The sequence below is a fragment of the Microcebus murinus genome, chromosome 9 (assembly GCF_040939455.1).
Source record: "Microcebus murinus isolate Inina chromosome 9, M.murinus_Inina_mat1.0, whole genome shotgun sequence".
In the NCBI taxonomy this organism is placed as follows: Eukaryota; Metazoa; Chordata; class Mammalia; order Primates; family Cheirogaleidae; genus Microcebus; species Microcebus murinus.
Window position 1 is genome coordinate 89,282,101 of NC_134112.1, and position 288,358 is coordinate 89,570,458.

The 288,358-nt window shown below is 40.2% G+C and overlaps 6 protein-coding genes, 1 long non-coding RNA gene, 3 other non-coding genes and 1 pseudogene across 16 annotated transcripts; 7 read left to right on the top strand and 4 right to left on the bottom strand.

Moving 5' to 3' along the window:
• Window positions 1–4,591: 4,591 nt before the first annotated feature.
• On the bottom strand, window positions 4,592–16,113 carry ZC3HAV1L (ZC3HAV1 like). The gene is made up of 4 exons (XM_012767972.2): window positions 15,677–16,113; window positions 14,655–14,790; window positions 11,152–11,410; window positions 4,592–9,823 (listed from the first exon to the last, which is right to left on the bottom strand). Exons 1-4 carry the CDS (start codon window positions 16,048–16,050, stop codon window positions 9,687–9,689), a joined length of 906 nt encoding a protein of 301 aa, XP_012623426.2. The 5' UTR covers window positions 16,051–16,113; the 3' UTR covers window positions 4,592–9,686.
• Window positions 16,114–16,186: 73 nt separating this feature from the next.
• On the top strand, window positions 16,187–22,165 carry LOC142872935 (uncharacterized). Of its 2 annotated transcripts, none has more exons than XR_012921034.1 (3): window positions 16,187–16,345; window positions 18,729–18,862; window positions 21,986–22,165. It is a non-coding gene; the product is annotated as an uncharacterized LOC142872935 (long non-coding RNA). The 2 variants fall into 2 exon arrangements; XR_012921035.1 differs by having other exon boundaries at window positions 18,729–18,850.
• A 118-nt stretch (window positions 22,166–22,283) lies between these two features.
• On the bottom strand, window positions 22,284–72,386 carry ZC3HAV1 (zinc finger CCCH-type containing, antiviral 1). 3 transcript variants are annotated; one of them, XM_076006642.1, is made up of 14 exons: window positions 71,495–72,386; window positions 54,438–54,573; window positions 51,497–51,749; window positions 46,398–46,652; window positions 45,564–46,295; window positions 44,984–45,064; window positions 43,154–43,277; window positions 40,569–40,743; window positions 36,429–36,549; window positions 34,681–34,783; window positions 29,282–29,372; window positions 28,383–28,513; window positions 27,863–27,996; window positions 22,284–26,104 (listed from the first exon to the last, which is right to left on the bottom strand). In XM_076006642.1, exons 1-14 carry the CDS (start codon window positions 71,800–71,802, stop codon window positions 25,842–25,844), a joined length of 2,907 nt encoding a protein of 968 aa, XP_075862757.1. In that variant the 5' UTR covers window positions 71,803–72,386; the 3' UTR covers window positions 22,284–25,841. The 3 variants fall into 3 exon arrangements, with proteins under 3 accessions (XP_075862757.1, XP_012623422.2, XP_012623419.2); XM_012767968.3 differs by having other exon boundaries at window positions 45,891–46,652; XM_012767965.3 differs by having other exon boundaries at window positions 45,564–46,652.
• Window positions 72,387–83,013: 10,627 nt separating this feature from the next.
• IFT56 (intraflagellar transport 56) lies at window positions 83,014–145,743 on the top strand. The gene is made up of 18 exons (XM_012767969.3): window positions 83,014–83,299; window positions 83,783–83,920; window positions 86,631–86,723; window positions 89,509–89,623; window positions 91,589–91,638; window positions 93,983–94,128; window positions 104,256–104,427; window positions 119,790–119,864; window positions 126,049–126,151; window positions 127,547–127,602; window positions 129,079–129,132; window positions 130,736–130,799; window positions 132,611–132,699; window positions 132,951–133,034; window positions 134,126–134,195; window positions 135,345–135,451; window positions 141,851–141,984; window positions 143,392–145,743. Exons 1-18 carry the CDS (start codon window positions 83,297–83,299, stop codon window positions 143,501–143,503), a joined length of 1,665 nt encoding a protein of 554 aa, XP_012623423.1. The 5' UTR covers window positions 83,014–83,296; the 3' UTR covers window positions 143,504–145,743.
• Window positions 145,744–164,508: 18,765 nt separating this feature from the next.
• Window positions 164,509–167,975, bottom strand: LOC142872936 (CDK5 and ABL1 enzyme substrate 2 pseudogene; annotated as a pseudogene).
• An 11,357-nt stretch (window positions 167,976–179,332) lies between these two features.
• On the top strand, window positions 179,333–250,197 carry UBN2 (ubinuclein 2). 4 transcript variants are annotated; one of them, XM_012767973.2, is made up of 18 exons: window positions 179,333–180,118; window positions 184,050–184,142; window positions 195,331–195,432; window positions 201,014–201,151; window positions 201,852–201,955; window positions 203,707–204,193; window positions 211,089–211,159; window positions 214,832–214,961; window positions 217,376–217,494; window positions 218,788–218,901; window positions 219,829–219,972; window positions 221,344–221,394; window positions 224,296–224,338; window positions 226,863–226,913; window positions 227,928–229,478; window positions 235,546–235,777; window positions 236,218–236,307; window positions 239,929–250,197. In XM_012767973.2, the coding sequence occupies exons 1-18, from the start codon at window positions 179,648–179,650 to the stop codon at window positions 239,976–239,978; spliced, it is 4,041 nt and encodes a 1,346-aa protein (XP_012623427.2). In that variant the 5' UTR covers window positions 179,333–179,647; the 3' UTR covers window positions 239,979–250,197. The 4 variants fall into 4 exon arrangements, with proteins under 4 accessions (XP_012623427.2, XP_012623431.2, XP_012623429.2 ...); XM_012767977.3 differs by having other exon boundaries at window positions 184,053–184,142; XM_012767976.3 differs by lacking the exon at window positions 179,333–180,118 and adding an exon at window positions 180,255–180,639.
• On the bottom strand, window positions 207,377–207,717 carry LOC105873222 (large ribosomal subunit protein eL42-like). The gene has a single exon (XM_012767978.2). The coding sequence runs from the start codon at window positions 207,689–207,691 to the stop codon at window positions 207,377–207,379; it is 315 nt and encodes a 104-aa protein (XP_012623432.1). The 5' UTR covers window positions 207,692–207,717.
• LOC142873118 (U5 spliceosomal RNA) lies at window positions 216,037–216,153 on the top strand. The gene has a single exon (XR_012921168.1). It is a non-coding gene; the product is annotated as a U5 spliceosomal RNA (small nuclear RNA).
• On the top strand, window positions 223,866–223,928 carry LOC142873184 (U7 small nuclear RNA). The gene has a single exon (XR_012921227.1). It is a non-coding gene; the product is annotated as a U7 small nuclear RNA (small nuclear RNA).
• Window positions 250,198–279,268: 29,071 nt separating the features above from the next.
• TRNAR-CCU (transfer RNA arginine (anticodon CCU)) lies at window positions 279,269–279,341 on the top strand. The gene has a single exon. It is a non-coding gene; the product is annotated as a tRNA-Arg (tRNA).
• A 493-nt stretch (window positions 279,342–279,834) lies between these two features.
• Window positions 279,835–284,396, top strand: FMC1 (formation of mitochondrial complex V assembly factor 1). The gene is made up of 2 exons (XM_012767990.3): window positions 279,835–280,121; window positions 284,104–284,396. Exons 1-2 carry the CDS (start codon window positions 279,984–279,986, stop codon window positions 284,305–284,307), a joined length of 342 nt encoding a protein of 113 aa, XP_012623444.1. The 5' UTR covers window positions 279,835–279,983; the 3' UTR covers window positions 284,308–284,396.
• The last annotated feature ends 3,962 nt before the right edge of the window (window positions 284,397–288,358 follow it).

Consider the following 288,358-nt stretch of genomic DNA (forward strand, 5'->3'; position numbering starts at 1 on the left):
ATGATCAGCCAGTGCAAGACTCTCTAACAATAAAATAAATTAGCCAGGTGCAGTGGCACTCCTGTAGTCTCAGTGACTCAGGAGGCTGAGGTGGGAGGATCACTTGAGCCCAGGAGTTCGAGGTTACAGTGAGCTATGATCACACCACTGCACTCGAGCCTGAGCGACAGAGCAAGACCCTGTCTCTAAAAAAATTTTTTTAAAAAGTTAAAAAGATAAAGAAATAGGAACATATGCCTATAAGGAACCACAATGTGGAGGACGGGCAATGCCACCTCCTCAGTGTGGGGTGGCATTGACCATCCACCATATTATGGTTCCTCATAGGACGTGTCTGTTTCCGTTTGGATTTCCTGTGATTTAGAAGGTAGCATCTATTTCCTCATTAGCCTCATCATATGAATAAGTACTATCCATTCCCACAGGAGGTAGGTGACATCTTTCCTGAGAAGTGGGCACTAGGACATAGATCAGCCATGCAGGAAGATCTTAGGACAGGGTAGTCTCCAACATGGCATTGGAGACATCAGTCTCAACAAGGTAAAGTCAGGTTGGATTGAAGAATGCCAAGAATAGGGCATAATTTGTCTACTTTTTTTTTTTTTTTTTGAGACAGAGTCTCACTTTGTTGCCCAGGCTAGAGTGAGTGCCGTGGCGTCAGCCTAGCTCACAGCAACCTCAAACTCCTGGGCTCGAGCGATCCTTCTGCCTCAGCCTCCCAAGTAGCTGGGACTACAGGCATGCGCCACCATGCCCGGCTAATTTTTTATATATATATCAGTTGGCCAATTAATTTCTTTCTATTTATAGTAGAGACAGGGTCTCGCTCTTGCTCAGGCTGGTTTTGAACTCCTGACCTTGAGCAATCCGCCCGCCTCGGCCTCCCAGAGAGCTAGGATTACAGGCGTGAGCCACCGCGCCCGGCCTTGTCTACTTTTGTTTAGGGCATTTTTGTTATGTTTGAGTGGATTTTTTCCTGATAAAAATAATGCATGCTTACTCACTGAAGAAAATCTGGAAAGTTCAGAAGGGTGTGAAGAAACACTACCTAGAAGTAAATACTGTTAACATTTTTTCCTATTCAATTATTCTTTTTTATATTTGAAGTCATTTATATGAAGATATGGTTTATTTTGGTTCTCTTTGCCCTATTTAAAAATATTGTAAGAGTGTTTAGAAGATCCCCTATTTCTTTCTTACAGTAGGAATAGGAAAAATGTGTATAATGATGTTAGGATGCCAAAGTAATGGAACGCAGTAGGCACTTGTCATTCTAAATCCTCATAATGTTGGATAAGACCACTTTTTTTGAGGTTGACCTTATCTCCCACTACAGAAGATGGAATTCCAGGTACGCACTTTCCCATCCTCCCTTGCAGCTATGGCACAGACACATGACATAGATTCCACCCCCTGATGCTGGACCCCGCACTGTCTCACTTTGAATCAGAAGCTGGTAACCCAGAGAAACAAAGTCTGTGCAGAATCCATTTGGATGGTGGGTGGCAGCAGTTCAGCTTTTGGGATCTAGCATCATTGTTGCTGGCAGTGCCAGCTGCAGCATCCTGTGCCTGGGGTAGCAGTGGTATCTTAATGGACTGGTTCCCAGGCACAATTCGGGGTGTACTTCCTGGCAGCACAGCCTCCAAGCTTTCTTCTGCATCTCTTCCAGAGAGTGTGAACTACCCAATATTCTCATAATAAGTTGCTTTATTTACTTACACCAGGATTGCTTTCTACAGCTTGCAACTAAAAACAGACTAAGTGTACAGTTGGTATATTTGTCCCTATTTCTGTAACTTTGTTTTCGACATTCTGTTTGGTTTTGTTGTTGCTTGTTTTTTGTTTTAGTAGACAATTGCATTTGATTTTATTGATTTTCTGTAATCATTTAGGCAGTGGCATACTGTTTTTAATTATTACTAAGGTCATCAAGTATACTCTTAAACATACATTTTCTTAAACATCCATTTTCTGGTTATTAAAGCCAAATGAATATTTTTAAAATTCCTATGTACAATGAAAAAAATGTATGAGCTTTTCCTTTCCCAACATACACACACTCTTCCCAGGCTTTGCTAACTCAATCAGGGATTAGAAATGCTTTCCACGGTGCATCAACCCACCTCCTCCACCCTGCTTCACAGGGAGCCTCTGCTGCTGCAGAAATGACACAGCGCAGAGTGCCTAAGCTGTGCCCCACACTGCCCCAGGAACCTGCTCAGGCCTGGGCACACAGGGATAGTTGGTCACCCTAGCCTAGGCCATACCTCAGTCCAGAGGATTTGTCCACTATGCCTCTCATCTATGCTTGATCTCCATTGTCAACATATTGGCAGTTTGCCGCATCTCGGTTGAGGCAATAAAGGTACACCAGTATCAGAAATTCTGCAGCATCCTTAAAGGAAACTGCTTGGGCAGCACAAGGAAGGCCACCTGAGCTTCCTACTGTGGTTGACTGTATTATGTTAAAAATACTCACTGCTCCCTCTTGAGGGCACGTTATCATCCTTGTCCATTGACATTAAGCTTGGCCATGTAACCCGCAGTGCCCTGTAAGGATCATACATCCCCACCTTGTCAAACACAGGGTGGCCACACCACTTGCTTTGAATAATGCAATGAGAGTAGAAGCTTGAAGAGCCAGCTTGTGGTATCTCCTGCTAAGACACCAGCACTGGTCCAGAGGGGGGCTCTTCAGTTACCTGGGTCCCAAAGTGGAAACAACATGGAACAGAGGTGAGAAGGACCATAATGAACACAAGTGAGAAATAAATCTTTGCTGTTGTAAGACATGAGATCTGGGAGTGTTACTGTTGCAGCATAACCTAACCTACCTTGATGATGCATCAAGGATAAGCTTATCCATAGGCTATGGATAAGCTCTGACTGTCCCTGTATCTTTGACTTGGGAAGGCCTAGCCACTCAGTGGACTCTTCAGAGTCTTAACCGGACGAAAGGGAGAGAATGGTGGGCTATACTATCAAAGGAGGACTAGAGTCGAGTCCCCATCACCCAGACAACAGAACAATTTGCCCATGTTTTCTAGCTTGATTTTATGACGCCGTAGAAGAGTGTAAGCCAAAAGGAAGGTTTTACCTGAGACATTTCCAAGTTTTCTAAGTTTACATTGAAAGCAGGCATAGGCAACTCAAGTTAGCAGACACTTCTTCATTCAACTGAGAGCTTGCTATGTATGCCATACAGAGGCAGTATCTCTCCTGAATAAATGGAAATTTTATCTAGGAGATAAGTATCTGAGAATGAGCACCTATGAGGTGCCGAGTGAATAAAATATTGCCTGTATAAGGCAAATGCATGATAGGTTCACAAAAAAGACTGACAATGCAAACGTAAAGCAAAAAGGAAATCTCATTAAAGATAAAACATCAGAAAATATACATAATTTAATCACTTTATTGCATAATGAATAGATTAAAATATAAGCCTTGGATGTGTAATTAAGTGGCAATCATTAAAATGTATTTTTCTAAAAACCTGCCCAGAAGAACCCCTTAGGAAACAAAAGGTGTTCTGCGCCTTTCATCAGAATATGCTTTATAACACATGCTGCTGAGGGTGTGCGGAGACAGGCAATTTCCCTTGCTGATGATGAGTGTAATCTGGTGTGGCTATTCTGGAAGACAATTCTGAAATACTTTTTGAGTCTTTATAATATTCATATCTTCTGGCACAGTATATTCACATCTAGAAATCTGTTCTAATAATCAGAAATTCAGATAAAGATTTATATACTAAAATATTGCAAACAATAAATATCCAACAGAACTATAATTACATAAACAATACATAAAAATACAATGCAACCATCAAATGTAATTGTCATTGCTTTCAATTATGTAGAAAAATGCTTACAAAATAATATCAATCCCAAACAGCATTAATATAAAATTGTATGTCTAATATAACCTCAGTATTTGGGAATATATGCATAAAAAAGACTGGAAAAAATGCCCTAAAGTATTAACAATGAATATCTTTATACAGTGGCATCATAGGTGAGTATTACTTTCTTCTTAATACATTCCCGTATTCTCCAAATTTCCACAATGATATATTATTATATTTTCAAAAAAATTATTTTGGAAAAATATTCCTAAATAATAACAGAGTAATTCAAGTCTACAATGATATGTTATTTTTAAAATAAAAATGACATTATAGGCTGGGCACAGTGGCTCATGCAGTAATCCTAACACTTTGGAAGGCTGAGACAGGAGGATCTCTTGAAGCTAAAAGTTTAAGACAAGCCTAAGCAACACACTGAGACCCTGTATCTACAAAAAATAGAGAAATTAGCCAGGTATGTGTTAACGTGCACCTGTAGTCCCAGCTACTCAGGAGGCTGAGGCAGGAGAATCACTTGAGCCTATGAGTTTGAGGCTGCAGTGAGCTACGATGACACTACTACACTCTAGCCTGGGCAACAAAGCAAGACCCTGCCTCAAAAAAAAAAAAAAAAAAAAGACACTACAAATCTATTTACAAAAACTCCAAAGAATACTTAGAATAAATTTATACTTTGACCATATGCCAGTAAAAATAACAAGGAAATTACTATCACACACATAATATATAAATGAATTTTATTTATGAATGGATAGATATATAGCAAATAGGAAAACTAATACATTAAAGTAACATATACCATAATCAGGTAGAGTTTATCTCAGGAATTTAAGGATGTTTTAATATAATAATATAATGAAAACCTTAAGCATAATCATATTAGGTGATTTAAATGAGAAATGATTACATCAAAAGATACCAATTCTTTTTATCAAGGCTTTAGCTTCTAACAAATAAGAAGAGATGTTATTTCTCTTATCCAAATAAAGAACATTTGTTTAAAACCAACAATTAACTTCATATTTAATGAAGAAATATAAAAAAAACTTTCCATAATTTTTACTAAATGCTAAAACAAAATACAGAAAGAAAATAAGTAAGAAAATAAGTATTCTTGCAACTATCATTTTATAGTTGGAAAAAACAAATAGGCCACCTATAACTGTTAGAACAAAGACAATGCATTAAAAGATAAATATTTTTTAAATTAACAGCTTTCTAATGACAGAGACTCCCATGCTGAGTGGCAATACAGATATAAAACACCCAAGAAAGAACTGATTTAATAAGGTATATATAAGACCTAAACAAAACTAGAACAAAGTATAATGAAAGAAATCAAAAAACACAACAGGCCGGGCGCGGTGGCTCACGCCTGTAATCCTAGCTCTTGGGAGGCCGAGGCGGGCGGATTGCTCAAGGTCAGGAGTTCAAAACCAGCCTGAGCAAGAGCGAGACCCCGTCTCTACTATAAATAGAAAGAAATTAATTGGCCAACTGATATATATATAAAAAATTAGCCGGGCATGGTGGCGCATGCCTGTAGTCCCAGCTACTCAGGAGGCTGAGGCAGAAGGATCGCTCGAGCCCAGGAGTTTGAGGTTGCTGTGAGCTAGCCTGACGCCACGGCACTCACTCTAGCCTGGACAACAAAGCGAGACTCTGTCTCAAAAAAAAAAAACAAAAAAAACAAAAAAAACAAAAAAAAAACACAACAATAGGCCGGGCTCGGTAGTCCACGCCTGTAATCCTAGCACTCTGGGAGGCCAAGGTAGTAGGACTGTTTGAGCTCAGGAGTTTGAGACCAGCCTGAGAAAGAGTGAGATCCTATCTCTACCAAAAGAAAGAAATTAGCTGGACAACTAAAAATATATAGAAAAAATTAGCTGGGCATGGTGGCACATGCATGTAGTCCCAGCTACTCAGGAGGCTGAGGCAGAAGGATTGAGGAGTTTGAGGTTGCTGTGAGCTAGGCTGACGCCTCTAGCCCCGGCAACAGAGTGAGATTCTGTCGCAAAAAAAAAAAAAAAAAAGAAACATGACAATAATGGAGAGACTTAATCACTCGATGGAAAGATTTAGTATCATAAACGTAAGCCTTAAAGAGTTAATTTTAGACACAGACAATTCAAATTGATTAGCTTATATAACACATTTCTTATGGAGAAAAACATTTTTTAATATTAGAAAAACATAAGTGGGGGAAGAGGGAAGAACAGTGGAGACCAATATACTGATTCAAACAGACTCAAATAATGTTTAATTTATTATATGGCAAAAAATATGTCTTAACTACCAACTGTTAGAATTACCAAGAAGAATAAATAATGTTTTCGCTCAAAGCCAGGGAATAAAAACACAAAGCATTGCAATGCAGTGTACTAAGTACAAGGCCAGCACTCTAAGAATGCTGCAAGAGCTGCCTCTCTTGAGGTCAGGAAAGGCCAACCTGGCATTTTGAAGAATTGAATTTTGGCAGGTTTTGAAGCAGGAGGAAGGAAGAAGGAAAGGCACTTGTGAAGAGGGAACATCATTTACAAATACAGAGAATCACAAGGCAAAAAGGCACACACATCCCAAAAATTTGAAGCAGGTCAAGTACCTACGTGATTGGCTTGCATCTCAAAAACTCAAAAGTCCCTATTTATTAATAAAAATCAGAAAATCTCTCATAAAAATCTAGATTTCTGGCTTCAAAAAACTGGACAATATGAGAAACGGGGCCACCTTCCCACACAGAAACCAGAGGCAGGCGCCCCTTTCAGATGGGACCAATTGCCACAGCACTTCCTCCCTAGTCCCATTCCTCTGGCATCCAGTCCTCTCCAAACTTTTAAGTCACCCTTCCAGTTCTCGAAAGCATCTGAGTTTGTGACTTCCACCCTACATAATGAGAATCAATGAAGGTTTTAGCCAAAAAAAAGAACAATACCATTAGGTCTGTTTTCAAACGCTCAACCAGGCAGCCAAATGGAAAGCAGGAGAAGAGTGGTCAGGAGACCAGTGAAATCCACAAAATCCTATTATGCTAAAAATTAAAATAGGGCTACCATCACTGAAGTGGGACCGGGCACTTCCTACAGTAAACCTGGCACCTCCTACAAAAACTCCCACAACACAACTTGAAAACCGCTGAGTTCTGCATCCGTGAAATACACGCGGCGGTGAGGAGGGTTTGAAACCAGGCAGTGTGTAGGGGAGGGAAAGAAAAGGGCAGAGAGGGATAAACATCGAGAGGTTTTGAGGGAGCATGTGATACAGGGAACAAGAACAGTACAGGAAAATTTGCAGTTTTTTGGTTTATGTCATTAGGTAGATAGATGGTAATGACATTAAAAGATAAGGAAATACAAGGAAGAACAAGACTGGAAGAAAATGAATCATTCAAATTTAGGATATGTTGAATTTGTGGAGTCTATAGACATGTGGCTTTACCTCATAAGCACCAATAAATTACCAAAGAAAACTCATCTCCAGCTGTAATGTGATGAAAACTCTCTAACAGCTGAATCCTGAGACGAAAATAAGAGAGACAGGTGTAATTATGTAAAATATTTTTGCAGAATGAATACCAACAGAACTAAGATTAAAATGGAATATTATAGAATTGAATAAAATATTGCAACCAAGATTACAGAGGGTCAATAACTTCATATATAAAAGCATAATTGTAAGATACATAAAAAGAACAGAAAAAATGTAAACATCCACCAGGTCTCTCAATGTGAGGGGTACACATTCATACCCTGCTCTGCTTCCATTGAGGATTTAAGATAGCTTACTACAAAATAAACAAACAAACAAAAAAGATGGCTTACTACAAAAATATACATAGTAAAATGATAAAGTGTAAATAATAATAATAATTAAAAGCAAAAATATTTTTTAAAAAATTAGCACCAGGAGAAATCAGAGCTAGAAAAAAAGAAATAAAATATGCAGAAAATAAGGGCTTTCAGATATACTACTGTTGACAACCAAAGTAAAAAGATTAACACAAGTTACATGACTTCTATTGTTCGTTTCGAGAAAACACAGCAATTTTTCACTTTAAAAAGGTCACTTTTGCATTCTCCCCAATCAAAAAGATAGCATTTCATGATTTTTAAAAAAAACTTTTCTAAATTAATGTAGCTTTATGAAAACTCATTACATTGTCCCTATTTCTCAAATGTGGTGTTACTGCAGGACAGTTAAATTTTAAAAAAACAAACACATTACACCATGACATTTGGGAATATTACTACAATAAGCAGAGCCAAGGATTCCATAAAGCTGCTTTCTTGTGGTACCCCTTGAAGAAAACAAAGAAGAAAATATCACGATGGGTGGGAGGAGAGCAGGGAGGAGGAGAGAAGGGAGAAAGGAGAGTCCACACGAAATGGGCGAGGTACACAGACTTCTAGTGGGCCATCTTGATCCACGGAAAGATGCATTCAATATAGAAGAACGGAAAAACCACACATCCTTCAAATTGTAGCATTTGGGCTTTGGTAAAAGTTCAATGAGAGGCCAGGCGCAGTGGCTCACGCCTGTAATCCTAGCACTCTGAAGGCCGAGAAGGGCCGATTGTTTGAGCTCAGGAGTTCAACACCAGCCTGAGCAAGAGCGAGACCCCATCTCTACTAAAAAAATAGAAAGAAATTATCTGGACAACTAAAAATGTATATATAAAAAATTAGCCGGGCATGGTGACGCATGCCTGTAGTCCCAGCTATTCCAGAGGCTTGAGACAGCAGGATTGCTTGAGCCCAGGAGTTTGAGGTTACTGTGAGCTAGGCTGATGCCGCGGCACACTAGCCAAGGCAGCGGGAGTGAGACTCTGTCTCAAAAAAAAAAAAAAAAAGTTCAATGAGAGATGAAAAGTAGACAGAGTGAGGTAGAAATCTCTGGTGAGAACCCAAAGGTTATATGCTCTGCTGTGTCAGCTGAGCTGGATCTACAGAAATTGGATATCCTCTGAGCACAGTATGGCTGATATCCTCTTATGAAAATTAAGGAGCCTCATTAAAGGCCACCCACATCTGCATACAGAAGGTCCCCATTAATAAAAGGCCATGTATAAAATGACAAAGACATACGGAAAGCAGATACACAGAAAATTACTCGCTCACATATGTATTTTTAAAAAACGCAGAAGACAGTATCATTTAGCACCTATAAGCTGAGCAAACGTAAAGAATAGCTTTAAAAATTCAATATTGTACAGATTTTAAGAAATGAATTATATTCAAACTTTGTTAGAAAGAACTGAAATATCCCAGAATAAGTAGTTAAATATACTATGATATATTAATGTATCTGTGCAAAAAAATGATTATATATGATAATGTGAATAAATATGGAAAGATGCTTATGAAACATTAAGTAAAAAAAATGCGTAAAAAGTGTACATTCTCTAGATTACCACTATGTAAACTGTATTTATGGGCATATAGAAAACCACTGGCTGGACCACAGAAGTCAGGAAAAACTCCCCTGAAAAGCTCTATCCGCCCAGTCTGGGGCAAGCGCTCAGAACTGCAGGTGGAAGCTGCCATGTCCGGGACTTGTCCTGGACTGACCCCATCTGCACTCAGCTTTCCCCTCCCTTTGCCAGCTCAAGGTCCAACCTCAACCCCAACGTTATCCTCCAAGTCTGACATTTGTTCTCTTCCCATCTCTTCTTCTCACAACACACTGTGAGGTAGATCTTATTATGACCACTATGAATAAATGATTAAAGGAATGAATGGTTACAAATTAAAGCTCAAAAGAAGTCTTGTTTTCAGATCTTCCAAGCTGGACAAGCTTCTTCTTAGTTCACTAACCCTCTTTAAGGTTTACCTGGGCAGGGCTTCTTGGCTGCCTGAGCAGGGGCAGAAGCCAGAGGGCTGGCATCTGCAGCCCCGGCTGCGTGCACACCTGGTTTCTCAAGGCTCTGTGAGTGCTTAGTTGCAGACGCCGAGTTATCTAAAAAGAAGAAAGGATAAGTTTTCCTAAGGCACCCCAAGTTTCATTTTATGTTGGGAGCAATAACCCAGCCGAACTAGACCTCAGACAAGACTCCCAACACCCTGGATTTGGAGAGTTCATGTCCTGTGGATTAAAAAAATTATGTGTGCGTGTGTATAATCATATATACATATATATATATATATATATATATATATATATAGAGAGAGAGAGAGAGAGAGAGAGAGAGACAGCAAGAGAGACTGAGCTATATATGTCTGTGTACGTATGTGTGTATATCAATAGCAAGCAGAAAGTCATTATTTCATAGTTAGGAGAGACTCACTAAACAAGACCAGATGAAGATAATGACAGACCCTGGACATAGCATAGAGTAGAAGGTCCCTGCCACCACGCAGGGTTCCCTGGACAGCCTCTAACACTGGTATATGCAAAGCCTCCCTATCTGCAAACTCATTAAGTCTGACACTAACATATGAAAACTCTGTTAAAAGCTTAGAGACTCTGGCTCTGGTACGTGGTTTCCCAACAGTAATTCTAAGCCCACCATCCACTGACTTTCAGCTACAAACAAATCTAATAGAATAAGGAAAGGGAATGCATTGAAATTAAAAGAACACCCAACCATACTTTGTAGACTTCTTAAAATGTTCAAGAGACTATGCAGCAATATGGGAAGATATTTATAATGTTGTATAAAGTGAAAATGTAAAATACTAATGTGTACTTTGAGCACAGCTGGATTAGTAGTTGCATATAACAGAACTGAAAGGCCTATTATAAAATGTTAATGAGTATTGTAGATTGGAGTGAGCAGAATCATATGCAATTTTTATTTCTAGTCTATTTCCCAAATACTCCTGTAATATGGTTAAAATTACTTAAAAAATTAATAAAAGGAAAACCTTTAATTGCATTTAATAAAAGGAAGCCATCTCTACGTTATCCTTGCTTTTCCAGTCAATGGCCCATCTTCCTCCTCTTTTTTATAACCAACCTGTTAAGTGTGTTCTTCCAGCTTCATGAACCCCAACTTAACAAGGAGCTATACTGTTCAAACACTTGGGTAGATTCTATTAGCTGGCAGTGGCAGGGATGAAAATAAACTTCCCTTCCCACTTTTGGTTCGAATGGCAGTTCTACATCCTAAGATGCTGACTGCTCTAAGCTTTCCCAAGGACAATGCCACGATTAACATATGAAGTGATTTTTTCCCCACACTCACTTTCATGTGACTGTTCTCACTGTTCTTATTTCTTTACAGCGAAGAACCTCAAAACTGTATCATTCATTGACGGTGTTTTGTCTACCTCTGATACCCCTACCTTTATTTTCAAGCATCTTGTGCAACTTCATATGCTTGTAGGTAGCGATTATCTGAAAATTAACAACACTTGGGATATTCAGTCCTTGGTCCTGCAGCAACTTCAAGGCTGTAGCATGAATGAGCTGATGGGATCGTTTGCAGGTCTGAAGTTTGCACTCTCCCCTGACAAAGGCTTTGCACACGTGAAACTTGTTGCATTTATCCTTGAGGTTGCAGTACCCATAGAGGGCTTCGCCTTTGTTGTAGAGCAAACAGACCTGGTACAGGAAAGAGGCAACACTTGAAATATTAGTTTTCGCTGTATCTTTTACAGCTTCTCTAGCTAAAATGAAGACTAAATAGCATCCTCTGATCATCGATGGCTGTTGAAATTTTGGGGTGAATGCCTGACGGGGATTGTGACAGTGCGGAGCGTGCCCCAGCCGCTGTGTTTGCTGCTACCAACTCACAGCCGCCCCTCTTACCTTAGACACCTTAGATGCTCAGCTGACCTGCCCTCCTCCCCAAAGCGTATAGCCACTGAGTGACTTAGGTGGAGATACAAAAGGCTGGGGCCCTTGCGTTGCATAAGTTTTGTTCCACAGCCCCCCACACATCAAGTCAAGGCTGAACTTTACGTTACTTGTAGCTTTTCCTTTCCTATATCCTGCTTCCCTCTCTCAGAGTTTTCCCGAAAAGCCCACCCTCAATAAATCACATGCACCTGAGTCTCCACCTCAGGCTCTGCTTTCAGGGAAACCAACTCGACAGGTAACACAAACACATAATTTGAGATCCAGACAAGAGCATCTTTTAGAGTGCAAGGGAGCACTATTATAGCTACACTGAGATGACTAATGAAAAGTGGGTCTGTCCCAGACAAACCAAGACCACACTGATAGGAGCTTTCTAATGATGGATCAGGCTAGCAATCCTGAAACCACTCATCAGTCTTAACCACACATGCACAAAAAGACGACAAGACATTACATGCCCCCTGATGTGATGCAACAGGAGCTGCCACTGTCCAGGTTTGACCACGGGAGTCTGACATCCCAGGACACCCCTCTGTCCAAGGTAAATGGGGACGGTTAGTCACTCTAACATGCATCACACATTAAAAAGAAAAAAAAAAAGTCTTGTTATAAAATCAATCCTAAATCTGATCAAACCTCCAGATCTAACTATCAGTTTACAGAAAATTCAAGGGATAAAGGATGTTAAACGGTAAGACCATAATCAGTCAAATCAAAAATGTGGGAAATGCTACTGGAGACAGATGACCTGGTTTAAAACAAAAAAGCATTCTAGTTGTGGTGCCAATTTTCTAAAATGAAATCATAATTTTAATGTAATTCCTATCCCCTTCAAAGAATTCCTATAGTTTTAGAAATGTAAATAAATCTAAAGTTTATCTGAAAAAGGAAACAAGAATTGATTAAATAAAAAAAAAAAATGAAAATGAAAAGTAGGCCGGGCACAGTGGCTACGCCTGTAATCCTAGCACTCTGGGAGGCTGAGGCAGGAGGATTGATGGAGGTCAGGAGTTTGAGACCAGCCTGAGCAAGAGAAAGACCCCGTCTCTACTAAAAACAGAAAGAACTTAGTCAGACAACTAAAAATATATCGAAAAAGAAAATTAGCCGGGCATGGTAGTGCATGCCTGTAGTCCCAGCTACTCGGGAGGCTGAGGCAGGAGGATTGCTTGAGCCCAGGAGTTTGAGGTTGCTTTGAGCTAGGCTGTCATCACGGCACTCACTCTAGCCTAGGCAACAGAGTGAGACTCTGTCTCAAAAAAAACAAAAAACAAACCCAATGTTTTCTTATAGAACACTTTTAACTAATGCTTTGGAATTTAATTGGTTTTTGTTGTTGTTGTTGTTTATTTGTTTGTTTAGAGAAAGGGTCTCATTCTGTTGCCCAGGCTGGAGTGCAGTGGTCTCATCATACCTCAAACTGCTGGGCTCAAGTGATCTCCCTGTCTCAGCCTCTGGAGTAGCTGGGACTACAGGCTCCTGCCACCACACCTGGCTAATTGTTTGTTTAATGTTTTTATTTTTAAAAAAATTCATATGACTATTCTGGCTTTCTATTTCTTCTACAATCAATTTTAATGAGCTGTAGTTTTCTAGAAATGTGTCCATTTCATATAAGTTTTCAAATTTTATAAAATTTTATAAAATTTTACAAAATTATCTCCTAATATCTTTTTTTGGTGGGTAGTGTGTCTGTATTATGAACTGTATCTTTGGGAGAGTGGTGAAAGGAATCATCAGGCATTTGCATACAAGAGACGTGAGGCACCATTCTTATCTCATCCACTGTGCCTGTCTGTGGTCCCTGCTGTCTATCTGTGTGGCCATGTTTTGGGCCACATGGCACACACCTCCAGTCCCAGCTGATGGGGCCAGAGGTGGGCTCCTGTCATAAGTGCAGCCAACCCACTGGCTGCTCACAGAACACTGAAGTAGTCTAAGAGGACAAGATGAGCCTGGGCCTGGGCTATCCAAGTAGAAGCCACAAAAGATTCAATAGGTTTGACAACATAAAAACATTAAAGCTTCTATAAATCAAAAAGTACTATAAAATTAAAAGGCAAGGGCATGGTGGCGCATGCCTGTAGTCTAAGCTGCTTAAGAGGCTGAGGCAGGAGGATCACTTAAACCCAAGAGTTCGAAGCTATCGTGAGCTATCATGGTGCCACTGCACTCTAGCCTGTGTGACAGAGAGAGACCCCATCTCTAAAAAAATAATAATAAAAATAAATAAGTAAATAAAAATAAAAGGCAAATGGCAGTTGCAGTACCCCTTCTCTCTGAGAGAGAAAGGACTGGACCCAGCCTGAGAGCTGTTGCCATCCTCCTCATCCTTCCTGCCAAGAATCTGTACCAGCTGCTGCTTGGATCTACTTTCAGCAACATAGCTGGTGGAAATGCATTTGGCTCACAACCATGACATACCAGACCTGGCTTCAGAGCTTAAGGAATGAAAAAGGAGATGGATGTCAGGAAGAATCCTGCTGGCTCCCAAGACCAACTCCAGGACTGCCTTCTGGGTACAGATTCTGCTGCCTCGAGGGTGGCCTCTGCCACCTGCACCAAAGCTCATACCTCCAGCCTTGTGACTTTCTTCCCTTCTACACCCTGAAATACCTTACAGTTAAAATCAGGCCACAATTAAGAACTGCCCTCTGTCTTCCCAACATCATCCTTTTTCTCTGACCCTCTTCTGGCAAAGTGGGAGTGTCTATGATAGAATCTTTGTGCTAGATTAGCAAATTCTGCTTTTAATAGGTGCTCTTATAATATTCTCTCTTGGCATTCCTACTATTTTGAATTAAAAAATTCTTTGTGTATTGCTAAACTGAAACAAACATGATAATTTCGCCATAACAGCAACAGGTACTTTTTAAGTATTTGAAACTGAATCATGTTGATGCAGCGATCAAAAGCCAAAAAGGTATATAGGGAACAATACTTGTAACGAATGTGACAATATGAGGGTGACTCCTTGGTAACTCACCTCTGGTAAAAGGCAGGGGTCATTCTGCAAAAGCAAGATCCGAAGCTGGGCTTCATTAAGGCCAAAAAGTCCCTGGTTTTTCAGCACTTGGATGTTGACAGGCATGTGGATATCATGGGAGAGGGTACAGGTAGACCTAGGAGAACAAAGCTCTAGGTCAGAAACCCAGGTGATGGGCCAGTCTGTCAAATTGCTCGCCTTGGGCAGCTTTCAACTTACATGTGAAGTTAATTCTGGAGAAGCCATGGATACTACAGCCTAACAGGCACTGATAAATAATAAGAAAGTTGGGATGAAGCAGTTTTTCTCAGGGTCATTTTCAGTGAGGCTGCTTAAAGCCAAGGACACCCCACCACCAATCACGGCCTTGAGCATGGGAATCTGGCAGTAGGTGACTGCACTTGGCCTTCTCTCTACCCCCAACAGCTGCGCACCCCCACAGTCCGCCAATGTGAAAAAGAAAGTGCCCAACCCGGCCCCACTTTGTGTGTGGGATGTGTGTGTGGCTAGAATCAGCCAAGGACGATGTGGAGCACAGCCGACGAGTCCGGAGGCAGCCCCACACCCCAGCCTGGCAGTCACCAGCCCCAAGACCTCGCCCGCACCATCCAGCCCTCAGTTTCCCAGGGGGTCAGCCTAGCTCAGGGTGGTTAAACCCAGCGGGCACAGACCCGCTTCGGGAGAACCGTGTGGTTATGTGGAAACGGGCAGTCGCCCGATAAGGGTCCACAGTAGATCTCATGGGATCCTCAGATGTCCCCAAAATACCACGGGAGTGAGTGAACTCAAAAGTCCCAACCCGGATTTAACCGGATCCGGGGACAGGAGCAGCAGCTTTTCTGGTAGGGGGGCGGGGGGAGGGTGCGGTGGTGAAGGGGACCTCCGGCCTCGTTCCGCCTGTGGCACAGAGCGCGGGGGGCGGGGGCCCCCCTTCTTATCCCTCGTGGCGCCCGCCCTCGGCGGGAGGCCAGGCCCGCGGCCCGCACCCGTATCGCGCCGCCGCCCGCCGCCCGCCCGCTCACCAGCAGTCCCGGTGCGGGCACTTGCCCAGCATGTGCCGGCGGCAGAGGTGCAGCTGGTCGCAGGCCCGGCACTCGCCGCGCTGGTAGCGGGCGCAGAGGCGCGCGGAGGACACGGCCACCACCCTGCAGGCCGCCGCGCCCCCGCTCCCGCCCGCGCCGCCCGCGCCGGCCGCCACCTCGGCCTCGGCGTCCCAGAGGCCCTCCTTCATCTCCACCTCCTGCAGCAGGAAGCGGTCGGGCCCGGCCCGCTGGAGCACGTCCCGCAGCTTGGCCTCCGACAGCTCCACGTGGCCGCGCAGGTCCTGCAGGAACATGCGGCCGCCGTTGGCGCACAGCACCTTGGTGAGGAAGGAGCACACCGTGGGCTCCGCCATGGCGGCGGCCGGGCCCTGAGCGCGGGGAGCGGGCGGCCTGGCTCCTCCCCGTCACGTCCTCGGTTCCCAGCCAGCATCCCGGGGACGGGCCTGGGGAAGGGGTGGGAAGGGGTGGGCCTGGGGAGGCAGGGCGAGGGGCCGCCCCGCGCTGGGAGCAGGGCCCGGGGCCTGTGGTCGCGCACGGGACATGGAGCATTTATTGAGTGCCTGCTCCTCCCAGGCACCGTTCCGAGTTAGCCCAGGCCTTGAGGGGCTTGTGTGCTCGGGAATCACAGAAGACCCGCTAGCAAATAAGGTAATTGGAAGTACTGGTAAGCGCCGCCAAGAAGAGAAAATAGGGGAGGTGGTTGGAGGTGAATGGCTGGGCTGCTTTTGGTGGTTGCTGAGGGTCGCCTCCGAGGAGGTGACCATGAGCACTGACAAAATGTGGCTAGTCCAAATTGAGAGGTGATGCAAATGTGAGATACACACAGGGGATTTCGAGGATTGAGAATGAAAGGAAAATATAAAATATCTCATTAATAATTTTATATGAATCACATGTTAAACTGATAATCTTTTGAATATATTTGCTTAAATAAAATGCTATGACAATTTCATCTGTTGCTTTTACTTTCCTAACGTAGCTATGAGAAAACTTTCAATTACAGATGTGGTTTACCTTATATGTCTGTTGGACAGCACTGGCCTAGACTTGTTCAGCTGTTGAACATCTATCTCTTTTGCCCAACACCTTGCTCTCTTAATGAACATTTAGTGAGCCAACTGCTAATTCACTGGCAGTACAAAGATGAATGAGACCATTGGGGGAACTCAGCCAGCCTGGGTGCTATCTTACAAGGTTCTTGTGAGCATTAAACGCATTAATGTCATGTCATGTAAAGAAGCTGGAGAGGAAGGCAATTGGCCAGATGCTGAAGACCTTCTCTGCTGTGCTAAGAATTTTGGACTTATATCCTGAGGACTTTGAGAAGCACTGAAGGATTTTCAGCTGGGGAGTGACACAGTCCCTCTGTCTAGAAGACTTTCCCCCTGATCTTTGCTTGGACGTCTTCTTTGGGTCATTCAGCCCTGAGCTTCAATGTCTTCTTTTCAGCAAGGCCTTTCCTGACCTCCCAATCGAAAGCAGCTCCCTGGTCTCTGCATGGAACTTATCACTGATAGTTTTCTTCTTTCTCGTTTATTTATATATTTACCTGTAGAACTCAGTCTCATGAAAGCAGGAATCTTGTTCGTCTTGTTCACTGCTGTATCCTCATCACTTAAAACAGTGTCTGGCCATATTGTAGGGTAGGTATTTTAGAAAAATCTCTGGCAGCAATAAGAATAATGGATTTCTAGAAAAGTGAGAAAATAGAGGGAATAATAGAACAGAAGCAGGATTTGGGGGAACTATAAACCCAATTTTTCTTGTGTTGAGTTTGCAGTGGACAATCCAAGGTGAGATGCTCAATGGATAGTTGTATTATATGTTCAGGTCTAGACCTTAAGGGAGATGAGAAGGGAAAGGATATAAGTCTGAGTGACATCAGAGTATTAGTAACTGACACTGTGAAAGTCGATATGGTCACCTTATCAACAGTGAAGAGTATGAAAAGCAGAGGTGGAAGGATAGGACCTTGGGGATACCAACATTAAAGAAGCAGGTAGAAGAAGAGAACAATCTGAAGGAAATTAGTGATAGCTTATATCCCCTTGGCACTCAGCATCTGTACCTGGGCTCTCTGCCTAAGGTCTTTTTCCAGCAGAAGGGATCAGGCCAGCAACAGAGGCAGGCCTGAATGACCAAGGAGTTAACGCCTCCAGGAAGAGCCCTCAACCTACCAGTAATGGCAGTGTGGGGATCCACTCAGATCTCTACAGTTGATATGAGGATTATTTTAAACAGAAGATATTTAAGATTCAACAGATGCAGAAAGAAGCCTTCTCGGAGCTTCCTTTATTTCACTAAAGCAGACACCCTGGAGGTGAGGCTGCCATACATCTGCTAGGGGTTTATACCATGAAATGAAAATGGAGAAGAACACTAGTGCCTGCATAAACAACCTTATCGCCAACTTCTTATCTCCCATTTGTTCCCCTGGAAACCCATTTATTCTTTCCACAGAAGCCTTTTTTGCTTCCCTCCCTCTTCCTTAGTAAGTTAGGTATAGAAATCCTCATCTTTACCTATTTACGAAGTCGCTTCTTCTGTTTTCTCCCATGTGCATGTGAATAAACTTTGGTTTTTTTCTTCTGTTGTCAGTTAAATTTACAGGCCCCCAGACACTGAACCTAAGAAAGTACAGAAAGTTTTGCCTTCCCGAGAGTAGATAAATATCCCAGCTCATTATTCCTTTGGTGGAACAACTAGGAGGTATAGTCCATGGTCTCCCAGAGGTTCCTTGGTGGAATTGAACGACAGTGCCCGACCTGCTCATCTGCACACCCTGTACTGTCTTTCTTCCTTTCCCTGTTTTGCCTCCCCAAAGAGGCACTGGTTAGCATGCTTAGCACAATTGACTGCCACACTAGAAAGAAAAAATTTTTCCTTTTGGCCATGGTGTTCTATTACAAAAATAGAATAAAAACTTTGAAAACAAAATAATCCTTTATAATTTAATGAAAAATTTATTTTTTATTGTTTTCTGTGCTTGAGTTATGTGCCATTAAATTGTCAATGTTAATTGTAACAATAGGAACGTCAACAAGTGTCACGAAGCAACTTCAGGATTTTGCCCAGGGGGTCACCCATCACGTCACATGTACGCTAAAGTGTACGCTACAGCAGGAGTTGCCTGCACACCACTTGGCTCCCAAGGTGAAGAGACGTGTGAGTTACATATGCTTCATGAGGCCCTGGGCTCAAAACTAGCGTGAGTTAAATACAACTCACATGCAGTTAATGTGTGAAAGACTATAGGGAGAAGTTAATCCTACAAGGGCATTGATGACCTCAGCAGAGGGATAACAAGGAAAGGCAGATTTCTGTATGTTACAAAAAAGATGAAGAATGGAAAAGTCCAGGGATTATAGACTACTTCTTAAAATCAATAAGGTGATGATAAAATGATAATTAGAGGAAGAGACAAGGTGGAGGGAGGTATGTTATACTATTACAGGAAAGATGAGCATAATTAGATGCTGGGTGAAAGAGGCAATAAGAAGGGAAAGCTGAAAATATACGAAAAAAGAATGGTAATTTGGTGGCCTACACTCATTCACTGTGCCTCCTGACACCTATAGGCATCGCAGTTGGTGTCCATTGCTTTACAATCCACCCCTTCACTTTACACATGAGGGAACCAAGAGACGTCATTTGGATGGATCCAGGCTGTTAACCAAGGGCACAGAATCCAGATTCCCCAGTGCCCAGGGATCTGGATTCCCGTTCCTTCTCCTGCTGAACATTGGCTATCAAAGTAGTTCATGAAGATTGAGGTCTAAAACATGTTTAAGGGAAATGAATTAAGAAGTTGACCAATTAAAGTATTGTCATCTTCATCATCATATCATCATGATTATCAGCTTAGAAAAACTACAGAGCATCTATTATTTATGAAGCACCTTACCAGGCAACACAACAAGAAAAATGTCAAAGATCTGGCAAGGATATCAATGAGAAAGAGCATTTGGGGATTGTTCCAGAATGCATGATAATTATGAATCAATTTGCTGTCACCCTTCCTAAAAATACCACAAGTGTGCTAAATAAACAGATCATTTAGTAGAAAGAAAAAAAAAGAGTGTTAATTGAAAGAGTGATCAGGGGCTGATAAAGGAGGCATGAAGATAGGAAGGGCCAAATGTGAGCGGATAAAGTAGATGTAGGGATGCAAAATAGTAAAAGGCAGGCTGTTGTCACAGGTAGAATAGAGAAGTTTAAGATTTCAGAAAGAGGCCTGGGGGGATGGCTCACGTGGGTAATCCTAGCACTTTGCGAGGCTAAGGAGGAGAGATCACGTTGAGCCTAGGAGTTTGAGACAAGCCTGGGCAACATAGCAAGACCCTGTCTCTACAAAAAAAAATTAGCTGGGTGTGGTGAGGCGAACCTGTAGTCCCAGCTACTTGGGAGGCTGAGGTGGGAGGATCACTTGGGCCCAGGAGTTCGAGGTGCAGTGAGCTATGATGATGCCACTGCACTCCAGTCTGGGTAACAGAGTGAGACTCCGTTTCTTAAAAAAAAAAGAAGAAAGATTTCAGAAGGAGCAGCTCTGGAGCAAGTGTGACTGATGACGGTGGAGCAGTGGGTGTGGATGTCTGGAATAGTGAGTTGATGACAAGAAAGGCTAAAGGCATGTAATGCTAGGGGTGTTGCGTTGGGTGGCTTGTCTGTGACAAGAACAAAGAGCGGGTGGGGATTCAGAGTGGGGAGAAAGGCTGGGCCAGAGTGGAGAAGAGGCCAGGAGTGCTCGCAGGAGTTCACAGGGGGCAGGCGGGGAGGGGTGTGCAGAGGTAGACTGTCCCCACAGACCTGTGCCGGACCTGCGGGCTCTGCAGCGGGGCTCCGGAGTTCACAGTCTTGGTTCTGTTGTTACTCATTAGCCATGACGCCCTGTGCAAGTTATTTGACTCCTTAGAGGAGGTACAGAGCCTGGAATCAGAAGTGTGTGACAGTCTGGGAATAAATGGGCCCTTTCATGGGAAAGGGTGTAGAGGGGAAAATGGAAAGACCCCAGAGCAAAATACTAAGCAATGTGGAGTTTCAGGAAGAACAGGGAGATATTAGATGTCAGGCAGGTCTACGAGCAAATGGAAAAGAGCAGCAGGAGGTTGAAATTGGGGTATTTTAGGACTGGAGCTTTTAGGACGTAAGCAGTTCCTAGAAAGTTCTGATGTGTCCTCCCACTTGGATTCTGAAGCTCATTCTCAAGCTGATGGCCACTCAGGCACATGGCTGTAGCACAGGCTTTTGAAAAAGTCACTCCAGGACTATACTGTTAAAACTGCTATAAATTCATCCACTCTGTTAACCCCCTAAATGAAACCTGCCTGTTATCCCCTGCACCCTTTCCAAGCCACATCCCAGAACATCGCTCTGGTGGCCCCAGCCACACACTTAGCACTCAACTAAGCTTTGCCTTTCATGGTCATTATCTTCACAGTAGCTTAAGGTAAGACTGGGAAGTGGCTGCTATCTACCATGTTTCCCCAAAAAGAAGACAGGGTCTTATATTTATTTTTCCTCAAGAAGACACCCTAGGGCTTATTTTCAGGGGATGTGTTATTTTCCCCTCAAAGCCTCAGCTTGCAGCACGCACAGGATGGTCGGGACCTGACAGGTGGAGCCAACCTTGTTGGTGGGGCTGCCCACACCTTTCCTGTCACCTCTGGGATAGTAGCTGTCATGATGGGGCAGATGAGAAGGGCTGCTCATCTTCTTTACCGCTCTGCAACAAAATGCCTGGGTTGTGCAGATACGCTGTGTAGCCATGCCTGTCACTCAGTCTTATTTTCGGGGTGGAGCTTATATTATGCAAATGCTTAGAAATCCTGCTAGGGCTTATTTTACGGGTAGGTCTTATTTTCGGGGAAACACGGGAGCTATGCTTCCACCAAATGTTGAACTGAGGAGTCCCCCTAGAAACCAGATAATGGCAGATTTTCTTGGGAGCACTAAGACAAACACATGGAAAAAACCTCAAATACCTTGGTTTGATACCATTTTCATGTATTTGAATGGGAATGCCTTGGCAGCCATCAGGTTTGCTGTACCTTACTTTATTTATTAATATGTTGAGGTCTCCATCAAAAGCAGTTTTACCTTCACTTTATCAAATGTGCATGCTGCCACATGGAGATCTAATCTGTCTCTCCATTTCCCTCTCCCCCTTCACTCTCTCTCCACCCAAATCTTTGTGATTAAAAAAGAATGAATGGAGAAGAGCTTTTGAAGGAGTGGCAGATGGGATGATTCTGTGGATAACTATTTACATTTTTAATTTTTGTGCCTCAGCCTGGCCCTGTTCCCACCTGTGGGACCAGAGGAAGAAAGGTGTGAGCAGCTTCAGCTTCCAGCCCTTCCCTGCCTGAGTCCCCAGACAAAAGATGTGCCAACCCACTGTAGGCGTCTCCATCAGCACCACCTTGCCCGGCCCTGGCGCTCTGCTATAAAGGCTACTTGGTCATGGAAGCTTGGAATGATAAAGCTGGATGGGAAACACATCATCTCCCCCCTGCTGCACACACTGGTGTCTGCCGTTGATGATCTTTTTGGAGATACCTAGAAATAGAGCAAATAAAGGAGGCAGAACAAACTTCATTCTTTCTTTTTATTAGTTCAAATTCAGGTGAATAACAAGAAGCAATACAACTCAACTGAAATATACAGAGGTGAGCTTAATTTATTCAACAGAGTTAGCCAATGGATCAGCGAGCCTGGGCATCAGGCGTGGCACAGTGGACAAAACAGCTTTGCCCTTCAGAAGCTTGCATTCCCATGCAAACAGCAGAAAATTTCAGGTTGGATAGATACTTAAAATGAACAAAGCAAGGTGTAAAGTACAAAACACAATGGTTTAAGTTTTTCTATTTCTTCACAGATAACAGTTTGCCTAATCTGAGGGTGGTACACATCAACTAGGTCAGTGGTTCTCCCGATGGTATTTAGGAGATTGAGGGGTTGGTGGTGCTCCCATCACAGTGGGGGACTATTATGGGCATTGAGCGGGTGCTGCAGGGACAAGAGATGTCCTGCAGAGGGGTTTGTCCCACACAACGAAGAATTATTCTGAACCCCAAACGACTTTCTAATGTCCTGCTGGACATTTATGTAGGACCCTACAGCTTGTCTGAGAGAGTTTCATTGATTTGTTTCCTCTGAGACAACCTGTAATTGGTTTTGTCCTATTATTCTTATTTCAAGTAAGGAAATTTTCTTATTTCCTTTGCCATATACAGATAAGGTATATGGTATGTTGTGATTTATCCTAATAACTAGTTTTATTTCTAGTGTCCTCCGTACCTCTAATCATTCATATTCCTGTACTTCCTCACAGGAGGCAGCCTCTGATCGGCTCTTAAATCCAAACCTATTCATTGTAAGTAAATCTATTTCAGGTCTTATATGGCATAGTCATGCCTGTGCATTTACATATTGAGATTCATTTTATTTTCATTACAAATTTCTTACCTTCTATTTCTCCATTATAATAGAGTTAAGGCATTACATTGATTTTTAAAGAAATTCATGTGTGTAAGTAGATTTTATCATTTATGAATAATATCAGGACAGCAAAGAGGATGTTACAAACTATCTCCTCTACAAAGGTTGAATAGGTCTGACGGTGTTTGTGGTTATCACCATGATTGGGGGTGGGGACGGGGGTGCTACTGGCATTTAGCATGTGAGAGCCAAGTATGCTGAACATCTTGCAATACGTTGGACAGTTCCTCACAATAAGAAATTATTTTGCACCCTACACGAATTTTGAATGTCTCACAAGACATTCATGTATGACGACAGCTCGTCTGCAAGAATATAATATTTCCTCATTTTCTCCACTTCGGCAATCTGTAAATTTTCTTGCATACTATCTGTATTTTAATTTAAGGTAACTTCATTCTGTCTCTTATCATATACAAATAAATATTATTATATGCAAGTAAGTTGTTATATTCCTAGTTTTTATTCTGATGTCCACTCATATCTCTGCTTTTTCATTTTCTCATGCTTCTTTGCACAAACTAGTTTCTGATCTCCTACCTTCTTTTAAGTTCAAATTTATTCATTATAACTAGGTGTAAACATCTGACTACTTCATTAGATCTTCTAGCATAGTTGTCCCCAGGTTATATACCGTTTATTTCCCTTTTATGTTAATATTAGTTTTATTTAATTTTTCACTTATTTCTAAAATTGTGCATAGGTAGAGCATGTTACCTGAAGTGGAGTTGGAGGATAATAAAGAAGACGTATTTGTAATTGCCCTTATAAAAATAAAAGGCAAAAGTGCTCATTGAGAACTACTGAACTAGGTAAAAATAGGAGCCACATGACTGAAAGAAAGCCACAGTGGCTTGTGTAGAAGAACAACTTAGAAGGGAAAAGAAACGTTTAAGAGGTAAAAGTGTATTTGGGAACTGTTCAGATGTGTATTTGAGGGACAACAAGGAGTTAAGGGTGACTTCTGGATTTCTGCTTGTGCGGATGGGTGGATGGTGGCATTTACCTATACACAGAATATAGGTAATGATACGTGTGAGGGAGGCAGATTGAGAGTTCCATCTTGGATGTGTAAAGTCGATGATGTCTGTGAACTATCCACCTACAGGTGCCTAACAGGCAGCTGGAAAGAGTTGGATAAAATGCACTTCTACAGTGTGAGGGTCAAGGTCAGGAAATGAACCCTCCAAAATGGATGATACCATGAAAAAATATATGACTGAGAATAACCATTTATGGCAAGACTCCCAGAAAATAATCCTACTCTAAAAAAATCTGTATACATTTGTTACTGATGGAGCCCTTTAAACTAAGAATTGTGGAGATCTTTGTACTACTGGTCCAAAATCTGCCTAATATAAAATCAACTCTAATGCTAATTAATTATCTGTGACATGTCTGCTGGAAGGAACTATAACAGGAAATGTTGACAAGTAATTGGTAAGGAATGTTAGAAAAGGAAAATTGGAAGAAAAAACCTGATTCATAATAAGGAAAGAGATATTGGTCCAAGCACCTCCCCTTCTCTAAAAACTGTACTACAATTCCATACAATCCGCTACATTTAGAAATTCGTCACATTAAATAAAAGATATTTAGTAGGCACAAGGTTTACGACATTGTTCTCCTAGTTCTGATTCTATGTTCACCAGGAATCAAATCTCATGTCCTTAGGAGGCCGGTCCTTCAGTAGGGATGGCGATGCTCCTAATTTCTTAGCGAGGCTCATCTGCTGCAGCAAACAACTATAAAAGCACTAATATTTATCAGTCATGCTTGTGTAAATTTGGTTACTGCAATTCTGTTCCCTCAAAATACAGACGATTTCATGAAAGCCGGACCTGATAAAAGCCTTCTCTGTAATCACATCAATTACAACAAAATGTCTACTTTCCCATAATTATATAAAGAGCCCAAATGGGCAATTAACTCCAGTTGGTTGCTTCTCTCTGAGCCACACTTGGCATTACAGAAGGAGTCAACCTGGATGGAGTTTGTCCCCCAAATAAGTGTAGCAATAAAGAAATGTGTGACACAAATCAGTTTCATCACAGAGGTAAGGTACAGTACTGCAGCCATGTCTACAATAACATTTAAATTTCACTTTTCACTTTTTCCCTAGCATGTGCCCAAGCATTTCCTCCCCAGTTGTTCACAATCTTTCATCCAAGGATGAAAGACATTTCTTATGTCCTTATTTCAATATGCATTGTGAGATTTCTCTCAAATTTCCCAAATTAATTTTCTTTCAATTTAACCAAAACAAAAAACCATGCCACACTGTACACTAAATGAGTAGATGGGAGACATGTAGCTGCAATTATAGAAAATTTAGAAACGAGCCTTTACCAATTACATCTAAAACAATGCGAACTTTCCAACACATTGGAATCATCAGGAAAGCTTTAAAAAATACGACCTACCTTCAGAAATAGTGATTTAATTGGCATGGGGTGCAACCTGGGCACTGGAATTTTTTTAAAGCTTCCTGGATGATTCCAATGTATAACAAAGTTTGGGAATCACTGACCTAACACATTAGATAACTGGGCAAGGAAATATGAAAGTTTAACTACTATCTGGGAAATTTGGTTATGTAAGAGAATAAAATGGCGATGGCATCCTTAGGACACTGTATTCATCAGTTCTAACTGATCACGCAGGCTTTGTCTGCTTCAGTATATTCAATCACATACTCTGGGTAAATCTGATCTTTCTCAAATATGACAAAAACGGAGGGATTCAAACTAGTGTCCACACAGCTGTCGTACTGCGGTGGAGGGCTTGTGTATGTCTTATCTCCTTCGATAAAATTTCCAACCAGGACACGGGCTACAAACATAATGATGTTTCTGGCATCATACGGGCAATTTTTGTGTGAATAGATGGCATCTTTTGCGAAGTAATTTCCTAAAAATAATCAGAAAAAGGGTTAAGAATTATTATAAAAGAGGGTACCTGGTTTATAAGATTATTTATACATAATCAGATGAAAGGCATGAACGAAGCATATCAATAATATCTCACTGATATATATAAACTTTCCTTTGCACTTTAAAAAATGCTCATAATACAGTGCAGGGCTCACACTGATGGGGTGAGCCATCGGGGGCAATAAGCAGGCGGTGATGGCAGACACAGTGGCCCATCTATGCAACTCTTGCAGGATGAGTTGAATGAACCGAGTTGGAACCTATGAGCCAAAGATACTCAGAGCAGAGACTACTTTATCCTGTGTGAACATTTTAAGGAACAAAAGTCACTAACTACTGATGGGAAGGTCTTGGAAAAGGCCAAAGGCAGCGGTGTAGCATGGGCAAGGCATCGGCCCTGCCAAAGCTTTTCAAGACAGTTGATGCATAGTTCTCAACTCTAAAACAACCCCAGATAATCACTGATGTTTCCATACCTACCAGCACCCATATGTGTCACTGCCAAAACAAGCTATGGCCAAAATCTGGGAACACGTACATAATGTATTTCATTTTTTAGGATAAGTATTTGTTTGAATCCTGACATAGGATAGACCCATGAGAAACTGATGGGTTTAATTTCACTCATGTTATAGGTCACTCAGGACAGTTATTATACTTCCTCTAAACATTTCTAGGTAAGTTTCACTGATGCATTTAAACTTAATAAACTTATGAAATTCTCATCAAGTCACTCCCCAGCTTGAACCCTTTCATGAGCTTCCTATGCCCTTATAGTCAAGTCTAAACTCTTTACTGTCTGGCTGTATCTTGTGCCACTCATCACTTACTCTCTACACGCTGATTCTACTAGGCAGGTGACTGGTACTATATGCCTTTCCTTGAGAACGTCGTCTCTCTAGCGGGGTTAGGTGTCCACAGCTCCTGTTCTTTTTCCCTGCAGCAGCCCCACATTTGCAATCCTTTAATTATTTATATGAAATAATTTGTTTGGGGCCATGTCTCACTTGTTCACTACTGTGACCTCAGTGTCTAGCGTATAGAAGACACTCGAAAATATTTGCCGACTCACTGGTTGACTTCTTGCTTTTTGCGGTTGTGTGTGAATTGAATCTTAGTTGTATGAGTTGAGCCCACTTTGAAACTGTGATAAACTCTTTCTGGTTCCCTAAAGATGCGTGATTCTTTGGTGTTTGCCTGTTGGTTTTAAAGAACTGCATGCAGAAGCTTACGAGCAAAAAGAAATAGCTATAAAGACTCTGTGTGTGGGCAGACCTGTGATACGTCAGGCCCTAGGTGACCCAGTGACACCTGAGATGGGGACAGGCCTCTTCTTCCCATCTTTAATTAGAACCCATCTGTGGCAACAGTTGAAGGCTACTTACAATGGCTTCACAAGCCCGGGCCTGGGTCAGATAGAGCCATAGCCAGAAAGGAATAGTAACGGTAGACAATGTAGCCAACAGATGGAGTAGTTTATAAACATGTATGAGACTCTGGTCACTTCCAGAAAAAAAAAAAAACACAAAAAAACAGAAGGCAGGAGCAGGGCTAAGATCCAGCAATCAAGCCCAAAGTCAGTTGAACCACTCGAATTTGGACATTTAAGAAACTGAGCTTCTCTGCCCTTCATGACTACCACTGGTTAATACAAAATAATTACATATACCTCATAATAGAAGCGTGTACTAAGCCTGAGTTATGACTAGTTAGGCTTCTCTATTGAAGCACAAACCTGTTCCATATTTGGGTTCATGAGTTTCATGGATGGTCCAGTTAAAATTCTTCGCACAGATAGAGTCCACATGAGTGTGCCTCGTTGCATAAAACAGGAGTTTTTCTTCTTCCTTCTTCATCTGCTTTTTCTTCCTAAAATAGGAAATGGGAGACTTAACACCGAGAACTTCCTTCCTTCACTCCAGTTAGTAACATTAATCCCAATTAAAGTCTAATCATTTTAAAGTTTATTCCAGAAGTTTTCAGAATGCAGCTACTAACTTTAAGGCAGCATCCATAAAATAATAAACTTAGGAAAACTTTTAAATGATAGACACATGAAATCATTGAATTGCAAAACTGTAAAAGTTGAAAGAAAGAACCTCAAGTTTATACAATGACCAAACAACTAGAGCCTGAAGAAACTGTTGACTACTAAAATAAACTAAATAAAACTACTGAATATAAATCTTAAAGGACAGATCTTAATTAATCCTTACCAGTTTTCTATAAGGAAATCTGATCATGTGGCCACCAACCTGTTAAAATTATCTAAGAGATTTTGGTTCTGGATCTTCTTTATCTTTTCAATCTTGAAATTTTTCATGGAGGCTCCAAAATGCTTACTTATTTTGGCATATTCCAAATGCTGGTTATTGAGCTCTAACAACTAAAAAATTTAAAAAATATGTAAGTGAGAAACAGGAAACATTTAAAGCATGGTACATCCATATGTATGCCCCTTAATGCCATGAAGTATCATTGCCAGGTTCTGACAGCAGGTGGGATGGGCGGGCTTAGGGTTTCCACATCTGGCAGCTCACTGCAGTAATGAACCAAAGAGGCAGTGGGCCTGTCTGCTCAGGCCAATTTAAGGCTAGCAAAACATTATGACTATGGACAAAGAGAGGTCCCCTTTGGTGTCCGATTTAGTTCCTTGCCTAATGCTCCGGAAGCAGTGCAGGCACAGAGGAATTGGAAGTGCCAGTGGAAGCCAAGCAGATCCTCCTGCAAAAAATCCAAAGCTGGCAGGCAGATCTAGGAATAGTCTTACCCCCACCTGGCTAGGTTGACAGTGAGGCACAGTTTGTTTGATTCCCACAGAAACCTTTTAACTTTTTAACTGTAACTAATAGACAAGTTCACTTTTGCTCTGTGAGTTCCAGTTTTCTCATCTGTAAAATAGAGATACTAGTATCTATCTTACAAGGTTGCCATGCAGATCTGCCCAGATGAACTCCAGAAACGAATGAAGTACCATACAAAGGCTAATTGTTCTCTGGGAAAGAGAACCATTAGATGTCTGCCTTTGGATCTTGATCCAAGAGTTTTGCAGGAGCAATTCATTCATTCAAACGGACAAACACATACACGTGTAGCAAAGGACTTTTCCCCACCTTTATATGATTCACCCACCAAACAAGTAAAAACCAAGTACCTTAAACTCATTCGAGGGTAGGAAGCCAGGGTCCTGCTGAGGAAGAAATGTCGAGGATAAAGGCTCTGGCGTGGTCTGCACCGGTTGATAGCTACAAATAAAGATAGAGTAAGAATTCTCTGAGCTCCCTGTTCCATATGCCCAAGTGACTTTTTATCTTAATTGCCTGCCACTAAGCCAAGGTTCCTAGAGAAATGCACAGTGTGTTTATTTCTGTATTTTTCTTTGGGCTACATCCTTGCAGATCGTGATATGGATGTACCAGTAAGCACACTTTTAAAAACTACAGTAACTATTCATAATCAGTAAATTAAATGCTATTTTCCCATTGATTTAAAATGCACAAGCATTGATTCCTTTTTGTATTTCTGCTCAACCTTCAAAGGTCTTAATGTGTTAGCATTAAGCAAATGTGTCTAACAGCTTCAAATGATAAAACATTTAAGTATATTAAAGATTCAAGGGAAAGAATTCTGTCTTTCTTGTATGAACTATTAATATATTTTAGGGTGACCATACAGGAGGAAAAATTCTTCTTTATAGATGAATCACAGCTAATAATTACAAAAGAATCGCTAGAATTAGAAAACCACTGTTTTCCAGCATCTAATGACATAATGGATCTAAATAATCATCATCATTATCTAATTAATAATTAGATAATTACCTAAATAATCATCATCATTAGCTACTAAAACCATAAGTGGGCTGAGCGCGGTGGCTCATGCCTGTAATGCTAGCACTTGGGAGGCCTAGGTGGGAAGATTGCTTGAGCTCAGGAGTTCGAGACCAGCCTGAGCAAGAGCGAGAACCCATCTCTACTAAAAATAGAAAGAAATTAACCAAAACAACTAAAAATAGAAAAAATTAGCCAGGCATGATGGCATGTGCCTGTAGTCCCAGATACCAGGAGGCTGAGGCAGGAGGATTGCTTGAGCCTAAGAGTCTGAGGTTGCTGTGAGCTAGGCTGATGCCACGGCACTCTAGGCAAGGCAAGAGAGCAAGACTTTGTCTTAAAAAAAAACCATAAGTGAAAGATTGGATGAGGAATACTATAATGGAAGGATCAGAATGGAATGATCTGAACCTACTCTGTGATCTTCATCACTAAAAAGAGGATAATCAGACCTTATATATCTCTTCATAAGATGTGACAGGAAGTACAACACATCACTTGTATGGTATTCTTGACTAAAAACTGAACATGAATCTAATCAGTCTTCTAAAACTAATGATCAATTTACAGAAATCACACATCAAATGGCCCCATGAGGACACAATTTGCTACAGTTTGAATTTAGGAAATTCTATAGGTCAAATCACCTAATTTCTTTAAAAAAAATTGTATGAAAAAAGTACAGAAGGGGAAAGTGTAATAGAATAAAAGAGTTTTAAGAGACAAATCAAGTCAATCAAATGCAATGTACAGACCCTGTTTGGCTACTGATTGGAATAAATCAACTATAAAAAATCATTTTTGAGAAAACTGGAAAACATAGAACATGAAATGGGTATTAGATATTAAGGAATTATTGTTAATTCTGTTAGGGGGGGTTAATGGTACTGTAAAATGTTTTAAAAACCCCTTATCTGTTAGGGACACAATCTAAAATATTTAGAGGACAATGATAACAAGTGTTGGATTTACATTGAAATATTCCAGTAAAAAAAAAAAAATGAGAGGTAATGGTGGGAATAGACAAAACAAGATGGTAAAATATTGACAGTTGTTGAAGCAGGTGATGGGTACCATAGAGGTTTACCATATAATTCTCTGTAGTTTATGTTTGAAAATTTCCATGATGAGAACAATTAAATTTAAAAAATGAACACTTTAAGGAAAAAATTCTTTAAAGACCTCCTTGTGTAAAATGAAGCCTTTTTTTGGAAGGGAAAGATTGCCCCCGATTTATCTCTATTTTAAACTGATATTTCCATTCTGGATTTGCACAGTGCTGGGCAGACTGAATGACAATGTTGTAAGATGCTCATGAACAGCAAAGTGTGCTATACTTCCTTCCTCCTCCGCCCGCTAGGATGGTGCTGCAGCCCTCATTCTATCTTACAGCTAGTGTGGTGTGTCTCCGCCAGGCTAGTCAAAGCAGGATGAAAGCTGGTTCTCTGCATGATTCCCCCACTAATATGTTTTTCTCAATTAATTTTATTCATTTACTCACTTAGCTATCTATTTAGTATCACTATGTGCCATGTATTATTACACAAAATATTTCAAGAGCTTTCAAGACCTGACAACTGGGGTCGGGGGAGGGAGGGTTGTGCTAGAGATGACATTTACACAAACAACAATATTCCAAGGTAGAAGGGGACAAGGACTATGAGGAAATTACAGGTGTTACTAGAGGGCAAAGGAGAGACTGAGGGAGAGTCACAAGGAAGGTTTGTATGGGAAAGTGGCATCTGAGCCGGTCACAGAGGTTGCTGAATTCATAAGCACCATGGGAAGGAATGTTCTCAGAGAGGGGGAAAAAAGCAAACAGGGAAGCCTGAAGCAACTATGGCATGTGTAAATTACTGAGACAGGCAATGGACTGACCACAGGAGAGATCTAGAAATGCCATAAACCAATTTCTTCCCTTGGAAATATAAATGCACAGAAAGAACCATCCAGCTTGGAGTTGAGAAGGTCCATTGCACTTGCGACAGTTTCTGCTATCCAGAAAGGCAACAAAGTGCAGTCTCACTAGTTGAGACTAGTTGGGAGTATCTGAACTGTTAAACAATTAAAATCACTTGTTTTTTCTTTTAACTACTTCGGTATCTGCGCTCACCAGCTGTGAAACCTTGCCCACGGCCGGTACTAACAGTCCGCACGACAGTTTGTGCTGTGCATTGACAACACATCCGTTTTGCTCTTGTGTGATGAGGAAAGCTTTAAAGCACTGAAAGCTTGTTTTACTTTACAGGCAGCTTTACTTGTAATGTAAATCAGAATAGGTAACATATACATACATGTTTTCATCACGTTATGTTTAAATGTTCACAATTTTATTTTGATAAATGAAAAATTAGAAAAGTCACATCACGGTTGTCGGCTAAAGTCGCTGTGGGCGTTCATCTGTGGCTGTCGACTATAGTCAATGCTCGTATCGAAGTGGTTAAAAGCATATAGTTTTGCAGCTTTCAGGAAATACAGTTCAAACAAACTTTTGCCAAGATGTCCTGCCATTTTAATGAATAGGAAGCACCAGCCTGAGCCAGAGCGAGACCCTGTCTCTACTGAAAATAGAAAAACTGGCTGGGCTTCATGACACGTGCCTGTAGTCCCAGCTACTCAGGAGGCTAAATCAGCAGGATCACTTAAGCCCTGGATTTTGAGGTTGCTGTGAGCTATAATGATATCATTACACTCTACCTGGAGCAATAGAGTGAGACTCTGTCTCAAAAAATAATAATAATAATAATAGGAAGCAGCTACGATGACCTCATTAGTTGCCTGAATGCAAGTAGCATCTCCCCAACCCCCTACTGTCTTCTTCCCCACCTAACACTTGTCAGGAGCTGAAATAGTTACACATTGCCTCATCCACCAGACTGCAAGCTCCATGAGGGCATGAACTTTACTCCTCCCTCCCCAAACCCTGCAATATTTTTTACTTTATTAATTTGAATATTAAAAATCCTGGAAGGGACTTTAGATAGCTAGACCAATCAGACTTAATTTCTTGGGAAATCGAATTAAGAAATTCAGAGAAAATTAGGCAGTTAGTGGCAGAAAGTAAGGCTGAGGGAATACGCAGATCGGAATTCTGAATTAAAATTAAGTCGACTTACGTACAGTTGCTGAGTCTGTTCATAGCAGGGACATAAAAATAATAATAGCAAGAGCAACTAACATTCGCTGAACATCCTGCCATATTAGCTACTGTTCTGAGTGTCTGGAATGTATCACTCAAGTAATCTTGAGGAAGGCACTATTATTAAGCCCGTTTTATAGATGGGCAAGTACAGCATGATTAATTTGTCCAAGTCCACACAGCTAATGAGTAGCAGGGTAGAGTCTGAGCCTAGATGATCCAGATCCAGGCTGTTAGCCTGGTCACAGGCAAGGATCTGTGACTCCAGGCTGCTCTCATTCTAAAGCCAAACTGGAACTAGTTCCCATTCCTGAGACCCTGATATAGCTCAGGTCCTGTTCTTGGATTCTTTTTTTTTTTTTTTTTTTTTGAGACAAAGTCTCATTCTGTTGCCCTGAGTAGAATGCTGTGATGTCAGTCTAGCTCACAGCAACCTCAAACTCCTGGACTCAAGCGATCCTCCTGCCTCAGGCTCCCAGAGTGCTAGGAGTCACCATGGTTGTTCATAGATTCTTTTTTTTGAGACAGAGTCTCACTCTGTTGCCGGGGCTAGAGTGCCATGGCATCAGCATAGCTCACAGCAACCTCAAACTCCTGGGCTCAAGCAATCCTTCTGCCTCAGCCTCCCAAGTAGCTGTGACTACAGGCATGTACCACTGAGCCCAGCTAATTTTTTCTATATATATTTTAGTTGGCCAATTAATTTCTTTCTATTTTTAGTAGAGATGGGGGTCTCGCTCTTGCTCAGGCTGGGTTCAAACTCCTGATTTTGAACGATTCACCCCCCTCGGCCTCCCAGAGTGTTAGGATTACAGACGTGAGCCACCATGCCTGGCCCTGTTCTTGGATTCTTGAGAATTGTTTTCCATATTACCTCACATTTATTTATCCTTTTAGTAATTTCCCTTTTTCATGAAATACCTTGAATTCTTACAACCAAGAGAACCTAATTAGGACACCTTGATTTTACACCTGTCTTGAAGCCTATTTTACATGATCACACATCACTCAGGAAAAAATAAATCCAACTCCAAAAATCGTTCATGAACAATGTTGATTTTACTGAGAGTTTCATGAGGAGAGTTATGACAAATCCCTGCAGCAAAATTCTCTTTTAAAAAAATCCCCTTTAATCAATGTTATCTTTATCAAAAGCCCTACTCACACAGCTACCTCATCCCTTTTTTCTCTCTCTGTCTTTCAGCCTCCCATCCTCTGTAAATCACACAGCAAAACTCTTTAGAATCCACAGCAAAAACCCAGTGCATGTGATTACTTCTTAGACACCTACATTTATCCAGCCATTCACAGCTGGAGAAGCTGCCATGAAGGTTATTTAAGAGACCTATCCAAAGTCCCCTGTGAATAAGAGGGAAAAACTAGTTTCCTGGGCTGGTATTCTTTCAGTCACACCATGCTGCTTAACAAGCACCTTATTCATATAGACAATACAAAATGAAATTGCAGTGTTATGCAAGCAAGAACTTTTCAGGAAACCAGGGGCCCGGTCCATGAGGGACCCGATAAGCCCATTGCATGAGCATCTCAAGCACCTGCCAGCAAACAGCGCTTCAGGACACTTACTCGGGCCACCTTCTCTTCTGATTCACATCCCACGAAGACACAAACTTTGGCCTTCGGATGACGTCCTTTTGAGTCTTGGAAACTATGTTTGTCTGAATCATCCCTTTAGACAGAAAACATAAAACCAACCACCATCAAGAATTAGTCCTAGAAAACGTCTTCTTGTTATTTTCCAAAGGCTATTTACACAGCAAATATTCATGACTGAACCGTATGTGTATGAAACAAGAAAATCCTTTTGAGTGAAAATTGCTCGTGATAAAAACGGCGCGTCCTTCGCCACCCTTATCAAAAGGCTCAGAAAGCAAAGAGGCGAATGGACATTGAGGAGTTAATCTAATCTTTAAAGCAAAGTCAGATGGTAAAAGAGGAGAGCTGGGGCAGCCAGATAACAAGACATCATCCGTGCAAGCCGCCCTACACCAGACATCAGTGATGACGGGTTGGAATTCAGTAGCTATGTCTTGAAGGTTTTTTTCTACACCAAGTGTGAAACATCATTTTCAACTCACGCATGTTGTAGACCTAGGTCCCAACTGTAAAGGTGATCCCTTTAAAAAGGAAATCACCATACACTGCTAGTGAGAGTGTAAAATGGCACAACCACATTGGGGAACAGTTGGGTAGTTTCTTATAAAGTTACATGTGCACAGCGAAATGATGCAGCAATCCCACTCCTAGGCATTTACTCAAAAGAAATGAAAACCTATATGCACACAAAGACTTGCAAATGAATGTTCACAGTAGCATTATCATCATAACCAAAAGGTGGAAGCAACCTAAATGTCCATCAGCTGAAGAATGGATAAACTATATGGTATATCCTTACAATGGACATTACTCAGCAATAAAAGGGAAAAGACTACTACACATGCAATAACATAGATGAATCTAAAAAAAAAATTATCTTGTGGCTGACTTCTTTCACTCAGAAGTCAGCCACATGCAATGCATATACTATAAAAGTTTATTAAGATGAAGTTCTAGAACAGGTAAAACTAATCTATATGGACAGAAAGCAAATCAGTAATGGCCTGTGATGGGGAAAGAGGGAGTGTGTGTGTGTGGTGGTGGAGGTGGAGAGATGGATTTCAAAGAAGCAAGAGGAAACTTTTTGGGTTGATGGAAATGTTCTATACCTTGATTAGCATGGTAGGGTTACATGCATATGTCAATACTCATCCAACTGAATGCTAAAAATAGATGCATGTTACTGTGATAATTATGCCTCAGTGAAGGCTAACCAGAAGACCTTTCCATAGTGGCCGAAATAAACATGGTGGAAGGCAAAGTGTTTTAATCAATGTGATGGATAAAACCATTGACCTAGATGATGAAGCCCAGGAGAAACAGCAAGTTTCTAAAACCCTGGAGGCACCCAAAGGCCCAGGGCCTCTACTGCAGTCATCACCTGAAAACTCTGCCTCAGCCTGGGAGGTTGCCCACCCAGCATCAAAAACTTATAATGGCAAAGCTGAAAGTACCCCCAAGACAATTTAGTTCAATCCCCTGATTTTACGATTGAGAGAACTGGGCCTAGAGAGGCCAGATGTCCTTCCCAGGGTTGCAGAGCCAGAGCTATAGAGCATGAGTCTTCTGACAGCCACTGCCTTCCTCTCCACGGTACTGCTTGTCTTGCCCCAAAGAACCCTGCCCATAGAGGTAGCAATGCAAATCTGCTCTGCTCCCACTCCCACATGTGTACCATGTGCCAGATTTCAACAACACTGCCAAACACAAAAACTCACCTTGGAAACTCAGTTCATAGTTCCGTGGACCCGCCTGAAACCTCACAACTCCTCTTGGGCAATGCTGATAGACAGACTCCAGGTATGAAGAGTCAATGTTCGAACCTTTCTGGTTATCTTTCTAATTTAAAAAAAAAAAAAAAAAAGGTAAAGATTTCAGGGAAGGCTTTTAGGACATCTCTACTATTTTATCTCATATGCTCTTATTTTAGCAATGGGATTTGAATGGAAATGCATCTTGCTCCCCAAACCAGACTGTAAGGCTTCCAGAATGGGGAATGTCACCTTTTGTGCTCCTCTTCGTCATAGTGCCTAAGAGACAGCAGTCTATCCTGCAGAAACCGACTAAACACTTTGTGGATGCCTGAAGAACATGGCTTTTTGCAATACCCTTTTTGCACTATCCATAAAATATGAGCCAAGCATACAGAGCAACTTGCACCCCCTCTTCTGCAATGCCGTGTCTGCGCTTGCTACCTAACAGAATCTGACATTTGACACTTGCATGAAATTGAGCATTGTGGGCTATTCTCACCTACCACAGTTTAGAGTTGTAGTAAAAGCAAGTAAAGGAAGACCTCCTGCTCCTTATCCAACTTCCAACAGATGTACTAGTGTCCAAATAGAAATGATCTAACCCTCTCTTCTGCCCTCAACCAGAGTTAAGTACACAAAACTGACCAAGCCAGTCACCTACACTGAAAATGCACTTAGATTTGCCACTGACTGGAGCTATAATGAAAGGAGTGAATAATAAATACCCCCAAAATGTAAAGATATAACCTGTGGTCTAAAAGTATATATAAAGTGTCCAAACAGCACAATGGGTGGTAAAATAGAAGTGTGTTAATTCTAGCAAGGGGGCAGGCTAGGCCACTGTGCCACTGTCCTCACTCTATGGCCAGGGCAGCTGACTAGGGGCTACTAGATGTAAGCCTTGAACAGTACAGGTTCCCAATATCTAATGGTGAGAAGACACTTGTTTCTGGTGATCTAGAATGGAGGAACGAATGAGAGCAAAATCCTGCTGGTAGCCCTTTAATGGCATTCCAGACTCCAGCTTTCGGCTGTATCTACCCTCCTTCCCTTTCCCTAACGGAAATGCCTGCTGGATGTAGGACAGGGCACCAGAATGAAAGCATCAGGGAAAATGTCTCAGATGGAGAAGGGCCGGAGCTGGGTCTCTTTAGCCTGGAGCAGAGCACGGTTGGAGCAGAAAGCTGTGTTCAAATATTTGCATACAGCCCAAAGCAGGAATAAACTTGGACGTATTTCAGGAAGTGGAACCAGAGAAAGGGTAGAAGGCACAAGGAGGCAGACTTTAGCAGAACTTTCTAACCTACAGCATCCAACAGTTAAGTCATACCATGTCGATGTTTGTTGCCGCAGCTTCGGGGAGAGTATCTTCCAGGGTGACTGTAAAAGAGATGGCTGCCAGGATGAGATGCCTGGTAAGCCATGTGCCCTCCTCGGGCCCCAAGAGCAGCTGAAGTGGGCAAACATCTCTGGGCACAGGGTGGGATGGGGCAGCTCTGTCACCTCAGTATACCCCAGTGTGACCCCTAGCTGAATTCCCTCCCCATTTTCCCACCCCTATAGCTGAAGTCCTGTGTCCATCAGCTGCCTGCTCAGCTCTGTAGAGCCCATCCTGTTCCTGGCTTAAAAGGCCAGAGACTTTCAAATTTTGACAGGCATGTGAGTCACCCACGGATCTTAATAAAATACAGATATGATTCAGGGAAAACGGGGGGGGGGGGGGGGCAGGGGGAAGGACTTTAGATTCTGTGCTTCAACCAGCTCCCGGGTGATGCTCATGCTGCTGCTCTATGGACCTCACTTTGACTAGCAAGGCTTGAAGGTCTGGACCAGTGCTGTTCACTAGAACACTCTGTGATAACGGAATGTTCTCTGTGCCGTCCTAGGTGGTAGTGCAAGGGAGGCAAAGTTTTACTTCTACCCTTTTAGAGTTTTTTGGCTTGGCCTGAGAATTAAATTGACAGGAGACAGATCAACAGGAAAAAAGCATACAGATTTATTCAACACATAAGGAAATGAAGACTCAAAAGATGCAGTTAGAGATGAACATTTACACTGAATTAGACCAAAAGTAGTAAACAATAAAAAGGTCATGAGGGAAAGGGGCTTGGGCTAGGGTTGTTACATTGGCTAGAAGAATAAGGATTAGTTTAACAAGGTTTGTTTGTACAGATTTCCCTGGAAGTTCAATAGAACTTGTATAAATTTAAATTTAAATACCATCTATTCCCCAGTGATAGTTCTGTCTGGTTCCTGGAACCCTGATGTCACTAGAATGCAAATGTTTTCCAACCCTTCTCCCTTATCTTACTGAAAATTGCAAATATTTGACATGAGAACCATTGAGATCTATACTTTTTATTTTCATTTTAACCAAGGCTAATTAAATTAGGCATATCATTTCTATTTCCACAGCTGTCTCACAGAACCACTCAGTCTTTATCATCCTTGGCTTAAAAATAAGAATCTGTGCAAAGTCCAACATCCTAGGAGTTGTCACGCACTGTTCAGCAGAACTCTGTTCCTCAGAGATGCCACACGGGCCACCAAGGGCGAGAGGTGAGACCAAGGAAGGGGACCAGGAGATAGCGCTCAGCCCCCATCCTATGTCAACAGGCAGCTCTGCTTTACTCTAGTTTGCTCGTTTACATTCTTTGAAAGATTGTTTGACAAAATGTATCTGCTGCTAATATGGGTGGGACCCACTAAGCCACTGAATTGATGGCAGGGCTATTTGTTGTTGAGGACCTCACTCACCAGCACATACATTGGAGGTGTTTTTCTCAAGCCTCACTAACAGAAAAAAGCGGTGCCTCTCCTGAGCAGCAGGTGTGTTTTCACCGCAGAGGCGCAGAACATCTTGTAACAGACTGTGTTTCTTTGTCTGCTTTGGCAGCTAGGCAGCTCAGAGCCACACTTATGGCCTATTGACTTGTAACTGTGCAGAACCTCATGCTGGCATTCCCTTGTCCCTCCTTTCTCTTTGATTTCATTTCCATCTCTTGCTTTTATTTTCTCTTTCTCATCTGATTTCATTACCTACCATGTTTCCCCAAAAATAAGACCTACCCATAAAATAAGCCCTAGTAGGATTTCTAAGCATTTGCGCAATATAAGCCCTACCCCAAAAATAAGACCTAGTGATGGGCGTGGCTACACAGTGTATCTGCACAACTCATGCATTTTGTCGTTGAGTGGTAAAGAAGAAGAGCAGTCCTTCTCATCTGTCCCATTGTGACAGCTACTATCCCAGAGGTAACCGGAAAGGTGCGGGCAGCCCCATCAACAAGGTCGGCTCCCCCTGTCAGGTCCCAGCCATCCTGTGCGTGCTGCAAGCTGAGGCTTTAAGGGGAAAATAACAAATCCCCTGAAAATAAGCCCTAGGGTGTCATCTTGAGGAAAAATAAATATAAGACCCTGTCTTATTTTCAGGGAAACACGGTACTTAGGCTCTCTCTCTCCCCCTGCCTCCCTCCCTCTTTAATCCTATGAATCGAAGGGAGGCAGGGACACTTACAATGGCAGAAGCTCTCCTTATCCAAACTTCTATCCCCTGTTACTCTGCTCCCTCTGTGGGTCAGCCTAGAATCTTCTAGTTCCAATCCGTTAAATCCATCTGAACCCAGACCCTGACTGAATACTGGTGACCATCTGTATTAGATGTGGTTTCACTGCTTGAGTGAATTAACACACCCCCTAGTACAATTAACCATCCAACCCCGTGCAGTCCTATACCTTCTCACTCACGCCCTCTTTTCTGCTCAAAGCAGGAGCCTCTGTACATTTATGTCTTAATACATAGAAAACTATCTCAAGGCTCCACCTCCATCTCTGATGGTGAGGAAAGCGGCATATACCGCTGACATGAGTCATTATTTTCCCATAAAAATAATTCATATATGTTCTTGTTTATGACTGCAGTTGGAGTGCATGCTTGCTGAAAAATACCAATACGGCTGTGTATAAAGTAAAAAAAACATCACTTCCTCTACTACATCCACACACCATGGGTAACCATGGAGGCTTCAAACATTTTATCAATAGTTTCCTTTCTAATTTGGCGAGTTTAAACAAGAGACTCCCACAAGGAGGAATGACGCTCACCTCTTCCCCATATGGAATCCACTTGCCATATTCATTCCTCCAATACCAGATCCATTCGGTGGTAAAGACAGAGTCGGCCGCCTTCCCTATAGATGTGGGAGTGCACATGCGTCGGATGGGCATGGAATCACACATCATGTTCTCGAAATCGATTCTGCCCTTTCCCGCTAAAAAGCTGAGAGAGGAAAGTATAAAGTTACACAATGTTTCATCGGCCTTTGTTTTCTACAATCTGGTCTTCCCAAAGGAGATTTTAGGGCTAAAAAGCATCTTCAGATTTTCTTTAGGCAGCTCCAAGTCTTACACAGAAAAGAACAACTGAAATACGGAGAGACAAAGTGACTTGCCAGCACTGTATCTTTCACAGTGTCACAAAATGTATTCTTCCCTCAAAAAAAAAAAAACAAAACCTCAAAATAAAACTGTACCCACAAAACAACTGATTGGCTCAATGTCAGAAAATGAGTTAGAAACTCACATTAGGTCAGTTTTAAATATTATTTGTTATTATTTAATAGTTATCAAAATGTTTTCCAAGACCCTTTCAGAGAATCAACAAGGTCAAAGTTATTTTCATGATAACATTAAGACATTATTTGCCTTTTTCATTTTAATTCTCTTGTGAGTGCACCATGGACTTTTCCTGAGGCTACATGATGTATGATTTCACAACAGATTGAATAAAGAAGTAGATACGAGAACCTAGTTGTCTTCTATTAAGGCAGATTAAAGAGATTTGTAAAAATATAAAACAATGTCTCAGTAAATCTTTTGTTTTGGAAAACAGTTATTTTATGGTTACCTATATGTAGAGAGAGAGTTATATGCATGAGTATATATATTAAATGGATGTATATGAATATATACACGGTATTAAATATAGTTATATAAAATATGTTATTTACGTTAACATGTAACAAGTTTATTAGTCTTATTTTTAGATGAATCAATATTTAAATTTTCTGTTTTAATTTTTAATATGGTAAATGTTGACAGCTATAATCCGCATAAATAGAAATTTGGGGGGATTCTCAATACATTTTAAGAGTGTCGAGGGACCCTGATACCAAAAAGTTGAGAATTGCTACTCTAACAAAGACCAATTAGATCAGTGATTCTCAGTGAGGAATGATTTTGCCCCAGGGGACATTTGACATCTGAAGACATTTTTGGTTAAGACAACAACCTGGGGGGTGGGGAGAACCACAGGGGAATAGTGCTTCTGGCATCAGTGGCCAGAGGCCAGGAATACTGCTAAACAGCACCCACAACAAATGATCTGGCCCCACTTGTCAATGAGCTGAGGTTGAGAAACTCTGCTCTAGATTTACCTGGATAGGGTGGGGGGAATATGTATCTAGAAACAAGAAAATAGCTGATGCCACCCTCTAGTGGCAAAATGCAGCAACACAGAATCTTCACCAAAAATTCACTAAATTCACATATCAGGAAAACTATGTAAATTTCCCCCCAAAGAAATTCCTTGTAAAATTAGGTTGCATTTTTTAAGAGACAGGGTGTCACTGTGTTGCCCAGGCTGGAATGCAGCGGCTATTCATAGGTGTGATCCCGCTACTGATCAGCATAGGAGTTTTGACCTCCATGTTGATCCTGGGCTGGTTCATCCCTCCTTAAACAACCTGGTGGTCCCCAACTCCCCAGAAGTCACCATATTGATGCAGAACTTAGTGCAGACACCCATCGGCATAACGCACTATATATAGCCCAAACTCCTGGGCTCAAGTGATTCTTCTACCTTAGCCTCCAAAGTAGCTGGGACTACAGCCATGTGTTGCCACACTTGGGTAATTTTAATTACCCTAAAAAATTTTTAATTTTTTGTAGAGATAGGGTCTTGCTATGTTGCCCAGGTTGATCTCCAACTCCTGGCCTCACAATCCTCCTGCCACGGCTTCTGAAAGTACTGGGATCACAGGCATCAGCCACTGCGCCTGGCTCATGCCTGGAATGCATCTTATATCCCTGCACATCATAGGTGAAAATGGTCTTGTGGGTATCACCCATTTCAGCTCTACCAGAAGCAGAAATGTAAGGTATCCTCTCAGATGTCTCCAGGATAGAGAAAAATAACAAACATAAGGAGGGTATAAAATGCTACAATATACAACAAAATTCTGCACTAGAACTATATGAAATTACTCAAATCATGTTATAAAATTATGAAGTTTAAGCCATAGGCTCTTTTGTCCTAAATCATTCAGTACTTTTAACAGGTCTGTGATGAACTGATGAGAATACAAACCAATCTCTGCGTTGTGCTTTTCTGCAGGCCACACTGGCAGACATCAACTAAACAAACAATCGTGGCACTGTTTATTTCCTTTGAGTTAGCAAATATTCCCAGAATCCCTAATATTAGCCAGGTTCAGTGCAACTGCAAACCTGCCCAGCTGTGTTTTTTCTTCAGTAACTCATCAGGAATTTGTCATTTTCACCTCGAGAACTTTCACACTTGAATGGGATTCTGAAAGAAAAGTGTGTTTTCTTTTCCCATAAGCCTAGCACTTTCCTCTCTTTTGATGATTATGTGGATCTCAAAAGCCAGAGTACAGCCATCAACTTACACACAGTTTTGGGGGGCGCAATAGGCTTCCTCAATCGCTTCCATGTGCTCGAAGTCTTCCCACTTCTTTCCGCTGAGCTTCTGCCACCGGTAGGGCAGGTGGAAGTGGTCTTTGTCGCAGCTCTCTACAAAGACAGACAGATCTGAGGGCCCTTTCTGCAAGGATTCTAATCAAGTCAACCAAGTTCACTGCCAGCTTTCCCCATCCTGGCCTGCCTTCCCCGCCCTGCCAGACAGCTCCCACCTCTACCTTCACTCATGCCCCTCTTCCACATATCTACTGCCCAAGTCCCTTTAATACCTTTGGAGACTCATCAGAAAACTAAAATTCCCCACTCCCCAAAAAGTCACTTTACCGAAATGGAAATCTGAGGTCATTACAGATTTACAGTTATCCTTTCTGCATCCCCAAGTGTATATATTCAGATAAAATGCTCTGTGGCATAGGCAGTAGCCTGCATTTCTTTGAAGCCCTGGCCTATAATTCATCTCTTCCAGAAAGATTCCCCCAACTAACCTCACTCTACTCTCATTAGACATGTATTGTGTATTCTCTTAGCCAGGACCCAACACCCAGCATGGGTTTTATTACTTATGTTTTTACTTTATGCAGTTTTCTCATTTGCAGATATTTGGATGCCTCACCTTAATTACAAACTCACTAAAAAAAAGGATGCATCATTGTTTAGCTTACATCCCCCCTGCATATCTGGCATAGGGCCGAGCACATAAAAGGTGGTCATTAAAGGAATGCTGGCTGAATAGCAAATTAATGTCATAAACCCATAATACAGGAAGACAGAAAGTAGTTCTGTTTTTCAACATTTGTGTTATATTTAAATCGCTTAGAGATTTTCAAAAAGGTGTGTGATTACTTTAAAACATAAACAGACAGGTTCAGGGACCACGGGGAAACCACAGAGTGGCACTGCTTAAAACTTGGCCGATTCAGGCTGGGCGCGGTGGCTCACGCCTGTAATCCTAGCACTCTGGGAGCCCGAGGAGGGTGGATTGCTCGAGGTCAGGAGTTCGAAACCTGCTTGAACAAGAGCGAGACCCCGTCTCTACTATAAATACAAAGAAATTAATTGGCCAACTAATATACATAGAAAAAATTAGCTGGGCATGATGGCGCATGCCTGTAGTCCCAGCTACTCTGTTTGTTTGTAATAAACACAGAAAAATAACAAGTGTTGATCAGTATGGAGAGAAGTTTGAACTCTTTGGCATTGCTGGTGGAAATGAAAAGTGGTACAGCTGCTATGGAAAAGAGTTCCTCAAAAAATTAAGCATAGAAATACTATATGATCCAGTGATTCCACCTCTGGGTATATACCCCAAATAACTGAAAGCAGAGTTTTCAGCAGACATTTGCACACCCATGTTCACAGCAGCATCTATATATATATATATATATATATATATATATATATATATATATATATATATTTTTTTTTTTTTTTTTTTTTTTTTTTTTAAGAGACAGGGTCTCACTCTGCTGTCCGAACTGGAATGCAGTGGTGCAATCACAGCTCACTGCAGCCTCAAACTCCTGGGCTCAAGCAATCTTCCTGCCTCAGCCTCCCCAGTTGCTGGGACTACAGGTGTGAGCCTCCACACCCAGACAACTATTAATTTTTTTTTTCTTTTTCAGAGAAAGGATCTTACTATGTTGCCCAGGCTGGTCTCAAACTCTTGGCCTTAAGCAATCCTCCTATCTCAGCCTCCCAAACTGCTGGGATTACAGGCATGAGCCACTACACCTGGCCTACAGAATATTATTTAAATGGTCAAAAGGTAGAAGCTTATAGAAAATCCTTATTTTACTCACCATTGAGTTGACATCCCTCATGCAGATGGTCAAGACAAATTTTCTCTAAGCTAGGATCATGTACCCAAGAAGACATGGTACCTACAACATCAGATATGGAATTTATAAGACAAAAGGGTATGCATGTAAGCTGATATTAATGTTTAAACCAAAATTCAAGACACCTGGTCTCACAGTGGGAAAGAATATCTGAAACGGGGGCCATGTGCAAGACAACACCTGTGATTCATGCTCCTGAGTGTCTAGACAGCCTCTTCCTAAGATGAAATGTGGACATTAGAGTCACATGACAGCTATGTTTATTTCTTAAACCATAGTCAAACTATTCCTATTGTCAATAAATGTAGCAACTTGTTCCATGCGTGGTTCTACTGATTGGTCCTTCCTTGTCTTCATAAGTCAGCCTGCTCTCTGGTACCTGGTACCACCCCTTAACCAGAACTGTCTAACTCTATGCCCTTTAAGAGCTGCAGCGGAACATCCAAGGAGAAACCACCAGCCACAGCCACCCTACTGCGACCTCAAGTGTCTTTCCCTGACTTACACTGAGCACAGCCTGGGGTCCTCCTTGTGGACTCACCGGCAGGGGGAACAGGGACTTGGGTGGAGTTCTGACCAAGGGTCCCACAGGCTGCAGCTCTGTTGCCTGAGGAAGGTGACTGAAGCAGGGTGCTGACTGGTGCGGGGGCAGTGGTTTCTCCAGCTGTGGCCAGGGCCTGGCTTCTCACACTCTGACTTCCAGAGCACAATACATCTTTTCCCCCAGTGACTGATGTTTTTAAACCAAAGCCAGTGGCACCAGTTTTTTCTATTAATACATTAGTAGTTTTATCCATAATGTCACTAGAGCCATCTGGTGAACTGTGGGTGGTTTTACTAGCCGAAAATGTCTTCCCTCCGCATTTACCGTTAACAAATGCCACTGCGGCAGTATCGCCCTCGGTAATTTGGCCAGTGGTCTGGAGATCCCGGGAAGCAGGTCCAGCGTCTCGATCCCTAGGGAGTGATGTTTCTCTCTGACTGTTGGTTGTGCTGTTGTAATTGAAATATCTTGCGGAAGTTACGCCAGCGGCCCCTCCATCAGCATTATTATGGAAAAGAGAAACATGCTGGAGATCTTGAGTTCCACTTCTGCCCTTGGTGTCCCTCAGGTCGGAGTAAAGCATGCCTGTGCTGTTTCCGGCGGTCACAGCTTCAGGTGTTGGTGCAGAACCGAGAGGAGGGCGGGCGGCAGTCAGAATTGGGGAAAACACACTCTCCTTCCCGGTGCCTTGGTCCTTCGGCCAGGGCGTGGGGTCCTTCCAGTTGGAGGCTGGTGTTGAATCAGAAACAAGGTAAGTGTTGCTTTGCTTCCCATAAAGGAGGCCTTTTGGACTGCCATTCTCGGAAAACCTCTGGCTTGCCCCGTCCTCACCTGCTCCTCCAAGATTGGTAGCTTTAGCCGAAGGCGAGGAGGGCTGAGCGAGATCCTGAGTCTCCAGATAGGTGAACTTGTGGGTGAGGCCATCCACAGGCACGTCATCCCCGGGAGCACTGCGGCCCGTCGGGTCTGGACTGGGCGTGGAGGACCTTTGAGTGGAAGATGGCAGAAATTCCTGGCTGCCATGAAAGAATCGCTCTCTACTTTTGCTTCTAGCTTTGTACGGCCCGGCTCTACGATGGAAAGGAGCTAGGGGAAAAAAATCAAAATGAAACGAAATAATGCAAATTAGACTTACTGTGATTGAGTTCCTACTACCAATGATCCTCTTAGCCTTTCCACCTTTGCGACCCAAGTTCTATCAAATTACTTGCCCTAACCTGGTGGTGTGTAAAAAATCTTCAGGATGGGCAGTTACTACAATGAAAGAATCTCGACATTCCACCAGCACAGCAGAGAATATCATTCCATGGCCTAGGATAAGAGCTGGACCCTGGTTCTCTTCTACCTTCTTCTCTAGGACTGAGATGCGGTCCCCAGGCCCCAAAACTCTTAGGTGGGGGTGTCCACTGTCCCCTGTTCCAAGTCAACATTCACCACGGTGGTGAATGGAGAGACAGACTAGGGCAAATCAGGGAAGAGTTTCTAAAACTCTTTTCAATTCTGCCTGTGTTGTAATATTGGGTACCTGACAATTTAAGGATTCACAATACTTAAACAGAAAATGAAACTCCATTCTAAAGGTCTGATCTTATTTAAGCTAGAAATTTTTCCAGATTTCTTTCTCTACCCCCCCACCCCCCAATTCCCCCCAATTCGCAAGTGTATTACCAAAAGTCAAAGCTGACAATGCAGTGGCCTGGAGGGAATTGGCTTCTGACTAGAAACTTGATGAGTCACACTCTCCTGGAAGCAGGGCAAAGGGTGTGTGTGTGTGTGTGTGTGTGTGTGTGTGTGTGCACCTACACTGAGGGTATGTGTGGAAGATGTTGTAAAGGAAAAATAAAATCTTGGGACCCCCAAAACTCAACGCCAAAAGGGAGACCAAGCCCGAGAACTGAAGCACACAGCACTGCCATCCTCTGCCCCAAACGAATAGCTGTGATTGACGTATAAGCCGGTGCCCACAATAGCAAAGTCCTTTCCCCCCCTACCCCTGGAACTGCCTAGTTAGCCCTAAAACCTTTCAGGGTGTATGACCCCTATAAAACAGGCACACACCAGTTACAACCTTACAGCTACAACCTGAATCAATCCTTGCTCCCGAGTTTTAAGTTTTACACTGACCAAGTCATTGCAGGTTTATCTCCATAGATGTGAACCAAGGGCAGATTTGATCAGCCACTCTTCTGCCGACTGTGAAGACTGCATCACTGACTTTCTTTCCCTCTGCTTCCTTTTGGAATGTCCACCTTACCTTATGTAAAACGTGGCTGTACTGAGCACTAATTAGAGCCGCCCAAGAATGTAACCATCTGCCTCACTGCCTACCTCTCCCCGTTCCCCTTCTCTTCCGTGTGCCCTCTCCTTTCAGTACCCCAGGGCCTTAGTACCCCAGGGCCTTGTGGCCTGTGTAGAAGAGGTGAAAAAGTTTATGAGCAGATAGATTCATTCTTGGCCTGTGCTTATCCTGGGTGAGTCCTTAGCCTGTGACATAATAAACCTCATTTGAGCATGACTCTAGGTTTCAGTCACTTACTATTTATCAACGTGCATGTCTGTGGGTAAGACATGTGTGAATATGTGGTGTGTGCGTGTGAGGTGAGCCTGTGCTCGTCTGTGTGTGAGTTGTGCTACTGTGTATAGCAGAGAAATCTTTTCCCTTGCAAACCCAGGGGGCAATAGTACACCATAACAGTCGACATCCTCCTTTGCTATTTTTTTTTTTTTTTTTTTTGAGACAGAGTCTCACTCTGTTGTCTTGGCTAGAGTGCAGTGGCATCAGCCTAGCTCACAGCAACCTCAAACTCCTGGGCTCAAGCGATCCTCCTGCCTCAGCCTCCGGAGTAGCTGGGACTACAGGCATGCACCACCCACCATGCCCGGCTAATTTTTTCTAGGTATTTTTAGTTGTTCAGCCAATTTCTTTCTATTTTTTTTTGAGACAGAGTCTCACTTTTGTTGCCCAGGCTAGAGTGAGTGCCGTGGCGTCAGCCTAGCTCACAGCAACCTCAAACTCCTGGGCTCAAGCAATCCTCCTGCCTCAGCCTCCGGAGTAGCTGGGACTACCAGGCATGCACCACCCACCATGCCCAGCTAATTTTTTCTAGGTATTTTTAGTTGTTCAGCCAATTTCTTTCTATTTTTAAGAGACAGGGTCTCACTCTTGCTCAGGCTGGTCTCAAACTCCTGAGCTCAAGACAATCCACCCGCCTTGGCCTCCCAGAGTGTTAGGATTACAGGCATGAGCCGTGACCACGCCCAGCTATCATCCTTCTTTTGTCAACAACATGGTTAACTTGGTAGATTAACTAGAACTGATACTAAATATGGATCTCTCTCTTACACAATGCATTGACATTGAGAAACTACACCAAAAACCGTCCCTCCAGACGTTCCCCTGTTCAGAAACCACTGTGGTGTGGAGAAAAAACATTAGATATGGAATCAGAACATGTGAGCTCTGCTGATTTCTAGTTTCTTGAAAACATTACTTTTTATTTATTCATCATATTACCCTCCATTCTTCGAAAAATAATCTAAGGAGATTATTCCTGCAGTAGAAGTTCCTTAAAATTTCTGAGCCTCAGTTTCCTTACCCGTTAAGTGAGGCTAATAAATGATATATCTGCCTTTCTTCATGGTTTTGCTGAGAGGAACAAAGATGAGATATTTTGGGTGAAAGTCCTTTGTAAACTATAAACTATTTCCAAAATATAAGGAGGTGCAATTGTTTTTTAAAGAATCTTAGAATCATGTATTCTATCTGCTTCACAAAATTCTTGACCTCTTCTATATATACTTCATACAGACATTAAAAATTAATACTATTATATAATATGAAAATTCTCAAGAAATAATATCACTTCAAACCCATTAGGATGGCTGTTATCAAAAAATAAGAAAATATGAAATGATAAAGAGGATGTGAGAAATTTGAACCCTTGTGAGTTACTGGCAGAAATGAAAAATGGTACAGCCACTATGAAAAACAGAATGGCAATTTCTCAAAAATTTAAACATAGAGAGTTAGTAGGTATGGTGGCTCACGCCTGTAACCCTAGCACTCTGGGAGGCCAAGGCGGGAGGATTGTTCGAGGTCAGGTGTTCAATACCAGCCTGAGCAATAGCAAGATCCCATCTCTACTATAAATAGAAAGAAATTAATTGGCCAACTAAAAATATATAGAAAAAAATTAGCCGGGCATGATGGCGCATGCCTGTAGTCACAGCTACTTGGGAGGCTGAGGCAGGATGATCGCTTGAGCCCAGGAGTTTGAGGTTGCTGTAAGCTAGGCTGATGCCATGGCACTCTACCCTGGGCAACAGAGTGAGACTCTATCTCCAAAAAAAAGAAAAATTTAAACACAGAATTGCCACATGATCCAGCAATTCTGCTTCTTATTATATACCCAAAAGAATGGAAAATAGAGTCTCAAAGAGATACTGGTACACCCAAGTTCACAGTAGCACTAGTTACTGTAGCCAAAACATGGAGACAACCCAAGCATCCATCCCCAGATGAATAGATAAGCAAAATGTTATATCTATACAATGAAAAATTATAGGCCTTAAAAAAGAAGGAAATTTTGATACATACTGCAACATGGATGAACCTTAAAGATATTATGGTAAGCAAAATAAGCCAGTAATATTAATAAAAGGAATTAATATTAATTAATTAATATTAATAAAAATATCTGATTTCACTTATATGAAGTACCTAGAGTTGTCAAATTTATAGAGACAGAAAGTAGAGTGGTATTTGCCAGGGGCTGGGGGCAGGAGGGAATGAGGAGTTAGTGTTTAATGGGTATGGAGTTTCAGTTTGAGAAGATGAAAAAGTTCTGGAGATGGATGATGATGATGGTAGTACAAAAATGTGAATGTACTTAATGCACTAAATTTTTACACTTAAAAATTATTGAAATGATAAATTTTATGCTATGTATATTTTATCACTTTTCTACCATTTTTACCATTAATTTAAGAAATAATTTCTTAAAGAAATGGCACTGAGGACTATAAATTAAATTTATATATAGTTTTGCCCTAATGCTAAATTTTCTTTATTAATTGTATAATGGTTATGTAGGAGATGGCCTTGTTCTGAGGAGATACACAATGATATATTCAGATGTGAAGTGTCATGATGTCTGCATACATCAAGTGCTTTAAGCACAAACATGTCACATGTGTGTGTGTATATAAACATAGAAAAAAGAGATAAAGCAACTGAGATATAATGTTAGCAATTGGTGAATCTAAAAAACGTTCATGTTTTTTTCCCTCAAAAAAAAAACACGCTTTATCAATTAGCTGTTAGAAAAATGATAAACATTTTTTTTAAAATCTGGGAGGAGATAGTGCTAATAAGCATGAAGATCGAATTGTAAAGTGAGATATATGCTATGATCATGATAACATAAAAATGGTCGGTGCTTATGGGCAAGGTTTGGAAGGGAAAATGAAGATAGTTCTATGTGGTAAGGTAGAGCAATTATAGGTAAAGTTTTTCTTTTCTTGTGATTTCTGTTTATTTGAAAGTTCATAAAATTAAAAAGGAAAAAGTGGCCGGGCGAGGAGGCTCACGCCTGTAATCCTAGCTCTCTGGGAGGCCGAGGCGAGCGAATAGCTCAAGGTCAGGAGTTCGAAACCAGCCTGAGCAAGAGCGAGACCCCACCCCGTCTCTACTATAAATAGAAAGAAATTAATTGGCCAACTAATACATATATAGAAAAAATGAGCCGGGCATGGTGGCGCATGCCTGTAGTCCCAGCTACTCGGGAGGCTGAGGCAGGATGATCGCTTGAGCCCAGGAGTTTGACGTTGCTGTGAGCTAGGCTGACGCCACGGCACTCACTCTAGCCTGGGCAACAAAGCGAGACTCTGTCTCAAAAAAAAAAAAAAAAAAAAAAGGAAAAAGCATTTACCTCTCAACCCGGGGGAGTTCTTCCGCATGTGCTTGCTGTTGCAGATGTCTTGGATGCTCTGGACCACGTCTGCGTTCAGCCCGTGGTTTCTCATGATCCCCAGCACCTTTCTGTCCATCAGGTTGTGGGACTTGAGACAATTGAGGTAACCACAGTTACCTCGGGTGAAGTGGTCACAGATGTGGAGTCTGTCACACCCAGGCTGCTGGTTACAAATCTGCCTGCGACCCTCTCCCTTATAACTTTTGCATATCTGTGGGAGGGAGAAACGATAGCCAAAGACAAAACACTTTTTATTCCTGTCAAACACTCATTAAGGCAAGCTCAAGTGCACAAAAATTTCTGAAGCAAGCAGAGATACACCAAAGGAAAAAAAAAATACACATATATCCTATAATCTCTCATGAGTTGTTTTCAATTGGTGATTTATTTGAGGCAGAAGAGGCCTGCAGACTGACTAGAAGATACTGAAGAATTTTATAACTCTTGGAAGAATCAAAATAAGATGGCTATCTACGAACAGGACCTAAAATGAGCCCTACATTACAAAGGAGCTCAAAAAAGGAAGGTTCATCTTTGGATATCGACTCACTTAGGAATTACAAGAACACGTGGGTCTGACCTTCAACTGTTTGGGAATCCAGAATTTAGACTCTGCTAGGCAGTTTCTCAAAAGATGAACAAAAGATGATGATTTTTATATTTCTATCTAAATAGATATATCTATATATCTAGCTCTACATATATGTAGTTCCTAGCGAAAAGAGGGCAGAAGGAATACTGTGACCGAGGTCAGGCCATATGAGGCAGGACTAGAAGATGCTGGTTTTACAGTCTGAGAGTCTGAAAGCAGCTGTGTGACCTCAGGGGACCCACTTACCTACTCTCTGCCTCTTTTTCTTTTGCTGTAACCGGAGGAAAATATTTGCTCTGTCTACCTAAACAAAGTTGTTCAGGCCAGGAGCGATTGCTCACGCTTGTAATCCTAGCACTCTGGGAGGCCGAGGCGGGCGGATTGCTCAAGGTCAGGAGTTCAAAACCAGCCTGAGCAAAACCCCATCTCTACTATAAAAAATAGAAAGAAATTAATTGGCCAACTAATATATATATAAAAATTAGCCGGGCATGGTGGCACGTGCCTGTAGTCCCAGCTACTCGGGAGGCTGAGGCAGGAGGATTGCTTAAGCCCAGGAGATTGAGGTTGCTGTGAGCTAGGCTGACGCCACGGCACTCACTCTAGCCTGGGCAACAAAGTGAGACTCTGTCTCAAAAAAAAAAAAAAGTTGTTCAGCAGACTAAATAACAAAATACGTGAATGTGTTGTACAAAATATAAAGTGTGATGCAAATATCTGAACCATGAAATGAGGAAATCAATATAATTAGTAAGAAACCTGCATTTCAGATTTTAAGGATTAAAACATTTATAAGCTGTTTCAATGGATTCTGAGAAAACCAGATCAACACGGTTCACGGTGATTTGTCTAGATGGCAAAACTATGGACTCAGACTCCAGTAACAATGATTTAGCTACAAAGACAACTTCTAAAACCCGATTCAAGTAGATACTCGTAATGGCTATAGAGTCTACTGTCCAGATTCTAGACCAACCATCTTCGACACCACCTGGAAACTCAGAAACGCAACTCCTCAGGCCCTTTCCAGTATCTAGAGTCGGAAGCAACAGAGGTGGGGCCCAACAACCTGTATTTTAACAAACCCTCCAGGTGATTCTGAAGTACCTCCTAGAGGCTGTAGCAAAAAAGAACAATTGGCAACTTCATAAATTACGCTTAGGTAACATTCCTATTACTATACCCATGTTTAAGCAAGAATGTTCCTGCCTTCATTGGGCCAGAACAAATGAAAAGCACTTTTTCCTTTAATAAGTACATTGCAACTTTACAAGTTAATATACCAGGAAGTCAGGTTTGCCTGATGTTTTTATGTTGTCATAGGTCAAAGCAAAGTGAAAAAGTGTGAATATATTAAGTGTTTTAGGGCAGAGAGTGCTGCTCGCTGCTTCCTCTGGTATTTAACACAGTGCCTAACGTTTGCAGATACTCCTAAATCTTAGCTGAACGAATGCAAAGCAACCAACGAAGTGACTGAGAACATTCCACTGTGGCCCTCAGGTCCCTGTCCACCGCTCCCCTGCAGCTATTTCTCTACATGCCCCTCTGCACTTAACTTAGCCCCTCCCTCCCTCCTCACCCCTTTTGATAAAGTCCAAATTACCCAAACAACCTAATCTGCAGGGATAATTCCTCCTTCTGTGGAGAGCCATCCCTGACCAACTGTTCTTAAAACTAGCTGAACTCTGGCTGACCCCCTCCTGCTAAAGCCTCATGAAAAAAATCCCGTCCTACTCCCCAAGTTGAAACACTCCTTTAGGGACTTTTCTTGCCCAGCATTCTTTGGTAGAAACTTATGCCAACAATACTAACTAATGCCAACTCCAGAAACCAGCTCCTCGGACCTCTATAGATTGCCGACCCCTGAATTAGACTATCAAGTGATGGAGAAATAAAATTATATTTTATTTGAATCACTGTATTGGGGGGGGGGTCTCTGTTACAGCAGCTTAGCCTGTACCATCGTCTTCCCTGTCACCTTCCAAAGCTCACCTCTTCCAAGAAGCCACCCTGATGTAAAGCATCAAGCTGTCCTACTGCTATTACCTCTTCAGCTCATACTTGCTCACACAGGGCTCCACAGCAGCCTGGTGGAGGAAACTTTCCAGACTCAAATTATTATGAGACCTCAAATAGGAGAGAAATTGCTGGGCTCTCTTAGGTCACTCAGCAACAGCCCTGACTGCCACCTACAAAGCCCTGATGCTAACTTTGAGATTTTTCTGCTCCTATTCCAATATGTCCAATGACACAACACTGCCAATAATATTTTCTCACTGCTTCTTAAGCTGAGAAATCATAACTTACCTCAGGCATAAAAAAAGGATCACTTTGGACGAGGAGCACTGCTAATTCCTCTTGATTAAGTCCAGAGAGCTCATGCATTTTTAGGATTTTGAAGTTCTCTGCTGAGAGAACCTCATGAGAATATTTGCATAAATTCCTGGAAGAAAACATGACAATTGTCAGTGTTTCCACTTCACAGAAGTAAAGAAAAAGAAATCATCCATAAAACTGTCAGTCAATAAAGAATGATGCCCACATCCTCTGGTAACTAACACAAATCAGTTCTGCTTAGAGAATATACTTTAATCAAATAAATTTATGAAAAAGCTAGGTGAGGGTGTTTTGTGGCAAATTTTCTTCACAAAGTATACACATATATACATATAACTGAGTTTAAATTATTGTAATACTTCTTTAAACAGTATCTCCCCTAATATACATTAAGTTATAATTTGTATATAGCTCAGAAAGGTCAGAAGAGGAAAAATTTGGCAAAGAAACTGAAGCCAATCTATTAAAAATGATTTGTCTATTGAGAAACAAAGAATGAATAATTATAACACACCCATGGACTGACAATGAAGTCAACCAGACAGAATTCCACTTATCTAATATTTTCATTATATAAAATTATTTATTGCTATATCTCAGTCTTATATACCAATGTACATATATATATAAATCATTTATGACTATAAAGGAATGGAGCAAACTTTGAATTGTATAGCTCACATAACTGTACAGAAAAAGATGAAAAATCCCCTTCACTTTGAGACATTAATGGTTTAGTTCAACACTGTCCAATAGAACTTGCTGTGATGATGGAATTTTTGAATAATCAGAGTTTACCAATATGTAAGCCACATGTGGTGACTGAACACTTGATTTAATCACATTAAAGTCTAAGAAGCTTTGATTTAGATCATTGAGAAACCCTAAGATCACTGACACTCTCATTAGACAAATATAATCTGACAGTTATCAACAGCCGCATAACAAACTTATTCCTCTTTTTAACTTATATATGCTACATATGATATTGTCAAAGTCCTCAGATTTATGGCTTTAGTAGTTATTAATATGATGACATGTTAACATGCTCTAGTTTGCACTACAATGATCAAGTTGTCAGGCTGTTGGTAATGGCTAGAATTTAACTATTTAAATAGTGTGGCTACAATTATCTTTGTACAAATAACCTTTCTTTTTTTAGATTATTTATTTTCCTAAGAGTTACTCCTTTGGGAGTATTGCCACAAAGAACAGAATAATTTTCCTGAGAACTTGCATTTCATTTTGATCTACTGCACTCCAGAAAACATACCAGCAACCTGGGAGTGTGTCTATTTCCCCACAAGCACTTTAACATAGAGTTTTGTTGCTTTGCTACTTCAATAGGTATGAAATAGACTTATGCTTTCATTCATTCACACTTTTATTATTAGCAAGACTGAAAATATTACCAAATGTTGGCTTCATGCTTACATTTCTTCTCATACATACTATTTGTTCATATCCTTTACGTGTTTATCTAGTAGAGAATGGGTACTAACCTACAGCTTTGTGATTATATTTTTAATATTAATTTTTATCAGCTTTGTTTATTTAAAGGAGATTTGCATTTTCTTCCTTTTTATTAAGAATTGATTAAGATTGTTACTGCTAAATTTTTATATGATCAGGTCCTCCCACTTTGCCATTCACAATTTAGCCTACTGCTTTAATACCTGCAAAGTTAATTCATCTACCACAGCTGGATAACTATAATATACCATTTTGTTTCACTTTTAAAAGTGATATTTTCAACATTAATTCTTTAAAACATCTGGAGCTCATTATGACAAATGGTGTCAGAGGAGGACATAAGTGTTTTATATCCTCCCATATAACAAGTATTAAATATAATCCCTTTCTTATTTTATCATCCTATACTATTATATACTAACTTTTTACCAAGTTTAGAACTATTGGAATCCCTACTGTGTTTTTAAATCTACTGTTCTGCTTTGAATCCAATATCATAGAAGTTAAATGTCCTTTGCATCATATTCTATATATAAACAGAGTAATTTATCATATCATTGACTTACTCTTTTTTAAAAAAAACAACCCTTTAGTGTGCTTAACTTATTTTCTTTATAGAAATGTTATTAGGGTTTTGTCAATTTCCATAAAATAATATATTGGGAATCTAAATTCTGTTAATTCCATAAATTAGACTGAATATTAAGTATGTCATCTTAACTTCATTAAATCTTCTGATTCTGGAACAGAAAATATCTATTTATTCAAGTCTTGTTCTGTTTTTCCCTATTATGAATTTAAAAGTTTCTTTTAATAGTTCTCTTTGATTTCCCAAATATTAAATATTATCTGTTGCCACTATTTTTTTTAATTGTTTGTCACTGGTAAACAGAAATGCAAAATGATCTTAATGAAATTGATGATTTCTTGAAAATGTAAACATCTAGTTAAAAGTTATTCTCTAAGAATTAATCTTTAAAAGTCACTTATTCAGCCAGGTGTGGTGGCTCAGGCCTGTAATCCTAGCACTCTGGGAGGCCAAGGCGGGCGGATTGCTCGAGGGATTGCTCGAGGTCAGGAGTTTGAAACCAGCCTGAGCAGGAGCAAGACCCTGTCTCTACTATAAATAATATTTCTATAAATAGAAAGAAATTAATTGGCCAACTAATATATATAGAAAAAATTAGCCGGGCATGGTGGCGCATGCCTGTAGTCCCAGCTACTCGGGAGGCTGAGGCAGTAGGACTGCTTGAGCCCAGGAGTTTGAGGTTGCTGTAAGCTAGGCTGATGCACTCACTCTAGCCTGGGCAACAAAGGGAGACTCTGTCTCAAAAAAAAAAAAAAAAGTCACTTATTCAGATACTGTTGCCTATGTATAAAACATTTCTGCAACTCTCTGGATTGCCTTCAGATCTAGCAGTGGAACCTCACGAGAAAAATCACAAAATCAATGACTGTCAGCCACTAGCTGAGCCCTTGAAACTTGGCCAGGCTTCCCAGGTACCTCCCCTCCTGGAAATGTCAGGGGCAGTTGTCTTCCAGCCATTTTCCCAGGCAGGTCCTCTCCTTGCTTTCTCCGATCAGTGACCCTAGCTTTTAGCATGTTTCTAGTGCTCCTTGATAAGGCCGACTTCAGCTCTCTGCTCGCTTTTGGATTCTGCACTATGGTTTCAGACGACTGCTTCCAACAGCCCCCACCACCCAGAACCCTCAGCAGCTGGGCTAAGACTCCACCTCCCCATGGAAGGGAAGACTTGAAAAGACTCCTACAGTGGGGAAGGCCTTCTAAAGGTAATCTTCTCCAGCCCAAAGCAAAATCCCCACCCCCAACCCACCACCGCCATAGCTTGCCCAGATGCATGTGAGCCTCACTACCTCATAAGGCACTTCCTTTCATTGTCTAGACAGCCATTTCCATTAGTGCTCTTGATATTGAGCTGAAAATGGCAATGCTGAAACACCCCACTGTTGGACAGGTTCTGCCCTCTGGCTCAGAGACATTTTACAATTGTTAGAAGGAATTAAGAATCTTTGCTTTCCCTTTAGTTCCAGTCTAGATACCCTGAACTTGTAGCCAAGCCTACAGCACCTCTGCAGGTCACTGGGAAATGTAGAATTTGTCATTTTTACCCTGAGCCTGTCCTGTCCTACCCGAGAAGTGTGGCACTTCCAAGGTCCCTGAAGTCAGCACTTCCTCTAAATAATGAAAGGCAGCCAGGTGGCTGGGGACCCCTCTGCCTGGAATCCCAAGTGTCCAGACTTTTCCAAGCCTACCCAAGACACTCATGTCCATAGGAAGAATCACACCTAGCACACGAGGTGCCCATCTGAGGGCCTAGTTCTATATACTTCTTATTTCTCATCTCCATCCTCAGGCAAAGTACATATTCCTCTAGACCCTATGATACTCACCTTGAACCCAGTTTCAATTTGCAACATTTATGTCTAGCCTTGGTCTGACCCGTGGCTCCTTCCCAGGTGAGCCCTGCTCTGTTTCCCCGAATTCTCTAAAGTCTAAACTTCTCCCCAATTGCTTCTTACAGGCTCCATCTTTGCCGTAATTTCAGCATTTAAATCAGCCACAAACATAAGGCAGTTTATGCTCACCTTCTATTTGGGGGTAAGTACAGAAACTAACATTTATTATGCATTTGCTGACAGAAACTTTATGTTGTTATTTAATTTAATTGGGATAATCCTACTTTGGGAAATTGAGGCCCAATAAAAAGAGAAATCAGGCCATGCACAAAGGCAGGAGGATTGCTTGAGGCCAGGAGTTCCAGACCAGCCTGAGCAAGAGTGAGACCCCATCTCTACAAAACATAGAAAAATTTAGCTGCATGTGATCGTGTGTGCCTGCTGTCCCAGCCACTCGGGAGGCTGAGGCAGAATGATCGCGTGAACCCAGAAGTTTGAGGCTGCAGTGAGCTATGATCATGCCACTGCACTCTAGCTCAAGCAACAGAGCAAGAACCTGTCTCTTGAAAAAAAGGAGGGTCGGGTGCCGTGACTCACGACTGTAATCCGAGCACTCTGGGAGGCCAAGGCGGGAGGATCATTCAAGGTCAGGAGTTCAAAACCAGCCTGAGCAAGAGTAAGACCCCATCTCTACTAAAAATAGAAAGAAATTAATTGACCAACTAAAAATATATAGAAAAAATTAGCCGGGCATGGTGGCGCATGCCTGTAGTCCCAGCTACTTGGGAGGCTGAGGCAGAAGGATTGCTTGAGCCCAGGAGTTTGAGGTTGCTGTGAGCCAGGCTGATGCCACGGCACTCACTCTAGTCAGGGCAACAAAGCGAGACTCTGTCTCAAAACAAAAACAAAAACAAAAAAACAAGCCACATGGCCACCCCAGATTCAGAATGGAGAGAGAGAGAGAGAGAGAGGTCATCTTTTATGGCCGAAGCTGCAAAGTCACATTGCTACCTTCCAGAAAAGGACAATGGGTCCTGCAGAAGGTTGGTTAGAAGCTGCAGGAACTCCCAGCTTTCCAGTACGAAAAAGAGCTCGCCTACAAGCCATTATGAACTGCCGAGGACAAAACAAGCATTTGCAGAATGCTTCCCGAGCTTAGAGCAGATAAACTTTTAAAAACAGCATGAGTTGGGTTAGGAGCTGATAACGTATTAAAAAAAAAAAAAAAAAAAAAAACAAGAGCAAGATGGCCTTGAAAACGGCAGAATTGTCTCTCAGGAATCTCAGGCCAAAAGCCTAAAAACAAATGACCTTTTCACTTTTCTCTTTCAGCCACAGAACAAAATATTATTTTAACCCAGGCAATAAGTACTCTCCCCCACGGCGGGTGCGGTCTAAACAGCTAGCCTGGACGGTGGTTCTCTTCCCTGCTTGCACATAATAATCAACTGGGCAGTGTTTAAAAATACCTAAACCTGGGCCACACCCTCAGAGATCACTTTAATTTGACTAGGGTGGGACCCCAGGTGACTGCAGTGTGCAGTCAAGGCTGAGAATTGCTGCTTGGGCTTGTCAGCTTCGATTCTAGGTTAGGTTCCTGAACTGGATATTCATGCCCGAGCTCTTGAGCTTCAGGAATCGGTAAATACTGGCTAGCTCTTAGCTCAACGGCCAGACCAAAAAGAAATAGGTCATAACCTGAGAGACTCTTGGTTTTTGACAGTAATTTGTATTAAAATACCCCTCACCCTCTCTGCCCCCCAACATTTCATGATAAAAACAAAGAGACAGATTTGCATAGAAAACAGGAAAGGGCTCTTGATGGTATAAGCCAGGCAAAAAAGGAATCAGGATGTGTGAAAGATAAAATCTACAGAACATCGGTCTCCCGGTCTCCCGTGGTGGCTCACACCTGTAATCCTGGCATTCTGGGAGGCCTAGGAGGGTGGATGGTTTGAGCTCAGGAGTTCGAGACCAGCCTGAGCAAAAGCGAGACCCTGTCTCTACTAAAAATGGAAAAAAATTAATTGGACAAGTAAAGATATATAGAAAAAAAAATAGCCGGGCATGGTGGCACATGCCTATAGTCCCAGCTACCCGGGAGGCTGCAGCAGGAGGATCGCTTGAGCCCAGGAGTTTGAGGTTGCTGTGAGCGAGGCTGTCACCACGGCACTCTAGCCCAGGTAACATAATTGAGACTCTGTCTCAAAATAAAATCAAATGCCATTAATCAGAAACAACCCCAGCACTGTGGCTCATGCCTGTAATCCTAGCACTCTGGGAGGCCGAGGCAGGAGGACTGCTTGAGTTTAGAAGTTCGAGACCAGCCTGAGCAAGTACTTCTGATGTTCAAGGTCAGATTGTCATGCTATTAGAGGGTAGGGATGACTCACTGAATCCGGAACCCTAGTAAGATGGGGGAGGAATAGAATAGATCAGTAAAGAGCACATGAGCAAGGTAACAAAGGATGTGGGAAGAGAGGGTGGAGCTGAAATATGGGCTTGCTTTAACCACAACTGTCACACCCAGAATATTCTAGGCACAAAGATAGCCCTAGCCCACTGCTGCAGGATGGTGAGCCCCAGGCTGCAACTGCCACAAGCCTCAGCCTAGGGAGAGGAATGCTCCCCGGGACAGCTAAGGGTGACAGGAGGGACCCAGGCCCACTGAGGGTGGAGGGGATCTGCTCGTATTCTACGGTCATATCAAGAGTGTGACAAACAGTGCTGCTGGCACCAAAGAATCACCTCTCTGTTATCATAGTCAGTCTCCCCAGTCTTGACTTATTTCTTTAGTTCCCTAAGTTAGTGGTTCACAAACTTTGTTGTCCATTAGTACCACCTAGGGACTTAAAAAAAATCCCAATGCCCAATTCATACCCTAATTAAATCAGAATGCAGGAGTTGGGTATGAGTATTTTTTAAAAGATTCCCTAAGTGATTCCAAAGTGCAGCAAAGTTTGGGAAACATCGCCCTAAGTCCACATCCGTACTGAGAAAAAAGAGAGTAAAGGGCAGGGGGCGGTGGTGTTATTGCCAAAATCTTAATGATCAGAGAAAGTAGGTCACACAAGCCTCTTCTGCTCTCGGGCCTCTTCAGCCCCACCCACACTTCCCAACATAAATCCCTTTGAAAATTAACATGGATATTAAGATAAACTAGAGTGAAAGATTAATTAACTGGTTAACAGTATTTCAGGATCCCTTTAGTGGGAGAGGATGGGGTAGAAGTCTCTAAAATAATCTACCATTTGCCACACAAAGTATGTGCTCAATAAATATTTGTTGGTGGGGTGACTAGAATGCCAAAGATTTCCTTTATGTCTTGTGGTCCTGTCACAAAAAAGGAACAGACATATCACCCCAACCTTTGAAAAAGCAATGCTTTTAAAAAAAAGTCTTCTGTTCATTCTGGACTAAAGAATTCATTTCTATTTTACTCCCTCCAGCTCAGAAGCCAGGTAAAACCTTGCATCTGCAGTCTTCCAGGAAGTGCATCCTGGGTGAACTATTTTGTTTGTGAAAGTGTGGTTTGGGCCCCTGCAAAAGAATCCTTTTAGGGTGACGGTTAGAACGCAGACTCCCGGGCCCAGCACGCCTCCTTCAGAACCAGCATTTCCAGCGTGTGACTTGGGAATCTGCATTTTAGTAGGCTTTCCACGTGACTCAGACAAGCATCGAAGTTTGAGAAGTGCTGCTCCAAAGCTGGGTACTAACAGCCCAGACACTACCCAAAACAATCCATCAGCATGTGGGAAAAAATGTTCCAACTCCTTATATGTATTTTTTTAAATCTAAAAAAGTAGAAAATTATGGTGTGGGCTAAAAGGGCTGGGTGGGGGATTCACTGGTTAACTGAGAAGGGACACACAGGGAACCTTTAAGGCTGATGAAAATATTCCATATCTGGATTGAGGTTATAGAGACATGGGTGTATCCACTTGCCAAGACTCTTTAAACTGTATCTTTTAAATGGGTACATTGTATTGCATGTAGATCATACTGCAATAAAGTGGATTTAAAAAATGTTTAAATGTAATTAGTAAATATTGAATATACAAATTAAAAGTTGTGTATCATATAATTTTTAACTAAAAGTACACATATTAGGAGTACATACTCAAAATGTTTTCTACAGACAGGAGTGAGAGATCAAAATGTTTGGAAACTACTTCCCTAGATGACCTCTCTTGGCCTTATATCCTGAGTTGGTCTGAAACATATTAAAATCTCTTCTCTGGATGGGAAAGAGTTAAAAGATCATGATATAGCATGATCCTCTCTCCTCCCAAACCAAGTCTAGCTTCCCTACTGCAACTTGGTTTCACCGAGTTTCCACTGGGCCTGAAATCCTAGGTCGTTCTGGAAACTGCTGCCCCCTTTCCATTGCCACCTCCAAAGTCACCTGTAGGTAAAGATCACAGATTTGGAAGTAAATATGGGCAGGAGCAGTAAGCAAATTAGAACGATTTAATGGGAGGAAAACAAATCTATATTTATTTTAAATGTTTAATTTTTATCTCTATGTTATGTAAAAAGTAGGAAATTGTGTATTATCAGGTGCTTATTTGTCACTATTTAAGATTTTATCATGGTTCACAGTATCACTTATAATGTCGCTAAGCTTCTTAGCTTAATTTCTACAGAAACTGCAGACATTGAAAGCTGAATTTGATCAAATTAAAATTATAAAATGTAGCAAATGTACAAAGAACAAAAATTCCCCAATGATTCTTCTTCAGGGTGATCTTCTTTGTGTCACAATGTTGCAGAAAATAGCACATCTCTAAGGCCACCAGCTTAACAACATGACTCGGACTCCATGGGCAGAGCACAAGTGGTAACAGAAGAAACTTCCAAAAGACTTCTCCTGAGTAAATTTTACCATTTAAAAAATGGTAAAAAATAGGCTGGGCGCGGTGGCTCACGCCTATAATCCTAGCACTCTGGGAGGCCGAGGTGGGTAGGTCGTTTGAGCTCATGAGTTCGAAACCAGCCTGAGCGAGAGCGAGACCCCGTCTCTACTATCAATAGAAAGAAATTAATTGGCCAACTAATATATATAGAAAAAATTAGCCGGGCATGCTGGCACATGCCTGTAGTCCCAACTACTCGGGAGGCTGAAGCAGCAGGATTGCTTGAGCCCAGGAGTTTGAGGTTGCTGTGAGCTAGGCTGACGCCATGGCACTCTAGCCTGGGCAACAGAGTAAGACTCTGTCTCAAAAAATAAAAAATGGTAAAAATAAATAAATAAAGGCCACTATTACAAACAAAAATAAACAGAGCACTAAGATGGCCAAAAAAGTAAAATGCAAATAAAAAGCAACTACTAAGACACCAAGGGAGATAAACTTTTAAAAATGAGTAATAGGATTTAAAAGGGCTAGAGACCCAGAATATATGAAGAATTAAAGCCACAATGAGATAAAATCTCACATTCCTTGTATTGGCACAAAATTTTAAAAGGCTGATGATACCAGTTGGCAAGGATACAAAGCAAGAGAATGCTCATATTCTTCTGATGGGAGTATAACTTGGCAAACACGCTTTGAAAAATAATTTGGTATTATCTCATACAATTTGAGTATGAAAATGCCACTACTCTCCACCTAGGGAAACTCTTTTACATGTACACAAAGAAGCATGTACCAAAATGTTCAAAGCATTATAGTTCAATAACAAAACATTAAAAACAATCCCAATTTCAATAATAAAATTGACGTGTAAATTGTTTAGTCATACAAAAGAAAGCTACACATTTCAATGAATCAGAGTAGTCCTTCTCTAAAATGTGTTGGGCCCAGAGCAAGGCTATAAATGGAGGCTCATGTATTATACAAATATCTAAATATTTAACGGTTAAATAAAATACGTTCTATCTTCCTATCATAATAAATATCCTTTCGTAACAACCAGGAAAGCCAAGTTAGAGTTCATGCATTCCTCTGAGTTCTATAATAGAATATTGCAGAGGGGAAGAAGTCAGCCCAGGTTCCCAACTTCTCTTCCCATCGCTCTCTTCCTACCCCGGGCTCTGTCTCACACTGCGGGTGCTGTCACACAGAGGCAATGGACACACTAGTCTGTATGTGCAAATTCCCTCCACATGCAGGAAGACCCAGGGAAGAAGCCCGCGCTGGCCCCAGCAGTGGGCTTGAGAATTCCAGGGGCCAACAACCCAGAGCATAGCGTAGGAAAGCAGTGGGGGCCACAGGTTCTAGATGCGCATGACTCCTTGGTCCCATGGACTCCTCGAAAAGCAGTTAGGGGTACAACCGGAGCGGAGGTCAGAACCAGGATCGGTAAAGCACAGAGCCCAGGGCAGAAGTCTATCTTGCCCAGACCTCAAAGTGGTGCAGAAATTTGAGCCCTGTATGTCAGGAGTGAGTCTCAGAATTATCATGTTGAGCAAACAATAGCAAGTAGAGCAAATATTTGCACCTTCAGTATTGATATCATCTATAGGTTCGCAGGTTTGGAAACAGGCAGAACAATTCTAAATGTTGCTTAAAAACACACAAATATGCAGGAAAATAATATCTGGATAGGAAAAATAAACACCAAATACAGAACAGCATTTATCTCTTATTACTATCTCTACAAAAGGGAAATGGCCAAGGAAGAGAATCAAGGGAGGTTTAACTGTCATATTCGATTTTTTAAGCTGATTTGTGGGTATACAGATATTCATTGCATTCTTTCTATATTTTCATAAGACCTAAATATAATATATAAAATACATTTTTTCAGAAGACTTATCACATAAATTTAGTGAGAAAATTCTTTTTAAATTAAAATAATCATGCCATTTCATACCCTTCCAATTGGCATAAATAAAAAATGTCTGATAACACTAAGTGTTAGTTGACCAGAAAATGGGAAATTGGGACACTCAAACACAAAGGTACAAATTGGCACAACCACTTTTAATAATAATTTGTCAGAATCTGGAAAAGTTGAAGCTGTGCAAGCATTCAACCCAGAAATTTTACTTCCCAATGATCTACCTTGGCTCTTGCTGTGAGCACCAAGAGACAGACACATGTATGTTCTTAGCAGCATGATTTGTTGCAGCAAAAGACTAGAAATATAACAAATATCAATTATTGGGGAAATAGATAACTGAATTGTGGTATAAATCATGTGATAAAATACAATTGAACTGTTAAGATGAGTAAAATAGGTCCTTATGTATCAATATGAATGGATCTCTGAAACATAACATTGAGTAAAAATTCTAAAACAGATAAAACAATACTACATTTTGTATATGGATACAAATATATGAGGGCTGTCCAGAAAGTATCCAGCCGCGTAATATGAAAGATATATTAACAATAGCTGGATACTTTCTGGACAGCCCTCGTATACATGAGATGGCTGGGGGTAGTGGCCCAGGCCTGTAATCCCAACACTTTGGGAGCCACGGTGGGAGGATCACTTGAAGACAGGGGTTTAAGACCAGCCTGGGCAACATAGCAAGACCCTGTCTCTACAGAAAATGAAAAAAAATTTAGCCAGGTGTGGTGAGGCGCATTTGTAGCCCTGGCTACTTGGGAGGCTGAGGCAGGAGGACTGCTTGAGCCAAGGAGTTCTAGGTTACAGTGAGCTAAGATCACACCACTGCACTCCAGCCTGGATGACAGAGTGAGACTCTGTCTCCAAAAAAAAATTTTAAAATAATAAATACATATGAGATGTAATTATAAAATCATGGAAGGTCAGGATTCACACCATGATTGAGAATGCTTTTGGGGAAAGAGGAGAATGAGACTGGGGAAGAGAAAAAAAAATAACCTTAGGCCTGTTATGACTGTTCATTTTATTTTAAAAGAGAAGCGGCTGGGCATGGTGGCTCATGCCTGTAATCCTAGCACTCTGGGAGGTTGAGGCGGGCATATTGCTCGAGGTCAGGAGTTCAAAACCAGCCTGAGCAAGAGCAAGACCCCATCTCTACTATAAATACAAAGAAATTAATTGGCCAACTAATATATATAGAAAAAATTAGCCGGGCATGGTGGCGCATGCCTGTAGTCCCATCTACTCAGGAGGCTGAGGCAGAAGGATTGCTTGAGCCCAGGAGATTGAGGTTGCTGTGAGCTAGGCTGATGCCACGGCACTCACTCTAGCCTGGGCAACAAAGTGAGACTCTGTCTCAAAAAAAAATAAAAAATAAAAAAATAAAAGAGAAGAAGTCAAATTGAAAAATGTAAATATTTATTCATTCTGAGTTATAAGCTTATTATATTACATATCCTTTTATGTAATATAATTTATGTTGTATATTCAGAGTATATATACTCTAATGCTTATTGTATTATTCTTTGTGCTTTTCAGTATGTTTTTCAATTTATGAAATAGTCAACTAGTCCTCTTCCCATCTACCCACCCCCACCCAGAGTTTCAATTAACCAAAAGGGAAAGGCACACAAACAGGAAAGAACCCAGAGGAAACACCCACATTGGCAGAAACCACAAAGCAAGTAGAAGACGGCCTGCTTTAAACAGTTAAACAGAAATCATGCTTGCAAAAAATAAAAATAAAACTTGAATTAATAACTTCATATAGCTACTGGACAATGGAAGTAGCTAGTTAAGAAGGCATGCAAATCTGGGTTCAAATACCAACTCTGTAAATTTCTAAAGAGCTCTACACCTGAGATTCTTTACATTAATGATGGGCCTTATAATACCTACCTCAGAAGCTATGATAAACACTAACTTGGATATTATCTCTAAACAGCTTATCATAGTCAATAAATGGTGATTATTTTTATGTCAGAACTGGAATTAAACTCCATGTATGGGCATATATTTCAGCAAAGCAAATAGAAATATCCAAAGCAATGTACCAAGAGAAATAATTGTCCAATACTGAAGCAAGCCCTGTTGTTGACTAAAATGTATAACTAAAAGCATCACAAAAGGAAAGACAGGAACCACAGAACAGAAAGGAGAAATTCCATCTGTAAATTATAGTACTACATCAGTATGGAGATTTATCAAAGAACTCAAAGTAGATCCACCATTCGATCCTGCAATCCCACTACTGGATATCTACCCAGAGGAAAAGAAATCATTACATCAAAAAGATACCTGCACTCATACATTTACCACAGCACAGTTCACAACTGCAAAGACATGGAATCAACCTAAGTGTCCATCAACTGATGAGTAGATAAAAAAAATATGGTATATATATACCATTGAGTACTACTCATTGATAAGAAAAATGAAATAATGTCTTTTGCAGCAACTTGGATAGAACTGGAGGCCATGATCCTAAGTGAAGTAACTCAGGCACAGAAAAATAAATGCTGCATTTCTCACTTATAAGTGGAAGCTAAACTATGGCTACACAAGGGCACACAGAGTGGTATAATGGACATTGGAGACTCACAAGGGGGGAGGGGGGAGAGGGTGAAGGATGAAAAAGTACTTATGGGGTACAACATATACTACTGGGGTGATGGGTACACCAAAAGCCCAGACTGTACCACTATTCAATATATACATATAATGGAATTCAACTTGTAGCCCCTAAATCTATTAAAATTTTTTTAAAAAGGGAGGATGTCAAGGAAAGAACAAATTTTCCAAAGAATAAAAAAAAATTATAGTACTATAGACAAAATTTTGTAAGTCCAGCAAAATATAAATTGTCACAACACAGAGACCAGTTTACTGAACTGAATAGTAACCTCAACATGGGTATCAATTGGACCCCATTAACCAGTAATCCACCAAGAAAGTCCTCAGACTCACAAGTGGGAAGTTTTGGAAGAGAAAGTTTTATAAGTTGCTAAGAGGAGAATATTTAAAAAGTACACTCAGGGTGAGGAAGAGTGTCTTCTAGGCTCTGAGGGGAAAAAAAAATTCTTTCAGAGGTCCTTGTTAGCATAATTTATTCATTAATGAATTAAAAGTTTGTAATTACCAAATTCAAAAGTGATATAAAAGGAAATTTAAAATATGGCTAGACCAATAAATGTATGAAATAAAATTTTATTGCTCTACTTAAAAAAAAATTAATGAATTATCTAAAAGGTCTGTCCAAACTTGTATAGACCAAATAATCCCTATATCATATATACTCTTATAAAATATAGAAAAATGCAGGTTAACAGCCCAGTTAATGAGTTTAAAAGGGTGATGTTTGAAACCAGGCAAAAATATACCATAATACAATCATAACACTAAATTTCTCTTTTTTGTTGTTGTTGTTGTTTGAGACAGAGTCTCGCTTTGCTGCCCAGGCTAGAGTGAGTGCCGTGGCATCAGCCTAGCTCACATCAACCTCAAACTCCTGGGCTCAAGCGATCCTCCTGCCTCAGCCTCCTGAGTAGATGGGACTACAGGCATGCGCCACCATGCCCGGCTAATTTTTTCTATATATATTAGTTGGCCAATTAATTTCTTTGTATTTATAATAGAGATGGGGTCTTGCTCTTGCTCAGGCTGGTTTTGAACTCCTGACCTTGAGAAATCTGCCCGCCTCGGCCTCCTAGAGTGCTAGGATTACAGGCATGAGCCACCATGCCCCGCCTAAAACTAAATTTCTAAACGTATTGTGTATATAATAGGTTGAAACAAAGTTTCTAAACATACCAAGTATATAACATATCAAATCGAAACAATTATGAATTATGTCTGCATAGGTTTTTAGTTGATTTGTTTGTTTTTCAGGACAGAGTCTCACTCTGTTGCCTGGGCTAGAGTGCCGTGGCGTCAGCCTAGCTCACAGCAACCTCAATCTCGTGGGCTCAAGCGATCCTTCTGCCTCAGCCTCCTATATAGCTGAGACTACAGCCATGCGCCACAATGCCTGGCTAATTTTTCTATATATTTTTAGTCGTCCAGCTAGTTTCTTTCCATTTTTAGTAGAGACGGGGTCTGGCTCTTGCTCAGGCTGGTCTCCCAACTCCTGAGCTCAAACGATTCACCTGCGTTGGCCTCTCAGAGTGCTAAGATTATAGGCATTAGCCACTATGCCCAGCCTGTATAGGTTTTCTTTTTCCTGAAAATACCAATTGGATTTACAAGACAATCAAAGAAATTTGAACACCAACTTGATATTAGATGACAATAAAATTGTGATTTTTTTGAAAACAGTGATCATTGTACTGTATCATGTTAATAAAATATTGTCCTTATCTTTTAGAGATACTAAAGTACTTACAAAACAAATGAGCGACATGATTTGCTTTTAAAATAACACGTTGAGGTTGGGGATAGGGACAGAGAGGGGAAAATAAATGAAAGAAGACTGGCCATATTTTGAAAACTGTTGAAATGAAATGAGGGGTACATGCGATTCATCATTTCCCTCTTTCTCCTTTAGAGTAGGTTGAAAATATCCATAGTAAGAAATTAAAAGATAAAAAGCATATGCATTTAAAACTAAAAGCCGACACTAGTTGGTGAGAAATTTTTCTTAACAGATAAGAACAGAAAAAGAAAACAATCTTTCCAACCCTGTTGTTATTCAGTACAGTGCTAGAATGTTCCTCCCTTTTCTCTCCTCCACCCCCATTTTTCTTTCCCTCTTTCCTGATTTCTTCAGTTGTCAGTGACTTAGATGACTCCCTCTATACACAAACCTTTCCAGGGCACAGACACAGATTTTCAAATTGTTGCCTCACTCCATATTAAATATTTAAATAAGGAAACATCAAGAATGCACTTTTCCTTTAAGTTTTAGACTGATCAAAAAGGATTTTTGCTCTAAACAGATAAATTTTTTAAAAAATATATTATCTAATCCACTTAAAACACTGGTCTTTTGTGTTTCATTACACACATATTGGGGATGAATGACAGAGTTTTTCTGTTGAGTGCGTGATCAGAAGTTTGATGACTATCATTTTGGACACTGGGACACCACTTAAACTTTTTAAGGATGGACAAAGTGCGAAAATTATTGAGAAAAATAATTGAGCAACAGTACATAGGGATAGAGAAGATGGGAGGAAAAACTAAGGCCTGAGAGAAGCATTCATTAATTCAAGGCGGCATTCATTCATTCAGAAATGGGAGGGAGGAACTGGTCAGAGAGGGAATGAAAAGACTCCGCAAAAAGGACTTGGTGATGAACATACTGTGGAGGAGGAGAAGGATTAAGTGGCTGGGGAAAGGGCCAGAGACCCCGCGGGGGCGGGGAGGCGGGAAGATGCTGAGCTTGCCGGGCGTGGACAGGATGTCGGCGCGGCCCGCAGACCCGACGCCCCGGCGGGCAGAGGCCCGCGCAGGGCGCGCGGAGGCCATCTTGCTGGATGTGACAGCGGGACCCCGGGCGGGAGCGCGCCTGGAGGGGGCCTGGGAGACAGCTGCATCGAAAGGCTCAGCCGAAACCTTATAGCATACCTGAATTTGTGGCACAAAAAAAAAGGGGGGCAAATGGAAACAGAGAAGCAGCCCCCTGGGATGTAAGCTGCACTACTTTAAGCCGAGCGCGGTCCCACGAGGCGGTGGTCGACGGCGCGGGCCCCCGCGGAGAGACACGCGGAAGGAGCGCCGGGACAGGCTGCCACATCTCCGGCGACCTTGAAGAGGACCGGTCCAGGCAGGTGTGCGGACCGGCGCCAGACAGCAGGAAAGTGGGGACGAGGGACGACGGTGGCGAGGAAAGGGAGAGCCAGGCAGAGACCGCAGCGCGCCGCGGTGGACGCGGAGCGGGGTGCCGGGCGCCGCTGGGGTGCGGGGAAGACCACGACACGTCTAGGGGAGAAGGCAGTGGAGAGGGAAGGGCTCGAGATACCAGAGAGTATCTGGAGGCATTGCTGTCGTTCTCAAACCTGCCTCCAACTTTTCTAGGCCCTGGCTTGCACCAACGTACTTTACTCTTCTGATTCTTGCGGACGGGGGTGGGGTGGTGGGGATTTAGCCTGGTCTCCGCCAGGCACTGCAGCTTTAGCCAAGTTCAAGGAAAGGTATGGAGGTGCTAGAAGGAAGGGAAAGGAAAGGGTAGACGCGCGGGCCCGCAGGGGCGCCCCAAGGGGAGCAGAGAAGGGCGCAGCTGGAGGGAGAGGCCGTCAGGTGCAGGGTCCCGGCGAGGGCGCGCCCCTCCCCAGCAGCTGCCTCAACCGTCCGCCGGGACCCGGGCCGCGGGAGCCGCCCCTCCCTCCCGGTGCACTCACCGGTCCGACTGCGAATAGTTGCACCGGCCGAGCAGATTGAGCTTGCAGAGATGCAGGTTATCGCAGGGTCTCTGGCAGTACTTGCGACGGCAGACCCGGGCTCGAGTGTTGGCCACCACGGTCCGGGTGACCCCGGCACTGCTGCCCGTCTCCAACACTACGAAGCGGTCGGGCCCGGCCTGCTCCAGCAAGTCGCGGAGCTGCGCCTCGGGGAGCACGATCTTCTCGAGCAGCTTGTCCAGGTCCATGCGGCCCCCGTGGGCGCACAGGATTTTGGTGATGAAACAGCACACCTCCGGGTCCGCCATGGCGCGCGCGACGTGCAGGCTCCTCCGGGGCGCGGGACTCGGCGGGGAGGAGAATCGAAACTTACAAGTGTCCGGGAGGGGGTGCGGGGGAGGCGCGCGCGGGCGGTGCTGCTGCTGGGCGCGCCCTGCGCCGCCGTTAGCTGGGCCGCGCGGTTTCGGTTTCCCGCTCGGCTCTCGGGTGGAGAGGTCAGCTCTCGCCCGCCGGGCCCTTGCGTCAGATGGAAAGTCAGCTGCGACGGCAGTCGGGCGGAAAGGAAGGGAAGGAGCGCGGGCAAATCTGCCGGGGACGCCCCGCTGGCCTCCTCCCGGTTCTAGGCTCGGCGAGGGTGAGGTTCCTTCGCTGGGCTCCGCGAGGCTTCTTCGGAAAGAAGAGAAACTAGAATGATCTTGGGTCGCGGCTGGAGTTTATATAAGCCCGTCGAAAGGGGCGGGCGACGCAAGCCCTGAGCGCCCTACTGAGGAAGTCTTCTAGTCCCCAGCCCGCCAGTTCCCGGAAAGAAGCGCTCTGCCTCCTGTGTCAGTGAACCTTCGCAACGACTGCGCGGAGTTAGGTATTGCCCTCGCTCTGTACTTGAGGAAGTAACTTGAACAAACACGCCCTGCCATCAGGTGGAGCCCGGATGTCACTGAGGTTCCCACAGTCTAAAATCACGGTCCACTTGGTCCAGAACCGATGTGCAACTTTCAACGTGCCCTCTCAAGAAACAACGTTCATTATTCTCCCTCTTTTTTTTGCATTCCCATGGGCTTTCTGAAGAACCACTTCTTGGCCCATTCTTGCCTACGTATAACGGCTAACATTGGGGCCCCAGACCACTGCTTAATCCCCTAATAGCAAGAAGTCACCGACGGACATGCCTGGACATAACCCAAGAGTTCAGATCGGTTCCTCTCTAGATATTTGGACAAGAACTTGTCCCGCTGGGGACCCACTCGGACCCCCAGAGTTGGCATAAAGATTGTTTTTAAGTGAAAACATTTGAGCTACCGAAGATGTTGAGAGAAATCTGATTTGAACTTCCTGTGCCCGAGTAAAGCAGAACCTCAGAAAATATATATAAGTGCCTTAACCGCCTTTCAGAGTATTCAGTGCCAGGGAGACGGACGTCCTGCTACCATTAGCATCAAAAAGCCAAGTGGAACCTTCTGTTCTCTCCTACGGAAGCCCTAAAAACCTCCCTTTTGTTAAATTGAGATATAGAAACCTTTGCTTTGGACTATTCCATGTATTTTCTGTTCCTGGAAGCTCCTTCTTGGCATGTGTACACTTTGTCTTTTCTCCTTAATCTGTCTATTGCCAGTTAATGTGTAGGTCCCCAAATACAGGACATGACTTGGAAGAGGAAAAAGTTTTTCCTCCCAGCACCGCCAAATAAAGTAAATGTATCATTGATAAGATAGGAAAAATACTTTTTAAAAAAATAATAGAATCTGGTTGCCAAATCAGAATTTTTAAAAAAATAATGAGAATTCTTCTTTCGTGTGGTCATTCATGATAGATGAACTGTGTCTTTCAGCAATAGAGTACTTTGTTATGGAAACCAGCCAAATGTGGGGCCCACATAGAATCATCTGACTTCTCATTCCCTCTGGCTGTTGCTATAGAGTTGTCTTTTAATCCACTTGGCCTTCTTTGTGGTCTGACAGGTTCCCAGGGACCTTTCATTATCAAATCAACTAAGTCCAACATGTTTATTGACTATCTTCTCTGTGGTCCTTACAGAAGAAGTCAGTCACTCTGAACATGCAGAAGTTTAAGAAACAGTCCCTGCACTCAAGGAGCAGGTGTTTGGGAAGACATGAAAAAAAAATTGAAATATTAGAGAATGGGTGGTTAAATGCTGCAATAGGTATACAAAAGATTAGAAATGAAGAGTCCAGTCTGGCTAGAGTGGTTGGAGTACAGCTGTAAAATCACCCTCAACTTAAAGCCATAAAAAATGATTTAAGGAGTTGTGGGAAGGAAAAAGGAGACATCATGGGAAATTTTGAAATGTGTGCTCTCACAGATAGGTTCTCCAGGAAGGAGATCTGGATGTGGAATTGTGGAGGCCAAAGCAACTCCATCCTGGATGCTGATTAACCGCTCTTCTGGGAATGCCCCTAGATGTCGACTCAGGCAGATGCACAGAGCATTCTTGCCTTTCTCTGAGGGGTCAACTTTGTCCCTGTGGTATATAAACCCTAGGTCTGGGGGTAGTGGCTCGGGGATCCAACTGTCTCATGGCTTCCCAGGACATGGATTCTGTAAGTCGCTATTAAATGTTTCTTCCTGAGAAGCTGGATATGTCAGCCTCTTTCTTCAGCCTCTCAGCTTCCTCAGACTTTAGGGGTAAGTTTGCATAGACCTGCCCACCGTGGAACAGAGTTAAGAGGGCAGAAGGTTTCCTGGGTGTAACACCAGAGAAAGTCAAGGGAAGAAGCATAGTTGGGCGGAGGGAGCTGTCACACTTGAATACAGACCTGACAAAGTCTTGTTACTGAAAGTTCAGCACTTGTCCCCCAGCCTACATCAGAAGAACAAGGACAAGTGCTTGAGGAGAAGGAAAGGCAGGCTTATTAATTTGCCAGCAAATGAAGAAAAGTCAGACTCCCATCTTAAAGTACCATTTTCCTATCTATAAGCAGAAATATAGAGCTTTTAAAGGGGGTGAGGGGTGTTCAGCCTCAGGCAACTGTTAACTACAGTTGATGGTTCTCATCTATCCCATCTCCAGGGAAGACAATCTGGTGACCTTCTCCTTGAACAATTCCATTGAGCCATTTCCTGTGACACAAAGAACAAAGGATATTCTCTTATCCCTTCTGACCACTGGCTTTGACCACTAACCTCTTTTCCCAAAAAAGAGTAGGAAAGGTTTTAAAGAGACAGCTTGTAAAACATTTTTACCCTTTTCTAGGCTGTTTCCTCTGTTACAGTCTCCACCAGCGCAATAAGATGCTCTGGAGCAGAAGTCCAGCTTTGGGAAGAAAAGGCTAGGCCCTTCTACCACTGCTCAGTCATTGGTAGGGCCACCCAAGAAATGGGTGACTTCAGCTCAGATGCTGTGATGTATCCTAAAGAAGCCAAAGCTGAAGGCTATCAGCTAGGCATATTCCTTGAAGTTGGACAGCAAGCCCTGGATTAAAGGGGACCTGAGTGCCACCCTGTGTCAGCTGTAGTCCACCCTTTGTACCATTTGTATTCAGGGAACAGCTCTTTCAGGGCCACTCTTCCTCTCAGAAAACTTATAAGAGCAAAGATAATGGAATGAACCCCTTAGCTCCTGTCACTGCAATTGGCCTCAAGGCCACAACTGGTCTTCATCATGTCTCTCCACCACTATCCATTCAAATTCCTCCCGCTTCAACTCCTCCCAGTAGCTCACCTGGTTGGGTGCCCCAGACCCTCATTTGTAAGGGGTCTGAGCACATTCTCAGGCTAGGCTTGCTGCTCTTGTCTTGTCCATTCATAGCCAAAGGAGTCAGGCAAATGAGTACCCAAAGGCACCCAAATAGGTCAACAGAATTCCACACATATTCTACCCACCCTCACCGGGTAACAGCACCCCATCTCCTTCTGCCTACCAGCATCAATTACCTCTGATAAGATGGCCATTCCTTTTCTTATCTGCTACTCTCTGACCATTAGGAGGCCAAAGTACCTGGTCACAGCCATCACTGTAGTCCAGTGGGATCTCTCCTGTGTCTTCAGACAAGAGAGTGCCCCTTTTGGAAACCAGGACTTCTAACTCAGCAGATCCCAGTTTTGTGGGGCAGGAAATCCTAGTGCGTCATTAGAAGGATGGTAAGTGGGGCCACTCAGGCTTCTGCTAATTCTTTCTAGACCTATATATACTTTCTGCTGGGGACACAGCACCATACTAACTTGTCTGATTCGAGGCATATACTATGAGGTGCTGGGGGATATGTCATTGTTGTAGTGTGACACCTTCATGCTGGTGCCTCAGCTCCATCTTTAACTGGCCATTCCAGTACTTCATCCAGTAGCTTCTGGATGGTGAGGTGTGTGATACCACTGGTGGATCTCATGTTCGTGTGCTCATCCCCTCCACTTCCTGTGTCACGGGGGGAGTCATTGGTCAGGTGCTCTGCTATGTAGAATTCCATGTATGTGGATCAGGCAATCCTTAAGGTCCCAGAGAGTGGTGATGCGAAGGCCCTGTAGGGAGGAAAGGAAACCCCACATCCTGAATAAGTGCCTATTCCTGTGAGAGCAAACCACTGGCCCCTCCAGGGCCCCAGAGACCCAATGTAGTCTACTGGTCACCAAGTAGCCTATTGGTCTCCTTAAGGAAGAGAGCTTAGCACTGGTCTTTATGCTTGGCAGATTGGACATTCAGAGGTGGCAGTAGCTATATTCATTTTGGCAAGTGACAGTCTATGCTATTAGGTTCTGACATCACTTTCATCTTTGCCTCCATGGCCTCTTTGTTCAGATACCCACCATGTAGCACTGGGGCCTGGGGCTTTTCACAAAGGCTGGCCAACATTAACTGGCCAAGTTATTTTGTCTAGTTGACACATCATGTGTGGTAGATACTTGTAGGCCTTAACATGTGATACAAACAACTTCCCACTTGTGCCACTTCCATATCTCCACCCACATTCCTCCACCCCAGACCTTCTTGTCTCTGATTTTCCAAACTTTTTCTTGTAGGTTCCCATTCCTTCAGCCAGACCACTATCGCTGCCCATGAGTCCACATGTGTTCTAACCCTGGGCCGTTCTCCATCCATACAAAGTGGATGACCATGTGCACATCTCAAAGCTCCTCCCATTGGGGAGATTTTCCCTCACCACTGTTTCTCAAGGGCTTCCCTGAGTGAGACTGTAATACAGCTGCCATCCATTTTCAGCTTGTACTCACACACTGAGCTAACCCATCCATAACCCAAGCTTTGCCTTTTTCCTTCCTCCTTTAGCTGGTTATATGGAACCCCATTCATAGGAGAGGCTTAAACACATTCAGAACACTTATATTAGCCTACAGTTGAAGGAAAATCCCTGAACACAAACCTATTTTATAATAAAGTACTGGATATCTCATATAACTTATTGAATTCAGTACACTGTAGAGTACAATATTTTTTACTCATGTGGCTGACAGAGCTGTGGCTCGCTGCTGCTGCCCGGCATCACAAGAGAGTATAGTACTGTATATCACTAACTTGAGAAAAGATCAAAATTCAAAGTGCAGTTTCTACCAAATGCATACCATTTTCACACCATAGTAAGGTAGGAAAATCCTGAGTTTGAGACCATATGTATTTTGTTGACTACCTATGTTTTTCCTAGAGAAATTCTGTTCTAGTCACAATCTCAAACTCTTTATAGGTCAGGTCCCATTGGCTGCCACTCTGATTTTGTCCTTATAAACCCCTAAGAGCAAACTACATTCTGCCCTTAAGTGCCATCCTCTGGTGACAAGCAAGGGCCTTGTCAAACCCATTGCTATCAGAGAGCCAAGTCCAGGACCTCTCCTCCCATCACTTATGTCCTAGTGGGGAAAGCGCCACTGAACTCTTGGCATTGCTGGCATCCCTCTCACCCCTGCGTTCCCGATAGCCTTGATGAATGTGGCTCCTTGAGCCATCCTGTGGGGCATAATCCTCTGGTGGGTGTTCTGGACTAAGATATATCTTTTTCAGCACTTCCACTTTTCTGAGTTTTCTAATCCTTTCTTCTACTTCCTGACACAGAAATTTAGGCATTTCAACCTCACTCTTCATGAGCCATCACTTTTCCAGGCTTTGGGGAGTCACCCTAGAGCAACTGTGTAACATCCCCTGAACTGCACCAGGATGCTAAACCTTGTATCCTGAGAGTGTGCCCCTAAGTCAATAAATTCTCATATATACAGTCTGATAGTCCAACTCACTTGCTAGAGCAGTTTTCTCAGAATGAAAGGTTAGATATCAAGTATGAATAGTAAAGAAATAGAACAACTGATTATAGATCATTCATTTTAGAGGATTGACAAGGAAAGGGAAGGGATTACTCAGGTAACTAGAGGTGGAGCTTTTTTGGTTTGATTATTAATCACCCTTGTTTAGCGTTATTGTTTATTCTTTTATTTTATTTTTCTTTGTGACCTTGTTTGGAAATATGCTTATTATTGTTTTTTACTGGAAGAACTGGGCATATGTAAAAGAAATGAATTTGAGGAGAGTACAAAGCAAAGTTGCTAAGGGACATTTGGGTGATACCTAGCTATATGAATCAGTTGAACCACCATTCTGAGAAGGAAGCAAAACACACACATGCTGCAATGAGTCAGTTATGCTAAGTCATAGAAATTAAAAGTACATAAACATTAGAGGGTTGAGTCACACGGAATGTCCAAAGTCCATCCCAAACAGGTGTTCTAGAAGAGATATAGGAGTAGAAAGAGGCATTAGTCAAATGATCAGAGAGCTGGGGCAGGGTGGAGGTGGGGGGGGCAGGCACAGGGGTTCCTTAGATTGAAGCTGCACCACAGCAAGGTGCTCCTAGGAGAACTGAGCTGGGAAGGTTGGAACTTTAGGCATAGGTGGAAGAGTTAACTTTAGAGTGGAGAAAGCCCATATCCCTCTTTGAGGATAAATGTTCACACTTTGTTTTGGTGGTGTTAAAATGAGGAACTTGCCAGGGCAGTGGTGTGCTCGTAGTTCCAGCTACTGTGGAGGCTGAGATGGGAAGATTGCTTGAGCCAAGGACTTTTGGGCTATAGTACACTATGCCGATTGGGTTTCCAACCTCCAGGGAGCTGGGGACCACTAGGTTGCCTCAGGATGGGTGAACCAGCCCAGGATGGAAATGGAGGTCAAAACTTCCGTGCTGATCAGTAGTGGGATCACACTTGTGAATAGCTGCTGCACTCCAGCCTGGGCAACACAGCGAGACCCTGTTTCTAAAAAAAAAACAAAAACAAAAAAACAAAAATGGAACCTCACGTTACAAACTTTCTTTCAGTAGCCCTAAAATGAGGAACTGCAGGCTACAAACTTTCTCCCAGTAACCTTAATCTGAGGGCAGAGGAAATGGGGGTGTAGTAATCCAGAGCTGGGGTTAACTTGGTAGTGAAGGCCTGATGTGGTAGCCAGCTGGCTCCCAGAGAGTTTCACCTCCAGATATTTGCACCCTGTGCACCCTTCCACATTGACTAGAACTGATCCACGTATTCAATAGGATATATTAGAAACGACACTGTGACTAGGTCATAAAAAACGTGGCTTTGCTCTTTGCTCTCTCTTGCAGCTCTGGCTCTGGGGAAGCCAACTGTTATTAACATCTTGTGTGGGCCAGGTGTGGTAGCTCACACCTATAATCCTAGCACTCTGGGAGGCTGAAGTGGGAGGATCACTTGAGCTCAGGAGTTCAAGACCAGCCTGAGCAAGAGTGAGACCCCATCTCTACTAAAAATATAATAATTAGCCAGGCGTGGTGGTGTGCACCTGTAGTCCCAGCTACTCGGGAGGCTGAGGCAGGAGGATAGCTTGAGTCCAGGAGTTTGAGGTTGCTGTGAGATAGGCTGATGCCACCGCACTCTAGCCCAGGTGACAGAGCAAGACTCCATCTAAAAAAAAAATATATATATATATATATCTTGTGTGGACACTCAAGCAGCCCTAGGGAGAGGTCCATGTGGCAAGTAACTAAGCCCTCCCACCGGCTGCAAACTAATTCAACCTCTGTGGAAAGCAATATGGAGATACCTCAAAGCAATACAAGTAGACCTGGGTGACCATTTGATCCAGCAATTCCACTACTGGGCATCTACCCAAAAGATCAAAAGTTACTTTATGAAAAAGACACCTGTACTCGAATGTTTATAGCAGCACAATTCACAATTGCAAGGCTGTGGAAACAACCCAAGCGCCCATCAATTCATGAGTGGATTAATAAAATGTGGTATATGTATACCATGGAATACTACTCAGCTTTAAGAAACAATGGTGATATAGCACCTCTTGTATATTCCTTGATACAGCCGGAACCCATTCTACTAAGTGAAGTATCTTAAGAATGGAAAAACAAGCACCACATGTACTCACCAGCAAATTGGTATTAACGGATCAACACCTAAGTGGACATATAGGGGTAACATCTATTGGGTGTAGGGAAGATGGGAGGGGGGAGGAGGGGATGGGTATATATAACCACAACGAGCAAGATGTGCAACATTTGGGGGATGGAAATGCTTGAAGCTCTTACTAGAGCAGGGAGGGGGGCATGGGCAATATATGTAACCTTAACACATGTACTCCCATAATACGCTAAAAACAAACAAACAAACAAACAAAAACTAAGCCCTCCCACCAACATCCAGCACTAACTTGCTCAGTATGTGAGTTAGCCAGTTGGAAGGGGATTGTTCAGCCCTAGTCAAGACAATTACATGACTGCAGCCCCAACTGACAGCTTGACTGCATCTTCACAAGACTCTGAGCCAGAACCACCTAGCTAAGCCACTTGGCAGAAATTGTCAGAGATAAGAGTGTTGATTGCTTACCTTATCCTGCTTCTCACTTATAAATGATGTCAGGTGAGTCTTAAGCAAATCAGTGAGGTGAGTTTTATTACTCCTATTTATAGAGAAGAAAACAAAAACTCAGTGGCAGATGCATGATCCAAATCTAGGCTTTCCTGACTCCACAGTGTACAACCCTATGTCACGTTCAGTCCTTGCTAGTGGCTGCCTTCAGCACTAGGGTATGGAGTGAATGTGGCCATCTCAGGATCCAGCACATCAGCAGCTGTTGATATAGGGTGTTCTTCCTCTCAGGGTTTGCTATATTGGAACACCTGATATTTATCCTGTTTATATCTTACTATGTTTATATTGCTTTCTGATTTCTCAATTATCTTTCTGCCAAATAAACATTTATAATAAGCAAAAGTTGAAAATTATTATTTTTATAATAGCTTCACATAGACAAAGCCACTTAAGTGGCTTGTATGTTGCTTTTGGGGTTTTTGTTGTTGTTGTCCTTTTTAGAGACAGGGTCTTACTCTGTTGCCCTAGCTGGAGTGCAGTGGTGTGATCATGGCTCACTGCAGCCTCAAATTCCTGGGCTCAAGCAATCCTCCTGCCTCAGCCTTCCAAGTACCTGGGACTACAGGTGCGCGCCATACACCCAGCTATTTAATAATTTTTTAGTTTTTTGTAAAGACCGTTTCGAAGGGCAGTGTGAATGAGGAGGGAGGTGTCTCTCACCATGTTACCCGAACTCCTGGCCACAAGTGATCCTCCTGCCTCAGCCTTCCCAAAGTGCTGTGATTACAGGTATGAGCTACTGAGCCTGGCCCCATTTAATTTTAACTGGTATAAATGCAAGCCACCTATTATATTGAAATAAATATCTACTCCCATGTCTTTAACTCATTTCAGTCAAAATTTGGCTATAAAGGAGAATTTGTGACTTTTCAAATACATTTCTCTTTTTAAAAATTTTAGATTATGGAAAATTTCTATGCAAAAATAGAATGATATAATAAATTCTCAAGTACTCATCACATAGCTTCAACAATTATCACCTATAGGTTTCTAGGTCTGCCAACTTATTAGTAGTTCAGCCACAACATATTACCTTTTAGTACTTGTTAAATCACTTTATAAAGAGAACCAAAATGTTAATAGGTGTTTTTTCTTAGTTATAAATGTACAGATAATTTACATTTTCTTCATTTTAATTCTCAGATTTTAATTCTTAGTATCGTCCAAAATTTCCACAGTTAATATGAAGTACTTTTGTAATAAGAGGAAGTACAGTATTTTAAAATAGTTGAAAATGTATCTCTTTCTTTCTTTTTTTTTGAGAGAGAAGATCTTACTATGTTGCCCAGGCTGGAGTGCAGTGGCTATTCACAGGCACAATCATAGTGTACTATAGCCTCAAAATCCTGGACTTCCTGCCTTAGCCTCGAGAGTGGCTGGTACTATAGGCACACACCACCACACCCAGCTTGAAAAATGTATTTCTTTAAGGAATATATTTTCAAATGCTTAATCAAGGAGTCATTATTGTTCTTGCTTACAACAATAATCATCTCCCTATGAGTCCATATAGCTCACTAAAGGGGGAGTACAATAAAATTTGGTTTTTAAAATATTCTTTTTTTCAAAAGGAGCAATCACTGTTTTAAAAAATTTTTTATAATAAGGTAGAGTATCCGTGAACCTAGTGAATGAGAGAAGGAAAAAAAACTAACAGCATTCAAATAGAGCTGATGAATAATTACTGTGGTTCTGCAGAAGAGTATGGAGAGTTCTTTTTTTATGATTTTTTTTTTCCTTAAGGAAAATCCACACTAGCAAGAAATGCCAAAACTTCATAACATCTTGGCATTCCCTCAGCAACTCATGCCCTGATGCATGACAGAGACATGATTTCCACAGTGGTTTCTAAGGACCTGGAGTCAGTATTACTGTGCATCAGGGCTAAATTAAAGAAACAAGAGACTCCAGATTATCTGAGCTAGGAGCTAGATTATCTTTAAAACAAACAAGATTTAGTGAGATGCAATTTACATATAATCCAACTCTTTTAAGTGTACAATTCAATGCTTTTTAATAAATTTATATAATCATACAGCTATCCTCATAACCCGGATTGTTTTTTACAGATACTCAGAAACTACTGCTCTATTGCAACTGCAATGAAGTTGCAAGTTCCAGCTTTGCCTCGCATCCATTCAACCAGCTTTTTTTGTGTAATATAATTCAACTATACCATGATTACCTACACACACTTGGGGCGAATTACCTGACTTCACTCAAGTTATTATTAATCAATAAGATTAATCTGTCTGTTTTTTCTAGATTAATCTTTACTCTGTTCTAAGGGCTTGACTGGATATCCTCTAAGGTCCCTTTCGCTCTAACATTCCATAATTCTGTGATTTTTATGGCCCTTGCAGCCATATTAACTGGGTTGAGGAGTAAGATAAATTAAGTCTTCCAATGAACAATATTTATTATAGTTCCTTACTGTGTGTAGGTGTGTCTGTGGAAATAATCAAGTATATTTTGGCGCACTCCTGCCTCCAAATGTCAACTCCTTCGGTTCAGCAGAAATTTTCTAAGCTTTCCGCACCAGCTGGAGGCCAAGATCCTGTGCCAGACAGCACCGGGCGTTTCTAGGGAGCCCAACGCGGGGCAAAACGGAAGTGGTCCTTGAAAATCACCTAGGAAACGTACATTTGAAAAACAATGCCATTCTAATTAGTCTTTTCCTAAAGGAAACTCATAGAAACCAACCAAAAACTTTCGCTCTCAGCGCAGAGAAAGACGAATTTTTCTCAAGAGAGGAGCTTTTACTCTTCCGTGGCGGAAGCAGAACGGAACCAAGACGCAGAGGGCATTGGTTCTTCGACGAACTCTTCTCCCGGAAGGACCAGTCTTCCCGCGGGGTTGCCGTGGAGACAGAGCGTGCTGTGTGGATTCGGCGACGCGCTGAGGCGCGGCCTTTGCTGTCTGTCTGTGGAGGGGGCTCAAAGGACCAGCAGCAAGATGGTTAGTAGCTCTGAATAGTGAGGGAGAATTTTGAGTAGATCCTGGGACTGGCGATTGGAGGTTCCCAGCACATGTCTGGGTAAAGTCTAGGTGTGTCAGCAGCGGGTGATTCTCCTGTCCTCTTCTCCGAGTTCCCTCAGGAGACAGGGATGCAACTGTAAATACCTCTTCCTTCATACTTCTCTGTTTCCACACACCTGCGCTGAGCGTGCGATAGAAAGTAGAGCGAGGGGAGGCTGAGAAGACAAAAGCTGTGCGAAAGCATCTCCCGTGGAACTGGAGAAGTTGAGAGTAGCTCCTTTGTTCATGTCAATTACAGGGTGATGACCCTTTTAGTAAAATGTCTCACAAAAAGAGTTTTGATAGGCTTCCCTGGGGTTCGTTGTTAAGGATTTGACATGTAAATCGTGGAGCCGTCACTCTTGGCTTAAAACTGGTAATGGAAATTGGACTATACAGCTGTCTTTGTCGTTTCTTTCACAGATGCTTTCAAGGGCCAAACCTGCTGTAGGCGGGGACATGCAGCACACTGACAAAAGAAAGAAGAAAGGTAGGAAGATTCCAAAACTAGAGGAGCTACTTTCACAAAGAGATTTCACTGGAGCTATTACCCTATTGGAGGTAATGTCCAAAGAAGGTTACTTCATAGAAGGTGAATACCAGACGATAGATGAATGCTTGGGTGAATGCTTGTTGCTATGCTGTTGGAACAGGTGGGTGCATTCTGGGGCTTCTTCAAGGAATTGCCTAAAAATCTAGTCAGATGCAGATTCCAGATGAATTAAAAAAAATAAACGTATTTCGTAAGGGATACTTTTGATTATGTCTAGTCCCATTGATAGTAAATATAACCTGCAGATATTGAGGGATATTTAATATGGTGTCAGTTCACACATTGTTTATCCCAACCCCTGACCAATTTATGTATGCTTTATTCCTATTATATGTTATACAATTTTGATCAAATTTAAATAATTCCACCATGCTTATTGTTGAAAATATTGTATCCCCAGAAAGTATTTCAAATCTTTATGGCAATAGTTCTCACCTTTTAATATGCATTGGAATTATCTAGGGTACTTACTAAGATGTATATTCCTGGTGATTCTTTAGGTCTGCAATATTGCTCAGGAATCTGCATTTTAGGTAAGTACTTTTAGTGATTCTGATATAGATGGTCCAAACAGACTGTATTTTGAGAAACTGCTTTGTGGAAAGCACATGTTATAGAAGGGTAAAGGGGTATACCAAAAAATGAAGAGTTTTGACAGCATGGTCTGGTTGTGTTGTGCCACAGTCATTTCTCCAAAATGCTACTGTATTCATATTACTCTAAATCTATTAACAATAATTATTTTAATTAACATTACATATATTTTTCAGTCTTCCATGTATGTTTCTTACTAGTGCTTTGGTACTGAGCACATTGTTTAGTTTTTTTGGTGTCCTTTTTACAGTAGAGGATTTGACTTGGAAGGGCTTTCTAGCTGTGGAAATCAGTGGACTGAGTGCCTATATATATGTCTATTTTTTGTCAGTCTATTCTGGTTTTTTTTTGTTTTTTTTTTTTTGAGACAGAGTCTCACTTTGTTGCCCAGGCTAGAGTGAGTGCCGTGGCGTCAGCCTAGCTCACAGCAACCTCAAACTCCTGGGCTCAAGCAATCCTGCTGCCTCAGCCTCCCGAGTAGCTGGGACTACAGGCATGCGCCACCATGCCCGGCTAATTTTTTTTTCTATATATATATTAGTTGGCCAATTAATTTCTTTCTATTTATGGTAGAGACGGGGTCTCGCTCTTGCTCAGGCTGGTTTCGAGCTCCTGACCTCGAGCAATACGCCCGCCTCTGCTGTTCTGCTTTTTTGTTTTGTTTTTTGTTTTTTGAGATACAGTCTCACTGTGTTGCCCAGGCTAGAGTGCCGTGGCGTCAGCCTAGATCACAGCAACCTCAAACTCCTGGGCTCAAGCAATTCTTCTGTCTCAGCCTCCTGACCAGCTAGGACTATAGGCATGCGCCACCATGCCCGGCTAATTTTTTCTATATATATTTTTAGTTGGCCAATTAATTTCTTTCTATTTTTAGTAGAGACAGGGTCTCACTCTTGCTCAGACTGGTTTCAAACTCCTAAGCTTGAACAATCCGCCTGCCTCGGCCTCCCAGAGTGCTAGGATTATGTCAGTCTATTCTTTTCCTCTCTTTTCTTTAAGACGACGACCACATTTTCCTTATTGCATAACCCAAGACTGGCTTTACATTGTCAGGAAGGCTCTGTTCTATGTTTGCTTTCTTAGGTAGCTAGTGGGAGTACCATGCTGCGTGGGAATAGAGTGAGAAAATCTCATGAGCTCTCCTGTGGCTCCAGGGAATTCCTGGGGCAAATTCAAAGAGACCTCAAATAAGAATTTCTCCATACTTAAGACACTATACTCAAATTCACAGCATTTGGTGAGAGGAGGACTTCTAATGTTGTGTAGTTAGATACAGGATTAAATTCTTATTCCAGACAAGTATCAAAGGATGTCTTCATCTTATAATGACTAAGGTACCTAGAGTTCTGTAGTGATGCTCTATAAATACATATTGGCTCACTATTTGATTTATTACCGTATACAGTGAAACAAATCTCATCTTTTGCAATAGTAATTCAGAATGTTCCTTTAAAGTCTCAGTCCTTTCCTCCAAAGTAGGACTGAGGAATTCATAAATATTTGTTCATAATGGACATAAATGTGGCCAGTCTTCTGAACATCCTTAACTTTTGAAGTCCTGGTAAGCTAGCCTATGCAAGAATAATAGAAATATTTACTGGTTTGTCCACAATGAAAAGTTATAACCTATTAATAAATATATAAGTCTTAATGAGACATGATTGAAGTGTGAGGTTGAATGCAGTAGAGCATGCAGGATGAGAACATGGGCTTTGGAGTCAGATATTACTTTAAGTCTCTGTCACCAGAGGTACTGGTTGTGTAGCCTTGAGTTCATTATTTGACCTCTCTAAACTTCAGTTATTTGGCTTTAAATATTTCACAAGATTCTTCTATTCCTTACATATCATCCAGAATTGTTAACTCACATACTTTCTTGAGAAAGGTATTAGTAAATACAGAAGAACAAACGTGAAATACTTGAAAATATAAATTTCTGTGACAATTGGAAGATAATTGTACTAAGTCCTAGAGGTAAATGTTTAATTAAACTGTGTATTTTCTTGTTTATATTCTTATATCGTCTATTATTCACCAGTAGCTTAACATAGCATTTTTTTTAAAACAGAGAGTTTACTATTCAAAGTACTTCATTTTTTTCCCCCATGAATTTTCAACTTGAAGTTCAAACGTCATGTTGGGGAGCAAGAAGAAGATACTAATTTGTGGATTGGATACTGTGCTTTTCACCTGGGCGACTATAAGAGAGCTCTGGAGGTTAGTAAACAAAATTTCTAACACAGGAATATTTAAAATATTATTAAACTTTGTATTATAATAATGCATGCTGATGGTAAAGTTCAAACAATGCAAAAGGGAAAAAAAAAGTCACTCCATTTGCCTTCCACAATTCTACTTCTTTGTTAATGGAGGCATCCACTGGCACTTTTTTGTTGTATTGCTTCAGAAATCTATATATTTTCCAGTACAGTCATCCCCTTATCCGAGGTATTGCTTTCTGCAGTTTCAGTTACCTTTCTGTAGTTTCTAACCATGGTCCAAAAATAGGTAAGCACAGTGCAATAAGATTTTTTTCAGAGAGAGGGAGAGTGCAAATGAGCACATTCACGTAACTTTTATTACACCGTAGTGTTATAATTATTCTATTTTAATTTATAAATTAAACTTTATCATAGGTATCTACATATAATAAAAAGCATTATATATGGGGTTCAGTACTATTCATAGTTTCAGGTATCCACTGAGGTTCTGAGAATGTATTCACTGTGAATAAGGGGGAACTATTCTATATGTATCTTTTAATTTTTTAATAGAGACAGGGTCTCACACCATCTCCCAGGCTAGAGTACAGTGACACAGTCACAGCTCACTGTAACCTTGAACTCCTGGGCTCAAGCAATCTTCCTGCCCCAGCCTCCCAAGTAGCTGGGACTACAGGTGCTCACCACCATACCCAGCTAATTTTTCTTATTTTTTGTGGAGATAGGGTCTCACTATGTTGCCCAGGCTGAACTCAAACTCCTGGCCTCAAGCAATCTTTCCTCCTCGGCCTTCCAAAGTACTGGAATTACAGGTGTGAGCCACTGCACCTGGACTCTTTTTTTTTTTTTATGTTATTTTTTAGGAGGAAAGGTCTTGCTCTGTCACCCAGGCTATAGTGCAGTGGCATGATCATAGATTGTTGTAACCTTGAACTCCTAGACTCAAGCACTACTCTCACCCCAGTCTTCCAAGTAGCTAGGACTACATACTCATGCCACCTTTCCTGGCTAATTTTTAAGATTTTAAAAATCTTAAATTCAGCAGCATAATTCAACAGCATATTGGCATTAGTATTTCTTAAGTAAATCTTTAGAAGAGGAAAAATAGCCATTTTGATGAAAATGTTCATGAGTCTTTTCTCAAAAGTCAAGACTTTCATTTTGCTCGGTTATTTTTAGACATATGAAAGATTATATTATCTTTATATTTTTTCAAGTATAATTGTTTTGGAAATTGTTTTTCTTGGTCATTGTAAATTCTACACATCTATAATGATTAATGAATAGGATTATGGATCTAACTAAAATTGTAGATGCCTTATATCAAGCAACTTCTAATTCATAAATGAAATTGCTTGAACATTTCCCATAAATTCTTACTCCCAAAATGTAATCTAAGGGAATTTGAAAACCTGCATAACTAAAATGAAAATATTCAAGGACAGGTAATGAGGAGGTGAGATGAAGAACAAAAGGAACAAAGTTGCTGAAGGAAAAAGGAAGATGTAAAAAGGACAGAATAGAGGCCGGTTGTACTTGTGAAAGGTGTAAGAGGAAAGAAAAAGTTACCCAAATGTAGTGAGAAAAAGAAACAAAGCCATCTGGGAAAGACTGATAAAAAGTAAGAGTATATGGAAAATGGAGTTGACAATATGAACCTCAGAAAGTGTCCTTGGCAGAAAAAAAAACTTTTTAAAAATGTAAAGCCCTGGGCCGGGCGCTGTGGCTCACGCCTGTAATCCTAGCTCTTGGGAGGCCGAGGCGGGCGGATTGCTCAAGGTCAGGAGTTCAAAACCAGCCTGAGCAAGAGTGAGACCCCGTCTCTACTATAAATAGAAAGAAATTAATTGGCCAACTGATATATATATATAAAAAATTAGCCGGGCATGGTGGCGCATGCCTGTAGTCCCAGCTACTCGGGAGGCTGAGGCAGGAGGATCGCCTGAGCCCAGGAGTTTGAGGTTGCTGTGAGCTAGGCTGATGCCACGGCACTCACTCTAACCTGGACAACAAAGTGAGACTCTGTCTCAAAAAAAAAAAAAAAAATGTAAAGCCCTGTAAACAAAGCTAGAAGGCTATTAGAATGAAATGAAATTTATAGCGTGTTAAAGTTATCAAATTTTAAGTTGATTGAATGTATGAATTTCTTAAAAGGGTATCTTTTGTATGTCTTTTTAAATTAGCAAAAATAATTTCAATTATTTTTCATTTCTGCAGTTTGTTAGCTCACATCAGTATAAATAGGGGGAAAAAACAAGTGTAAGATTTTTTTTTTTTTTTTTTTTGAGACAGAGTCTCACTTTGTTGCCCAGGCTAGAGTGAGTGCCGTGGCATCAGCCTGGCTCACAGCAACCTCAATCTCCAGGGCTCAGCGATCCTACTGCCTCAGCCTCCTGAGTAGCTGGGACTACAGGCATGTGCCACCATGCCCGGCTCATTTTTTCTATATATATATTTTAGTTGGTCAATTAATTTATTTCTATTTTTGGTAGAGACGGGGTCTCGCTCAGGCTGGTTTCGAACTCCTGAACTTGAGCAATCCGCCCGCCTCGGCCTCCCAAAGTGCTAGGATTACAGGCGTGAGCCAAGTGTAAGATTATATGAACAACACCCCTGCTTCAGTATTTAACCTTTTCAGGTATAGAATAGTTGAGGAGCATGTAGAATTTCTTAAATGTGAAATTGCTCAATCTCAGTAAAAAATCCTATTCTAATATAGAAAAATGGTTCATGGATTGCTTTACTGCCAAAATGAGACCTCTGCTTAATATATATTTCAGGAATATGAAAATGTGACAAAAGAGGAAAATTGTAATCCTGAAGTTTGGGTGAACCTAGCTTGCACCTACTTCTTTCTTGGAATGTATAAACAAGCTGAAGCAGCTGGATTTAAAGGTAATATGGACTCTCATTGTATCTGATATTCTTCACTCATAGTAAGAGTCATTTTGGAGATTTAAAAACTTATTCCTTGTTATTTCTAACCAACATTAGAAAGCTAAAAAATAGGCTTTCTCTTCAAAGAATGTGGTATTTGAGCAACTTTATGCTTAAAAAGAGAGTTGCCAATCATATTGGGGCATACCTATAATTCCCAGCTACTTGGGAGGCTAAGGCAGGAGGATCACTTGAGCCAAAGAGTTTGATTACAGTACTGTATGATCACGCCTGTGAATATCCACAGCCCTCTACCCTGGGCAATGTAGCGAGGGCTCTTTAAAAAGAGAGAGAGAGGCCAGGAGTGGTAGCTCATGCCTATAATCCTAGCACTCTGGGAGGCCTAGGCTGGTGGATCATTTGAGGTCAGGAGTTTGAGACCAGCCTGAGCAGGAGTGAGACCCCGTCTCTACTAAAAAAATAGAAAGAAATTAGCTGGACAACGAAAAATATATATATAGAAAAAATTATCCTGGCATGGTGGCGCATGCCTGTAGTCCCAGCTACTTGGGAGGCTGAGGCAGGAAGATTGCTTAAGCCCAGGAGTTTGAGGTTGCTGTGAGCTAGGCTGATGCCAAGGCACTCTAGCCCGGGCATCTGAGTGAAACTTTATCTCAAAAAAAAAAAAAAAGAGAGAGAGAGAGAGTTAATCTTGCCCCCACACCCAAGCTACAGCTAAAAAGCAGAAGGATGAGAAGAAAATGGGCAAGCAAGATATCTTTCTTAAGCCCTATGACAGTAGGATATTTATGCCATTGGTAGTAATTAGGTATGGTTATTCAAGCTTTTATGGCTGTGGATGTATGTTTTGGCTACTTTTCCTGTTCCTAAGTGAGAAGCCCTATAACTTCAGCTTAAAGAATCCGGATGTCTTCCCTTCTGCCTTTTTACTTGTCATGCAGTCATTTCAGGAGAATTATACTGAAATTTGTCAATAAGAATAGGTTAAAAGGGGAACATGGGAGAAAAGATTAAGGATAATTAGAATGTGAATAAATTAAATTCAAGGAAATACAGAGAAAGTGGGCAAGATAATGTTAGGAAATTTGTTAGGGAAAAATGTATTCCAACACACATTCCAGCTCAAATTAATGGAAAATGTGGAACTTGAAGCCTTTCTTGATTTATAACCAAATTGTTTCATATGTACTAGTGTTGTTTTTCCTAATTTAGTTATAAGGTCCTTTAAGTTACTTTATTTCATATTTCTAGACTTTATCTGTGCCTAGAATAGTACTAGATATATAAAAGGTGATCAAGGTAGCTAGCTCTATTTCCATATATATTTTTTCTTTTTTATACATTAAAGACATTATAGACATTTTTCTATAGAGGAGATATAGAATTGGGAATCCAGAATTGGAAAATTGTCAAAGAATGCAAAGGAGATTTGGTACTTGAAAGCTGTTAAGCTTTTTGCTTGGCTACCTGTTTCAGTGTGCACATTAACATGTTAGAAGATCTATGGAATAGAGACTGGGTTAGTATTTAGGAAAATATGGCAGCATAATTTTGGAAAAGGAGATTTCAGAAGAAATATTGGGACAAACATCTGAATGAGAGTAAGTTTATACATATATTGAGATGACCATAACTACTACCAGTGTTTGTTTTAATATATGAACAACACAGAGGTGGGCTCCTACTATAACTGTATGTGTGGAGTGTTGTGCTGTGGGTCACCATAATAGAATCAGGTAGAACAGGTGGTGAGGAAGAGCAGAATCTTAGAACACTTCTCTTGTGGTTCTTGATGCTATTGCCGCTACTGCAGGTGGAGACCAGATAGCAGAGACATATCAGGATCAAACAGGTAAAGATTTGGAAAGATTCATCTATTAATAAGTCTCATTTCATCCCTATAAGAGATTAAGTGCCATAGACTATTGAGTTCTTTAATAAGCACTTTGGATTTTTTTTCAGCTCCAAAAAGCCGGCTCCAAAACCGCTTGCTCTTCCACTTGGCTCACAAGGTATTTCTGTTCTCATTTTACATTTTTTGTTTTAAAAATGTTTTCCTTCTTTTTACCCACACTAGTGAAAGATAATTAACTAGAAATTCTTGTTAATGGTATTTATGGAACAAGTGGACTATACATATTAATTTTATAGGATTTTTCTCCCCCATCAATGTTCTTTACACTCTTAATTTATTCAGAGGTGTTAGGTTTTAGTTCTCCTTATTAAGCAGTAGTCATTTAAGGTTAGTTTGTGTCAACTATCCTATTATCTCTTTAAAAAAGACTGAGCCATCTTTTCCTGACTCATGGAAATAACTACACACTTTCCAGAATTATCTTATGGCAATAATTTTGATCATCATCAAATGATTTTTTAAAATAATAATTTTTCAAATTATAAAAGTTATATGTTCTATCAAAGAAAGAAAATATAAATAAGCAAAAAAAAAAAAAAAAAGGAAAACATCTACCATATTCCAAGATAAGCTACCAGGTAGGAGGGTGAGGAGGGGATATATTCCCATCTAATGGGTGCAATGTGTACCGTCTGGGGGATGGACACACTTGAAGCTCTGACTCAGGCAGGGCAAAGGCAATATATGTAACCTAAACATTTGTACCCTGTAATAGGCTGAAATGAAAAAAAATATTAAAAAAAGATATAAGCTACCTTTTATTTATTTTTTATTTATTTATTTATTTTTTTTGAGACAGAGTCTCGCTTTGTTGTCCAGGCTAGAGTGAGTGCCATGGCGTCAGCCTAGCTCACAGCAACCTCAAACTCCTGGGCTCGAGCGATCCTTCTGCCTCAGCCTCCCGAGTAGCTGGGACTACAGGCATGCGCCACCATGCCCGGCTAATTTTTTATATATATATCAGTTGGCCAATTAATTTCTTTCTATTTATAGTAGAGACAGGGTCTCGCTCTTGCTCAGGCTGGTTTTGAACTCCTGACCTTGAGCAATCCGCCCGCCTCGGCCTCCCAAGAGCTAGGATTACAGGCGTGAGCCACCGCGCCAGGCCATAAGCTACCTTTTAAACTTTTGGTATTATATCTCCTTTTAGGATAATTATTTTTACATGCATATTAATCTTTTCATTTGTTTCTTTGTTTTGCAGAATAGGACTCATGCTTAATAGATATTTCTTTTTTCTTTTTTCTTTTTTTGAGAGGTGGTCTCTTTCTGTCACTAAATAGACTTCAAAACCATAAGTTGTTTTCTGTTTTTTTTTGAGACAGTATCACATTGTTGCCCAGGCTAGAATGCAGAGGCCTCATCATAGCTCACTGTAACCTCAAACTCCTGGGCTCAAGCAATCCTCCTGCCTCAGCCTCCCAAGTAGCTGGGACTACAAGCATACACCAGCACCCCTGGCAATTTTTTCTTCTTTTTTGTAGAGATGGGGGGTTCACTCTTGCTCAGGGTGGTCTTGAACTACTAACCTCAAGCAATCCTCCTACCTCGGCCTCCCAGAGTGCTAGGATTACAGGCATGATCCACTACGCCCAGCCAGAAAAGTTAGTCTTAATAGAAACCTTTCCAGGCTAGACTTTGGAATGTCGTATTTGCTTCCATTTGCCTATACATCAAGATAAGATTTAAATAACTCATAAAAAAAAATATCTGTAATATATCAGTAACCAAACTAGAAATGAGCCAGCTTCAGAATTTATTGTTTCATGGAAATAGATTCTTTAAAAAATTTTTAAGCTAATAGGCCAAACACTACACCAAGCAGGAGTGTGCAATCTATATATTAAGGGTCACTGTCAAAAATATATCTGTTCTGCCCCATGTGTAAGCAAAAGGCAGTTATTATTTCCAGCTACCATTTAAAAAAATAACCATGCAAGATTGGAATGGAATTCTGACAGCCTGAAACAACAACAATGTATAGTAATTGAAGAGAGGATCAAAAAATCTAGAGTAGACATTAAAAATTATTTTACTAAGTAACAATGAGAAATACATTTTGATTCTTGTTGTCCACCAAGGAGAAAGAGATACAAAAGAGCAGATAAAAATTGTTAAAGGATAAGAGTAAAGAGGTGTAGAAAAAAGGAAAAGGAAGACACTATAAAGAAAGAGAAAAGAAAAAGAAGGTAAGGGGAGAGGTCAAGTAATAAATATTGATTGTAATTTAAAGGCTTTCCTTTGTCAAGCTATGCCTCCAGAAGCTATTCGCAGTCTTTCCTTTGAAGGGAAGAGGAGGAACCTGAGGGAATTGGGATAAGATAGAGACACAATGCCTGAAGAAGAAGCAGGAGTTAAAATCTCTGTCTCATAGGTGTTGATTTCTTGAACTGTACAGTAGTGTGAATCTTTATATGTCTTTTTGTCTCTCACAATTTTAGTTTAATGATGAGAAAAAATTGATGAACTTTCATCAAAACCTTCAGGATATCACAGAAGATCAACTTAGTCTGGCCTCAATCCACTATATGCGATCTCACTACCAAGAAGCTATTGATATATATAAACGAATACTGCTAGATAACAGGTCTGTGTCCTTTTATGCCTACTCAAAATCTCTTTCATTATGTTAGTGTCTCCTGTAACTAGTTTGGGGAGGACCTAGCGACCTTTGCATCTAGTACTACCATGTGCTCAAATCTGTCAGTTGATAATCTAGTGAGATTAAGAACTCCTTAGATATTGTCTAGATCAGGCTTTCTTGTCCCGACCCGCGGGACCTTCTGTTACTCGTGGGGTCAAGGGGGACCGTGCCTGAAAGAGATGGGCGAGAGAAAGGAACGAGACCAAGCAAAGGGTTGTCAAGGTCTACTTTACTTGGATTCTTTGTAGGTTTTATAAGCATACAGAAACAAGGAAGTAGAAACAGAAAAATAGAGTGGGGTGACGATGAGGCTTGGGTCTGGGGCCAGCTGTTTGTGACTGATTACTCAACCCCAACCTGGCAGGTGGTCCGGAACAATTGCAGTTGCACACCCTGGAGCATTTCGAGGTCAGCACGTCATGGAACGCATTCTTTTCGGAGCCACAGCCGGAGGGTGGGGTGCTGTTTTTGTCCTAGGAATTTTCCAGGGCGAAGCTCGTGCATAGGACAAGTCATAGGGGTGTTGAGGGTCTTTGAGGGTCCTTGCCTCCAACATCTCCCCCTCTCTTTATTAATATGAGGGAGATTTATATAGGTTGGTGGAGAGCCTGTCTTAGGCTACGCGATGGGCTTTAGCGACCAACATCCCAAATATAAGATTGGGCGATTAATGTGAAGGTGAGGCCTCTGTCTTAGGATATGTAGGTGGCATCCAGCTCCGGCACTTCTGATTATGAAGTGTGCCCCGGGGCATGGACCTACAATATTCCCGTCATGGAGTCACCTCACCGTCAGCGGGGTGTGCATCTGGTACACGGCATTGCGATAATCCCGTCATGGGCGACTCCACAGCCTTTGGAACCAACTGCATTCCATGTCTGAGGCAAGGTTTGAGAAATTTAGACCTTCAGTGGGTGTATTGGGAGACTCTTCACGGAGGTCTTCTCTGGAGCCTCTTTGTTCTAGCCGTTGGTAAAACACGGAGACCGATTTTTGTGTGGCTGCGTCTACCTGTGACTTGACAAAATCAGTTAGTTTTTTGAATGCCCAAGGCCCAAAGGTGAGGAGCAACAGAAAACCTACAAGCGGCCCTAAGACACTGGGAAGCAATGTGGATAGCCAGGGGGATATGGAAAACCAATTTTGATACCACGCTTCACTCTGTTCTCTCCGTTTTTTCCTCTCTTCTAGGCTTTGTCTGACTCTTTCAATGCTATCTTCTACCAGACCTGTTTTGTCTGCATAGAAGCAACATTCTTCTTTAAGTGCTGTGCACAAACCTCCCTCTTGGAGGAACACTAAGTCTAGGCCTCTTCTATTTTGCAACACTACCTCAGAAAGCGAAGCGAGGGATTCTTTGAGATATTTTAGGCCCTGCTGTAGCTCTCGGAGATCGTTATCGATGGCAGCAGAGAGCTGCAGGTATTGCTGGTTGGAGATAACTAGAGAGGCTATGCCTGTTCCAGCCCCTGTGGCACCAAGGCCTAGAACAACTGCGAGTGTTATGGCCGTGATGGGCTCTCTCTTTTCTCGGGGCATTGTGGTGCCGCGCTCCCAAAATTTGAGCAATTCGTCAGCAGGACGTATAGTGAGTCTGGGGAAGAGCATGACTAACACATAATATTCTCTATGCTCAAGAAACGTTGCAGTGACTACATACGGGGTAAGGCCGGAAGAACAAGCAAAATAAGAGGTGTTAGATGCCTGAATATACTGAAAGGTGGAGTCGACAGTAATTGACTGATTGCATATTTTCTTTAAGGGTGCGGGGGGAAGCATTCTTGGGCTAAGAAGGCAAAGGCCTAGGCCTGTGACTTGGCTGAGTGTCAGGCCATCATGGGTGTCCAGGCCCCATCTGAGTTTGCTGGTGTCGTTAGTAAATAATGGTTTACCAAATGTAGCGACACCTTCATAGAAGGGAGGCCGGGGGGAGTAGCATACCCAACACTCCTGATATTCTGAATTGTTGGCCTCTCGGATGGTTGGTCCTGACAGAGGTGTTGACTAGGGTGAGAATTAGTTCTGCAGAGGAGGGGGGCCCCTCGGGCAGGGTAGGTTGGTATAGGGAGGTGCTAAGCGGAAAAGGGGATACAGCTGGGGAGGAGGGTAGGCCCCTGGAGGGACCGTGAGGTCGAGGTGGGTGTAGGTTGTGGTTAGGACCTATTGCGACTGTAGGACCTCTAGGGAGGCTTTTAATTAATTTGATTTTAAATGTGAGACCAATGTCTTTCCCAGATATGTAAAGTCTAAGCCCCCATTCAAATCCCCTGGACTGATCTCAAGAAATCTTTTTTCCAGCTTCGGTGAACGAAATTAACAGGGGGTTGCACCACTGGTTGTTACACTGAGGGTCAGTGGGTGGTTGTGGGGCTTAAGGGGACGAAGGGGCTTGACGGGGAAACCACTTTCTGATGGTGATATAATCCCAGGAAGAGGAGGGATTCCAGTAGGCATCACCGGTGGTCTCACAGCCCCAGGAAGCACAAAAGAAGTCAGGGGCGTAGCCACATTGGTAGTTGTTGGCGCGAGGTCGATGGGCCCCTGGGCAAACAGAAAAGTCTTTATATCTCATCGTAGAGCGTCCGGCTCCCGAGGAGCAAAAGCCTGGGGAGGAGTCAGTCGTTGGAGGAGCTGGCTGAGGGGTGTAAAGTGCGGGAAGGCCCCACGCAGGGTCTTTAGCCCCAAGAGCTAATACGCATAGGTCGACTTCTAATGGATCCCATGGTATAACGGCGGAGAGACATGAGGAGGAATTAACAACGTCTCCTGCCTCATTAATTACCTCCATGTATAGTTGTAGATCTGATGGATGTTGGTTGCGATGGTGCTCTTGATCACGACCAGAACCAGGCACAGGAGGGGCAGCGTCTTTTTTCGGGGAATCATTGTATTTCTGGAAGAGAACAGAATCAAGAATTCTTCTCAGGGGATTCCCTGGGTGGATTATATAACTTAATCGTTCTCTGGTAGCCATCTGACATTTCCTGCCTGGGTATCGTAGATGCAGGCATGTCCTTTTCCCCATATGAGGACGGGGTCAGGCCCCAACCATTTGCCAGTAAGCGGCTCTTTCCATAAGGCCTGTGCATAAGTATCTTTGGTGGATGGGTGCCAAAGGCGTTCGGCGGCTGTTTTACCGACGGTGTCAAAGGTGAGAAAATTTAAAATGAACAGGGCATGATTAAGCAGGGTTTTGGAATTACCTGTCAAAGGGTATAAAATTCCTCCTCCTGATTGTAGTTTGGAGAGTGTATTTTTTAATGTCTGATGAGCTCTTTCTACAATACCTTGGCCCTGAGGGTTGTATGGAATGCCTGTAATATGCTTAATGCCTAGCTGAGCACAAAAACTTTTGAAATTGGAGCTGACATATCCCGGGCCATTGTCAGTCTTAATAACTTTAGGCTGAGGGAGGGAGGTGAGACAGGCTATAACATGACTAATAACGTGGCGGGTGGCCTCGCCTGTTTGTAGGGAAGCAAAGATAAATCCACTGCAAGTGTCTACAGAGACATGTACATATTTAAGCTTTCCAAAAGGAGGGTAGTGAGTGACATCCATTTGCCAGAGCTCCCGAGGGATCAGGCCGCAAGGGTTGACTCCTAGGTGTGGTTCAGGGAGAAGGGTAAAACAGGCCCTGCATTGGCGGACGATTTCCCTGGCTTGTTCCCTAGTAATGGAGAATTTAATTCTGAGGGTATGGGCATTGAGATGGTGTAAATTATGAGCTTGGCGTGCAGCGCAAACAGGATCAACAGTGATAGTGTGGACTGCACCTGCAACGCAGGTTGCCTGATCAACAAGATTATTTCCAGCGACTAGAGGCCCAGGAAGGCCAGTGTGGGCGCGAATATGGCCTATGAAAAAGGGCGCAGAACGGGAGTGAATGAGTCCTTGTAGTTGCTGGAACATTTGAGTGGTATTGTTGGAGGGCCGAATATGAGGCACAGTTTCTAAAGTGGTGACAGCATGAGCAACATAAGAACTATCAGTATACAAGTTAAATGGGGACTGATCTACGTGTTTGAAGACTGCGACTAAGGCCGCTAACTCAACGAGTTGAGCAGAGGAGAATCTGGTGGGAAAACTGCGGACCTGGCCATTAATGCTATAGGCCACGGTGCCTGAGGAGGATCCGTCGATAAAGACTAAGACGGCTCCTGGAATGGGGGAGACTCTTGTTTTTTTGGGAAATATTACAGATGTCCGATAGAGGAACTGAATTAGTTTATCAGGGGGGTAATGATTATCTAGTTTGCCCTGGAAAGACGTACAGTTAACCGCCCAATCATCATCATTTTGTATTAGCCACCGAATTTGGGAAGCATTGTAAGGGAGTATTATGATATCTGGATCCTTTCCAAAGAGTTTAAGGGAGTTTTCTCGCCCCAAGCGAATAATCTTAGCTACTAAGTAAGGGTAGGTGAGAAGGACTTTAGGAGGGGAAGCCGATAGGTGAACCCAAAAAAGGGGCTTGCCCTGCCAAAAGAGTCTTGTGGGCGAAAAGGGGGTAGGGAGGACAATGAAGTACAAGGGGGAGTCGGGGGAGAAGTAGCCAATGGCCTGGGCATTTATGGCCTGCTCGACCAAATTAAGCGCTTGCTGCCCTTCTTTAGTTAGGGAGCGTGGAGAGGTTGGATCGGCATCTCCCTGCAGGATGTTAAATAAAGGTTTTAACTGTCCCGTGGTGAGTCTTAAATATGGGCGAAGCCAATTAATGTCGCCTAGAAGGCGCTGAAAATCATTAAGGCATTGAAGAGAGTCTTTTCTGATTTGCACCTTTTGGGAGAGGACCTTATTGGGGAACAATTCAAAGCCTAGGAACAGGTGAGGGGGGCAGACCTGAATCTTTTCAGGGGACAAGCGGAGGCCTCGAGCTTGTAAAGCCGAGACAACCTGCATGGTAACTTGATGTAAGGTTGCCTTGTCGGCCCCAGCGAGAAGAATGTCATCCATATAATGAATTATATATAGCTGAGGATGTTGAATTCTAAAAGAATCAATTGTCTGAGCCACATATTTTTGGCAAAGGGTAGGGCTGTTGGCCATGCCTTGAGGCAATACTCGCCATTGGAAGCGCGGAGAGGGTCCTATATAGTTTACTACCGGGAGACTGAAAGCGAAGCGTTTGCAGTCATCCGGGTGCAATGGTATGGAGAAAAACCAGTCTTTCAGGTCAATGACTATTTTATAGTAGCCTTTGGGGATAGCTATGGGCAAAGGCAAACCAGGCTGGAGTGCCCCCATGGGAACCATTGTTTGGTTAACAGCCCGTAAGTCTTGTAGCAGCCGCCATTTGCCAATCTTTTTTTGAATGATGAAAATGGGGGTGTTCCATGGCGAAGTAGAGGGCTCTATGTGTCCGGCAGCTAATTGTTCCTGCACCAACGCTGTAGCTGCGGCTAGCTTGTTAGATGGGAGGGGCCACTGATCGATCCAGACAGGGGAGTCACTTTTCCAAGTGATTTTATCTGCCTGAAGTGCAGGGGGATCAATGGCCCTTACGATAAATGGTCTTTGAACCCTAGCCCTGATCTGTCTGACTTAGGGAGGGTGGTCAGGGGTGCTCTTAGTCCCTGACCCTCCTTGCCTAAACCCTGTCCTGGGAGGAATCCCTGTTTAAGCATTTGGCTGGTTACAACTTCATTGGGGCTGCACATAATGACATTCATTTGTGCAAGGATATCACGCCCCCATAAGTTAACAGGTAGGCCTGGGACTACAAAGGGTTGAGTGGTACCTCTGTTTCCCTCAGGGTCTTCCCATGTCAAAATTTTTGAGCTCTGGAGAGTATTTTTAGACTGTCCTATACCTTGTAAGTGCGTAAGGGAGGGCTACAGTGGCCATGAATCGGGCCAGGCATCCTGGGCAATAACCGTGGAGTCGGCGCCTGAATCAAGAAGGCCTTCAAAAAGTTTACCATCTAATTTTAGCCGCAGGGTGTGCCGTACTTTGGTGATAGCTTGGACCCAATAGAGATCAGAAGAGCCAGGGCAAGAAGCACCTCGGTTAGAGGCGATGGCTGGGAAGGATGTATTAAGGGGCAAGGGTAATGCCTGAACTAAGCGCTGTCCCTTAGAGACATACACAGGGCCGGTAAGCGCACTGGCTAAGATGTTAATTTCCCCGGTAAAGTCACTATCGACTATGGAGGGGTGGACTATGAGTCCCGCAAGAGTGGAGAAAGCTTGGCCCAGAATAAAAAAGAACATATTAGCTGGTAGCTGGGGGGGGGGGGGTGTCCAAAGGAGCCAGTGGGCAAAATCTGAACACCATCCTCAGGTCTTAATATTGTGTCGGAGGAGGCCCACAAGTCCACTCCTGCGCTCCCTGTGGTTGCTCGGAGGAGTCTAAAGTCTGAGGGCTCTCTTGTTGGCTGTTCCCCGAGGCCGACTGAAATTGAATAGGACGGGGGCCCCGGGGCTGGCCCCTCAGGCCGTTTCCTGAAAGCGGGGGCAAGGGGTTTCCAAAGTCAGTCTTGGAGCGGCATTGATTGGCCCAATGCTTTCCCCTCTTACAGCAAGGACAGAGGGAGGAGGGCTGGGCTGGCCTGCCTGGCGGCTCACTGAGGTTAGGGGTAGCAGAGGAGGCGGCTAAGGGGCACTGCCTCGCAAAGTGCCCTGGTTGACCGCATTTAAAGTAGTCCCTCTGTGCCACGGTCCCTTGGATGGCGGCCCCAACCGCAAGCTGTACGGCCTGCAATACCTTATGGGCGAAGGGGTCAACATCATTACACATTCTAATCATGTCATTAAGGTGTTTATTTTTGAGTTTGCCCTTGGGAGGATGGCCCTGCAAGTGCTGTTGGCATTTTCATAGGCCAATTGTTTAATAAGCCTATTATTCTCATCTTCGTGTCCGAGGGTTCGTTCAGCAGACTCTAAAAGCCTGCCCACAAATTCACTAAAACCCTCTTAAGCTCCCTGGGTGATTTTTGTCAGGGGAGTAAGAACAGATCCCGTAGAGGGAAGTGTTCGCCAGGTGCCCAAGGCGGCTGCGGCGGTCTAGGACAAAAGTCCAATTGGGAGTCTCCTTTGGCGCTGTTCAGTGGCAAATTTCCCCTGTCCACTAAGCTTTTCAAGGGTCCAAGATGCAGAATTGGGTTTTTTTAAATTATTAGCAGCCGTGGTCTGACAGCGGTCGAGAAAGTCGGCCTTCCAAGAGAGGAACTGTCCGCGAGAAAGGACTGCCTGTACTAGTTTGATCCATTCTCCGGGGAGCAGGTAGCCGCCCCCTGAGGCTGCCTCTAGGAGGGAATAGGTAAAGGGTGCATTGGGCCCATATGTCCTAACAGCAGAATTTAGTTCTTTTAAGGTTTTAAACTTTAGTCTGCGAAATTCAGTGGGCTCTGCAGTGGGCCCCGGGACTGTCTCCTCCGGGGGGTCATCACTTTCACTTTCCCTTTCTTTCTCTTCTGTATTCTCGTTATCTGAATCTTGGGGCAGGGACTGGCTCGAAGAAGGGGCGGCAAGGTCTTCTTGCCTATTAGACCTGGTAACTACCGGGAATGCTAGGGCTTTATGGGAGGACTTTAAGGATTTTTTATCTAAGGTGACGTGTGACTGGGCGGTCTCATGACGTGGGTGGCTAATGAAGACAGAATCTTTAAGTGTATCTTGGAGGGAGGACAAGTCTTTGGAAAGCTGGGCAAACTCTTTTTGAAGTTGTAAGACATCCTTTAATTGCGTAACCCTTTGACTTAAGTCTTTTTTGGCACGCAAAAGTAAGGGCATTGTAAGGGGAGGCATTAACGAAGGTGCGCAAATCTGGAGCGCGTAAGGAGGCGGCCATTCGGGATCGTGATATTGGGCCGCTTCCTCTCCGAGGGTTGCCTCTTCTGCGGGGTCGAGGGACTCTTGGAGGGGTTGTTTCTTGAATACCGGGTAATTGAATGCATGAGGGGCTGTACCCTCGGGCAAGGGAGGGTAGAGGGTCTTGGTGTCTGGCCTACTAATCGGGGGCTCGTCTCTAAATGTCTGGAGCTCAGCCGAGGGGTCCTGAGGGAGCATATTAATACAAACCGAGGGGCAAGGGGAAGGGCATGTTGGTCTCTCAGGGTTATTAGGAGAAGCTGGCCCTTCGGCCGTCTTTAAAGACATTCTCGAAGCGGACCAAGACACGGGTCGGAGGCAGAATTCTGCTACTGAGAGCAGCTGCTTTTTATTGGGGTCTGAATCTGCCCCCTCAACAATATCTCTAATTAGTCCCCAGTACGAGAAAACGGATACAGGGACGGCATCTGGGCCCTGATTCAGAAGTAAATTGTTTAGATCTCTGCCTACCTTTTGCCACTTGCGTGGGTGAATTTCAGGTCCACCAACAATAAACCAAGGACAAGCACGATCAATGAACACAAAAAACTTTACTAGATCCTTTTTCTTAACTCTAATTCCTCTCTCTCTGAGCGAGGCCTTGAGATCCTTGATAAAAACGGCCTCTTTAGACAAAGAATGGCCCATCTCGATGGGATGACAATGTAAAAAATCTACTCACCAGACCTTCGATTCTGTGAGCGGCAGAAAGGAGGTCTCTTCAGGGATTCTCCAGAGAACTGTAAACCGCGTGCATCCGACAAAAGTCCGTACTTCGAGCCCCACGTTGGGCGCCACTTGTCCTGACCCGAGGGACCTTCTGTTACTCGTGGGGTCAAGGGGGACCGTGCCTGAAAGAGATGGGCGAGAGAAAGGAACGAGACCAAGCAAAGGGTTGTCAAGGTCTACTTTACTTGGATTCTTTGTAGGTTTTATAAGCATACAGAAACAAGGAAGTAGAAACAGAAAAATAGAGTGGGGTGACGATGAGGCTTGGGTCTGGGTCATTCAGCCACAATCAGCGTATCGAAGCTGTTTGTGACTGATTACTCAACCCCAACCTGTCAGGTAGTCGGGAACAATTGCAGTTAGCACACCCTGGAGCATTTCGTGGTCAGCACATCAGGGAACGCATTCTTTTCAGAGCTACAGCCGGAGGGTGGGGTGCTGTTTTTGTCCTAGGAATTTTCCAGGGCGAAGCCCGTGCGTAGGACAAGTCATAGGGGTGTTGAGGGTCTTTGAGGGTCCTTGCCTCCAACACTTTCTCAACCTTTTTTGCATTATCACCATTCTAATGAGCCTTTTTAAACATTTTCACCCCTAATTGCTCTTCCATGAAATTTTAATATATGCTGATATATATATAAACATATTGTGTATATCCATGTATGTACTCTATACATATCTGTGCTTTATACATAAAATGGTATGATTTTTTTTCGTCCCCCCCATAAGAACCAATTTTTGCCCCTTTACAGGTGATATAGCCCCTTTTGAAAATGCATGGTCTAGATCTGCAGTCCCCAATTCCTGGGCCATGTTCCAGTACTGGCCCATGGCCTATTAGGAACCTGTCTGTCATCACCACCTGACTTCCACTCCTCTGCCCTTGCATGGAAAAATTGTCATGCTTGCATCACCACCTGAGCTCCACCTCACCACCACCACCCCCTTCCATGGAAAAATTGTCTTCCATGAAACTGGTCCCTGGTGCCAGAAGGTTGGGGTCTACTGGTCTACATTGTGATTACATTCTAGGTAACTTGCTAACAAAATTAGAAACCAACCATTCTGAAGAATTAACATTTCAACTTTATCACGAAACAGTTGACCTCCCTCTCCTATCGCCAAAATACCTCATTCCCCTTCCTTCTCACCTCTTTTACTTAACCCTCTTAGTCACCTGCCTATTCCCAGTTCCAGCCATCAAACCTGCTTGCCTTTTCTATCCACCATCTGTGTGGTATATGCTTGTTTGTGTTTATGTTCAATTATAGCATATGTTAGTTTTTCAGTATGAACAGTATGACCTTTTCCCTTTCTTCTCTAGTTGTCGTCTTTTACTGTACTTATGTCAAAACACCAAAATATTATAATGCAAAAATAAAAAAAAGTCACACTGATTATATCTTGCTTGCTTTCTTCACAAGGCAAATTCATGAACTGTCCTCTCTGCCTTGTTTTCCATTTGAGCTTTGTAATTTGACATTTCTGTGAAGTAGACTTAAATTCTTACCCCTTAATTCTTTCCTCTAATAGGGAGTACCTGGCCCTCAATGTTTATGTGGCCCTCTGCTACTACAAGTTGGATTACTATGATGTGTCTCAAGAAGTTCTGGCTGTTTACCTTCAGCAAATTCCCGATAGCACCATCGCACTCAATCTTAAGGCCTGTAATCATTTTCGCCTTTACAACGGCAAAGCAGCCGAGGTAGTGATGGAAATATGTTTTTAATTTGCTTAATTCCAATTAGAATTACTTTATACTTTCCAAGTTATTCATGAAACTCTATTATCTGTGTAATTCTTGATTAATATCCCTTTGTCATTACCAGTATGATTCTATTAAAAACCTAATTGTATAAATATTTATATTTATCAGGTTTTTTTATTCTAAAAAGATTATTATGTCATGTCTAATAAATTGTAGGCGATTTTATGGAGATGCCTTGCATTAACTTAAATATGTTTAAAACCAAATGCTTCCCACTTCTTCCTCTAAAACATATTTGTGGCTCTGTGGTTGAATGTCACCAATATATACCCAGTAAACCACATCAGAAGCCTGGGTTATCCATCAGTTTCTTCTCCTTCATCTCCATGTTCCTATCTCATCTACTAGTTCCTATCAGTTATATGTCCTAGATATCTTTTTTTTTCTTATTTTTATTTTTTTTTACTTTTTTTTTTTATTTCGGCATATTATGGGGGTACAGATTTTAAGGTTTCAATAAATGCCCATTTCCTCCCCTCCCCCTACAAGTCTGAGTCTCCATCATGACCATCCCCCAGATGGTGCACATCTCACTCATTATGTATATACCTGCCCCCCTCCCACCTGCCCAATACCCTATTACTGTAGTACCTATGTGTCCACTTAGGTGCTACTCAGTTAATACCAGTTTGCTGGAGAATATATCTGGTGCTTGTTTTTCCATTCTTGGGATACTTCACTTAGTAGTATGGGTTCCAGCTCTAACCAGGAAAATATAAGATGTGCTATATCACCGTTGTTTCTTAGAGCTGAATAGTACTCCATGGTATACATATACCACATTTTATTAATCCATTCTTGGATTGATGGACACTTGGGCTGTTTCCACAGCCTTGCAATTATGAATTGTGCTGCTATAAACATTCGAGTGCAGGTGTCTTTTTTGTAGAGTGTCACTGGATCATTTGGGTAGATGCCCAGCAATGGGATTGCTGGATCAAATGGTAGATTCACTTGTATCGCTTTAAGGTGTCTCCATATTGCTTTCCACAGAGGTTGAACTAGTTTGCAGTCCCACCAGCAGTGTAGGAGTGTTCCTCTCTCTCCGCAACCACGCCAGCATTTATTGTTTGGAGATTTTTTGATAAAGGCCATTCTCACTGGGATTAAGTGATATCTCATTGTGGTTTTGATTTGCATTTCCCTGATGATTAGAGATGTTGAGCATTTTTTCATATGTTTGTTGGCCATTCTTCTGTCTTCTTTAGAAAAGTTTCTGTTCAAGTCCTTTGCCCACTTTTTAATGGGGTTATTTGATTTTTTCTTCCTGATTTTCGTGAGTTCTAAGTATATTCTAGGTATCAGTCCCTTATCGGATGCATAGGATGCAAAAATTTTCTCCCATTCTGTAGGTTGTCTGTTTACTTTCATGACTATTTCTTTGGCTGTGCAGAAGCTTTGTAGTTTGATCATGTCCCATTTATTTATTTTTGTTGCTGCTGTGATTGCCTTTGGGGACTTCTTCATAAACTCTTTGCCCAGGCCGATGTCTAGGAGAGTGTTTCCAACTTTTTCCTCTAGAGTTCTAATAGTTTCATACCTTAGGTTTAAGTCTGTTATCCAGCGTGAGTTGGTTTTTGTGAGAGGTGAAAGGTGTGGGTCCTGTTTTAGCCTTCTACAGGTGGCTATCCAGTTTTCCCAGCACCATTTATTGAAAAGGGATTCTTTTCCCCAGCGTATGTTTTTGTCTGCTTTGTCAAAGATTAGATGGCTATATGAGGATGGTTTTATATCAGGATTCTCACATCTGTTCCACTGGTCAATATTCCTATTTTTGTGCCAATACCATATTGATTTAATTACTACAGCTTTGTAGTATAGTTTGATATCTGGCATATTAATGCCTCCCATTTTGTTTTTGTTGCCTAGAATTGCTCTTGATATTCGGGGTCTTCTTTGGTTCCATATGAAGCGTAAAATTATTTTTTCTATATCTGTGAAGAATGCTGATGGGATTTTAATACGTATTGCATTGAATCTGTAGATCAGTTTGGGTAGTATAGACATTTTGATGATATTGAGTCTGCTGATCCACGAGCATGGTATGGATTTCCATCTGTTTACATCCTCTGCTATTTCCTTCCTCAGTGTTTCATAGTTCTCCCTGTAGAGGTCTTTTACGTCCTTGGTTAAGTATATTCCTAGGTACTTTAATTTCTTTGTTGCTATTGTGAAGGGAATTGAGTCTTTGATTTGGTTCTCAATTAGATTGTTGTTGGCGTATATGAATGCCTCTGATTTCTGTGTATTGATTTTGTATCCTGAGACTTTACTAAATTCATTGATCAGTTCCAGGAGTTTCTTGGTTGAATCTTTGGGGTTTTCTAGATACAATATCATATCATCAGCAAACAGTGAAAGTTTGATCTCTTCTGCCCCTATTTGGATACCTTTGTTTCCATTATCCTGTCTGATTGCTGTAGCCAAGACTTCCAGCACTATGTTGAACAGAAGTGGAGATAGTGGGCAGCCTTGTCTGGTTCCAGTTCTAAGTGGGAATGATTTCAATTTTTCACCATTCAGTATGATGTTGGCTATGGGTCTGTCATATATGGCTTGTATCATTTTTAGGTATGTCCCTTCTATGCCTATTTTCTTAAGTGTTCGTATCATGAAAGGGTGTTGAATTTTGTCAAAAGCTTTTTCTGCATCTATTGAAAGAATCATGTGGTCTTTGTTTTTGCTTCTGTTGATGTGGTGAATTGCATTTATAGATTTACGTATGTTGAACCATCCCTGCATCCCTGGGATGAAGCCCACTTGGTCGTGGTGGATTATTTTTTGATAAGTGTCTGGATTCGCTTAGCTAAGATTTTGTTGAAAATTTTTGCATCTATATTCATTAGGGATATTGCAATGTCTGTAGTTTTCTTTTTTTGTTGCATCCTTTCCTGGTTTTGGTATCAGAGTAATATTCGCTTCATAAAAGGTGTCGGGGAGGTTTCCGTTCTTCTCGATGTTGTGGAATAGTTTCTGCAAGATAGGTACTAGTTCTTCTTTGTAAGTGTGGTAAAATTCGGTGTGAAGCCATCTGGACCGGGACTTTTCTTTTTAGGGAGATTTTTAATTGCTGTTTCTATTTCAGCTGTTGAGATTGGTCTGTTCAGGGAATCTATTTCTTCCTGGTTGAGCCTAGGGAGGCTGTGTGTTTCTAGAAATTTGTCCATTTCCTCCACATTTTCCAGTTTGTGTACATAAAGATTTTTGTAGCATTCATAAATTGTATCTTGTATCTCTTTGGGATCAGTTGTGATATCTCCTTTTTTATTCCTGATGGAGCTTATTAGAGATTTCTCTTTTCTGCTTTTCATTAGCTTAGCCAATGGTGTGTCAATTTTGTTTATTTTTTCAAAGAACCAACTTTTTGTTTTATTAATCTCCTGAATAGCTTCCCTGTTTTCAATTTCGTTTAGTTCTGATTTGATCTTGTTGATTTCACTTCTTCTGCTGGGTTTGGGGTTGGTCTGTTCTTCTTTTTCCAGCTCTTTGAGTCATTTCATTAGATTGTCTATTTGTGATCTTCTTGTCTTTTGGTTATAGGCATTTATGGAGATAAACTTTCCTCTCAGAACTGCTTTAGCTGTGTCCCAGAGGAGTTGATAACTTATCTCTCCATTGTCGTTTTCTTCATAGAATTTTTTTATTTCCGTCTTGATTTCTTCATTTATGAAGTAATCATTTAGTAAGAGGTTGTTTAATTTCCACGTTTTTTGTGTAGAAATGTGAGTTTCTGTTAGGGTTGATGTCTAGTTTTATTCCACTGTGATCTGAGAAGGTACATGGTATGATTTCTATTTTTTTAAATTTCTTGAGATTTACTTTGTGTCCTAAGATATGGTCAATCTTAGAGAATGTCCCGTGAGCTGATGAGAAGAACGTATATTCAGTGGATTTTGGGTAGAATGTTCTGTAAATGTCAGTCAGACCCAATTGTTCTAGAGTTTTGTTTAAGTCCATTATTTCTTTATTAATTTTCTGTTTGGAGGATCTGTCTCGTGCCGTCAGTGGGGTGTTGAAATCTCCGGCGATTATGGAGTTGCTATTAATCCATTTGCTTAGCTCCAGTAAGGTTTGCTTTATGAATCTGGGTGCACCTAAGTTGGGTGCATATATATTTAAAATTGTTATCTCTTCTTGTTGAACTGTGCCCTTCACCATTATATAATGACCCTCTTTGTCTTTCACTACTTTTGTTGGTTTAAAAAGTAAATCGTCTGAAGTTAGAACTGCCACACCAGCCCTCTTTTGGCTTCTATTTGCTTGTAATATTGACCTCCACCCTTTTATTTTTAGTCTATATGCATCCTTGCAGGTTAGATGTGTTTCCTGAAGACAGCATATACTTGGCCTGTATTTTCTTATCCATTCAGCCAGCCTATGTCCCTTGAGTGGAGAGTTTAAGCCATTCACATTTATTGAGAGAACTGATAGGTAAGGTAGATTACTGTTCATTCTGTTGGGTTGGATGTTGTTGCTATGATTTCTGTCTTGAGCCATTGTAATATCTTGCCTTTAATATCTTTGGGTTTTGGTTGTTTTTATATTCGTGGATTGTTATTATGATGTTCCGTGCATAACGCTGTTTTAAGTACTTCTTGTAGGCCTGGTCTTGTCTTGGTGAATTCTCTCAGCCTTTGCTCGTCTGAGAATGTTTTTATTTCTCCTTCATATACGAAGCTTAGTTTTGCAGGGAATAATATTCTAGGCTGGGCATTGTTTTGTTTCAAAAGAGTGAGAATGGGATCCCAGTCTCCTCTTGCTTGTAAAGTCTCATTAGAGAAGTCTGGTGTTATTCGAATTGGCTTTCCCTTGTATGTTACTTGCTTCTTTTGTCTTACAGCTCTTAGAAGGGCCTCTTTAGTTGATACTTTGGTCAGTCTGATGACTGTATGTCGTGATGTCTTCCTGTTTGCATTGAGTCTCCCAGGGGTCCTCTGAGCTTCTTGAACTTGTATATCAAGATTTTGAGCAAGGCCTGGGAAATTTTCCTCTATTATATATTTAAACATCTTGTCCAACCCTTGAGTGTTGTCTTCTTCCCCTTCTGGTAAGCCTATGACCCTCACATTAGGTTTCTTCACATAATCCCACAGCTCTTGGAGGCTTTGCTCTTTTCTCTTGTTTCTCTGCTCTATTTCTGTGACTGATTTATTTAATTGGAGGGTGTTATCTTCAAGCTCTGAGATTCTTTCTTCTGTTTGATCTACCCTGTTCTTGAGACTTTCCACTGTATTTTGTAGTCCCTTGAATTGATTCTTCATTTCCAGGAGTTCGGTTAAACTTTTCTTCATTGTGTCTATTTCTTTTTCCATATCCTGGAGGCTTTTTGTGGTTTCTTTGTGTTGGTTATTAAGTTGTTGTTGCAGCTCCATGAGTGTTCTTATGATCCACATACGAAATTCCTCTTCTGTCATATTGGTTGCCTGATTTTGGTTGGTGTCCGTTTCTAGGGGGCTGGTGCTCCTCTTTGAGGGTGTGTTTTCCGTTTGGTTCTTCATATTTCCTGAGTTCTTTTGCTGATTTCTTCCCATGTTGATCAGTTGTTGTTTCTTTCCTTTAGGTTATTGTTTGGGTATTCACACACCTTGTTTAGTTTCTGAGGCGTTAGGTGGTGTCTGTGGGTGAGATTGGACCACTCCCTGTATATTGAGTCAGTGGGTGCTGTGGAAAGGCTGTGCAAGATGCCGTCCCTGTCAGTAGGTGGCGTTTGCTTGGCGGAACAGGCTATGCTATTGATTTTGTGTCCTGTTGTCAGCTCTTTTTCTGGGCGGAGCTGGGTTGGGTAAGCCTGCCTTCAGGCAGTTAGCGGGGGTCAAAGTTCTGTTCTCTGCTTCCAGGAAAAGCTGTCAGGGCGGGGCTGGAATGGTCCCGCTCAGCCAGAAAGTCCCGGTGTCAGGGTGGGGCTGTCTGAGACCCGCAGTCTGGAGCAGGCTTCGCTTCTTTCCACCCTCCCCAACTCCGCAGCTACTCCTGGGTCTCTGCCAGCAGGCCAGACCACAAGCCACCAGGCCTCCCCGGACTGTGATGCCGGCAGGGAGGTTCCCTGCTCAGGAACGCCACCTGAGCTGGGCGCACGGCTTCCTCCTGGGAGGAGGGTTGCCCTCTAGGATGCTGATCCACCCCTGGAGGCACACACACCTCAGTAGGCTGTTCACGTATAACCCTTCTGTTCCCCGGGCAATGCTAGCCCTCGGTGCAGGGGATCTGGTCTGCAGGTCCGACCTCTTTGTCCTAGAGTTCAAACTGTATCCCCACCAGGGAGAGGAGTTCCGGTCCCAATTCACCCACAGGGAGCCCAAGCTGGGTCTATGTCTCTCAGCCTCTGAGTCGGCACCATTCTCCTGGGAACACCGTGCCAGCAGCACCTGGGAGAGCTGGCGGGTAGGGAGCTCACAGTCTGAGTTCCCCTGAGTCAGGTGTAGGGTCCCAAAAGGGAAGATCCCGTTCCCTGGAGGTGCCTCTGGCTGGTGGCTGTATTATCTCTCTGGGCAGCCGCGGGTAGGGTCGGAGGAAATGGAGGAGGAAGCAATATGGCGCCTGCCGTGCGGCTCGGGTCTGTGCACACGGAGGTGCCTGGGGGAAGTTGGGAACCTAGTGCCACGTCTGCTACAGGCTCACTGCTGGCTGGCAGCGGCCGTCTCTGGGCTGGTGTCCGCAGGTCTCTCCACCCGCTGGGGAGCCCACCAGCAGTCCCAAAATCAGGGGAGGGGAAACAGCAAATCCACCTACCCTTGCCGCTGGTCTCCGGGCTGCTCCGGTGGTCTCAGCCTCCAGTTCTCCTCCGTAGCCTCCTCCCGTGGAGTCTCCCGGGGTCTCAGGTACCCCTCCTTCCGGCCCTCGTCCGCTGTATGCTCGTCTTCTTGCTTCTTTTTTCTAATTTCTGCTAGAATCTGTCTTTTCTGCAGAGACACTCTGTCTGGTGGTGTTATTCGTCTGCCATCTTGCTCCACCCTCTAGATGTCTTTTTTTATCTATTCTCTTCTCCTTTGCTATTGCTCTAGTCCAGGAATTTCTCACTGCTTATTTTGTCCCTTTAAATAATTTTCCTGCCTCTACTCAGACTTGTTCTATCCATTCCAGCCATCAAATTTGTTCCACATGCCATACTTTCTTACCACTTTGCATACCTCATTCTCACTCCTGGACTGACTTCTTTCTTTCTCTGCTTGGTACACTTTAAATTCTCCTTTAAGGTCACCACCAAGAGGCAAATATAGTAGACATTTTATAAATTCTTGGAAATTGGCTACTCATAGGTACTGTGCAGAATACTTTATATCCATTATTTAATTTCTCTGACAAGCCTGTGAATAGAAGATATTACAGTTCTCACTTTATAGGAAACTGAGAGCACAATGGAGACCATACATTATCACCTCCTCTCATTTTATTTAACATGTTTTATATAACATATAATTTCAACATTATATAAACACTGTTATAGTTATTTAACATTATATAAACATATACATACATATATACATGTTTATAGATATAGATGATAGAGAACATGTTCTATACTATGTCTATATATACTTATATAGATATAAATAGATATTTTTAGGTTAACCCTATGAGGGGGCCATGCTTGGAAGTTACCTCCATTGCTATTGCTTTAGTTGATATTAGAAGCCACCAAATTTTTTTTTTTTTTTTTGAGACAGAGTCTCACTCTGTTGCCTGGGCTAGAGTGTTGTGGTGTCAACATAGCTTACAGCAACCTCAAACTCCTGGGTTTAAGCAATCCTACTGCCTTGGCCTTTTGAGTAGCTAGGACTACAGGCATGCACCACCATGCCCGGCAAATTTTTTCTATGTATTTTTAGTTGTACAGCTAATTTCTTTTCTTTTTTTTTTTTTTTAGTAGAGACAGAGTCTCACTCTTGCTCAGGCTAGTCTCAAACTCCTGAACTCAAACAATCCTCCTGCCTCGGGCTCCTGGTGAGCCACCGTGCATGGTCTGATTTATTTCTTAAAATACTTTGAATAACTTGTCCAAGTTTGCACAACTAACATAAGTGGCAAATTCAGGTTTCAAACCTTTGTCTCTAAAGCCCATAGACTTAACCACTAAAATTTACTGCAAATTTAGGTGTTCTTAATATACACATAAAGATGCATGCACACAGGCATATATATGTGTATGTGTAAATGTCTCTATTATGCTTATTATTTGGTAGTTGGTTTTTTTGCTTTTGTTTTTATTTTGAGGCAGAGTCTTACTTTGTTGCCGGGGCTAGGGTGCCATGGCATCAGCCTATCTCATAGCAACGTCAAACTCCTGGGCTCAAGCAATCCTATTGCCTCAGCCTCCCGAGTAGCTGGAACTACAGGCACACACCACCATCACCGGCTAACTTTTTCTATATATTTTTAGTTGGCCAATTAATATCTTTCTATTTTTAGTAGAGACAGGGTCTCGCTCTTGCTCAGAGCTGGTTTCAAACTCCTGACCTTGAGCAATCCACCCACCAAGGCCTCCCAGAATGCTAGGATTACAGGCATGAGCCACCGTGCCTGGCCTAACTAGCTTTTTATAATAACTCTAGCCATTCTATTGGGTATGAAATAGAATTTCATTGTGGTTTTGATTTGCATTGATGATGTTGAACATCATTTCATGTGCTTATTGGCCATTTGCATATCTTCTTTGTAGAAATGTCTATTCAAGTTCTTGCCCATTTTTTGATTTATTTGTCTTTTATTGTTGAATTGCTGGAGTTCTTTATAGGTACTAGTCCCTTCTCAGATATACAAATTGCAAGTATTTACTACCATTCTATAGGTTGTCTTTCCAATATCTTAATAGTGTTTTTTGAAGCACAAAAGTTTTTAATTTTGATGAGTCAAATTTATCTGTTTTTTTCCTTTTGTTGCTTGTGTTTTGGTGTCATAGCTAAGAATTTGATGTCATGAAGATTTACTCCTGTTTTCCTCTAACAGTTTTATAATTTTAGCTGTTAGATTTAGGTCTTTGATCCATTTTGAATTAATATTTGTATATGGTATTAGGTAAAAGTCCGACTTCATTCTTTTGCATGTGAATATTCATGTTCTTGCACTATTTGGTTTTTTTTTTTTTTTTTGAGACAGAGTCTCACTTGTTGCCCAGGCTATAGTAAGTGCCGTGGCGTCAGCCTAGCTCACAGCAACCTCAAACTCCTGGGCTCAAGTAATCCTTCTGCCTCAGCCTCCCGAGTAGTAGCTGGGACTACAGGCATGCGCCACCATGCCCGGCTAATTTTTTTTTATACATATATATATTAGTTGGCCAATTAATTTCTTTCTATTTATACTAGAGACGGGGTCTCGCTCTTATTCAGGCTGGTTTCGAACTCCTGACCTCGAGCAATCCGCCCGTCTCAGCCTCCCAGAGTGCTAGGATTACTACAGGCGTGAGCCACTGCGCCCGGCCTGCACTATTTGTTGAAGAGACTATTTTCCCCATTGAATGGTCTTGGCAGCCTTTGTTGAAAATCAACCATAGATACATGTATTTATTTCTGGATTCTCAATTCTGTTCCATTGATCTATATATCTATCCTTACACCAATACCAGACTATCTTGATTACTCTTGCTTAGTAGCAAGTTTTGAAATCAGGAGGTGTGAATCCACCTAATTTGTTGTAGATTTTTCAAGATTGTTTTGACTACTATTCTGGTCCCCTACAATTCAGTATGAATTTTAGAATCAGCTTGTCAGTTCCTACAGAGAACTCAGGTGAGATTCTGATAGGAATTGCATTGAATCTATACATAAATTTGGAGATTATTGCTAACTTAACATTATTAAATCTGTCAATTCATTCAATGTTTTCCCATTTATTTTGGTGTGCTTTAATTTCTTTCAATAATGTTGGTAGTTTTGGGGGGAGAAGTTTTACATTTTGATAATAGCCATTCTAACCAGAATGAGGTGATATTTCATTGTGGTTTTATTTGCATTTCCTTTACCATTAGTGATATTGAGCATTTTTCATATGACTTCATCATTACTATGTCTTTTTTTCAGAAATCTCTTATTAATTCTAATAATTTATATGTGAATTCCTTTGGATTTTATAAATATCCAAGTATTTCATCATTTTATTTCTTCTTTTCTAATTCTTAGAATTTATATTCCTTTTCTTACCTTACTATACTGGCTAGGTCCACTAGAACAGTGTTGCATATTTGAAATATCATTGCATATTTTTTATCTCAAAGGAAAAGCTTTTGATATTAAGCTTTTGATGTTTAATGTAAATTTTTAAAGATACCCTTTATCAGATTAAGGAACTTCCCTTCCAGTGTTAGTTTGCTAAGAGGTTTTATAATGATCAGATGTTGAATTTTAACAATATCCTGCATTCTGCATCTATTGAAATGATCATATAATTTTCCCCTTTATTATAGCAAATTACACTGAAATATTTTCTATTGTTAAATCAATTTTACAACAGAATAAACGCAGCTTCATTGTGGTTTATTTTTCTTTTTATATATCACAGGATTCATTTAGCTAATATTTCATTTAATATTATATATATGTATTTTTTGAGACAGAGTCTTACTCTGTTGCCCAGGCTAGAGTGCCATGGCATCAACCTAGCTCACAGCAACCTCAAACTCCTGGGCTCAAGCGATCCTTCTGCCTCAGCCTCCTGAGTAGCTGGGACTACAGGCATGTGCCACCATGCCCAGCTAATTTTTTCTATTTTTGGTAGAGATGGGATCTCACTCTTGCTCAGGCTGGTCTCCAACTCCTAAGCTCACACAATCCGCCTGCCTGGGCCTCCCAGAGTGCTAGTATAATTGGCTTTTTTTGTACAGTTCTTGTTGGGTTTTGGTACAAAGGTTATGGAGTGAGTACTACATGTTTCTATTTTCTGGAAAAGTTTATATAAGATTGGCATGATTTTTCGCTTAAATGTTTGGTAGAACTTACTGATGAAGTTGTCTAGGTTTAGAGGGTTACTAATTCAAAATTCAATTTCTTTAAAAGGTTTTAGGATTGTACATTTTTTTAATTTCTTCTTGTTATTTTTGGTAAGTTGTATTTTTCTAGACATTCGATCATTTCATTTACCTTTTCAATTGTCTTTAGTCTTTAAAAAAAAAAACAACTTTTAGGCCAGGCGTGGTGGCTTGCACCTGTAGTCCCAGCTACTTGGGAGGCTGAAGTGGGAGTATTGTTTGAGCCCAGGAGTTTGAGGCTACAGTGAGCTGTGATTGCACCACTGCACTCCAGCCTGAGGGACTGAGTGTCTTGAAAAAACAAAAACTGTCCAGGCTCGGTGGCTCATGCCTGTAATCCTAGCACTAGGGAGGCCAAGGTGGGTGGATCATTCAAGGGCAGGAGTTCAAAACCTGCCTGAGCAAGAATGAGACCCATCTCTACTAAGAATAGAAAGAAATTAATTGGCCAACTAAAAATATATAGAAAAAATTAGCCGGGCATGGTAGCACATGCCTGTAGTCCCAGCTACTCAGGAGGCTGAGGCAGAAGGATCACTTGAGCCCGGGAGTTTGAGGTTGCTGTGAGCTAGGCTGACGCCACGGCACTCTAGCCAGGGCAGCAGAGTAAGACTCTGTCTCAAAACAAAAACAAAAACAAAAACACACACATACTTTGGCCGGGCGCGGTGGCTCACGCCTGTAATCCTAGCTCTTGGGAGGCCGAGGCGGGCGGATTGCTCAAGGTCAGGAGTTCAAAACCAGCCTGAGCAAGAGCGAGACCCCGTCTCTACTATAAATACAAAGAAATTAATTGGCCAACTGATATATATATTAAAAAAAAAAATTAGCCGGGCATGGCGGCGCATGCCTGTAGTCCCAGCTACTTGGGAGGCTGAGGCAGAAGGATCGCTCGAGCCCAGGAGTTTGAGGTTGCTGTGAGCTAGGCTGACGCCAAGGTACTCACTCTAGCCTGGACAACAAAGCGAGACTCTGTCTCAAAAAAAAAAAAAAAAAAAAACACACACACATACAACTTTTGTTTTCAATCCTTTCTATTGTATAATTGTTTTCTACTTTATTAATTTATGTACTTACCTTTGTCATTTCCTTTCTGTTTTCTTTCAGTGAGTTTTGCTATACATTTAAAAATTATAAAAATATATGATTAGATTATTAATTTTCAGCCTTTCTTCTTTTCTAAAATATACATTTAAGGTTATAAATTGATATAGCTGCATTCTAAGTTTGAGTGTCCAATATGGCTTCTAATTCCAATATGAATTATTTTAGGTTACTTAGAGGTACACTTCCTAACTTCCTAGTACATGGCAAATTTTCAGGTTTTTTTTTTTTCTTGAAATAAGGACTTGGTGTATTGCCCAGGATAGAGTACTGTGGCATCATCATTGCTCACTGTAACCTCAAACTCCTAGGCTCAAGTGATCCTCCTGTTTCAGACTCCTGAGTAGCTGGGACTGCAGACTCCTGAGTAGCTGGGACTGCAGGCCCATGCCACCATACCTGGCTAATTTAAACTTTTTGTAGGGATGGGGTTCTCTCAATATTTCTCAGGCTGGTCTCAAACTCCTGGCCTCAAGTGATCCTCCCACCCTGGCCTCCCAACGTGCTAGGATAATAGGTGTGAGCTGCTGTACCAGGCCATTGTCTTTTAATTAGAGTATTTAATTTAATTATATTTAGTGTAATTACTGGTTACTTAGGTTTAAGTCTACCATCTTATTTTGTGTTTCTATTTCTCTCGCCTCTTATGTTTATTTTTCTCTCCTTTCTTATTTTTTGAATTGGTTTTTTTTTTTTTTTTTTTTGAGACAGAGTCTCGCTTTGTTGCCCAGGCTAGAGTGAGTGCCGTGGTGTCAGCCTAGCTCACAGCAACCTCAATCTCCTGGCTCAAGCAATCCTGCTGCCTCAGCCTCCCAAGTAGCTGGGACTACAGGCATGCACCACCATGCCCAGCTAATTTTATATATATATATATATATATATATATATTAGTTGGCCAATTAATTTCTTTCTATTTATAGTAGAGATAGGGTCTTGCTCTTGCTCAGGCTGGTTTCAAACTCCTGGCCTCAAGCAATCCGCCCGCCTCGGCCTCCCAGAGTGCTAGGATTATAGGCGTGAGCCACCGCGCCCGGCCTTGAATTGGTTTTGATTGAACATTTTTTATCTTGTTTTTCCTGTGCTGGTTTCAGAAATTATACACTCCATTTTCATACTTTTAGTGGTGACCATAAAAATAACACAGACATCCTTAATTTAACTAAGTCTAATGTTAATGTCTTTACCCTCCTCCTAGGCAATACAAAGACTTTACCATATTTTGATTTAATTTACCAACTTCCTCATTCATATGTATACTATTATTTTCATATATTTTAGTATTTTTATTTTTTAAAAATTATTGCTGTTGGCCGGGCGCGGTGGCTAAGGTTAAGACCACCTTTAAACCAAATTCAAGACTTGAGATTCCCTGAATTGTCCATAGGATTCTAACTGAGCTGTAATTCTGCACAAGGAGTATACTAGTTCCATATTATCCTTCCCTTGATAGTGTGGGTAGTTCTTTGGAGTTCCAGCTGATTTTGAAAAGGGTCTCCATTTAGACTTCTCACCTTGTGGTGCTGGGCTTTGTTTTTTGTCCTTGTTGCCTGGCAAGACTATCAACTAAATTCCAATTTTCCAAAATCAGTAAAGCCTCCAGAGCAAAAATGGTTTCTGTGCTTTCTTTCTTTTCTGAGTTCAGCTTTTCCCCTTCATTTTTTACATGGTAACTCTTTCTTGTCATCTCTTTGATATTCTTAAGAAAATATTTTAATAATTTATCTCTTTTTTAAAAATTATTTTCAGTAGGAGCATTGATTTGAATAATCTAGTGCAGTCTTATCATAATGTGATCTGCAACCATTGGGGTCCCTGAGACCTTTTTAGGCACTCAGTGAGGCAGGGCCAGGACTAGGATGAGGCAAGCAAGCTGCCTAGGCACAAAGTTTAAGCATTAGCACTTGTACCACTTGCACAAACATGAATGAATACCTCCTTAAGTTTTGTGCCCTGGGCACTTCACTTCTCTAACCCACCCTTAGTCCTATGGCTGGCCTTGCCTAAGATCAAAACTATCTTCATAGGCCGGGCGCTGTGGCTCACGCCTGTAATCCTAGCTCTTGGGAGGCCGAGGCAGGCGGATTGCTCAAGGTCAGGAGTTCAAAACCAGCCTGAGCAAGAGCGAGACCCCGTCTCTACTATAAATACAAAGAAATTAATTGGCCAACTGATATATATATAAAAAATTAGCCGGGCATGGTGGCGCATGCCTGTAGTCCCAGCTACTCGGGAGGCTGAGGCAGAAGGATCACTCAAGCCCAGGAGTTTGAGGTTGCTGTGAGCTAGGCTGACGCCACGGCACTCACTCTAGCCTGGACAACAAAGTGAGACTCTGTCGCAAAAAAAAAAAAAAAACTATCTTCATAGTACTAAAAGGTTTTTGCCTTTTCGCTTTCATTTTCTCCAGTGTGCAGTGAAGTTTTCCAGGGACTATATGATTTCAAAGTAGATTGAATATATACTAGGGGAGGAAAAAATCCCAAAACAGCAACTGTGGACAAGAAAATAGATTAATAAAAGGATTCTGAGCAGATATGGGCTCCCAACTGTGAGATCAGGCAGAACTAGTTTGTAGTGATTAGTGAGAACAATCAAGAATTTAATGACTTTATCTAGAAAAACTTAGCTACCCACAGATAGAGTTAGAAAAAGAATAAGAGGAACTCAAAATTATGATTGGCAATGTAGGAATAGCAGAAACCTGAGGAAGGGGTAAGTGATACCTAGGATGTTAGTGGAAATGGCTGACCATTTGTTCTAAGGAGAGTTAAGAGGGCAAGAGATACAGAAGAGATATGATAGTTCTAATAAACAATAAAACAGGATAAAAGGTACTTGAATTGTATTATGTAAATAAAGGGCAATTCAGTAGGAAGGAGGAACTATGAGAATTCAGTGTATACGTGGAATGGTCAGATTAAAGAATCAACTTTAGTTGTTAAAGGCTTAGCTCCTTTAACACCCTTGACACTGAAAGAAAAGGCTAACTCTAGAACTTTTCAGATTTGAGTGCACCAGTTTTCAAACTTTCTGCTTAATATAAGGTTCAAGTCACTTAACATTTATAAGCATCATTGTTCTAATCTATAAAGTGTAGATAATAATTACATTGACTTACAATCATGAGGACCAAATGAAATAGCATGTTAATTTTTGTAAATTATAAAGCATTACATAAATATGTGGTATAAGAACTATACACCTGTCATTTTCATAAGCTTTTCTTTTTAAATTTCAGGCAGAACTCAAAAGCTTGATGGACAACGCTTCTTCGTCCTTTGAATTTGCTAAAGAACTCATCAGGCACAATCTGGTGAATAATGGTTTCCCGTCTTGACTGCCTTCAGTCCTCCTATACTTTGGTACATCACAGCATGAGTTAATGAGATGCTCCAGCAAATAATGGTCCTATCCAAGGGAACCCCTCCTTGCTGTGGAGGAAATAAGTTTAAAATCTTAGTTTCTTTCCTCAAGGAAATCCTGATTGGGAAAGCAGGAATATATATAACATTTGGAAAGAAGTACAAGGCAGTATAGATCCAATTGTTTGGTTTTTGGCAAGGAAAAGTAACATGTCACTGTAGTTCAAATAAATGGGAAATATTTTTAGATCTTTTAAGGATAGTTGAGGCTGGGCGCAATGGCTCACGCTGGTAATCCTAGCACTCTGGGAGGCCAAGGCGGGAGCATTGCTCAAGGTCAGGAGTTCGAAACCAGCCTGAGCAAGAGTGAGCCCTGTCTCTACTAAAAATAGAAAGAAATTAATTGACCAACTAAAAACATATAGAAAAACTTAGCCAGGCATGGTGGTGCATGCCTGTAGTCCCAGCTACTCGGGAGGCTGAGGCAGTAGGATTGCTTGAGTTCAGGAGTTGGAGGTTGCTGTGAGTAAAGCTGACACCATGGCACTCTAGCCTGGGCAACAGAGTGAGACTCTTGTCTCAAAAAAAAAAAAAAAAAAAAGGATAGTTGACATTTGAGGGTTCATTCTAGTCAAGGACATGGAGCTAGAACGAGGATGACATATAAAACATTGTGAGCAGATTGATCTTACTGGAACAGTAAGTTTGCACTGGGGAATAGTGGACACTAAAATTGAATAGGGGTGGTTAGGTTTATGGCTAGATTATGTTGGCCATTGCCCAAAAAAAAAAAAATAGAAGCTCAGATTAAGTTTTATTCTATTGACCATGTAATATAGTGAGATTCAGAGAAGCTGCTTTCAATTCAGACACATGGGGACATTGGTAAATTATCTAATATTGCTGAGTCTCAGATTCCCCATCTAAAAATGGTGATGATGATAAGTACACCTTTCTCCTCTGATTTCTCTATTCTTTTCATTAGTACCAGTTCTCCAAATACCCTTGCTGAAAAACACTGCTGTTTTAGACTCCACTTCCCTTTATTTATGCTACTTACTCAGTCACTAAATCCTAGTAATTCTTTTTTGGCAATGTCTTATATTTATTCCATTTCTTCTCTAATTCAGGCCTTTATCACAAATACAGTTTTATTTGGATAGTTTCCATTATGGGCTCCTGCATTTAATCTTTTCACTTCTAAACTGGTTTATAAATTGAAGCCAGATTAATTTTTTTGGAGAATAATACATTAGAGATAGTAGTCTGGAATTTAAGCTTGGAGACAGATCAAGACTTTAGGTTTAGGAATTATCATAAGAGTCTTGACAATTAAATATGGAAGATTTTCAATTGCTGAAGTCCCGACAATTAAATCTGGAATAAAGAATTAAAAACAGGCTCAGCATGGTGGCTCACGCCTGTAATCCTAGCAACCTGGGAGGCCGAGGTGGGAGGATCGCTTGAGCTCGGGAGTTCGAAACCAGCCTGAGCAAGAGTGAGACCCCGTCTCTACTAAAAATAGAAAGAAATTAGCTGAACAACTAAAAAATATATATAGAAAAAATTAGCCAGGCATGGTGGTGCATACCTGTAGTCCCAGCTACTCAGGAGGCTGAGGCAGAAGGATTGCTTATGCCCAGGAGTTTGAGGTTGCTGTGAGCTAGGCTGATGCCATGGCACTCTAGCCCAGGCAACACAGTGAAACTCTGTCTTTAAAAAAAAAAAAAAAAAAGAATTAAAAACAAAAAACTGTGGTTCCAAAAGAACGTCTGTCTTTGTGGGTCTGAAGGAAGGAGAATCAGCAGATGAGACAAGAAAGGGCAGAGGAGAAGCATCGCCTAGATAATGTAATGTCCTTTATAGCTGCACATTGTAATCACCTGGGAGGCTTTTGAAACCAATGATGCATGGGCTCCACCCCCAGGGAGTCAGTCTGTCTGTCTGCTTTCCTTCCTTCTTTTCCCTTTCTCTGTCTGTCTCTCTTTTTTTTTTTTTTTTTTTTTTGCCACAAGAAAATTCAGAAGAAACAGGGATTCTTATGTAATGGTTGGTCTGGAGCCCAGCTATCGGTATTTTTCTTAAAAGCTTCCTAGGTAGATGTAATATATAGCCAAAGTAAAGAACCATTCACTGTATGTATATATGACTGGAAGGAACATGTCAAATAGTAAGTAAGGATTATTCTTGGAGAGTAGGATTAGAGAGAAAAAGAATATGGAAATTTTGCTTTTATAATAAATTTGTAACTTTTCCTTTTATAATTTCCTAACATAATACTGTATTTAAGCTTTTTTTCCAATGAACAGATATTACTTTTATAATTTTTTTAAAACCTGGAAAATACTGGGGCAATTTATATGGTTGTTAAAAATATCAACTTTTTGGTGTAGTGGACATTGGCAACTAAGAAGCAGGGAGGGTGATTTAAAAAAAATTGCCTATTGGGTATAACGTATACTACTCTGGTGGTACGTACACTAAAAGCCTTGATTCAGCATTATACAATTCATCCATGTAATGAAAAACACTTGTAACCCCTAAATCTTTTGAAATAAAAAAAAATCAACTTCTGAAGTCAAATCTGAGGTAAAAAATGAAGCCATACCATGTACTAGCTTTGTAACTTCAGGTTAGTCACTTAACATTGCTGAGTCTCAGTGTTCTCATATGTGTAGAATAGGGAAAATTAAAGTACTCATCTTTTTTGTGCGGTTTAAATGAGGTAATACACAGCATGCATTTAGTAAATGGCTCTGTTATTGTCATCTTATAGGCATCAGTGTCAGAGCTGCAGACATGTGGTGGAACAAGAGGACAGAAAAGTCCATTGAATTTGGCTAAAGGCATTCATTTGTGGACTTGTTTGCTGAGAGCAGAAGTCAATTTTGGAGGAGGTTGAGGAGTAAGAGGATGAGAAGAAGGTAGAAACAGTAAGCCACATACTTTTTAAGTGTGGCATTAAAAGAAAGGAGAAAAATAGGGCACTATCCAGAGGGAACAATGAAGCCAAGAGGAACATTTTTCAATAGAACAAAAACACTTTTGTATGTTTAATGATGAGACGTAGGACCAGGGCTTTGGGAAGATTGTAGATATCATGATTAATGGAGAAATGAAGTCTAGATGGAGTTGGAACTCATGGGATCGAGAAAACAGGTGAATGAATTAATCTTGGCAAAAGAAGGGAACATCTCAGAGGAATCAAAAAAGACTAAATAGATATTTTGAGGTAGAAATAGAAGATTAGGTAGTTCATGCCTAATGGCCTTAATTTCTGTATATTTATTTGTGAAATAATTTGCTATATGCCAGACACTATGCTAGGCTCTAGAAATACAACAGGGCACAAAACAAATTGTCCTTTCATAGATGGTTTTTTGGGTTTTTTTGGTTTGATTTTTTAGCTTTTCTCTATAGCGCTTATTATCATCTGACAATATATTTATTTGTTTGCTCTCCCCACTTGACTAGTCTCTATGGTGACAGGGGAGTCTATTGTTCCTGTTGTAACCCCAGTGTTTATTATAGTAACAGGCATATAGTAGGCGCTAATGAATATTTACTGAGTGAACTGAATGAAATATTACCTACTATGCGCCACATATTTAGCCCACTTTAACTCACTTAGCCCTCATAATAACCCTGAAAGGTAGACATTACTAATGCCACTTAGAGATGAGGATATAGGCTCAGAAAGGTTATATAAATTCTTTCATGGAGTTTAAATGTAAAACATCTGTCTAGAAAAAAGTTACATTATTTATCGGGTACTTGAGTTTTGTGTAGTTCTTATGAAGAGAAAAGGAAATGTATGCAGTAAGGAGTATACATTTATCCTATTTTCTTTTTTTTTTTACTTTATCTAATTAAACTTTATTTTTTTTATTTCAGCATATTATCAGGGTACAAATGTTTAGGTTACGTATGTTGCCTTTTCCCCTTCCTTCCCCCCAACCCCCGTCAGAACTTCAAGTGTGTCCATCCCCCAGATGGTACGCATTGCACTCATTATGTATGTATATACCCATCCCCTCGTCACCCCTTCCATCTGCCTGATGCCTGATAAATGTTATTCTTGTATGTCCACTTAGGTGTTGATCAGTTAATACCATTTTGCTGGTGAGTACATGTGGTGCTTATTTTTCCATTCTTGGAATACTTCACTTAGTAGAATGGTTTCCAGCTCCATCCATGAAAATACAAGAGATGCTAGATCACCATTGTTTCTTATAGCTGAATAGTACTCCATGGTATACATATACCACATTTTATTAATCCAGTCATGTATTGATGGGCACTTGGGTTGTTTCCACGTCATTGCAATTGTGAATTGTGCTGCTATAAACTTTCGAGTGCAAATGTCTTTTTTATAGAGTGTCTTTTGTTCTTTTGGGTAGATACCCAGTAATGGGATTGCTGGATCAAATGGTAGATCTACTTGTATCGCTTTAAGGTATCTCCATATTGCTTTCCACAGAGGTTGCACTAGTTTGCAGTCCCACCAGCAGTCTAGGAGTGTTCCTATCTCTCCATATCCACACCAACATTTATTGTTTTGGGACTTTTTGATAAAGGCCATTTTCACTGGAGATAAATGATATTTCATTGTGGTTTTGACTTGCATTTCCCTGATAGTAAGAGATATTGAGCATCTTTTCATATGTTTGTTGGCCATTATTCTGTCTTTTGAGAAGGTTTTGTTCATGTCCTTTGCCCACTTTTTGATAGGGTTGTTTGATTTTTTTCTTGCTGGTTTTCATGAGTTCTAAATAGATTCTAGTTATCAGCCCTTTATCCCAGATGTGTTGCTTGCAAAAATTTTCTCCCATTCTGTAGATTGTCTGTTTGCTCTCGTAACAGTTTCTTTGGCTGTGCAGAAGCTTTTTAATTTGATCAGGTCCCATTTATTTATTTTTGTTGTTGCTGTGATTGCCTTTGGGGTCTTCTTCATAAATTCTTTGCCTAGGCCAATGTCTAGAAGAGTATTGCCAACGTTTTCCTCTAGAATTCTAATAGTTTCACACCTTAGGTTTAAGTCTGTTACCAGCATGAGTTGATTTTTGTGAGAGGTGAAAGGTGTAGATCCTGTTTCAGTCTTCTACATGTGGCTTTCCAGTTTTCCCAGCACCATTTATTGAATATGTTTTTGTCTGCTTTCTCAAAGATTAGATGGCTATATGAGGATGGTTTTACATCTGGGTTCTCTGTTCTCTTCTACTGGTCAATGTCCCGGTTCTTGTGCCAATACCAAGCTGTTTTAATTACTGTAGCCTTGTAGAATAGTTTGAAGTCTGGTAAATTGATACCTCCCATTTTGTTTTTATTGCCTAGGATTGCTTTTGCTATACAGGATCTTCTCTAGTTCCATACGAAGTTTAAAATTATTTTTTCTATATCTGTAAAAAATGATGATGGTATTTTAATAGGAATTGCATTGAATCTATAGGTCACTTTCAGTAGTATAGACATTTTAACAATGTTGATTCTGCTGACCAACGAGCATGGTATGGTTTTCTACCTGTTTACATCCTCTGCTATTTCCTTCCTCTATCCTATTTCTTATTATAATTTAGATACGGTCTTTCTTTCAATGACGTCAAGGTCATGTGTATAGAAAAAGCTTCAAAAATATATTCATCCTTTTAAAAAATAACTGAATGCCAACTATACTAGTCACAGTTCTATGGGCTGAGAGTATACAGTAAATACAAAGTTCCTTGTCATATGGAGATTATATTCTGGTGGGCATAACAGATAAACAGATGAACAAATAAATATATAATAATATGAAGTGATAAGGGCTATGAATAAAAATAAACAAGAGCAAAGGTATAGAGAGTGATAGCAGAAATAGATTTTAGATAGGGTGAAAAATGAAATGTTTAAATATGACAGGGCTGTTAAGGATCAAAAACAGAGGGGAGGGAAAAGAAGAGAGAGTGTAAGAAGCATAGGGATTAGTTAAGCAATAATACATTCAGCCAATAATAAAAGGCAATAAATATATTAACTGATTCCCAGAGCAATTTTAGTTGCATATCATGAATCCAGTTATATGTGAAAGCTCCTTAAACATTTCCACCAATAGATACATGCATACTTTTGCCATAATAACAATTTCTCCATCTCTAGGTTGTTTTCCGAGGAGGTGAAGGGGCTTTGCAAGTTTTACCTCCCCTGGTTGATGTCATTCCTGAAGCGAGACTAAACTTAGTGATTTACTACCTTCGTCAAGGTAAGAACAATTTGTCTTAGTTTTACTTACAATGAGATATTTATTGGAATATTTAATCTGATTGGACTACTTGCTTAACTTTTAAAATCCCTAATACTTCCAAAAATGTGTTTGCAACAAGTTCATAGGACAGCACAAATTTATTGGTGCTCATTTGCTGTGCTTTTTCTTTTTATCCTCTCTTTCCTTTTCTATTGCTTCCTACCCTCTTCTCCTTCATTCTGTTTTTCTTTTTTCCTTTTATTTTTCTGTCCTTTGCTCTCTACCCATTCTTTTTTGGTTTTTATTCATTGTTTTCCCTCCCCTTCTCTTGTAGTTCTTCTTTCTTTTTCTAGTTTCCCCCTAGGTATAATGTACATCTACATTTTCTTGTATCTTTTTTTCTTTTTTTAAATCATTAACTGTTTTTGTTAGCTCTGGTTGTCTGCCTTTCTGTTTGTACCCAGGCTTCTTATAATAAATACTATGATTCAAAGAGAATGTGCTATATGTTGCCCCTAAGTAAGGGGCAACTTACAATAATAAAACTGTTAGACACATGCCTACAGTAGTCTTTTCTAACAGTTATGAGTATAGGGTAGGAGTAGCTACCATGCATTGGTGGTGGCACACTGTCATGGATTTGGGCTAACAGTGTGGGCCTTTTTAGGTGCATGCCAAAAACCAACCAGACAACATACTCCTCACTGAGAAAATGTAAATGTTTGTTAAAATAAGGACATGAATTTGCAAGCAGTCCTATCTATTTGATATATAAACAAAAAATATATACTTTTAGACAAAAAACAAGCAGCATATATATTTTATAAATTTTATTATGAAAAATTTCAAATAAACAAAAGTAAATAGTTATAATGAATACTCAAACACTCATCCTAGATTCAACAATTTTCAAGATATTGCCCATCTTTTTTCATTCAACACCCTCTTTTGTTCCTGAAGTGTTTTAAAGCAAATATCAGACTTCATGTCATTTCACTCCTATATACTTAATCTATATCTCTTTAAAAAATGTTTGTTGTTCTTATCTAAATACAATGCTATGTTCTGTCCATTGTAGAAAAAGCAAAAAAGAGAGAACAATGAAAATATATTAAAAATTTTTTTTTAAAAAAGAGTAAATACAATGTCATTGGCATATAACACCCTGTCCATATTCTTAGGTTGAACATTTTGTAAGGTGCTTCATGGCTAAATATGAGTTTTCTCGGGATATTTGATTATCTTTAGGATAACTATTCAACAATGAACTTGATGGAGAGTTAGAGAACAGATAAAACAGATCATATTTCCTGTGAATGTTTGAGTACTGAAGGATCTTATCTTTTGGAGGATTGCTTCAGAAGAGTTTGCTGGAATACAGACTAGTATAATGACTTATTTTTTATATTTCAGATGATGTACAAGAAGCTTATAACTTAATTAAGGATCTGGAACCTACTACCCCTCAGGTAATTGAGAATGTTTTACATTTTTACTAATCAAGTTCTGTTGAAAGTGAAACTTTGGGAATATAGCTGGAAGGCATATTAGAGAATTTTCCTGCTTATATAGTAGACTTCCAGGAAAAACTGTATATGTCAATCTAGGAATATTATCTGAGACTTCTGATATGAGAATGAATGTTCTGGGCTTTTTGATGTTTTTAAACTCTCTTATATGTAATCATTTTCTGGAATGGATTAAGATCTTAAAATGCTAAAATCCATAATTCTGCTGAAACTAACAACTAGATATATATACTTATCTCACTAATTGTCTATAACTTGTCATTCTTCCCCATTATATTGTTATCTCCTTATATTCACAAACTGTATCTATATTGTATCTCCAACACTATGTACATTAATTACCTAATAGGCATGCCATTTATTGAATGAAAAAACGGAATGAAAAATATTTCCAGGCTAGGCGTGGTGGCTCAAGCCTGTAATCCTAGCACTCTGGGAGGCCGAGGGGAGAGGATTAGTTGAACTTAGGAGTTCGAGACCAGCCTGAACAAGAACAAGAAAGACCCCATCTCTACTAAAAATAGAAAGAAATTAGCTGGACAACTAAAAATATGTAGAAAAAATTAGCTGGGCATGGTGGCACATCCCTGTAGTCCCAGCTACTCGAGGGAGGCTGAGGCAGGAGGATTGCTTGAGCCCAGGAGTCTGAAGTTGCTGTGAGCTAGACTGATGCCATGGCACTCTAGCCCTGGCAACAGAGTGAGACTTTGTCTCAAAAAAAAAAGAAAGAAAAGAAAAATATTTCCAGACCCCATAGAGTCTAAACAAGTATATTTCTCAAGTGTTTTAAAAGTTTTAGCATCTTTCATGCTGTTCTTTTTATCAGCTCTCTTAAATGAAAATTAATAAAACTGCTAAGGAGAGTATCTATTAAAGAACTGAATCAAGTCTGAAAAAAGGGATACAAGAGAGGCCCCAGGACTCCAAAAGAGAAAATACATATGTAAATCAGAGGACATCTTTGTTTTTTTTTGTTTTTTGAGGAAAAGGATCACTAGCTAAGAAAGGTTATTATAACATTGGAAAGGGACTATAATATATATGATGTAGTCACAGAGAATGGCAATGACTGATAAGGTGATAAAACTTACTACAGAAACATTTTACTGGGATTTTTTTTTCATTGAATTGAAATAGACGAAACTTATCTCCTGGTGCTTCCACTGAGTTATTTCTGCTTAAGATTGAGAATTTACAAATATGGTGAATTCTGTTATATAGATACTCACCTGCTGGAAACTAAATGAAAGTCTCTTAATTCTTTCTTTCAAGCCAGGGACAGAACAGAGAAAAGTGACTCTGGGTAACCTTTGATAATTTATATAAAGTGTTAAGTTGATGCCAAGAATTAACTTGAAAGTTATCTGATAGCTCCATATTCCTCTTGAACTAATCAGTGTTGTTCCATGTTTCTAGGAGTATATCCTCAAAGGAGTGGTTAATGCAGCCCTTGGCCAGGAAATGGGTTCAGTGAGTATGAAATCACTGATAATATAATTTGCAAGATTGTAGGTGTGTGTAAAAGATGAAAATGAATATCAAAGTGCAACCAGCAATAGTCTCTTCTGCAGTTTTTTTTCCATATGCCCCAATCCAGACTCCACTGTAAGAATTTTATGTTATTTAGAAACAAAAAAGAAGCTTTAAGCCTAAAAATTGTTACTTTGTTTAAAAGAGCCCAGTTTTTTAAAAGTGGTTTTATTTAGTAACAAACAAAAAATCATTACAAAGCTTTGTTCTTATTTGCAGGGAATTTTTTTAACCTTGCACATCTCTGAGCTATAACTTTGGCATCTGTAAAATGGGGAAAATTGTTTTTATTTGGAAAAGCTTTTTATAAACACCAAAACAATGTATAAATTAAGCTCTTATCCATCTTAATACAGCATTCATTGTTCTTTTCAAACAAAGCCTGATATAAATAAATATTCTATCTCTAGCTTACTCCACAGTGCGTTATATAGTAGATAAGCAGTAAATACTTTTTTTTTTTTTTTTTTTTTTTTGAGACTGAGTCTCGCTTGTTGCCCAGGCTAGAGTGAGTGCCGTGGCGTCAGCCTAGCTCACAGCAACCTCAAACTCCTGAGCTCAAGCAATCCTTCTGCCTCAGCCTCCCAAGTAGCTGGGACTACAGGCATGCACCACCATGCCCAGCTAATTTTATATATATATATATATATTAGTTGGCCAATTAATTTCTTTCTATTTATAGTAGAGATGGGGTCTTGCTCTTGCTCAGGCTGTTTTCGAACTTCTGACCTCGAGCAATCCGCCCGCCTCGGCCTCCCAGAGTGCTAGGATTACAGGCTTGAGCCACCGCGCCCGGCCGTAAATACTTTTTTTTTTTGAGACAGAGTCTCACTTTGTTGCCCAGGCTAGAGTGAGTGCCGTGGTGTCAGCCTAGCTCACAGCAACCTCAAACTCCTGGGCTTAAGCAATCCTGCTGCCTCAGCCTCCCGAGTAGCTGGGACTACAGGCACGTGCCACCATGCCCTGCTAATTTATATATATATATATATATATATATATATATATATATATATATATATATTAGTTGGCCAATTAATTTCTTTCTATTTTTTATAGTAGAGATGGGGTCTCACTCAGGCTGGTTTTGAACTCCTGACCTTGAGCAATCCGCCCACCTCGGCCTCCCAGAGTGCTAGGATTACAAGCGTGAGCCACCACGCCCGGCAGTAAATACTTTTTAATGAATAAATGAGGTTAATAAATACTCCTTGTTATATCCATAGCTCCTAGGCAAGGTCTAATATTTGATAAAAGAGCAATAAACATTTGTTGAATGAATGAGTAAATGAATGATTTCATTTAACAAAGATAATTTAAGGGTAGAATTTGGGGATTGGACTTTTTTTTCTTCTTTTCTATCTGACCCTGCATAGGATTTAATTCAGTTTTAGGTGTTTATGCTAATAAGAATTAGTAATGTTTTTGACAGGATTTAAAATAAAGGGTATATGTTAAATCCTGGCAAATATGCTAGAACCATAAGTGTAATACAAATAAGATATTTTACCTTATTCCTCTATATCAGCTCTATTTTTTTTTTCAGAGGGATCATATGAAAATTGCCCAGCAGTTCTTCCAGTTGGTGGGAGGATCAGCTAGTGAATGTGGTATGTCTGAAATCTGTACTTATGAGCATGATTCATAACTGGCATTGGGCATATATTGACTGGTGAAGTTTGATTCACTGTCTAGGAATAAATCTAATTTAGCTTTGCATTATAAAATGGGAGGTCAGAAATACGAAAGAATATTGGAATTAGCTTTTCTAAATATCTCAGCTAAAGTGGAATGAGAGAATAAATAATGGAGCATAAATTTATTCTTTATTCATATGAGTTTTAAAAATTTGAATCCATTTTAGGTAGGTTAGTTAAAATGTTAGCTTTTATTGATTTTTCAAGAGCTTTTTATGTATTAACCTTTTGTGACATTTCAGATATTTTTTCTGGTGGGTCATTTGCCTTTAAACTGCCTATGGTATTTTTTTCCATATAAAAATATTAAAATCATATTTAATTTAAGCTTATCTTTTTTATAATCCTTTCTTACATGGATATCAAGCCTAGAAAGTGCTTTCTTACCACCATTTTCACCTATATATAATATTCACATATATTTCCCACTAGTAGTCTTGCAGCTTCATTTTTATTATGAAAGTATTGATTTCATCAGTCAAGATTCCATGAAAGATTTGTGAAAGGGCTATAAAAAGGGCTGATAGTTAGCCAGTAGAAATCAATATGGTTGCCTATACTAGTTGTCTATGGCCAGCGTCTATTTTGACTAACAATATTCATGCTGGGGCCGGGTGCGGTGGCTCACGCCTGTAATCCTAGCACTCTGGGAGGCCGAGGCGGGCGGATTGCTGAGGTCAGGAGTTCAAAACCAGCCTGAGCGAGACCTCGTCTCTACTAAAAATAGAAAGAAATTAATGGACCAACTAAAAATATATATACAAAAAATTAGCCAGGCATGGTGGTGCATGCCTGTAGTCCCAGCTACTTGGGAGGCTGAGGCAGGAGGATCGCTTGAGCCCAGGAGTTTGAGGTTGCTGTGAGCTAGGCTGACGCATGGCACTCACCCTAGCCTGGGCAACAAAGTGAGACTCTGTCTAAAAAAAAAAAAAAAAAAAATTCATGCTGGACTGATTGGAAAATATTGTTACCACACCTGGATATTGACAAATTTTTCACCAGTACAATTTATTGAATAATATTTCCTTTCCCATTTGATTCATGCATTTGTATAACAAATATTTATTGAGGTGTTCAGGATGCAGCAATAAACAAAACGAACAAAATTTCTTATCCTTGTGGAGATTACAGTCTAGTTGGACAGACAGATTAGAAACGTAATATGTAAATTGATTACATAGTATATCAGACTAAGTGCTATAGGAAAAACATTGAACAGGTTAAGGAGTCTTAGGTATGCCAGTGGCAAGGGTGGCAGTTATACTAATTCTCCACTACCTCAAATAGACATCAGACAAAAAGTTGGATCAGAATCAGATGGTTCCATGGAAAATTACTTTTCCATTTGAGAGTGGAAGTGCTACGTTGTCTTAGACAAGTGATGGAGATCAAGCCATATTAATTGAGCGTGCAGATGTTAGAGTTGGATGAGGAAATCAAAGTCCTGGAAAACAATCTGGAGATTACTATAGCCAGTAACTGCAGGGTGTGTGTTCATTTTGGACTCTGGAAGTTATCCCCAGAGAGATCATTGGTTACTCTGAAGGACCATAACTTTCATTATGCTTGGGTTTTGTCCACTGAACAGCATTTATAACTTAAGAATCTAGAAAGATGTCTTGTAATACATTCTTAACTCTAAATTATAAAATAACTAAAATTTCAGCTAAAGAGAATGTTTGGTTTCATTAATATATGTGGTTTCTTTTCCCACTCCATTTCAGACACAATACCAGGGAGGCAGTGTATGGCTTCCTGTTTCTTCCTGCTTAAGCAGTTTGATGATGTCTTAATTTACCTCAACTCATTTAAGGTCAGTATATCTATATAACTTTATATACAAAATACTATATATGTGTGTGTGTGTGTATACATAGATATAGATATAGATATCTAATGTGTTAGGGAAGAAAGGATACCCTGAGAGATGGCCCTTATTGTATTGTGGCATTGGTGGCATCAGCTAATTCCTTAAGATTATTTTTGTGTTTATCTGATAGAACTGATGGTTTTATATTTTATATGTTAATGCTCAATGTGACCTGTTCTTGGGATGTTTTTCAGAGTTACTTCTATAATGATGACATCTTTAATTTTAATTATGCTCAAGCCAAAGCTGCAACAGGAAATACCAGAGAGGGTGAAGAGGTGGGTACCTTCTTTTGAAGGTATTTGAATGATTCTATATAAAAACATCCTCATCTTTTTCTTACTGAAATAAAATCATCAAAGATAAAGGATTATTAAAGATTCTTTTTTTCTTGGGTTACGTTAAAAAGTACAGTGTGGAGCATAGTGGCACCCACCTGTAGTCCTAGCTACTGAGGAGGTTGAGGCAGGAAGATCACTTGAGCCTACGTGTTTGATGCCACAGTGAGCTATGATTATACTGCACTCCAGCCTGGGCAACATAGTGAGACCCTGTCTCTAAAAATAAGAAAAGAAAAAGTACAATGTGACTAGATATTGATTTTATAACCATGTTAATTTTTTCCCTTTTTTGATGAATTCTATGGAAATATATGGGCAGAAAAGTATACAAATCATAAGTATACAGCTTAATGAATATTTATTTAGATTTCTAACTTAATTGTATTGTGTCTGTATGACACTAGTCCTTTAACATTTGTTGAGGCTTGCCATGTAGGCTTGAAAAGAATATGAATCATACAGTTGTTAATTATTCTGTTCAAACCTTCTGTATCCTTAACAACTTTTTTGTCAGCTTATAATATTCATTTCTGAGTGAAGTTTATTAAAATCACCACAATTTTGTCCTTCACTTTGCTCAGCAGCCTGTATAGAATTTTTAAATTAAATTAAATTTATTTATTTGGAGACAGGGTCTTGCCCTGTTGCCTGGGCATGAGTGCAGTGGTGTCATCATATCTCACTGAAACCTCAAACTCCGAGGCTCAAGTGATCCTCCTGCTTCAGCCTCCCAAGTTCTTGGGATTACAAGTGTGCACTGCCACACCCGGCTAAATTTTCTATTTTTTGTAGAAGTGGGGTCTCACTATGTTTCTCTGGCTGGTCTCAAACACCGACCTCAAGCTATCCTTCCACATCAGCCTCCCAAAGTGCAAGGATTACAGGCATGAGCCACTGTGCCCGGCCTCTTTATAGAATTTGATCATCTATAAGGCGACAGTATTTATCAATCTAAGACAAAGCAGCGATGGGTATTTTTATTGCAAAACCATCCTCATGTTCATTCCCTTTCTTTCATCTTCTTGTAGGTATTCCTCTTGATCCAAAGTGAGAAGATAAAAAATGATTACATTTACCTCAGTTGGTTAGCTCGGTGCTGTGAGTCTTCTTTTAAATATTACAAGAGGAATCCTCTTTTTCTTTTCTGTTATATAATCTGTTTGGAAATGTCAATGATTGTTTTCTAATTTTATTTTGTAGAATGAATGAACACTAAAATTAAGAGTTGTGTTAAAAAAAAAAAAAAAGAGTTGTTAATGCTACTCAGTAAGGGTTGCCATGTAAATATGTAAGTTTACCCTGTGATTAGTTCTACTATACATTGATCTAAGCTCTTACTGTCCTGAAGATGTCAAGTTCTTCTTTTAGCCTTGTTAAAGTTTCCAGAGTCTCAGCTTACAGTGTTGTTTGTGAAATACATCATTACACTAATTTTACATTTTCACTATGTTTTAGGCCTGAAAAGTGGCAAAATGTCAAAAATGTAATTTTTTGGTACATTATATAGCCTGTACTCTCTGTCTGTCTCTCTCTTTCTTACTATTTTTTCTTGCTCCTTTTTTTTCCACTCAGATTTTAAATGTTCACTGAGTTTTTGTAGTCACAGGAAAATTCTAGCAATCAGATATTCTAAATGAGGCTGAAAGTATGAGTAGAATTGAATGAATGATAGGTATGCTCTCTTAAGCAGACAAGCAAAGTGGGAACTACTGGAAGTCAATCTAATCTAAAAGACATAATTATGTGATTCCTAACTTAATTTTTTTTTTTTTTTGAGACAGAGTCTCGCTTTGTTGTCCAGGATAGAGTGAGTGGTGTCAGCCTAGCTCACAGCAACCTCAAACTCCTGGGCTCAAGCAATCCTTCTGTCTCAGCCTCCCTGAGTAGCAGGGACTACAGGCATGTGCCACCATGCCTGGCTAACTTTTTCTATATATTTTTAGTTAGCCAATTAATTTCTTTCTATTTTTAGTATAGATGGGGTCTCGCTCTTGCTCAGGCTGGTCTCAAACTCCTGACCTTGAGCAATCCGCCTGCCTTGGTCTCCCAGAGTCTAACTTAAATATTTTAAGTATGGTAGAATTCTGATAGGGAACCATCTTAATGCCAACATTGCAGGCTTATCATGTAAGAGGTATTCTACCATTATTTTGTTTATTTGGAATATAGAGCCAAATCCATAGAATAATAAGATGCAAATTGTTTTTGTACATTTAAAAAGCATAAATCTTTTGTTTTCTTGTGTAGATATTATGAATAAGAAACCAAGACTAGCCTGGGAACTTTATCTCAAGATGGAAACCTCTGGCGAGTCCTTTAGTCTCTTACAACTCATTGCTAATGACTGCTACAAGGTGAGTCTGCATTAGACTAAAGGGAAAATTGAAGATCAGAATCACATTGCTGCCTGGCTAAATATTAGGGGGAAATGTCCTAGGGACTAAATGGCTATTAGTGAGAGGATTTACATTTACTAGAAATGTCATCATTTTTATGAATGAACTGATCTCAGAGATAGGCAGAATTTCAGAGTTTTACATGTATATGAAATAAGGATTTAGAGAGGAGGTTTGGCTATTTCTAAACGCTATGAATCTTTAGGTACAATCAAGTTATAAATATTCATCTGGTAATTGGAAATTTGGTCCTGAAGCTTAAGAGAGATGTCGTCTGACAGCTAGAGACATGGAATCGGAGTCATCATCAACATTTAAGTACAGTCGTGCATCACTCAACGACAGGGACACATTCTGAGAAATGCATTGTTAGGTGATTTCAGCATTGTATGATCATCACGGAGCGCACTTACACAAACCTAGTTGGTATAGACTACTGCATACCTAGGCTATATGGGATAGCCCATTGCTCCTAAGCTACACACTTGTACAGCATGTTATTATACTGAATGCTGTAGGCAATTTTAACACAATAGTAAGTATTTGTGTCTCTAAATATATCTAAAATATAGATAAGGTGCAGTAAAAATACTGTGCCATAGTCTTATGGAACCATCATCACATTTACAGTACATAATTGACCAAAATGTCATTATGGAATGTATAACTATTAATTGAAGCTCTGAAAAAGAGTGTGATTACCCAAGTAAGAAGGTAAAGTGAGAAGAGCTGCAAACCAAACTTTCAGGAATACTAAGGAGCAAATGGTAGACAAGAAAGACAAAGGAACCAGAAAAAGACAATTAAAAATAGTCAGATTTAGTAAAGGAATGGCTCTCCTATGTGTATGTATGTGTGTGTGTCTGTGTGTGTGTGTGTGTGTCTGTAAAGAGTTGGAAAGGCAAGGAAGAGGGAGTAGTTTGGGACCATAGCCTATAGATTAAAAGATTTTTTTAAAAATTAGCCTCTGGCCATGGTGGTCCACACCTGTAATCCAAGCACTTTGGGAGGCTGAGGCAGAAGGATCACTTGAGGCCAGGAGTTTGAGACCAGCCTGGGCAACATAGCAGGACCCCTGTCTTTAGCAAAAATAGAAAAATTAGCTAGGTATGGTAGTATACAGCTGTAGTCCCAGCAACCAGCTACTTGTGAGACTGAGGCAGGAGGATTGCTTGAGCCCAAGAGTTTGAGGTAGCACTAAGCTATAATGATGCCACTGCACTAGCCCAGGCAACAGAGCAAGAACCTGTCTCTATTAAAAACAAAAAAAAAATTAGCCTTAAATTCTGGAAATTCCTATTTTTGGAATATCTCATGCTGCCTAAAAGATAGGACATGTCAGGTAAAGAGAGTCTAGTATTTTATTAATCGCCAGAAGCTCATGCCAAAGTGAATTATTACCAAAAAAAGAAGTGAATCACCATCAATGGAAAAGGTTTCAGGACATAGGAAACTTGAAAATAATAGTTTAATATGGGTTGGTGAATGATAATACTGTTAAGTAAGTTAGAGGGGGCAGAGGGGAAAAAAGACAGGAAATTATTAAAAGATAGGAAATTATTATATTTCAATTTTAGATGTATTGAATTGGAAGTATTTGGGGCTCCCTGCAGAGATAATAGAAGTAGGAAATTAATAGGCTGAGCCTGGAGCTGAGGTATTCATGTGAAAGATCAGGATTAGTGATATAGATTTAGAAGTTAACAGTAGTTAGTGGTGGTAATAGTAACAGCAATAGAGGCAGAGCAGCAGCAGCAGCAGAGTATGAGAGAGAATAAGATTAACCTATAAATGGGGTAAGGAACGTCATGGAATACCAGTATTTAAGGTAGAGAAACAGAAAGAGCAAGTGAAAGAGACAGAAGGAACAAAGAAGAAAGAAAAGAACAAGGCTTTTTTACTCATTACTCTTTTTCTTGTTCCTATTTAATCAAAAGCCAAGGAAAGAAAGTGTCAAATCTGAAGCTAAAAAGAAATGTATGAGGACTGAGAAGACAGCAGTGGACAGAGAAGAGAGTCAGATTAAAAAGCAGAAGCAATGTACTAGAATCTTTAAAAATTTGATATTGAGGTTAAGGAGACAAATGTGGTACTAACTTAAAAGGAAAAATAGGATTTAGGATTTTTGAGGGGCAAGGTGGGAATTTCTTTTTCATTTAAAATGAGAAGAGGAGGCCAGGCGCGGTGGCTCACGCCTGTAATCCTAGCACTCTGGGAGGCCGAGGCGGCGGATTGCTCAAGGTCAGGAGTTCAAAAACCAGCCTGAGCAAGAGCGAGACCCTGTCTCTACTATAAATAGAAAGAAATTAATTGGCCAACTAATATATGTAGAAAAAATGAGCCAGGCATGGTGGCACATGCCTGTAGTCCCAGTTACTCGGGAGGCTGAGGCAGCAGAATTGCTTGAGCCCAGGAGTTTGAGGTTGCTGTGAGCTAGGCTAACGCCACGGCACTCACTCTAGCCTGGGCAACGAAGTGAGATGCTGTCTCAAAAAAAAAAAAAAAAAAAAAATGAGAAAAGGGATAAAAGTATATCTGTAGGCAGAAGAAAGTGAGCCATTGAACAGGAAGATTAAAAATTCAAGAGAGTTGTTCACGCAAAAAAATAAATAAAAAATAAAAATTCAAGAGGATTAATTTTTGATGGAGTAAGATGCTAGAGGAGATGAGAGTGGAATAGGATTAAGATTAAAGGAAGTTAACTACTTTGAAAAAAAGATAGCATGTCCTAGTGTCTCAGTGGTCCCATGACCACCCACTGATTTGGTGATTTACTAGAAGGACTCACACAACTCACTATAAAATTATACTCACAGCTAAGATTTATTACACTAAAGAAACATCAGGAAAAAGTTATGTGTAGGTGAAGGCTAGAAAAGTCAAACACAGGCTTTCTTATCCTCCATCTGTGGAAATTACCTGGTCACGTCTTTCTCCAGCTGCAAACTACAGGGACATATGTGAGATGTCCTTGTCCATGGGAGGAACATGGCAGAATTAACCCTAACATAACAATAATTGCATTAAATATAAAAGGTCTAAATATACCAATTATAAGATAGATATGATAGAATGGATAAAAAACCATAACCCAACTGTGTACTCTCTACAGGAAATTCACTTCTAATATAATGATATAGGTAGATCAAAAATAAAAGGATGGATGTAGCATGGTAGCTCATGCCTTTAATTCTAGCACTTTGGGAGGCCAAGGCAGGAAGATCACTTTTGGCCAGGAGTTCAAGACCAGCCTGGGCAACATGGCAAGACACTGCCTCTACAAAAGATAAAAAAAATTAGCCGAGTGTGGTGGCACATACCTGTAGTCCTAGCTACTTGGGAGACTGAGGCAAGAGGATGGCTTGAGCCCAGGAGTTCAAGGCTATAGTGAGCTATAATCACGCCACTGCACTCCAGCCCTCCAGCCTGAGTGCTGGGTGACAGAGTGAGACACTGTCTCTAAAAAAAAAAGTAAAAAGAAAATGGAAAAATATATACTGTGAAATATTTTGACAGTTTCTTTAACAAACATACATTTATCATATGACCCAACAGTTGCTCTCCTATGCATTTATCCGAGATAAATGTAAACCTATATCTATAGAAATGCAAAATGTTGGCCGGAAGCAGTTGCTCACACCTGTAATCCTAGCACTTTGGGATCTGAGGCAGGAGGATTGCTCATGGTCAGGAGTTCAAAACCAGCCTGAGCAAGAGCAAGACCCTATCTCTACTATAAATAGAAAGAAATTAATTGGCCAACTAATATATATATAGAAAAAATTAGCTGGGCATGGTGGCACATGCCTGTAGTCCCAGCTACTCAGAAGGCTGAGGCAGTAGGATTGCTTGAGCCCAGGAGTTTGAGGTTGCTGTGAGCTAGGCTGACGCCATGGCACTCACTGGGCAACAAAGCTAGACTCTGTCTCAAAAAAAAAAAAAAAGAAAAGAAAAGAAAAAAAGAAATGCAAAATGTTAACAGCACAAATTTTAATACACACATGTTGATAGCAGCTTTATTTATAATAGCCTAGAACTGGAAACAGTCAAAGTCTTTCAATAGGTGAATGGTTAAACAAGCTGGTTTGATGTGGAATACTACTCAGTAAAAAGAAACTGTAATGAGGAGTCTGACTCCATTCCTTGATGTTTGACTACTGACAGCTTTTAAACCTCACCCCTGCCTCTTCCCCTTATGCCCACATCTGGCCAAAGTGATAAGCCTGTGTGCTCCATTCTTTGTCACCATTGGGTGATTCAGACCACACAAGCCCTGCCCATGCACAGGAACCCTCACCCAGCCCCTCTTCCTAACCAAGGTAAACACCCAGGCCAGCCTGCTTTCCTTGCTCTCTCAGGCCATTTCCGACCTGCTTAAGAGGGCTGCTCTACTCTCCCTAGAGACCTCAATTATGTAAGTAAGAAAACTTTTCCTACCCTCATGTTGTGTTTGTGGTGTCATCAGTCTCAACATCCAAACTAAACTGGGTGGGGGAGGGGGTCCCTCCTGCTTTTGCTGGGTGACTATAACAGAAGCAAACATAGTAACTTGGATTAACAAGGAATCACAAGGACATTAAACTGAGTAGAAAAGCCAATTTCAAAGAGTCCCATACTGTTTGGTTTCACATATATAAAACATTCTTGAAATGACAAAATTATAGAGATGGAGAAGAAATTAGTGTTTATTAGAGGTTAGAGATGGTGAGCAGGGAGGGGCATGTGTGTGACCAGAAAATCATTTATAAATGACCTTATAAAGGAAAATCTTTGTGGTGATAGCATAGTTCTGTATCTTAATAGTGGTGGTGATTATGTGAAACTACACATGTGATGAAATAAGACTATCATCAACATACACAGCACCATGTCAATTTCCTAGTTTTGATATTATGATAGTGTACTATAGTTATGTAAGCTGCAACCTTTGGGGGAAACGGTAAAAGATACATGGGACCTCTGTCCTATCTTTGTAACTTCCATGGATCTCTAATTATTTCAAAATAAAAAGGTTTTCTTATGTGAACTAACTATATCTATATATAGCAATATAGATGGATCTTATGAACATAATGTTGAGCCATAGATGCAAGACACAATAGACTATTTATAGTATTATTTCATTTAAAGTTCTGAGAGGCAAAACTCAATTATATTGTTTAAAGATGTATACATAGGAGATAAAACCATAATGAAAGTCAAAGAACTGATGACCGTAAAAGTTGGAATGGTAATTCCTCTTTGTGGGGACAGAAGGAGTTATGGTCTGGAAATGACACACAGAGAGCTTTTCTTTTGCTGTCAGTGTCTTCACCTGGGTGGTGGGTACACTGTATTCACATTATAATTAGTCAGTAAGCTGTACATGTTCTGTTTTAGCCACCATTCTATATGTGTGTTATTTCACAATAAAAAATATTTTTTAAGAGAGCATAGGTAGAAGGATTAACCTTGAAAAGAATAAGGACACTCCTTTTGAGGTAGGCAGAAAGGAGGGAAGGATGAATGAAGGTATAAATATCATTTGAACTGAAGGGAGTAAAGTTGTGTCTTCCCTATGAAGTATAGAATAAAGCTAAGCTAATAATGCAGTAGAGGCTTAAGGAAATTGTCAAAGATTTAGAAAAACTGTTAGCAGGAATAGAGAAGTAGCTAAACCACACTGAGTAAGGAGGGTAATCCAGCAATTTGAAGCCTTAAATGAAATTGGTAACAGTATGCATTTATGATTGCCAATCAAGAAAACTCATCAAAGCAAAATTTAATAGTATTCAACATGTTCTGTGAGGCCAAATAAATGTGCAGTATATTTGGAAAGAAGTCTGTAAAAATGAATTAAATATTTTAAAGATGTAGTATTTAGAGTAGTAGTCAGTATGTGTCTAGGCATTCCGAGAATTTAGGAACAAGATCAGGGAAAGAAAACCTTCTTGATCTGAATGTGATCAGATTAGCATAAAATGAGTAGTAATACTCCTCTAAAAAGAATGTGTTGAGGAGACTTGAAAAATACCCAGTTCAAATCATAGTTGTCAAGTTTATCCTCAAGATTAGAATATAATTAGAAGAAATAATGGATCTGTTGATTATAGCATAAGTTGACTATAGGAAAAATGCTATATACTGTTGAAAACTGAATGAAGGTAAGCTGGTTTAAACTGAACCTATGTACCCAAACTGTGATTTTCCTTCTTCTTATTTTAATTAGGAATTGAAATTTATCTACTTTGCTAACTGAAAATATTGTCATTACTCACACACTTATTGCATATGGTTCTGTTTCTTGTCATCTTTATGTTTAGTTTCATTCTGTGCACTCATTTGACTAAGAATTACCCAGTACTTTCTTTCATTCAGATGGGCCAGTTTTACTATTCAGCCAAAGCTTTTGATGTCCTAGAGAGACTGGATCCCAACCCTGAATATTGGGAAGGCAAAAGGGGTGCCTGTGTGGGCATTTTCCAGATGATCTTAGCTGGCAGAGAGCCCAAGTAAGTAAACAGATAAGAAATATTGCCTCTTTTCATTTCTAGCTGGTTTTTGAGGGAAAATAATTATTTTCTTGGATGATATCTTCTGGAAAAATCAAAATTATAATGATGTTTTAGAATGATGAAAAAATGTTAAGATATTAACTATTTCTATGTAACCATTTTCCTCTGGAAATGCTTTATTTTATAGAATCAGATCATTCTAAATCATATATACTAGGGACACTGGGTATACTAACAGCTCTTAAATATAAGACCAAGATGTATATTTGGTTCCAAAGAATAGCCATTTTCATAAACAAAGTCTTTTTCACTCTTCTACTTTTTTAATTTAACCTATTGGCTTTTTCTTGTATCTTTTAGGCCTCAAAGAATTAGGAATGGAAAAACAAGAAGAGTCTTAGGGAAATGGGTTCATAGTCACATATAGGTTTACGAAAGCAATAGGGAAGTTTTAGTATACATTACTTAAATATAAGTTTTAATTAAATTTAAATTACTTAAAACATAAATGCTGGATATTTGCCAACTCTTTTTTTTTTTTTTTTTTTTTTAGACAGTCTCACTCTATTGCCCAGGCTAGAGTGCCGTGGCATCAGCCTAGCTCATAGCAACCTCAAACTCCTGGGCTCAAGCAATCCTTGTGCCTCAGCCTCCCGAGTAGCTGGGACTACAAGCATGCATCACCATGCCCAGCTAATTTTTTCTAAATATTTTTAGTTGGCCAATTAATTTCTTTGTATTTTTAGTAGAGATGAGGTCTTGCTCTTGCTCAGGCTGGTTTTGAACTCCTGACCTTGAGCCATCCTCCTGCCTTGGTCTCCCAGAGTGCTAGGATTTCAGGTGTGAGCCATTTGCCAAATCTTAGCGCTTAAGTTCCTCTCTTCTGTATTTATTAATGTATTATCTTTCTTGAAGAAATCACCTATTCCTCTGGCTTTGTAAAATTTTACAAATATGGTAGTGACCCCCAGTTTACAGTGATTACCTAAACAAGGGAGAAATCTAAGATTCAAAGAAATTAAGTGATTTGTTAGTGACAGAGCTAGAATTTGAACCCAACTCTTGAATATACTTTTCTACTTTATCATGCAGAATGAGCATGGAAATGGGAATATCTAGGTCACCTCAGAGAGGACGAAGAGACTAATAGTACATATATAGATAGTACAGATAAACAAGGAACACTTGGATTGGTGAGAAGGATTTCACAGAATTTCCATTTTACTATGCTACCATAAGAATAGAAGGCTAGGAGGTTTGTGATTGCTTTATAAATGCATAGTGGAGGAGTCCATTACCAAAAACGCCCTACTGGAAGTACAGTATGAAAAACAGTTATGAGTTTATTTTATTTCTTAATTTTCATTCTTTATTGAAATGCATCCTTTGAAATCTCTTCCTCAGAGAGACCCTTCGAGAAGTGCTCCATTTACTGAGAAGCACGGGTAATACTCAAGTAGAGTACATCATCCGGATCATGAAGAAATGGGCCAAAGAAAACAGAGTGCCTATCTAAAATAGCTCCAGAGTCCTAGGAACCAGCTTCCACTTTGACATAAAATTGGAAATCATTTTCCTCAAGTTTAATGTAAGATGCAGGGTTCTATTTTATTGACATTTTCTTTCCTTGCTCTTCAAGCCTCTAGTTCAGTGACTGACTTTCCTAGAGTTAGCCTCCTGGCTGAACAAAGTACTATAGTCTATGGCCCCTGTATGATCCTACTAGCAATAAGACTTTGGACTTATCTGGTACCTTTCTCCCAAAAATTACATCAGAGTATTCTTATGTAATTTACTGACTTTAAGGAGAATAGCATAACTTTTTTTTATGTTTGCATTTCATGGCATTTTCTCATAGTTGCAATAACAAATGTCTTTGATGCTCAAGAATCACCATTGTTCTATCATCTTATGTTTAGCAGTCTCTGTACATCATCCCATTTTCTTGGGGAATTCCATAAAGGGTTTTGTAAATACATCTCTGAATCTTGGGAGAACAGAGATTATAACTAGCTATGAGATTCTGAGAATGGCAGATAAGATCCTTTATCAAATGATCCAATCATTAATGGATAATAGGCTTATGGGATTACTCTTTCAGTAAGTAAATTATTGATGATAATAACATGTTACAGCAGTGGAGTAAGATGAGTATTGCAGTTTTTAAAAAGGTTAGTACTAGGAGAAAAAATGTGTGTGGTACCTCTAAAGATATTCAGGAAACAAAATATACAAATCTCGTTAGTCACTTCTCCATTATATTTTAGGGAACAAAACAGGTTAGATTTTTCCTAATGTATCTTGCTGAATAAACATAATTTTGAAAGTAGGGCTATAAAGATTATATGCATTATGGGCATTTATTAACATAATGATAATAAAACATGGATTGTGTAAAAGCCCTTTGAAGAAACTCCTAATGGCTAAACTCTGTCCCAAGACATATTCCAGCCCCGTGTTTCTGAGCTCTGCCACATAAACCTACCATACAGTTGAGCATATGCTCACAGCCTATTTCCAGAAAACAGACATCTTTTTATATTTTAGATTGCCTTTCTATACCATGTGATTTTTTCCTATTAGTTTAAGGTACATAGTGTTACAGGTCTAGAAAGTCCAGCACCATCTCTATCATCCCTAACAGAGAATGGATGGGAAGAGAACTCAAAGTCAGAATTCCTTGAGGCACTAAGGTCGGAAGAATTCTTATAAGCACTCTATTAGCTGTTTCACTTACTCCACCGACATCCCAGTATCCCACTCTGGGTGATGAAGTTGTATAGAACGGAGATTAAAACATAACAGGATTTAAAGCATCCAAGGAGGGAAGATCAACGACTGAAGAGAGCCTTTACCTTCTGGACAGCTGCAAGGAGTTATTTCCACTTTTCTCAGGAAGATGGCCAGTTTTCCTGTCTTGTATCTAAGACCCAGATCTAATCAGTTCAGAGCACAAATCAAAATAAACTGGCCTGAATAACTGAATTCTAGGATACAAAGCTACATCGTTTTTCATATGCCGAAGCTTCTCTGTTTCCTTATTGTGTTGTTCCTACCAATAATAACTGGTTCTCAGCACATAAGGCACTAGATGGGTCAGATGTGGGCAGAATCAGCTATAAGTTTTAGAATCATTCTTATAATTCTTACCTCACTGATATTAGAAACATAGTAGTGGAAAAGACAGATGGAACTCCCTAGTAGATTTTGGCAATGAAATCTGTCTTACAATGAATTGTTATTATTTCAAATTTCCTATAATTGAAAAGCTTTTCCATTGATGGTGAGTAGCTTTTAAATGAACTTTTGTTGAATTTAACACTCTAGATTCTCTCTGACAGTTTCCTGTCTTTTGGCGAAAAACCAGATATTCCAAAAATAGCAGAATTTTAGAATAATTTTTAAAAGTTTTTAATCCATAGGATTGAGCCAAAAAATATAAAGCCTCTTTTAAAGAGGGTTACCATTCAATTCTGTTATTATGAATAGTTACTTCTGAAATGTCTTGACAAAGTTTCAAGATTGTAGAGTAGTATTGCATGCCAATTTTTCTTACATGTGATGAGAGAGAAGAAGGCCCACACTTAGGAATGTAGTGAAATGTGTATAGTTTACAGCTTCAATGTACTATTTATAGTCTGTAGCATAAATTACTTGCAAATGGAAAAATAACTTTTACAATTATTTTTATACTTCAAAAGAATTATTATATACTACTGTATTATATTCAAATTAAAGTTTATAATTTGGTTCTTATTATGGTATTCTATTGAGTGTGATGAGTGTGGGACCTGGGTAAATCATGTGCTTTTTCCTCTTTCCTGGCCCTACAGTGAAGGGAATGAAATAAAGTTTGGGGCCCCACAAGTTACTGTTTACAATAGAGGAAAGTAGATATTCCCTAAGAATCCCTTTCCACTAAGAGCCTGGTGGTTCCTGCTGAATCATATTAGGTTTGGCTCTTTGCTGAATTGCAGCCCATTAAGACATAATATAGGGTCAGGTGTGGTGGCTCACGCTTATAATCCTAGCTCTCTGGGAGGCCGAGGTGGGCGGATTGCTCGAGGTCAGGACTTCAAAACCAGCCTGAGCAAGAGCGAGACCCCATCTCTACTATAAAATAGAAAGAAATTAATTGGCCAACTAACATATATAGAAAAAAATTAGCTGGGCATGGTGGCGCATGTAGTCCCAGCTACTTGGGAGGCTGAGGCAGCAGGATTGCTTGAGCCCAGGAGTTTGAGGTTGCTGTGAGCTAAGCTGACGCCACAGCACTCACTCTAGCCTGGGCAACAAAGTAACACTGTCTCAAAAAGAAAAAAAAAAGACATAATATGACCAGTGCATTGCACATTGCCTTACATATAGCAAGGTCTCAAATACTTTTTTTTTTGAGACAGAGTCTCGCTCTGTTGCCCAAGCTAGAGTACCACCATGGCATCAGCCTAGCTCACAGCAACCTCAAACTCCTGGGCTCAAGTGATCCTCCTATCTCAGCCTCCCAAGTAGCTGGGACTACAGGCACATGCCACCATGCCTGGCTAATATTTTCCATTTTTAGTTGTTTGGCTAATTTCTTTCTATTTATGGTAGAGACAGGGTCTCGCTCTTGCTCAGGCTTGTCTTGAACTCCTGAGCTCAAGCAATCCTCCCGCCTCAGCCTCCCAAAATGCTAGGATTACAGGCATGAGCCGCCGTGCCTGGCCTCAAATACTTTTTGACTAAATAACTAAACTTATAGTAACTGGTATAGAAAAGGACTTGTGAGATCAGACCTCATATATTCTGGTTCCCATGTAATTATTGTTTTATTGTGTGCTAAGCATATGCCAAATGCTTAGGGATGCAAATATAAATAATGCATAGTCCTGGGCCCTTAAGAAACTCAGTCTAACAGAAGTATACACAACAAAATACAGTAGCATGATTGACATAATCAGTAGGAACAATGTCTTGAGAGAGAAAAGGCAGCAATGGGAATGTTTGTACCCATGAAAATGGGACAATTCCTGCCTATTTTGGGGAAAGCAATCAGAATGGATCCTGACGCTCAATAACTAGCAAGATGCCCAGGCCTCTGCCATATGGACAATACACACAACATGCATCCAAGTACATAGAAGCCAAAGACTGCTTTCCTCCTCTACGGCTTAGTACACTTTCTTTTTTTTTTTTGAGACAGAGTCTCACTTTGTTGCCCAGGCTAGAGTGAGTGCTGTGGCGTCAGCCTAGCTCACAGCAACCTCAAACTCCTGGGCTCAAGCGATCCTCCTGCCTCAGCCTCCCGAGCAGCTGGGACTACAGGCATGTGCCACCATGCCCGGCTCATTTTTTTTTTCTATATATATTAGTTGGCCAATTAATTTCTTTCTATTTATAGTAGAGATGGGGTTTTGCTCTTGCTCAGGCTGGTTTTGAAGTCCTGACCTCAAGTAATCCACCCACCTCGGCCTCCCAGAGTGCTAGGATTACAGGCGTGAACCACCGCGCCCAGCCTACACTTTTAAAAAGTTGCAAGCAGGCAGTACATTACGATAGTTATTTCTACTTTCTAATGGTTAAAATGAATTAGTGATTTACTAGTTCCTATGTTCCAGACTCTCTCAATATGACTTAGATGAATAGTCATCTTATCTCTCTTTTCTTCATCATACTCTAAAATACTTACACATTAAGGCTTATATGTACTTTATAACAATGTTCTAACAGTATTCCTGACTATTCAGAGAGGATCTCAGAGCAGCAGAGCTAGGGGCCTAGAGATGTACCTGTAATCTACCTTACCTCTGGACTTGCAGAATTTGAGAATGTAAGACACAATAAAATGAATACTGGCCAGGCGCTGTGGCTCACGCCTGTAATCCTAGCTCTTGGGAGGCCGAGGTGGGCGGATTGCTCAAGGTCAGGAGTTCAAAACCAGCCTGAGCAAGAGCGAGACCCCGTCTCTACTATAAACAGAAAGAAATTAATTGGCCAACTGATATATATATATAAAAAATTAGCCGGGCATAGTGGCACATGCCTGTAGTCCCAGCTACTCGGGAGGCTGAGGCAGAAGGATCACTGGAGCCCAGGAGTTTGAGGTTGCTGTGAGCTAGGCTGACGCCACGGCACTCACTCTAGCCTGGACAACAAAGTGAGACTGTCTCAAAAAAAAAAATGAATACTATCAGCTGATGTGTGTATTAGGTGTACACTGTATAGACAAGTTTGCATATTTATTACCATCAAAACCCTTTTTTTAAATAAAATCTGAATGCCAAATATACCTAGGGCCTGCTCTGGTGGTTAGGGCAAAGGAGAAGAGAGGAAGGAAATGCAACAGGTTGACCCTCAGGCTGCCCCTTGTAGAGTAACACAGTTTACAAACCTCAGACAAAGGGAATAAGTGAGAGAGCCTCAAGTGAGAGAGCAATGGGCATAATCTGTGAGTGTATTTTATCTAATTTGTTTATTGTATTTTTTTGTATATTCATTCCTGTATTTATTTGGTCAGTTACTTACATCCCACTGTGTTCCAGAAAAGGTTTGAGGAAAATTACATATATATAAATAGATAGATGGCACTTAAAAGTAAAGCAAGCCAATGATAAAGTTAACACATAAAAGTATATACCAGACCCAGGCGTGGTGGCTCATACCTGTAATCCTAGCACGCTGGGAGGCTGAGGTGGGAGGATCACTTGAGATCAGGATTTTGAGGTTGCAGTGAGCTGTGATAACATCACTGCTCTCACATTGGAATAACAGAGGGAGACCTTGTCTCAAAAAACAAAAAACAGGGGGGAGGGGGGCGGGTATATACATACATAGTGAGTGAGATGTGCACCATCTGGGGGATGGTCATGATGGAGACTCAGACTTTTGGGGGGAGGGGGGGAAATGGGCATTTATTGAAACCTTAAAATCTTTACCCCCATAATATACCAAAATAAAAAAAATAATAAAAAAAAACCAAAAAAAACAAAAACAAACAAGGAAACTGAGCACCTCTCCTCACAATTCTCTTCACCCACACACACGCAAAAAGTATATGCCAGAAATACTAAAGATGGACCAAAAATTTGTCTCCAGGCTTCCTACCAACCAAAGCAAAGGATGAGACACAACCAGATAATAAACTCATGGTCCATATCTCTGTGAATGAACTCCCTAAGGATAAGAAAAAAACTTGATTTTCAGTGACCTCTGATTGTTCATGGGTTTCTAAATTAGGTTTCCTGCATTTTAACTTGGATATAACTGTATGATTTAAAAAATTTCAAGGGAGTCTTGTTCCTCTAAACATGTACAGGTCTTTTCTACTGAAATATCGTTGGACAGTCAAATAATTATACTTGCCCTTCCTATAAACATGTAATTAGTTATACTCTCCTTTGCCAATTTTTAAGGAGTAATTAATATGGTGAAGCTGAGACTTGTCATTCAATTTTTTAAAATTACAAGTATGAGCTAGGATGAAAATATAAGTAACAGTGACCTAAAGAATAAATTTCAAGATATTGTAAGAGCAATGAAATGATGGGATAGTATAGTTTATAATTACTGAACAAACTTAAAGGGGAAAAACACTATAGAGTAGGTTAAATAGAAAAGGTTTCAACTGGCCAGCCCTGGAGGGGCATTAAAAAGAAAAAAAAAAAAAGAAAAGTCTACATGGGATAAGTGAATCTTAAGATGAAATTTGAAGTGTAAGATTTATCTAGGTAGAGAATAAGTAAATTATGTCAGATGAAGGTAAAGCATAAATGAAACTATAAGTGATATTTACAGATGTCTTATCTTGAATTGTTCCTTATCCTTTATCTCTTTTCTTTTTTTGTTTTGTTTTTTAGAGACAGTTTCTCCCTGGTTGCCCAGAGTAGAATGCAGTGGTTTGATCATAGCTCACAGCAGCCTCTAATGCCTGAGCTCAAGCGATCCTCCCACCTCAGCTTCCCAAGTAGCTGGGACTCAGGCACATGCCACCACACCCAGCTAATTGTCTTTTATTTTTTGTAGAGATGAAGTCTCACTATGTTGCCCAGGCTGGTTGCAAACTCCAGCCTCAAGCAATCCTCCTGCCTTAGGCTCCCAAAGTGCTAGGATTACAGATGTATGGTACCATGTCCAGCCCATTTATTTGTTTTCATAAAGAGATGAATTTTTTCTTTGAAAAACAATAATGGCCTTATCTTGTAAACTTATTTTATTCTATGACTTGGCAATTCCACTCTTACATGTATGCCCAAGAGACACTCCTATACAAGTACTCCAGGAAATGTGAACAAGAATGATCCTCTTAGTACTGTTCCCAGGAAAAACTTAGAAATAACTCAGATACCCATTGACAGAAGAGTGGATACACTGTGGTAAAATCACAAAGGAATATTACACAAAATAAATGAATACGGCCTCTTGCAACAATGTGAATGAATCCTAGCAATATATTACTTACAGCAATGACTTTTTATTAGTTAAAGACAACTAAAATATATCTATACACTCAGAAGAAAAGCAGGGGAATGTTGAACACAGAAGTCAGGATGGCAGCTACCTGGGAGGGGGGCGCACAGGGACAGGGATAGAGCAAAAGCTACACAGGTAGAGATATTATCATCAAGATTCTAGCTTTCATGTGGCTGGTGAGTCACAGGGATTTATTCCTTAATGACCTATAAATAAATGTACTGTTAAACAATAAACTATAAATAGTTACATAAAAGAGGACCAATGGTGAGAGTGTGTCTTGAAGTAAGCATCATGACCAACCCAATCCTGTGCACCTGAGATAAAACAAAACAAAGCTTATATTAAATAAATATATAACTTGAAGGAAATACTCCTAAATGTACACAATGATTCTCTTCAAATGGTAGACTTGGGTAACTATTTAATATATATTCTTATTTCGTTTCTGTATTTTCTACTTCTACAATGAGCATGTATTACTTGTACTATCAGAAAAAAGACCATTAAAATAGTTTTGTAATATTTTTAAATGAAAGAAATATTTAGTTTACACTTAATAAACTAATGTCATCTAATGCCTAGTCTTTATTCAAATTTCCCTAATTATCTCCAAAATGGTTTCCTAGAATTAGGATCCAAACTAATACAAGATTACATTTAGCTCTTATATCTCAAACTCCTGACCTTGAGCGATCCTCCCACCTCGGCCTCCCAGAGTGCTAGGATTACAGGCATGAGCCACTGCAGCCTCACAGAGTGCTAGGATTACAGGCTTGAGCCACTGCCTGTGGCCTGGCTCTTATGTCTCTTACACTTATTTTTTTAATGAATATCCTCTCTCCAGTTTTTTTTTCCCTAAGCCATTGATTTGTTGGAGAAACTGGGTCATATGTGTTGTGGAATGTCCCACATTATGGATTTGGTTGATTGCTTCCATGTAGGATTGTTGAACTTGTTCCTATATTACTTGTATTGCCTTTAACCTAGCTGTTAGATTTAAAGGCTGAGTAAATTCAAGTTTAGTTATTTTATGTTTCTTAGGTGGTGCTAGGGGTCAATCTGACCCTTGTGATCCCTCTATTGCATGGGCCCCTTTGACTTTTCATTTAATGGCTTTAGCTGACATTCATGGATCTCAGCATGACAATCATGCTGAGATCCATTATTTTGAGTAGCAAAATGGTGAGTTCCTAATTCTATAATTCCTTCGCTGCTCTAAGAGTGAAATGCTATAAAGATGAGCATTCTCATTTAACTATTTGATTACTCTGAATGCTAGTTTATACTATAAAGGTGGGGAAAAAGAGAATTCTTTTTTTTTTTTTTTTTTTTGAGACAGAGTCTTATTCCGTTGCCCAGGCTAGAGTGAGTGCCGTGGTGTCAGCCTAGCTCACAGCAACCTCAAACTCCTGGGCTCAAGCGATCTTTCTGCCTCAGCCTCACAAATAGCTGGGACTACAGGCATGTGCCACCATGCCCAACTAATTTTTTCTATATATTTTTAGTTGTTCAATTAATTTCTTTCTATTTTTTTAGTAGATACAATGTCTCCCTCTTGCTCAGGCTGGTTTCGAACTCCTGACCTTGAGTGATGCTCCCACCTTGGCCTCCCAGAGTGCTAGGATGACAGGCGTGAGCCACCATGCCCAGCCAACAGCTTTTAACAAAGATTTTTTTTATAGTTATCAATGTTTCCTTCCCCATATTCTTTTTCTTTAGCTTTACTGAGGAAAAATTGACAAATACAATTGTATAAAATGAAGGTGTACAAAGTGATGATGTGATATATGTCAATATTGTGAAATGATTACCATAATCAAGTTAGTTAACACATCTATCACCTCATCTAGTTACCTTGTGGGTATATGTGGTGAGAATACTTGAGGTCTAGCCTCTTAGCAAAATTTAAGCATACCTTATTATTAAATCAAGTCACCATGCTATACATTAGCTTTCCAGAACTTATTCATCATACAACCAAAAGTTTATATGCTTTGACCAACATTTCCCCGTTTTCCCCACCTCCCATCCCCTAGCACCCACCACTGCACTCTGTTTCTATTAATATGAGTTTGACTTTTTTAGATTCCACATATTAAGTGAGATCATTTAGTATTTGTCTTCCTCTACCTAGCATATTTCACTTAGCATAATGCCCTCAAGGTTCATCCATGTTGTTGCAAATGATAGGCTTTCCTTTTTTATGGCTGGATAATATTCTTTTGTATGCATATACTACAATTTATTTATCCATTCATCTATTTTATTTATTTATTTATTGAGACAGAGTCTCGCTTTGTTGCCCAGGCTAGAGTGCGGTGGCGTCAGCCTAGCTCACAGCAACCTCAAACTCCTGGGCTCAAGCAATCCTTCTGCCCCAGCCTCCTGAATAGCTGGGACTACAGGTATGCGCCACCATGCCTGGCTAATTTTTTCTATATATTTTTAGTTGTCCAATTAATTTCTTTCTGTTTTAGTAGAGATGGGGTCTCACTCTTGCTCAGGCTGGTTTCGAACTCCTGACCTTGAGTGATCCTTCCACCTCAGCCTCCCAGAGTGCTAGGATTACAGGTGTGAGCCACCGTGCCCAGCCTCCATTCATCTATTGATGGACACTTAGTTTGTTTCCATGTCTTGGCTTTTGTGAATAATGCTGTAGCAAACAAGGGAGTGTAGATATCTCTTTGAGATTCTGATTCCAATTCTTCTGGGTATGTACCCAGAAGTGGGATTGCTGGATCATATGGTAGTTCTATTTTTAACTTTTGAGGAATTGCCTTAATGTTTTCCATCATGGCTGTACTAGTTGATATTCTACCAACACTGTACAGGGGTTCCCTTTCCTCCATATACTAGCCAACACTTGTTATCTCTTGTCTTTTTGCTAATAGCTATCCTAACAGGTGTGAGGTGACATCTCATTGTTGTTTTAGTACATTCACATTGTTGCACAACCCATCTCCAGAACTCTTTTCATCTTACAAAACAATCTCTATACCCATGCCTATGAATGTTTTTTCTCCAGAGAAAGGAGTCTCACTGTGTTGCCCAGGGCAGACTAAACTCCTGGGCTCAAGCAATCTTCCTGAGTCTCCTGAGTAGCTGGAACACAGATATGTGCCACCATACTCAGTTCATTTGTCTATTTTCTTTTTTGAGACAGAGTCTTGCTCTGTTGCCCCAGTTAGAGTGCAGTGGCATCATCATAGCTCACTGCAACCTTAAACGCCTGGGCTCAAGTGATGCTCCTGCCTCAGCCTCCCGAGTAACTGGGACTATAGGTGGGTGCTGTGATGCCTGGCTAATTTTTCTATTTTTTAATAGAGACTGGGTCTCACTCTTCCTCAGGCTGGTCTCATATCCCTGAGCTCAAGCAATCCTCCTGCTTCAGCTTTCAAGAATGCTAGGATTATAGTCATGAGCCATCTCACACAGCCAATTTGTCTATTTTTTGTAGAGATTGGGTCTTGCTATGTTGTTCATGCTGAGCTCAAACTCCTGGCCTCAAATGATCCTCCTTCCTCATCATTTCTAAATCTAGGAATTTATTCTGAGGAAATGTAATTGGACATATATGCTTAAAGATATATGCACAAGGCTGACGATTGAAATATTGTTTATGATAGTGTAGAAGGGAAACAACGTAAGTGATTGCTCACAAATATATCTGCAGCACCTAACATGGAACATTGTAGCTACCCAATGAATATGTATGTAGTGAATTAGTAAATGAATATCCATCAACAAAGTGTGGTTAAATAAATCCAGGTACGTCTATACCATGTAGTACTTTGTAATCATTAACGAATGGTGAGGTAGATTTACATTGAATGACTGTGGTAGGCAGAATAATGGTCCCCCCAAAGACATCCACATCTGAATCCCTAGAATCTAAGAAAGTGTGCAGCTACGTGGCAAAGGGGAATTAAGGTTGCAGATAGATAGATATTAAAGTTGCTAATAAACTGGCCTTAAATTGGGAGATGATCCTGACTTATCCAGGTGGGCCTACTGTAATCACAGAGGTCTTTGAAAGTGGAAGAGGGAGAACCAAAGAGATGGCAGCATGAGAAGGACTCAGCCAAGGCTGCTGGCTTTGAAGACGGAGGAAGAGAGATGTGAAACAAGCAATGTGGGCTACCTGTAGAAGCTGAAAAGGGCAAGGAAATAGATTCTCCCCTGGAGCTTCCAGAAAGGAATGCAGCCCTGCCAACAATTTCACTGTAGCCCAGTTAGATCCATTTTCAGACTTTTGACCTACAAAACTGTGAGATAAATGTGTTTTGTTGTAAGCCACTATGTTTGTGATAATTTGTCACAGCAACAAAGGCAAACTAATACACTGTAGAAAGATTTATAAGATATGGTTGAGTTTAAAACGTAGGTTGCAAGATAACATTTTTGTTGCTATAGTTTGAATGTGTCCCCCAAAATTCATGTGTTGGAAACTTAATTCCCAATGCAACAGTGTCATGAAGGCTCTGCCTCATGAATGGATTAACGTCGCTATAGAAAGGTCATGCAGCAGTGAGTTCACTTACTCTCGCCCTTCTGCCTTCCTCCATGTGAGGACACAACAACGAGGTCTTCACCGGATGTTGGTGCCTTCACCTTGGTCTTCTCAGCCTTCAGAACTGTGAGAGAATAACTTTCCGTTTTTTGTAAATTACCCAGTCTCATGTATTCTGTTACAGTAGCGCAAAATGGGCTAAGACTGGTGTGATTCCATTTTTGCATACATGTTTATGTGTATATACATAGAGATATCAAGAAGGGTGCTTGTGAAAAGTTAAATTTAAACCTTTATTGGTATCTAAAGAATGGCGAAACAAACACCACGTATACTTGCTATTAAACTGGGTCTAACCGATGAGCACACATGTGCACAGAGGGAAGTAAAATTCAGTGGAAATCATGTAAGGGGGAGGAGGGAATAGGCGAAAACCTAGCTAATTAATAGGTACAGTGAACACTCTCTGAGTGATGGACACACTTATAAACTTGACTCAAGCATAACAAAATCGATACATGTAACCAAAAACTTTTGTACCCCCATATTATTTTGAAAAAAATTTAGACCTTTATTAATAATCATTATGCATCTTCTAAGAGTAGTTGAAAAAAATAAGAATGTATTTTGCCTTCTCATATAACCAAAAGACTAGAATTAGATGGTTATTTGTATAGGTTCGGTGGAAGGGAAATGACCACCGGGTGACTTTGCAGATCCAGTGAACCCACAATAAGATGGACTTTGGCCAGGACTGCATTTATTACCTGGTGTCCCAACTTATCACTGTTTACTAACATACCGTATCTCATAATCCCCCAAATAGCTAGGTATTCCCTAGTGTACTGTCAATTGAGTAAATGGCCATAGGTCCTATTGGGAAAACACTGGGAAAATCATTAAAGTCGATGTCTATGGTAGTTATTGCATGACTGTATACATTTGCCAAAACTTGTAGAACTGTGCAATAAGAGGTGATTTTTTTTGCATACTAAAGCTATGTTTTTAAAAAAGAATCCTAAGTTTAAGTTCATGTTCACTCTCTATGGTCACAACTACTATTCAGAGACTGAAATTAGACCTGGGTATCAGTCCACAGTATCAGTGGGATTAAAATGATAGAAACACCAGAGACAAAGAGAATTAAAGCTTCTTGTGGAGAGAAGTGGGATAAATTGCAAACAAATAATCAAAAGTCAGATTGACAAATGACAGTGGGCTTCTCAATAACAACTCTGAATGCTGTAAAACAATGATACAATCCCTTAAGAATTCTAAAGAAAAGATGTTTCCAACTAGAAACTGTCAATCAAATATGTAGTAGAATAAACATCTTTTCAGGTATGCATATAACATAAAATTATCTCCTGAATAATGCACTCCATCACAAATATGGGAATGAACCAAGAAAAAAAGAAGACATGGCTTATAAGAAACAGGGGCCCCAAACTTAAGAGAGGGGTGAAGGAATGCCTAGGATAAGGGAGACATAAGCTCTGTGACAGTCCCAGACATCAACTAGCACAGAGTGGAGCTGACAGAAGGCTCCAGGAGTGGCTCATTCATGATTAAATACATAGAATACCTCATTTATTAACATATTAACACATATTAATATAGAGTTTAGAGGTGAGTTATGTAGAAAACTAAGCAAATAATAAAAGTATTATTATTTCTTGTTAAGAAGAAAATTATTAAGGAAAAGTATAATATACTTCGTGGATCATCTGTATAAAGCATTTATATGGTCATAAAACTATAAGCACTGAATGCTGATTCAACCAAAAATTGATCCATCTGTGTTAGGACAATGGGGGGAGATAGGAAGTATTCACCTGTGTGTGTGTGTGTGTATGTGTGTGTGTGTGTGTGTGTGTGTGTGAGAGAGAGAGAGAGAGAGAGGTAAAGCCTCATATTTTATGCAATATAATAAATGCATGCATTTAGACAAAAAATGTCTAAGATTTAGTTCTGAGAAGCAGAGGAGGATGAGCAAAACAGACTCACAGAGGCTGGGCACGGTGGCTCACGCCTGTAATCCTAGCACTGTGGGAGGCTAAGGCGGGCCGATTGCTCGAGGTCAGGAGTTCAAAACCAGTCTGAGCAAGAACAAGACCCCCGGCCGGGCGTGGTGGCTCACGCCTGTAATCCTAGCACTTTGGGAGGCCGAGGCGGGCGGATTGCTCAAGGTCAGGAGTTCGAAACCAGCCTGAGCAAGACCCCGTCTCTACCAAAAATAGAAATAAATTAATTGACCAACTAAAAATATATATACAAAAAATTAGCCGGGCATGGTGGCGCATGCCTGTAGTCCCAACTACTCGGGAGGCTGAGGCAGTAGGATCACTGAGTCCCGGAGATTGAGGTTGCTGTGAGCCAGGCTGACGCCACGGCACTCACTCTAGCCTGGGCAACAAAGTGAGACTCTGTCTCAAAAAAAAAAAAAAGAACAAGACCCCGTCTCTACTGTACATAGAAAGAAATTAATTGGCCAACTAATATAAATAGAAAAAATTAGCTGGGCATGGTGGCGCATGCCTGTAGTCCCAGCTACTTGGGAGGCTGAGGCAGCAGGATTGCTTGAGCCCAGGAGTTTGAGGTTGCTGTGAGCTAGGCTGACGCCAAGGCACTCACTCTAGCCTGGGCAACAAAGCAAGACTCTGTCTCAAAAAAAAAAAAAAAAACAGACTCACAGAGATAAGCCGTATTTGTAGGAAGCACTTTAGATATCATTGTGAGCAGCTCCACAGCTCCTTATCAAATAAGATGGAGAAGAGTAAATGCAAAACTCTGAGTCACAAGGTAAATGTCTGCTACATGGACATGGCCCAGAGGTCCCCCTACATACATATTCATCAAAATAGCTTGTCCAGAAAAGTCCATCTTCCTTAAACATGAGTAACCAAACCAAACAGACAACATGGCTTAGAGTCTACAGAAAATTAACACAAGAAAAAATGAAAAAAGGAAAGGAACAAAAAAAATAAAATGGTTGACAGAGAATATCAATAAAAAAATTTATAACTAGAAAATCAGTGTATATGAAAGCTATAACCAAATATTTTGCTCTGACAGAAAGGTAGAAAGTAGTGTTAGTACATCGGTATCTTTAAGATATCATTTAAAGGTGATAAATCAAGTAGTAGGTATATGAGTGTGTTTTACAGCACAAAGTCAAACACAAAGTGTAGAAAAAGAGAAAATACATTAATTTCATCATTGGAATTATGGTATGAAATTATAGACAATGTCCAAACAAATTAAGGATTTAGGGCATTAAAAATTATTCCATTAAAACAAATATATAAGCCTTCCAAATTATCAGAAGTAACACACACAAAACAAAGCAAATAGATAACCTCATGGGGGAGTTTTTAAAGGTTTAAAGGAGAAAGAATGACATAAAATAATGTGCCAGATCTATGCTCAAACATACCTCTCGTGTCAAATATGTAAATGGGCTTAACCTACCTATTAAAAGAAAAAGACTGGCAGATTGGATCACAAAACAAAATCTAGCTCTGTGCTGTTACTCCCATTCAGAACAAAGTAATGCATAAATGTTGATAATAAAAAGATGGGCAATAGTACCATTAGGCAAATGCAAATAAAAAGAGAGCAGGTGTCACAATCAAACAAGGTTGAATCTGGGTCAAAATCATTAAGCAAGTCAAAGAAACACACTTTGAATTATAAAGGGTCCATTTCCCAATGAAGATATTAACAATTATGAATATGCAACAAAGAAAGAAAATAGCATCAATATTCAAAAACAAAAATGATAAGAGTCACAAGGGTACTAGTAGCAGAAGATTACAGCTCGTGACAGTCAAAATGAAAAAAATGTAAGTAAAGCTTGTAGGTAATCTAAATATCACAAATAATAAGGATAAATTGGTTTTTTTTAATGTAATACTGTTTAACTTCCAAAACATTTCAGCATTCTAAATATAAAAAGTAACAGAACATTGCAAATGTGTTTAAGTACAGAAGGTTCTTGAACTTTCATTGATGCAATGGCTCTTCCGCTTTGCTGACAATGAAGAGTTCTACAGTTTGTTTTAAAAACTATCTCACTTAACTAAAGAAAAAAAAAAAGAATCCAAACACTTCTCACATCAGCTGACCCCCCTTTGTCCACAGCTAAGAATGACAGCAGAATGCTATGTCACTATATAAGTGACAACCTGAAGCTAATGCATGCAGTGTCAACAGGTCCAGCTCACAGCGCACACCCTGAAGCAACGGCTCCTTCAAAGTACATTTCCCCACGGCCTCAATGCCAAGCAAGGAGCAGCAAGAGTTGCTCTCAGTTGTTTTTTTGGGTTTTTTTTTTGAGACAGAGTCTAGCTTTGTTGCCCAGGCTAGAGTGAGTGCCGTGGCGTCAGCCTAGCTCACAGCAACCTCAAACTCCTGGGCTCAAGCAATCCTCCTGCCTCAGCCTCCCGAGTAGCTGGGACTACAGGCATGCGCCACCATGCTCGGCTAATTTTTTCTATATATATTAGTTAGCCAATTAATTTCTTTCTATTTATAGTAGAGACAGGGTCTCGCTCTTGCTCAGGCTGGTTTCAAACTCCCAATGTTGAGCAATCCGCCTGCCTTGACCTCCTAGAGTGCTAGGATTACAGGCATGAGCCACCACGCCTAGCCTATTTTGTTCTTTTTACAAACTATGAAACTGTCTGGTCTTTCTTTTTTTTTTTTTTTTTTTTGGAGTAGGGGAGCAATTAACTCTTTGGCAACATTCTTTTTTTTTTTTTTTTTTTTTTGAGACAGAGTCTCACTTTGTTGCCCAGGCTAGAGTGAGTGCCATGGCATCAGCCTGGCTCACAGCAACCTCAATCTCCGGGGCTCAGCGATCCTACTGCCTCAGCCTCCCGAGTAGCTGGGACTACAGGCATGGGCCACCATGCCTGGCTAATTTTTTGTATATATATTTTTAGTTGGTCAATTAATTTATTTCTATTTTTGGTAGAGACGGGGTCTCGCTCAGGCTGGTTTCGAACTCCTGACCTTGAGCAATCCGCCCGCCTCGGCCTCCCAGAGTGCTGGGATTACAGGCGTGAGCCACCATGCCGAGCTGGCAACATTCTTGATATCTCCTATAGTAATTGGTCTAGATTGTCTGTCTTTTCTGAAATCAATTTTGTTATACTTGTATTTTTTTTCCCTATGGATAACCATCACTGTGATTCACATTGTTACCATGAAGTGTCATCTGTAGTTTTGTTCTGTTATCTCATGTTTTGATATCAGGTGGATTGCCTGGAAGGCCTCTTGTCCTTTCTTGGAACAGTGTCCTGTCCCCCAAGCCACCCTCCACCTCAGCAGAAGCTCCCTGTAGACATCCTTTTCCTCTGGTGCTGAGCACCTGACTCAAACTAGGTCAATCGCAGATCCTTCCCCAGGATTCTGGAATTAGGGGGAAGGGTTTCCAGTCTTAGTCTGGGCTTAAACAGAGAAGATATAAAAAATTTGGGGGAAATATAACAAGGCCATATTTAACCATGTCACTTCAGGAGCAGAGAAAGCTCATCCACAGAGAGGGGGAAGCAGAATGAAGCAGATCTCAAAGAGAAGCAGAAATAAGACAAAGAGAACATTGTCTGGAATCCATGTGGCTTTTTTAGTTCCTAATTCTGGTTCCATCTTCATGGGGCCTAACTGCATTCCTTCCCTTGGGTTTTGGGCGGCACCCCTACATCTGCTGCATAAACTCATCTGTTTAAACTAGCTTGAGTTGATTTCTTTTATATGATACTTGCAACCAAAATTGTTAACATATTTTTTTTTGGTTCTAATTCCCACTGCCCTTCTTCCAACTCTGTTATGATGTGGCAGCTTGTACCACCTGCCAGGCTGTTAGAGTCCATCGCTAACTCTATGGTCAGGCCTGGCTTATTCTATTCATCCACATCCTCATCGAGTCCCTGTTTCCTTCATGAAGTTTTCTCTGACTATTCCAAACCTCTTGGATTTCTCCCTACACTGAATTTCCATATTGCATTTGTATATGCTTGGGGAGAGCTGAAAAATTTTACTCCAGCTATGCAAATAACGCTCAAAGCTTTTCCCTCTCAAGCATCTGAATGACTTTCACATGGAATATTTTAGTCCTCCCGCTTCTGCAGTGAAATTCCCACAGCCTTGCCCCATGATTACAATCTAGTGAACCTATTTAAGACAAAATCTACTATTTTATTAGTTTAGTATTTCACTACTTATAATGCTATAACACAATTTACAATAAAACAGGTTCTGCTCAAGGGAACTGTTTAACATTAATTCCATGACATTTCCCTTAAAATTAAAACAGAAAATTATTATACTTTACAAGTGTAGATACTGAATAGCATATAAAATGTCCATTAATACATTCACAGTACAAACATATTGTGGTGTATTCATAAATGGAATGTTATGCAGCAAGAAAAAAGAATAAACTACTGATAATATACAATGACATGGATGAATTTCAGAGCCATTATGTTGAAAGAAGTCAGATGTAATATATATGAGTATATACTGAATGATGCCATGTACATAACGTTCAAGAATGGGCAAAACTAATTTGTGGTGATAGAAGTCAGAATGGGGGGGGGGTACCTCTGAGAGGATATTGACTAGAAAGAGGCAAGATGGACCTATTGGGATGGTGGAAATCATATGCATCTTGAGTGGACAGTGTTTAAAGCAGTGTGTGCAAAAAGAAAAATTCATCTAGTTGAATGCATCTTTCTGTATGTTAAGAATTCATTAGTTTAAAAATTTTAAAAGATGCAAATGTTCAGCTACCAGAGTTTGCTCCAAGTCAAAACAGCTGGGCTGTCTCCACAGTTAAACCTAAGGGTCTGTCTTTTGTTTCTAAAACTGGGCCACATAACATCTCTCCCAAGATCCATTCTCAGTGTTGTGAATACACATCCAGATACTTTATACACACACACATACACACACATATATATACACACAGACATGTCTACACATACACATACATACATATACGTATACAAATAACACATTATTTCTCCCTTTTAACAAAATGTTCCTCTTCTTTTTATCCTGATGGTAGTATGCTAAATATTGTTAAGCATATTCCTTTTTTTGCTTAAGAATAGATCTTGGTAATCAGATTTTTGAAAGATTACATAGAATTCCACTGTATGCATTGACTCATAATAAGACAAATGTACCCCAAAATAATTTTTGAAATATATCAGCTTGGCTGGCAAAGATTAAAATATTTAAAATGTTAATATTTTAAATGTTTAATATTAAAAATATTAAAAATGTTATGTTTGGTAACATAATATACCACCAAGGGTACAGAGAAATAGAGCCCCTCCTACATAACCTAGTAGAATTTAAGTTGGTATTTTCTAAGGGGGGATAATTTATCAAAGCTAGAAATGCACGTATTCTTTGGGTGAGCAATTGAGTCAGGTTGAGCATGTTTCATTTGCTTAAGACTTGCATTTCCTTTCCTGTGAACTATCTGTTCGTATCTTTCTCCATTTTTCTGTTAGGTCACTGTTGTTTCTTTGCTCTGGAGTGCAATGGCGCCATCACAGCTCACTGTAACCTCATACTCCTGGCCTCAAGCAATCCTCCCACTGTGACCTCCCAAAGCACTGGGATCTCAGGCACCTGGCTAATGCTTCTTTCTGACATGCTAAAACTTATTTTAAGTAGTTGAAATTATCAATCATACTTGGAAAGGGCTTCCCTAGTCTGAGATTTTTTTTTTAATTTCAGCTGATTTCTTCTAAACATGTTTTGACTTCACTTTTTACATTTAAAACATTTATTCAGTAGAAATGTATCCTTTTGTAAGATGTGAGATATAATTTTATTCTAGTCTAGATGACTACCTAGTTATATTATGCTAGTTATTGAAGAATCCATGCTTTCCTTGCTGATTTGAAATCCTTGTATATTCAACAAGAAGAGAGGAATCATAATGGGAAAATGGGCAATGATAAATAGGCACTTTGCAGGAGAGAAAACGTAAAAGATTAGCAGGAAGAAATCCTCAAATTCCTTAGTCATCAGAGTAATGCAAATTAAAATAATAATAACTGGCAAAAATTAAGCTAGATTTATCGGTGGCAGCCTGGTGGGAGGAGAGGAGGTGATACAGGAACTGTCATGCGCTGCATAGTCCCTTAGTGTGTATGGATGCTCTAGGACCTAATGGCTCTCTCTTGGGGCTACATCCCAAACACATTTTCACACAGATCCAAAGAGCACACAAATGAGGATGTTCATAACTGCACTGTGGTGGTGGTGGGTGGTTGGAGTCAATTTGAGTGTCCGTCACTGAGGAAGTGAACAGGCAAAATGTGCTATTGTAGATTACTAGTCAAAATTTATAAACTGGATGTATTGTACATGACAATATGGGTGGATCTTAGAAATATGGTGTTGAGCAAAACAAAAACCAGAATGAGATATATAACAAGAAATTTACAAATTAAGACTATATGGACATAAAACAATACACACATTTCCAAGGTCACATGCAAATAGTTGTATTTAGAATTTTTGCCATTGGAGGCAAGGAATAGAAATAAAGAGGAATTTCAGAGAGAGAGAGAGAGACTGAGATAGAGAGGCAGAAGAGAGAAAGAGAGAGACAAAGATTGAGAAGATTGAGAATAGACATATGACAATAATGTGCCACAAACTGTGGAATAGGATTAATTCAACCTTGTTTGCCTGAAGTGAAAATTAAAAACAAAATGACTCATCAAGGTCACCAATAATCTCCATTTTGCCAAATCCAGCAATCATCTCTCTGCTCTCATCTTACTAGACTTCTTGGGAGCATTCAACAACGTTGGTCGACTACTCTCACTTTCTCAAAATGTGTTTGTTGTACGATCAAGTCACTTCTCTATTTAAAAATTTCCAATGGCTTCTGGTCTCATTTACAACAAAATCCGAACTCCTTATGCCATTCTGTCACCTGGCCCCTGGCTCCCACCGAGATTTCATCTCTGCCTGGCTTGCTCTCTGCCACTTTCACCTTCCTTCCAACCCACCACGCTCACTCCCCTCACAGACTCTGCACTTGCTTTTCCTTCCCTGTGACAGTCGTCCTTTGGATCTTCACAGGCATTCTGGCTTTAACTCAAATGCTGTCAAAAAGGTATGAGCAGCTCAATCTCACAAGGCTATTTATTTATAAAACAAAAATAAGAGTGCATGATCTGATCTTATAGCACTACAGTTAAATAACATTAAAGATATTCTGACTTTGCATTCAACAGGAATTGACTTTTACCTCTTCCCAGCCTCCTTGAAGGCCCCCACTCACTACTCAACAAAAGCAGTTAGGATTTTCCAAATTTGCTCAGAAAAGCATAGGTAGACATGCTCTACCCTGAGTCCCTAGTAACAAAATTACTTTTTCCTCACCTGTTCAGTCTCTATCTGCTAAGTTTGATAATCTATTTCAAATGGGTGATTGCAACTAATTAGAGAATTGTAAAATCAGTTTTGAGGGTTACAAGCAGCCTTTTCTTTTTCAAAAAAAGAAATAGACTGAAACAGAATTTTTTTTTATGTTGCAAAACCAGGGTTTACTTTAAAACACAAATACATTATCCATTTAAAAACATCCATGACAAACATTCTGAGGTCAGATGTTCACTTCACACATTTACATCCATGACTGCCACCAGGTGCTGAGGAAGTGGCACCAGGTTTGGTTTCATTTGGTCGTAGCCCAGCTGAACACCTTTGACACAGCTCAGATACCTGCCATTGTTCTAGAGGGTGACAGGCTCAGGCTTTGTTTGGTTTAACTCTTGGCTTTGTTGCAGTAATTTTTGAATACCATCCAGTGGCAGCTTTAAAAAGAACATAACTGAAGGGGAGGGCTTCAAACAGACTGGTTGGTAAAACGACTTAACCTCGCTACATAAATCTACAAACTTAAATTACTGTGCTTATTGGCCCCTTTCTTGTTATTGTCTGTATAGAAAGTCCCATGGAGATGTGTCCCTTAAAGGTAGGTTGTAAACCTGAATGAGTATTTTAGGAGTCAGTCCCTTATGGTGTTCATGCCATGCAGGTGCCCTCCAGGTGGTATCTTGGTGGCAGGAGAGGTTGCTTTTCAGAGGAAAGTTGCCTGGGGCTTAGGCCCAGCATTCTACCTGGCATAGCAGCTGCCCAGTCACGTCCTTTCCTCCTGGGTGCACCTTGGGTTTAAGGGGATCCTTGGCCTGAGGACAGGGTGCTTATTAGAAGAGAGCCTGTACCCATCCTGCAGTCTTCTCAGGCACCGGTCCCTTGTAAGATACTAGTTCTCAGGGTCCCAGCGAGTGGCTACAGCAATGGGAAGAGAGGGCTGGGTGGGCAGGCAGCTGTCTGGTACCTCTACTGGGAGCTATCTGGTGGAGCTGCTGGTGGCCTGAGTTCTGCGAGGAGCAGAACTGTCATCCTTTCCACAGAAGCACCAGTCCACACAAACAGTGTAAGGTATTGATGGGGTAGAGGTGGGGGTCACCCCAGAGCCCCCCTCCCTGGCCCAGTGACAGGCAGGTTGGTAAGATAACAGGAAAGATGGCTTGGTGGCCATTTTTGAGACCAGCTGAGCTCTGAAGGAAAACTCAACAGTCCTTGGTTATTCAGAGTTTCTGGCAGGGGAGCTAGTTGCAGAACTGGGCCGTGCAAAACTCACTGTGCAAGGACTTGAGACAAACCTGGGGGAGCTGAAGAGGGGTCCTACAGAGCTGTGGGCACAGACCTGCACCGCAGTGACAGCGACCTCTGCTTGGCTCAGTGGGCTGCCCTGGCTGAGCTGGTAGAGCAGCATCCACTTCCTGCCTAGGGAGAGAGGTCCTGACACTGACCAATGGAGGGTGTGAGGGGTCAGCGGCCTCTCAGTGGAGGGTCAAGTGTTTTTTCAAGTCAGCTTCAGACCTCATTTAACCAGTTTTTGTTAACCTTAAAAAAAAGAAGGCCCTCAAAACCAAATCCTAAATTATAATAAATACGTTATTTTTCTCCGACACAATATTGCTTAGGAAAATCAAGAGTCTAGAGCCAGCAATCAGCAGTTGTCCTGAAGGCCCAGAGTGTCACAGGTAATGGGTTTCCCTGGCACAGGTGAGGGTCGGCTGAGCCCTCCCGGTGTACCACACAGGGCATCAGGATTTCACAGTGACGTGATGCTTCAGCAGAGGTCCAAGAATCCAAAATGAGATCAGAACAAGCCTAACACCAAAAGCTCTACCTGCCGACATGGGCAAGGCAGGTGGAGAAAGCTCTGCAGTGGCTTTGCTTGAGGGGGCAGGGCCAGCAGCGTGGTGGCTGTCCGGGAGTCTGTGGTGCTGCATCTCCTTGTCTGAACAATCAGAATACCCACGATTAATGCTTAAGTTAAACAGCAATTTCAGCGTGTTCAGTGAAGTCCAGAAACCCAGACCTCCCCTTGGTGCTAGTCCGGGGGCTGCGAAGGTTTGGCAGAAGGCCCGGGTGACACAAGTCCTGCAAAGTCGGGATGTAAACTGGAGGCCCTGGTGCCAGACTGGTCTTGGGCACATGGAAAAAAAGGAACAGTGACAAAACTGCACATTTAGTTCATGTAAAAATCCAGGAATATTCTGAGAGAGACTCTCAGAGGCGTGTTGCACTTTGGAATGAAAGCAGTGACCCTTTCCAAGGAAACAGTGCAAAGAAACAAGAGCTGTACCAGCCGGAGGGCAGGCGTGTTCCTGCTGGGCGGGTGCAGAAAAGGCTGGTGACACTTGGGGGCTTCAGTGCCCGGGTCACCTCTGGGGCCAGCAGATGCGGCCTCGCGCATGGGAACCCCCCCACTGGGCCTGGGCTAGGACTGCTGGGTGAGGCGTCGGTAATGAGGTAACACTTGGTTCTCGGGAAGGTACAGGGCAAGTTCCAAAGCCACGAGCACTGTGAACTCAAACCCAATCAGGTCTCGCCTGTTGAATCGAAATCTTTCCTCTAACTTGTCGATGAGCTGCTTCACTTCATTCCTGCGGAGGTCGCTGCTGATCTTGGCGGCCAGCAGCACGCAGGCCCTGGCGCACAGCTTGCGGTTCTGCTTGTGCAGCTTGCCCTGCAGGACCAGCTTCTCGAAGTACACGTAGGCCATTGACACCCATTGACACCGTCACGGGCTCCAGGCTGCACTCCTCGGAGAGGTTCCGCATCTCCCGCTTTAAACTCCTGATCTTGCTCAGCGTCAGTTTGATGTGCGGGAACTTCTCTCTGAAGGTCTCGTTCATGTCCTTCTTGAGGTCTGAGGGCTTCACGTATTCTATCACCGTGGTCATGTACGACGCGAAGATAAGGACCCGCTTGTGCTTGCTGCAGGGCCACTGCGGGTCGTCCAGGAGGTCGGGGTTGTACTCCGGGGCATCCCCCACATCGCTCCCTAGCTCTGTGCCTGCTGGCGCCGACTTGGCGGGGACAGGTTTGTGTCTGGAGCCCGGCAGAGCCCAGGAGACGCTGGGCCGAGGGGGGGGGCGGTGGTCCGTGGCCGTCACTCTTGTGTGCAACCAGGGCGTTGGTCGGGTACAGGAACTTTGCGTAAGACACGACCTTGCCATCCGCTCCCAGCTCAACGCCTTCAACTCAAAGACCATCTCGGGGGAAACGGAAGTGCCGCCGGACGGGTGCCGCTGCTTCTGGACGTCCAGCCCCAGGTCGCTGATCCGCAGGCCCTCTCCGTAGGGCAGGACCGAGAAGGCCGCACACAGCGATCGCTTGGCTCAGATGAGCATGATCCTGCTGTTCCTGGTGTCGTACTGCCGCATGTTCTTGATGAAGTGCGTCTTCTTCAGGCCTTTGTGTCTTGGGGATCCGGAGGTGTGTTTGGTTCTCTGTACTGAGGCGCATCCCACCGCATCTTCCAGAAACTCGAGGGAGCAGCGCTGGGAGGTGACTCGCCTCCTCCCGCCTCAGGCCCTTCTCAGAGGCTGTTCCTTGGTCTGGCACATCCTTCTCCAGCCCTTCCAGACGCTGCCTGCTTCTGGGCTGCAGGTTTCCGCCCATGTGCTGCCCCATCAGGAAGGCCGCCCGGACCCTCACTATCCTGTGACCTCGTGGCCTGCTCAAGGCACTGGTCACTCATGCAAGGAGGCGTCCTTGCTTCACTGTCCCTTGCTGTCTGCCTCCCCTTTCAGAGCAAGGGCCCTCAAGGGACTGCCCACGGCTGTGTCCCTGGAGCCTGACACTCCTGTCTGGACCTCAGGAAACTCCCAGGCACTTTTCACAGCAGCAGGTTGAGTTGGAGATTTGCTGACCGACCGACTGCACAGCTGACTTCCTGAAGACACCCTCGGGCCCAGCACCCAGCGCTCCTCACGCCCTCAGGACCAGCCCGAGGCCCGCCACTCACGGCAGAGAGACTCAAAGTGGTTCGTTCAGCAGTTCTCAAGGCCGCTGGGCTACGAAGGCAAAGCCGGGACTTGGACTCAGGTCTGTCTGGGACTCTAAAGCTTTGTCCTTTTCCGTGTGCCAGGAGCCACGAATGTACACGTTTGGGCACCCACGGCGTCTCCAAAATGCAGCTTATGAGATAAGGCCGAATACCAGTTCAGGCTACGTTGCAGGTTTAGGAAAACCACCCCAATCACAATGACAGCGATGGTGATGATGATGGTGATAACTACGGTAGCTGAGGTGACTCACTTCCAGGAAGCACGTGCTGAGTGCTGGACATGCCCCGTGGTGTGTTCTGCGCCCTACACTGCTCAAACTTCCCACTGCCTGATGGGGCAGAGAGCACTGCAGGGTACACTTCATGGTCAAGGAAGCTCCCTGGGGCCCTGGTGGCAGCCGCAGATACGCCCAAGACAAAGGGAGGAGAGGGATGAGGTGAGCAAGAGAGGCAAAGACCCTTGTTGGAACTTGGGAGAGAAAGTTCCAGGCAGGTAGAGTGGACCGGGAAGTTCTGGAAGAGATGCCAACATGGAATTCAGAGACGTGGTCTTCATAACACCGTCTCTGTGTCTGGGCTGTGTGACCCAGGGCAGCTCCTGGGGCTCCCCGAGCCTCACTAGCACAGCAGGGTCATGCCGGGGCTGCCCGCGGGGACACAAGGTGGTTTATCAGCCAAAGCAACACGGACCCCTGCTCGGCACGGGGCAGGGGTGTGCTGTGAGCCCAGTCTGTTGACAGCGGCCATTTTATCACACCCAGGTTCCTGGGGAAGGGAGGGGAAGGTTCACTGATGAGGGGCCACTTTTCACAGCCTGCTGGGCGCCGGGTCAGCACCCTCCTAGCAGCATCTCCTGGGCCTTGCCCCCAGCAGCACCCCTGGTTTGCACATGAGGCCACCTCCCTAGTGGAGCTGGCCTGGAGTCCAGTTCCCCACAGCGTGCCCTGGCCAGGAGCCTCCCACCGAGAGCCCGTGTTGGTCTCAAGGAGCTGGGCTGTGGTGCGGACAGCCACTGTCACACGCTGGGGCGCCGACTGTGCCAGCGAGAGTGTCACAGTCACGCGTTAGCCACCTCCAGCCAGCACTTTACTGCTCACGGTGGCGTCTAGGCTGGTGCCCAGATGCCGAGATCCACGCTCTCAGTTTTTACAGATGGCCACGGCCTGGTAAACCCATTGTGAGTTGAAAATATGAAGTCGAAAATGCATTTCATACACTTGACCCGGCGACACGGTTGCTTAAACGTGCTCAGAACACTCACATGTTTATCACAGCGTTGAGCACCTCAGTCGCTTACGAACACGGCACTGATGGGGGAAACAATGGCTATGTGGACACCAAGTGTGATCTCTACTGTCAAAGTTGAGACCTTACGAGAAATTTAGTCTTTTGAATGACAAAGGCAACAGGAGCTCATTGAAAACAAACTGGAAACAGAAAATCTGGGAGCGGCCAGGAGTGTCTCCCCAGGGCTGTGCGTCCGCCTTCCCTGCTAGTGGTGGGGCCGGGGCTGTCAGGGGTAGGGGGCCGAGGGCGTGGGGTCCGGGCTCAGCGGCAGGCTGAGGGACGTGTCCGCAGAGCTGGGTGTGCAGGGCCTGTCCTGGGAATGCAGCCAGCAGAGCTGGGACGTGGGACTGTCCCCAGAGGCATCCAGGGCCAGCCCAATGCCTTGCTGGAGGCTCATTTCCCAGTAATTACCCAGGTGGTGCCATTTGCAGGGCCCCTGGCGGCCAGTCTGACAGCACCACGGCACTCAGGCTCCCTGGTGGCCCCGCGGGCTCCCTGCTGACCTCTGCTGTCCCCGTGCGCCTCATAGTTATTTCCTGGTTTCTGTGGGGATGACACGTTTCTTCTCGCCAGGCTTTTAAAATCTGTTCTCAGTGGGCTCTGCAGATCTTTTTCTGTGTGGTTTTCTTCTCTCTTTCCTTCTTTATGAGCATTTTATTTGAAATGCAGCCCTCACGATGCTGGGAGGTAGGCAGTACTCACTCTTACCCTCAGTTTATAGGTGGGGAAACCGAGGCACACAGCCACTCAGCAACTTGCCTGGCATGAGGCGGCTGGTAAGGGGTGGAGCGGGGACTGAGCCCAGGTGGAGAGTCAGGGCCCTGGCGGTCCCCAGCTGCCACCTGCCCAGCCAGTGGCAGCTTGAATAAAGGCCACTCGGTCGATGCCTCCTCAGGTGCCCGTTGCGGAACCTGGCCCCATGCCAGGTCACGCTTTTTGGCTTTGAGTCCAGAGAGCCCAGCAGTGCTGGAGATGGCGCCGGAGCACGGGGGCCAGGACCAGGTGACCAGGTCAGGAGGACGCCGGCAGCCCCCATCCTCTCCCCGCTCCACGGAGCTGGTGTGAGGGGAGGAGGCGGCACCCCTCCCAGGCGCAGGACCGTCGTGGTGTCAGACGTCCCCAGCAGGGCGGCCACCGGGGACGAGGTGGACACTAGCGAGCAGGGACCGATCGGGGGCCAGGTCGGCGTTGGCCGCTGTGGAGGGCAGGCTGGACTCCGGAGGTGGATCGCGTGCCTACCTGGACTCCACGGAGTCTGGCATCCGTGTGTCAGGCAGACACGGACATGTGCAGCTGTGTCCGTGGAGCGGCGTGTGTGCGGCCAGCAGGAGGCTGGACACGGGGGCAGGCCACAGGGTGAGAGTAGCCAGACGCAGAGGACACGCTGTGCGGTGGCACAAGTCGGTGGCGGTGTGGGGAGCGGAGAGGAGGGGCACGAGGGGGGCTGGGAAGCTGCTCTGGGACCCAAGCGGGTGGGTGGCTGCGCGGGGTGTGCCCGGTAAGCGGCACACTGCGCGCTCAAGTTTCACCTACTTCACCTCTTCACATGTGTGCCGACACCTGGATTTGAAGCGTGCCAGGACAGGAGGGAAAACCAAAAGGAGCCAAGTTGGGGCTTTCTGCTACCTCAGAGACACACACCCCTCCTCCTGGACGCCTGGGCAAGCGCAAGTCCCCTGAGGCCCGGGAAGACCCCTCCTGTCTGCCATGCCAAAGTGACACCAATGGCGTCTACCGGTGGCTTCCCTGCACAGGATGGCAACTGAAGCTGCCTGCGTTTGACCTTTGGGAACAAGGGTCTGGGGCTGGGGGGCTGTGACAGGGATTTCAGCCGACCCCCAACCCAACCCCTTTCAGAACTGCCCCTGCACAAAACACGCAGCCGACGCCTGCTGCTGCCACCGTCTTGCCCCGGAGCATCAGATGGGAGAGAGGTCGCTATCTGTTAAATATTGTTTCTAGTGTTTGATAAACTCTGTTTACTTCGTAACTGAAGAAATGCCGAGGAAAGGCCGGGGAAGGGCCACCTCTCTGAGGCCTGCAGACCGTGTCACCATCGGAAGCCCAGGGCCCAGAGGAGGAGCTGCTGCCATGTGTGAGCTGGAGAGATGACCGTGCAGCCACGACCCCAGGCCCGTCCTCGGGAGGCTTCTGCGCCCGGACGGCACAGCGGCGCCTCTCGCCTCACCGGGCTCCCTGCGGGGCCTGCTTGTTCCCAGGACGCTGTCTGCACGTGAGCACACGGCCTCCCCTCGCTGGCTGTGGTGGGTGAACTGCGCCCCCCAAAGGACATCCTGAAGTCCTAACGGCCCGTACCTTAGGGGCCACCTCCAGGACTCAGGAATTCTCTCCATCTCCTGAAAACCAGCTGACCCTAGAACTCTAGAGTCAGCAGCCAGCAGCCTCCTTTGCAAGGCCAGCCATGCCTCCCTCGCTCACCACTAGGCCCAGCGAGCACAGAAAGGGACAGTCTTCATCCTGGGGCTGCCATCTGTCAGGGGAGGGCCGGGACTCCTCTGGCGCTGCCCGTCCAGGCCGAGGCCGGCGGGCGCCTGCGTGGGGCTGAGCAGGCCCGGGGGCGCGGGGGCCCTGGCGGGCGGCGCGGGCGGCGGCGGCGCGGGCGGCTCGCGGGCCTCGGCGGGCGGCGGCGGGGGCTTCTCTCCACCCCGGCCCAGGCTGGAGGGCCGCCCGTCCAGGGAGATGTTGTTGAGGAAGAAGAGCGCGGCCTGGCGGCGCCGCGAGTCCCCGCGCCTCCGCAGCGCCTGCTGAAACAGAATTTAATAGCAAATATCAACATGTACTGTGTACTGATTCTTACCCAGAACTGATGACACTTCAATTGCATGTGAAGAGCAGGGCCCAGGGCGGGGAGTAAGGGGTGACTACATGCACTGGGGTCTCACTGGAACTCCTGCATTCATTTTTTGGACAGATAACATGGTGCAGCCTAATTTTATATTATTATTGTGTGTGTCAACTATGATATATTAAACTAGCATAAATTGACCTCAAAGAGGTTGTTTTATTACTAGAAGAAAAAGGAACAAGAAAGAGAAAAATACAGAAATATTAAAATTTAACTGCTGGATCTGGAATTGTAAATACTGAAAATACTGAGAAAATGTTCACTCTAATCAACAAACATTCACTTCACATATCATTCTGAAAAAAGATAAGTGCATTTCCTGCAAATGAAAGCTTAATACCTTCCAAATTAAAAGGACATCTGAAGATACAGTATGATGAACTTGTCATTAATTAAGCCCCTCGGCCGGGCGCGGTGGCTCATGCCTGTAATCCTAGCTCTTGGGAGGCAGAGGCGGGCGGATTGCTTGAGGTCAGGAGTTCAAAACCAGCCTGAGCAAGAGCGAGACCCCGACTCTACTATAAATAGAAAGAAATTAATTGGCCAACTGATATATATATTTAAAAAAATTAGCCGGGCATGGTGGCTCATGCCTGTAGTCCCAGCTACTCGGGAGGCTGAGGCAGAAGGATCGCTCAAGCCCAGGAGTTTGAGGTTGCTGTGAGCTAGGCTGACGCCACGGCACTCACACTAACCTGGGCAACAAAGTGAGACTCTGTCTCAAAAAAAAAAAAAAAAAAAAAAAAAAATTAAGCCCCTCGAATATGTTCTTAAGAAAAAAAGGGGGTAAAGTTATTGACACAATTTCTCAGTTGTTCCACAAAGCTTGAGATAGACAATCTTTGTATTGAGTTGCTTATTGATGTGGCAAAAGAAAAATGGATCATACTAAGTGCTGAAAACGTTTTTCATCCTGTATTTATAGGCATGTTGCTTTTGGTGACCAATCAGCTGATAAAGAAAAACTTCTGGTGGTAATGTCAGGGTTTAGTATGAAATGTCGGTTCTTAGCATGCTTATGGCTGAAGAATCACCAGACATGCCAAAGTTAGGCAAGCACAAAAATGAGGTTTATTGAGGAGAGAAAGATAGGATTATAGGGCAAGAGGAAGATATAGGTTTACAAAGCATGGTACACATGCCACAGCTGACAACTGGGCCCTCTGTCACAGCAAAGGGAGGGGCAAAGGAAGGGTGCAAAAAGGGCCTGGTTATGGTCTTGTTTTACAGTGCAGGGATTTGGGACCTCCCTGTTGCTCAGATGTGGCCATGGAATCACTTGATTGGACAGGCCGGTGTTGCATGACCCATACCTTACTGCACATGTAGATCTCCCATGAGCCTCTCTGAAGGCCCATTGGCAGGGGTGAATTTTAGGCAGCACCCACTTTTGTTCCTAGGAGACCCAGAATCCCTCACTATCTACTTAACAGTAATACAATATCAAGTCTTTTACTATAGAACACTTAGAAGAAGCAATGGTTATGATGCAGTCACAGTCCAACTTGATGAGGGCACCCATACTGCAAATTCCAATTCTGAATCCTGGCTTAGATATGGAAACTCTTATCTATTTGCATACGGCTTTGTGAACAAGAATTAACCCAGGGCAGGTGTGGTGGCTCAGGCCTGTAATCCTAGCACTCTGGGAGGCCAAGGCAGGAGGATCATTCAAGGTCAGGAGTTTGAAACCAGCCTGAGCAAGAGCGAGACCCTGTCTCTACTAAAAATAGAAAGAAATTGGCCAACTAAAAGTATATAGAAAAAAATTAGCTGGGCATGGTGGTGCATGACTGTAATACCAGCTACTCAGGAGGCTGAGGCAAAAGGATCGCTTGAGCCCAGGAGTTTGAGGTTGCTGTGAGCTAGGCTGACGCCATGACACTCTCGCCCGGGCAACAGAGTGAGACTCTGTCTCAAAGGAAAAAAAAATTAACCCAGGAGCTTTACCTTTGGTTATTAAGGAGCTTCACAAGGCTACTGAAGCACTAAAGGCTGCTGAAAATATGACGAGCTGAGTTTCTGGAGAAATCCTGATATGTCAAGCTCAGCAAGAGGATCTGAAGATTGCATTATCATCAAGAGTGTACAATGAAATTACCACATGCAGCACTGTAGAAAAATTTTCCTTTTTAAAAGAATTATAAAGTCATAGCTTTATAAATCAGTAAAAAGTGGCTTACAGAGAGAACTATCAGATGTGTTTACATAGCATCTTATTCACATTTTTTTAACAGCCCTAGTGCTTTGGTATTGCTATGCTCATATTTATGTATTCCTTATTTATAGCTCTGATAGCTTTAATTTCTAAGCAGTCTACCAGATGTGCACATCTGTTGTGCCTAGTTGAAGTATAGTGGAACCCATCAGTAGTGATGTGTAGTAGTTATGACTTGACATTTCCATTATAATCTTTAATTTTGAAATGTTTATGCATAAACAATTGTTGTATTGGGCTGAAAGTTGACAAGATTTCAGCCACCATTTGTGAATTGTGATTTAGATTCATTATGCATATCAGAATATTATTTTTTAAAATAAGAGCATGGAAAATATTTCTTATAATCTGCTCTTTAACAAAGATTTAGGTTTTGTATGTTTGGTTGTTTTTGTTTTTGTTTTGAGACAGAGTCTCACTCTGTTGTACCCACTAGAGCGCAGTGGTGTCATCATAGCTCACTGCAACCTCAAACTCCTAGACTCAAGCTATCCTCCTGCCTCAGCCTCCCGAGTAGCAGGGACTGCAGGTGTGTAGCACTATGCTCAGCTAATTTTTCTATTTTTTGCAGAGACAGGATCTCACTCTTCTTGCTTAGGCTGGAGATTTAGTTTTTTAAACAGTTTATTGGGCAGTTAATCATGTGAACCAGATCATTTTTGTATTGATTGAAAAATAAAACTTTTAGAACCTAAGATTTTAAAAGAAATGACAATACTTAGCTTAGTATTATTTGTAGTTTGAATAATTTAAATCTAATGAGAATATTCGGTGAGAATACTTTTCTTTCTCAGTTTTATACCCTATAAATGAAGGCCTAAAAAATAATGTATAAAATGAAACACAGACAACATGCAAAATTCCTGTTTACTTTTATTACATAAAAGTAATTTTAGTGCTTACCTAATACATCTTGAGTGGTTATTTAATAAATCAATAGACAAGTGGTATGTTTCAATAGATATTTAATATTTTTGTAAGAAATTAGGATTTCTAGTCATTAAACAAAAACTAAATAATCAAAGATTCTGTATCAAGAATTATAAGCATGGCTTTCTAAAGTGATTTTCTGTCATTATTATTACCCATAAAGTTTTAACTCATCACAGTGATGATTCAAAAATTTTAGAAAATTTAGCTAGTATTGATTCTGTTCCTAACAGAATCTCTATGGAATTTTTTTTTGCAAGACTTAATATGGATTTAATCTGATTTTATTGTTTCTTAAATTTTAGATTTTGCTAGATACCATGTAAATATAATGGTATAAACATTCGCTCTTTAGTAGCTTTTTGTTTTTCAGACAAGCTGTAGTGGTTTTTTTTTTTTTTGTTTGTTTGTTTGTTTTTTAATTTTTTTTTAATTTAAACTATTTCCCAAGAGATGGATGTAGTGGTTTTTAATAAGACTTAGTAATATTTAAATAGCAGCCTTCTCTGCTTTTTCTTTTTTAAAAATCTAGGCTTTTGACCATTTTGATTTTTTAAATGCATGATATCTTTACCAAGTGCACTGGAAAAGTCTGTTATTGGCAGAACAGGTTGGGTGACAATAAGAGCTTGTAATAAATCATTTGATTGATAATAAACACTGAAAATACTTTATGTTGTTAATTATAAAGTAATAATGAGAACACTTTTGTCAAACTATAAAATTTGTATATACTTCTATACCATGAAAGTTGACAGTTTTATTTATGACTTTGTAGATTAAATTAATATTTATGCATGAAACAAAGCAGGAAAATATATTGAGAAGGGATAATTATGTTCATACAGGACTTCTCTAATGTGTCACATTTTAAAAATATAAAAATATATATTTTTAATGCATACTTAATACTTAAGATACCAAACAAAATAATGATACAATTGCAGTATTGTGTATGTTGTCAATGACAAAAATAAAACCATTTTGGTGCTTAAAAATATCACAAAAGAGCATGTAGATCAATAAAAATTAAATTATACAATTTATAACAGAATTTCAAGTGATCAAAAAGCAACTATGATCAGGAAACAGTAGAGACACAAAAAATTGTAAGAAACTATTAAAAACAGAAGATAACTTGAAACATTAAATATAATGTATTTAAGATTCATTTGGTTTTCAAAACCTCAAATAATTGAATTAACCTTGGTATTCTATGAAGAAAATAAATTATTGCAGTGTAGTACTTCATTTACACAGAAAAATGATTGCCATATATGAAATTTATCATGAAGTTGGATTAAGATTAAAGAAGAATTTATTGCTAAGAAGAACACGGATAGGCATTATTTTATTTATTTATCTTTGAGACAGAGTCTCACTCTGTTGCCCAGGCTAGAGTGTCATGGCATCAGCCTAGCTCACAGCAACCTCAAGCTCCTGAGCTCAAGCAATCCTCCCGCCTCAGCTTCCCAGAGTGCTAGGATTACAGGTGTGAGCCACCGCGCCCTGCCTTGGATATACATTATTATAATATTAATACTACTCACAACTGTCTATGCATGTGAAATAGGATTTTCAGTTTTGATCTGTTTAAAAATAAAGAAAAAGATCAGGCTCAAAAGTAGACCAGATTGTCCTGGTACCACTGTTCTCATGAATTCTGGAGTGGAATAAATCTATGAACAGGCAAAGACTTCCATGGCAGTGAATAAAATCTTTCTTAATTTGCTTCTATTTATATTAAGCTTTGTTTCTACACTGTATTATAAAATATTTTTCTATTAAATCTATTTTTACTTTATCCTACACAGGAAGGTAAGTATTGTGAAACTTATATTTCAGATATGGACATGTGTGTGTACATTGGGGTACAAAGTAGTATCTATTTCTTCTATGGCTTGTGGATCAAAAAGTTGGAAAAACATCCAACTTTAGCAGAAGTTAGCAGAAGATAATGTTGGATAAGAAACACAACTGCAGGACGATCTGGCTCACAGACCACCAGTTTGCAGCCTCTGAGCTAAATTGCGGAAAATATTAATATAAGTACAGAACATAGTTTGTAGGTAAGTTGCAGCTAGGACAGAGGATGATATAATCAAAAGCAGTGTTTCAGAAGCATTAAAATGGCCCCATTGCCAAGACTGGCAGGAATAGAGACTGAGGAGAGAAAGACTACTTAAGTACTACTAAGACAATCCCAAATGAGACCCTAATTCGTAATCAGAAGAGGAGCGATGTGCAAGGTGATAACGAAGGCAAAACATGGTGCCAAGGAGAAATGGCATCATTTTAGAGCTGGGAGGGACCTTTGGAATCATCGATTCCATCACCATCTTCGTACAAGCATGGAAAGTAATGGAAAGTAAAGTAAGAACCTACTCAAAATTTGTTTATGACGTCACACTAACTCAATCAAAATTCCTCAACAGTTAATCCAGTTAATGCAATTAACAGAAGGCTTGGATTCCCTTCTGGATGTGGAGGGCGAGTCCTCAAATATACTTTCCATTCAATGGATTAAAATGGCAATTCTCAGCAGGGCGCGGTGGCTCACGCCTGTAATCCTAGCACTCTGGGAGGCCCGGGCGGATTGCTGGAGGTCAGGAGATGGAAACCAGCCTGAGCAAGAGCGAGACCTGTCTCTACTATAAATAGAAAGAAATTAATTGGCCAATTAACATATGTATATAGAAAAAAAAAATTAGCCGGGCATGGTGGCACATGCCTGTAGTCCCAGCTACTCGGGAGGCTGAGGCAGCAGGATTGCTTGAGCCCAGGGGATTGAGGTTTCTGTGAACTAGGCTGACAGCACGGCACTCACTCTAGCCTGGGCAACAAAGCGAGACTCTGTCTCCAGAAAAATAAAAAAAATTAAAAAAGCAATTCTTGCCCTTTTAAATCTGAATTCCAATTAGTTATCACAGGCGCGCTTACAAGATGTGCCCAATCAACACTCCTCCATCAGCCTCAAATGGGTCATTCAGCATTCTTTCAGGGAGTGCGTCCGGTAAGATAACCACCAAACCCTCAGAAGTTTTCTATTGACGTCAACAGTTAAGGCCCTACAGATGAGCCCAGGACTGTTCATTTGCTTGTTAATTTTCCAACTACACAGCGTTATTTTCCAACTACACACGTTACGACCGTGCCCCACGCCACGCCCACTGCGGCGGGGTGAGGAAAACAGGAGCTGGTTCAGGAACAGGAGGCCCGTGGGAGTGGGCGTAGCGCTTTCGAGAGAGGAGCCACTAGGGCGAGTCTGGCTGGAGCTGGGCATTTCCTTTCTTCCTTTGGTACTTCAGGCTGCGGGGGTACTGGGCGCGCAGGCACAGTGGACAGTCCGCGCGTCCCTCTGCCTTTGCCCAGTGCCCACCTTGGACAATCAGCTAACAGCCCCAACTCCCTAGAATCGAGAGCGGGAGGCGGTGTCTGGCAGGGCGCGGCGCCATGGCTGGGTCGGTCCCAGGCACATCGCAACGCTAGCCCTTAGAAGCTCCAAACGCGCCTTCGGTTTCCGGGTGCGAATAGGAAGCTCCTTGGGAAACGCCAGAACCCTCCCTTTAAGGGCGAAGACGGCGTCTCTGTTTCCAAGGAAACAGGTCGTTCCGTGACGTCACTTCCGCCGACCTGTCTGGACTCCAGACTGTTGGGAGGAAAAGAGGAAAACTGAGCAACAGCCACGACAGTGGACGCGAGCGTCTCCTCTCTGCGCATGCGCCCGCTCAGCGGCCTGCTTCTATTTATGTGGGGGATCCAACATGGCGGATACGGCGACCCTGGCGATGGCGGCGGAACCCATCAGAACATAGTAGCGGGGAAGGGGGCACGGTCCGCACTCACCGTGGCGCCGGCGGAGACGGCTGAGGGTGGTGGAGGGAAGAAAAGCGACGGAGAGCGAAAGGAAGGGCGGGCAGGCACGCAACGCGGCGTAGAAGTGAGCGCCGGCTCGAGCGAAAGCCGAGGGCCAGAACAGTGGGGATGGCGGAGCCGCGCAGAGTAGCGTTCATTAGCTTGTCACCGGTGAGGCGGCGCGAGGCCGAGTACTCGGGAGCTGAGCGCGAGCCCGAGTACCCCCGCGAGCCCCCCCGGCTGGAGCCGCAGCCGTACCGCGAGCCGGCCCGGGCGGAGCCGCCGGCCCCGCGGGATCCTGCCCCCCGCTTGGACGCGCAGCCCCCGCCGAGGGAGAAGCCGCTCCCCCAGCGCGAGGTCAGCCGCGCCGAGCCGCCCATGTCGCTGCAGCGCGAGCCCCCGCGGCCCGAGCCGCCGCCGCCGCCGCTCCCGCAGCTGCCCTTGCAGCCGCCCCCGCTGCGGGAGTCAGCTTCCCGGGCGGAGCAGCCGCCGCGGCCGCCGAGGGAGACCGTGCGCCTGGAGCTGGTGCTCAAGGACCCCACCGACGAAAGCTGCGTGGAGTTCAGTTACCCGGAGCTGCTGCTGTGCGGAGAACAACGGGTACAGAAGATTCCTCCCTCCTGCCCCAGACCCCGGGAGCCTCAGGACCCGCCGCCTTCCCCAGCTGGTTTGCACCTTCGGGCGCCCACGGAGCACGTCCCGGTCGCCCCGAGGGTGGGGTGGAGGGGGCAGGGGCCGAGCGGGTGGACGGGGCGGTGAGCGCTGCTTTGCTCCGCTCCCCGGGGTTGCCGAGGCTCTCACCCGGCCGCGCCGACACCCCCCTGCCCGCATTCGCTCCCAGCGCCCGCCGCGCCGAGCCTGTTTTCCTCTGCACCTTTCGAAACCTCAGATTTTCCTCCTTTCCTTTCTGCTCCCCACACAAAATCTTGGGGCCCTGCAAGCCGTGCGGCTGGGGTGCTCCTTGTGGCTCCTTGTGGCGCTCCAGCTGTCGTTCCGGTAGAAAGGAAGAGAAAACCTTGGGGGACACGCCCCCCACTCTGAAGCAGAGAGATTGTGTAACCCCTCTGGTATCATCCTCATCCTCATCACTATTTGTTATGCGGGGCGCCGTTGCTGCTGAGGTGTGCTTGCGTGCGTGTGGTATTTTTTTTTTTTAAATTCAAGGGGCTTTAAGAGTAAAGATTTTCCTAGACTAAGGATTCCACTTTAGGAATGGAGAAGCGGGTTGGTTATCTGGTTACGTATTTTTCTCCCTTGCGTTAGTATTGGTAAACCTTTTTAGTTTTGCTTTCTGTGGAGTTTGTTCATAGTGTAATTGAATGGGAAGGTGTCTCCTGTTTTATTTGGCGCCTACCCATTCTTACTTGAGTGTGTATCATTAGTTTATAGGAGAATATTATTGTATTTGGCCATTGAAATTTTTGGAGAATGATAAAAAACACTTAGCTTAGAATTTTTACAAACTTTATTGAAAATATAGAAGAATGCTTTTGATGTAATTGGTGAACAATGGAGATAGGACAGGGGTTTGTTGGGAATTTTAATTTTTACTGTCGTGGGTTGATGGATCTTTAGAAGTAAGTTAGTAAAGGAATTGATAGAGTAATAGTAAAGAAAGAGAACAATTTCCTCTGTTGTTGAGCAGTTATGCCCTTTATTAGGTTTTGCTTTAGCATAGGTCTAATGGACTCTAGAAAGTCACTTGTTTTGTTTTCATCAACTATCTTTATAGTTGAGGTGATGACTCCGTAGTCAAAAAATATGTTAAACAGTGTCACTGGATTTTGTTTATTTTATGGCCAGCTAATTTTTTGATCATTATTTACAAATGTTGTATGGTCAAATCTTGACTAAATTGTTTTCAGCCAAGATGAATTTCTAAGGGTTTAGATCATTTTGGTCACTTCCACATAACATATTGTCCTTTAGACTAATTTTACTGCTCCTCTTTATAAATGTGATATCTTTTTTTCCCAAAAGAGTATTGAAAACATTGGATTGGAGCATTTTTCAAATAAATTGTATTGATCTGCTATTCTAAGTAGGTTTGCAATTTTTATAAAGTACAGGTGAAAAGCGTTATCTTTGAGTAAAAATATATAATAATAGCTAACATTTACTGAGTTCTTAGTATGTGCTAGACATAGCTCTAAGCAAACACTGTACATGGTTTACCTAGTTTGGTTCAGCAGAACCCCATGAGGTAAGAACCATTATCCCCATTTTACAAATGTATGAAATTTTATTAGTATCTCTTTCCATAGTAGTACCAATCCTTAGTAAAGCAAAATTTCTTACAATTAACTTAATACAGTGTAAATTTAGAGGATCCTGCCAAAATGAAGTAAAATAAGAGTCATAGTAGAAATACAAAGTCCTCTATTACAACTCTTTGTGTGGTGTAATACTCGTGCCAAGGTAAATTAATAATAGACATGCATCTTTTAATTATAAAAGAGAAAGTTTAGGGAAAAAGTTCATTTTGACACCCTAGTTTTGTTAACTTGAGAATACCAGAACTACTACTTTCATGCAATAGGAGAAAGATGAATAATTCCATTTAATTTTTGTATTTACACTATCAATTTAGGAGTTTATTGGTCCAATTTTCTCATTGTATATTCAGCCATACATCTTTTGTCCTGTTCCACTGAACAAAAAAATCCATTGTTTATACAGTGCACCTTTGCAACAAAGATTTGCCACATTCGTCTGTGATTACTCCTATGAATATATTTATTGCATAAGGAAGTGTAGAAAACATCTCTAAGTAAAATTGTTCTGGATCCATGAATGGAAATCCTGAAGAGAGACCATCAAAAAGCACAATGTGAACATTAGGATTGGTCTGGAAAGTGGTGGTTCCCAAATCTGGTTTTTCCTTCCCTCTGAAGAAGGAGAGTCCATTTATTTTTAGGGATGCTGTAATATTTTCAAAATAGTTTTAATTTTGAGTTATTGTAATTGAACAGTATACCTTGTAGTAGGCTAAAAGTAAAGAGGGAAGGAAAAGAGATCTTGTAAAATTTCTTTCTGAATGAGATTTTAGTTCCAGACCTAAAGTTGATAGATGTGGAGTTGTGTAAAAAAAAAAAGTGTTACATGTGGATACCATCTATAATAGGGTATATTTAAATCAGCCCTAAATACTAAATCAACAGTAAAGCCCTGATTAACCAGAATGCAATCTGAACGTTTTCTATGCTCTATTTTTGTTGATGAGGAAAAGGACAATTAAATAAGCTTATGCTGGGAAAATATGAAAAACAAAATCACAGGTTAGCTAAACCCTTAATCTTGTTATCTTTATGCAGTCCTGTGCTGTGATAGAGGTGGTTTAGAATGATGACAGGCATTGGAATCATCCCTATTCTGAAAGATTAGTTTGTTAAACATTTCTGGCTAAAGGGTAATATTGTATTCTAGAAATAAGTTTGGCAGTGATTGATACTAAAGAAAACATTTTTTTAACTCTTAGTACACCAGAAAATCAGCTAAATTAGACTTCAGTAAAAGCATCTAACCTTCCTTTTTTTAACTTTCTAATCAATCTTCTGAAACTGGATAAAAATAGTATTTTTATCTATAAATAGCTCCTTGTTTTTACTTCTTTGTATATTGAAAAACCATATGTATAAAATGTGTCTGCTAACTTAGCAAATTCGAGGATGTGATTTATCTTTTTGTTTGTTTGTTCTGGTAAATGGATGGATCCTAGCTCTGTGTTTGCATGTTTTTAAACCATATATTATAATAAATTATTACTTCTCTCTGCTAGAAGGAAACCATGGTAATATAATCTTTTTGAAGCTATTTCACTTTTCTAGCTTTGTTTAAAAGTATTGTGTATTCCCTGAGTGGCTATCCATTGTCATGATATTGGTGATAGAGAGATTGTTCATACTGAGTCGCGAATAGCTTTAGTAGCTACAGATACTCAGCTGATAACTCCCAGGCAGATAATTAAACATTGACCCCAATTAATAATCTAGATATTCTTTTAGAAGCATTTTTTGACCAAAACAGTTAATCTTTGTTAGGGAAAATGGCAAACTAGAGTTATAAGTGGGATTTTCATTTTTTTAACCTAATGTTTGTGGGGTTTTTTTCCTTGTTATTTGGATGACGGTGACCATATGATCATTTTGCAGGTGAAAACAATTTGGATTGTTGGGTTCTTAGCCACTAAAAAACTGTGCAATGTGTAATATATATGAGTGAGTCCATTAAAACTGCAAATAGATTTTGCTATGAACCTTTATTTCTTTTTAGTTACTTTTAATGCTTCTGACTTATTTGTTTGTATTGGGAAAGATTGTCTTTCATTATTGATTAAATTTAAGGATATATTCAACTCTGATAATATTAATACAATTATATGACACATAACATATTTGAGTATAATTGTATGTTCAATTATATTACAATATAATTGAAGTAGTTGATATATAACAATAACAAATATATAACAGTAATAATAGTTGCAGTAATACTAATACTTCTATTTCTTTTCCCATTCACCTTGAATCAGAAGAAGCTCATTCATACAGAAGACCCATTTTATGATGAGCATCAGGAGAGGCAAGAAGTGGAAATGTTGGCTAAGAAGTTTGAAATGAAATATGTGAGTATAATAAACTGTTTGCTTAGGTCATTTTATTCTGTCGGCCTATTTCTGTGGCTAGCTGGGAGGGCTTATAAATATCTATTGCCTGCTTTCTTTGTTCTCCAAATTGAAACCAAATGAATGTTTAGACACTCAAATAAAGATGCTGATAAGTTGGTGATGGCTATAATAGTAGCCATTGTTTATTATAAGCCTTCTAGAGCCTAGGCAGTTTATTTAATAATTATATTATCTCTAATCCTTGCAATAAAACTACAAGCTCAATGATACTGACCACATTTTACAGATGAAGAAACTGAGGCTCTGAGCTTAAGATTTAAGTAAGTGATCTAAGGTTACACAGTGACAAGAATAGGCTGTTTAGTTCCAGCCCTATTCCACTACCATTGAGAACATTCTTTTAATTCTCTTGATGTAGTAGTTCTCAAACCTTCCTGCCCCTTGAATCAGACTCAGAAGCAGCATAAAAATTCTGTGAAAGTGTCATGTTTACTTTAAATATTTATGTGCATTCTATATTCTGTGCCATAATATATTGGTGTTTGTTTTCATATAAGAATAATTTTTAGTTACCTGATGGTTAAGTTACTTAACATTTTTCTAAAATTTTCTAGTGTAATTGACTTTGTAGGAAGCCCCACTCCTCACCCTATCTTTTGTACCATATCTTTAAGTACCTTTGGCACTTTGCTAAAATGTAACCTAGTTGAGAAATAAAACTTTATCCCTCTGATTTCTATGTGTGCATTGAACAGTATCCTACAGAGATTAGGACATCAGCTCACACTAGTTCTGTCATTCATATTGTCCTCGAGATGCAGCTAGAATCTTGGCCGACACTTGCTGGCTCCTTTTGATAATTAAGAAACTGTGGGTGGCAGAAATATATGAGAATAGATTGGGATTGGAATCAGTACTTTGCCACCTACTAATTATATCCTTTTGGTGAGATTATTTAACTTCTTTGGGTCACAGTTTTCTTATCTATAAATTGATTTTTATAGATTCAGATTTTTCAGAGACCCTTCTGGCTCTTACAGATTATATTCTGTGACAGTATAATCTTGTGAGATTATATTGTGATGTATAAAAAATTAGACAGTATTTTAGGATTTATACACGTTATATATTGGTTAAATTTAATGTTTTAACCAAGCAGTACATTTATGTGGCTCAAAATTCAAAAACTAAAAGAATAAATAGAGTGAAAAAATCTTCCTTTTGTTGTATTGCCCACCCACCTAATCCCACTTGCTAGGCAAGTAACATTCTTGGGGGTCCTAGAGATATTATATCTCTGTACATATACATCTATTCCTCCCCACTCCCCTTTATACATATTACAGAATACTATAGTAACTTCTGCTCTTTGCTTTTTGTGTTTACTATATCTTGGAGTTTGGGTTTTTTTGTATCAGGACAAAGAGCTTTCTCTTTTTTAAGGCTGCATGGTATTTCATTATATGGAAATACTACAATTTATTTAACCAGTCCTCAAATGATTTAGGCTGTTTTAAAAAAATTTGCTCTTACAAACAGTGCTGCTATAAATTACTTTGTAAAATGGCATTTTATACATTTTCAAGTTTATCTTTAGGACAAATTCCTAGAAGTGGGAGATTTTGGTCAGAGGATTTATGCATTTATAATTTTGGCATATATTACTAAGTTACCAGTTTCCACTTCTTCCAGGTCTATATTAGAGTGCCTATTTTGCTGTGGGTTACAAAACCCAGGATTAGAATTGCCCTTTGGGAATGGAAAGATTTGTAGCATATGATTCTGTAAGTAATGTGCAGTATGAGGGAGTATACTGCCTCAAAGTTAGCATTAAATTTTATTGGTTAACCCCTAGGATAGTACTTGGTATAGAATACCCAATGTTCTGAAGAAGTTGTTTGATATGTAAGATTGAATTTCAAATAACTTGGATATATTCAAGCATTGTCATTGTGCAGGGGTAAAATATTACTCTTGTTATAATTCAAATTAATGAGCTATATTTTGTCTCTAGATTTTTATTTTGCTAACTTACTGCCTTATTTCCATTCTAGTTAGAGATTTAAAATGTCTTACATGATGAAGGTTTTATGTGCATTAACCTAAAAGCAAGCCACTAGTATGAATATTAAATATAAATATTAATAAATTGTTTGGAACCTTTTAAGAAAATCATCAGGTCAAAAGTGACCTAAGAGAAGGTACCTTCTCCAGCTCTAGGATCTAGATCTAGAGCTTTAGGCTATCACAAAAGATCTTTCTTAAACAACAAAGATTTTCTTTTTTTTTTTTTTTTTTTGAGGCAGGGTCTCACTCTGTTCCCTGGCTAGAGTACAGTCATCATAGCTCACTGCAACCTTAAACTCCTGGTGTCAAGTGATCCTCCTGCCTCAGCCTAGCTAGTAGGTGAGACTACAGGCATGTGCCACCACGCCCAGCTAATTTTTCTATTTTTTGTAGTGATGGGGTCTTGAACTTCCTGGCTTCAAGCAATCCTCCTGCTTTAGCCTCCTAAAGTGCTAGTTGTGAGCCACTGTGCCTGGCATAACAAAGATCCTTACAGGTGTTCAGGGGTAGCAAAGTCAGATGTTCTAGTAGTTGAAATTGACAATATCAGAAATTATAGAGTATAAAATTGTAAAAGGAGTACCCTGGAAGGAATTTATAGGGTTTCCCCTCCCGTTCCATCCTATTTTTATGGCCTACATTATAATCCCTGTTATGTTGCTCTTATGCTTAGATAATGTGACATGACAGTTCATATTCAGCCGCAATTGCTAAATAGTTTTTTTCGGAAAAGGTCAATATGACTATTAAGTACTTATTTTTACCTGGAATATGCTAAATTGGTAATTGTACATAAGTCTTACTACATAGCTAAGTCCAAGTTTTGACATTTCTACCACTGTGTAGGCTCCAAATTTAGGTTGCTGCAGGAAGAGAGGCTCTTATGCCTTCCCTCATTCTCAGTTAAGGCTCCAAGTGTTTAGGCTAAACATTCTAGTTTCCAACTCAATTTTTAGGTGGTTTCTAGGTGGTTTATGCCTTATACTCTAGAGCAGAGAATAAGGTTCAGTTTGGTAGGTATAGACTTGTTCTTTTAGCCTTCTAGGACATAGGATAATCCGAAGTTGTTGGAAGATTACTCTTAGTGATTTTTCAGTTACCCCAGCCATCTTGAAAGATAATGCTATCCTAGAACTGGTTATAACTTCAGTAATCTAAATGAAAACACCTAGCATATTACCTGGTGCCTCTAGCAGGGGCTCTTTTAAGACGCTCTGAATCTGAATGACTGGGTAGGAAGACATGTATTCTGCCATGCATTTATTAACATTTCATGAAATTATAATATAACTTTAAAATCTGCTTACTGTGCTATACAGTCTTTGAATACCACCTTTTGTGCTTAGTTTTATGTGATTTTGGACTATCAGAGTCCTACTAGCTTCCTATTTATTTTAAAAGGGAGAATAGAGGTAGATTTGATGGTATAAAAGTAATTCTGAGCAGTCATATAAACAGTTGATCAAATGAAGTAATACTATTTTTACTCAAAGACAAATTATATTTCTAAAAAGATTTGATATCTCACACTTGCTGAGGGATTAAAGAGAAGAAAAAATAAAATAAAAAATTTGGTTTTCTTTTGTTATGACTTATGAAACTGATTTCATGCAGATATGTTTTACAGAATGGCAGTATCTTTGGATAACTGTATAATTGATGAATGACTTCTTCACAGTAAATACTACTCAATTGAGTGGAAAGAAAATTTTTTCTTAGAGTAATTATGGATTTTTTTTAAAGTGAGACTAATACAAGTGAGACTAATACAAGTGCATGTTTTGAAAGCATTTATGTATTCTTTCTGGAGTTTCAGGAATTATATCAGTTACTTACATATTAATTAATCATCCACACCTGTGAGGGGTTAGAGCTTCTTTGGGAACTTCTTAGGCTGGTTTTCCTGTTTGTTTTGGCCTTATGTTGGCTCTGGTCCCAAGAATCAACTTGGTAGAGCTTTGGGTAAAGGAGTTTGTTTGGGTAAACTTGTTAACACCACCAAAAAATAAACTTTGTTGCAAAACAAATACCATTATATTTAGGGTTCTGTAGACCAACAATAGTATGATATTATATATACAGCAATCACATAAAATAACCTTTGAAAACAAACAGAGAAGGAAGAGGGTCTTAAATAAAGGGCAAAGAAGAATTCCTAGCTCAGATAATAGTTTCTTTATTGTGGTTACCAATTCTAATTGCTTGTCATGACATGCCCTTTTAATTCTTTGGCCTCTTTGAGCTAAGTAAGTTTTCTTCAACCTCCTTTAATCCTTTAGGAATAATTGAGAATCAGCAATTTTAGAGACATTTGGGAGGAAGGTCTTAGATCCGTAAGTGGTGATTATAGAAATCTGTGGATACTATTTCTGTGCTGTGTAGTCAGCTCTTGGCTATCTTCCCACTGACTTGAAACTCTATCCTTTTCTAGTGGTAGGTTGAAGAAATAGGCATAGATGTAAAGAGATAAGGTTGTGGCAGGGCTGGGACAAATAGGGAGGCTTGTAATCAGGGGATGTTTTCTTCTCACTTATAAGACTAAAGTCTTTCTTAGCAATTAGTGTCATGCTGGCTCTGTTTACCAGAGGTGATCAATGAATGTTGGTTATTAGTTCGGTTAACTATTAGCTGGAGGCAGTGGGGTTGTCCAGTTCTAAGAACATCTTGTTTGCTTATTTCCCAGTTTAGTGTTACAGTATAATGAAACTGCATTGGCTTGAAACACTGATTATCAGGTTAAGCAAGTACTAGTGACTCAGTAAGTAATATTCTTCTGAGTCACAGTGAACTAGTGCCTAAAGGAATAGATATAAAGGGGGTTCTTCATTTTATAAGTAGCAAAATTCCAGGGGTTGTTTGTTTGGAAAATATATTTTGATTTTTATAATATCTATTTAATGTAAAAATTATGTGATAACACCTGCAAAAGTCCAGAAAATTTATTAAGTATGACTTTGATTCTGCTGCAGGGATTATATTTGCTAAGGATGCCTAAATAGAGAGTAATTCAAAATATGTCTGTCTTGTAGGAAATATACTACAATATAATCCTTTATCTGTCTATCTTAAGTTCTTTTATGTTAAATTTTAATATTTGTGAAGTAATTTATACATTCTGTTTTGCTGTCAAAAGTTTGGTTCCAGTTTATATAATTTGCACATCATTGACTTTCAACATGATGAGGTAACTGGAGAGTGGAGAATAGAAAGGGAGGTAAGACAAGAGGCAGGTCAGGGTAGAAGTTTTCCAGGAAGTCCAAAAGGTGAGGAAAAGTAAACTATGGCTAGAAAACTGTTCTCTAGTAGCCTCTGTAATGAAGGCGGGAATGGGAATGTACCTAATAGGAAGTGCTTTAGTGGAGATCTGTTAATGGGAGGATTAAAGCTGTTGGAACCCTGGCTTTTGGAGAGTAAGAAAGAGCTACTCAGGTGTGTGTGTGTCAAATACAGGTTTTCTCAAGCTCTTGTCCCATAGTGGGACTAGGAAACAGAACCATATGAGGAGTCCAATACTTTGGTATTGAACAAATAATATTTATTGTATGAGTAGTACATGTACTTAATAAAAATTCAAAATATGCAAAAGATAATGTGATGAACAGTAAATGTCCCTCCTGCCCCTGGCTCCCAGCTAACCAGTTCTTCCTCCAGACACTGTGAATTTCTTGTCCAAGAGAGTATATATAGGCATTTACATATTTCAAAGTTTGTTTTCTTTTCACTGTAAAAGAATGTATAAATACAGATAAACAAGAAGAAGAAAGTAAAAATCAGCTAATCATCTGTAAGCCTACTACCGGGTAGGACTACAAAATAGTTTGATGGTTTGATGTGTGTCCTTTTGGGACTTTAAAAAAATTTATGTGCAGTTACATATGTGCTTTCTTTCTCTTTAAAAAAAATTGTTAATCACCTGAGCAATACACGAATATGTTCATGTATTAAAAACAAATTCAAATAATACATGTTAAGCCAAAGTCTTCCTACATTACTGCCTCCAATTACATTCCTTCTCCACTGATAACCATGGTTGTCTGCTTGTTGTGTATTCTTTGAGTATTTTATACATAGCTATAGATATATATGGCTGTTTTGTGTTTTTCATAAATGAGATTATCCTGTTCGTATGATAGTGGAAAAAACAATCTTGTTATTTAGATGTTGTCTCCATGATTACCAGTTAGGTTGAGCACCTTTTCAAATGCCTAGGGAACAGTGATATTACCTTTTCTGTGAATTGCTTTAACTATACATAACATTTGGTAAACTGCTTTTGTTACCATCTATACTAATAAGTACTCTTCTACTACATTGTTTTTAAGTGGCTGTTAATATAAATGGGTATGTTATAGCTTTTTAATGTATACTTTTACTGTGATGCTATATCAATTTGATGCTTTGTAAAAATCTTGTTCTTTTTTAAGAACATATTTTGGGAGGCATTTTGGTCACACTAATAATATTATCAAGTAAAGCTTTATTTTGTTTACTCATTGATAAGATTCACACTTATGTAACAGCACTAACCATTTTATTGCAATACTGGATTATGGACTCAAACTATTAACAACAGTCATAATTTCCAGTGGAAATAAACTAGTTATGTGACTAGACATAGATGTTCCTAAATCTAATTACCTGAAAATTATCTGCACTTCTGCATATATCTGATTGTCTCCATTACAACACAACCTATCTGGTTATTTATTAATAGTTTTTCCCAGATAAATCTTATAGGCAGCTAGTTATGCCTAGACAAAAAATATGTTAGGAGAGCAGAAAACAATCATTTTCTTTGTGATTTTAATTAGAAAGCATTTTGGAGAAAAGATTTAAAACTTAGGCTGATCTGTGAGGGATGGGAGGATTCAGTGAGGTGTAAGAGACTTCCAAATAAAGGGAAAGCACCAGGAAAGGTGATCACGTGTGTTCAGGGGACAGTCGGTAGTTTAAATGAATCAAGTGTTCACGTTGGAAAATGGTGAGAAAAAAGTTGGAAAGATAGCACTTGGTGAATGATCATGATTGGTACTTTAAATATATATTTTATGTCCCCAGTAACTGGTGACTTTCTTTCAAATTTCTGTGTTTTTTTTTTTCCTTTTTAACTGATCTCCTCCCCAACTGTGTTAATTCCCCATACAGTAGCCAGAGGATTTTATTAAACACTAATCTCATCAGTTACCTCCTTGTGCTGATCCTTTCAGTGGCTTCCATTAGTGCTTAACTCCACTTGTGTTCATCTGGGTGTCAGTGTCTTAGCAAAAACCCTTGATTAGGGCCTCTGGTTAAAAAGATCTCCATACAACCTGTCATTTTCCTTTCTACTGTTTATAGCTACTGTAGCTATTTGTTTAATCTTTCTCCTCTCCTCTCTGTACTTAACTGCTTGTGTGTAACTATAAAATGTACAAAGGTTGGCATGTGGGGAGTGCTTAGTAAATTTGTTGAGATTATCTTATTTTAAGTTTCTTGAGGACAAGGACTTTTCATATTTAAATTCTTATATTTTAACATATTTCTCCCTATGGCATAAGTTCTTAACAGATACTTTTGAGTCTAAGTAGTAGTTTGAAGTAAGCTATGAAACTTAGTCAAATTATTGGGTCAAATAAGATAAAGATAAGAAAAGTCTCTTGGCAGATGATTCAGATTGCTTTCCAAAAGGTTTTGTTGGTATACTCTTATCAGCAATGTTTGGGCAGTCCTATTTCTGCTCCATCCTCCAAAATTTAAAAGTTTGTAATTTGATAGGTAAAATTTGTATTTTACTTTAATATCATTTATTTGATTTATTAATCATTCTCTGTTGAGTTGTAATGCTTCCTTTTTCATCTCAAATTCTTATATAGTAGAGTATATTTCTGAACAGTGCTGTATTATATTCCTGCTGTATCTATGTTGACTCCTGTAACTTTAAAAATATTTAATATGTGGCAGGGCTAGTTCTCTTCATTAGTTTTATATGTGTATTTTTATATACTTCTTAGAGCTCTCCCTCTCTCACTTTTTAGGGTGAAGCTGTCCCTCGTGTACTTAACTGCTTATGTGTAACTTTTTCACAATGGAAGTACCCCTTCTGATCCTACAAGTATCTGTTCCCTTCCCCTGACTTCTGATTCTCACTGTAATTCCATAACCAAATGTAGAGGTCTCAGTTTGCAGACCTGGCAAAATAAAAAAAAATAAAGACAATTTAGCATGTATGTTGCATCTAAGCATACATATATGTTACATGTGTATGTATACTACATCTGTATATATGCACATGTATGTATGTATGTATGTTGCTAGTTGGTATTAATATTTCTTTTTTTTTTTTTTTTTTTTTTTTTTTTGAGACAGTCTCTCACTCTCTTGCCCGGGCTAGAGTGCAGTGGCGTCAGCCTAGCTCACAGCAACCTCAAACTCCTGGGCTCAGGCAATCCTCCTGCCTCAGCCTCCCGAGTAGCTGGGACTACAGGCATGCGCCACCATGGCCAGCTAATTTTTTCTATATATATTTTTAGTTGGCCAATTAATTTCTTTCTATTTATAGTAGAGACGGGGTCTTGCTCTTGCTCAGGCTGGTCTCGAACTCTTAAGCTCAAACAACCCACCCACCTCGGCCTCCCAGAGTGCTAGGATTGGCCCAGCTGGTATTAATATTTCTTGAGAAGGATTGTCGTTCTGAGATTATGTCTTCCATGGCTTCATTTAGCAAAATAAAAGCCTTGCCACCTTGTGTTAGTCCCTAGAATTGTTTGGAAACTTTTACCTAACTTGTAAAATCTAAAAATATGGGAACTGTTACTTTATCTCACACCATAATTGCCTCTCTTGGTGGTGATGGTATAATAACAGTGTAGTTTTATCTGCTGAAAAGCATACAGTGGAATCATAGCTTATGTGGGGATAAGGTTTTTTAATGTCAGTATGTAACATAGTAGTCAGTATTACCTTTGCTTTACCTGTAAAGCAGTGGCACCATGTTGGAGACATCTCTGATAAGTCCAGCATACTTCATTTTTCCCTCAAGCACTGGGACAGATCACTATTTCTTTGCATGGAAACAAGATGAAGCAGTTTGTCTTTAAGGGCCATGTGGCATACAACTTACTCATCTTTAACCATTAGAATCACACTTTACATTGAGAGGTATACACTGTGAGAACTAAAATGAAACTAGGTGGTAGAGATTCACATCTTGCACTTTCTGTTTTTTGCAAGGCTCACTATGGCTCATTGGTGACATATTGGTTGGCAAATCCTTTGTACTAATTGTTTTCTCTCTTTCCCCCTCTTTGTGAGCATCCTTTTCCCCACTCTGGCACCAAAAAAAATCATAGTGCAGGGAGATGTGTTAGAAGATGCTTAGTTTAGTTTAGAAAGTTTAGTTAAATTTGGGCGAGTAAATTTAAGTATCTAAAATGAGTCTTGAAAATTAAACTAACATACCATACTTGTTTTAGTAGTGCCCTGATAATTGTAACTGCCTCCACTGAGCTTATACATAACTTTCAAAATACATGAGACATTTTATACCTGAGATATAATGAGTTCTTTATAACTAATCAGCCAGAGGCCAAGATATGACCTGAATAATGAAATCTACAGTGTTTTGTTTCATTGTTGTTTTACTTTTAAAGACCTTTTTATTTAAAAAGAATTATAGAATCACAAGAAGTTCCAGCAAAACACACACTCAAAAAAAAAAAAAACAAGAAGTTACAAATACAGTACAGAGATGTTGCTTGTGCCCATCACCCAGCTTCTCCAATGGTGATATCTTACATATTTATGGTTGTCCAAACTAGGAAATTGACATTGGCACAATTCAAGTAACTGGACGATAGACCTCAGATTTTACCAGTTTTTGCACATACTTATATTTCATTTTCTTGTAGGTATGTCTATGTGTATAATTCTATGACATTTAAAAGATAATTTTAAGAATAGTTTTAGATTTACAGAAAAGTTGCCGAGATAATGCAGAGTTTCCATACAGTCCTCACCTTCTTTCCCCTATTGTTAACATCTTACGTTCATATTGTTTATAACATTTGTTATAACTAAGGAACCAACATTGGGACATACTATTAATGGAACTCCATGCTTTATTTGGATGTTACTAGTTTTACCCTAATGTCCTTTCTCAGTTCCTGAATCTCATCCAGGATACCACATTACATTTAGTTGTTATTTCTCTTTATTGCTCATCAAGACTATGGCAGATTTTCAGATTTTCTTTTCTTTTTTTGAAACTGAGTCTCACTCTCTTGCCCAGGCTAGAGTGCCGTGGCATCAGCCCAGCTCACAGCAACCTCAAACTCCTGGGCTCAAGCGATCCTTCTGCCTCAGCCTCCCAAGTAGCTAGTACTACAGGCATGCGCCACCATGTCCGGCTAATTTTTTCTATATATTTTTAGTTGGCCAATTAATTTTTTTTATTTTTAATTTTTTTATAATTATATAATTTTATAATTATATAATTCCAAATTCATTGGAACCCATGGCCAATTAATTTAGTTTTATTTTCAGTAGAGACAGGGTTTTGCTCTTGCTCGGGCTGGTTTCGAACTCCTGACCTTGAGCGATCCACCCACCTCGGCCTCCCAGAGTGTTAGGATTACAGGCGTGAGCCACTGCACTCGGCCCAGATTTCCTTTGTTTTTGATAATCTTGACAGTTTCGAAGAACACTGGTCATTTTTCATAGAATGTCCTTCAATTTGGATTTGTCTGATGTTTTTCTTGTGCTTAGACTGTGTTATAGGCTTTTGAAAGGAAGACCACAGAGATAAAGTGCAATTTTTATCACATCGTGTCAATGATACATGCTATCAACGTGCCTTATCCCTTTTGATGTTCACTGTGATCACCTGGTGAGGTGTAATGTTGGCCAGGTTTTCCACTATAAAGTTACTCTGTCCCCACCCCTATCCCTATTCATACTCTACTCTGGAAGCAAGTCACTAAGTGTAATTTACACTCCAGATGTGAGGGGGGGGAGGACTTAAACCCAATCTCCTGGAGGAGGGATTATCTATAAAAATTGTTTGAATTCTTCCAACAGGTGTTTTTAACTTTATGGAAACAGCATGAATACTGAATGAGTCTAACGTATCTGTTCTTTGCAGGGTGGGAAACCCCGTAAACACCGGAAGGATCGGCTACAAGATTTAATTGATATAGGCTTTGGCTATGATGAGACAGATCCATTTATTGATAACTCAGAGGCTGTGAGTAATGCATCTTTAATATAGCAGCAAATTCTTTGTGTGGAATAGTAGAAGTCAAAGGTGAAGTCAGTTAAATAAAAAATAGTTCAGTGAATGTTTTTATTTGTGCTTTTTAAAGCTGTGTTCACTACTTAAAAGATTTTTTTTAAGAAAGAATACTGCAGATTTAAAATTCTATAATGTTGGGTTGGTCAGTGGTGAGTCATTATTACACTGTTATACTAAACCATGTTTTAGCAAACTTTTTTCCATAAAGGGTCATATCCATGTAGTAAATATTGTAGACTTTGTCCTGGGCCATATGTTTTCTGTCACAACTACTCAACTCTGCATTGTAGTGTGAGAGCAGCCATAGACAATAAGCAAATGAATGAGTATGACTGTGTTAAAATGAACTTTATTTAAGAACTCTGAAATTTAAATGTCATATAATTTTCACGTGTCACAAAAATATTAATCTTTTGACTTTTTTCCAATCATTTAAAAAATGTAAGATCCCTTCTTAGCTTGCAAGCTATATGGAAACAAACTGGCAGGCTGGGTTTGGCCGGCCCAGTGCATGATTTGCTGACCCTGTGCTCTACCAGCAGTGTGGTATTTTCAGTGTGCTGGACTCCTTTCCAGTTCCTAAAGGAGTTCCTTGAGATCTTCAATAGTTGCTCATTTTCAGACATGTGTAATTAGCATTGATTCTGTCATAATCCGTTACCCAAACTGAGAACAAAAAGAAGTTTAATGAAAGGGAAAAAAGAAAAAATTTCTAACCAAATGCTGAAAACCAGTGTATTAAACTAAATGCTTCTCAATCAGGGATGAAAATCGGGGGTGAAAAATATTGGTGTATTTGTCTTAAGTCAGACTTACTGAATTAGAATTTCTGGAAGTGAAGTCTCTAGATTGTTCAAGAGATTTTTGGTGTTTGTGGGTTTTCTGGTTTTATTTTGGGTGTTTTCTTATTATAAAATTAATATATATTTATGGTAAAGCAACAATAAAGTGCAAGATAGTGACGAAGTAGAAAGTAAAGTACCTTAAAGGCCTCACACCCAAGAGGTAAATACTAATAAGTATCTTGTGTAGTTGGCCAGAAATTTCCATGTATATTAAGTCTACAACCTATTATCCTTTTTTAAAATTAACACAAATAAGATTATAGTATCTATCATATTTTAGACATTGCTTTTCTATTAAAATACAACATATTTTAATATTTACATATCAGAACATTGATATATTTTAATGACTGTTAAGAATATGCTTAAATTATATAATTTATTTAATCTCATTTGATGTACATCTAAATTATTTCCAGTTTTATATGCTTAGAAATAATTGGGCATCTGTGTACATTTAGCATCTTAAATAAATGTGTATGAAGAATATTTATAGAGTGCTGCAAATGTATGGGTAGGATAAATTTCTAGCAGTGGAATTTATTGGCCAAAGAGTATTTGCATCTTGAATTTTTATTAATATTCCCAAACTTGGACAGGTGTGTTTTGAAATGACTTCCAAGATGAGAACCACACTATCTTGAATATTGATGCCACTGGCTTGAAATTAGTCTGGTAGACATCTTTAAAATATACTTAATTTTTTTTTATTGCTGCCATGCCTTACTACAATGGTGGTATACTGAATGCCAGTCTGTATCACCAGCCTGTTTTCATCAAGCCCTACAGCTTTTCCCCAGGAATCCTCTTTCTCTTATAAAAGGAAGAGGAATTTAGGAGAGCATTTAGGGACTGTGGCAATCCCTAGATCATAGCAGATGAATGAGGGCAAGTCATGTTTTGCGATACGTAAGGTATATGTTCTTCCATTCTTATTAGTAATCTAATCCCTGGGATTATTATGTACTCTGCAATGTGCAGTGATTACTAGGATGCACAGAAAATGACACTAGGTTACTATTACACTACCCATAAATTAGTATGTCTTTTTCCTGTTGCTACAGTGCTTGGTTATAAAGTTCTAAAGTATATTCAGGTAGGAGAGTGATAGGAAGAACTTCAAGCATGAGACATACCGGATACTTTGTCATACTCTTAAATTATTTCTGGTGTCTTGACATAAACTTGTTTGTCATAACAGGCAGCCTGGTCTGTAGAAGTAACATGTTGACGATGCCCTGTGAAGTAGAGAAGCCCTTCCTATTACCAAAAAGGTCATCAACCAGTATGTTAGGGTGTGGAATGTTTTCAGGAGTCTTGACCTTGATTTGAATCTCAGTGCAGAAGTCCTAGATTCTAGTCATAACTCTGTTTCTAATTCACCATGTGACCAGGAGCTAGTCTTTTAGCATCACCCAGTTTTCTCTGCCATGACTTGCATATCCCCCAGAATTCTGAGACTCAAATAAGGTAATGAATGTGAACATGCTGAAAAGCATAAAGTAGGTGAAGTTTTAGATTCATAGCAAAATTGAATGGAAAGTGCAGAGAGTTTCCATGTATACCCTGCCCCCATACATGTACAACCTCCCCTACTATTGATGTCATGTAGCACAATGATACATTTGTTATAATTGATGAACTTTCATTGTGACACATCATTATCACCAAAGTCCATAGTTTACATTAGGGTTCACTCTTGGTGTTGTATGGGTTTGGACAAATTAATGATGACATGTGTCTGCCATTATAGTATCACACAGAATAGTTCACTGCTGTAAATATCTTCTGTGCCCTGCCTATCAGCTCTCCGCTCCCTCCTAACCCAGGCAGCCATCTATAATTGGATTATGTATCAATTTAGTGAGTGTGACCAGTATTTTTAAAGAATTGGAGCTATCATAGTACATCACTAGTAGATTATATAATTTTTATTGTGTGTGTGCTGGGTTTTGATGTGTAATGTATTTTTCACCTGGGTTGTGGCAAAGAATATTTGAAACTACTGCTTTTAGTAAGTAAGGATAAATTTTGTGGGTATAAGTTTATAGTTAGTTACTGACATTTGTAGGACAAGGTAGGTCCCTGTTTTAAAAGAGGAAATTGAACTAAAATACAAGTTGACTTGCAAAATAACTTCAGTATCATTACCCTAAACATATTATTTGCTTATTTTTATGAGATAATTCAGACATAAAACAATTATGGGCAAACAAAATGATTTTTTGTTCTTTTAGCTGTTTGTGTTATCAGTAAGCTTTCGGTGTTGGTATATTACTTGATAGAGTGAAAATAATCTGTTTCTAATTAATTTTCAGAATCATGTACTACTTACTACTAAAAATACTAAAATAAATGCTTTTGAAGATTATTTTTAGTCTCACATTTATGCTGCCAAATTGTAAAAGGACTGAAAATGTTTTTATTATTAATACCAAGCATCAGTAACACTTTTTTATTTAGATTTCCCTTTAAAATATTACTAGAACTTTGTGAAGTAACGTCCCTGTTTTACAACCCCTGAAAAATTGTTAAGTGATTTGCCATGGGTCACAATAGTCATTGGCAGCAGATCTAAATCCAGGCCTTCTCATTCTCAAGTTCAGTGTCCATTGCATCTGAACACATTCTTAAATGGCTAAATTAAATATTCATGAAGAGTTTATTCACCAGAAGGGTGTTCTGATACGGAAAGCTGAGCAAAATATTGCCTGGGAAGATAGAGTTTGAGCATGTCAAAACTGCCCTGTATACTGGGTGATGAAAGTGTTTACCATGTGAAGAAGCTGTTTAGTGTGTTGGATGGGTTGGAGGCACCAGTAACTTTGCCATAAACATATAGAATCGCTTTGGTAAGGTACTTAGCTGGTTTTCACTTATAAAATGGGAATAATATTTGCCTTTCTTGCCTTACAAAGGTATCATGAGGACCAAATGAAATAATTTATATGGAGAAGCATTGAAAATTTTAAAGCATTGTACAAGTACATGTAAGCAAAGAGTACAGGTGTATTTTTCTTAATTGCAGTTAAACATTTTCAAAATAATTACTACAAAGTCTTTTCACTTTTAATCCTTCACTCCTTACATCACTCCTTTACTTGCAAATTGTACTGGCCCTTTTCTGTGAGGTCTTACCTGTAGATCTTTATAGTAGTGTATCAATTAGAATAATAAGAAAATAGTTCATTTTCTTCCTTTTTTTCCTTCACTCATTTTTTTTTTAATTTTTTTTTATTTCCTTCACTCATTTTATTTCTTTTTAATTCAGTGTGATTAAACTGGACACTCTTTCCTATTTCATTCTCCATATAATTTAAAAGAATACAGGTTTAAATTACAACTTTTGTATGTAGCCTTAATATTCTTACAATAACTAGTAAGATGTGTATGATGCATTCCTCATCCATGGCAAAGAATTTTCCTTAAAAGTCTGACTTTCTGAAAGACTAGATTTTATGAAGAACCTCAAAAGTAGAGTTCTGGGGGCCCCAGGTAGCAGATACCTCTCAGCTATTAGATAAGTAGTTTCTTTTTTCTTTCCCCCTTTGAACCCCTTCATTTGGTTAAGATTGGCCTTCAGTTAATGTTTGCTTTTTGTCCATCTTCATCAGATGAGATAATGATAAACCTTAAAATCCAGCCTTGGGGATGTAAATCTGATTTAGGCAATTTGTGTCCCTTGCTCCAAGCAAAGTGCCTGGCTCATTCTAGGTCCTCAAATATATGCTTCCTGAGCTGGGTATTTGTTTTTCTGCTTCTCTTTAAAATATATGTACTATTTTTCTTTTAAATGTTTAAAAAATTTTCCCCACTTAAAAGCATAGAGCTAAAATAGATAAAATAGTTTAGTTCCTGTTTATAATCTCCTTAAGAATAAAATTTCATACTGATATGGTGGGAAATGAAATTTGTTCCTTATCTAGACACTTAATCATCTGTTTTTACTTTTTTCAATTTCTCATCAGACCCACTTGTCATTAAGATTAGTAACAGTGGGCCAGATGTGGTGGCTCATACCTGTAGTCCTAGCACTCTGGGAGGCTGAGGCAGGAAGATTGCTTGAGCTCAGAAGTTTGAGACTAGCCTGAGTAAGAGTGAGACCCCCATCTCTACCAAAAAGAAAGGAGGAAATATAAAAAAAACCAGCAGGGCATTTCAGCACACGCCTGTAATCCCAGCAACCGGGGAGGCTGAGGCAGAAGGATCATTTATTTAGAGCCTAGGAGTTGGAGATTGCAGTGAGTTACAATGATGCCACTGTACTCTACCCAGGGCAACAGAGTGAGACTTTGTCTCAACAACAACAACAAAAACAAACAACGCAACTGAACACCCCTCCTCATAAGCCCCTACCCCTTCAAAAAATGAAAAAAAAAAAAAAATAGTAGCAATGGGACAAAAAAAAAAGTAATGGTAGCTATAATCTTTCAATTTTTCTCAGTAGTTGATATATTTAGAATTTGCTTTATTACTACAGAAGTTTCTTTCTTATATATATTGAATGATCAGAGCTAATTTTTATTCCAGGTGTTAACTTTTTCTAAATTTATTTCATAAATATCCTCATTGTAGTCAGTTTTGCAGTTAGGATTTAAGGAAGATGCTGCCATGGTGAATGAATTTTTTTGGCATTTATAGAGTTAAAGACAGTAGGATATAGCTTAAAATTTTTTTTTTTAATCTAGTATGATGAATTAGTTCCTGCTTCTCTGACAACAAAATATGGAGGTTTTTATATCAACACTGGCACTCTACAGTTTCGCCAAGCTTCAGATACTGAAGAAGAAGATATTACAGACAACCAAAAGCACAAGCCACCCAAAGTGAGTTTATCTGACATTGCAATGAAAACGTTCAATTAATAGTGTATATATATATTTTTTTCTTTTTTTTAACCAATTAAAGTATGTGTTTTGCTGAAGAGTATATATTTTTTGAATGTTAACTTGTACTACAACTATGAATGTAAAAAAAGGAAAATATAAACCATTGTTTATCAAATCTGTGGTTAATTATATATTTTAAAATTATGTAGATATGGAAAAACTGGTACTTATAGTAGAATTATATTTTCTTTTAAAACTTCTCTCTACCTGTGTGGTTTAATAATCTGTTTCTGGTATAAAATTAAGTTTCTAGGATAGATTAAGATTTATTATAGAAATAATTGTTAATAGCTGTTACCTTTCCTAAGATGTAATTTGTAACTAATTCTATAGAGTTTGCATGTACCATATTTGGGAAAGGAATAATGTTGTTAGATAAATGTTTCTTGAAGTGTGGTCCAAAGACTGACTTGTACCAGTTACTAAAATGCTTGTTAAAAATGCAAATTATGAGGCCTACCTCAGATAACTGAATCAAAACTAGACCACAGATTCTTGTGGATCACAAGAATCTACATTTTTAACAAGTAATTCTAATGCACACTGACATTTGAGAAAAATGGATCCTGGATTGCTAACATCAAAGAGTAAAGCATTGATACTTAGATAAATGATGCATTCTTTTATCATTTTGCAGGTTCCCAAAATAAAAGAAGATGATATTGAGATGAAGAAACGGAAGCGGAAAGAGGAAGGGGAAAAGGAGAAGAAGCCAAGGAAAAAAGTACCCAAACAACTGGGGTATGTTAAATTAAACCTCATAAGGGAACTAGTGTCACAGGGTAACTGTCTCTCCTTTTAGAAAGATATATTCACCATTAATTAATTCAACTTAGCTGGGTCTAATTTAATATATTATTTATGAATATTAATGACCGTTAACTTATATTGTAATAATATTATAATATTTGTTAGTAAGCAGAAGGCTTTGTCACCTTAGAGACTCATGGTGTTTTGGATCAAATTTATAGATTGGTCCATTAAGTATTTTGCTTATTACTTTTTACCAATAAGAATAAGTTTGAAAAGATAGTACTGAACAAACCGTTTTTTAAGTTTTTGGTACTGGCCGAGTGCAGTGGCTCACTCCTGTAATCCTAGCACTCTGGGAGGCCAAGGTGGGAAAATTGCTTGAGCTCAGGAGTTCAAGACCAGCCTGAGCAAGAGCAAGACCCCGTCTCTACTATAAATAGAAACAAATTAATTGGCCAACTAATATATATAGAAAATATTAGCCGGGCATGGTGGTGCATGCCTGTAGTCCCAGCTACTTGGGAGGTTGAGGCAATAGGATTGCCTGAGCCCAGGAGTTTGAGGTTGCTGTGAGCTAGGCTGACGCCATGGCACTCACTCTAGCCTGGGCAACAAAGCGAGACTCTGTCTAAGACTCTGTCTAAACTAAGCTTCGCTATTTGGGGATTGAGGAATAGCAGTAGCCTATACATAAACAGTTTATGGCTGTAATGATATAAAAAAATTCATTGATTTTCTTTAGCTATTTTAACACTTGTGACTTTAGGTAATGATGGTGCTGCTAGAAACCAAGTAAAATTTCTCAAAAGCCTATGTCAGAAGAATAAAATATTTGTACCATAGAATCAAAAATTACCAATTGCCTCTACTTCCAGGGCCTTTTTCACAGAGCTAAGGGAAGGACACTTATGAGAGGCTGAGTTTTCCTCCTCTCCTTAACTGGGAGATATATTTAAATTTAGGGCTATCAGTATCCAGAATGTCAATGTAGGGAGATATTTCTCCCCTCCAAAACATAGGATTACAGTCATTAATCATGACCTTGAGTCATTAAGAAATCATTTTTTAAAAAGCTATATATCACTAATGGTTGTCTTAAATGTTCATTATTTACAGGTAAACTTCTTTGAAAACATAGGCTACAAGTAATGCCTTTTATTGAATTTATTTTCTAAACTTTATAACTTATTTATTCAGCAAATATTTATTAAGTACCTGTTTATTTTTTTAAGGCACTGTTGTAGGTTTTGGGTATATAACAAAGACTGAAATATGGGCCTACCTTTAAGGTATTAATGATCTTTTAGATTCTGTAGTTCACATAGAAGCATAGGCCATAGGATTTAGAAAATATTTTTTTGAGGGAAGTGATAGTTAAACTGAGATCCTCCCCACTGTTCCTCTAGGGAGAAGATTATCACCAAAAGTTACACATACCTGTCCGATTGCCTAACATGGCTGTTTCTAGTATGGAAAGAGAAACATAATCAGAAGGCTGTAGCAGACAGATTAGGGTCTAGGAAGACTACATGGAAGTGAGTAAAGGCTCACAGATAAAGACAGTGGATTTTGTATTTCTTTGGCAGTTTGCAGCACAAGCCACCTGGAGGTGCCATTTGGAGATGTATGATGTGAACTTGGCTGGTTGTTAGGCGACTCTATTTTCAGTTAAAGTGCTAAAGATCATTTTAAAAAAAATGAAATCACATAGCCTATTCAATCACTTTTTTTCTTCACAGAGTTGTGGCTCTAAATTCACACAAATCTGAAAAAAAGAAGAAACGTTATAAAGATTCTCTTATAGCTGCCATGATACGAAAATTTCAGAAAGAGAAGGATGCATTAAAGAAGGACTCTAACCCTAAAATCCCAGTGACCTTATCACCCTCCTCTCTGAATAAACCTCCCTGTGCTCCTGCAGCACTGGGGAATGACATCCCGGAACTAAATCTTAACAGCACTGATCCAGACCTTCCCATTTTTGTTAGCACAAATGAACATGAACTATTTCAGGAAGCTGAAAATGCCCTAGAGATGCTAGATCATTTCGACTTGGACAGATTACTGGATGCTGCTTCTGATGGTAGCCCCCTATCTGAATCAGGGGGAGAAAATGGAAACACCACCCAGCCAACCTACACCTCTCAGGTTATGCCCAAGGTGGTACCTACACTCCCAGAGGGTCTACCTGTACTTCTTGAGAAACGTATCGAAGACCTGCGTGTAGTAAGTGTAATAATTCTCTTGACTTTTATTTGCTCTAAAAATACAACAATAAATGCTTTTCTTTTAAAGACAAAAATAACCCACAATCCTTCTAACAACCTCCTATTTTTTATATTTCCTTTTAGGCATTGGCTATTTACCTTATAAGTATTTTTTGCATAGGTTTCATAGATTTAATTTTTATGAGCTACATAGTTACATAAATACAGTGAAGAAGAGAGACTACAGTAACATTGTAGAAGTGTACCTAAACTTGGTCCAAACTGTGTTGACATCTAGTTATTTTATATAATATTTTTCCAGCTAATCAGCTTTAGTAAGCGTGCATCGTGTTCCTACTGGGACAAACATAAAAATTGAGCTTTGTAGCTTGCTTAAATAGATTACATTCCAGATTGATTTAGATTCATAATCTTCATTTGTTTAACTAGCTGCATATCCTGTTATATATCTCACATATTTTGTTTTAAAATGTGCCAAACCTTGCTTAAATTGTCCTTTTTTGATTACTTAAGCATGTTTGAACTATTCCATATTTTAGTCATTTTGGGGCCCCCCCCATTATGAAAGTAATACAGGCCGGGCACAATGACTCATGTCTGTAATCCCAGCACTTTGGGCAGCCTAGGTGGGAGGATCACGTGGGCCCAGGAGTTTCAGACCAGCCTGGACAATATAGCCAGACCCTGTCTCTACAAAACCTTTTTAAAGATTAGTTAGGCATGGTGGTGCATGCCTATAGTCCCAGCTACTTAGGAGGCTTAGGAAAGAGGATTGATTGCTTGAGCCCAGGAGTTTGAGGTTATAGTGAGCTATGATTGGGCCACTGCACTCCAGTCTGTCCAACAGAGTGGGACCCTGTCTCTAAATTAATAAATGAATGAATGTATGAATGTTAATGGGATTGTAATGTATGGGCTTATTCTACAACCTGCTTTTTTTCTCCTAGGAGTTCTCTATTTAAATCATATTTTAAAATTTATTAATCTATCTCTGTGTTATATTTGTTTTGCTAACCGTTTTCTGAATTTTAAATATCTGATTAGAAGAACAAGATATTTATTTAATTTTTCCAACAACTGGCTCGTGGATTTTATTTCTCAGTCCTGTACTTTTTTCTATTTTTTGTTCTTCAGTGTTTCTTCTGAGGTCTTGACTTACTAGTTAGATCCTTTATATTTTTACTTATTTTAATCTACTTCATCCATCCAGGAGTTAGAGAAGTGTGTTAAAATATCTCATTGCCATTGTTTCTTTTAGTTATAACTTGTCTCTACCATAGTTTTTGCTGTTTATTTCTATGCTGGTTATTTGGTTCATGGAATTCTTGATGACTATATCTTCATTATGATGATTTTTAATTTTGTGTGATTTTCCTGTAGACTCTTTTCTCTTTGTTTATTTTTGCTTGGTAGAACTTTCCCCATCATTTGCATTTACTCTGTCACTCGGGTTGGAGTGCATTTGTGTGATAATAGCTCACTGTAGCCTAGAACTCCTGGCCTCAAGCTGTCCTTCTGCCTCCTTCCAAAGTACTGGGATTACAGGCATGAGCCACTGGGCCTGGCTTGTCTTCAGTCTTTTTGAGTTCCCTTATTTTAGCTTATTCTCTTATAGATAGAATAGAAATGAAAATTTGTTTATTGACCTAATTTGAGGCTTTTTTCTCTTAACAAAAGATTTTATCTGACCTCAGTTGTTGTAATTGGTCTTTATACATTTTCTTTTATATTCTGTTTTATTGTTCCCTCCTCCTTAGTTGTCATTCTTTTACTATTTTCTGTGCTTGTTTTTTTGAAAAGTATATAATCTGTAGTTTTATTAATCAAATAGATCTCTTATTTAATCTTTTCAACTTTATGTATGAAGTATATATATTATTTCCTTTTTATGGATAAGAGACTTAAGTTTAGATAGGTTAAATAACTTGACCAAGGCCACACAGCTAGTAAGCGATGGAGCCAGAATTTAAACACCAGCATTCACGTGACTTCAGAGTATGTGCTTTCTGATATCCTGTGTTGCCCCATCTCTAAAACCTTTCGTTTCTTCTAGGTTTTAAAAAGTGCTAGGGGCCGGGCGCGGTGGCTCACGCCTGTGAGCACTCTGGGAGGCTGAGGCGGGTGGATTGCTCGAGGTCAGGAGTTCGAAACCAGCCTGAGCAAGAGTGAGACCCTGTCTCCACTAGAAATACAAAGAAATGTATTGACCAACTAAACATATATAGAAAAAATTAGCCGGGCACAGTGGTGCATACCTGTAGTCCCAGCTACTTAGGAGGCTGAGGCCAGAGAATTGGATGAGCCCAGGAGTTTGAGGTTGCTGTGAACTAGGCTGATGGCACGGCACTCACTCTAGCCTGGGCAACAAAGCGAGACTCTGTCTCAAAAAATAAATAAATAAATAAATAGTGCTAGGGATGTGATTCAGGTTTTCAAGATGTAATTATTAGTATTAATAATAATAGCTATTTTTATTAGGCAAAAACCAGTCCTGTGATTGGGTACAGTGCTGCTGTGTCCCACTGCTTCCCAAGGCCCCATTCACCTCTCGGGAGACAGTGGCCCTGACTGGATTTTTTAGATTTTGAGTACTGCATAGTCTGATCCTCCCAATGATCATGTGAGTAAGTAGTATTTCTCCCATTTAACAGATGAGGAAACTAGGTTCAAAAGGTTAAATGATTTGCCCGAGGCCACATAATTTTTAAGTGGTGGAGCCAGGATTTAAAGTTAGGACCATTAGTCCCTGTGGCTGATATTCTGCTGTATTCTATGTTCATGCTCACTCCCTAAACAAAAATTGGTTAGTGATGAATGTGTTTCAATCTTCTAAGGCTCTGTCATGTCTCATATCAAAAAATATCATCCGGCTCTTCAGTAGTTATGCCAGGATTTATACGGTTTCTTCCCAACCCCTTAGTAAGAAATTATCAATAACAAGATTCATTTTACTTACTGATACCCGTGAATTCTCCATATTTTTCTTTGAAATATGAGATGATACATTTTCTTTAGGAAATGGGAATTCATATTCAGCAAAAATGCTCATGTCTGTCTGATAAGCTGTTTCTTGCTGCTCTTTCTTACTTTGCTGCATTCTTCCACTGTTTAACCTCTTGCCTTTCTTTGATTCCCTTTCTTAAAGTTTTTTGTTTTTTGTTTTTTTTTAATTAACGTAACATCAAGATTTTATTGCCTTTCTCTTCTTATCTCCTCCCAGTTCAAAATGCTTGCATCTCTTAATAGCCAGCATTCTCTTAGATCTGCAGTTGGGCTCGACACACTCAAGCCTCAGCACAATTTTCTTTGTAGTTTTAGCCTTTTTCCGGAAAATCGGCTTAGTCTGCCCACCATAGCCACTCTGCTTCCTATCATAACGCCGCTTTCCCTGGGCATACAGAGAATCCTTGCCCTTCTTGTACTGTGTCACTTTGTGGGGCTGGTGCTTGCCACATTTCTTACAGAAAGTCCGACGGGTTTTAGGAACGTTCACCATGTTTGCGTGCGCGCTATCGGCAACGAAAGCCCTTTCTTAAAGTTTTAATTCTGACTTTATTCCTATATTTCTGCCTCCTTCCCCCATGCCCAATCTTTATCGTCTCTAGGAAGCACATCTCAAAAATTTGCTGCTACTGCTTAGCTTTGACAAAAAAAAAAAATTGCTTCTAGTTATAGCATGTAAAATTGTCAAATAACTTGGTAGAGTGACAGCGTATGGCTTGCTCGGGTTATTGGATCAGGTCTCTCCATGTTTTACATCTCATGGATCTCAAAGTGCACTGTATCTTTGTGATTTCCTTTGTAAATTTTGCCTTAACTGATTATTGTAGACTATCTTGACTTACAAACTTTGGTTTTGGTCATCTGATTAAGGTAGGAAACATAGTGATAAAAATATTATTCTTAAGCTTATTTAATTAATTTGCGCTTATCCTTTGATAATAACCTTGGCTAATTTTTTCATTGTTATTAATTACATAGAACCCAGTTTGGCCAGTGTCTTTTTGCTGGGTGGCAGTGTTGCACCGTTGAGGTCAGAAAGCTGCTGGTCTGAATCCTGGATCCCACCACACATTAGCAGTGTGATTTGGGGGCATATCATGTAGTCTCTCTAAAGTTGAGATTCCTTGTTTATAAGATGAGGGCTATAATACCAATTTCTGTTATGAAGATTAAACATGGTGATGATTATATAGTGTAAAATAAAATGTCAGACACATTGTTAGACAATCAGTAATGTTTGTAGAAAATGAGACATCTGCTTTCTGTTATCTTGGAGATGGCAGCAAAAATTAATAAACTTGTGGATAGTAAAAATATACAAGACACCCAAAGCACTAAAAAGTCTTGTGCGTATCATTTTGTGAATTTAGGAAAATTGAGATAAATACAGATATTATATGTATGTATCAAATATGAAACAAAGATATATATACTAAATTTTGTTTTAACTACTTTGTGATAGATGCTAACCTGGGTACCAAGGATACAAAGCTAAGTAAATCATAGCTCTTCAAGGAGCTTATTCTTTAGTAAACAAGTATGGAAACAAATAATATCTTGTTTTTTGAACTGTGAGTTGTGATCCATCAGTGGGTTGTGAAATCACATTAGTATTACTAGGTAAAAACCAGCATTTTTAAAAAATGAAATAAAGGCCGGGCGTGGTGGCTCACGCCTGTAATCCTAGAACTCTGGGAGGCTGAGGCGGGAGGATTGTTCAAGGTCAGGAGTTTGAAACCAGCCTGAGCAAGAGTGAGACCCTGTCTCTATTAAAAATAGAAAGAAATTAATTGGCCAACAAAATATATAGAAAAAATTAGCCGGGCATGGTGGTGCATGCCTGTAGTCCCAGCTACTCAGGAGGCTGAGGCAGGAGGATTGCCTGAGCCCAGGAGTCTGAGGTTGCTGTGAGCTAGGCTGAGGCCATGGCACTCTAGCCTGGGCAACATAGTGAGACTCTGTCTCACTAAAAAAAAAGAAAATGAAATAAAATAGATATATGTACCAATACATCAAAAGTGAGGCCAATAAGTATTGTAGGACATTTTTGTTTATATGCATACACATTTGTGACTACTAGATGACTAAATCTGATTTTCCATAACTAGGGAAAACAAAAACTTAAGGTTATAAAGTTTGAAATATCATCAAAAATTCTTATAAGTATTTTTACTTAATTTTCAGTTTCATACTTTTTTATGATCTGTGATAATTGAAACTATTAAAAATAGGCAGTACTAATTTATTATTCACATTGCTTCTTTTTAAATACTGTTTTTCCCTTCACCCATTATCAGTTAAATTATGTTTTAAAAAATCTTTTATTTCAACAGTGTACCATCAATTCCATCTTACTTCACTTATTCACTATATGTTTGGCTTTTAGCTTCCTCTCGGGGGTTACCAACTCTACAAATTTTCTTTTTCCGGCATATTATGGGGGCACAAATTTTAAGGTTTCAAAAAATGCCCTTTCCCCCTCTCCCCCCCTACAAATTTTTTTGTTGACCATATGTGATGTTATCCTCCCTCCATATATAGCCTTTTGCCTCCAGCCACACATTTCAGCTGGATTGTTGACTATATTCTGGTCAGTAATCCTGATGGAGTACAGTGAATCCTATTTACAATTATGTCAATGACTCCATAACTTAAGGATGTAGTCATGGAATCTCTGTTCTTGTTAGATATATTACCAAATTGTTTTGTCTACTCATAGATGTCTGCAACTTCAACTTGGATTGATCACATGATTGGACTTTACATTTCTTTGACCTATACTATTTTTTGGTTACATATTATGATGTACATATGTTGGGAGTGCATGTAATAATTTGATGTGTTCATATAATCAAATCAGACTAAGTGAGAATATCCATCACCTTAAGTATTTCTCTTTTCTTTACTCTGAATTACTTTCTTACAGCTATTTTGAAATTTACAGTTGATTAATGTTAACTGTACTTATCCTACTGTGACCTATACTAAATCTAAAAGTCTTTTCTATTTAATTCTAAAGAACTTTAACCTTTATGGGAATTGATCTTTTGTTTTTTCATATTCTTAGGGTCATATAAATTTTACAGATTTTTTAAAATACCTGTAGTAGGCCTTCAAAAGATATTCATATTCTAATACTGAAATCTGTGCATGTTATTTTATATGGCAAAGGGGGAGAGGTATCTTTGCATATGTGATTAAGTTAAGGATCTTGAGATGGGAGTGTTATCTTAGATCCCATGGGCCTTAAATGCAATCATGTGTATCCTTAGAAGAGGGAAGCAGAGGAGATCTTATACATACAGAGAATTCTCAGCCAGGTGAAGGGAGGGCGAAGAGAGATTTGAAGATGTTGGCCTTGACGACTGCAGTGCTACAGCTGCAACCAAGAAATGCCAGCAGCCACTAGAAGGTAGAAGATGCAAGGAATGAGTTGTTCCCTGGAGTCTCTGGAGGGAACTCAGTCCTGTTGACACTTTGATTTCAGCCTAGTAATACTGATTTTGGACCTTAGACTGTGAGAAGATAAATTTCTGTTGTTTTAAGCCACCAGGATTATGGTAATTTGTTATAGCAGCTGTGGGAAACTTACACAATATCCACTTGAATTTGGATCTCTCAAATAGCTTTGTCTGCCTGTTGATCACAACTCATGTGGTAGCCTACTGATAGGAAGTTCTTTGGTTTTTTTCATTAGATATTTGTCTCAAAGTACAATAATCGCTTGTTGCAGAAGGGCGTGGTGGTACCTGCCTGTAATTTCAGCTACACAGGAGGATTACTTGAGCTCGGGAGTTTGAAACCAGCTTGGGCAACATAGTGAGACCTCCTCTCAAAGAAAAAAAAAATAATTGTTTATTGAAAGTGATATCTTTCTTATGTTTCTCTAGGCTGCCAAACTTTTTGATGAAGAAGGAAGGAAAAAATTCTTTACACAGGATATGAATAATATTCTTCTGGAGTAAGTAATTTTCTTCTTTGACTAAAAAAAACCTTAAGAATGATTTATTTTAAAATGTAGTAGGCCTTTGAGAGACAGATGCTGAGTGGTTGGCTAGTCTCATGCATTAGCTCTTCTTTTCAGCCTTACAGCATATATGATTAGTGTTAGTTTCTTAGCAGAATTATGCTTCCCAGTGTGTTGGTTCTGCTGGACCACTAGATTTGGCATGATTTTCCGTCTGCTTTTCATTACTTATACATGGGGAAAATAATTCCATTGATATCTAGTGGGGTTAATTATAATTCATAAAAGCTTTTCTAGCCAATTGGAAAGTGTGGTTTCTTAAAGAAGTCAGGATTGTGAGATATGATGGAGGTAATGTGGAGAAAACAAAAGAAGTTAGATTAGGAATGAGAAAAATGAGTGCCAATATATGATACAGATTGTGTTTAAATGAACTTGTATGTAACTTAGCCATAATTTTACACTCTTTGAGTTTGATATTAATGAAGCTGTAGGTTCTAAGATTGTGGTCAAATAAGCCATACTTGTAAACATACTGGCTGGTAGATATTAACCATTGGTTGCAGGAATCAGTTATATAATTGGCTACAGAACTGGGCAAAAAAGTGCTCACGAGGAAAGCAGCAGATTTTACTCCTTTCTGATGAAAATAATGTATGCCTGCTCTTGGTGGTTTAGTAGCATCATATAGAAAGACGCAGGAAAGCAGTATTTCTAATGCTATGATTCCTGACTTTTAAATACATAATGGAGATAGTTTCTCATGAGATATGAAGAAAGACTGATTGGTTCACTGGTCTTGATAAGTGTTGTAATTAATTACAATCTCTATTATCCTGGAGTACTTAAACATAAACTCAGAAAACATAACATAGTGTGCTATTAGTATGGTGGCAGAGACGTTTCTCATTCTGTTCTTATTTATTTTAGACAGGAATTTTCAGATTCATTCTGTCTGCCTAGAAGCCAGGCAAATGCTTCCTGGCTGTGCCACCTTCTTTTACCTAGCTCCCTAGCCCCCCTTTTAAAATCCAAGACTCAATGACAGTGTAGCCATCACTGATTAGAGCTGCCCCAGATTCTATAATCAGGGATCTGACCAGCTCTTCTTTTTCTTCCCACCTGAGAGCCCTGAGTGTACTAGATCAGCTCATTCTCTTATGACTGAGACTGTTCTCTTTTATTTTACTCTTCTGTAAGAGAGAACAACTATTTCTCCTCTGGGAGAGTCAAAAGACTATCATTGGGACATAGCATCTCAAATAAGCAGAATACGGCATTTCATTAATAGGCTTCTTTGTTCGTTCCTCCCATGCATATCTTAAATCTTCTAGTTTTTTGGAGCCCATCTACTTTTTATTTCACAGAGAGTGTGCCTCCAGTTCCACTGTGCCTCCAGTCCCGGTGTTCAGTGTTGAATTTTTTCCCTTTTAGTCACTTTCTTATTACCCCAGCCTCTTTTTCCACATTCCTGCACAAACATGCGCTATTTTTCTGAACTGAGTTGTTGTTCTAAGGGCATATGGGACATAATTATTAGGGATAGTAATTCCTGTGTAGTTATCTAGGCGTATTGGTTCTGCCTCACCATTGCTTCCTATGCTAGGGGAAAAAAAGGGATGGATTTGCTGGAATGGGGGAACCCTGTTTATTTTTGCTTCGTTGAATTTTGATCTGGATCAACAAATACACAACATGCTGATTTGATTTTGTTCCCTGTTGAATGAAGCAGACATTGCTAACAAATTGTGACGCTCTTTGCCTATGATCTTGATTCAGCCGAACACATTTCTGCCTAACAAATTGCTCCAGACAGGTAGGTATTACTGGTAGTCTGGAGCTGGTACTGGATGCTTGCAGTGAGACCTAGTTGCCATCTCTTTGTTAGATGTTCCTTTAAGGAACTTGTGAATGAGTAGTGACTTGAATCTCAATATAAAAGGACTTACCAATTGTATTCTCATCAGAGAGTCAGCTTTTCCTATAGCTGAGTTAACCTTTTTACTTTTATAAGTAGGTCATTGTGTCAGTCTGTCCTTACCTGTCATCTCTTAGTAGTTGGAGTTTATATTTTTATTTTTTTTATATTAGCTCAACTAATTTTTAATAATAGAGCAAGCCTAAAAGGCCTCCTACCTAAAGTCTAGACTTTTAATAAAGATTTAACCACATACTGGTTGCCAAATGTTTATACACAGAACCTCACAGTCATAGTGATTATATTCCATATGCACCCTTGCATTTGACCCTCTGGTTCTTACAGTTCTTAAACTTTTTGCCATTTTTAATTGTCTGTCTGGCTTTTCTAATACCAAGAATTTTCTATTACCAATTGCAGGGAGAATAATTTTCCCATATTTCTTTTTTTTTTTTTTCTGAAATTGCAGTATATCTTAGAAGTTATGGATACATTAGATATGATAGAGTTTCTTTTCTTCCCAAAAAGCTATTTATTGGATTTTCAGATGCATCTTACATTTATGAGAAATACTTAAGTCTGCCTGTACCTTCTCCTATAATAGAATGTGATGATTTAGACATAGGTTGTTGCCAAGAGCCCCAATTTGGTCTTGACCTTCAAATTAGCATCTCTTATCTTTCTACAGTAGCAGCTGCCAGGTAAAATGTCTTCCATGTTGGGAGACACCTCAATTATTTATTAGTAGGTGTGTCCAGCTGAAAATATGATGGCTGTTACAAACCATTCTCCTCTTTAAAAAAAAAATAGCTATTAGGCTAAATACACATTGAATAACTTGTTTTCTGTCTCAAAAACCTAATTTTTAAGTGGAAATGGGAACTGGAGAACTTGAATGAATTGACAAACTATTAAATACTATATATAGTTTGTGTAGTACAGACACAATAAAAGAAACAAAGATGGGTAAGATAGCTTATATATTTAGTTAGAAGGGCTTTACCTCTTCTGAATCTTTACTTTTTTCAAACACTTATAAGGAAAAGAATACTCTAGGAACTCAGTGAAACTATGACACGTTCAGGTAGCAGTTGTTGTGGAGAGAGAGTGGTAGTATAATATTTCCTTGAGGAAATAAATTTTTGGTTAATGATGGATTTTTTGAGCTTTACCCAAAAATTTAGACTTTGCCCCGTCACCAAAAAGGTATTGCCTTATTGCCTCCTTATTTGTGGTCATATAAATTCTGCTTTTAAACTAGACTTGAACTATTTTCTGTAGCATTAGTAGTTATTGGGTGGGGTTTTTTTGCATGAAGAATACTAGGACCAGAGGTCGTGGCTCATGCCTGTAATCCTAGCACTCTGGGAGGCCGAGGCGGGAGGATCACTTGAGGTCAGGACTTCGAGACCAGCCTGAGCTGAGAGTGAGACGCCATCTCTACTAAAAATAGAAAAAATTAGCCAGGCACATTAGCCACACCTGTAGTCCCAGCTACTTGGGAAGCTGAGGCAGGAAAGATCACTTGAGCCCAGGAGTTCGAGGTTGCAGTAAGCTGTGATTACACCACTCTAGCTGGGGTGACAGAGCCAGACTCTGTCTCAGAAAAAGAAAAAAAAATGGAGGAAATCATGGAAAAATAAAATGAAAACAATCAACTGCCTTTGCCTTCTTGCTTTATGTGGTGTCACCTAAAAGAAAGTCTATATGGTTTATTGTTGATTTTTTTTTTTTTTTTTTTTGGTCAGCATTGAGTTACAGCTACAAGAACTAGGCCCTGTCATTCGTAGTGGTGTGTATTCCCACCTTGAAGCTTTTGTGCCATGCAATAAAGAAACACTGGTAAAACGTCTGAAGAAATTACATCTCAATGTCCAGGTAAGAAGAATAATAATATCTGCATTTGGGGTCTCATAACCTGGAAGGTAGAGACTTGTTTCTGACTGGGGCCTTTGCATCTTAATTGCTTTATGGTCATATTGTATGTATTTATAATAACCATAAGAGATTATTAAAGATATGTTAGATCCCCTGAAAGCAAATACTTTAATTGATAGGTTTTATGAGAAAAAAATGTATTCTAAGCCGTAGAATTTCTAAGGTGTGCTCTGACAAACATAATTCTTTATATCAGTACTCACTTCTTTTTTTTTTTTGTCTTTCACATTTGTTAATAAAATGCTTATTTTGATTTGAGAAACTATAGTTTTTTTTTCAATTTAAAGCAAATTAATAAACAAATGAAATTTGTTTGAAGTCTCAGATTTTGTGCCTTTGCGTGGCTCCTTCAGACATTGGCAGTTGGAGCTTACTGCCATAAGTTCACATGACAGAAATGGGTACTAATAAAAAAAGAACTAGAAGTAGAAAATCAGCTTTTTGCAGATTATATTTTTTAAGGAACATTTGAAGTGTGATGTTTGAAGTTATTTAATATCCTTTTGGCTATAGAAGAAAGACATTTATCCTTGCTTTTCTTTATATAGTTTTAGTCACATAAATATGTATCCCTAAATATTATATGATTTAGTTTTGCATAATTTTTGAGCTCCATATAGAGATATACTGTTTTCTTCTGAAACTTTCTGCCACTCAATATTATGTAACTCAATTTTATGTTATGTCCATATGTAGTAGAAATCCATTCATTTTTTACTGTACAGTGCTCCATTGTATGAATATATCCCAATTAATTTGTCCGTTTTATCGTTGATGGATATTTGGGTTGTTTCCAGACAGTTTCAGCTACATAATTCTTTAAAAGTGATCATTTAGGAGCTATGACACTTGATGCTCACATTTTTAAAAATAGGATTTTATAGCAGACACTGTCATATGTGTTATATATTAATTGGTATGCATGGACTAGGTTAAATTGCTTATTGGTAATATTAATTGTGTTTTAAAAATCTTTCTCTTTACCAAAAATCACATTTTAAAAACAGTTGTTTCTATACTCTGGTTTCTCTTCAAAACGAATAAATCTTTCGCCTTTTACTAAAGATTTCCGTGGAGAGAAACAGTTATGAGTTGGTAACCAAATTTTTTGAAGTCTTGCTTAGGCAAGGCTAAGTAAAAAAATAATAATAATAAAAAAAATTAGAAAAAAAATAAATAAATAAAAACAGTTGTTTCTGTGAAGAAAAGCAAAGTCTTATAATAATTCTGCAACAGTGATAGTGATAAAAGTATGTTTTAAATAGTTACATATATACATTGTTATTTGTAAAATGAAAATAATAAATTGGCTAATTAAAGCTGTCAGATACAAACCTACTTGCTTTCCTTTTTGCCCTGAATCCACATGGATAAGAGTTTCTAGGTTCCTCTTTCACTTTGACCTTGATCTTGCATTTTTGCTTGCAGCATAAATCACAATTACTAATAATAACTGAGAGAACAGGATGCCAACATCCTGTTAGTCACCCAATCCAAATTGTGTGTTCCACAGCAGTGTTTCTTCTTATGGTACTGGCTCCCCATCATAAAGGGATTAGCCAGTAGTAGTTTTACAATGTAGAATTTTTATTTATTGGTTTTTGAGACAGGATTTCACTCTGTCACCCAGGCCAGAGTGCAATAGCATGATCATAGCTCACTGTAACCTTAAATTCCTGGACTCCAGTGATCCTCCTGCCTCAGTCTCCCAAGTAGTTAAGACTACAGGCATGTGCCACAATGCCCAGTTAATTTTTTAAACATTTTTTTTTGTAGAGACAGGGTCTTGCTATGTTGCCCAGGCTGATCTCTAACTCTTGGCATCAAATGATTCTCTTGCCTTGGCCTCCCAAAGTGCTGGGATTAAAGTGGATTTTTTTTTCCTCTATTTAATCATTTGTATTATAGTTAAAGTGTTCTTGAGGCATTTTTAAGAGTGTAGAGGAGTTGGGCACAAGTGGCTTATGCTGTAATCCCAGCGTTTGGGGAGGCTGAGGCAGGAGGATTGCTTGAGCCCAAAAGTTTGAGGTTGCAGTGAGCTATGATGAAGCCACCGACTCTAGCCTGGAAGACAGAGCAAGACCCTGTCTCAAAAAAAAAGAGTGTAAAGGAGCACTGTTAATAATTATGCTAGGGCAACAGGCAAAAACTGGGGCTTTTCTTGACTGAGAAAGGTCGTCATCTTAATTTATATCTAGTGTACATTATGAAAAGTCAGTGCTGTCTGTATTTTAATATGCTATTTCAAATGTGTAATCAATATCTAAAACAAATTTTATCTTTTGAGGATCGGCTTACAAAACAAGTTTTGTAAATATGTTTAAAAAAACTTTTAGTATGTTTTGTTTTGTCAGGATGATCGTTTAAGAGAACCTCTGCAAAAACTGAAACTGGCTGTTAGCAATGTCATGCCTGAACAGCTATTTAAATACCAGGAGGACTGCCAGGCTCGTAGTCAAGCTAAGTGTGCCAAGTATGTATCTCTTCTATTTGGGCTGACTTTTGCATTTGATGACTACTTTTAGTTGTTAGGGGTTGGTATTTTGGTGTTGCATGGACCTCATATTCAAGTAGAAATCCATATACACTACTGACATGACATAATTGAATGTTTTTTTTTTTGTTGTTTGTTTGTTTTTTGAGACAGAGTGTCTCGCTTTGTTGCCCAGGCTAGAGTGAGTGCCATGGCGTCAGCCTAGCTCACAGCAACCTCAAACTCCTGGGCTCAAGCAATCCTCCTGCCTCAGCCTCCCGAGTAGCTGGGACTACAGGCATGCGCCACCATGCCCGGCTAATTTTTTCTATATATATTAGTTGGCCAATTAATTTGTTTCTATTTATAGTAGAGATGGGGTCTCGCTCTTGCTCAGGTTGGTTTCGAACTCCTGAGCTCAAACGATCCGCCCGCCTCGGCCTCCCAGAGTGCTAGGATTACAGGCGTGAGCCACCGCGCCCGGCCAATTGAATGTTTTCTAAATGGCATGTCACTTCCCACTCAGTTGCTTTGGAGTCAAAGGCAAAAGACGTCTGTTGATTACAGATGTGGATACGAGCAAAGCAAGAACTGACACCAGTCAGACATACCACATTTTGGCCAAGTTGAATAGCTAGGGTTGGACACAAATACTTCCTGACCTAAATGATGAGAGTGTTTGTGCCTTTATATTATAGGCCAAAGACCTTATTTACCAAACTACTTTATAACTCCCTCCAAATTCAAAATATTACGTGGAAAGGTAGATCCTCTTTACCTTGTCATTTGAGTTAAGGAACTTCAAGCTCAAATTAAACCATACCAAGAAGCTGTCAATGAGATTTAACTTAGAGAAAAAACTTTTTAATGTAAAAATTCAAATAAAAAATATCAGAATGACAAGAGGAAAAGAAAAGGTAAAATAAATTATTGTAGAACCTTAGACCCTTTAGAAACCAGTGTGAAAAAGTTTGAAGATTTAAAAAAATCTTTTGAGTCCTATATAGTGAGAGAAAGTACTGAAGTATTTGTTAAATAATTAAGGTACCGACAAGCTAAAACACTTCACCTTGTGGGAATATTCCTTCTTCACTAAGTTAAAATGTCATCAATTAAATTAACAAGTATCTTGATTAGAACTGTCAAATTACAACTTCATTAAGGAAATAGTAATTTTCAGAGTTTTTAAAGTTGAGTTAATTGCCGATTAAGCAATTCAGCAAGTGTTTATGGAGCATATTATAGGCTATGTAGGGTTAAAACTTTGCTTCATAAGATGTTTTTCATTTTTAGATTGCAAACAGATGAAGAACGAGAAAAAAATGGATCTGAGGAAGATGATGATGAGAAGCCGGGGAAACGTGTCATAGGACCAAGAAAGAAATTCCACTGGGATGACACCATCAGGTAAGATTTAATAAGTTTCTACTTTTAGCCACATATATAATACAGAAGTAAGATTCCTAGCAAAAATAATCTATGGTAAATATAAAACTAGTTTGGAAGCAACCAAAGATTAGTATTGAGGGAAAAAATATTCAAAAGAAAATTAATTTGGTCCTAATATCCTTAGAATATTATCACTTATTTTCAGATACATTGTAATACTTTTTATAATCTAACCTTCTAATATTATAAGTCATACTGGTTTCAGAAAGCGAAATGCTCAGTAGGCTTTCTGTAGTCATCTCTCTTACCAATTCTTTTATACCCCAAGTAGAGACCTATAGCTTTTAATCTTCAGTGCCTTGATTAAAGTTATCAAAGGAAATTTTCTTCATATTGAGGGTTTGACTATAGTGCAATGAATAATGTATGTTAAACATTATTTATCTTCATGTCATTTTCTGAATTCTTTAGATAATATTCTGTATTATTGCTGTCAAATTTATGCTTTTTGGCACATGATGGCTCATGCCTGTAATCTTAGCACTCTGGGAGGCCAAGGCGGGCGGATGGTTTGAACTCAGGAGTTTGAGACTAGCCTGAGCAAGAGTGAGACGCCGTCTCTGCTAAAAAAAAAAAAAAAAAAGAAGGAAAGAAATTATCTGGACAACTAAAAGTATATATATAAAAAATTAGCTGGGCATGGTGGCACATGCCTGTAGTCCCAGCTACTCAGGAGGCTGAGGCAGGAGGATCGCTTGAGCCCAGGAGTTTGAGGTTGCTGTGAGCTAGGCTGATGCCATGGCACTCTAACCTAGGCAACAGAGTAAGACTCTGTCTCAAAAAAAAAAAAAAAAAAATTATGTGCTTTTCAAAAAATGTGTTTCAAACTTAATTTTCTATAATTTTATAGTCAGATTTATATACATATTTTTTCAATCTGTTTAGAGCTTTGTTATGTAACCTTGTTGAGATCAAATTGGGATGCTATGAGTTAGAGCCAAATAAAAGCCAATCTGCTGAGGATTATCTTAAATCCTTTATGGAGACAGAGGTGAAGCCCTTGTGGCCTAAGGGCTGGATGCAGGCAAGGTAAGAAATGTGACTTCCTGGATTTTATTTTACTTTCTTATTATTGCTATTATTAAAGACACACAGACATACACATGTGTGACATTGATTTTGCTAAGAACATATGTGTCCAATATCCTATACAGTTAGATGATCTTTGGTTTGAAAATGTCAAACACTTAAAAGTCACAAGAATGGAAAAACGAGCACCACATGTACTCACCATCAAATTGGTATTAACTGATCAACACCTATGTGCACACTTAGTAGTAACATTCATCGGGTATCGGGCAGGTGGGTATAGGGAGGAGGGGATGGGAATATTCACACCTAATGGGTGTAGTGCACACTGTTTAGGGGATGGATATGCTTCAAGCTCTAACCCAGATGGGGCAAGGGCAATATATGTAACTGAAACATTTATACACTCACAATACGGTGAAATTTAAAAAAAAAAAAAAAGATAAACCAATTAGTCATGTGGACATAGAGATGTAGAGATAGGCATAAAGGTGACTTTTTTATCAAGTGCTTTTACTTTTTTGCACCTCAATTTGCTAGTGGAGAAAAGGGAAGGGAAGAAGATTTCCAAAGGATTTTGAACTTTGGTTGGGGGACTTCATATGGGTAATGTACAGATAAGGAACTGAATAAGGGATTTAGAGCATAGGAAAGGAGACACAGCCTTAGGTTCTGCTGAAAATAGTCAGTATAGGGAGTGATATCTCAAGAAACTAAAGGTAGCCCTCAAGAGTTAAGAATGTAAAAATTGATAAACTTGTCTATCTCAACCCATAATCTTAGAGTGCTCTCTCTTAAATCAACAAAAAGGATCTATTGATCTATTAAAAGATTTCAATAAATAGAGGTAATATAAAACTCTCCACAAAATACATTATTGAGTATATTTGTACCATTACAACGTAACAGACTATTAAAAGTCAAGGCCAGGCGTGGTGGCTCACGCCTGTAATCCTAACACTCTGGGAGGCCGAGGTGGGCGGATTGCTCAAGGTCAGGAGTTCGAAACCACCCTGAGTGAGACCATCCTGAGTGAGACACCGTCTCTACTAAAAATAGAAAGAAATTAATTGACCAACTAAAAATATATATATACAAAAAATTAGCCGGGGATGGTGGCGCATGCCTATAGTCCCAGCCACTTGGGAGGCTGAGGCAGGAAGATCACTTGAGCCCAGGAGATTGAGGTTGCTGTGAGCTAGGCTGACGCCACGGCACTCATTCTAGCGTGGGCAACAGAGTGAGACTCTGTCTCAAAAAAAATAAATAAAAATAAAAAATAAAAATAAAAGTCAAGTGATTAAAAAATACATAAAACAATTATCATATTATCTGTTATAAAAAATAACTGTGTCCTTTTAATTTTTCCAGAATGCTTTTTAAGGAAAGCCGAAGTGTACATAACCATCTTACTTCTGCTCCGTGAGTAAATGCAGATTCCAGATTGCTTCATTTATTTTTATTCACATTATGTGCTTTAAGAAACAAAAGTATCATTTATTAAATGCTAGTTGAAGTAGAACTTCAGTGTACACGTAGGCAATCTCCATTTTATTACCATCTTAAAAAAACAGTCATTTTGACTGTTTGGACCTCAGAACGTATTTATCTATTGAAATAGTTGTCAGACTATTCTCTAAATACCTACTAAATCCATATTGTGACACATATCAGCCTGGGATTCTATTAGTAGGGAGCCCTAGAAGCAAGATGGCTCCAGGGGTTTTCCTTTGTACCTGGGCCATCTTCCAGTCTTTTTTGTGTGTCTTTTTTTCTTTGTACCTGGGCCATCTTCCAGTCTTTTCTTTGTGTCTTTTTTCTCTACCTCTTCATGGCCATCTGTATAGGTAACCCACAGCCCTCTGCTCCCCTGAGCTTCCTAGGACAGATCCTTATACATACTGACCTTCCATGCCCTACAGAGGGTTGTATGCCACAAAATTAACCTACTCTTCATGTCCTTCCTTCTGTTCAAAACTGAATATTTCCTTAGTGATGTAATTACTAGTGAAAGATCTCTTATCCCCAGACATACAATTCAAAGGCAGGTTTTTTTCTGTGGTTAAACTTTTGGGTGAATATTGATCAACTCTGCAAGAGTTTTATTTTTATCTACAGCTTAGAATTACTTCTCTGTAGCCTATAAGTGTGGTTTTAGTGTTATTAAAATTAAAAATTAGCAAGTTACTGAATGCTTTAAGTCAGTATTCTGCTAAGAGTTCTGTTTAACATCCTTTGGGCAACATTATAAAATTCCTCCTCTCGTATATTGTTGTATAGGAATTTTTTAGTTTGGGGGAAGGACACACTGTTAGTGCAGTTGACCCGTGAACATTGCTCGCATAGGGAAACCAACTGCCATGCAATCAGAAATCTATGTATAACTTTTGACTTCCCAAAAACTTAACTACTAGTGGCCTACTGTTGACCAAAAGCCTTATGGATAACTTAAACAGTCCACTAACACATATTTTGTACATTTTAACACATATTTTATACATTATATGTATGATACGCTGTATTTTTAAAGTAAGCTAGAGAAAAGAAAATGTTATTTTAAAATCATAAGGAAGAGAAAATATATTTACTATTCATTAAGTGGAAGTGGATCATCATAAAGGCCTTTATCCTTGTTGTCTTCACATTGAGTAGGTTGAGGAAGAGGAGGGTCTTACTGTCTTAGGGATGGCAGAGGTTGAAGAAAATCTGCATATAAATGGACCCGTGAGTTCAAACCTGTGTTGTTTAAGGGTCGACTGTATATAATCAAGGATGTATTGAGTTGGTTGTGGTTTTTAGTTCTTATTCTCATTTTTTGAATGTAAATTTTAAGTAGTTTGGTTTCATACATTGTAGGTTTACTTTGTTGCAAGTGGTTTCTTATTCTTCAAATAAATTTTATATACATATATATATGTATCAATAGTACTTATGGTTTTAATTTCCCTAAACAGTAGTCCCCCCTTATCCTTGGAGAATATGTTTCTAGATCCCTAGTGGATGCCTGAAACTACAGAGAGTACCAAATCTTATATATACTATGTTTTTTCCTATGCATATGTACTTATGATAGTATATACTTAATTTATAAATTAGGCATATTAAGAGATTAACAAGAATAACTAATAATAAAATAGGACAATTTAAACAATATATGATAGTAAAAGTTATGTAATATAAAATTGAATATAATATCTGTATTTCTGGAATATTCCATTTAATATTTTCAGACTTTGGTTGACTGTGGGTAACTGAAATAGGAAATTGAAACCGTGGATAAAGGGGGGACACTGTAGTTCTAAACCCACATACGCATTACAATTCTGGTATAAATAACTCATTCCTTTAATTCTAGAGGTGTTAATGTAGGTCCTCTCCCTCAGTTTTTTTTTTTTTAAAGCTTCATTATCATCACTTATTTTTGTTTTGTACCAAAAAGTAGAAATCTATGGTCTAGATGGGGCTGGAAGTCTTTTGCCTAATTTTTTTTTTTTTTTTTTTTTATGAAAACCAAACTTTGAAAATTACTATTTCCTTAATGGAGTTGTAATTTGACAGTTTTAATCAAGATACTTGTTAATCTAATTGATGACATTTTAACCTAGTAAAGTAGGAATAGTTACGCAAGGTAAGGTATTTTAGTTTATCAATACTTTAATTATTTAACAAACACTTGAGTACTTTCTTTTACTATATAGGACTCAGAAGATTTTTTTAAATCTTCAAACCTTTTCTCACTTGTTTCTAAAAGATCTAAGGTTCCACAGTTATTTTTCTTACCTTTATTTTCCCAGTGTCATTTTGACATTTTTTTATTTGAATTTTTACATTAAAAAGTTCTTTTAAGTAAAATCTCATTCACAACTTCTTGGCAAGATTTTATTTGAGCTTGAAAGTATTAACAGCTCTTTTAGAATTTGTCTAGCATGATTTCCGGTCCTCACCGGAAGACCCAAAAACATAAATAATTTGAGCTTGAAGTTCCTTGAAGCTCTGTTTTTCTACAAATAATTGTAGATTCTTACCAGTTTTTTGAAGTAAGTCTCCTTAGACAGCTTTGTTAGCCTGTTTTGAGTGATGTTATGTTTTATGTATTCATATTTAAGTTTTTTAAAATGTCATCTACATTTCATATTTTATGCTAATTGTTTAGCTTTTTGCTGTGTATTCATATGTAAACTGAGCATTTATATATAGTCCACCCGAAGAGCTTTCCAAATAGCAGAAGGAATTGTTTACCCACATAATTAAGAGTCTCTATGTTATAGTTTTCTAATGAGTGAAATAACTGATACTAAAATGGCCTCTCTTTTAACCTTTTAGGGCAAAGAAAAAGGTGATTCCTGCACCTAAACCCAAAGTAAAAGTAAGTATTGAACCAAATCTTTAATTAGTCATAATTAGTGAATGTTGAAATACATTCTTAAGATGAAAAGAATATATGATATTTAGCAAAGATCAATAGGTACTATAAGATGGGTGTTTTCAACTTTTTAAGAATCCTAGGACCTTTGTATTTGGGAGAATAAATGACTATATAGCAGCAGAACATTTGCATACATTAATTAAATTATAAAGCTTAACTTAATTCTACTTAAAAATGCTGGATAAAATATAACAAATATCCTTTAAAAGCACAGCTGAGACCACAATTATGAAAGAGGCCAAAAACAAGGAGCTGACAGAGTGTTAATTTGTTGCTTAAACTTTGGTTGCCTTTGGGGGCATTTACCACTTTCTGTCCATCACTTTTTTACATTTCTTTTTTTTTTTTTTTTTTTTTTTTGAGACAGAGTCTCACTTTCTTGCCTAGGCTAGAGTGAGTGCCGTGGCGTCAGCCTAGCTCACAGCAACCTCAAACTCCTGGGCTCAATTGATCCTCCTGCCTCAGCCTCCCGAGTAGCTGGGACTACAGGCATGCGCCACCATGCCCGGCTGATTTTTATATTATATATATTAGTTGGCCAATTAATTTCTTTCTATTTTTATAGTAGAGACGGGGTCTCGCTCTTGCTCAGGCTGGTTTTGAACTCCTGACCTTGAGCAATCCGCCCGCCTCGGCCTCCCAAGAGCTAGGATTACAGGCGTGAGCCACAGCGCCCGGCCTATATTTCTTCTTAAAGCATAACAGATCAGGTCTTCTTGGGCTTGTGTAGGTCAGAAATTGGAATAAAACTTGCATACAGCTGGGCCCTCAAAGGATAACATCTTTGGTAAAAGAAAAGACTAGAAAAAACTGTACTCACCAGCAGAAAGATTAAGAAAATTACCTTTTTGGCCTGTATTCTAGATTGGAGGAAGAAATTCTTCCCTGAAAAATTTCTCCGGTTTAGAAGTTTATACTACCTGTATAATTTGGGAAAACTCCAAGCTGAGACAGTAACTTAAAGTTATCAGATTGATAATACCCAGGGCAACTGGCAAAAGCACATTCTCCCTGGTATAATGGTCTCTCTTCCTAGGCCTCAAAGGCTTACCACATGCAATCCATGTCAGACCTAAGTTTACAATCTGGAGTACAGAGTACATGAGCCAAGAAGTTACTGTGAGACTAACTCACTCACAATAAACAACAGAATTAGATCCCTAAGAAAGGCATATGGTGGATTTGTTGGGTTTAGAACATAAAATAATTTTACTTAAAATTTTTAATTATTTAATGAAGTAGAGGAAGGAGTAAAAAATATTCTGTAAAAGTAAACCAAGTCAATTTGAAAGAGAACCAAGTATAACTTCTAGAAATAAAATCCATAATCATTTGAAATTAAAATTTTAATGAAAGCCCACACTCTTTAGGTTTTAGACTTTTTTCCATAGCTTTCATCTCTTTGAATACATGAGTTTCTTTGCTCGTGAGGTTGCGGCCAGGTATTCTTTCCTCTGTGGCCTTCCAAACTTTGTGTGTTAGAGCCTCTTTAGATACATTAAATCTGTTGAGTTCAGACTTTGACACTTGACTTCATTTTTATTAGAATATTAAACTCTTAATAGCCCTTATAAAGGATTGGTTAGATTTTGGTACATCTATTCAAACATATGATTATTAGAATAATTGGGCAGGAAATTTATCAGAATTCTAATGGATGTATTTGGATGATATGGAGGAATCATCAGTTTTTTTTATTTGTGTGCTTCTCAGTGATTAACCTTTTTCCTTTTCCAAAAATGGAAAAGCTTTATTGATGGTTTTATTTTTTACCCTTACCCCTGCCATACTTTTAGTTATAAAGGTAATATAAGGAAATTCCTGTAGTAGAAAATACAAATAATTCAGAACTATAAAAAGGAGAAACATAAAAGTATCCAGAAATTTCTCTTCGGAGCAAAAAAGCTGTTGATTTTCCGGTGCACAGCTGCCTTCTCTTCTCTGGATCTCTGTTCCTCCCTCCTTTCCATCCATCCATCCAACCATCCATTCATTTACTGAATTAACATTCCATATAAATGAGATAACCTGCTTTTTTGACTCACTATATATCATGAACAATTTTCTCTGCCAATGTAAATCTATACAGTATTCTATTGGGTAGATTTAATGTTATTTTTACAAGAAAAAATTAATAATAAAAAGTTATTTAAAACAGCAATTTTATACTAATATTTCCAGTATTGTTCTGATACATTTACTCACCCTCAGTTCTGTACTTTTTACAATGATGGAATTTTCACTGATCATGTAATTGTATGGTGTGTTAAAGCAAACATGTGTGTCTCATCTGTGCTATCCATTCATCTTGTAGACAGTTGTGACTTTAACATAATTAAACCACACACTTCCAATAAGCACTGGGGTTTTTAATCAGGGGTTTTAGAATAAAAGCTTAGAGAAACTGCTAAGGAAGTTAGAGTGTAACAACATTCTTAACACCTTACTTACTGTAATACCTTAGGAGGTGATGGTAAAGACCCTTCCTTTCCATTCTTTCCCCACTATGCTTAAGGTAAGTGCTATGGTTGTATAAATCTGTATACAATAAAGCATTCTGGGTTTGGGTTTATTTGGTTTCTTTGTTTTTAAGAAACCAACTGAAGATATTTTGAAATGACTTTTGTGTAATAGTTTGTTTTCTTAATCTTAAAAATGAAATGAATCAAATACTTTATATTTCTCTTTAAAAAGAAACAGTTGCTTTTTAATTCTCTTGCTCTTTACATATTATAAACTATTCGCTAATTCTCATCTCTTCCTTGAATTTTAAGGTTTTTTGAGAAAACTCTTAGGTATTGAGAGTTTTAATTCTTAATACCTTGTTTTCTTAGCATAGAGCCTTGCTTATAGTGGACACTTAGTAAATATATGTTGAATAAATTACAAATGAGTAATTTACAAATAAATTACAAATTCATCTAATGAATAAAAAACATAATTTAAGTATACTTGGATTGAATCATTTGGCAGTTTGGTGTGCCACTTTCTCTGTGTACTAGGTATGGGTAGCTGCAGGACAGAGAATGCAAGGAAGTAGAAAGTGAGGGTCAGCATCCTAGCATACCACGCTAGACGAGAGGGAGGAGTCTTAATATAAAGGCAGAATTTCTCCTGAGTTTAAGGAGAATAAAAAGAGCATAGTGTTTGCATAGATGGATTTGGAGTGGGATCTGAAGATGTGATACAAGTGGTAGAGGATCTCATCAGTAATGTAACTAGTGTTAATGTTCCTTCACTTGGTTTTAAGTCCTTTTCTCATACAACTCATTTGTTCATTGGAGAGAAAATGTTAAAAAAAAGAAAAAAGCCTTCTTCTTAGAATGGCTCACCACAGTATGGCAGCTGTGTGCAGTATCAGTCAGGACCTCTGTCCCATCAAAAATTATTTTGGTTTTGATAGTCTCTAAATATTTCTATTAGACAAACAATTTTAATTATCATGAGAATTTCTTAGTTATTTAAAATTAACTTTGTAGTTTTTGATTAACCATTTCTATCTCTTCTAATATCATGTTGCTTGTGCTAGGAATGTAGTCCAAAAAAGGACCAGAAAACTCCTGCGTCCTTGGTGGCTTCAGTTGGTGGTCCTCCAACGAGCTCTAGCACATCTGCTGTTGCTGCAGCCAGCTCTAGCTCCACACCAGCCCAAGAAACCATCTGCCTTGACGACTCGCTGGATGAAGAACTTTCTTTCCATTCTCCTTCGCTGGATCTTGTTTCTGAAGCTTTAGCCGTTATCAACAATGGGAACAAGGGCCCTCCGATTGGCTCAAGGATAAGCATGCCAACTACAAAACCTCGTCCAGGACTGAGAGAAGAAAAATTAGCAAGTATCATGAGTAAGCTGCCCCTGGCTACTCCTAAAAAACTAGATTCTACTCAGACTGCACATTCTTCAAGTCTTATTGCTGGTCACACAGGGCCAGTACCAAAGAAACCCCAGGATTTAGCTCATACTGGCATCTCTTCAGGCCTTATTGCTGGTTCTTCAATTCAGAACCCTAAAGTTTCTTTAGAACCATTGCCAGCCAGGCTACTACAGCAAGGACTACAGAGGTCAAGCCAGATTCATGCTTCTTCCTCTTCACAGACTCACGTCTCCTCCTCATCCCAAGCCCAAATTGCTGCCTCCTCTCATACTCTGGGAACATCAGAGGCCCAAGATGCTTCTTCGTTAACACAAGTAACAAAGGTGCACCAGCATTCGGCTGTCCAACAGAACTATGTGTCTCCATTACAAGCAACCATTAGTAAATCACAGACCAACCCAGTGGTGAAATTAAGTAATAATCCCCAACTTTCCTGCTCATCCCCACTTATTAAGACTTCAGATAAGCCACTTATGTACCGCCTTCCCTTATCTACTCCCTCATCTGGAAATGGTTCTCAAGGGTCCCACCCCCTGGTTTCTAGGACAGCACCTAGCACCACTACCTCCAGTAACTATTTAGCCAAGGCTATGGTGTCACAAATCTCCACGCAGGGTTTCAAATCTCCCTTCTCGATGGCTGCATCCCCCAAACTTGCCGCATCTCCCAAGCCTGCAACATCCCCTAAACCCTTGCCCTCACCTAAGCCTTCTGCCTCACCTAAGCCCTCTCTATCAGCAAAGCCTTCAGTATCATCTAAACTTACTTCTAAATCCAACCCAACTCCCAAGCCTACTGTAGCCCCAAGTTCTTCCAGTCCAAATGCGCTAGTAGCCCAGAGTAGCCACCCCAGTAGTAACAACCTAGTCCATAAACAGCCCAGTGGAATAAACATCAGCAGACAGTCTCCCACCTTGAATTTATTGCCCGCTAATCGCACATCAGGCCTTCCATCTACAAAAAATCTCCAGGCCCCTTCAAAGCTAACAAACTCTTCATCCACTGGAACTGTTGGGAAGAACAGCTTGAGTGGAATTGCAATGAATGTACCTGCCAGCAGAGGTAGCAACCTTAACTCAAGCGGAACTAAAAGGACTAGTCTATCTGGGGGAACAGGAAGTGGAACACAGGGTGCTACTAAACCGTTGTCTACTCCACATAGACCATCCTCTGCCTCAGGGTCTTCAGCGGTAACAGCCAGTGTGCAGGTATGTATGTTCTATGCATTCATGTGATAAAATGTAAGATTTTATAATCTTTCTGGTGAGTTACTTTTAATAAGCTTATTATAATATGTAGATTTTTTATCAGTAGGCTTATTACAGCCTATGGCCATGAAATGTTTGTGATGATATCACATTGGCAGTTGAGCACACTGTGGATGAGGTTTTTCTGGAGATATGAATTTCTTTTCCCCAGCAAAGTATCACATGCTTACTTAAAAATTTTTTTAAAATACATATTGAAAACTGTATCTCTTATGAAAGTCTAGAACAAAGTAGTAATTTATGAATTTAACATACATTCACTTGTCTCTTCGCTTTTTCTGCTGCCAACTTTATTTTTTTATTTAACCAAATTTATACATTCATGTTTTTTCCTAAACCATTTATTTTCTCAAATAGAATTTTTGTTTTGCATTAATTTTATAGTTATGTATAATTCTGTGTCAAGTTAGTGTTAGTAGTCCTTTTATACCACAATTTCCCCATTCATGAGTTTTTTATTTAAATTTATCTCTCAATTAGTCAAGTGCCTTGCTTAAGGAATCTTTTCAAGAAGCATAACACAAATGTTATTTTACCTTAGCTCATACGTACCTGATCATTTCTTTCAGTATTGTCACGCTTGAGTAGGTAGAGTCTTCTTGGGTCACTAACTTTTCTACTCGAAATTTTGTAAATACTGCTCCACTGATCCTTGCTTAGTATTTAGGATTATAGAGAAGTGTGAGGCCATTCTGGTTTTTATTCCTTTATAAGTAATACATTTCCTTTGCCTAAATGCTAGTAGGATTTTCTTTTTTCCTTGAAATTCAAGTGTCCCCAGACTATGGCTAGGTTTTTCTAGGTTTCATTAATTGTGTGCCTAGAACATAGTAACACCTCTCAATCTTCAGACCTGGGTTTTTTAAGCTCAAGAATATTTTATTCTGTTATATATCTGATTATTGTTTCTTATCCATTTGTCGTAGGTTTTTTGAGAACTCTTTATTATTCATATATTTCATCTCTGTGTCTTCCATGTCATCTTCTGTTTTCATCTCTCTGCTACTTCTTTGTATTCTGACACATTCTCAGATTTGTCTTTCATATTAATGATTTGGCTTCTTTAACTTTTTTTCTTTCCTGAAAGTATTACATGTTCACTGAAGGCAAATTTATTTATTTATTTGTTTATTATTATTATTTTTTTTTTACTTTTTTCTTTTTCCTCCTCCAATGAAACTGTAGGCAAATTTAGAAAAGCAAAGAAAAAAGTCACCTATCATCCCAACACTATTTGTACTTTGTAGGTACTGTCTTAGACTCTTCAAGAAAGTATGTTTTATATAATATTCCGTTTCATAACCAGCTTTTTAAAAAATTACCATTTTATGATGCGCAAATTTTTGGGTTCTTACTTTGAAAGACATGACTATTACTGATTTATGGAATTCTGTTGTCTAAGGAAGTGTTCTTTGTACTGCCTCCTGTTTATGTGGAACAGGAACATCTAATGAAAGAATTTTCCACTTGCTATTTGTAGAGCTTTCCTGGTGTTCAGAACAGTCTAAGTAAAGGTTGATAGTGATTATACCTTTAACACCCAAATTGGCCAGGCAAGGTGGTGTATGCCTGTAATTCTAGCATTCTGGGAGGCTGAGGCAGGAGGATCGTTTGAACCCAGGAGTTTGAGGTTGCAGTGAGTTATGATGATGCCACTGCACTCTACCCAGGGCAAAAGAGCGAGACAGTGTCTCAAAAAAAAAAACCAAAAAACAGCTTCCATTCTGCCACTAATGTAGGCTTAGGAATGACTTGATTCCAGAATTCTAATGTAGAACAAATTCAATTAACTGGTAATTCATTAATTGAAATCTAGGATTAACTGATGTTTTCTCTATATAATTTTACTTTCATCAGAAATAAGAAAATAATAAACAAACAAATTGACTTTAGGAATGATATGTTAAAATTTAAATTACATGTAAGGTCTGAGAATATATCCACATTATATTATCTTTATTGAAAAGTTGATTCTTTTTAAAATTAATCTTTAATTTGATAAATAAGTAAAAGGATTATAACAGAAATGGCAGTTCCCTACCTCATATCCTCCTTCCTAGTGTTAACTACTTTTAACTCTCTTAGTTTTTTCTTCTCAGTATTTTTAAATAAGAATAATACATGCAAAACTCTTAATTTTATCAATTTTATTATAAATTTGGGTTTTTTTTTCCTTAGAGTTAAAAATTGCTTTTTATTTTGACTTGTTTTCTTTAAACTTAAGGTTAAATCTTTCTTCATCCTTTGTTATCTCCAGAATCTGTCAGTTCTGTTTTATTCCCAAAGACCTTCCTATATTTGATCATCTATCCCAAGAGAACCCATATACTGGCTAACAAATAATTGCTTTGTCAGCATGGAAGCTACATCGCAAAAATCTGTATTTCTGAAAAGTAACTACTCCCTGCTGGTTTTCTTCTTCTCCTAAATGGCTTTATGATTTGGAGACTTGAGTATTCCTTCCTTCATATCTGATCTGTTTTGTTGGTTTTTTTTTTTCTTTTTCCTGTCTTATTGGTTTGACAGAAGAAAAGGTCAGTAATTAAATAAGCTGGTTTCTACCTTTTGGTGAACTCTAAAGGTTCTTTATATTTTTAATATAGCATCTCATTCAAGTCTTATCAGCTACCTTCTGGCTTCTAGATCCTGTCTTTAGCTCTCCAATGGTGAAAACAGATTTCCTATCTATGCTTGCAAAGCATTCACCTCCTGTCTGAAAGGCATCTGCAGCTGTCTACTCATTTGCAGAGTAAAAATGACAGGTTCTTTAACAAATGACAAAAGGTAAAATCTTTCTGGGTTTAAGTTATTAGCTCTACCTGCTTTCTATTTAATAACTTTCCACCCAGGGGTTACCTCGTCTTTCTTACTCTTCATCTTACTGATTTTCTATGAATCTTGTCTTTTCCACTTTATAATTCAAAAAATCAACTGTTCATTAAGCAAATGTTTTTTGAGTGTTTACTATGTGCCAGGCACTCTTCTAGGTGCTGGGGAAACAGGTGAACAGCATACTCAATATCCCTGCTCTCCTGGAGCATATTCTAGGTAGGAAGATAAGCAAAACACATGTAGGAAAGTGCCATGAAAAAAATAAAACAGGATGATATAATAAAGAGTGATTGCTGCTGATGTAGATAAAGGAGTTTGGGGAAGGCCTTGTTTGAGGTGGTAACATTTGAGTTGAGAATTGAATGAGCAGAAGTCAGCCATGTGGAAAGAAGAGGGGGGAAAAACAGTCCAGGCCCCAGAGAACGGTAGTATGACAACTCTGAGATTGGAAAAGAGCATGAAGTGAAAGCCTACATGGCTGGACTGTGGAGAGAGACCAGAACCATGCCATGGAGGACCTTGTGGGCCACAATGAGGACTTTGGATTTTACTCTGTGCACAGTGGGAAGCTGTTGGAGATTCTTAAACAGGGGAGTGGTATGGGTCTGATTTACATTTCAGAAGATTACTCTGGAGAATGGGGGCAAATGCAGACACCAAAATAAAACATGTGTTTTTAAAAAAGATTTAATGCCCACTATGGGACGAGCAAAGTTTTTCTTCATATTTTCCCCTGAGAATGAAATGTAGAGATCATGGAAAGTATTTTTGATAATGAGATATTATCTTGAACTGTTTACCTACTTCATGCTGACAGCTTCTCCTATATGCTCCCAAGTGATACCAACCATGGAATACCCTATTTCTGAAAGGTCTCCATCTTTTAGGACAGAGAAATTTATAATACCCATGTCACATTTAGATTATCTGATGTTTCAATTTAGATTTATAAACAAAGTGGACATGGACGTTCTTTGAAATAATATAAAATACTACACAGTTATGTGATGGTATTTTTTTTTATTGCTAATACTCAAGTTATTTAATTGTGTAAGTTGCTCTAATTTATATTTTCCATATATTTTAATGCTTCAATTAGATTCCTCCAGAAAAGCTTTAAAAGGGTCTCCTTATTAGCAGTATTTCCTCACTAGAGGACTCTAGTTGGGGCACACAGCCTTGGAGACTCCTTATCATCCTAAGGCTACAATAGAATTATAATTAAAAAGGAGAAACAACTCTTGTTAATTTTTAAATTGATACAGGATCCTTTCTATCCTAGTTGCTTTAAGATGTTATTTCTAATTTGGTAATATTTTCCTAAATGCATCCACTTTTGTATATCATGGTTGGCACAGTAGAAGAAGAAAACTGGCAAGTAAGAAAAGCTGTCAAGTTCAAGCATGAATTGGTGAAGATTTGTACTTAAGTGTAAGAGGAAATTTTGATAAAAAAGAATGGGTTTGTTGACTATGAGCTCTTCTTGGCCTTAATTTTATGATGTCTGAAAACTAAGGTTTTAAGCCTAAGTGGCTGGAAAGACTGATACTGTTGATGATAGCAGTTAACAGAAAGTGGAGGAAGGGATTTGAGAAGATGATTTCAATTTTGGAAATATCAAGTTGGTGAGTGTTAGATATCCAAGTGGAATTATTCACTGAACTCTTGGATAGATAGAGTGGAAATTGAGATGAGAGGCCAGAACTATGTATGTAAACTTCAGTGACAGCAAATAAAGGAGATAAGGGGAGGCAACCTTCCTCTTAGTCTTGTGAAAGAACCAGAATAGAAGGCTTCTGGAGGGTGTTCTTCATTTTTATGCAGTAGTCACATGTACAAATATATGTAATGTGGCATATATGTATGGGAAAATTGCTTACATTTTTCTCATACATTAAGAAATAATCAGCTCTTTATTAATAATGTTTATTGGTAGAAGTAACACACAAAATTGACAATAGCCAACATTTATTATTAACTTTAAAAATATTTAGAGAATTCAGTTTTCCTGATCAAATTTAGAACTGTAAAATTTTTGACCAAGGAAATTTGGATTTGGTAAAGTAAGGCTACAAAAGAAAACTTAAAGTGGCAGAAACTATAATAGATAATATCTGATACTGAGAAAATTTTATTGTATCAAATCTTTATTGATAAGTGCACATAGAAAAGAAAAAAGTCAAAATGGGAAAAATTTAATTACTATACAGAAAATATGTTCAAAGAATGAAAGTGGTTTAAGGAGTGTATTTAAGTAATTTCCCAATGAAAACTGACCAGTGTTAGCATATTTCTGATTTAAGTGTTTTTATTCCTAAACATGGCATCAAAGCCCATGTGGGGGAATGTGAAAATACTCTCTAATTTACCTTTTACCTTAGGGAGACTAAGTTTAGAAAAGTAGTAAGTGGAAACCAGCTTTCAGGAGTTAGGAGAGACTAGAAATGTGGAAAATGGAAGCCGTCATTCAGTATATTTGATAATAAAAGAAAGACAAATAAATTAGTTTGTTGCTAGAAGTTGGGGAAGAACTGGAATAGCAGAGAGGTTGTGAAAAGAAATGAGGACTCTGTATCTGAGAAGGTAGAGGAAACATGGAGAAGATGCATTACTATTAATAGATGTTTGTACAGGAAAGTTCTACAAGGTAGGATTCATGAATGTATGTAGGTCAGGTGGTGAGCTCTGGAGAAGGGCAGGTAAGGCTAATGAGAAAGAACATCCAGCATAGCCTCACCTCTGTAGAGTGATGTGATGAAAGTAAAAGATACAGAGACAGGAGGCGCTAAAAGAGCAGTAGTCTAAAATAGCAGCTGCCGGGACTGTGCCAGGAAAAGATTATAAGACAAATAGTAAAGTGAGCATTTTCAGAGACCCAGTTGGAATTGCATGTAATTATTTACTCCTGGTTCAGGTCTGTGGGCTAGGAGCAAAATTGGAGATGTGGGAATTTAAGATTAGGAATTAGTAGATTAAGAGAGTGAATGCTTGTTAAAACAGGCACCATTAAAATGACAGGAGAGTCTACAGTAGTAATGAAAAACCTGTCTCACAAAGTTTCTGTTAGACCAGATGTAAGACACAGTCTTGTGTCCATGAAGATATTATATAAAATAAATCAATTTAGGTTAAATACTTTATTTCTTATATATTTTGACCCCTGGTTTCTGCACAGTCCACAGCAGGAGCATCATTATTGGCTAATGCCTCACCTCTGACTCTCATGACATCACCTTTGTCTGTAACAAATCAAAATGTGACTCCTTTTGGGATGCTGGGTGGCCTTGTTCCAGTGACCATGCCCTTCCAGTTTCCCTTGGAGCTACTTGGCTTTGGAACGGACACCGCTGGAGTGACAACCACCTCGGGATCTACCTCACCTGCTTTCCACCATAGCCTAACTCAGAGTAAGTGGGGCTCTTTATTTAGTTGGCCATCTAGTTTGACAGAACAGGAAATGTCTCGAATATATTCTAATTGAAAGTAGTCAGTTGGAGTTACTGAAAATTATAAGTTTTTTTTTTTTTTTAAGAAATGCATTTTATTTCATCTGTATTGGATAAGTCAAATTATTGGACTCTGGGGTTTTATTTGCAGTTTTGAAATGAACCATCTATGCCACATTTCTATCTTAATGAAATTTATAAGAGGAAGTCAAATTTGTTTTTTGTATACACGTATAAGTTAAATATGTAAATTTTAAAAAATACATGGCTCTAGTTTTAGAAAGCCTTTGAAGTCAGGGGCTGTGCCTGCATTAGATAAATCAAATTATTTTCAATTTTGATCTAAGAGAGCTTGAATCTTAGTTTAAATAAGATAACTAACAAATCTGTTTTCTTCTCAGATTTATTAAAGGGTTTACAGCCAGGAGCTCAGCACGCAGCAACACTTTCCCACTCACCTCTGCCTACACACTTACAACAAACATTTAATGGTAAGAAAACCACCCATTTCTTCATCTCTTTATCATTAGTGTAGGTTTATAGATATGGATTTTAGTTTCCTGAAATCAGTGTGATTAGAATGACAAAGGTTGGAAAAAGCAAATTATCATATGACTGAATCCTCATTGGCAATAAATTCCTTTTAAGAGAAAGGAAATAGGTAAATGAGATCTTTTGTTACATATGAAAAGAGCCTTTTTGAAGGTGTTTATTATATGAAAATGGTGAATAAGATGAGGATTCGTAAGGTAGTTAACAAAAGTCACATATAGTAGTGATAATAATTTATATTTATTGAAAGCTTACTAAATGCCAGATAGTCCTGTGACTGCTTGTATGGATTAGCTAACTTAATCCTTGCAACAAGCCCCTGAATGGTGGATAATGATTCCCATTTTACAGACAGAAAACTGAATCAGAGAGGTAAGCAACTCCCCCAAGATAATATACAAGTAAGTGTTTGATCTGAGATACAAACCCAGGAATTCTGACTTAAGGACTGTATTATTAACCATTAAACTTCTGCATCTTAGCAGTGATTAGATATGACCCAAAATGTATGCCTTATATATTTGCAGCCCATCCAGATCACTCTGAAATCTGACATTAGGGCTGGGCGTGGTAACTTATGCCTGTAATCCTAGCACTCTGGGAAGCTGAGGCAGAATTGCTTGAGGTCAGGAGTTAGAGACCAGCCTGAGCAAGAGTGAGACCCCGTCTCTACTAAAAATAGAAAAAAAATTAGGCGGGCATGGTGACGCATACCTATAGTCCCAGCTACTTAGGAGGCTGAGGCAGGAGGATTGCTTGAACCCAGGAGTTGGAGGTTGCTGTGAGCAGCTAGGCTGATGCCATGGCACTCTAGCCTGGGGCAACAAAGCGAGACTCTTGTCTCAAAAAAAAAAAAAAAAAAAAAAGAAATGAAATCTGACATTAGACAATGGGCACTGTGTATAATATATTGGCATCTACTTCTTGCTCTCACCAGCAGGTGACCTCCATAGACTGCTGAGACCATCCTGAAGCCCATTTTTAGGATCTATTGAGCAGAAATAACTGATTAGCTGCCCTCTTGACTTTGAAAGTTGACTAGGGTCTCACTGCTCTTTTATGCCACTGCATTAAAAATGATCTTTGAACCAGTTTACCATTGACCACAATGCAGAGATGGGAGCTGTATAGCAATATTTAGGCAACAGATGGTTATTAATCCTCTAAAAGACCTAAGTGAACCATATTTGTGTAAAATAGGTAATACAAAGTAGACACAAAGGTTAGCAATCCTGATCTTCAACTCCTTGAGTAGGTTTAAATGCTAAAGGAGAATTGCCCTGTGACTAAAGCAGTTCTTCCACGGGGGTGGTCAGCTGCATGGTATAATGAATCCAGCTGAGGAACGTGTGCTCATGGGGCAAAGTGACATGAATGCAAGAAAAAAAAAGACCCCAGTAGTTGGTTCTTATATGAAGTATCTCACTGTCTGGGTAGCACCACTGTTCCAGATGAAAAAAAGAAATATAACTGTCAATATTTTCCAAATAATTGAAGCTTAAAAGTTGAAGATTTTTTATTTTAAAAACATGTTAAAGTATAAGTCAGTTAACTTGAGAATCAGGCTTGGAATTTTTAATTCCAGAATAGCCAATTTGAGCAAGCTCCTTAACTTTTTCTGACTATCACTTTTCTAGCTTGCAAATTGGAGACAATGTTTTTGATAGCTTCTTAGGAGAATTTAATAAAAATACTTGAATTTAATAAAAAATAATTGATTTAAAGCTTCTAACATGGTACCAGATACATAGTGAAAGCTTTTTTTTTTTTTTTTAAGACACTTCTTAGAAGTCAAGTGAAAGCTCAATTAATGTTAATTCTCTTAATTTTATTTAGTCTAAAACAAGGGTCAGCAAAATTTTTCTATAAAGGGCCAAATAGTAAATATTTTAGACTTTGCAGGCCATATCGTCTGTGTCACCACTACTCAACCCTGCCATGTAGCACAAAAATAGCCCTAGACAATATGTAAATAATGAGTATGGCTGAGTTCCAATAAAACTTTATTTACAAAAACAGATGGTAGGCCATATTTCGCCCTTGGGCTATAATTTGCCAAATTGTGGTCTAAAGAATCTTACCGTCCAGTTAATATGAGTATTTCATTTTGCTAATTAAAGCTTCCTTGAGCAAAATCCCATTCAAAAAATGCATTACCATCTTATGAATTTATACCTCAGACCAAATCATTTCTCTCTAGAAATACAGATATGTAATATCTTATTATAAATGGAAAAGCCTTAGATGTTGTCACCGAAGTTATTTTAGTAGAATTCTGTTTGTGCAGCTTTTGAAATAATCATCTTGTTTCATTGATACATCTTTTCTTCATTAGAGGTAGTTTTTTTGTTTTATATTTTACCAGACTGATTTAGATACCCCATGAGTGGACCTGGCAATGTGATTTGTGGTCTCTTCCAGCCTTAAGATTCTGTTACTGCGATTCAACAGTTTGTTCCTTTTCACCTGTATATCTCTACCATGCATGCCTTTCCTCTCAAAGTAAAGGTTTCCTTCCCTATCTTTTTCTTTTATGCATGGGTTATCTTTGGGATTTCATTTTTCTTGCTAAGGCAATGACCTATTACAGAGACTTTCTCTATATTATGTTGGCTTTCCAGGTCACTGGGCCCTACTCTTGCCCAGACACCCTCTTTTTCTCGAGAGTCTTTCCAGTTTTTGTAGGTAATTTAGCTGAGATTTAAATGGAGTAATCAACATTTTTCCTCATAAATGTTTAAACAGCAGTATGTAAAAATAGAAACCATTGTGAGCCTGGTACAATGGCATGTGCCTATAGTCCCAGCTACTAGGGAGGCTGAGACAAGAGGATCGCTTGAGGCCAGGGGTTCCAGGCTATTGTATGCTATGATCATGTCTGGTATTGGCCACTACACTCCATCCTAGACAATGTAGCAAGACCCTGTCTCTAAAAAAAAAAGAAACCATTGGTCCCAGTAGCATACTTTACTGTCACTTGATGCTAGGTAAGGACCCAAACAAAGACTCAGCTGGATTTTTTCCACTACCAATGTGCCAAATTCATTTACATAAATAATTAGGAATGAATTATCAAATGCTATATTCTGGCAAGAAATTTAATTTCAGTTACAAGAAAATGAAATTGACTTTGTCTTCTAAAGAAATTGAAAGATGTGGGGGGGTCCCTTGAAAAGGTGGGAACTATGTCCTCTGCTGCTTTTATGATCCTCTCTCAGCATTTGACATAATTGTCTAGGAGGTAAATGACAATTTGTTTTTAGATTATAAAAATTATACAACTTTATTGTAAAAATATTCAGACAGTACAGAAAAGTATAAAGTAAAGATTAGCAACAACAATCCCAGAGGTAACCACTGGTAATATGTTAACATATTGGTAATCATCCATAGAGGGTAAATGATAAATTACTTGTTGAAATACTATTTAGGACACTGAGAACAAACTGTGAACCACAGTCATTTGAAATAAGAGGACCATTGGTTCTTTTTGCTTTGTTTTTCTTATCTACTTTTTATAACATTCAGACTCATGCCCATTTAACATCTCTTTTTCTCAGATGGAGGCCAAAGTAAAGGGGACACTAAATTACCACGGAAATCTCAGTGACTTCCCAGCAAGCAAAGGAGATGAAACATTTGGTTGGCTGATGGAATCTACCTGATGGGAAAGTACTTATGTGGTCATAGGGCTGCTGTTTCTGTCGATGTTTACATTCTCTCGTCCCAAGCACTGTGGTGAGGAGGAAAAAGAAAAGAAAACAAACGTTACTTGAGCAAAGCCAGGTGCAGGAGGAAAAAATGCTTTTGTGCAAAGTTAGAGACCTTTGGTCTCTTCTAAAGAAAGACAAAGTTACCATATTAACTGACTTGAGAGAGACTCAGTTGTCAAACCCACAGATGTACAAATTTGATTTTTCCCGGGGGAGAAGGAAGTCCAGAGGATTTGGGTAAACTCCATCCATCCTGGGGGTTGGATCTGAACACTTGTAGACATAAGTACATAATAAAAGGCACTATATCTGGAATTAGGCCAGTTTGTCAGGAGTAATGATCATGTCTCTGTGAGTGGACTGTGTAGCAAATTTGCCACAAAAAAATTTAATGGCTCTGTCTGATACAGACAGTAGCTGGAGAAATACTGTACCCTCAAAAATCCTGAGCAAACTTGAATCTTCTCCAGTGTGTAGCAACTCCCCATGTAAATCGGTGGACTAAAGATGCGTCAGGAAAGTTATTTTAGCATAATGATATATAGTATTAAATCATCTAGATTTTTCAAAGTCAGGAAGTTGAGCCTGTTGCTCTTAACAAACAAAACCTAGATGTCACCTTTTTTGTAAAAGGGTCAATTTCATTTTCCATTCAGAAGCAGGTACTTAACTCTTTTCTTCAGGTGATTTGTGCATCTGGTATTGACTGGTTGTTCTTATTTCCATTCTTGATGTTAAAATATGATGGTGTTCACATTTTTTTCTTAAATGGGGATCTTTGATACAGGGCTGCTGCGTTGTTGCTGTTAGCATTTACAGCAACATGAGCTGTAAGTTTCCCCCCAAATGCACTTCACTTCACAGTTTCTTCTGTTCATTTAACTAGTGGTACTCCAAGTGATTATGAACTATCAATATAAACAGATAGAAGTGTATGCTTTGTTTCTTCATTGGACATTCGAATGGCATGAATATGGCTTTTGAATTTTTAAGATGATATTTTAAAGAGACGAATTACATTAGGGTAACAATCACAGTGTATTTCTACTCCCTATATCCAGTGTAGTGGAATTGTTTGGAGCATTTGGGATACTAAAGCTTTACTGGTAGTATATTTACTCGGAGTATTGATATGTGAGCAAGCCTACAGATTATAAGGCTCCTTAGTTAGTACAGCTTCCTTATGCAGATAGCATATTCAACGAAGGATGTTAAGGGAAAATTTATGGTTCTCTTTGTATACATTTTATTGGATTTTTTTTTTTTTTTTTGCCTCATGATCATTCTAGTGGCTTTTTTTTTTTTTTTTTTTAGCTTCTGAATGTTTTCTAACTAAATCCAAGAATGGTGTAAGCTTGGTCCATTTATAATGGCAAACTAACTTAAAAACATTAGACTGATAGTAGCAAGATTTCTTGCATATGTTTTTATTACACATTATACTGTTAAATTTATTCAAATAAGAGTATTAACCAGGCCCTTTTTTCCTTTTATAAACAAAAGTCCCCAATAGCCTACAGAACTGTGAATAAATAACCACAGATCTGTTCAGATCTGTATGCCTATATTTTGACTTCAAAGTCACATTGGCTTGCTTCATAACAAAAAAGTTAATGAATAACTGAAAACTTTAGTTCCAAGAACTTGTTACACTAAGGGGAAAGAATTATTTCAAAGGAATCATTGATTTAATTTCTTGACTCTAAGAATTTATTTAACAACAAAACAAGTATGGATGTTGTATGAAGCCCTGTAGATATTTTGGAAGGATGCTGGGATGTTGCAGAGGGGTTTGACTTGAATTCAGTATGTTTGGTTAAAAGTTTGCTTGGTTTTAATTAGGGAGACTTACCCAATTCTTGATTTATTCCAATGTAGTAGACCTCTTGCTTATCAAATTTGAAAAAAAAAGTCTTTACCAATAACTCTCTGGGTAAGTGATGGGAGTTTTCCTTTGGGGAAGGTAGCCTTTGTTTTATTTCTTATACCAGGAGAGAAGTCAAAGTGCATATTAATCTCTCTTCCTGCTGATAATTATATGTGTATTTGTGTGTGTGTGTGTGTGTATGTGTGTGTTTAACACACACACACACATTCCTCTCAATTACTAATTTGAGTCAAAAAATAATTTTAATTTCTTCAATCCATCAATTCTGAATCATGTCATATGAAAATCCCTGATGAGTCTTTGTCATCATTAGAAAAGAACAGAATAATCAGTTATTTCCTTCTGTGTCATTTTATACTAACCAGTAAAAATATATGAATGCCTTTGGCTCTAAGAATATAATATTGCAATTATATTCTATTCTCTTCAGTCTTGAGTCCTTGAGGACTCCTGTTAGGTTCCCATCTTAACCCTCCACCCCCATTTTCACTGTCCACTCCCATCCATTTCAGTCAAGAACCTCCCCTTCCTTTTATGTTGTACAAATGAGTCAAACATACTTGTATTCCTTCATAGACAGAGTAAGATCAGAGAGTTTCTACATGTAAATACCTACATTTCTTTTCTAGATCATAACATTGAAAATGGTGTCCATACTTTATGGTCACTTATCTTTACAGTTTTTATTACTAAAAAAACAAACATAAATTGGTTATTTTTTAACACAGAGACTTGTGACTCATACTGTATTTTTGCACTTAAAGATCAAATTATGTTATTTTTTAAAATGGTGAGTAACTGGAAAGGATATCTATAGAACAATCTGTATTTCTAAAGAGCATTAGCAACATCCAGATGCAAAAATAATCAGCACACATAATTATGTCCCACTCAGTGGGATTCTTGATTCAGGAAGATTAAGCTGTTTATTTTTAACTGTCTTATATTTTAAATGGCCTTCACTGATATATAAGCTGTTACTGTACATACAAGTTAATCCTCAGTATTCACAAGCAATAATGGTGGTCAGCAAAGTTGTCCTCAGGGACAGCAGTGCTGAGCCTCAGTTGGAGACTGGGAGCAAAGTGTCAAGCTCATTCAGAGCCTCCAGAATAAATGCAAGCAATAATTTCCATTATAAGTCAATTGTAATTCTTTCTCATATGCTTCTGAGATCAGACGGTAAACAAAATCATGATTTTTAAAACAGCCTGAAGAAAAAGGTTTTGGGAAAACAAGTGAAGTTAATCTGTAGTCACAAAGTCCTGATTTTTTGAGGTGATCAGAGTTTTGTATTAGTACATTATTTCATGCCCGCCACCCCTTTGATGGATGTTGTTAGCCCAAATTGCATTTTTTTATATTATACATATTGAGCAAGGTTTATTGGATCACCAAGGTAAGGGGAAGAACCGGGCACATACATGTTTGGATACTGTGGGTTTGACACCTGTTTGAAAACAACTCATTGGAAATGATTTATAACCCAGGATATTTTTTTCCCAAAGCAGATCTAAATTGTTTACTACCCAGGGTTGGAAAGGGCAGGCACCTCTATTCTTTCTCCTCTGGTGGCCCTCTCCCACACCTTTCCACCTCCTCTTGGTTAAAGACATTTTCTGAAATGAAAATTCTACTGTTATTCAAACTGCCATTGATTATGAGAGCTCTGTGTCCTTTGGGATCATCTCTTAGAACTCCAGTTATCTGTCATATTTGCTGCTACGTTTGTAAGATGAACTTTGCCTGTATTGGTTGACTTTAATCTAATTTACAGTTCTTTATTTCTGGGAGATTTTGTCCTATAATTTGACCCATGTATAGAATTAGGAAACTTTATTTTAGGAGTGTACCATAAAAGCACACTGGTCCCTATATTGTTTTTATCATTTAGGTTTTGAATTTGTTTGCATTTTTGTTTGTTGGTTTTTTGTTGTTTTGTTTTTGAAGTTGGAAATAGAATGAGAAAACTCTATAATCAGGCCAAACTTGAGAACTTTCCCTGTGCTTCAGCACTATAATTTCTGCTGACCTAATGTTCTCAAAAGAGGCACTTTTACTCTCTATTGTGCATGTATGATTGTTTTTTGTTTTGTTTTTTGCTTTGGGGGGTTTTGTTTTTGTAATAATGAAGCAGAAGAAAAGTGCAGTAGTAGATGAATGACTGATCACAAACATATTATGGAATTTTATTTTATAAAGTTTTAAGGGGAAAAGTTTAACTCTTTGTAAATCATTTCTTAGCTCTGGTAAAATGCTTATATTACTCCTCTAAAACATGCTCAATGCAGGCCTTTGTCTTTGTTAAGTGCCTTTTTTCTTTCTTTTTTCCCCTCTTTTGAAACTGTTCTCAGATATCTTAAAGTACAGGCTAAGGCAGGGGATTCAAGAGGAAGAATCTCAAACTTGCCAACACCATATCGTGCTGTCACCACCCTCTTCCTTTTCTTTATATGGATATATATGTAAGATCCATACATACAAAACTAGTAGCTGCTGTACCATTGCAGCCTTTCTGAACATGCCCCTTTCAGTGTTTGCAAAACTTCTGCCTTGTTCATTCCATTGCTTTTAGTTGATTAAAATGGGCAGATTGGGAAATTATCTTTTTACAAGATGCCATCTTCCCCTTTTGAATATCTATTTGTAGATGTTAACAACAGCAGCAAAAATATATATACATAATAAGTCGGTTATTACAAGTAAAATAAATTTGATGGACTCATTGACTATTCCTGGATGTAACCCATGCTCTGTGCCCTACAAACTTGGCATAAGCAATATTAGAGAAAGCATTGGAATAACAAGTATCTTGTGGGTCAGATTAGTAAGGTGCACTATGGCAAGTGAGACTAAACACATGGGAGGGCTGGTGTCACAACTATGGTATAGTATCTGAATAAGTTTTGAAGGAAGGTAGCAACTTTGTCAACATCAAAAATGTATCATATTTTCTTCTGGGAAATGATTTTTGAAGAAATCATATAGTTGCATATCTATTAAAAGGTTCATAAACTTAGAAGTAGACTTCAGATACTGAGGAAAACACTCTCATAATCTATAGCATTCTTGAGAGATCTTCAGTTTTCTTTTTATTTGCCAGATAATTACATTTGGCTTAATCTGATTTTATGGTTATTTGGATTTTTCCCTTGAGCAAAATAACATAATCTTCAGTATCTAAGATTCATCTGTTCTTGTTGAAAACAAATAGCTGTGACATGTTAAAGGAGATTAAGTTGAACCATCCCTCATACCCAGTAAAAATATATCTAATAAGCGCCCCCTTTTAAATAAATTCTAATTGGAAAGAAGAGTCTGGTGACTAAAAACGAGAAAGCAAAGGCTCCTGGTAATGTTACCTGATAGTAAAACTACTGTCAGGTGGCCAGAGTTCAGCTGCAAATATTACTCTTGAATTACTGTGTCTAGGGGGGGATATCATTTAACCTTCGTGCCTCAGATTACCCATTAGACAATTGGGTATAATAATATTCACCTACCTCCCAGGGATATCAGAGACTTTACTATTTCAAAAATATTTTGTGTTTTTCTAAAATGTCCTATATAAGTAAAAATAGTATTATCATCTTCCTGCAGAGGCTAAAAAATGTTTTCCTTGTGGTAATTATAAAAAGCACCCTGTGATTTTTAAGTTCTGGAAAAAGAAATCATTGGAATTCTAATTTAGATACATATTTGTTATTTAAACATATTATATATGCAGTAGGATAAAATGGTTTCAGGTTAACAAGGGGGGAAATGATGCTAAGTTTCTTAATTATAAATAGATTTTTTTTTAGCCTTTTATGGTGTTAAGTTACTACTTGTGTGATTTTTGCCAAGGTTGTGGAGCTAAAGTTAGATAAAATTTGGGTGCTTTGGTTATTGGAGTTGATAAATGATCCTGAAAGTTTCAACTGCCTCACTTTTCCATCTTCTTGATCTAATTTCCTTATGTTACTTGTTTGGTGACAGATAGCTAAGCTTTTCACTTTCTAAGAATGAATGGGAGTCTCTTCATTCTTGTAAATCAGAGATTTTGTGCTGTTCCGATAACTAGGTGTATCCAGCTCTGCACTGGAGGGGCAAACACTGCACACAGCCAGCTGGATACTGGTTAGCCAGTCTATCTTTGTAATTCATACTTCTTCAATCCATGAAAGAGGTGAACCATCAGCTGCTCATGTTGTAGGAAAATGGTAGAGGGAATGCAGGATTCACTTCCTAGGTGGGGGTAGAAGGAAACATGTTTTTCCCCAATTCCCAAGAGGATAAGAAGATCATTTTATCCCACCTTCCATCCCTGCATATTAAGTATTACTATGTAGAATTTTTCTTTTATCATTTGAAACAACAGGAAAAAAATAGATGCCGCATTTTTTGAATGCTAAATGCTGAGCAACATTTGTTGGAGTGTATACGTAGAACTGTTTAAATTGTAGAACATATTCGGGGTCAGAAAAATGAGAACACGGGATGAGGAACAAATTTCATCTAGCTCAAGTGAGTTAGGAGAAAGTACCAAGCCCAAGCAGACAAAACATCTGGGTTAATTCCCAGAATTGGCTATGGCCCAGTTAATCCCTGGTAAGATGATGTGTTAGTTTTTTTAATCACTTCTTAGATTTTTGTTGCTTTTTCAGATAAGGCCTTAGTAGCCTTTAAATAGCAACTATGCAGATAAACATACTCCTAATTTTCCACATTTTCTTCTGTTTCTATTCTCAGATAACAAATGTCAAGACCCAAAGAAATAAGGCATAAGGGTTTTGTTGAATGTGTGTTTGTTCCTCTGGGGAAAATTAACAGAAGCATAAAATAGAGATAAAAATGTTAACTCCATAGTCAAAAACTAACTACAGACCCTTTCACTGGTTTCGAACTCCTGACCTTGAGCAATCCGCCCGCCTCGGCCTCCCAAGAGCTAGGATTACAGGCGTGAGCCACAGCGCCCGGCCCAGACCCTTTCACTGGTGCAAAACTGTAGTTAGTATCATGGAATGTCTTTGGGTTGTTATGATAAAATCATCCCAGTGTTCAATTCTGAGAAAGTTATAGATTCTGTGATACAATGTTTAGGTTTATAGAGCTGAACAGGTGGTCAAAGTCTAATTAAAAATAGCTTTGAATATTAATGTTGAATTCTTTCTTCATTTCCTTTAGTCTGCATCTTGTTTTAGTCTGAACTCTTCAGTTGACCATTTCATCAACCAGTTGCTACACTAGGATGTAATTTGTGTGTTGTTAGAACAGGGAGGGAAGGTTAAACTGTCTTTTACATCCTCTTCTCACTCACCTTGGCAATCTAGCCTGTGTCCCCATGGAACCTATTTCAGGAGACTGTTACATCCTAGCAGAAGACTCAGGCAGGGATGCTCTTAGGATTCTATTCAGACTGCCTTTGAATAGCTTGATATTCAATTACATTTTTCTCATAGACTCCCAAAGTACCATTTGCTTGAAAGTAGCTATTTGTGATCTTTATTTTTAATTTCCTCATAATGAATATTTCTGCTTCTCAATCTCTCTCGCATATTTCCATTTCATAGTGGGTTAGTACTTAAGCTTTGGACACTTTCCCAAACTGTTACCCAAACAGGTCAAGAATGCTTTTCAAAAATCTCATTAGTGTAATTTGGGTCCATATGTCTAGGACTTTGAGTCAACAGTGGTTATCACTGGTGACTGGATTTTTTTCTCCTCTTCTCCTTTGTATTAAAAAATAGATTTTTGCTACCATATAATGTGGTAGTAGCTACATTTCTTGCCTTCCCCCTTCATACTTTTCAGTTATTCAAAAGAAATGCAGATCTTTGTTAGGGGTTCTTATCTCATAATCGTCTGCCTTATTTTCATACTTCCCCTGGAATATGCCTACTTTTGCAAATAGGCCATATGAATTCACAGTACCACTTTTATGTTTGTTCCTCAGAAAACTCTCTCTCTTCATTATTTGCTCACATTTTGCTAATGATAATATAGTTACATTATCTTAAATCTGTGTTTTAAGATTTTATAATAGGGCACTAACGGAAACCTAGTTGAAACAAGATGACTATTACCCAAGATAACTTGGAAATACTTCTGTTTTTAAAGTTAACAGCTCCATCTATCCTCAAAGCCCATTTAGGAGTCAACATAAACTAAGACCAGTCAGCGGACATGTTTTTCTATGTTACAACCCACCCTTAAATTGTCAAATCCTAGCTATCCTGTATTTTCTATCCATGCAGCCATAAACTTTCTTCCTTTTTTGCTTATCTCTACTGTTTGCAGGGGTATTGTGCCCTCTGTCAGAAAATTGGGTTTTCTTTACCATACCTGCAAGATTACCAAGGTTTGTCCCAATATTGGTTAAGAAGCATTAAAAGAAAGTGAAGTTATTCTCAGTTGACAAAGGTATTATGTTCTTAATAGTTTGAAAGTTGGCCAACTTTGGCTGCTTTTTTTTTTTTTTTTTTTTTGAGTTTGGACTACACCTATGTTATTAATTACATATACCTTCTGAGACATTCAGATATTCATGAGGCCCTTCCACCATTGTAGGTTCCCAGCCTACAAATAATTTCCTTTGGTCCATGGCCAGCCTCCAGAGAAAAGATTTAAGCTTTGCATTGTCCTTTTATTATTGGCTGTCACTGAAAAATTTTTTATTTTAGAAAATATCAAAAAGACCAAATTGTTCCTTAAGGAAAGTATATAAATCTGGGCTTTCTCTTGCATTTCACTTGCTGAACATTGTCAAACTTAGAAGAAAATAAATCTCTGGCTGGTGAAAATTTTGTAGCCCAAATAATACAAAAAAGTCTACCAAGGTAACTAAGTGATGAGTGTTTTCTGTCTTTTATTACCAATGAGAAAGTTTATTTGCAGTTGTAAAAATCATCATGAAACTGCAGACCTATTTGCTGTTACTGATTGGAAATAATTATTCTGATTTTTAGTCTGGGCAAGCACATACTTCCAACCCTTATGGTATGAATTTTGACAAGGGAAAGACTTTTGTTTGGTAGCAGAAGGAAAAACAGGACTTATTTATACAGTGAATGTTCACTCTCCAGAGGAACTTCCCTCCAGTTACACATCTATCTTCCTCTTACGTTAGCCGCCTCCATGCTTGATGTAGATGCCAACATGTTTGAAACCAGTCTTGAAGGAGCCTGAACGATTTATGATCCTCTAGGTAAAAGGCACGAATCACTGTGTTGCATTTGCTTATAGGGAGGTGTTTTTGCTAACTTGAAGGGATATACTGTATTTCAAATAAGTGTGTGACTTAATATTTTGGGAGCTTTTTCCCCTCCTTTAAAAACTGGACCTGAACACAAGCTTTGAGTTGGTATTTGTAATAATCTCAGGACCTGAAAGATTGTAGCATTTAGTGTGTCTTAAAAATTATGTACTGTACCAGCCATGGATTTTTGTAAATATACCTGTTTCCCTTTTTTGTATTATTTTAGTAAAAAAATAATAATAATAAATTTAAATAAAAGGGGGTGGTGACGACATGTGAATGGGTGTGGGTATGTATGTGTGTGTGTTTGCATAAGGCTCTTTTGAGATGAACTGGTGCTTGTTTGATTTCCAGCTCAAATTGGAGCAGGAATATGGACAAACTGCTGCTACTGAACCCTGCACTGAGCCGAGGTATTTCCATTTTGTCATTTTCCATATGGTTGATTAAATGCTAGCAGCTACCAGGAAATGACTTATAAGTTAAATTCTTCTTCCCACTGCCATCTTGCCTTTGCATTCTCAGTTCTACATGCCCTTTGAACTTTGATAGTACAACATTTCAAACTTTGGGTGGTTTGCTGGGCTCTGGTTTTTAGAAAGCTCTGGTCACTCTTTCCTAAAAAAGGGTGGTGGGGGCAGGTAAATTTTTTAACCAAAAAATATCATGCATTTCATAAACCTGATGACTTTTGGATATGTGAGAGGGCATAAACATTCCTAAATATGGATCTGTGAATTTAGTAAATTAACTCTATGGATATACTCCTTCAGTGCAGGGATTTTTGTTTATTTTATATTTTTTTTGCAACAGCCTTGCTCATATTCCAGGTGTAGCTAGCAAACCCCTGTTTTGAAGCAAGAGCCTTATTTGATTCAGTGTAGATGTTTCCTGTCTATCCTTTGTGACAGGGCCTTTTACATGAGTGTTGTTTTTCTTTTTGTATGTGTTACGTGTTTGTTGTATTAAATAAAGAGGAATGTACATATTATTCTCGTGTCTGTTGTATTATTGTGTTAATTGGATTTTAATATCACATTCGTGGCTAGGTGTAATGTCTCACACCTGTAATTCAAGCATTTTGGGAGGCTTAGACCAGCCTGGGCAACATAGCAAGACCCCATCTCTACAAAAAATAGCTGGATGCGGTGGCCCACGCCTGTAATCCCAGCTACTCAGTAGGCTAAGGTGGGAGGATTGCTTGAGCCCAGGAGTTCAAGGCTGCAGTGAGCTATGATCATGACACTGCACTCCAGCCTGGGCAACAGAGCGAGACCCTGTCTCTTGGGGAAAAAAAAATCACATCCTTTCAGTAGTGGTTGAATAGCTGTTGTCTGTATGGTACTGTGCTAGGCACAGTGAGATACAGAAATAAAGGACACAGCCCCCACCCTCAATATATTCACAAACAATTAGCAACTCCATGAGTCATGTTAAAAGATAATGGTTCAAAATTTGTAGAAAAAGTGTGGTCTTTGCCATCTGACGTTTGAATTGAGTAGAGGGGAGAAGTGGGACTGGAGTGATCTAGGCAGTCTTGGTCAAATGGATGGCGCTTGAGGTGAGCCTCCAGGGATAGGTGGGAATTGGCAAGAGTCAGGAAGAAGCAGGAAGCAGGCAGTCTGATGTGAGGTGTGCGTTTGAATTAGTAGGGGAGGGCCGAGTGTGGGAGTCTGAAACTGGCTCACTAGGTCCTTTCTTTGGGTAACAGGGTGTGAGCATTTGATGCTACCAGGGTCAGGGCTTGACATAGATATGGAAGTTATTCACAAAAGGGATCATCTTTTAAAGCTCTACTTAAAGAACACTTCTAGAAAAAAGTATTACTGAGAGAAAAATACAGAAAAAATTTGGGGGTGGGCAGGGAGAAAAAAAAACAAAAATTCAAACTTAGAAATTCAGGTAGGGAACTTGGCTTCTTGGCCTAGGGGTATGATTCTGCTTTTTTGTTTGTTTGTTTGTTTTTTTGTTTTTGTTTTTTGAGACAGAGTCTCTCTTTGTTGCCCAGGCTAGAGTGAGTGCCATGGCATCAGCCTAGCTCACAGCAACCTCAGTCTCCTGGGCTCAAGCAATCCTGCCTCAGCCTCCTGAGTAGCTGGGACTACAGGCATGCACCACCATGCCCGGCTAATTTTTTGTATATATATTTTTAGTTGGTCAATTAATTTCTTTCTATTTTTAGTAGAGACAGGGTCTCGCTTAGGCACGTTTTGAACTCCTGACCTTGAGCAGTCCTCCCGCCTCAGCCTCCCAGAGTGCTAGGATTACAGGCATGAGCCACCACGCCCGGCCTGATTCTGCTTTGAGTGCTGGAAATCCAGGTAGGGAGTGGGAAAAAGATGGAGAGATAGCAACTTATCAGAGAAACTGGACAGCTTGTCATGTATAAGTACATGTATATATGTATACATAGAAAATGCAGAAAAGGACATATATCCCAATTATGGAGAATGGTAGTGTGGATGCTTTTTTGTATTTTTTTCCTTTTACTTTGTGTATTTTCAGTGTATTATCACGACAATGAAAAGAAGAATTTCAAAATGGCATGGTTTATAGGCACTGGGGGAGGAGGGTGGGCTGCAAGTGCCTCTATCTAAGATTTAAGGACAGTCTTGCAAAAATGTGTTCTTGGGAGTAATAGCTCCTCAAGATGCTTTTTGACCAAAAAAAAAGGCCCTGTTAAGTAATTTGCACTTAACTATCTTTTTACCATCTTGTAAATGTATATTAACATATTAAAGGTATTATTATTAAAGTTTTTTAATGCATTATTTCCCCAATAGTATTTGACCATGGAACACTTTTCATGTAACTCCAATTAACAGTAAATTATTTAAGGTGTATAAAGCACTTAGCACAATGTCTAACACACAGTAAGCGCTAGATAAATATTAGCTTTACTGTGATTTATACTAGTTTTGTTTTATTATTCTGTACATAAAGAAACTAAGAAAAGGGGTTTTTTTGTTTGTTTGTTTTTTTGTGTGTGTGAGAGTCTCGTTTTGTTGCCCAGGCTAGAGTAAGTGCCGTGGTGTCAGCCTAGCTCACAGCAACCTCAAACTCCTGGGCTCGAGCAATCCTGTGGCCTCAGCCTCCCGAGTAGCTGGGACTACAGGCATGCGCCACCATGCCCGGCTAATTTTTTCTATATATATTAGTTGGCCAATTAATTTCTTTCTATTTATAGTAGAGACGGGGGTCTCGCTCTTGCTCAGGCTGGTTTCGAACTCCTGACCTTGAGCAATCTGCCCGCCTCAGCCTCCCAGAGTGAGTGCTAGGATTATAGGTGTGAGGCACTGCGCCCGGCCTAAGAAAAGTTTTTAAAAGGAAAAAAACACAGCCTGAGGAGTTGTTAAAGGATTTCGGAATAAACTAATGGTTTAGAGCCAAGAAAAAAGCAAATAGATAAATAAAACCAATTCTCTAGGGTTGAACTGAATAAAAAGCAGATGTCCAGAAGGTAGGGTTATTCAAGGGAGTATAGAAAAATATGCTAAGCAGGAAGCATGTTTTACACTTCTCCATGTAGGAAAGAAATGGTCTCAGACTGGAGCTTTGGCCTGGGAAAGTGTGGCTGGTTGAAAAAAGGGTGCAGTGGCCAGGCGAGGTGGCTCACTTGCCTGTAATCCTAGCACTCTGGGAGGCCGAGGTGGGCGGATTGCTTGAGGTCAGGAGTTCGAAACCAGCCTGAGCAAGAGCGAGACCCCGTCTCTACTATAAATAGAAAGAAATTAATTGGCCAACTAAAAGTATATAGAAAAAATTAGCCGGGCATGGTGGCGCATGCCTGTAGTCCCAGCTACTTGGGAGGCTGAGGCAGAAGGATCGCTTGAGCCCAGGAGTCTGAGGTTGCTGTGAGCTAGGCTGATGCCATGGCACTCACTCTAGCCTGGGCAACAAAGTGAGACTCTGTCTCAAAAAAACTAAATAAATAAATAAATAAAGGGTGCAGTGAGCAACAACAGGTGGAGCTGGAAGGCAAATATAACAAACTGGTGATGAAGCTACTTTTGTTTTACAAATTTATTCTAAGGAAAAAATGGACTTGTATAATAAAACAAGTGTCAAAGTGAAACGTCAGAGATAGCAGCTGTCAAACTTACTACGTAAGGAAATCAGACATTTCTTACATAACCTAATACAAAGGTTTGTGTACAAGAGTATTCATCACAGCATTGCTTGTGACAGTAAAAGTTGGAAACAATTTAATACTATGTTAGAGGGGATTGGTTTAATAAATAAAATTAATATTAATTTTTTCAAAAAATTCCTCAAGATTTCAATTTATTAAGTGAAAAAGCAGTTGTAAGTGTGTGTGTATGTATATATGCATAGAAAAATATATAGAAGAACATACACCCTAAAATACAAACTGGTAGTATGAGTACTTTATTTTTCCTTTTACTTAAATGTATTTTCAATGAACATGGATGAGTAAGTTATTTTGGTTTTTTTATTTTCTTTTTTAAGACACAAATAGGTGGACTTGGTTGAAGAGAGGGAGAAAGAAATGGGAAGGAGAGGAAGGAGGCTCTGCCTGTCTCATCACTGGAGAAGGGAAAAGTGTACCACCCAGACCCTGTGAGATTCCAAAAGTGGATTTGGCTTGGAGGGAAGACACAATAAACTGCTTGGTTTAAAATAAAGATTTTTTTAAAGAGACTATCCTTGCTTTTGGTGGGAAAAAAAGTACAAAATACATGAGTATACAGTGAGTGCAAAGCATTGTCTTCTTCCTACCCCTGATCCCAGTTCCCCTTCCCCAGAGCAACCACCTACCAATTTCTCCAGTTATAAGCAGAAATATGTATCTGACTTTTTAATATAAACTTGGCATATATATCTATTGTACCTAGCATTTTTTCTATTTTCTTCTAGATTATTTCACATCAGTACATAGAGGTCTGTCATGTTCTTTTGAACAGCTACATAGTATTCCATAGTTGTAAAGCCACCTATTGTTGGGCACTTAGATTGCTATCACGGGTAAAACCACAATATCCTTTCAATATTTGTAATCTGTGTGTATAGCAAGTGGACAGTCAAGTTCATTTGGCATGGACAAAATGATCTAACATTCCGGATTTGAAAGTCAGTATCTGGAATCTGTGACATTGCTTCCTCTATGTATGAAACTGAGTAGGACTCGAGAAAATAAATATTTTTAAAATGTTTTGAAAACAAAAGCAAAAGGACTGACTCTGGGTACACAAAGGGCCGGGTTATATTGCAAGTGGCATATATATGCTCAAAGGACAATGACAACCTCTCGTTTAGGTATAATCCAGTATGTCATGAGTGTCCTTCAAAAACGAATGTGCTTCATCAATATGTGCCCTGATGTGGCTTGTTTTTCTGTCTCTGTATATATTTACCTCTTCTATGTCCCTGTGTGTGTCCCTTCACCATTTCCCCACTATCTTTTGGTTGACATTAGTCAGACTTGGGTTCACAAGACCCCATTGTGGAGCTGTGTCACTTTAGACAAGATTCTCGCCTCCTTCAAGCCTGGTTCCTCCCCTGTACTGTGATAAGACCCCATGATGGCTGCGTTGTTTGGATTAGAGACAGGTATGAAAAGCACCTAGCGCAGTGCCTAGCACATACTAAGAACTTCCACAAATGGTGGCTGCTACTATTCTGTCTCTTCTCTGTCTTTTCACTTCCTAAATTGATGCTTCCTCTTGTTCCTCTGATTTTCCAAAATATAGAAGTGAAGCCGCGGTGTTTTTAAAGGTCTGGTAGAGTTACTGCTTAAAGTACACTCATGGGTAAAGATCAGTTAAAATTCCATCATCACAGTTGACAGAAACCCCTAAGTAAAGGGAATATTTTGGCTTGTATAAATGAGTAGTTGGAGAGGTAACCTGGTGTGATGAAGTTTTCTCCGGTGATTCCTTGTCACCAAGATCCAGCACTCTGTCTTCGCTCCACCATGCCAAGGGCAGGCTCCACAGGTGGCCCCTCAGCTTCTCCCTCCATAGCCAAATGCCTGCTGCAGTTCCAAACCATGTGCAAGTGTGTGTTGTGTATAACTTATTTTTACTTCATTGTACCTCAAATGCAAAGCAATGCATTAATCATATGCCTTGATGCATAGCACATTGTCTTTATCAGTCAGTATGAGAAGTCCTTCCCTCCCTTCCTAGTGCCCCCTCTGCTCTGCCCCACAGGCACCACTCTTACCTTTTTGATCATGTGCCCTTTGTTAGGCATCATCCTTCTAAATAAATAGTGGTGTTTTGTGTATGTGCAACTTTGATTTGTACAAACAGTACTATGCTATAAATTTTGCTCTATGTCCTACTTTTCTTGCCTTCTTAGATTTCTCCATGCTGCTATATGTACATCTTGCATGTTTGCTGTATGTATATCTTATGTGTTGCTTCTTACTGCTGCATAGATTCCCCAGTGTGCATCCACATTGTGCATACCTGTTCTCCTAGTGGTGGATACCTCAGTTGTCTTCCACAAACAGGGTTATAGGTAGTCTTCCCTTCTGTGAATTGCTTGTCCATCTTTGCTCATTATGCAATTGCATTTTCTGGTTTTTGTTGTTGTCGTTGTAGAAATTAATCTCTTATCAATTTTAAAGTGTCAGTTACATTAGTCTGTTACCTGTCTTTTAACTTTGTCTATGATATCCATTATTGAACAGAAATCTTTACTTTTTTAATAGATCAAATAAGGCTTTTTGTCATTTGTGTTTTGGGGAGTTTGTTTATAAAATATTGCCCTACCCCTAGACCACGAAGATATCCTCTTGCATTTTTTCCTATTTATAGTTTTACCTTTCACTTTTTTATTTATAATCCATCTGTTGTCCACCTTTGTATATTGTGCAACGTGGGGGTCTAGCTTTATTTTCTGTGTTTAGTGAGACAGTCCCCAGCACTATTTTGTGTTATGAATACTTCTCCCATTAATATGGGAACATTTTTATTATATGTCAAGCTCTCATGTATAGAAAGGGTCTATTTCTCAGCTCTGTTCTGTTCCATTGTTCTTTTTATTTGTGCACCAGTATTATACTGTTTTTCATTACTGTAGACTTATAGTATGCCTTACTAAATAGTAAAGAGTCTCTCCCTCTTTGTTCTTTTATTTTTTTTTAATTCTTATTTTATATTTTAAATTTTATTTCTTATTCTTTTTTCTTTATTTTTCGGGGTTGAGTTCGTACTCATTATGTTCTTTTATATTGACTTAGTTAATTGTTGATTTTTATTTTTCACACAAATTTTGGAATAAAATTTTCAAGTTCCACTTTGAAACTCCAGCAGAAATTTTTTTTTTTTTTTTTTTTTTTGAGACAGTCTCACTCTGTTGACTGGGCTCAGCCTAGCTCACAGCAACCTCAAATTCCCAGGCTCAAGCAATCCTTCTGCCTCAGCCTCCCAAGTAGCTAAGACTATAGGCATGTGCCACTATACCCGGCTTATTTTTTCTATATATGTTTAGTTGTCCAATTAATTTTTCTATTTTTATTAGAGACAGGGTCTCACTCTTGCTCAGGCTGGTTTTGAACTCATGACTTTGAGCGATACACCTGCCTCGGCCTCCCAGAGTGCTAGGATTACAGGCATGAGCCACCACACTAGCCCCAGCAGAAATATTGATTAGGATTGGATTTAGTTTGTAGAGTTATTTAAGAAGAATAATAGAATCTTTATGTTGCCCCACTCATCTCTCCATTTATTCAAATCTTTTTTTGTGTCTTCCAATAAAGCTTTTAAAATTTCTCTGTAATGGCCAGGCGCAGTGGCTCACACCTGTAATCCTAGCAGTCTGGGAGGCCGAGGTGGGGGGGTTATTGCTCAAGGTCAGGAGTCCAAAACCAGCCTGAGCAAGAGCGAGACCCGTCTCTACTAAAAATAGAAACAAACTAATTGGCAAACTAAAAATATATATGGAAAAAATTAGCCGGGCATGGTGGCGCATGCCTGTAGTCCCAGCCACTCAGGAGGCTGAGGCAGAAGAATTGCTCGAGCCCAGGAGTTTGAGGTTGCTATGAGCTAGGCTGACGCCATGGCACTCTAGCCTGGGTAACAACCAAACAAACCAAAAAAGATCTTGTTTATATAATGATTTCTAGATACTTTATAGCTGTTGCTTTCATGAATGGTACTTTATTCTTTATTTTCTATTAATAGTTTGTTATTGTTGGTATTAAAGAATGCTATTGATCCTTGAAAGTTGATTTTATATTCAACAGTTTTGCTAAACTCTTATTCTGGTAACTCATCTGATTATTTTATTAGCTTTTCAATGGAGATGATGATATAATTTACAAATAATGACAGTTTTATCTCCTCTCTCAATTCTTTTACTTTTTATGTCTTGTCTTAGAGCATTAGACTGGTCCTTTAATACTGTGCTAAACAAGCAGTGCTAAAAGTGGCATCCTTGTTCCTTATTTTAATGGGAACATTAAAATCTTTGTTCCTTATTTATCTAAGTTTTCTCCATTAAGTATAGTGTTGTTCTAGATTTTTGGTATATAGATTTTATGAACTTAAGAAAGTTCTATTCCTAATTTTCTGGGAATGTTTACTATGTACACGAGTTGAATTCGATCAGGTGCTTTTCTCATAATACCTATATATGATCAACACTTGCAGAAAATTTCTTAGAAATGCTGTCATAATTTTTTCATTCTTACAATGTTTGTTTTCCTGCTCTGTTTTGTTTATATGCATCTTTTCCCTCTTTTTCTTATTCAGTCTTGGCATTCCTTCTTAATTTTTCAAAGAACCATAAATATTATTGGATGCATATATGTTCATTATGGTTATATATTTTTCATATAATGTTCTTTTTACCAATATAATGTCCCTCATTTTTCTTTATGATGTTTTTTTCTTGTCTTATATTAAATTTGATATTACAGATATTTATATCCCTAATAATATTCCGTTGTATGAGTATATCACAGTTTACCCATTCATCAATTTTTAGATAGGCTGTTTCCACTTTTTGGCTATTATAAATAATTCTGCTATTAACATTTGTGCACAAGTTTTTGTAGGGCTGTATGTTTTCAGTTTTCTTGGGTATATACTTAGGAGTAGAATTGCTAGGTCTTATGGTAAATTCCTTCCTTCCTCTCTCCCTCCTCCTCTCCCTCCCTCTCTGCAGCGCAATGGTGTGATCATAGCTCACTATATAGCCTCAAAGTCCTGGGCTCAAACAATCATCCTGCATCAGCCTCCTGAGTAACTGGGACTACAGGAATGTGCCACCATACCTAGCCAATGTTTTCTTATTTTCTGTAGAGACACAGTCTCAAACTCCTGGCCTAAAGTGATCCTCCTGCCTCAGCCTTCCAAAGTGCTGGGACTACAGGTGTGAACCAATGCGTCCAGCTGTAAATTTTTTGAGGAACCACTGAACTCTTTTCCACAGTAGCTGAATCATTTTACATTTTACATTCCTACCAGCAATGTCTGAGTTCCAATTTTTCTGCATACTCACTGGCACTTATTGCCCATTTTTTATATTATAACTTTTATAATTATATTTTTATATTTTATAATTATTTTATAATTATATTTTATATATTATAAGATCCATGATCCTAGTGGATCTAAAGTGGTATCTCATTATCCTTTTGATTTGCATCTCTCTAGTAATGGTGTTGAACATCTTTTCATGTATTATAAGTGCTTAGTATATTAAGTATAGCATACTTATGTTAGTATATTAAGTATAAAAGTACTTATTCCAGGAGAGTTTTCAAAGAGGCTTTTTATGCTGTAAACTTTCTAAGACTTTATATGTCTGAAAGTATCATCTTTGCTTCCTCACATTTAAATAATAGTTTAGCTAGGTACAATTTCTAGGTTCTTTTCCTTCATCACTTAGAATTTCATTGATTTTTTGTTTGTTTGTTTCCATTTCCTCCATTAGGAAGACTAATGTCAATACAATTTTTATTCTGTTGTAGATTCTCTTCCCTCTAGAAGCTTTTTGAAATATTTTTTTTTGTTTTTGAGGTTCTTAAATTTCACTATAATATGTCAAAGTTTAGATTTTTCCTTATCTGTTCTATTTGGTGCTCCATGAGACCTGTGAATTGAAGTCCTTTTTATCTTTAATTTTTAAACGTTTACACTTCCGATTTTTTAAAATCTTCTCTTTCTTACATCCATTTTCTCTCATTCTGGGACTCCTGTTGGGCAGATCTGGACACTTCTATCCTCCAGCTTTCTTAAATGTTCTTTCGTATTTCCCGTCTCTTTATTACTTCTCAGTAAGTATGTCTGGGAAGATTCCTTCATCTGATCTGGATCATTATTCATTTGCCAGCTGTGTAGCCTTCTTGTTTTTATCCACTTTGTTGCGTTTGTTGACTGTACCTGTGCCGTGCTCAGTATTTCCATTTGGTTCTGTGTAACTGCTTGTTCCTGACTGTTATCCTCTTATCTCTCTGAGGATCTTTTTTATGCTTATTTTAGATTCGTGACCTGTCTTGTTCCATTCTGGTGTGTCTGGGACAGTTCAGTTTGTTTTCTCCTTTAATGTGATTGTACTCGTAATGTATCTGGTCACTTTAACCTGTGGGCTTGTTTCCCCTAAGGAAGGTTTATCAGCTTTCTTAGCTGGTGATGTATAGGAGGGGGCAAGGCCAAGGTCACGTGCTCTAACAAGCCTGTACTTTAACAGATAGGTTGGAGTTTATTATTTTCTCCTAACTAGCTCACAAAGGCTTATTTATGTGGGTTTTTGTTTTTTTGTTTTTTTTTTTTGGAGACAGAGTCTCACTCTGTTGCCCAGGCTAGAATGCTGTGGCGTCAGCCTAGCTCAAAACAGGATCAAACTTGTAGGCTCCAGCGATCCTCCTGCCTCAGCCTCCTGAGTAGCTGGAACTACAGGCATGCACCACCATGCCCGGCTAATTTTTTTTCTATATATTTTTAGTTGGCCAATTAATTTCTTTCTATTTTTTTTATAGTAGAGACAGGGTCTCACTCTTGCTCAGGCTGGTTTTGAACTCCTGACCTTGAGCGATCCTCCTGCCTTGGCCTCCCAGAGTGCTAGGGTTACAGGCATGAGCCACCACGCCCAGCCTTATTTATATGTTTATTGATTTTTTTTTTCTTTTAATCATATATCCCTGTATTTGGGGACATTAGCTATGGGCATTCTTTGAGGCCTGGATTTAAGGTGTTTCTTCTTAGAGAGTATTTGCATTTGCTTCTTCCAAGCTCCTAGGGACATTACCAACTCAAGACCTCTTCAAACGAATTTCCAGCTTAAGATTTCGGGGCCATAGAGAGATAGGATGAATTTCAGCCACAAATGCACATGAGTGCTTAATGCTGGTGGTTAAGAACTTCTGTAGGATGTTCCCTGCCCAGAGCCGTGGTGAAGACTGAAAAGTCTCTTCTTGTTGAGGTCAGGGATTGTTTTTCATTCTCAGCAATCCCGACTCTTTGAGGCACAAGCATTATGCAAGCATCTGTGATCTGCTCTCCCACGCCGCAAGGCTGAGGCTTTCTTCTCTTTTGACTACCTGAGGCAGATTAAAAATCCAGACACTAAAGCTGAGTGCAGTAGCCACACCTGTAGTCCCAGCTACACAGGAAGAGTGCTTGAGCCCAGGAGGTGGAGTCCAGCCTGGACAACATAGCAAGACCCCATCTCTAAAAAAATAAATTTGACTCTAGGCTCCCAGGAGCAGCATATACCCTCAGGGCGAATCAGCTGTCAGTGCTCTAACTCTTTCACTCCTGTCTGACCTCAAGTTATTCTGGCCGCCTTTACTTTCCTGCCCGTTCAGTCATACTTTAAAAAAATATTTTTGAGGCCAGACGTGGGGGCTCACGCCTGTAATCCTAGCACTCTGGGAGGCTGAGGCAGGAGGATCGCTCAAGGTCAGGAGTTTAAAACCAGCCTGAGCAAGAGCGAGACCCCGTCTCACTAAAAATAAAAAGAAATTAATTGGCCAACTAAAAATATATAGAAAAAATTAGCCGGGCATGGTGGCGCATGCCTGTAGTCCCAGCTACTCGGGAGGCTGAGGCAGGAGGATCGCTTGAGCCCAGGAGTTTGAGGTTGCTGTGAGCTAGGCTGACGCCACGGCACTCTAGCCCGGGCAACAGAGTGAGACTCTGTCTCAAAAAAAAAGAAAAACATTTTTCTGTGTTTGTTAAAATTTCACCCAACACTTTAAGGTATTCTATATTGACAGATATTTCTCTGCACATCTAAATTGTCCTTAATGTCAAAAACAAGTCCTGTATATGTTTTGTGTAAAAATAATCAAATTAATATAAGTATATAATATATAAATATTCAATAGTTCTATATTAACTGTACCTTCGTAGTGCAGTTCGTAAGTCGGACTGTCACGAGACACCTGCAGGCATCAGGTATCCTGATGGGAAAACGAGCCCCAGGAGGAGGGGTTCACAGCGGTGACTTCATTTACTAAAATGGGACTCTTTCTGTGTCAGTTTCACCAGAGACCCCAAAGGCTGAAAACAAAACAGTAGGTGCCAAGTACTTCCACATTCTAAAGGAAGGAGGAGGTAGATCACCTGTGCAGCACATGCTAAGATTGTAAAACCCTTAGCTCCACGTTTGGAGGGATTAGCTCAGCGTGCACCTCCAGGCTAAGCAGACCGCCCTGGAAGCAGTAGTCTGTGTGCGGGACCTTTCCCTTCTCACCAAGCAGGAGAGAGCGGAGGTGCTTCCTCTGCACCTCACACCAAAGGAGGGAGCACTTCAGGAGGACCGTTTGGAAAGCATGCCACGTCTTCTGGAGTTCGAAGGACACGGGGACTGGTGTCTGACTCCTAAAATGTCTAAAGACAAACCGTTGCTGACCACCTCTTGGAGAAGATGGAAGGGGAGACATGGCTGCCTTTGGAATGGTTTGCACTCCCGGGGTTCTTTGGGGCCTGCTGTGGCTCCCAGAAAGGGAGGCAGATTTGGTCCAGCCCAAGGGAACACCCAGGGGGATGGGATAACCTCAGTGGAGGGGAAGATTGCTGGAAACAAATGGGCTGGGGCAGGAATCCTGGCATGGCCTCCAGGGGACAGCAGGTGAGGACTGCCTGGCAGTGGAGACAGGGTCCAGAACTGACGAGAAAGCGCCTGTGAGAAAAGAAGCACCATTTGGAATCTGCCACTCCCAGACTCCTAGGCCTGACCTCTCCTTTCTCCCCTTGCTTCCCCAGGAGAGCAGCCCAGCCCCTCAGCGAGCCAGCGTGGAGGAAGAAGTGTGGGAGAGGGAAGTGACGCTGGCTGTGAGCCCTCGTCCCACAGACGCAGGGCTGGAGGTGGGGAACAGCTCGAAATTAAATGACATTTGAGGTTTCCATGTAACACTGGATGAGACTGCTAATACCTAGAAAAAGAGACTATTTTTTAAGGAAAAAAAAAGTAAAACTCTTCAACACGTTTGATACCTGGAAGGACCTGGAAAAGCTAGAATTTCATCCAGACCTGGAAAAGAGCATACCGCTACCATCAGTTTGCAGGGGCACTCATGAGAAAGCAAAGTTGCTGTCCTGTGCAGCGGAAGGCTGCATCCGAGGAGCAGAAGAGCAGGCCAGGGAAGCAGGTTGGCCTCGTCCTCCCAGCCCATTTCCAGCCACGGCAGCCAAGGCCAGCGCTGGGGAGAAGTTTCATGGGATGGGCTTTGGAGTTTTAATGTTATACAGACAGATTTTTTTTTTTTAAAACCAAAGATGATTGTCCTATTTCCTGGAAAAGCTCTGTGAACCACCCCCAATTTCATGCAGGAGAGGAAGAAGCCACCCAGCAGGTTGACAGGTGGCAGTGGCGGGAAGGAATCACTTGCTCTCTGGCATCTAGCAGGTCCGGCTCGCTTGTTAAGAGTCGCATTTCCCTGGGAGGCCGAGGCGGGCGGATTGCTCGAGGTCAGGAGTTTGAAACCAGCCTGAGCAAGAGCAAGACCCTGTCTCTACTATAAATAGAAAGAAATTAATTGGCCAACTAATATATATATAGAAAATATTAGCCGGGCATGGTTGGCGCATCCCTGTAGTCCCAGCTACTCGGGAGGCTGAGGCAGAAGGATCGCTGGAGCCCAGGAGTTTGAGGTTGCTGTGAGCTAGGCTGACGCCACGGCACTCACTCTGCCCTGGACAACAAAGCGAGACTCTGTCTCAAAAAAAAAAAAAAAGAGTTGCATTTCCCTCTGAGTATCATAACGTCATAACGTACTGCAATGTATATGCTACAGGATGTTATCAGTGGGGTTAATTTGATTAAAAGACCTTCAAATAACAGAAACTACTATGGAATGGGAAGTAGCCATGAAAATCTCATGTACAAGAGTTGTCAAACATCAGAATGAATCACCTAGTTTTCTTTTACAAAAGAGGTAAGCATTTCTCATTTGCCGACCTATCCTTTAATAACAAGAGGCTGTCAGGAGTGTGCTGCTGGGCAGTCTGTTGCGTGTTTTGGGCAAACAGCCTTTATTCCCGAATCCTTATGTGCTACTTTCCATATTATAGGGACTAGAATTATGAAAACCATATTTCCCAAACTCCTTTGCCTTCAAGGTTCTGGATGTCATTTCTGTTGTGCTTCCTCAAGATTTCATAGGTGCAAGGAAAGAGTGGTTTTCTCTGGCAGCACCTAGCAAATGTGGGGTCATGCTAGGCTTCGAGTCCTGCAGCAGCCTCCAAGTGACCCATCAGCCCCTATCTCAGTGCTCTGGGGCCTCTGTCACCAGCAACAGGAGTTCCTTTATTTTTCTGACCTGGATGACAGCAGCAACTACCCTCCTATACTCTGAACTCCTGTGTGGTGACAAATTTCCCCTAACCCCTAACTCCCGTAGTCCTTCTAACAATGTTCTAGGCATCTAAATCCCCTGCACTCAATTCCTGTCTGCTTGAAAGGCCTATAGTGGTTTCTGTTTTTCTTACTGAACCCTGACTGATACAGATGCCTAGCTGATAGTTTAGAAGAAATGGATACACTGAATCGGTCTTTTTAAGTTAAAAGTGACTTTTTTTTAAAGCTATAGTGAGACATTAACTGCCATTTGAAAAGAAATTTATGCTATGAAGAGAGAAATTTTAAAATGAATGTTTAGAAATGTTTATCATTATGTGATTTTGTTGCCCAAAATAATGTGTTAAAAATTTTTCAAAATAAGGAAACATATTGAGTTACATTGTTGTCAATAAAATACACAATAATCTTTCTTTACGGGGAGAAATTAGGACTTTTTTTTTACTGTTAATAAATAAAAATATTTTCAGAATATGGTGTATTTCATTTTAAAAACATCCTTTATTTCTATTTTGTGCATTTTATAATGTATATCGTACATTGGTTCGGTAGTACATGTATATAATTTTAAAATAAATACAAAGACTAAGGCCTGCACAGATTTTTAACAATGGGTAAACAATTTTAAAAGTTTAGAAATCACTGCTTTAGGACACACATCCATATCTATGGCGTCGCAATCGATAGAAGCACATGCATACATATGTATATTCTCTCATGTCTACCCTCTTTTATTAGTCCCGACACTTTCCCATCAAAATGTGCCCTAGATTTCTCTATGCATGGCCAGGTAGCCAGTCTGTGCTGTAGTTGTAGAGATCAAAGATTGGACATCAGGAGATCTGTTCCCACAGCTTCACCAGGCATAGAAAATTGTCATCCCAGAACTCCTTTACCTTCACACAGAGCTTGAAAGATAAGAAAGAGGTGAGGTCGTAAGGGCTGGGGAATGGAGGTAGGGTCTTTCAAATTAAAAATATGGGCACTGGGCTGGGTCCAGTTGCTCAAGCCTATAATCCCCAACACTTTTGGAGGCTGAGGTGGGAGGATCTCTTGAGGCCAAGAGTTTGAAACCATCCTGGACAATATACCAAGACCCCATCACTACAAAAAAATTTAAAATTAGCTGGGCGTGGTGGCACATGCATGTAGTCCCAACTACTCAGGAGGCTGAGGCTGAAGGATGGCTTCAGCCCAGGAGTTCAAGGATGCAGTGAGCTATGATGAGGCCACTGCACTCCAGCCTGGGCAACAGAGCAAGGCCCTGTCCCTAAAAAAACAAAAAATTTAATTATTAATAATAAATTGATTAAAAATGTGGGCATTGCCCAGCCAGCATATGCACACACCAGCTAAAAAAGACAGATCCCTCATATCATTTGTCACTCTGCTCAAATGTCACCTTATCTATCAGTAAGGACTTCTCTGAACAGGTTATACAGCAGCAGGTCCCAGTCCCCAACCCTGGCTTTATTTTTCTCCATGGCACACATCACCGTTTGACAGACTTTGTTTTCCTTGTTTATTTAATTATCATCTGTCTCCCCCTTTTTAGGACAGAAGCTTCACGAATCCAGGATGTTTTACTTGTTCTGCTTGCTTTTGTTTCCCTAGGATATAGATGAGTGCCTGCCTCATGGCAGGTGCTCAGTAGAATCATTTCATGATAAGATGTTTGCTTTCCCAGCCTTCTATGAAGCCAAGACACGGGCACGTGACCCATGTTAGAAGCACTGGCCTGAGAACAAGACTCGTAGGTAATGACTTAAATTCATCCTGGCACGAGCGGGAGCAGAGAAGCCAGCTCCAGCCCATGTCCTGGAGCCGCAGCTCCGGGGCCTGTGTCTGGTCCTGGCCCAGAGCCACTGGGTGAGCCCTGCCAGCTGCAGCCGTGCCGGGGATGTTCTCACCGGGCCAGATCTGCGGCAGGATTTGAGGTGAGGTGGTTGGCTATGGGGCCCCCAAGCCTGGTCTCTCACCTTACCAGAAAACTCTGAGGGGCACTCAGCATCCTTTTAATAAAATCTCTTTTCTTCCGTAAAATTAAGTAAAATGTTAACAGGCTTTGGAGTTAGATCTCCTGGGACCTAATGCCAGCTTCACCATTGATCAGTTAGTAATATTGGCTAAGTCATGTAACTCTTCTGAGCTTGTTCCCGCATTTGTAAGTGGGTAAATCAGAATACTGCCTCGTACGATTGTGGCGAGGCTTCAGTGGGGTATTGCCTATAAAGTGCCCTGGGACACGGTCCACACCCTTGCAGCCCTGAGTTATGGAAGGCCAATAGAAGTGTTTTGCTTGACAAACAGTGTTATTCTTAACACGATTGCTAATATTTAAAAGTTAGGGTATATGGCTGGGCCTGGGTGCAGTGGCACGTGCCTGTAATCCCAGCTGCTCGGGAGCCTGACGCAGGGGGATTGCTTGAGCTCAGGAGTTCAAGTGCAGCCTGGGCAACATGGCAAGACCCCATCTCCAAAAAAAATTTTTAAAGGGCATTTCATAAAAATTCTAAATTTACAACTTTAAAAATCAGAAGCGCTGGCAACACTGGGACCACATTCATACTTTGCAACAATGAGATTGAGCTGAAAAGAGTCTCTTTTTAAGGAGGTAGAAAAATTCACTCATCTGCCTGGTCTTTGCTATAGGACTTTTGAGTTTATAACCCTTCACTAGGGATTATAAAGATTTCCTAAAGCTGCAAAATTTTAAAAATTTGACTAAATTGTCTCTAAGAACTTATTCAAACTGTTTTGGTTTCTATTGCTGCACAAGAAATAATTCCAACATTTAGTGGTTTAAAACAGCATTTTATTACCTCTACCATTTCTGGGGTTGCCTGGGTTTAGCTGGGCAGTTCTTCTGCTCCACACAACGTTGGCTAGAATTGTGGTTATCTGGGCGGGAACATTCAAGATGGTTTCCTCACATGACTGGTGACTGGTGCTGGTTGTCAGCTCAGCAGGGCCTGTCTCAGTACTCTTCCCTGTGCTTTGGGATTTTCACAGCCCAGTGGCTGGATAAGAACCAGGAAGTGAAAGTTGTCAGTGTGAAGGCCTGGGGGTGCCAGTTTCAGAATATTATTAATCATACTTTGGCTACATTCTATTGGTCAAAGTTAGCCACAAGCCCAGCTCAGACTCAAGGTGGTGGGCTGAGTATGCTGAAAAATAATCTTCACCTCTTGATGTAAGAAGCAACATGTATATAAAGGGAGGAGAGGATTACTGGGGGCTGTCTTTGGAGACTAGTGACTTCATAGAGCCAACATTTTCCAATTATCTATTTACTCTGTGTCTTAGTCGGCTTTGGGTGGCTCTAACAGAATGTCGTAGACTGGGTCATTAATAAAGAAAAGCATCCTGGAGCAAGAAGGGGGCGGGGGGGAAGAAAAGCAATTTATTTCTCACAGTTCTGGAGGCTGGGAAGTCCAATGTCGAGGTGCCAACATCTAGTGAGGGCCTTTGCGCTGCATCATCCCATGGGGGAAGGCTGCAGGGGGAAGGGCAAGACAGCACACGAGAACAAGAAAGCAAGAGGGGGCCGAACTCACTTTTATAACAAGCCCACTCTAGCAGTAACTAACTCACTCCCCAAATAATGACATTAATCTACTCCTCTGCCCTCATGACCTAATCGCCTCCTATTAGGCTTCACCTCCCAACACTGTTGCATTGGGTTGAAGTTTCCAACACATGAACTTTGGAGGACACATGGTCACATTCAAACCATGGCACTCTGTCTTAGTGGAAGAATGTCTCAGCCTCCTGAGTAGCTGGGGCTATTGGTGCTCACCACCATGCCCAGATAATTTTTCTATTTTTTATGGGGGTTGGGGTCTCACTCTTGCTCCGTCTAGCCTTGAACTCCTGAGCTCAAGTGATCTTCCTGCCTCGGTCTCCCAGAATGCTAGGATTATAGGCATGAGCCACTGTGCCTGGCCTGAAAACTGCTTACGTTTCTATAAGGAGAAGAATAATTGATAGAATTCTCCCTAATCACTCCTGCACATTTGCCCTTTATTTTTTTTATTTTTTTAAATGATTAATTTATTTATCTTAATATTTGTTTGCTCTCTTCTTTTTAGTCTCTGGTTTCATCTCTACATATTTGCCCTTTAAAATCAGATACTTGTGAACTAGAGGTTGATAAAATGAATAATTTATGAGTCTGACTGGGAGAGATTAATTCATTCTCATTAAGTTATACAGTTTCTTCTTCTGTTGACTCTGGAAGTGTCAGGATTCCAGCCAGAGGATGAAAGATTATATCAAAGGGGGCCACGGCTAGAGCCAGGGGACCCTGCCAGGGACCTAGGACAGAAGAGCTGCTAGGATGGGAAGTCCTGACTCTGAGTGGCTGCATCGTGGCTCATGTGGAAGGTGATGGAAGGTAATCTGGCTTGTGTTGGGAAAGAGTCCAGGGAAAATAACAGGGATAAACCATGAGTCACACCAAAGATGAAACACAGTCAGCATTATGGGACTGAGAGAAATATGTTAAATCAGAAATCAGAAACCCATGAGAAGAAACTAAAGATGAAGCTAAAGTAATGCAGAGGTGTTTAGCAGCAATAAAAAAATCGTAAACTTAAAGGTCAAAAATTTATGTGAAATCAGGCTAGGGAACGATTTGGAGGTCAATATGGCCAGTTGCACTGGGCATGGTGACTGGCTCCTGTAATCCTAGCACTTTTGCAGTCTGAAGTGGGAGGATCTCTTGAGGCCAGGAGTTCAAGACCAGCCTGAGTCACACAGTGACTATACCATCTACACCAAAAATAAAAAAATTAGCCAGGTATGTGGCACATGCCTGTAGTCCCAGCTTCTCCAGAGGCTGAGGCAGGAGAATCGCTTGAGCCCAGGAGTTTGAGGTTGCTGTGAGCTGTGATGATACCACTGCACGCTAGCCTGGGCAACAGAGGGAGACACTGTCTTCAAAAAAAAAATGTATATATATATATATTATATATATAATATAAAATGTGTGGCCAGTTGCTATGAGTAAAACAGCTTTTCAAAGATAAGACCTGTTTCTTCTTTTCTTAAAGGGGCCTTGCCTGAGAGATGTCTCTGAACAATCTGGACCCCGACAAGAAGGGTAAAGGAGAAATCAGGACGTTCCTGTGATTCCCCCAGCCAGGCACTGCTCCAATTGCTCGTCTCCGACACAGCAGTTCTTGACCCTGGCTATACATTAAACTTAAAAAAAAAAATTCTGTTCCCTGGCTCCTACCCCAAATTATGAGTCAGAATTTCTAGGGGTGGGTTCCAGACATTGGTGTTTTTTGAAGTTTCCCTGGGTAGTTCTAATGTGCACCCAGTGTTGAGTCCCACTGGCCTGATGCCTTCACCCTCAGCGAAACAGAAGCAACCCCCTGCAAAGGGAGGTTGTTCCATCCTAAGCCGTAGACGTTTTCGGTTACCGTAGCTCCAGACCAGCAGAAACCAGCAGGGCAGCGCTCCTACGCGGGTGATGGATGTCGGTGCTTGGGAAGACTCAGGACATCTTGCCCCGGTGTGTTTTTACTCGTGCAGCTATTTCAAATGAGGGCCAAACCCTTCCTTGGAGTCCAACTCTGCTCTAGGCTGGTTGTCTGCCCCTAGACCAAGATTTAGCACCTATGAATTGAGACTTGGTCAGGGGAACAGGGCCGCTAACATAATTGGAAAAGAAAAGCAGAAAAGCATTCTCCTAGACCTTGTTCAATGAATTCAATAAATAGCCGTGTCCCTGGCTGCAGAGATACAAAGGTACAGTGATTAAGAACCCCAGTTTTAGGCCGGGCGCTGTGGCTCACGCCTGTAATCCTAGCTCTTGGGAGGCCGAGGCGGGCGGATTGCTCAAGGTCAGGAGTTCAAAACCAGCCTGAGCAAGAGCGAGACCCCGTCTCTACTATAAATAGAAAGAAATTAATTGGCCAACTGATATATATATAAAAAAATTAGCCGGGCATGGTGGCGCATGCCTGTAGTCCCAGCTACTCGGGAGGCTGAGGCAGGAGGATCGCTTGAGCCCAGGAGTTTGAGGTTGCTGTGAGCTAGGCTGACGCCACGGCACTCACTCTAGCCTGGACAACAAAGTGAGACTCTGTCTCAAAAAAAAAAAAAAAAAAAAAAAAAAAAAAAAAAAAGAACCCCAGTTTTGGGGCCAGATAGTCCTGGGTTCTCATGCTGCCTCCACAGGGTCCAAAAGCTGTGCACTCTGGGCAAGTTACCATAAAAGCCTTATGAGGTTTTTTCTGCCCACAAATGTTCCCAGAAAAGAGTTACCTTATAGTCAAACCTTACAAAGTCTCTCCTATTACACAGTGGTCTCTCCATTACTTTATTTTTAAAAAGTATTTGAGGCCGCCTGCGGTGGCTCACGCCTGTAATTCTAGCACTCTGAGAGGCCGAGGCGAGAGGATTGCTTGAGCTCAGGAGTTCAAGACCAGCCTATGCAAGAGCAAGACCTTGTCTTTACTATCCATAGAAAGAAATAAGCCAAACGACTAAAAATAGAAAAAAAATTAGCTGGGCACGTGAGTGCCTGTAATCCCAGTTAGCCAGGAGGCTGAGGCAAGAAGATCACTTGAGCCCACGAGTTTGAGGTTGCTGTGAGCTAGGCTGACGCCATAGCACTCTAGCCCAGGCAACAGAGACTCTGTCTCAAAAAAATAAAAAATAAAAATAAGAAAGTATTTGCTTCAAACATACATCCTTAGATGACCTCAATTAATGCAAATTTGGGGTATATATAGAGGTCACCGGTTTTTTTAAAAAGTGGCAGAGAAATTCATTTTTATATTTAAAAAACCCATATCATAAAATTTACCATCTTAACTATTTTTAGGTGTTAAGTATGTTTACATTGTTATAAAACAGATTTCTAGAACCTTTCCATCTTGCAGAACTGAAACTCTGTACCCATTAAACAACAATTCCTCTTGGTCTCCTACCCTCCACTGCTGGTAACCGCCATTCTACTTTCTGTATCTATGACTTTGACTACATTAGATACCTCATGTAAGTGGAATCATACAGTATTTGTCCTTTTGTGACTAGCTCATGTCACTCACTTTGTGTCACTCAGCATGTCAACTTCAAGGTTCATCCATGTTGCAGCATGTGTCAGAATTTCCTTTCTTTTTAAGGCTGAATAATATTCCATTGTACATGTATACCACATTTCTTTATCCATTCATCCTCTGATGGACACTTGGGTTGCTTCCACCTCTTGGCTATTGTGAATAATGTTACTATGGACATGGGTGTACAAATATCTTTTTGAGTCTCTACTTCCAATTCTTTTGGACACACACCCAGAAGTGGGGTTACTGGATCATATGGTAGTTCTATTTTTAATTTTTTGAAGAACCACCATAGTGTTTTCCACAGTGGTTGCACCATTTTACAATACCACTGTTAGGTTTTTTTCTCACATCATTTTGACACAAAATAAGGTTTTTATTTTCCCTCCTGACACTGACCAACTCTCCAACTTTCCAGACACCAACGAGGCATCCTACAATTTCATTAAAATCTGACACCACCTGGAGTTAGTGTCACACTCGTCAGGCTTAAGGGCTCAGTCCCACAAGACTAGACTTGCTCATAAGACCTGGGCCAGTCATAAGCACTGGGTTACTCAAACTTCTGTCCAACATAACTACCAATTTAGGGGTTTCCCTCCTCCAGGTTTGGTAATTTGCTGGAATGACTCGCAGAACTCAGGAAAGTGCATTGCTTACTGTCACCAGCTCGTTATAAAGGATACAACTCAGAGACAGCCAAGTGGTAGAACTGCACAGAGCAATGTGTGGGGATGGGAGAAGCAAGGAGCTTTCTTGCCCACTCTGGGTGCACCACCCTCCCAGCACCTCAGTGTGCTCACCAACCCAGAATCTCTCCAAACCCCGTCGTTTAGGGGTTTTTGTGGAGGTTTCATGTGTAGGCACGTGTGGGCATGATTGATTAAATCCCTGGCCACTGGTGATGAACTCAATCTTCAGCCCTTTTTCCCCACCCCACAGGGTGAGCACTGGGGCTGAAAGTTCCAAGCTTCTAATCAAGGCTGGGTCTATCTGATGACCAGCCTCCATTCTTAAGCCACCTACGGGCCTCCCGAGTCACCCCACTAGAACAAAAGCCACTCCATCCCCTTATTTATAACTTAAGGACTTTCATAGCTCCGTGCCAGGAACCGGGCACAAATACCAACTATCTTTCTTATAATATCATACCCACCGGCAGAGCACAAGAGCTCCAGCTGCTCTACACCCCTGCAGCACTGATTGTTTTCTATTTTTTGCTAGTAGCTAGTGGCAGGGAAATCTTACACAGATTTATTCTTTGTATAAATGTGTGATATGACCACCTATATTCAATTGCTTGATGTTGTTGTAAACAAGGTTTTAAAAAATTCCTTTGAGGCCGGGCGCGGTGGCTCACGCCTGTAATCCTAGCACTCTGGGAGGCCGAGGCGGGCGGATTGCTCAAGGTCAGGAGTTCAAAACCAGCCTGAGCGAGACCCCGTCTCTACCATAAAAATAGAAAGAAATTAATTGGCCAACTAATATATATAATATAAAAAAATCAGCCGGGCATGGTGGCTCGTGCCTGTAGTCCCAGCTACTCAGGAGGCTGAGGCAGCAGGATCGCTTGAGCCCAGGAGTTTGAGGTTGCTGTGAGCTAGGCTGACGCCACGGCACTCACTCTAGCCTAGGCAAGAAAGCGAGACTCTGTCTCAAAAAAAAAAAAAAAAAAAAAAAAAAAAAAAAAAAAATTCCTTTGAAAATCAACAGGCAGAGTATTTATGCAGCAGAAACCATGAGTTACAAAACAAAAACAGCAGAGTCTTTAAAGGGTTACATGAATGGGTACCTGTTACTTGTAATGACATTTTTAGTATACCCTAATGTGCAGATTCAAAAAGTGCTTCTGAAATTAGCATATTGTATTTAAAAATGTAATTCTAATTAAAAGATATGTAGCTTTTTGGTTATGTCATTTACATTCCTAAAAGTTCATATAGTCATGTTGTCCAAAACTTTTTTTAAAAAGTCTTCTTGAGAAAAATAGAGGAGTGACTTATATTTAAGATCATATTGGCCGGGCGCGGTGGCTCACGCCTGTAATTCTAGCACTCTGGGAAGCCGAGATGGGTGGATTTCTGGACGTCAGGAATTCAAAACCAGCCTGAGTGAGACCCTGTCTTTACTAAAAATAGAAAGAAATTAATTGACCAACTAAAAATATATATACAAAAAGCCAGGCATGGTGGCGCATGCCTGTAGTCCCAGCTACTCGGGAGGCTGAGGCAGGAGGATCCCTTGAGCCCAGGAGTTTGAGGTTGCTGTGAGCTAGGCTGATGCCACGGCACTCACTCTAGCCTGGGCAACAAAGTGAGACTCTGTCTCAAAAAAAAAGACCATATTAATATTTGACTAAAATGACACTTAACCTCCCTATCTTGGATTTCTTCATGTGTAATTCGTGGTTTCCACTACAAAAACATGGTTTTCAGGAAGTCTTTCTCCTCCAAGAACACCAGGGCAGGTAAGTAGGAGGGTAGCAGGAAGAGAGAGTTCCTTGTGAGTGAGCTAATCTGTTGAAGAGCAGATCTGATGGAATACACTAATCTCCCCACCACGTATCTGTTGTTTCAGTTGTCTGCAGTCAACCTCGGTCCCAAAACAGGTGCACACAGTACAATAAGAAATTTTGAGGTTGGACTCGGTGGCTCACGCCTGTAATCCTAGCTCTCTGGAAGGCCGAGGCAGGAGGATCACTCAAGGTCAGGAGTTTGAAACCAGCCTGAGGAAGAGTGAGACCCCATCTCTACTAAAAAATAGAAATTAATTGGCCAACTAAAACTATATAGAAAAAATTAGCAGGGCATGGTGGCACATGCCTATAGTCCCAGCTACTCAGGAGGCTGAGGCAGGAGGAGGATTGTTTGAGCCCAGGAGTCTGAGGTTGCTGCGAGCTAGGCTGACGCCATGGCACTCTAGCCAGGGCAACAGAGTGATACTCTGTCTAAAAAAAAAAAAAGACATTTTGAAAGAGTAGAGAGATATCACAGTCACATAACTTTTATTACAGGATATTGTTATAATTATTCTATTTTATTATTATTATTGTTATTAATCACTTACTGTGCCTAATTTATAAATTAAACTTTATTATGGATATGTATGTATAGGAAAAAACACAGTGTACATAGGGTTTGGCACTGTTCAAGGTTTGGGGCATCTACTGGGGGTCTTGGAACACATCCCCCGTGGATAAAGGGAGGCCTGCAGGGAAAGTACAATGATTTGAAAAAGCCCATAATGCCCTGGGGAGTGAAAGGATAAAAAACACTTAGAGTATCAGAGGCAACGAAGAACTCCAACCAAAGTTAAGGAACATGAACTTATGATGGGGCAGACAGGTCAGGAAAGGCTGAGGCATGATCCTGGGAAAGAGAAGGTCTGGCAGACTGCTAATTGCTTCCCCTAACTTTAGTCACTTTTTCTTCTAGAATAGTAGTGCTTTAGCTATGATTAAATATTACCAAATATTACATGGATACCTAATTAGAGATTACATTTCCCTGCTTCTCCTACAGTCAAATGGAACAGTGTGACTTTCTCCTCACAAAATAAGAAGAATGATGTAAGTTCTTCATGCCTTGCTTTGAAGGAAATCGCTTTCCTTGTGTAGGTATGTGGACATGGAAACCAACCAGTCTGACCACACTGATAAGAACAGCACCCTGGGAGAGGCAGGGCAAGATGATGAAAGGAAGCTGGGTCCTGAGATGGTTTTTTGGAGCAGAGTTGCCATACGGACCTAGAGTAACTAGTTCTAGACTATCCTGTAATATTTTTTATTTAGTTGAATTTAATAATTTTTTATTTAATTTTTCATTTAAGCCACTGTTCGAAGCTTCTTTGCTACAGCAGTTTAGTGTTTAATTAATACAGATGGAAAATCAAGTCAGAAAGAACAGATAACTGATACACACAGAGCCCAGGTGTTCCGTGCAGCTGGAATAGTAAAACTACAATTGCCAAAAATATTTTATGTAAAATTACTCTCACCCATTTAAAATATACATTTCAATGGTTTTTAATAGCTGTACAGCCATGAAGCCACCACCAAAAATAAGATGTTGTCACTATAATTTGCATTTTATATAAATGGATCATATAGTATGTAGCTTTGTGTCTCTTTTGTTTTACTCAGGATAATGATTTTGAGATTCTTATTGCATACCTCAGTAGTTTGTCCATTTTTACTGCTGAGGAGTATTCCACTGTATGGATATACCACATTTTGTTTATTCATTGCCATTGATGGACATTGTAACCAGACGATTTCTATTATTCATTCATCAAGGGTGACTCCAAATGTGATGTCATTCCTTCTACATTCAAATTCATTTTCCAGTGGTTGAGCAGTCCCTAAGCAATAGCTCAGTGCCTAACACTGCAGCAGTTTCTAGGTTGGCTTGCCAAATTTCCATTGATTCAGTCAATAAGGAGACAACAAGTCCAATGGATTCAGATAGTTTATTATTTATATAGACAGCAAAAGCAATATCAGCATGGTGTCTACTTCCATCTCCCCAATCCAAAACGATGACACTGAATCAGAGAGGCCAGATGATTGAAACTTCAAGTGGTAGATTACTCTGCCATGGAGGAATATAAATCTAAACCATAGTCACGCAGTTTATCTATTTATTTATTTTTTTTGAGACAGAATCTCACTTTGTTGCCCAGGCTAGAGTGAGTGCCGTGGCGTCAGCCTAGCTCACAGCAACCTCAAACTCCTGGGCTCCAGCAATCCTGCTGCCTCAGCCTCCCGAGTAGCTGGGACTACAGGCATGTGCCACCATGCTTGGCTAATTTTTTCTATATATTTTTAGTTGGCTAATTAATTTCTTTCTATTTTTTAGTAGAGACGAGGTCTCGCTCTTGCTCAGGCTGGTTTTGAACTCCTGACCTTGAGCAATCCGTCCGCCTCGGCCTCCCAATGTGCTAGGATTACAGGCGTGAGCCACCGCGCCCGGCCAGTCATGCAGTTTTATAGACTTACACAGAAGTCTGCAGCTGTGCCATCAGGGTGAAATGGAAAGTTCTGTGCTCAACTGAAACTAGAGCAATTGGTGAGAAATGACCTTGTAGTAGTTTTCCCCCCCAAAAAAACAGAGATGAGAAACTGCTTTATGGCAGCTTTTACCCAGCTCATCTCCTTTTGCATCAGGAGCAAGCACAGGGCACTCTACCCAAAAGTGGGGAAATAGATGGTGGGGCTCCCTGACTGCAGTCTACATGGCCTGCATGGAAACATGCAAGGTGGCCAGGATGCCATGGCAAGCTGTTCCCTATTCTCATCTGATGCCATAATGAAATCCTAAGTCACATACTGTAACAACGACAAAATGCACTGGCTTGGTAGTCAAGTGACTGGCAGAATCAAAATCAATTTGTGTAATTCACTGGGCTTAAGATTCCGCACATATAAGAGCAGCACCTAAATAAATTCCAAGGTCACTTCTATTTCATTTGAATCAATTCAGATGTGTGACCGAATGATTCTCATTACATTCATGATGCTAGGCAGATATAACCTGATATTCAGGTTTCACCTCAGTAAATCATACAATCTTCCTCAAGTCTTGTAACAAAGCATAGTGAATAGTAACTAAACAAGTAAACTGTTTGGGTTTCTAAGAGTCTAAGGACAACGATGTCCTCCTGGAAAGGTCTACGGGATCTCCTTTTGTCAATTACTGGAAATATAGTGGCAACTGAGAGAGCTGCCTCAGGATATCATCACTCAGGTATACCATATCCCATAATGGTGGCCCATCAGTAAACACGGCTGACATCACTTGCAGCTTCTATTTTAAAGATTTACTGTTCCAGCAATAGCCCCAAAGACCAAAGCTGATCCACACACAGGTCCCACTGGTCCCAGTGAATTATATTACATCACCATGATGAGCCAGTGAAGCACCAAATTCCCTGGGTGATTTAATTCTATCACTGTAATTCACTTTAAGGCAGTTAAGTTTGTCTGGCCAAAAAGTACTATCTGAAAACCCTATTTGAAAATACATAAAGTATGGTAAACATTCAAAAAGGTAAACAAACTTCAGAAGGTTGTTTAAGACACTGTGCTTGAATTTCATAATTTAACCAGTGTGCTAATCAGCTGAAGTGCTGAAGAGAGACTTGTACTGAGACTGCCTTTTGAACAGAATCTCCCAGGTTAAGTCAATACAAATAAATTTACCCTGTTTATATTTGTTCTCAGGAGCTGCTTTTCCAAAAGGTAAGGCCAGCTGACCAAAGCAACTTGTTTCCCCAAGAAGTAGGCACAGCATGTATTTTTACGTTCTCTAAACTTCCTCTTATCTCCTTTTTTTCTGCCTTCTTTCTTTACAAACTAGAAGTGTGTGGGCTAAGTGTTTTCTTTGGCATATAGTACTTTAGAAGTATTAATTAGTGGCTGATATTTAGAAAGACATAGTATTTTTAAAAAATGGAATTCCTGCTGGGCTTGGTGGCTCATGCCTGTAATTCAAGCACTTTGGGAGGTCGAGGCAGGAAGATCACTTGAGGCCAGGAGTTTCAGACCAGCCCGAGCAACATAGCAAGACCTCATCTCTATTAAAATTAGAAATCTTAGGTGGGCATGGTGGTGCACACCTGAAGTCCCAACTACTCGGCTGAGGCATGAGGATGGCTTGAGCCCAGGAGTTTGAGGTTGCAGTGAACCATGATGATAACACCGCATTCTAGCCCAGGTGACAAAGTGAGACCCTGTCTCAAAAAAAAAAAAAAAAAAAAAAAAAAAAGGACTTCCAGCTTCTCTTGATAAAAACAAAAAACTGCTTTCCTAAATGGCATCAATCAATGCAGGTGAGTAGTTGCCACCCCTGGATAGGTGGGCTAGGTGCTTTCCAGTTCACCAGGTTTCCCACCAACTCTGCTTTACTCATTAATGTACCACTAGTGTTCCCTTTGTGTTTGTCATTCCTACTCAATAGCTCATGCCTCCTAGCCATTGGGGCCATAACGTGCCAAGCCCTTTAGGAGCCCCAGACTAAGCTGTCATAACTATCCTACTAAGGAGTCAGCCTGGTGAATGAACACACTTTTCTGGAGGCACAGGAATTTTAAGAGCTGAACAATCTCTCAGTCTGATGGAGGAAACTGATAACTATTAATATGGCACAATAAGTTATGTATGACGGAGTAAATAAAGAGAGCAACAGGAGACCAGAGGAGGTGAAGTGAATCATTTTAATCTTGCCATATTGGCCATAAGGGCCTAGGGAAGCTTCTAACCTGGACTTCTGGAGTAAGCTGAAGCCCAAAGGGTAAAAGAGAAATATAAACACAAACGGTTAAGGAAGAGGGAATAACGTGCAATGTGTAGCTGGAAAGAGACAATGAGAGTTCAGATACTCGAAGCAGAGGGTGACAAGAAACAAATAGTGAAAAATGAAGGTTAAAATATAAGTGACGGTCAACTTAACAAGACTCCAGTATGTCAATTTAAATAGTCTGAATTTTATCTTAAGCACAACGAGCCACTGACACATTTTAAGCAAAGGGTAAGTACGCCGAGACTCTGAGAAGCGACTTGTCCAAGGTACACAATTAAGAACATAACCAGAAAATGAACCAACTCCTAATTAACTAATTCCTAATGAATTAACTAGTTTCCTTTTTCCCATATCTACCGCTGACCCGCCAATTCAAAGGACAAGCAATATGCTTGTAAATCGCCACGGGCTCTGAGGAAATGGCCTAAGCGTTCAACCGGAAGCAAAAACTGAGCGCTGCGCGCGCCACCTAACGACCAGCTGGAGTGAAGCTAAACCCGGAAAGTCGCAACACCGGAAGGGGACTGGCTACTTCCGGTAATATCGCAAGGGAGCAGAAGCTCAAAGGCCAAGTCTCGAAGATCCGGCGAGTTTGCTCAACGAGCTCGGCTCTGCGACGTCCCATGCCTGCTTTTGCGCAGGCGCGGGGGCTACTGCGCAGGCAAGCGCGTACACAAAAGCGTGCGCGCGCCCGTTCTGCGCCCGGCGTAGCAGTGCTGTTCGGCGGGTAAAGCCTTTGGAGCTGTAACGCAGGCTTTTGTTCTCTGAACTACAACTCCCAGCGTGCCGCGCCCCTCATCTTGGTGCTACGTGTGGTCTCCCAGGATAGGGTAAAAAGAAACTTAAGTGACAATGACGTACCAAAGACGAAAAAAATTGAATACGTTGTTTAAGCGCGTCGTTCACAGAAGCCCCAGTGGCCTAATGGATAAGGCATTGGCCTCCTAAGCCAGGGATTGTGGGTTCGAGTCCCATCTGGGGTGGAATAGCTTTTCGTGTTTAAAATTTTCTATTCCTTTCTTAAAAAACTATAGCAAAATCTGCCAACTTAATTTTACTTTTTCCAAATGAGAAGCATGTATGTGTGGTTTTACTACATGTTGGGGTGCAATTCTCGAGAACCTGCATGTTCTTTTTCCTTCCTCTAAGCCGTAGGTCCCGTAGGGTTTTTGAGAAGTCTGTCAATACGTTGAATTTTGATATCTCTTCTAGAAATCATTACAAAAATATTTTCTCAGCGTGTTCCATATCAAATCCACACTCACTCCCGCTAGGCCCGGTTCTCCAGAGATTCAGCGGTCAGTCACCTGGAGGCGTCTTAAATGACGCAGTCAGGAAAGGACCTCCTTTGTCCTCGCCGGCCTTTCTCCGGGTTTCAGGACACGGTACTCAGTTACATTCGGCCTTCGTTTGCTTTTCTCTTAACTCGTTAGGGCGCCGCTCGGCGTTCGATGAATATGTCTTGGTAAAATAGGGAAGTGAGACGTTCCACTACCCGTCAGTCGACAGGGGGAGCCGGTAGTCTGAGTCAGCCGTACCATTGAGCGCCTGGGCGCGGGGGGGTGGGCCCGCGTGGTGACGGGGTTAGCAGGAGTTTGTCAGGCCCCAGGCTCCAAGGCAGGAAAATGGCGGCCTTAGGGTCACCGGCGCGCACTTTGCGAGGCCTTCTGCGGGAGTTGCGCTACCTGAACGCGGCTACCGGCCGACCCTATCGCGACTGCGCGGCTTATCGGTACCTCGTGAAGGCTTTTCGTGCACATCGGGTACGGAAGCCATGTCCCGGGTGCTCCACGTCCCAGGAAGGGAGTTAGAGTGGGTGTGACGGGGGTGGGGAGCGCTGAGTCTCCTGCATTTCTGAGGCCGACCCTCCACCGAGCCCTGCGCGGACCAGACTCGAGCCGTAGGCCCTGTGCTGTGGCCTACGCCCAGGGGCCGAGCAAGGCCTGGCAGGGCGCAAAGTCGTCCTGGGGACGTCGTTCCTGTCCTCCGGAGGGGTGGAGCCGCCCCGAAGGACTTCATTGGCTGGTCTGTGGCCTGTGCGGAGGGGAAAGTGGGAGGAAAGTGGAATGGAGGAATTGGAGGGGCAAAGAATGAAGATGGGCTTGGTGGAAGGGAGGTGCGCCACTAGATTAAGACACCGCGTCTGTGCAACACTGTTCACCCTTACCCTAGATGAACTATTCTGAGAAGCTATTTTTTGAGGCACAAAAAAACTGTAGGAAGGTGAGGAATATTGGGAGCTTCTTGAAGAGCAGGAACTGTTTTATTTATGTTGTAGTCCCCTGCACTTAAGAAAATGGTGCCTTGTAGAGCGGTGCTAGAAACCTGTAACCGGGTTGTACCGTCAGCTAAAGCGTTAGCTTGGTCTATCACCAGAAACATTTTTCACTTCTATAGCATATAAATCTAAACACGCAGGAGGCCATCCCCTGGGAAATACTGTCGTGAAACCCACGCTCCATATTGCCCCTTAAGCAAGAGCCAGTGAAAGATACTTTCATTTTTCAAATGGGGAAGTTGAGGCTCAGGGGCAGTAGAACAATAACTAGAACCTAGATTACCAGGCTACCAAATAGGATTTTTACACTTAATTGCTGCCTTTAGCGTTATGGATCTGGCTTGGAAAGAAGTTGCAACCTATCTCAGAAATAGTAAATGGGAGAGTGCCTAAAGCTTGGGCTTTAGGGAAGGACACCTGGTATCCCTGAGCAATAGGAAAAAGGGACACCCATCATCTTGACTGAATTTCTGAGCCATGGAAGTCAGAATGCAAAATCTTAGAACTAAAATTCACCTAGTTTTTTAAAAATCACAATGTTAGGGATAGGGACTGTGCTAGGAACTTCGGCTAAACATGAAGAATAAGATGCACTTGGTCCTGTCATTTAAGCAGCTTACAGTCCACCTGAGGAGGCCTGTAATGAAGCACTTAGAACAAATAAGTGCTAAAGGTGTAGACAACAGGCGGCAGCGGTAAAAAAGAAGGGGTAGTTAGGGAAAGCTTTCAGGAATAAATTAATTGGGGACCTGAAGGATAAATTGCAGTTAGCAAGTAAATGGGGTTTAGGGATTTTGAAGATCCAGGTATAAAAGCTGCAGAATTCAAAGCCTGGAGAGAGGAGAGGAATTGACTGTTGAGAATGGTTGAGTCTTAGGGTGTGGAGGTAAAGTGAGAAAGAAGAGGTGGTAGGCAGGAATTTAAATTTTATTGTAGGTGTAATGAGAGGCCATTCTAAGATTTGTGAGGAGGTAACATGATTATATTAATAGTTGTGCCTTATGGAAGTAACATTACTCTTGAGAGAGACTTGGTAATGGCTCTGAAATTCCTTGGAAATACATAGAAAATTCATGCTAAAACTTCTAGAAACACCACCCTGTGGAATGCATATGAGGATATGGGGAATAGTTTCTATTCCTTTCTGGCTCAGAGCTAACTCAATGACAGTGTATGCCTATTTTCCCAATCCTTTCCCTAGGGAGAAGGGAGGAACCTCTGCTTTCTCCTTCAGGAAAATGTAGTGTTCAGTGTATTTGGTCTCTTGTTATCTGTGGTTCATTTACTGTGTTCTGTATGCTGCTGACCCTTTCTTTTCTCCTGACGTCTCATGACTCAGGCTCAACCGAATCAAGATCTGTATTCTTGGCCGGGCGCGGTGGCTCACGCCTGTAATCCTAGCTCTCTGGGAGGCCGAGACGTGCGGATTGCTCAAGGTCAGGAGTTTGAAACCAGCCTGAGCAAGAGCGAGACCTCGTCTCTACTATAAATAGAAATTAATTGGCCAACTAATATATATATAGAAAAAATTAGCCGGGCATGGTGGCGCATGCCCGTAGTCCCAGCTACTTGGGAGGCTGAGGCAGGAGGATCACTTGAGCCCCAGGAGTTTGAGGTTGCTGTGAGCTAGGCTGACGCCACGGCACTCACTCTAGCCTGGGCAACAAGTGAGACTGTCTCAAAAAAAAAAAAAAAAGATCTGTATTCTCCTCTCCTACATTAACCTACAATTCCTGTTTCAAACACTACAGATTTGGGTTTATATAATAGAAATGGATGCCAACCTTTATTAATACGTTGACACTAGTGTCAGTGTGAAAATGTCATGACCTTTTAATTAAAAAGTTAAATTTGGTCAGGTGCAGGGGCTCACACCTATAATCCTAACACTTTGGGAGGCCGAGGTGGGGGGATCACTTGAGGCCAGGAGTTTGAGACCAGCCTGGGCAACATAGTGAGACCTGGTCTCTACAACAAATTAAAAAATTAGCCAGGTAAGTGTAATAGTGTGTGCATGTAGTCCCAGATACTCAGGAGGTTGAGGCAGAAGGATCCTTTGAACCCAGGAGTTTGCTGTGAGCTGTGATGATATCATTGCACTCTAGCCCGGGGCAACAGAGCAAGACTCTCAAAAGAATAAAGTTAAATTTGATTAAAACACATGAATTCTATGTTTGAACAGCTAATAAGTGCCACGTTCACACCTATGATCTGCAGATCTTAAACCACAAATTCTAATTTTCAGATTCTAGTCCTAGATATTCATATAGTGAAGGAAAGGGGATCATATAGGCAGTGGTGCCCAGAAACTAATCCACACTTGGACATGGTTCCTTCACTCATTCAAGGCTATGTACACATCCCTGTCTCACCATTACTTTCTCATAACCTCAGAACACAAAACTAGTTAAGTAAAAGACAGTGTATTGACTCAATCTCAAAATTAAGTATGATGAAAAAACAAAGTTTGGAGTCATTGGGTACTCTAGAATGGATATGGAGTTTCCAGCTTCTTAAAGTCATTAGAATCTGGATTTTTCAGATGGATAAGTAAATTGTGAAAGCAAGTACAGTCATCCCTCAGTATCTTTGGGGAAACTGGTTCCAGAACTCTCCTGCCCACTCCTAGAATATCCAAATCCGAAGATGCTCAAGTCCTTGATGTAAAATGGCATAGTATTTGCACAGAACATAAGCACATCCTTCTGTATACTTTAAATCTCTAGATTACTTACAATACATGATATAATGTAAATGCTGTGTAAATAGTTGATGTATTGTTTAGGGAATAATGACAAGAAAAAAGTTTGTACATGTTCAGTACAGACTCAAACATTCTTGTTTCTTTCTATTTTTGATCTGAGGTTGTTTGAATCCAAGGATGTAGAACCCACAGATACAGAGGGTTGACTGTATAATTAATATGAATATAAGCATATTTTATATGTAAAGCTTTCATTTGTTACTATTGAAGACAAAGCTAGTATGTTTCAGACAAAATAAGTTTTCAATTTTCATTGAAATAAAAGGTTTGTACTACATTAACCAAAGCCACAGAAACATAAACTAAAGCAGTTCTTCATTTGTTTGAAATGGAGAAAGTTCCATATTATGTTCCTTAGGTGACATTAATGATCATCTCTGCCATTAATGAATCACCGAGCATCTCTGGGCTTTAGTTTCCTCTTTTATAAAATGAAGGAATTGAAACTACATGACTTCTTCCAGTATTCAAATATAGGGACATTCAATGAAACTCCTTTTAAAAATCCTCTGATAAACTAGAGGTCAGCTTTTGTAATAAACAATTATAGAATGGGTTTATAAGTGTATAAGTATACACATATACATGTTTGTAAACTCCTCTGTGCAATTTACTGTCACTCTAGAGAATGCTAGTTTCAACTGTTTCTCTGTGGACCTGTATCTGGGGTGTTAATGGAGTTTCTGACTTGCTACTTCTCCAGGTCACCAGTGAGAAGTTATGCAGAGCCCAACATGAGCTTCATTTCCATGCTGCCACCTACCTCTGCCTCTTGCGCAGCATCCGGGAACACATGGCTCTTCATCAAGAATTTCATGGCAAGGGTGAGCGCTCAGTGGAGGAGTCTGCTGGCTTGGTGGGTCTCAAGTTGCCCCGTCAGCCTGGAGGGAAGGGCTGGGAGCCATGAACATGGAGTTTCCTTGGATGCTGCATTCATATGAGAATTTAATCATTTCTATCAATATGTATTTATCATTAAATTTTTTTTAAAGTTTAGGGGGTTTTTTTTCCTGTAATTTTGTGGACTGCATGGTTCTTGGGAATTAACTGGAGGTTTATTCTTTACTCTCAGTATTTACTGAACTTCTCACACTAGGCTGATTGATGTTCTTTGCTTTTAAAATGTTTAGTGTTTTTATTTTAGAAGTAATACAAGACTTTTGTTTAAGGAATTCAAATGTTATAAAATAAAAGTAAGCCCTCTTTTCTTGTCCCTCATTCCTCCCCTCTTCTGTCCTCATTACCACGTGGTAACCATTACTAACAGTTTGATATGCATCCTTCCAGATATTTCCGATGCATTTACAATTACAAGTAGAAACCTTGTTTTAAAAATATACAAATATGATGTGTTAGGGTCCTGGCAGGAAATAATTGGCACACTCAAATAGGGTTATTTAGGAGAGTTAAAGGGATACATAAAGATTTGGACTGGATTAAGGTCAAGATGGTGATGCTAAGGGACTAACAGCAGTGGGGAGCCCTTGTCTCTGTAGGCCTGACAAGTGCTGGCCCTCAGGTGGAGGAAATGGCCACAGCTCAACTGTGGCCCACAGGGAAGAAGTCCAGGGAGAAGGGGAGGGAACGAGCACACTGACATCTTCTACCTAATTATGTAAAATTATTTTTCCTCTTGAGCTCCTTAACTTGGTAAATGGCTCTACCATACACTTGGCTGATCAAGTCCGAAACTTGGGCTTTGGGCCAGGCGCGGTTGCTCACACCTGTAATCCTAGCACTCTGGGAGGCCGAGGGGGGAGGGTTGCTTGAGCTCAGGAGTTCAGAGACCAGCCTGAGCGAGAGTGAGACCCTGTCTCTACTAAAAATAGAAAAATTAGCTGGGTGTCATGGCCCACATCTGTAGTCCCAGCGACTCACCTGTAGTCCCAGCTACTTGGGAGGCTGAGGCAGGAGGATTGCTTGAGCTCAGGAGTTTGAGGTTGCTGTGAGCTACGTTGATGCCACTGCACTGTACCCAGGATGACAGAGTGAAACTCTGTCTCAAAAAAAAAAAAAAAAAAAAAAATTGGGCTTTATTTGGTATTCCTCTTTCCTCATCCTTCACATTCAACCAGTCAGCAATTTCTGCTTCTAATAGCGCTGATAGCCTTCTTGCCCTCTCTATCTCCACTGACCACCCTAGTTCAAGCACTGATAATCTTTTGGCTGAACCACTAAGATAGTTTCCTAAATGGTCCCTTTGCTTCTAATGTCCTTAATTCCTCAAAAATTATTCTGAGAATTGCCAATACTTCTTTATCTGTGGCCCCTTAATGGCATATATGTCAGTTTCTTCTGGTAGATATGTACTACCATGTTTCCCTGAAAATAAGACAGGGTCTTATATTTATTTTTCCTCAAGAAGACACCCTAGGGCTTATTTTCAGGGGATGTGTTATTTTACCCCTCAAAGCGTCAGCTTGCAGCATGCATAGGATAGCTGGGACCTGACAGGGGAGCCAACCTTGTTGGTGGGGCTGCCCGCACCTTTAGGGTCACCTCTGGGATAGTAGCTATCACGATGGGGCAGATGAGATGGGGTGCTCTTCTTTACTGCTCCGCGATGAAATGCATGGGTTGTGCAGATATGCTGTGTAGCCACGCCCATCACTAGGTCTTATTTTCGGGGTAGGGCAAATGCTTAGAAATCCTGCTAGGGCTTATTTTATGGGTAGGTCTTAATTTCGGGGAAACATGGTATAACCTCTTTTTTTCTGTACTGTAAGGTCCTTAAGAATAAGGTCCACGCCTCATTCATCTTTGTAGTTTCCAGAGCACCTTCCACAGTGATTTACACATAGCATATATTAAATAAATGTTTTTTTTTTTTTTTTTTTTTTGAGATAGAGTCTCACTTTGTTGTCCAGGCTAGAGTGAGTGCCGTGGCGTCAGCCTAGCTCACAGCAACCTCAAACTCCTGGGCTCCAGTGATCCTGCCTCAGCCTCCCGAGTAGCTGGGACTACAGGCATGCGCCACCACGCCCAGCTAATTTTTTATATATATATCAGTTGGCCAATTAATTTCTTTCTATTTATAGTAGAGACGGGGTCTCGCTCTTGCTCAGGCTGGTTTTGAACTCCTGACCTTGAGCAATCCGCCCGCCTCGGCCTCCCAAGAGCTAGGATTACAGGCGTGAGCCACAGCGCCCGGCCTAAATAAATGTTTTAAAGTGCATAGCTTAGTTAGCTCCACTCCCTAGGAATAGTCTCAACAACAGAACTATTCATAAAGCATTTCTAAACACTATCTCTTTATGAGATTAACATTAAAATAATAGTATTAAGAGATGGGCCAGGGTGTGGTGGCTCACACCTGCAATCCTAGCACTCTGGGAGGCTGAGGCAGGTAGATCGTTTGAGCTCAGGAGTTGGAGACCAGCCTGTGCAAGAGTGAGACCCTGTCTCTACTAAAAATAGAAAGAAATTAGCTGGACAACTAAACATATCTAGAAAAAATTAGCTGGGTATGGTGGTGCATGCCTGTAGTCCCAGCTACTTGGGAGGCTGAGGCAGAAGGATCACTTACGCCCAGGAGTTTGAGGTTGCTGTGAGCTAGGTTGATGCCATGGCACTCTAGCCAAGGCAACAGAGTAAGACTGTGTCTCAAAAATAAAAAAAAAGGTGATATAGCCATTTATTCAATTGAATAAATCAAAAAATTAGAAATATTAAGTATACTTTTATATTTGTTATTAATATCTAAGGATATTTTACTTTAGTAAGAGTTAAGAAAGCAAAAGGATTAGGATAAGTTAATGGTTTGATTTCCTTTGTTGTTACAATATATAATAAATAACATTTTTCAAGAAAGATTTGAGGTAGAAGTGCCTAATGGTAAGAAATACTATGGGTTTTTTTTTTTTTAGACAGAGACTTGCTCTGTTGCCTAGGCTAGAGTGCTGTGGTGTCAGCCTAGCTCATAGCAACCTCAAACTCCTAGGCTGAAGGGATCCTCCTGCCTCAGTCTCCTGAGTAGTTGGGACTACAGGCGTTCGCCACCATGCCTGGCTAATTTTTTCTATTTTTAGTTGTCTGGCTAATTTCCTTCTATTTTTAGTAGAGACAGGGTCTCACTCTTGCTGAGGCTGGTCTCCAACTCCTGACTTCAAGTGATCCTTCTGCCTTGGCCTCTCAGAGTACTAGGATTACAGGTGTGAGCCCCCATGCCTGGCCTATTATGGGTTTTAAGTCATACAGATTTAGGTAGTTTTTTTTTTTTTGAGACAAGAGTCTTGCTTTGTTGCCCAGGCTAGAGTGAGTGCCATGGCATCAGCCTAGCTTACGGAAACCATAAACTCCTGGGCTCAAGCAATCCTGTCTGTGGCTTCAGCCTCCCGAGTAGCTGGGACTACAGGCATGTGCCACCGTGCCCGGCTAATTTTTTCTATATTAGTTGGCCAATTAATTTCTTTCTATTTATAGTAGAGATGGGGTCTCGCTCTTGCTCAGGTTGGTTTTGAACTCCTGACCTTGAGCAATCCCCCTGCCTTGGCCTCCCAGAGTGCTAGGATTACAGGCATGAGCCACTGTGCCTGGCCCAGATTTAGGTTTTAATCCCACCTTTATAATTTATCTGCTATGTGATATAGGGCAGGTTAGTTGACCAGTGCTTTTTCTCTCTTCTATAAAATGGGAATGCCAACAAGGTGGTTATAATAAATGAAAATAATGTTTATATAAAACATTTGCGTAGTACAAAATGAATGCCAGGCAAAAAGAAAATCTTATTGTTTACATTTTTTCTTTGAGACAGCCTCTCTCTTTTTCCTGGGCTGGACTGCTGTGGCGTTAGCCTAGCCCACAGCAACCTCAAACTCCTGGGCTCGAGCGATCCTCCTGTCTCAGCCTCCCGGGTAACTGGTCTACAGGCATGCACCACTATGCCCAGCTAATGTTTTTTCTATTTTTAATTGTTTGGCTAATTTCTTTCTATTTTTCGTAGAGATGGGGTGTTGCTC

Excerpts from the sequence above, each read along its gene's own strand:
- FMC1 (XM_012767990.3), top strand. The coding sequence starts at position 279,984 with ATGGCGGCCTTAGGGTCACCGGCGCGCACTTTGCGAGGCCTTCTGCGG. Across the intron at positions 280,122-284,103 it reads AGGCTTTTCGTGCACATCGG|GTCACCAGTGAGAAGTTATG; the intron begins GTACGGAAGCCA and ends CTACTTCTCCAG.
- ZC3HAV1L (XM_012767972.2), bottom strand. The coding sequence starts at position 16,050 with ATGGCGGAGCCCACGGTGTGCTCCTTCCTCACCAAGGTGCTGTGCGCC. Across the intron at positions 14,791-15,676 it reads TGCCCGCACCGGGACTGCTG|GTCTACCTGTACCCTCTCCC; the intron begins GTGAGCGGGCGG and ends TTGTTCTCCTAG. Across the intron at positions 9,824-11,151 it reads CAAGATGCTTGAAAATAAAG|ATAACTCGGCGTCTGCAACT; the intron begins GTAGGGGTATCA and ends TCTTCTTTTTAG.
- IFT56 (XM_012767969.3), top strand. Across the intron at positions 132,700-132,950 it reads TTTACCTCAACTCATTTAAG|AGTTACTTCTATAATGATGA; the intron begins GTCAGTATATCT and ends GATGTTTTTCAG. Across the intron at positions 135,452-141,850 it reads TTGCTAATGACTGCTACAAG|ATGGGCCAGTTTTACTATTC; the intron begins GTGAGTCTGCAT and ends TCTTTCATTCAG.
- ZC3HAV1 (XM_012767965.3), bottom strand. The coding sequence starts at position 71,802 with ATGGCGGACCCGGAGGTGTGCTGTTTCATCACCAAAATCCTGTGCGCC. Across the intron at positions 54,574-71,494 it reads AACTATTCGCAGTCGGACCG|GAATTTATGCAAATATTCTC; the intron begins GTGAGTGCACCG and ends GTTTTCTTCCAG. Across the intron at positions 43,278-44,983 it reads TGAGGGATGTCAACTCAATG|AGAGCTGCGACAAAGACCAC; the intron begins GTGAGTAAAATA and ends CTGTCTTTGTAG.
- UBN2 (XM_012767973.2), top strand. The coding sequence starts at position 179,648 with ATGGCGGAGCCGCGCAGAGTAGCGTTCATTAGCTTGTCACCGGTGAGG. Across the intron at positions 184,143-195,330 it reads AGAAGTTTGAAATGAAATAT|GGTGGGAAACCCCGTAAACA; the intron begins GTGAGTATAATA and ends TGTTCTTTGCAG. Across the intron at positions 195,433-201,013 it reads TTATTGATAACTCAGAGGCT|TATGATGAATTAGTTCCTGC; the intron begins GTGAGTAATGCA and ends TTTTTAATCTAG.
- LOC105873222 (XM_012767978.2), bottom strand. The coding sequence starts at position 207,691 with ATGGTGAACGTTCCTAAAACCCGTCGGACTTTCTGTAAGAAATGTGGC.